The 280,183-nt window shown below is 41.8% G+C and overlaps 7 protein-coding genes and 2 long non-coding RNA genes across 16 annotated transcripts; 4 read left to right on the forward strand and 5 right to left on the reverse strand.

Moving 5' to 3' along the window:
- The first annotated feature begins 25,725 nt into the window (after positions 1-25,725).
- LRRK2 (leucine rich repeat kinase 2) lies at positions 25,726-87,824 on the forward strand. 4 transcript variants are annotated; one of them, XM_064702821.1, is made up of 52 exons: positions 25,726-25,878; positions 26,416-26,494; positions 26,589-26,674; positions 30,494-30,600; positions 32,886-32,974; positions 33,371-33,505; positions 35,128-35,262; positions 38,665-38,796; positions 41,230-41,349; positions 42,484-42,608; positions 43,163-43,242; positions 43,962-44,068; positions 45,712-45,841; positions 46,398-46,522; positions 48,145-48,278; positions 49,806-49,950; positions 50,233-50,372; positions 51,701-51,829; positions 51,916-52,086; positions 53,318-53,573; positions 53,805-53,993; positions 55,372-55,493; positions 56,244-56,313; positions 56,764-56,984; positions 57,495-57,745; positions 58,896-59,044; positions 59,802-59,895; positions 60,921-61,107; positions 61,491-61,672; positions 62,189-62,418; positions 63,426-63,553; positions 64,579-64,797; positions 66,955-67,156; positions 67,776-67,864; positions 68,438-68,625; positions 69,550-69,704; positions 70,551-70,697; positions 70,851-71,042; positions 71,783-71,929; positions 72,268-72,368; positions 72,540-72,730; positions 73,396-73,556; positions 74,374-74,544; positions 75,890-75,990; positions 76,463-76,657; positions 77,608-77,801; positions 78,092-78,164; positions 78,989-79,173; positions 79,951-80,103; positions 80,811-81,019; positions 84,133-84,207; positions 86,102-87,824. In XM_064702821.1, exons 4-52 carry the CDS (start codon positions 30,494-30,496, stop codon positions 86,221-86,223), a joined length of 7,353 nt encoding a protein of 2,450 aa, XP_064558891.1. In that variant the 5' UTR covers positions 25,726-25,878; positions 26,416-26,494; positions 26,589-26,674; the 3' UTR covers positions 86,224-87,824. The 4 variants fall into 4 exon arrangements, with proteins under 4 accessions (XP_064558891.1, XP_064558890.1, XP_064558889.1 ...); XM_064702820.1 differs by lacking the exon at positions 25,726-25,878 and having other exon boundaries at positions 25,911-26,494; positions 70,851-70,913; XM_064702819.1 differs by lacking the exon at positions 25,726-25,878 and having other exon boundaries at positions 26,203-26,494.
- Positions 87,825-95,790: 7,966 nt separating this feature from the next.
- ERGIC2 (ERGIC and golgi 2) lies at positions 95,791-119,120 on the reverse strand. Of its 4 annotated transcripts, none has more exons than XM_064702824.1 (14): positions 118,994-119,120; positions 113,927-114,072; positions 111,055-111,163; positions 109,560-109,606; positions 108,497-108,567; positions 107,893-107,933; positions 107,081-107,182; positions 105,542-105,637; positions 104,739-104,794; positions 103,684-103,782; positions 102,439-102,536; positions 98,933-99,095; positions 98,001-98,080; positions 95,791-97,242 (listed from the first exon to the last, which is right to left on the reverse strand). In XM_064702824.1, exons 2-14 carry the CDS (start codon positions 114,030-114,032, stop codon positions 97,177-97,179), a joined length of 1,134 nt encoding a protein of 377 aa, XP_064558894.1. In that variant the 5' UTR covers positions 114,033-114,072; positions 118,994-119,120; the 3' UTR covers positions 95,791-97,176. The 4 variants fall into 4 exon arrangements, with proteins under 4 accessions (XP_064558894.1, XP_064558895.1, XP_064558896.1 ...); XM_064702825.1 differs by having other exon boundaries at positions 118,787-118,994; XM_064702826.1 differs by lacking the exon at positions 118,994-119,120 and adding an exon at positions 118,712-118,811.
- Positions 119,121-124,007: 4,887 nt separating this feature from the next.
- LOC135458542 (splicing factor 3B subunit 2-like) lies at positions 124,008-125,745 on the reverse strand. Its single transcript, XM_064733752.1, is given in 4 exon segments — positions 124,008-124,240; positions 124,243-124,778; positions 124,780-124,856; positions 125,689-125,745. Coding segments are annotated over 4 exon segments (903 nt in total).
- Positions 125,746-130,117: 4,372 nt separating this feature from the next.
- On the forward strand, positions 130,118-171,227 carry LAMB4 (laminin subunit beta 4). Its single transcript, XM_064702828.1, has 34 exons — positions 130,118-130,183; positions 131,408-131,565; positions 134,581-134,716; positions 136,296-136,369; positions 136,994-137,182; positions 137,331-137,394; positions 137,947-138,161; positions 139,080-139,200; positions 139,850-140,038; positions 141,120-141,299; positions 142,139-142,248; positions 142,700-142,779; positions 143,735-143,885; positions 144,813-144,944; positions 145,653-145,838; positions 147,016-147,137; positions 147,816-147,936; positions 148,861-149,038; positions 150,412-150,555; positions 151,257-151,488; positions 153,467-153,624; positions 155,136-155,360; positions 156,448-156,668; positions 157,823-157,919; positions 158,256-158,631; positions 158,977-159,137; positions 162,255-162,460; positions 163,347-163,550; positions 165,157-165,301; positions 167,112-167,316; positions 167,907-168,045; positions 168,281-168,457; positions 169,476-169,629; positions 171,016-171,227. The coding sequence occupies exons 1-34, from the start codon at positions 130,150-130,152 to the stop codon at positions 171,153-171,155; spliced, it is 5,424 nt and encodes a 1,807-aa protein (XP_064558898.1). The 5' UTR covers positions 130,118-130,149; the 3' UTR covers positions 171,156-171,227.
- A 1,730-nt stretch (positions 171,228-172,957) lies between these two features.
- LOC135442715 (uncharacterized) lies at positions 172,958-176,244 on the reverse strand. Its single transcript, XR_010438709.1, has 3 exons — positions 176,140-176,244; positions 174,829-174,920; positions 172,958-173,165 (listed from the first exon to the last, which is right to left on the reverse strand). It is a non-coding gene; the product is annotated as an uncharacterized LOC135442715 (long non-coding RNA).
- LAMB1 (laminin subunit beta 1) lies at positions 175,988-218,289 on the forward strand. The gene is made up of 33 exons (XM_064702827.1): positions 175,988-176,155; positions 176,397-176,566; positions 178,834-178,969; positions 180,881-180,954; positions 182,757-182,945; positions 183,053-183,116; positions 184,585-184,787; positions 186,030-186,150; positions 186,293-186,481; positions 186,791-186,970; positions 187,401-187,513; positions 188,324-188,403; positions 190,918-191,053; positions 193,122-193,280; positions 194,006-194,133; positions 194,581-194,704; positions 195,239-195,443; positions 195,603-195,746; positions 195,843-196,074; positions 196,575-196,738; positions 197,184-197,408; positions 198,171-198,388; positions 198,810-198,906; positions 207,609-207,978; positions 209,627-209,811; positions 210,998-211,239; positions 212,722-212,925; positions 213,308-213,452; positions 214,197-214,404; positions 214,571-214,712; positions 215,521-215,697; positions 216,936-217,095; positions 217,976-218,289. The coding sequence occupies exons 1-33, from the start codon at positions 176,119-176,121 to the stop codon at positions 218,110-218,112; spliced, it is 5,358 nt and encodes a 1,785-aa protein (XP_064558897.1). The 5' UTR covers positions 175,988-176,118; the 3' UTR covers positions 218,113-218,289.
- Positions 218,290-221,096: 2,807 nt separating this feature from the next.
- On the reverse strand, positions 221,097-236,118 carry DLD (dihydrolipoamide dehydrogenase). Its single transcript, XM_064702830.1, has 14 exons — positions 235,976-236,118; positions 234,980-235,055; positions 234,226-234,305; positions 230,622-230,690; positions 228,757-228,826; positions 228,268-228,368; positions 227,764-227,907; positions 227,473-227,574; positions 226,191-226,381; positions 224,652-224,822; positions 224,077-224,266; positions 223,568-223,705; positions 222,210-222,299; positions 221,097-222,107 (listed from the first exon to the last, which is right to left on the reverse strand). The coding sequence occupies exons 1-14, from the start codon at positions 236,012-236,014 to the stop codon at positions 222,042-222,044; spliced, it is 1,527 nt and encodes a 508-aa protein (XP_064558900.1). The 5' UTR covers positions 236,015-236,118; the 3' UTR covers positions 221,097-222,041.
- An 11,990-nt stretch (positions 236,119-248,108) lies between these two features.
- On the reverse strand, positions 248,109-249,093 carry LOC135458010 (uncharacterized). Of its 2 annotated transcripts, none has more exons than XR_010442818.1 (3): positions 248,935-249,093; positions 248,665-248,735; positions 248,109-248,220 (listed from the first exon to the last, which is right to left on the reverse strand). It is a non-coding gene; the product is annotated as an uncharacterized LOC135458010 (long non-coding RNA). The 2 variants fall into 2 exon arrangements; XR_010442817.1 differs by having other exon boundaries at positions 248,829-249,093.
- Positions 249,094-260,051: 10,958 nt separating this feature from the next.
- Positions 260,052-273,955, forward strand: SLC26A3 (solute carrier family 26 member 3). The gene is made up of 20 exons (XM_064732905.1): positions 260,052-260,182; positions 260,984-261,123; positions 261,223-261,333; positions 261,425-261,582; positions 262,329-262,493; positions 263,192-263,344; positions 264,098-264,180; positions 264,990-265,137; positions 265,268-265,381; positions 265,491-265,568; positions 265,987-266,082; positions 266,808-266,914; positions 267,143-267,212; positions 267,301-267,393; positions 268,780-268,875; positions 269,482-269,715; positions 271,413-271,467; positions 272,352-272,497; positions 273,277-273,342; positions 273,932-273,955. Exons 1-20 carry the CDS (start codon positions 260,052-260,054, stop codon positions 273,953-273,955), a joined length of 2,268 nt encoding a protein of 755 aa, XP_064588975.1.
- Positions 273,956-280,183: the final 6,228 nt, after the last annotated feature.

The following is a 280,183-nucleotide window of genomic DNA, read 5'->3' on the forward strand; positions in this document are numbered from 1 at the left end:
CCCCAAGTATACTATCTGGCATTGTCCTCTCCTCATCTCAGTTTCCATCAGTTTCTCTTTCATCTCTTTTGTCTAAAAAGTAGCTGTCATGATCTTTTAACCAAGTCTACTACTTCTGTAGAGCTGTAAGTAAAGACTTAGACACAATGTGAACCTTATGTTCTCAGTCCTATGCCCTGCAATTGCTCTTCTGTGAGTTCTTTCATCATTGGGTAGGGTTTAGTTTGGATTTATTTTTTGTTATTTTAAAATTCTTTCTCTTACTCTGCTTTTTAGTAGTTGTTTTTCCTTTTCCAGCCTTGATAGACACAGGCTTGTCAATCCAAAATAACTGGACTGTCTGTACCACTACAGAAATGCCTTCACTTTTTCCATCTGGTCATGCCCTGATGCTTTTTCCTAGCCCTCTCCCAGCTACATGTCTCCCTGGATGAACCACAGGCTGCAGCCAGAAGCTTCCATTAGTATTCCAGGTCTGGTGCTCATTTGCCTCAGCAGTGATTAGCTTAGCCTAATTCAACCAGATTTGCAAATTTATAAGGACAGCTCACATTCTGATGCCTCTCCTTTGTGCCCAGAGACCTGCCTGTCTTTTTGACTGAATGTAGAGTCAGTGAAATATGTTTATAAACAATGTAGCATATGATAAATGTATTTTATATTGAACTGAATTTATATTTTGCTCACTTTCTGTGATGTTTATCTAACACTATCTTTTAAAAATATCCTAAAATACACATGACATAAAAGATAATACAAAGAGGGACAAGGGAAAATTAATGTCTGAAATAAAATTTAAAGACACAGAATGCAGATTTTTAATTCTATTTTATTATTTATTTCAAACTGCCCACGAGGTCCACCCAGCTTGCCTATATTATTATTCATCACTGAAAAATTTGTTTTCTATAGGTACTATGGTGTCCCCTTCTGCAAACCCAGCTTTGGAGTGAACAGTAATAATCATTATGAAAGCAAGTGATCTTAGTCATTCTCAGAGTTACTTGGAACTGTGGAGATTAAACATGGTATTTACTAAAGAAGCATGTCTTTCCTTTAAGCTGGATGTCAGAAGGAAAGTTTAATTCTCCACTTGACTTGCCTAATTAGAACATTATTAAAATATCATAGTACATGAACCAAGAGATGGACCCAGCTCCTGACAGAGCAATGCTTGGTGTTATGAGCAGTCTGGTTCTCAGTATTTGGAGCCCCATGTGCTTTCCATTCTATGAAACCAATCCACCAAGTGATACAACTTCTGCAAGGTTTTTTTGGTAATAATATTCTCTTAATTCAATCATTTTATATTTACACAGTTCAATACTATTTGTCAGATATTAGGAACTGGCTATGAGAAAGCCTTTATTTTAGGTTTTATTTTAATCACATGACATTTAAGAATAAAATACATGAATAACAAGTAACTCGAAGCAGGAGAAATTGCCATGCAGAAGAGCAAACCCCTTTTAAAAACCTAGTTGCCTGGTGGGATGGTGATCAGCTTTTCAGAAGTTTAAGTTAAAATTACAAACTTAAGAAACCCAAAAACCAGAATCACTCATTGCCTACTTTTATGCACAGTCATAGCCTGAGCTAGTTTAAGTGCTCAGGAATTCTGCCTCCATCTCATCCCAGATCAATAAATGGAGGAAAAAAAAATCCTAATCAAGACTGCAAGATGATTCAAAATCAGGTTTCTGGTATACCAGCTGATGTGGGTAACATTTAGCCTAAGATAGCTCTTAGATTTTCACTTGCTACTGTTTAATGGTTTTCTTCTGCCACTGACAGATATTTTAGATTACTTTAATTTTAAGCCTTTGAAGTATGCTATTAAGAAATAAGTCTGACAGCAGCAGTAGCAAAGAAAAGATATGACAAAGTTATGCTACACGTTAATGGAAATAGGTCTAAGGTCACACCTTATCTTTGTGCTCTGGTGTTTCTTAATCCAATGGTTTAGGAAGATGGAAAGTAGCAAAACTACTTAAGATTCTTGAAAGGAAAGAAAAGAATAGGGAATATAAAATGCACATCATGGCAGGATAATTCATCTGGGTTTTTTTCTCACCTTCATAACTACTCCAGCCAGTTTTCTGCCAGTTCTTCATCTATTACAGAACAGATACAATTCACCAAGAGGAAAAGGGCTGTATGCTGCCTGTTAGGATAGAAGAAAAGCATACAGAAGCCATCCTTGCATGGCTGTAAATCACAGGGCTTTGATAGGAACTGTACAAGTCCTATCAAAACCTATGCTAGAAACCGTCTGCATAGGAAAGGATACAGGAGGAAGTGAAGGAAAAAACTAGAACCTAAATTTCAGGGGCCTCAATTGTATTTTTGTTTAAATATTTTCTCTTTATGTTCAGTCAAACATATTTTGTAATACAGGAACAGAATTGTAAAAATGGGTGGTTTTCTGTCTACAACAAGTGGGTGACAATATAAATACTGAATATCCAATTGGATTGTTCCAGGTAACTTGTACAGCAGCAAAAGTAATTTTGTGTGATTAATCTGAGGAATAACAACAGCTGCACTCCATGTTCTAGCAATACAATTTATTTAGCAGATTTACAACCAAAAATCAATGTGACTATCAATGATTTGAATTTGACCTAGCAAGGGTAGTATTTACATAGCATGCAGGAGACTATTAGTTAAATCAAGCAATCAAAATATTACCTGACAGAAATGGTGTATTTTAGAATACACCATTTATTGTTATTGTGCTAACGCATGGTAAACATCTTGCTTTGTCCAACAAGAGTACAGGCTTCAATATCTGAGGTCCTTTATCATATGCAACTAAAACTCCTTTAGTTTTTTGTACTTTGAATACCTCTGAACTAGGGCCTTAAATTGAGCAAAACACCTCAAATTAAAAATATAGCTTTTCTTTTAGTACTTAATCCATCATTCTCTGCATGACAAACATAACATGTTCACAAGTACCAGAGCCTTTCACAGTAAAAGGTTGATCCTTCACTTTATTTCCATTCACTTAGTCAAAAGTCACACATGAGAACAGATTCACCAGAAACATTTCGAGTGGTAACAGAAAAAAGTCCTGAAGAAATGCAAATAGAGGTAAGCATAGTGAAGCAGATGCCCAAATTTAGGAAATTTGTCATTACATCTGCTTGGAAATGGTTGCTTTTATAATGTCTGCAGCTAACCACAATTCAAACAGAAAGACTAAAAAGATACTTAGAGTGGTGACAGCTTCAGATTCAACAGATACAGGAATTCAATGTCTGCTTGAGATAATATGGTTCCATTTTCAGCTGTGATTGTTGATGCAGATAAGACTATTGCAAGCCAAATGACATCTTTAAAAATTTATGTCCAAGCAGGTTCAGAAATATCTCAGTTCACTCACCCAAACTGAACAATATACTCTATGCAAACAGTGCAATTAATAATGATGATGCTTTCATCAGCTTATTGCTAAGGCAGTATACTTCTGTGCTCTACACCACATTACAGTCTGCCTCTTAACCCAGCATTAGGAAGAATCTTAAGTTTTTTTTGCTGTCCTGGTGAAGTCATATTTACAAACAAAACCACTTGCCTTTTAGACAGTCAACTCTTCTATCCATGATAAAATAATCTGTAATGAAACAACATATTTGGCAAGTGAAGGAATCCTCCTTTGACATACATGGCCCTAAACATTAATGTGCCATCCCTGATAAGTAGATGCTTGCTTTTATCACTGAGTTTCCAGGATTGGGTAATTCTGCTTGACTTTGGGCTCCTTTCAAAGACTAGGAGGGACTCAGTGCCTCAAAAGGTAGAAAAAGATATATCATTCAAAGGATAAGGCTTAAATTCTCATTCTTTATCTCCCTACATAGGCAATGTTTTATCATAGCAACCTAGCAATGCTATGATACCTTCTAGGTAGGCACAATGCTTCTTCAGCAGCAAGGAGAATCACAGCCTCTGAAAACAGGTTGCTCCTTTAGTGCCACAAGCACGGTCCTTGCACTGCACAAACTGTCCAAGTGGTCTGTGAGCAGTTTAATTCTCAGCTGAAATATGATCAAAGTCAATCTTCATTCTGTGCATACTTGCAGCACCACATGCTGCATCACTTCAGAGCTGGTACCCCACTCATTAGTGTGATCTGCTATTGTCCTAATGAGTCCACTGGCTTGTCAAGAGCCTTGGATCCTCTGTTATCTCAAACAAAATAATTGTGTGCTTTTTAAAACTGCTCTCTCAAGAGTACAGAAAAATAGGAAAGCATGGTTCAAGATGATTAATTCACAGTGAAAATCTTTGAGCAGTACATTTAATTACCTAGACATTCTCAATTTATACCTACAAGGAGATAAAACTGTAGTCAACACTTCCAGGAAGCAAAAAAAATTTCCAGGTCTTTGGGGTTTTAAAATCTTTTTTTTAGTAGATTTCAGTTGCCAAAATATCCCAGTTCCCCAAAGCTGGATATTTCTCTTGCACTGGCTGCCAAAGTTCCCAATGCAATGCCAGTTTTTTTGATTAAGCTCACAAATAGTTCAGCTGACACATATCAATACTTTCACCAGCTTTAAGCCCACAGTGTTACTTCACTAAAACAGGATTCTCCATCAGTCTTAAAGCAATTGCTGCTGCCTTTTGGCAACAATGTGATTTTAACATGAGCAAAGTCAGTAACTACCTGTTCCCTGGCTTGACACAGAACATGTGGAACTTCCCAAACTAAATTTGCCATAGTACTTCAACTATGTAATAGAAACTATAGTATATTTCATAGAATCAAAGAATGGCTTGGATTGGAAATTACCTAAAAGACCATCTAGTTCCAACTCCTCTGCTGTGGGCAGGGACACTTTTCCATTAGACTGGGTTGCTCAGAGCTCCATTGAGCCTTGGATAGTTCCAGGGACAAGACAGCCACAACTTCTCTGGGCAACATGCTCCAGTGCCTCACCACCCTCACCACAAAAAATTTTGTTTTAATATCTAAGCTAAACCTACTCTGAGTTTAAACCATTCCCCCTTGTCCTGTGACCACAAGCTCTTGTAAAAAGTCCCTCTCCATCTTTCTTGTAGGCTCCCTTCAGGTACTGGAAGGCCACAATAAAGTCATCCCTAAACCTTCTCTTCCCTTTTCCAGGCTGAACAAACCCTTATATTTATAAAGATTATGTTAAATATTAATGCTATTCTATTACAAAAGTACTACTTAGCATTGATATGTCTTTGCTATAATGAAATTTTTCTTTACAAAGGAATTCAGAGTTCAGGAAGAATAATATTAAAAAAATAGGTAAGAAAAATTCCCTGCCAGTTTGATTTGTTGGCATACAAAACTCAGGCTCTACCCACAATTAGATAGCTAATATCCTTTAGAGTTACATTTATTTTGAAAATATAAGATAAACAGAAAATAATTACACATGCTGCTGGGTAATTTCAAACAGTCTCATCATGAAAATGTACAGGTTTATCTAGTTCTCTTAGTTGTCTTGTCTGGGTCTAATAAACCAAAGATGTAACTATTTTCCCCAGCAGCAGTACCAAAAACAGCTACTCTAAAATCTGTTTATATAAGACAGAGAGATAAAAAGAAAAAGGGAATAGTTCTTAAGGGAAAGCTTTCCAATAATTTTCCAAATAAAATCCTAGCCTCGAAACAGTTCAGAACTTAGGTAATGAGAACACTAATGCAAGCTGTTAATTACTTTTTATTTCTGTGAAAACTGCAAGATATTTTGAGTGTAATTGGTACAGCTTCTCTACAATATTACTCCAAAGGCACTAGGAGGAGCTCTAATTGCTCCCCAAAAGACACTAATTTCCACCTAATAGCTATTAAAGCAGGCCCAGTTTATTGGGTTTGCTGCTGCAGATTTTGTGTAACAAGTTCAAAATACACCCATAGCACAAAAATGCAACTTTATTACTAGAGCTAAAAAAGATCTGCTTAAGAACAAATGTTCCTTGTTACTGTGGTCTTTCTCTGTGCATATTTATCTCTATGTCTGCTAACACAGTTCATCCTGTACACATACTCTCTATGTCTTCCCTTCAGAAGTTGAATGGTGATGGCTACAGGTGCCTTGGCCTACCAGGCTAGTAACACTGCCTAAGTGGATACATAATAATGTACATATATTATATAAAAACTTTTTCTCATTTGGAAGAACACTATGATGACCAGAGGTAAAAGGCAACTCTCTGTAGAAACCTAGTTTTAAATAGACATTTAAATAATGTCTTTAGCTCATTAGACACACATATTTAAGCTGGATGTAGTTAGGTACCAAGAACTGCATTACAGTTACCTTAGACTGCATCTACATGACCACAAACATCTCCCCAGGCAGCAATTTCCTCTTTGCAGCCCAAAGAGCCCCATACAGACCAAATCTGCTCTGTCATGTTCGCTTTGCACTTGCAGTGTTCAGTGTCTATTCAATGCTCATAGGTGTCTTCTGACCTGCACCCTTCTTCAACACAGCACGTGCACTGTGTGCATTTGCCTGCCCAGGGCACAGAAACAGACACCTAAAGGATGGCTCCTACCTTTGTGCAGCACTCTGTACAGTGATGTCTGCTCTCACTGATCTTACTGCTACATCCGCTGCAGTTGCTCCTTGTACTTCTTCCAGAGGGTCTCTGATGTCTTCTCTTTCCAGTTTGTGGATCTGGCTTTTCCCAGCATATGGGATCATAAGAATTGCTCCATACATCATAGGTTTTACTCCAGGTCAAGGGTCTGAGCTGGCCTTTCAGATATGTGGTACTGCTATGGTAGGCCAGCTCACCTGAGCCACCACCATTCTGTTTCTGATAGGAATGATATACACACAGGATAAACAACAGTGGCACCACAATTTTCTGAATGTCAAGGAGCCTAACATTTGCTATTTAGCACTAACATCTCGTTTCCCAAGACACTATACTGCCCTCCAGAGCTATGCCATCATAATAAAAGAAAGAGAAACCCATGTATATCTAAAATGAACAGGTTTGGTGGGGAAGACTGAATAAATTGAATGTTGGTTTCCCAAATATATATAACATAAAGTTGGTCAGGCCCTACCACCCATGGGCCCCTCAGCTGCATTGGAGCCATGAACAAAAACCAAATAACAAATCCTATTTGTTATCTTCTACCTGGAAGTTCCTACCAAGAAATAAATGGCAAAGGCTCCATCACCCTTGGAAGACTGCTGACAAAGATGAATATAGCAGCTGCATTTGAGACACCAAGGCCAGAAAGGTAAAGCCAAGGTCCTTTTCCTAGGCATATACACACCAGCCTGCCCAAGGTTCAAATACCACCCTAAGGCTTGGCAGACACTGTGTGTCTCCTTCCAATAAAACACTGAAATGTACACAAGCACTCACTGATGCACTCCCGCTAGCCTTGACCACCTCAGTACCTTGACCAGTGCATTTGTCAACTGACTACATGATGGCAAACCTTAAGGGGCTGGATGAATACCAACAGGCCCAATCCCAGGAGTGGGATCTGCTTCCCCAAACATGCAAAAGCTCTGCAGCAGTCCCTGGGATAGTTTCCCAAAGGAAATTACTATGATTTCAAATTGAAAGGTCAGTGCCATGGAGAGAAGAGCCACTTGCACACAGCTCTAATGCTGAAAGAAGCAGTCGTCACAAGGAGAGAAAAACAGTTTCAGATGCTCAGGTCCAGATATAATTTGTACTTTTAAGATTAAAAACTGCAGCTGGCACTAGTAACAGTCTGGCAGCCATGGAAGCTGTAGAGAATCCTGGCAGTCCTAAGGAGATGATATTTCTGCCTACATTCAGAGGCAGAAGATGTTGCTATACAGACCTGTGGTTAAGAAAACTGAATTTTAAAAAACTGCCTAGGCAGGCTGAGAGATCAGTGAGGCCAGTATCTGCCCATGCAGTTTGAACAGGTCTTCCTAAATAACAGCTCTAATTCTGAAAAATAATCTCCTCTCCAGTTGTTGTAGCATCCATTATGGGAATTTACAGCACAGATTCCAATCACCTCTACCCTTGAAAGATGGACTCTAAGCACAAGTCCAGTCACTTCTACCTCTAAAGATGAACTCTAAGACATTCCATCCTGCATTGAAGAGAAGCTTACAGGCCCAATGAAATGCCAGCATCAGTGCCCACCATGGCACTGTTATCCTCAGTGTATTCATTTAAAAACCCAAGACATAAACATTTTCTTTCTTGTGTCCAGCTGCTGATCACTAAATGCTACTCACATAAAAGTGGAGCTTTACTGCTTTCTACCTTCATCTTGGTGTCAGGTAACTCATCTCTGCATCTACCTTCAGTATCCAGAAGGAATCTTCTCATGCATGAGTGACTCGGATATTTTGTCCAATTCTATGTTATCTCTGTGTTTTTCTAATCTGCTTCTACTGCTGGATAAGGCTGCAGGGAGACCACGGCTTCTGCTTCCACTAGCTTGAGCATCTTAGTCAAGCTCAACATTCCAAAAAAAAGCTGCTGACATGCCACCTGGTCATGCATCAAGGCAGCATTCTCTTCCTCCTTTGCTACAAGTCCTTAAAGTAGTCAATCTGGTCAATATCTACTCAAGCTTAATTATAGTCAGTAGACACTCTCCCAAGCTACACTCTTCCAACAATCCTGAAAATATATGCACAGGAGAAGTTAGTCCTTTAAGGCAAGTAAGCCTTTACTTACATACCTTGGAGGAAGTCAGTGGACACATTCCAGTTCTTGCAGCCTACTGCTTTCACACTTGTAGATCTGTTTCTGCAGCATCTGGAAGAACATGGCATTACCAGAAGCCAGGAGTTAGCAGAGTGAGTGGGTGATGCAAATTTTTATTTTGTCAGCTGAACTGTCATCTGTGGTAGCACAAGGTAAAGCTGAGAAAGCAGAGAAGCAGTACCTCTCTTAAAAAATATTGCAGATGTATTGGATTCTTGTGACACTGAACAAGAGGTGGAGGAAGGGAATTAGAATAACTTTGTGGTGTCAGAGCTGTCACACAAAACTGAATTTCAAGTAGGGGAATTTAGGAATGGGAAAGATAAAGTGAGCTGTTTGTGGGCAGGTCAAACTGAATAACACTCAGAATATCAACAGTATGAAACTGTATAAAATGACAGCCTTTGCCTCCATCTGTCCAAACAGATTACTATGTTGAGTTTGGTTTTGGCAGGGAGTAAAGATTAAAGAGCTTAGACAGGGACTGTAGTATGAAAACCTTTTCTCTTAAGACCAGAGCCACACTGGAAGTTTGTTGATGAGCAGAAGAGGGTAGCTGTTCCCTCCAGAGTGTCATTGTGCTGTTCTTCAAAGCCCAAACTTGCTGCAGCTGGCAGTAACACAATTCATGCATACAAATCAAGTTAAATAGGCCAGTTTAATGAGTTTTCTATATTGACTACCCATATCTTCAGGAACATCCAGGGACTTTACCTGCTGAACTACTGATAGTTTGATGCTATTTATTAACCTCAGAAGTGGATTTAGCATAAGCATTGCACTTACCAATTCCAGCCTGAGCTCATTTGTTATGTGTCAGTAGTTTCCAACCACTAGCAATAATCTCCCACTTAGACTTGCTTCAGTGTTGCTTTTTTCCTGCTTCAACTTATAAGACAGAGCTGCTTCTAGACTTCCCTTTCAGATATTGGATGGCCCAAACATCATGGAGTTCTTCCTGGGAATGAATGATGAACAGGAGGGAACTGGCTGATGCCATTGTAATGCTACTGTTTATTCCTTGACTCACCACAAAAACTGGGAGGAATGCCTGAAGACAAGAAAGCTAATGTCATCATATCTTCAAGGAGGGGGAGGGACCCAGGGGGCTACAGGCCAGTCAGACTCAGCTTGATCCCTTGGAAGGTGATGGAGTAGCTAATCCTGGAGACCATTTCTAAGCACATGAAAGACAAGAATCATAAGGAAGAGTCAGCATGGATTCACCAAATGCAGGTCATGCTTGACAAACTTGACAACCTTCTATGATGAAATTACTATCCTGATAGAAAAGGGTAGAGCAGTGAATATTTAGTAAGGCTTTCCAACACTCTACCACAAGATTCTCACAGGGAAGCTGCTGAAGCATAGCCTGGATGAGCAGACAGGGAGGTGGAAAAAAAACTGACTGATTGGCCAGGCCCAGGGGATGGTGATGAGTGGCATGATGCCTAACTGGAAGCCAGTAACTGGCAATGTACCCCAGGGGTCAGTACTAGGTTTGATCCTGTTTGCCACCTTCATGAGGTGGTGGTGCAAAGTGTACACTCAGCCAGTTTGCAAATGACACAAAACTGAGAGCAGGGGCCAAAGAGCCACGCTGCCATGCCAAGGGAGCTTAACAGACTGGAGAAACAGGCCAACAGGAACCCCAGGAAGCTGAATAAGAAGTACTAAGTCCTGCAGCTGGAGAAGAACAACCCCATGCACCAGGACATCAGAGGAGACATGATTAAGAAAGCAGCTTTCAGAAAATTACCTGAAAGGAGTGTGAAAAGGGGACAGAGTCAAACTCTTTCAAAATGTGCCCATTGACACAACCAGAGGCAAGGGTCACAAACTGAAACACAGGTGACATTGCTTGAAACATTTTTGCACTATGAAGATGACTGAACACTGGTCCAGGTTGCCTGGAGAGGTGCTAGAATGTCCCTCCTTGGATACAGGGTCATAGTGTTGGGCAACCGGCTCTAAGTGGCCCTGCTTGAATAGGGTGGATGGATCAGAAGACATCCAGATGTTCCTCCCAACCTCAACCATTTTGTGATATTTATTGCTTCCCCCTCAACTGAGCCATTGGGACTTTTTCTCATTGTGATGATACCTTTCATTTCTTAGCTACACTGACATTTTGGGACAAATTTCTCCCCAGCATTCAGAGTAGAGCCCTGGGTGTCAGATTACAGCTCCACACAAATGACTAAGAACAGACCTGCCAGATGGTGAGGTTTGATCTGAACAGTGCAAGTTTCAGCACTGCTTCCAGGAATCAGCATCTCAGGGACTTCCGAGTCAAAAGTGAATTTTTGTACTTAATAGTAATTGAGATATTTTTCTTCTATGAATTAATCCAATCAGTTTTGGAACACATCTTTAGCTTCCACAATGTCCTGTGATGACCACAGTTCCACACCGGAATAGGATGTTATGATGAATTATATTTTGCACCCTACCATGGGCTAGGTGGCTTTGACACCCACTGACTCTTGCACAGAATGACAGTGGAAGAAGTTCCCTATGTAGTTTGTGCCATTCACAGCCTTTCACATAACCCAGTTCTCCCTTTGAGACCAAAGAGCCTGGATGAGGATTCAGCAAACTGTCCCCCATACAGGAATCATCTGATTCCTTGATCACAAAATCAGACACATATTCAATATAATGTTTCCAGTTTTACTATATTCTTCTTGAGATAACAAGAAAAATTATAAAGTGTTCAAGATGTCAGTACACCATAGATTTATACAGCAATATATCCATTTAGTGATGAACAGTTCAAGGCAGAAAAAAAAACATGAGCAGAGGATGTTGCTGAGAGAGGATGATGTTAATTGCATCTAAGCTTCCCAATGGAGCATGATGGCTTTAGAGCTGTGAATAAGCCTGGGAAATGCAGCATTTCTACACAAGGCAGTGAAAAGGACTCTAAGGACAGAAACAGCAGCTGCAAAGAGAGGAACAAGTAGCAAATACAGAATTTAACTATTCATGAGACAAGTCATAGCCACAGTATTGATGTTCAAGACCATAGAAACAAAAGTTGCCGCTGAAATATGCAATGACTTTTTTGACTGTGTGTATCATAAAATAAGAAGATACAAAGACCAAGTGAATTTTTGGTCCTCTATGTAGAAAAAAACCCTATTACAGATCTTTTTCATCAGCAAATGTATCAAACAAGAGACCAGTTACTTACTTTTATAAACAAGAAGGCAGAAAGGCTCCAGATTTTTGTGAAAACATTAATAAAACCTCCCTGACTCTACCACAGCACACAGGCATGTCCCATTCACAAAAATGCTGGCTACTTTGGTCTGTAGCACTATTAGGTTTGTTTAAAATTTGGCAACCACTCCAATTTTGCTTATTCTGTCTCCAGGAGAACAGCTCTTCTCAGAAAATTTACACATTTATTTTCAGACTGCTACCTTCATCAGTTTTATGCTTCCACTGTTTGCCAGAGCAACTGAAGCCTGTAAAATATCATGTTAGCATGGAAAGGGAGCAGTCACTAGATTTTCTTGATAACTATCTCCAAAACATGTTCATGCTTTTCAAAGATGTATTCATCAGCAGGAAATGCAGACCTGTCAGCAAATGCAAGGTGCTTGGAAGCTCTTGCAAATAAACAATGATTTTAATTTGCTAAAGATAGTTCAACCTATTTATGTAGTAATCTCATAAAGCAATACTCTGATTATTTTCAGCAACTTCTGCAAGCAATGTGCACAGTGAGCATTTTTGCCCTAATAAACACTTCTAAGACAAGAAGTAGAATAGAAAATTAAGATCTCAAAACAGAACCATGCTTAAAATAAAACTTCAGGTTTACCTCTGATGTTTAAAGAGGAGCGAAAAAACAATGCAAGATTGAGCAATAAATATAAGGCTAAATACAGGGATTATTGCAGTGAGTGTAGTAAGGCTGATGAATGAGGATGAATTGCATGAACTTTTTATTAACCCTCTCTGCACAAAGAGGATAATATGGATATGATAATATGGCACATTTAAATCCTATCTGTGAATTTTTCAATTAGCAAATAAAAAGGAAGGAACAGTAACAATTTTGGCATCAAAAGCAGATTTAAAATATTTTTTAAATTTCTAAAGAAAAGCAATCTGACAGAGACAATGCTAGTGTCAAATCACTGTCATCATAGATATTGTATTAAACACTCCCTGCAACTCTAACTTTGGAAAACCTTATAATTGAAATATTGGCTGTATTACTTTTTTTTTGTGTGTGTGTGTGTGATAATGGCCAGATTTAGTATAACAATCATATGATTGTTATAGAGATTTGGACAATATAGACTGTTAGACTGTAGCCCACCAGTCATACATACAACTGGTGCCCTGCTAAGTTTCATTTGCAGCAAAGAGATCTGTTGTACATTGATTTAATCCTAGCAAGTTAGAGCATATTTGTTTACTATGATTTCTGACTTCATAAAGGGCAAAAAGTGCCTGACTAACCTAGTCGCCTTCTACAATGGAAGGGAAAAGCATCTTATGTGTCTTCCTTGACTTCTGAAAGGCCTTTGACACAGGAAATTGATCAATGTGCCACATGTGCCACAATCCAGATTTGGATATTTCTGTAATCCATGTTCCACTACAAATCTTTTGTCCTATATACTTAATTTTCAAAAAATTCTATTTATGGTGGAATGATGAAAAATATAGTTAATTACAGTTTCTTAAATTAAACTAGCTCTGTAACAGATATTTCGGAGGAGTTGACTGCAATACAAAGTGCTTCACAGTCTCTCTCTATGACTCTGTCCCAAGTCAAAATCTGATTAATTGTACAGTAAAAACCTTGAATGATTTCCAGACAGGCAGAAAATAGGATATGCCAAAAATAGTTAAATCCAAAATCTTCCATTGCACATACTTCAAAAGAGCTCAAAGCCCAATTTTTTACCAATACAAAGAATAAATCAAAGCATAACTGATCAAATAGGAATAAGACACTTACAGCCATTTGTAACTAATGTGATCAAAGGCAGAAAAGTAAAGCTATAGTAGCAATACAAGGTATTTTAACATTATTTCAGTGCAGCAAGCAATACAGCCACATGAAGAAATATATTTGTAATAAGAGAACTCTCAGCCTCAAAGACTTCTTAATGATTGCAGGTCCATTTACATAGTACATTCTCTCCACTGTTTTGTGGGAAAAGGTTAGCAAAATACAACTGCAAGGAGATGCACAAAAAGGATTGAAATAAATACATGACAAAAAATGAGGAAAACAGTCTTCCAACTAAAAATGAGTAACTTAAAGACAGTGCAATATATTTGGAAACCTCTGACAGACTGAAAAGCAATGCCAGTCAGCAAGACTGGACCAGGATTTTGGATGTTGTTGCCTGGCTGCTGACCCTGCAATTCAGGTGACTGGTGCAAAACCATACAGAATTAAGAAGCAATACTTAATCTTTGAATGCAACATATGTGGAGATTAGGACTTACTGAAATTTGTCAGCCACTAATACACACAAAGTCAGCATAAAAGAAGAATTTTTTTCAATCCAGTGATTTTCATAAATATTTTAATAGCTTATAAAACTTGAACTGGTTTTTGCTTAACTGATACTTTAAAAATAGTCCTAACAATAAAAATTTGTACTAATAATCTAGGCTCAAAATTTTGCTCATGTCCATTTTGTTCCAGTTTTTCCTGAAACAAGACTATTTTGCACATAGACTGGACATGAGCCCTACTGTGCATGAATCCCGAGAGATCAGAATTGAAATGCAAATAACTGATGAAAGACCAAGAATTGCTAATCTACAACTAAGGGATGAGATTATCCAGCTGGAGGTTGGGACTGACCTCTTTTAATAGAATGGATATATTTGAGATTTGGGCTTTGCAAATGAGCAATAACTGAGGAAAGAGAATTTTTGCAGTCAGAGAAGAGGATTATGGTGAGGTGGCTGCTGTCAATGGGACTCTCCAGAACTGGACAATTTTTTTTTGGGAACAAATTATTCTGTGCAGAAAAAATTAATTATTATCTGAGAGTATTTATGAAGACTTATCTTATGGAAAGTACAACTACTGGCCAACATATTGACAATCCAGGTATTCACTTTTGTCACTATACTCCAAAGTCATGCACCTAAATATGGCCTAGTTTTAGCTTTGCAGTAGACATGTTAGCACAGTATTCATCAAAAGCTTGAGACCGTACACCAACAGGAAGTCCCACTTCACTGATTACAAAAAGTTATAAAGAAATTGAAGGTCTTATTGCATAGTATATTTGCAGAACCAAATCTCACTTTTTAACATAGAAGGAGGAGGATGCCAGACCTCCTGAAACTGTTAAACACCAAGATCAAATACCCATCCAGAAACTCTTCAAGGAAATCACCACACTTTGATTAGTAACAGAAGTCTGTGAGTCTTTAGTATTAGACTCTTGCACACAGCAGACAAAATCAGCTCAAATAATACTGTTAAACAGTACTTGTGACTGAGAAATTCACTGCTGGTTTGTGTTGTGTGGTACTACTGGCTGACTATCCAAGAGAAAGCAATGCTGCATTTGTCTATACCAACACACACCTTCTAAAACCAGCAGTGTTTAAAGACACTGACTACATCAAAACTGTGCCTGGTTCTTCAAACAAGTTAAAATTAATTTGCCAAGCAGTCTGCAGATGGATTTCATGACCTAGTTTTGTGCATTAGAGAAAGAAAGAAATTTTTTTAAAAAGGAAATAGATCAAATACAAATTTGCTCTTTTGGGGGATAAGGGAAGCAGAAAGGAATAGCTCTGCTTTCCTCCTAGTCCTTAGAGGAAGAGAAGAAAAATAACTGCAAGGTACTTTGTCACTCACAACCTCATTCACCTTGAATGAGACACGTGAGATTCTCACATGAACAGCTGCAAACTTTCTGAACCAGCAGCAGTTGAGTGTCACTTTGCATACAATTGCAAGACTCATATGAACTCCCATCTGATTAAACCATTCTCCCACAGGTAACAGTAAAAAGTCCTTACAAGCTGTGTTCATGTTACAAAATAATCCTAAGAAGCAAGCCTGGGAGTGGCCAGACACCTCATCTACATATTAGATACCACAGAAATTTTTCTGTGTGGCTCAGTCTAGAATGAAAGCCCAGAGTGATTGGGGTAAGATACTGGCAGGGATTGCTTTTCAGAGGTTGCATGGACAAGATCTTGCTAATATGACATCACCATGCCTGTGCCAATAGATTTGTGGCTTCTGAAACTCTTGACAAACATCTCAACACGATATTCTAGGGCATTCTATATCCATCCTTTCCTTCTTGCCACCAACTTAGCAAACTGCAAAGGGCCTTACCCATTACTTTGGGGCAGAACCTGTCTGCAACTGTAGCAGGGGAGCACCAGAGCCCAGTGCTGCAGCCTAAACCAGCATCACACAGAAAAAAAAAGAATAATGAGCTACTAACACACCAGGAAGGATGCTCAGCTGCCCTTCCCTGCTATGATGAGCTGTCTAACTGCAAGCAGATGCAGCAGCATTTGATTGTGCATGGCCACTGCTCTAAGGCCTTCTGCTACTGCTGAGGCTCAGGACCGAAAGGGTGATGTGGCCTCTATGTCAGGCCCTCAACTTGACCATGCTCTGAAGGAATCACATTCTCCCAGTCAGGCCTGCCTCCTTCTCCTCAATGCAAAGCCTCTGAGTTTCCACGGTGCCAAACTCCTTTGGTCCCCACACCTCTTTTTCAGCCACCCACACACATCATGTGGGCCAGGACTTGAGCAGTGGCCTGGGAACAATTGTTCTGGGGCATCACTGCTTAGGTGGACAGGGCAATGACCAACATATGTGAAGGCCTCATTTTCCCTTCTATGTAAGAACTCATCTGGAAAAAAGCTTATTAAAATTAATATTTTTCCATAGTGAACATCTGGCTATTTTTTTTTTCTCCTTTAACAACATGATTGAAAAAGGGCCCTTCATTTATTGCAAATAAATATTTTGGTCCCTGTGATCATGCAGAGCCTATTGCACAGTTCCCTTTCTAGCAGGTCCTACTAGAAGCTGGTAGACAGACCCACTACTGCTGTAGGTAACCAGTCCCTGATATGATTTAGAGGACTGTTCAGTGGCTGAAGTGAATACCAAATCAGTTCTGAGAGAGGCTTATTTACACTGCAATACTGACTAAAATAAAAGGACTCTTGTTAACAGACTGCAAGGAAAAGAAATGAAATTGTGCCCTTTCATTTCCAGAGTTGGAACATCACCCATGGATGTGGTAGGAAGCCTTCCAGGAAGCCAACCACAGCCCATACTGATAACAACAAGATAAGTGCAATTACAGCAAGCAGCCCTGGTGCCACAGGCTCAGTTGCCTTTCTCATGGGCACTTTGATACACATACCTTCTTTGGAAAGAGGCAAAAGCATGGAGGACTTGGCACACTTGCAATGAGCATTAACTGAGATATTTGACTGACTTTGATGTGGCTTATGGTTTTTATCTTACTGCTGAGACAAGAACAGCCAGTGTAAGCAGACTTTGCAGTCTATCACCCCAAGTACAGGAACTACCTAAGTGTGCTCTGTTTACATGCTCAGTGTCAGTGACAGCATGCTGAGTATCCCAATATACTGTTCACATAGCAATGCATTTACTGAAATGATTGAAGTAGTTTTCTAGCAATTGCAATGCAATTTCAATACTGCAATCATTTACACACAGTAGATGGAATTGTACCATGAGGAAGTTTATACACCTTAATGCTTTTCAAATCAATTCAATAATGCTATATCAGAGTATTTGACAGTGCCACAATATTTTTTGTATCAGCATTGTGTAAGATCCAAGATAATCACTATCAGGAGTATAAGGCATGGCAAGCACTGGGCCAAGCAGGAAAAGGAGGGGATTGATGCTGCAGCCAGATGTGGCAGCAGGGCTTGACCTCCTTGCCACGTGGATGCCTGGCAAGAGTCCTGGAAATGGAGCAGGCACCACTTGTGCCTGCAGCAGTCTGGTGAAGGATCACAGGAAACAAACATGCCAAAGTCAAGAAATGTCTTAGGGAATAAGAAAAGTCCTCTGAGGGACTAGAATAGGAGTAGAGAACAAACATGGGAGAATCTGCGGGAAGTTGGACTGAGAATATGCAGAGTACTTCTTTGAAGAAAAGAGGGATGCTAACGTACCCTTGGAAAAATGTGAACCAGGGTTAAACCAGAGGACTATTCCCTTCCAGTCCTGTTATTTGCTTCACCCTTGATTTGCTACTGGTGATAGACATTAAGAATTACTGTCAAATTAGAATAATGATATTGCTTAATCTGAGCAGCATGCTGGTACACAAAACCTTGCAATAATAATTATTGTATTTGATACAGTAGGTAATTTGTCAAAAGATTCATGCAGTTAAAGTTATTTGTACTAAAGCTGTTCCAATTATGAAGAGAGAAAATATTGATTAGAAGCCTCTTGCAGTGACAAGCAACAAGTTTGAAGCACTTAAATTATCAGTTTCTCAAGAAAATTAATAAAGTCAACATTAGTCCTGCTAATTTAACTGAGGAAATAATGAGGACAGGCCTTGCCACTGTCATTGTTTACAAAGGCTAAACCAATTTTATTATTTTCATAAAAGTACATGGCTAATTGAGAGCATTATCAGCAAGTACTCCTTTATGTTACTTTGAGAACGTTAGTAGATTGGAATTTTTTTCTAGTTTGAAAAAGGCAATAAATAGATAAACAACTAATTCAGAAAAATGTCTGAATTTGTCTGCTTGGTAACGGGAATGGGGAGTTCTATGTTCTTTCAGTGGTAAGCTAGGACTTGCTGTAGGATAGCTGAGCTATCATCTATCAGTTACTTGATACAGCACCAGAAGCTTGGACAGACACAGGAAAACTGATTGTCTAATTGTCAATCAATTTAGCTACTTGCAAATCCAGTGAGTGCTACTTAGAATAAATTTTACATTTAAACTAATGAAATCATAGAATCAGAGAATGTCTTGGGTTGGAAAGGCACCTTAAAGGCCACCTAATTTCAACCTCTCTGCTGTGGGACACCTTTCACTAGATCAGGTTGCTCAGAGCCCCATCCAACCCAGCCTTGAACATTTCCAGGGATGGGGCAGCCAAAGCTTCTCTGGGTAACCTGTTTCTGTGCCTCACCACACTCACAGTGAAAAATTTCCTCTTAATAGCTAACTTAAATGTTTTCAGCCATTCTCCCTTGCCCTGTCAACACATGCTCTTTTAAAAATCCTTCTCCCACTTTTATGTAGGCTCCTCTCAGGTACTGGAAGGCTACAATTAGGTCACCCTAAAGCCTTCTCTTCATTCTTATAAAGAAAATTATTTTGATTTATAACCAGAACAAAAATATGTACTGGACAACAATGCATTCTCTGGTAGAACTAAAAACATCTAACAATCTAAAAAGCTTTGTAGGAATCAGAAAGTTTATATTTTATCACTGCAAACCCAGTAAGAATTTGTTTCTATAAATTGCCAAAGTAAATAATTAACCATATGAATAACTGTCCATATAAGAGCCAGGAACCTTCTTCCTTACTAAAACCAGTGTGATCAATCCACTAATAACTGAACAGACAGAGAGGACAAAAAAATATATTGCTGGATTATGATTTACCTCAGTGCCACATTCTTTAATTCTGCTTCAGGGATTTACACTCATTTGCATCCCCATCTTTATTTGTACTCTTTATAAAAGCTGATGACAGATAGACACTATGGTACAATCAAAGAGACCCATAAAATTAAATTAGAAAAGATATACAAAACCCTAGACATAAGCAAAATGCTTTATACATGGCCCTGTAAACCCACTGGTGCTGTATAGTAATAGCTGCAGTTATTAAGAAAATACTTTAAAATGAAATAAGAAGTAAAATAATTCCAAGATGAGCAGTGCTGCCCAGGTCAGACACAGTGCTGGCCTCTATCTAGTGAGCAAATTCACTTCTGTAGGCATTGTAGTGTCTATGCTATAAGGAAGTAGCATGAGTAGGAGCAGAACTTTCTAGAAGACCTAGCCTTATGAAGTTCACCATATTGCATAAACCACTGGCTTCATATGTCCTATTATATGCAAGGTCGAGATATTTCAGCCACTCTGAAAGGGATGGTTGTTTCATACTCTTTTTTCCAAGCAGTCAGTGCTGTTTTATGCTCAGCTGTGGGAGCCTCCTTTTTAAACCTACATCACTTTGCTAGTGTCATGGCCAAGTGCTACATACTCTGGACCAGGTGGCTCCTAACCCTCCTCCTCACAGCTCTCTTTAACATAACCTTGAAGCCAATGATCCAGAAATTTAGGCTTTCTATTACACCCCTTAGAGACCAGCCACAAGTCCACTTTATAATTTTTCAGCTGAGGAGTTTTTTTCCCCTTAAAGGCCTGATCAGGAAAGTAAACACCAGCTCTTCAAGAAACTCATCAGTACAATCCCCTGGGAATCTTTCTTCAGGGTCAAGGGAACAGAACAGAGCTGGCAAATTTTTAAAGACATCTTCATGGAGCACACAAATTAGTGATCCCCAGGCACAAGAAATTTGGCAAGGAAGGCAGAAGATGGGAATCACTGAGTCTGCACCTGCTGGTGAAGCTAAAGGGCAAAAAGTATGTGCACAGGCAAAGGAGGCAAGAGCAGGTAACCTGGGAAGAGTATAGGGATACAGTCCAGTTGTACAGGGATGGGAGGGAGGCCAAGGTGAAACTGGAGCTGGACTTGGCAAGGGATGCAGAGAATAAACTGGAAGGGGTTCTACAGGTGTGTAGGGACTTTTTTTACAGGAGCATGTAGTGACAGAACAAGGGGGAATAGCTTCAAACTGAAAGCAGGCAGGTTTAGATTAGATATTAGGAAGAAATTCTTTCCTATGAGGGTGGTGAGGCACTGGAGCAGGGTGCCCAGAGAAGCTGTGGATGCCACATCCCTGGAAGTGTGCAAGCTGGATGGGGCCCTGAGCAACCTGGTCTAGTGGAAGGTGTCCCTGCCCATGGCTGGGGGGTCAGAACTTGATGGTGTTTAAGGTTCCTTCCAACCCAAACCATTCCATGATTCTATGAAGTGAAAGCTTCATAGAAGCTGTCCCTTTAACAGAAGCTGTTTAATCAGCTGGATACTGGCAGAAAACATCCTGAACATCTCCTTCAGTTTCTAATTTAGAATCACAAAGTGCATCATCAGCTATTCAGCAGGAAACAGCAGGAAAGCTTACTTGGGCTTTGAAGTACTCATCTGCTCTGTTAACATACAGACCATATTGTGTATACAGCAATGCAGTGTACCCCAAATGATGATGAGGGGGGAAAAGCAGGCAGAGGGAAGATGATTTTCAGAAAGACCAAGGGCAGGAAATCCAGGGACAGCCATTCTTTTGAGGAAATCCAGGTTTTCTCTGGCCTCCTTTAAGAACAGCATAGTTTCAAGCTGCCTTTGTTTAACTTAAAATACCCACAGAACCAAAGGAACCGTAAGCCATGTACTACTGTATTAGAAGTGCTCCTACCACTAGGTGTCAGCCCAATTTAACATATGCATAAATATCTTTAACTTTTATTTTTGTTATACTTAAATACTTTAAAATGAAAATATTTTTGAAAGGCAAGTAGATTACCTGCTTTCAGAAAGGTACATTTCATAGAATCATTTAGAATGAAAAAGTCTTTTAAAACTATTGAGATCAGTCATTAACCCAGCCCTGCCAAGTCCACCATTAACCATGACCCTAAGGGCCACATCAACATGTCTTTTAAATATCCCCAAGGATGGCGAATTAAACATTTCCCTTGGGCTTGGACAACCCTTTCAGGGAAGAAATTTTTCTCAATTTCCCATCTAAACCTCCCCTCACACAACTTGAGGACATTTCCTCTTGTTCTATCACTTGCTACTTGGGAGGAGACATTGACCCCCACCTGTCCACAGCCTCCTTTCAGGCAGTTGTAGAGATCAATAAGGTCTCCCCTGAGCTCCCTTTTCCCCAGGCTGAACAGCCCCAGTTCCCACAGCTGCTCCTCATAAGACTTGTGCTCCAGACCCTCCACCAGCTTCACTGCCATTCTCTGGACTTGCTCCAGCACCTCAGTGTCTTTCTGGCAGTGAGGGGCCCAAAACTGAACACAGGATTTGAGGTGCAGCCTCAGCAGTGCCGAGTACAGGGTGACAATCACTGCCCTGATCCTGCTGGTATATTTCTGATCAAGGCCAGGAAGCCATTTGCCCTCTTGGCCATACACAGGCTCATGTTCAGCTGCTGTTGACCAGTACCTCCAGATTTTCCACTGGGTAGATCTCCAAACACTCAGTTCCAGCCTTCAGCACTTCACTGTTGAGACCAAGGTGCAGCACTCAGCACTTGACCTTGTGGAACCTTACACAATTACTCTTGGCCCATCAATCCTGTCCAGCCTGTGCAGTGTCCTCTGCAGAGCCTTCCCACCCTCCAGCAGATCAACACTTCCACTTTGGTGCCAACTTGTCACAAACTGACAGGAAGCACTTGATCCCCTTGTGCAGATCATTGATAAAGGTATTAGACAGGGCTGATCCAAATAAGGACCCCTGGGGAGCATCCCCTGTGAGCAGTCACCACCTGGATGTATCACCATGCACCACCACTCTCTGGGCCCAGCCATCAGGCAGGTCCCTACAAAGAGAGTGCCTGCTCAAGCCCTTCCATTTGGAAGCTGGGAAGATGATGGACCTTCACTTACAGAGAGCAGTGAACAAGTATGGGCCTATTCACAGTACTTAATCTTTTTGAAATTTAAATCCCTGATAGCTAAAATGAGAGCTGAAAAGGTTGAGGTAGAATACCTGCTCTGCCACTGTTTTCTGAAGCAATGAATTCATTAACACCATTAACCACAGAGCCCCTGCTGGTTACAACATAAAAGCAGAAGGACCATTTATCAGCATTTTGTCCAGAGGTGAATCAAATAACTGTCATATCACTTCTGAACAGGCTCTGTCTGAGCACTTTCTGTCATTCAAATTAACACCACCCCCTCTCCAGCTGCAGGGTTAAAACACACAGAGTGGGGATGCAACAATGGAAAGAATATTTATTCAGAGTATTATGCCTTCAGTGATAAATATGCATGGGCTCTTCAAAGCAGATTTCAAAACCAAAAAAAGGTGGTTGTAAAGTCTTGTGTAATTAAATTTTCATTCTCCTCTCTGGGGGAAGTATGATGAGACAAAACTGAATGTGAAAAAATGGACCTGACTGACATTGCTGTCTGTCAGAAATAGCTTGCAAAGGAGAGTCCCCAGGCAATACCTAATACAGCTCCTGCAGGCTCACCAGTGTAAAGCACTGCAAATAAAATAATGGGAGAGCAGGAAGAAGGAGGGAAAAACCAACAAAGACAAACGACAACAAAAAACCTCAGGAAAAAACAACCAAACAAAAAAACATTCAGAACCTCCCCCACAAAATCCCAAACTCACTCTCACATACGTTCCTTCCCACAAAACCAAACAGAAAGAAAATCCAAAGAGAGTTCAGCCCCGAAAAAGCCCAACTGAACTAGCAAAGATCCAGGGAAAAGAACTGCTCCAGAAAAACATCTTCCTTCCCAGCAACGCAGAAACAACAGCCTACAGTCTTTCCTTGCACACAGCCTCCCTCTCCTGTCAAAAATATGAAGTTTCACTTCTGAAAAATACTTGTATCACACTGCAACATACAGTCCTTTCACAGCTGACCCAGAATCCCTCTCTGCATCCTGATATCTGACCCTATAAACACCACAGAACATTTAAATCAGTGTCAACACCAAAGCTAGGAAGGGTGAAGAAATGAGGGACCTGCTACACAGCTGATAGCAAAAGCCAATCAGAGATGGATAATATCAAGGACAGAGTGAATTAAAACATGTAGCAGAAAATTTTACTTCAAACATGAAAATGTGTATAGCCAAGAGAGTGAAATGGGCCCAAGACAAGAGAATTATTTTCAGAAGAGATTAGAGATGACTGAGAACAGAAGGCAAAAACGGCCCCTTGACAACTCAAACCAACCTGGAGCTCCAACCTGGATTTCATTTCTAAAACAAATCCTAGGAATGGGATGAGACTTAGGCCCAGACATGGGCCATAACTCAGACAAAAAGTTCCTGAGGGTCCTCTGTTGCATTCTCTAGCAGCTTGCCCCTTCCTTTGGAGTCTCCTTTGCAGCCTTATGCCAACAGAAGCTCCTATCCCAATCAACTTCTACATGGACCTAAAACAAAATATAGTTTTGTTACAGCCAAATCTAACATTGTGGTCACTTAGAAAGTTTCTCTAACTGTCAATGCATCCTCTACTCACATATGACACTGATTTCAAGAAAATATAACAATATGCATTATACATTGGATGATGAGGCCATGGAAATTGCTAAATCAAACCAGAAGACTGTATGATGTGGAATTTCAGCCTGTTGCCAAAAAGAAATGGAGTCCCTGTCCTTGGAGGTGTTTAAAATAAAAAGATGTGACACTTAGTGCCATGGTCTAGTTGAAAAGGTGGTGTTAGTCATAGGTTGGACTCAATGATCTCAAAGATCTTCTCCAACCCAGTTAATTCTGTGACTCTGTACAGTCTTTTCAAACTATGTGCATAAAACAACACAACATGCTACAGCTGATAGAGAACAGAAGATTGGAATGAACACACCGAGACCCAACAAAAAAAGAAGAAATTGTTTAAATTAGTTAAAGAACTGGTCATCATGTAAGCCATCCATACTCAACAATGGAACATTTAGAAAGAGGTAAGAAATATATGAAACTTCCAGAGCAGAAACATATTTAAGAGGTGCTCCAGAGAAAAAAGTGTTTTGCCCTTTCCTCATGCTAAGAATGACATTCAGACAACTACATCCCTTTACTATCAGACCTCAATTTTCCTGCCAGACAACAACACAAGATAGCTCAGACACAATCTCTAATCACTTCTACAGATCATACAATGGTTTGGTTGGAAGGGGACTTTGAAAACCCTCTCATTCCAACCTTCCTTCTGTGGGCTGGGATACTCTCCGCTAGACCAGGTTGCTCAGAGCCCCATCCAGCCTGGCTTTGAGCATCCCCAGGGATAGGACATCCATTACTTCCCCAGGCTGCCTGTTAAGAGTGCCTCACCACCCCCACAATAAAGAATTTTTTCCCTAGTATTCAACCTAAACCTTCTGGTTTTGAATTTGAACTCATTCTCCCCATTCATTCTGGTGAAGATACATTAATATCTTCACTGGATTTTCCCAGAAAAATCCTGGAAAACTACAATAGAGATGCTTACCAAGATTACCTCATTCTTTCCATTCTCCTCTTATCTAAGTAATTAATATGCTTCAGAAGACTTTTGCCAAACTCTACCAGACTTCCAGAGACTTAGCAGAAGCTGGCATTGCCTCCAACCAGCACTCCAGTGAACTGCTCCCTGCAGAGCAATGAGCCTTGGGAGACATGTTGGAAGATCAGGGTTTGAGACACCTGATCCCTAGAAGTTAGTTCCTGTATTTCTTCAGGAACCTCAGAAACACTAGCACAGCTTTTTATTCTTTGCCAACATAAGTGGAAAGAAGAGGAAACATTAACTCAGGCTCAAGCTGTCTTAGCTCAGGAATCTATAATTGCAACAAGTTATTTACTGAAGGAACTAAGAGTGATCCAGGACTTTGAGCCAGCTGTGAGCCAGAACAAGCAGAGAGACTTCAACTACACAATAGTTACTATCAAGGTTCACAGAAGATACACACTGAAAATTTCAGGCATCTGTGGTGTCAGGCAAGAGTAAAGTGGTGGGGGCCAAAAAGGACTGTGGTGGGTTAACCTCACTGGGCACCAGCTTCTCAGCAAAGCCACTCGCTAACTCACGTTCTTATCTAGAGGAGGGAGAGAAAACATTGTAAAAGGCTCACGGGTCAAGATAAGAACAGGAAGAGATCACTCACCAATCACCATTACAGGCAAAACAGACTCAGCTGGGGGAAATTAGTTTATTGCCAAACAAATTAGAGTAGGGCAATTAGAGATGGAAATGAAGTCTTAAAACACCTTCACCTCACCCCTCCCTTCTTCCCAGGCTCCGCTCCACACCCTTCCACAGGGTAGAGACTTTCAGGAACAGACTACCCCAGTGCAGGTATCCCACAGGACCACAAATCCTTTCCCTCACCAAAACCCATCCAACCCACCCGTTCCACATCCCCCCTTGCCCGGTGTTTACAGAGCGGCGCTGCTGGGCGGACCCGGTCCGGCTCGGCAGCTCCATTGGGCGGCTCTCTCGTCAATCACTGTGAGGGGGAGCTGCCCGCGGGTCCGTTCTGCTTGCCGGGCGCTTGCGCGGGGCCCTCGGGCGTTTCCCAGAGGTTACCGGGGGCCGCCCGCGGGGCCGGTCCTTGGCCGTGTCCATGGAGCGGCGCCGTGGGAGGGGCCGGAGGCCGCGGCAGGGGCGGCTCGGCAGGGCCGGGTGACGGCGGCCGGGCGGCGGCACTGCGGGGCTGCAGCAGCGGGACGGGCCCGCACCGCCCAGCCCAGCCCAGCCCTGCGCTCGTCCCGCCGACCGGCGGATGGGCACAGCGAGGGCAGCGGCTCGGTCATGGCCAGCGGCGGCCCCGAGGAGGGAGAGGCGGTGGCGGGGGAGGAACAAGCCCTGAGGAAGCTGGTCGTCCGGCTGCAGAACGTCCAGGAGAGGAAGCGGCTGGAGACGCTGGTGCAGACCCTGAGCGACCTGCTGGAGCTGGCGGCCCGGCAGAGCGGTGAGCGCCCTGCCCAGCCCTGCCCTGCCTTGCCCTGTCCCGCCCGCCGCCGGTCGCTAACGCGGTCTCTCTGTCGCTCTCTGTCCCCTCACAGCTCCCCGGCTCTTCAGCGGCAAAAACGTCCACGTGCCCCTGCTGCTGGTGGTGGATCTGTACCCGGGAGCGGCGGGCGTGCAGCAGGTCAGGGGCCGGGGCCGGGGCCGCTGCCCCGCTCCGGCTGCGCTCCGCGGGATGAGCGAGCGCCGGGCCCTTCCCGGGATAAAAGTTCTTGTTCCGCTTGTTGATTTCTCCTTAACATGCAGTGTGTCTCCTGGGCCGCTTCGTGAAGTGCTCTGTGCTGTAAAAGGGCGCTGTCACCGCTGGCATTTAAAGGGACCAAGCGTTCCAACTTATTGCAGACGCCACTGGCTGCGTCGCTGTTTTTACCGGCAGAAGGAGGCGAAATAGGAAATAAGAATTAAGCCATGTGAATGCTGTGTAATGTAGGGTTCTAAATTACCAGTGTTATCTAATATAATTTTGACATGTCCATATTGAATTTTGCCATGGTTAGACAAACTTCTGAAAAGCACGATTTTATACTCTGAATTCGTATATGTGTAGCCATATCCTTGAGACTTGTGCTAGCAAACGTTTTTAAAGATGGGGGAAATATTTTAGCTAGGGGTAAGTTCTGCAATTTAAGGTTCTGCCTACCTGCTCCTGTAATTTAACGTTGGCCCATTTGGACTAGGTGTGGCACTTGGACAATTTGATGTTATACTTATGGTACAGCTGCCAGACTTGTCATACAAACCAGCTTCTTCCTGGCAGGCATATATTAATATCTGACTATGCTATGCATAGAGGATGTTTATAAGCTCCAGATTTCTGTGCAACTCAATTGATGCCTTTTTTTTTAATTATTAGCAGTATGAATATGAAGCAGCAGTTTTTTTCAAGATAAAGCTCATTAGTTTATAAAACCTCTGCCCAGAAGCCTAAACTTGGAAGTAAAACATCAATCATAACAAGAAGTAGATGTGAAATGATAGCACATGACTCTCAGAATTACATAAAGAAGACAGTGATTAACTTTCATTTTAGCTCTCTTAAAATACTTTATTCTAATGAAGAATTTTAAAATTAATTTTAATCTTCTACCTGCCTACATTTGCAGTCATACAGTGTTTCAGTTCAGAAGTTCTGGACCTCCTTTGCATTACTATGTTGTGTTGCAGGGGGAATTTCATAGCTAGTGCAAAGCTCAAATCCCATTCCTCATAAAATGTCTTGGGCAGCTCTTCTTTCACATTCAGTTCTGATGTTTACAAACATTCACACTATGTAAGTAGGTCTCTGTCTTCTTGCTTCATTCACTGCTATTTCTTTGTAATCTTTGTGAATAAATTCTCACTTTACAGCGGTGGTGAAGTAATGAGGTCCTGATTTCAGTGCAGTCTCTTAGCACTTCTAATGATTTTTTTGTTGAATGAATAATTAATCATCCTTCTTTTACTTTTGGTATTTAAAAAAAAAATAGACTCACACAAGAGAATAAACACAGTCAGAGACATACCTGAAGTGAGAATTTTCTTCACTCCCCACCTTAACTGGTTACAAAGCATTGTGGGTTGATGTTGGAACCCTGGATGCTGTTCCACTAACTTGTACAGGGTTAATTTAGTACATCAATATTGCAAGTCTGGCCCAGGTCAGACTGCAGGCATAAACCCTGCAAGCTCCTTCAGCAACAGGAAGGTACTGGTGTGGAAAGCCAGTAGTTCCTGTAAGTAAAATATATATCTTTAAGTAAATAGGATAGTTTTCTGCAGTTTCTCTGGCAATGATTGGAACAGCTTAGAAACTCTAGAGCAGAATATGAGTGCACTTGAGTAAAGAGCAGTCAGCAGAGCTTTGTCTTACATGGGTGGGACCCAATGTAATATAAATTAATTGCATGCTAGCAACAAAAAGGGTCAGATTTAAAAATGAGTTTCATTGCTCCTACCAACTGCTTCTGTATATAGGGACCTGTCTAAGTCTTTATAAGGACATCTTCTTTTGCTTTATTTCCCTTCCTTGTAACCTTTAGGATTTCTGTTTTTTAAAAGACCCTTGCTTTCTTACTTAATCTTCAAACACCTAAAAAGCTCTTTGTTACCTCAGGCTGTGGTTTTAATGTAGAATAGACCACATATCAGTAGGTCAGATGTTTCCATTGGTCTTCTCTGGATCCACAGTTCTGAAAAATGTTTGTCAATACTTGGAGTCCTAACAATCCAATTTTATAAGAGCAGTTAGGATGGTCTTATAAAGTGGGGCTTCGAAAATAAAATGTTTTCTAAGGAATAAGCAGTTTATCAATTGATAGTCACCTCTACAAAGTTTTTTAAATTTGACACCAATAAACTCTATTTTGCTTGGAATATGGAAAATTAAAGAATTTTCTATCTTCATCTTGGACCGATGGTTACTAAGACCTACATTTTGTACCTGCATTTAGTTAGGACTCAGTTCCACAGACCACCCTGAATGTCCACAGTAAGTGATTTGTAGTCTCATGCAGGGCAGCTTGCTGTCCAAGGAAAAGTGTATGGAAACTGGCTCATAGTCAAGCTCAGTCTGCAGACATTGGCTTAAAATGTTTGTTTCTTCAAATCTAAACTGAAACAGAAACAAAATTACTGCAGATATGGGCTGTGCTCACACTGCAACCCAGTATGTGAAAGACAGAAGTGGAATTCTGGTCCCCAGGGAGCTGCATCACCTTTGCACACTCTACAAAGCTGTCAGGAAAGCTCTCTAAATTCAAGCTTATGCTGTTCCTGTGGGTGACTCTACACTACCAGGCTTGTAATTCCATGTCTCTAGTATTACTGATTGCAGGGTTAGGGATCATGCACTTTATATGAACTTTGCAGTTAAGCTCTCTGGAGGTAGCCATTTACATTCCTTTTGTTGGCTGTCCCATCTTGACCTCTTTGCTTTACATAACTCTTCTGTGAAAAAATGATCCAGTTATCTATGGAGTCTTTGTGACACTTTTTCTTCTGCCTTGACTCTATTCTTAAAGCACAGAGACCTGCTTCCACCTTTTTATTTACTTATAGGCTCAAGGAAACTCACATGCCTTATTCAAATTCCTTTCTGTAAAATCTGCCTCATCTTGACTTTTGACATTTCACAGTTCACTACTTTTCTTTCAATACAGAGGGATTTTCTTTCATCAGTTGTTTCTTTGTACAGATTTTGCTTACTGCTTCCTCACTGCCGCCTATTCAGTCATATCAGCCTGTAAAAATTCATAGGAGAGCAGATTTCTCCAATACAGAAGATCAAAGAGGAGCATTTTTAGCTTTTGGCATTATTTACAGATGGTTGAAAGTCAAAAAATTTGCATTGGATGAAACAGGTAGTTATTAAGAACAAATGCATTGGGTTTAGTTGTCTTTCACTCCTTATGATCTCAAAACTTCTACTGCCTTCATTACATTCTGAAAGCACACACTACTGAGGGTTGATGGCAAGAATGTGAAAGGTGTAGTAATTGTTTATGTATCTAATCCCCATTTAAAGCATTGAAGGCCTTTAAAAACCTATACTTTATCCTTACAATTTGCAATTAAATTGCAAGTTCTTACGAAAACACACATTTTTCATTAAAATACACCTGCAGTAGTGCAGGGGTTTTCCCTGACCAATGATAAAATGCTATGGATCACATTATATCTTTGTCTGTCAGCAACTCATTTAATTGTGTGCCCTTTATCCTCAAGCAGTGCTGAAGCAGATTGAGAGTGATGTGTTCCTGAAAGCAATGCAATCAGAATCATTAGCATATGTTTTACTTCCCTCTTTTAACTTTCCATGCCATTTGTCTTGTGTTAATTAATTTTCCCTTACTGATTTAGCTAGGTAACAGAACAGCTGTCTTGCAAAAGCCAAGGATATTAGAATACAATATAGAAGTTCCAAGCAGAATATCTATTCTAAAATAGCTGCATTTTTGTTTTACAGATGGGCTGGTCACTTCTTTGTAAATTAATAGAAATTTGTCCAAGTACTCTACAAAACATAGCTCCTAAGGATGTTGGGAAGGACTGGGAAGTACTGGGTGTTCACCAGTAAGTATTTTGTATACAGAGTCTGCCAGAATGCTTGGTCATTTTGGCAACATATATGTGCAATGAAATATATAAAGTTATTACATCAGGTCTTTTGGTGCATTTGCAAAAGTGATTTGGGTTGTTTTCATGAGCAAGAAGTAACTGAGCTGAAGTTGCACATGCTGGCTACAATTTCTTTGGCTTGTTAATTGACTGCAAGTTATCCTGAGAGCTGGAGATACTGCTGCTCATTCTCAGGTCCCAGAAAAATTACTTTCTGGGACTGATCTTTCCTACAGCCTCCTCAGCACCCACACAGTGTATGCAGTTAACAAAGCATCCTTTTCAAACTCAAACTTCACTGAAGATCTGATGATAGCACTGCTGTACATGATTCCTTCTCAGTGCCATCATTTTAGCCAGCTGTGTATCCCTGTCTGACATGGTGACAGTTTTCCTTGCTGTGGAGAGGCTGAGTGGAGGAGTGGGCTCAGGCCATTTCTGTCAGTGCCAAAGGCAGAACAAGCCAGCTAAATTATGTCTCATGTTCCTTGAGCACGGGTTGTATTGTGTGAATCAACACCATAACCAATACATGCTGTTTACAGCAAGGCAGGAAACAGTTACAATAGAGAAGAAAAGGTCATTTTTTAATCAGGAGATTTTCCCTTCTGTGTGTGTAACTATTTTGAGAGAATAGGAGTATTAAACTAGAAAAAGCATTTCTTTCTTTTGTCTTTTGGCTATGATCCAACTTGACTTCACTACAGTTATGTTTACAAATGGTAGTTTGCTGTTGATTTAGGTGTTTTTGACAGACAGTGTAATGAATAATTAAATAGTTGCTGTCACTGTTTCTCACAAGAGAAAGAGAATTTCCTTCAGTGTATTTGCATTCTTTCCACAAGCTTAAATAGACTTCATGAGATGCTTTGTAATCTCTTAGGTTAAACTTTCCTACAGCATAAGAAGTTAGAAAGGTTTACATCCTTCTAGGTTATACTTGAAATGGGAGGATACATGGGAGGGAATTTTCTGAAAGTAAATTTGGAAAGTGGGTGTTATGCCTGTAACTGATGTTATACCTCTCATCATATTTTGCCTCCCATGTCTACTTTGGTCATCATAGCTACAACACTAGTGCTACAACAGAGGAAACTGGCAGCATCATAGTAGGAAGGGAAAACAGTGATTCATCCCCCCTTATAAATTTAGGCTTCAGCAAGGAAAACAACATCACTGCCAGAGCTGGAGTATGAAATTTGGATGAAACTTCAACTGCTGCTTATGTTTTTCAACACAGGTCAAGAATATCAACTGAAGTATTACAAACTACTGCACAGTCTATTTTTATTAGATATTATATATGCAAAGATTCACATTTGAATATTATTAAAATTGCTGAATCAAGCTCTCTAAAGTAAGGAAAAGTAAAAAAAATAAAGTTTCTTTAGTTTTTTGTGTGTTAAGTCTATACATTTTAATTTAGTTTTTAATTACACTTCACCCCCACCCCCGATTTTGATATAGGCTTCATTTAGTGTGATATCAATGCTTTTAATTTATTTTTTTAAGAGGTGTTACAGATTTTTAGTCATTATTTTACAGATTGTAATTTGAGTAAAGTATGTTGAAAATATCTACTGATTTTTCTGTGCCCAGTTTGATACATGACCTGAATTTTGCAGTACTTGGCATTGTTTGGCTCTCTGTTTAACAAGTCAGAGCAGATTACAGAAGGTGCACAGAGTGCAACTGGCAGTCTAGGAAATGTTTCTTTTTAGTGGTTTGTCCAGCATCATGTAAGTGCTGTAGGGCTGAAACATAGGATAGAATTCATCAAGATGCTGTTCAAGTTCTTCAGCTGGGAAACTGCTGCCTTGGTTGTGCAGTGCAACTGAGCTCTTGCTGCAGGCAGAGCAGTGCTGTGCTGTCATCAGTCTGTAGTGAATATTAGAGAGCACTCTAATAATCAGACTGGTACTCTGCAGGGTAACCACCTCCTGAATGTCCCTGCAGAAATAATTCATATAACTGACTAAAAAGTAAATTGGATGAGTTGTACATCAGTATTTTAATGAACTATGATCATAGTTGAAGTTCTAATATTACTTCATTGGTAACTTGAAAAAATAGAAACTGAAATAAAAGGTTTTTTAAAAATTATTTGAGAGCTTTTTAATGTTTTCCTAGTTTTTATAACTACTTCTGTTTTCAAAGTAAATGTTTGATAAAAATTTGTGTGTATCAATATTCCTTTAGCTATAACTCTTTTTTCCCTTTTCTTTGTCTTGAATTTTTAGGCAGATTCTTAAAATGCTTACAGTCCACAAAGGAAATGTAAATCTTTCAGTAATAGGACTAAAAGCATTAAATCTACTCCTCATGTCAGGTATTGTGTACTTTACTTTCCTATTTCATCTAAGTCTTTAAAACACAGAGCTGATACCAAGTGTGTGATTGTACATGGCAGACTGGATTTTTCTTTCTGTTTTACTCCATGAAGTCACTTGTCATTTGTACTTGTATACAAAATAATAAGAGTGCTATTTTGAACCTTTTTTTAACCAGGTAGGTATGAACTGTCTTTTGGTGGTAAAGTTTTAGAACATCAGTACTATTGTAAAATGCTGCCTTAAGAGAAAACTTTGTCATGGTTACACAAAACTGGATTTGAACTGTCAGAGTAAACTTTGAGGACAATATTAAAGAATTTTGGATTTTATGGTGTTTCAATGAAAATATTGAGAAATAATCAGTGCAACATGTAATCTCTTCTGCTGTTCAGACATAATTGCTTTCCTGCTCTTGGAAGAAGAGGTGGATGTGTTTTCCTTGGTGTTTAATGCCATGCACACCTTCCCTAAAAATGAAGAGATCCAGCAGCATGGATGTAAAGCATTACACAAACTTTTTGAGAAAGGTATTTTATCTTGTATTTTATGATGTTAGAAAAATGTATAGATTGGGAGGGATGACTGATTTTAATTTAAAGGCAATAAATGAATTTATGCATTCCAGATTGGTTTGTGAATTATGGCTGTTCTTAAATGAGCTAGCACAAAGCAGACTTTCCAAGAAATTTCACAAATTCTATAAATTAGAACAATGAATATGACATCTTTTAAAAAATAAAAATGTCCCTTCATTTCTAAGTCCAAAATTAACTGAAAATATGGGATTTAATGTTAGTCAGTAACTGGAATAAAGAATAGTGACATTTGATTTTAATTCTCAAAAACAGGATTATGTATTTAAGACTGGTAAATTTTAGTAACGTGAACAGTTCTAAAATCAAACAAAATGCTTGTACTTTAGAAAAATACTTTGTTCTTCTTTTTGCTCTAATGCTAGAAGGTGATCATGTGTCCATACAATATTCCCATTTATTCTGAAAAATGAAGTCACCATGTATTGAATTTTTGCAGAAACGTCAGGATTTGTGCATGTTACAGCCAGAAGTCCCCTTGTTGTAGTCCCCTTGCTTTGAATTGAGTTTCTTGATTCAAAATAAATATTGAGAAATGCTATCACTCTGCTGTACTCCTTTGCTTCAAAGATAATCTTCAGTTCTTCAGATTGGCTCTTTTTGGCACCATTCTCTCTTGCTTCTTTAAGTCTTTCTTCCACATGTGTGCTTGGAATTATCTTCTCTGTTCCTTTTCCTCTTCCTGTCCCTAAATACTTTTGCCCTGCTATATTTTCTCTTCAGTCTCTATAACAGTCTGAACTACTTATGTTTTCTGTGCATGTTTTTTGTAAGTGCCAGATTTTTGCAGATCTGGCTGCATCTTGATGGCAGCACCAATGTGACTGGTTCCTAGGATGCTCCTGCCTTGTTTTCTCTACCTCTGAGCCACCTTGTCAGTTTTTGTTATGTGGATCTTTGCATAACCTTGTCTTTAACAAGATTCAGAAAACAATTCTGCTTGTGAAATTTAAGAGGTGCCCTTTCTCATCCTGGGTCAGTTCCCTTTCCTGTGTCATTGCACAGCCACATAGTTATGTCAGTATGAATAACAGAGGCCAGGAAGGGAAAAACCTTAAGCCATTGGGTAGGATTTTATTAAATGTGGTTTTATGGAAAAAAAGTCCATTATAAAAAAAATTTAAAAGAAAAATTAAATCAAATCAGAGTATGCAAAATGGCATTCCCTAATTTTTTTTCCCCACTGTATGCTTAGCTTTTCCCTCACTTATAAACTGTCTTGGTTTGGACTATCTGTGGAAACTTGGTTTGGACTAGCATTCTGTGAAAAAGGCTAAAAGACTTCTAAAATACAGATTCACAAGGTAGCATTTAAAAGTCAGAACTCAATTACATAAAGTGTAAGCTAGAAGAAGGTGTTTATAAAGTAGCTCAGTTTTTAGTTTAAAAAGCCATAATCATGGAAGATTATGTGTATGGACAGTATACTTTACTTTCTGTGAAACACAGAGAATAAATACAAGGAAACTTGATAAAAACAGTTGTCTTTTCTCATGATGCACCAGGATAAGAATTATTTCCTCAAAACATACTGTATCTCTTGCCTTTCATTTTAGTTCCAGAAGAGCAGCTGACTGAATTTGTTGAAAGCAAAGATCATATGATCATACTGAAAGTTTTCAAAGAGTTTCCAGAGAAAGAAGAGGTGATCCTTCCTGCACTTTATTCATTACATTCCTTGGCTGGTCCACGTAAGTATTAGAAGTTATTTTCAATTCTATTTCTCCCACAGTGTGCATCAGCTCTTGCTTTCTGTAATTGTAAAAAGTAATCTTTGTGTGATTGCAGAAAATCAGTGAGAACTGGTTGGGAGTTGCCAGACAAATCATCTTCCTGTTTTCTTTGGGAAGTACCCTTTTTTTTAAAATGGGCTATTTATTATATTTAACCACTGAAGCATAAATCTTTCCTAACAGAAAGATACTTCCACTTGGACTAAGTGGTAGCAAAGATGTTTATCATGGTTGTAGAGACTTAAGTTTCAAGACCCTGTCCTGTCATCTTTTATTACTTGAAAAATAAGATATATTTATTGACTAAATAAATCTGCAGTGAGTTTGGGTCACAGGTAAAGAATATTCTTGGCAAAATCTAATTGTACAAATTCAATGGCCAGGCCTGGGAAAAAACATCTGAGTTCAGGCTCCTGCTGTGGTCATTCAGTGGTGGCTGCAGTGGTGAGCAGTGGTAGCACTGTGCATGTGGTGTCTTACAGTGTCCTCAGGTGTTGGTGCAGTAAGACTGGAGGAAAATGTCTTTGTTAGCTCTTGTCTTCCAGCAGCAGCAGTCCCTGTTCTGTGCAAAATCAGGTCCTGACAAATGTGTGTGATGATTGGGGTCAATTTGTTGACAGCAATCTGATCTTGTTGACACAGAGGCAGGTTTTGTCAGCTTCCTGCTGACAAATTTGGGGAAGCACAGAGCAGGGTTCTGCTCTCTGTGTCTTTCATGAGGTGCATAATGTTGTACCTCCTGCAAGTGTGTTTACTTACAAAGCCTTGCTTGTACATCCTGTCTGGCTCTATAGGAACTGTGCTGGCCCCATCAATGCCCACTGAACAAGAACTAGACTGAAGTGTCCTGCATTTTATCAAACTCCAAGCTATCTAGTTCCTGTTTCTTAAAATTCTTGCTCTTCTAGTTAGTATTTAAAAAGCTTAGTATTCCTTGAGTCAGAAATAATTTTACCCTAGCCCAAAAGTTACTGCTGTTTTCTAAGGAGGAGGATGCCAGATTTTAAGTCCTTTTCAAAACAGTAAATAGTTATACAAAGAGAAGGCATGAAAAAGACCTGCTCTAAAGCAGGCATTTAATAGTCTCATTTCTAATATAAAAGATTGAAAACAGCCAGAGGAACAGAGACTACTTGCATATGAGTGTGCAAAGCTGGTATTCATACTCTTGGTTGGTGACATCTCTCAAGAACTCAACAAGATATATTCCTTTGAGACCACTATGGAGAAGATAACTCAGTGTTAGGTACACACTGTAACTTATCCCGTAGCAAATGTCTCCCCTTAACCTGAAGTTCAAGTCTCTATTCTGAATGAGTACCTCACTATGCCTTCCTTCATGAATACATACTTGCACTTGGGTTATAAGAAATTGTAGGATAAGGATGTACAAGAACTCTTTAATCTCAGTAGTATTTGTGGCATGAGAAAAATGCTTTGCTGCTGACTGTCCTCCAAAGTGGAGTGGTGGATCACAGAATGTTACCCATCTGAATGGCAGGCACAGGGAGCCAGCCAGGCTTGGAGGAACAGTCACCTCCAGAGGAAATTTACCTAACCCTAAACCAGCTGGGATGAGTCTCCATACAGAGTGCTCAGATCTCATCATCAGTTGTTGAGAGAACCTGGATGACCAAGTTTTGGTGGTTAAGATTAAACGAGATCTGTTCCACCTCTTTTTCTCTACCTTGTTCTGGGACATGGTGACTTGCTGCAGCTGTGCCATTGCTTGGATCTTGCAGATTTCAACATGCACTTCATTATGCCATCTCTGTAGTGATCAATTTTGGAATCATCTGACTATTTTACTATATTCATAAGTATCACCTTTGAAATCATAACTTGCTGTGGAATTATGCAATACTGTTTTGTGGAATGTGTGTTTTCAGTTGAGAATGACATGATAAATGGCTGTCCTATTAAAGCATTGTGAAAGGTTCCTTCCTTCACTATCAAAGAGAGTGCTTCAGAAATACTTCCCACTCAGAGCTTGCTTTTTCATCCAGTAGGTTGTCATGATTTATTATTTAGAGATGTATTATTTTAAAGATTTGCTGCTCTTTTAAAAAGGGTGATTATCTTTAATACTATAGTTGTGAATATTTCTCTTATGTTGTAATCAGGGAAGCCAAGCTGTTGAAAGAGCAATTAAGAAAATTTATAGACCTCAGCAGAGTAATGCAAACTCCCTTGGAGCTGGTGACAGGACTCCCTTTCATTCCTTTGGGCCAGGATTTTGGCCAAGATTTCTTGGGTTCATATTCTGTCTCATACCCTTCATAGAAATACTACAAGGATGCTTTCATACACTGTGTTTTAACTACCATGATGCTGTTTTGCCTGAAATCACTGTATGTAGGATCACTCTGTCCTCAGCTGGAATGGATACATTCTGTCTTTGTATAGGGTCACATGATTGTCCTATTGGTTTCTGTATCTGGCCTGAGTAATAAAACACAAACAGGGTGAGAGTGGCCAAGCTCTGGCACGGTTTTCTTGGAGGGGCTGTGAAGTTTCTATCCTTGGAAATACTCAGAAGCCATCTGGACAAGTTGCTGCTTGAACATGTGGGTTGGACACAGTGACCTTTTAGCTGTTCCTTCCTATGTCAATCTTCTGCAATTCTGTGAAATACAGGGTGTGCAATGGCTTTCAAAATATTGCAGGAACATTAGATGAAAATTTCAGTACCCTCAGGTACTGAACAACAGGTCTACGGTAGAACTAATTCATATGAGAATAATAACTTCCTAACTTGCCCCCTAAAAAAGAAGGAAAACTCAAAAATACATGATTAAATCAAATAAATTACTACAGAATAAATTTTAGAGGAAAAAAATTCTAAATTTTTTTCTTAATTTTATGCCCCTGGGAATATTCCTGAAATACTGTAAAATGTGTGCTTGTTCACATTTAAGTTAGAAACACCATTTATAACATTGCTATAGTATTTATAAAACAGCTTGTTCACATTTAAGAAAAAAGCTACCTAAGATTAGTTTGGGAGGAGGTTTCTGTTATGTGGCCTGATACAGAATGGGAAAAAACCAGAAATGTTAATCTGAATTTTGACTGCACATTGAAAACCATTGGCTAGATAGGAAGAAAAATCCTAGCAGTCAATTACCATTCTCTAGGTGAGAAAGCATTGTTTTAATGAATAGTTTCCAAATGTGCATCATCATTTTATAACCATATCAAGAAATAAAGCCATCTTTCTTTCAAGATGCAAGGTAAAAATTGCAGTATAGTCACAGTTCCCTAAATACATCTATTTAGCTAAAGTCTGATTTAGAATCCAGTCAGCTTTTTTTCCCCTCTGTTTTAAGAAGCAGTTTTTGTTTCTGTTTCTTTCTTCAGCCAGCAATGTTGAAGTGCTCATGTCGGGAAATGTTCGCTGCTACAATGTTATAGTGGAAATGATGAAAAGTTTCCCCAGCAGTGAACCACTTCAGGAAGTGAGTTGCTGTTTGTTGCACAAGCTTACATTGGGTAAGTTCACAAAGTTGTTTATGTAAAGTCAGCTTACTCTGACTGTGTAAGAGTTGGAGTTAACTGGGAGTGTTTACAGACAGCAACTGCTATTCCAGTAATCGTCAGGGTGGTGCATGGATCCTTGTGTCTAATGGTGACCCTGACCACAGTCCCTGTGGTGTCCTTATGGGCTAAATGTAACAATGAGCAGCTGCCATAAAAGACTCAAGTTAGCGGGAAGTATGAGACAAAAAAGGGTGAGAAGCACAACAGAAAAATGGAAAATCAATGGGTCTGATTCTTTATAAAGTTACTGTAGAAAAGAAGAAAATTACTTAGAGATTTCATGTTTTGTAGTGCCAGGGTGAATGTGTAAGAAACAACTGGTGCTACAGAATTAGTTGAAAAGTATTCTGTAAAACTCTAGCTTTCCTCCTTGCAGTGCATTTATCTTCAGAGACCTGTGCTGCATTCCTGACAGTGATGATGCCTGTCTTGGGGCCCCCCTGTGCTGCAGCAGTGAATGAATCACTGGGTTCTGGATTTGCCTTGACTTGAGCAAAAGTACTTCAGCAGTCTGTGTTAAAATGGGCTGGTGTCACATCATGAGAAATTATGTCAGTGGCAAAAAGTTGTGCCTCTTAGCAGCTCTGTTCTCACACTTGTGACTAATAAATCTATTTGAGCACTTGCCAAGAACCACATAATAGGAAGTTCAAATGAAAATAAACATGTTTGTCCCCCTGCTGCATGCAAGCCCACTGTGAGCAGCTGCCTGAGCAGCTCTCACTCCATGGCTGGTTCTTCTTCATCAAGAGTTAGACTTCCCAATTTTTGCAGGTGGTGGTGTGAAGCTGCTGCAGATGCTGGTACCAGTGCATGACTCCCCATAATAAAGTTGATCCCATCCTTTCACCATCTGTTTTCACTTCTTCATGCAGATATGGCAGAAAATACAGATCAGACCTAAGTGCAACCTGGAGCAATTTCCCATTCCCCTTCAGAAAGCCAGATGAGATTTTTAAGGAAATGTGGCTGCTGAGGTGGTAATTGCAGTGTTTTTTTGGCAAGAGGTGATGCTGACCTTGAACAGTTTGCTGTGCAAGGCTAACTGAAGATAGGCAGGGAAACCAAGCACTTGTGGGGACACAGAAGCTTGGTTGAGAGGCCTCGATCTTGCTGTGAGTGCAACCAGCCTGGCTTCAATCAGATGTTTGCCATGAGTTTGTGCTGACCAACAATGAAGAGTGGCAGAAAAGCAGCCACAAGATCCATTTCTTCTTTGAGTCCTTCATCCTTAAATAAAGAGCTGCTTTAGTAGAGTTATGGAACAGGTGTTCACAGCACCATGCAATTAGGGGAACAAATGTAAAATTGTTAGGTGCTCCTGGAAATAGTCTGGAAGTGTTGTTTCCCAGATTATTCTGATGGACACTGTCTTCCTAAATCCATGATAACTGGCAGTGAAATGGTAAAGTTAGCATGTACTAGCTTCAAAAATCACCATCATGCTTTCTTGCTAATCTGGTAATGGCTGTCCTAGATTTGACTGTCTTTGGAATTTTAACTCCCTGATACCTCTTTGGCCAGCCCAAGTCCAACAGAACCACTCATCACTTAGCCTAGGTTTATTAATTTCTTTAGGTAAGTAATGCATTTACACAAACATACCTTTTCCATTAAAATATGTTAAGAAACAGTGATGCTGATATAACATAACCACACAACTGATATTTCACATTACCACTCTGATTCTCATTTTGCTTATCAAGATTTAAATGAAATTGAATATCAAAGTAGAAGTCATAGCTATCAAACCATATTTGACAGACTGATGGTCTGTTATTTTCTGCATATTACTTCCACACAAGGAAGTTATCTGAGTTTGCTTGTTTTTTAGAGAGTGGCTCATATTCAGCCTGTAGTACAAAATGCTGTACAACTTAGAATAATTGTTATGCTTTAAATATATTTATTATCATCTTCTGTTCCAGAAGGACTCTATTCTATATTTGTAATGCTGGCCTTGATTTATTTAATGAGGAGGGCAAAACCAGAGAGTAAACTAGGGTTAAATTACTTGTGTCAGAGAATAAATCAAATCATTGCAGGAATTCAGGACCAGGACTGAATTTGCTTCTGGGCAAGAAGTCTGCAAGTGATACACCAATTGTATTTTTCTTATGTTGATGACAGTGTGTGTTTCATTTTGCATTAAACTTCTGCCTCTTGTAAAAAAAATTCAAAAAGGCCCACAAAGAATGCAGATCCCGACTATTTTTTATCCTTAACCTCTTCTTTCCACAAATAAAATTTTGATGTCAAGCCCCGTAGTAAGAAAAACAGCATTTGTTACAAAGTTTGTGCATTGTGTGCTGGGAAATTTATGTTAAATGCATGTAAAGCTCTAGATATGTGTTTGTATTAATTTGATATCTTATCTGGTTTCAGGAAATTTTTTCAATATCCTTGTATTACATAAGGTTCCAGAAGTCATTGTGAAGGCTGTTACAACATATCCTGAAAATGCAAAGTTACAAGCTGCAGCTCTCAGTTGTTTAGCTCTTCTAAGTGAGTAAATCTTTGTCTACTTGTTAATTTTTTCACTCTAGTAATTTCCTGTAATAATTTCAAACTCCATTTCTTTAACACAAAAGCCTCAGGCAGGACAGCTTCAACAAAGCTGGATTTCCTACATGATTGCAGTTTGCTGTTTCACTATGATAAATCTGTGTTCATATCATATGCCCAACATCAGCGCCGTGTTCAGAGCTGGTAAGTTATGTTGACAGATCTGAACAGAGCAAACAGAGCAAACTGTTTATTCATAGACAAATTTTGGATAATCCCTTCTTAACATAAAGTCTCCAGTGATAACAACACTGATTTGACATTGTGTTTGCCAGGTATGGCAGTACTTGTACTGTGGCAGTTGATAGCAGCAAATCAGTGCTTGTGCTTGAGTTCTGAAATCAATTAAAAGATGTAAACTTTTCCTTGAGTACAGTTCAGACAGAAATTCGTTAGCTAGTAGGAAAAAGTTAAGAATCTGATCCTCTTTGTCCTTTAGTAATTGTTCCATATAAAAGTCAGTAGAAATGCTGTTTAAGAGGCCCCAAAATAGCAAAGATTAGATACCAGTAGACATTCCATTATGCCTCAGATATTATGCCTCAGTGTTGATATCTCTTTCTCTCCCTTAATTGCTGAAAATCACAGGTAGAATAGTTCATTTTTCAAATTCTGTTGCACTTTCTGAGCTATTTCTCTCTTAGCAACTGCTATTTGCATTTGTTTTAAACAGCATTGCTTCAGAGTGTAGATGGCTCTGTAATAAGTGTTTCCATGCAAATGATTCACAGTTACATTTTATGTCTGTGGTGTTCTGTACATAAATATGCAACAAAAACAGGTACATGCAGAGGTCTTTTCAGAGCCAAAGCCTAGACTGATCTGTAACTCTGTGACATTTACTACACTACACTTTAGTTTTTCACTCCCTTTATAACCTTGAAGACATTTTTCAAGTCCACAAGTCTGTCTCAAAGTTTATAGCAAAAGATTTCTCCCTTCCCAGAAAAGGCTTATCTTCCCACTGATTTTCACACATTGCCAGTGTGAGTGCATGCATGACTACAGAAAGGTTAAGACAGAGGTGTTTTGTTTTCACAGTAAGAATTTATTGTAAATATTTTATATTTCCAGCTGAAACAATATTCTTAAACCGGGACTTAGAGGAAAGAAAAGAAGAGGAGGAGGAAGAAAAGTTCTGCTGGTTGGAAGCATGTTACAGAGCATTAGAACTGCACCGAAAAAATACAGATGTGCTGGTGAGAAATTATGGGTGATGGGAATATGGAAATACTGTATTATGTATTAAATAAAATGTTTAGAAACATGCTTTTCTAATCTCTATCCACAGACAAAAAAAAAGGCTGTAATGTCTGGGTTAGATTTAGAATAAATCTTACCTTTCTTGCCTTTCTTTGTTCGTGTTAAGAGGTTTTACTTCTTCAGGTCAAATGTAGGTAGTTAAGATGAGGCTGATATAAACCTGAAACTTTGGCCATGCAAAGATTGTTGTTTACATACCTCTTTTGTATCAAACAGCCAAACACAGGCCCATCAGCAGGAGAATTAATCTTGTAATAAAATAGATGTCAGAGTGCAAATCGAATAATGACGCTGTCACACATGTTTGTATCTTGGGCCTATCTGAGCTATGTACACTCAGTTACAGTGTACATTTTGTTCTATTTCTACATAAAGTGCCTTGTACCTCTTTTGTGAACTGAAAAGCAGTCAAACTATTTAAGTTTTTTCATATGTTGTTAATCTTCTAGAGGTATATTTTCTTAATCTGTTTGTTTTGGTTTATATTTAGGAGGCTGCGTGCTGGGCTTTGAAAAATCTGTTTCTGTATCAACGCAACCTTCATGAGAAGATTGGAGATGGAGATAATCAGTCAGTGTTGTCTTAAACTGGATTTTTGGAAATGAAAAAAAAAAATGAGTGCCTGTTGTTAAGCCATTTGGTGTTTCACTTTTCAATTATGTTTAATTTTATAGTAGATTAAATGCATGATGATCAACCACACCTGGGAAAGTTTCTTCCAAAGCGTGCTAACCTTGACTCAGGAAAATCTACTAGTGTTTTCCTAAAGTGTCAGAACACAGCCTATTAAAGCTAATTTTTACAGTTCATGAGGAATTTTGTCTTCAGTTGCAATAGGGATAAAGAATGTAAGAATTGGGAAAACAGACAAGATTAAGATAGCATAGAAAAGCAGTGCTCATTTTCCCACAAAACAGATGAAAAAGCGTTATAGAGGGAATGCTGCCTCATTAGGGAAAATCTACTGGGCATGGATAACACACAAATTTGCATTTTACTTAAACTGTTTCTCAGAGTTCCTTAAAGTTTTGGTCACTCAATTTTTGTAAGCCTGGAAAGCATGGTTCCAAGGAATTCAGTGACACTCAGACTAGACAAAATTGCATAGGTTAGAAAGGGTTTTCTGTCAGCTGTTGCTCTGGAAACATATTAGAGACCAAGAGCAATCACCTGAAAATCACGTGAAATTTTCATTATGTTATGTAATGCCTCTTTAAGAAACTGAACTGCAGTTCTGAAGTAACTGCTGTAATACAGTCAATGTGCAGTGATTTGTTTCTCTCTGAAAGGTTCCCAATAGACAGAGCAGTGATGCTCTCCATGCTGATGCACTCCTCTTCAAAAGAAGTGTTTCAGGCAGCTGCTAGCACCTTGGCAATTTTGTCACAACAAAATGGTAAGGGACTTTAATCATCTTTTCTTTCTTGTTCAGCAGAAAGTTTTTGCAAAAATATTAAAGAGAATTTAGTGTACTGTTGAGTGAATTCAGTACTCCCTGTGATTAGAATATTATGTTGTTGTGATAAGTAGGAAGTTTGTTCCTTGCTTTGAAAAAGTTACTGTTGGCTAGTATCAAAAAATATGAGGAAATGAAAAGCTCTCTGCACATTATGTGTTGCAATTGCTACTTTTTGGAGCAGGAGACATGAAAAAAACTGTGCTCTCTTTGTATGCTTGTTTAAATACTTATCACATGTTTGAATTTCGTCAAGAGCAACATTTGTTGAAAAATCACATTAATAAGGACCACAGCCCAACAAGTATCACCTTCTTGCTTAACACAGTCCTTTTGACTTCAGTGGATCAAATTGTGTAGAAAGTTAAGCATGTGCATGACAGTTTACAAGATTGCTTTACTCCTGATTGTGTCCCTAACATGGTTTCCTAACTTTTTTCAATTTGCAGACCCCCTCAAAATTTTTTCAGTGGAGATGTGGACCCCTGAGTAGAGTATTTAAGCCTACTGACAGTTGGCCTGCTTTTATTAGATAACTTTCACAGAATCCTTTGAAATGGTTATGGACCTCAAGTGGTTTGCAGACTGCACATTGAAAACCACTGGCTAGATAGGAAGAAAAATCCTAGCAGTTAATTACCATTCTCTAGGTGAGAAAGCATTGTTTTATCACCAGTTTACTGAGCCATCCAAGTACATAAAACCTAACACAGAAAAGGTTTTATAATTATTTATGAGATCAATATCTTACCTATACTGAGAAATGGATCTCATAAATGTATGCATACTATTGTCATATACCAGGAACTTTCATAACATGTTACTGACAAGTGGGCCTCTGGTTCCTTCTGGAAGTCTAAAGCAAGTTTTTCTTCTTCTTTTTTTTTAAATTATTATTATTTTTGTTTTCCCCCTGAATGGATGTGCTTACAGCATAAATGATAGACAAAAAGAAGCTTAGTAAAACCTTCTGATATAATGCAGTATTGTTTGAACTAACCATCTGAAATGGATGTACTGAACTGGTAATAACAAGATTTGATGGTAGTTACTATGATAATTTTAATAATGTTGTAATTTTTATTAATTGCAGTTATAGCTACAATGTGTGCTTGGATATTTGAATTTGCAAGAAGTGAATTAACAAAATAAAGAGAATTAATAAATATAGGTTCATTTTTTAAGTTTCATTTTGGAAGTTAGAAGGTTTTTTTTAAGTTTTAAGCTCTAGCTTTCCTACATGATCACAGAATTCAAATACAAGGAAAAAGTTTAAGAATAAACTTTTCTGGAAATATGAGTGAGGTTATACATTCTTCTTCCCATATGTTAACTTTACCTAAGTAAAAATAGCAGATGTATAGAAACTTATGAGACAGTCAGAAATGATAAGGTGTTTTATTAAGCTATGCAAACATAAGTCAGCTTCAGCTCAAATTGTTTCCCATTTTAATTTATGCTATAATGTCTGTTTGAAGAGGCGAAAACATTGGGAAAAAAAAAAAGGAGGAAAACCACTTGTGCTTGAGAATTACACAGAAAGAAAGATTTACTTATAGGATGCTTGCTATTTTGTATTTTAGTAAATATTAGGAAGACACTACTGGCAAAAGGCATACATATGAATGTTTTGGATATAATGAGGAAACATCCACATTCTCCTGAAATGGTTGAAAGTGCCTGCAGGATTCTGAATCATGTTTTCGAAGGAAGGTAATAAAATTAGAAATGCATGTCCATTTTCATGGTGAAGAGTTTTGAGGTTCTGTGCCAAGAGTGATTACATTTTGGTTGTTGGCTGGTAGTGCAATTGACCACAGACTGACCAAATTCCCTGTTTAAGACATGGAATTTGGTAAGCCCTGTAGTCAAATGCCCAAGTGGGGTGTGTGTAGGGAGCTGCATGTTCTTCCCTTCATGGTTCTTGAGCAGTGGGATTCAAATAGACAATCACTGAGTGGTCTCCCCTTCTGTTAGCCACGTTTAATTGCAGTGAGATAAGAAATTTGCCACAAAATTACCTCTGATTATTAAAATAGCATTTTGTTAATATTAATTTCTTGTTGGCTAGGATGCAATTATTTACATAGACTGAATTAATGGAATGGCATGAAAATAGTTTGCTATGATGAAGAAAAGTACCACAGTTTAATTAATGTTTCAGATTTATAGTGTTCCAAAGGGTTATCACACAGTGTTAATTAAGGACAAATACATGTAAAATTTGGAAATGCATTGTTTTTATTTATTTTATGAACAATACTTTCAGTTTCCCTCATCTGGATGTAATGACAGTAGCAGTATCAGAAGTTGTAAAAGCCATGAGGAAACATGAAAAATCACTCTCTGTACAACTGGAAGCACTTCGAGTCCTTTTACACTTCATGATGCCCAGTAAGTCATCCAAAGGCATACACCAAATCAGAAAATAGAATCAGATAGCTGGGTTTTAGTCTTTTTTATCTAATGAGACAGCCTTTAATGGGACTTCAAAAAATTATTGCTGTTCTGTACATAGCAGAGAACAGGTGTAAGTCTTTAGGAACATACGAGATGGAGGAAGTATTTGAGGTATTGAAGGTAACAGACCAAACTGATCACTACTGATTTCCCCTTGATTTCATCAGTGAAGAGTTAGCTCCATTCCTTCTAAGGAACTCAGGGAATGAGTGTGGAGCTGTCAGTGTCATTGTGGTTTGCATCATCAATGCCCTTTAGGTGAGAGCAAATCATGATAGTGACATGAACATTGTTGTACCACAAAATGCAATTGTTTTGTTAGTGTCTCTTGGAAGGAACATAAAAACTGGATAGTGATCTATATATTTAAAGATGTAAAATATACAGTTATATACTACTTTCTATCAAAAAGGAGAAACCAAACTGGCTAGTTTAGTTATAAATTCCTTTCTGAAAAAAACCTCTTTATCAGCAATCCAGAGAGTAGAAAAATTATCTTTATTAATTTTATGGCTTTAGTAGAATTTTGGAAAAGTTTTAACTCTTTTTGTCAATGTACTGCTATAAATCTTGCTTTTTTCCTCTGATATTGAGTGTAGGAGTACAGACATGGGTACTGATTTTTTTTTCAGAGCAACTTTTTGCAAGTATCTCTCAGCAGTTTGAGCTGAACATTTACCAAACTAATAACTCTGAAAGTAGTGACCTGATCAATATGCAGACTGATTGCAGTTTTTCAGTTTACTTCTATTATTTGAGTTCTAATCCTAATACTTTCCTCTTTTTTCAATGAAGAGCAAGATTTAGATTTGATATATGTGTTCTAACATGGAGGCAAGGCACGTTTGTTTGCCAGTATCCTGGAAGTGAGGCCCTTCTAAAGTGTAATCAATAACAGAGAGCACCAACTGGATGTTGGAACTTGAAGGTTAATTAGGGAATAAAAAAGTAATTCATGGGAAAAATAATAATCACAATAAATATGTATGCTGAAGTGACTTTGAAAGGATCTCTGGGTACTTTCTGTAGTGTCACTTGACTGCAAGTGCCAAATGCTACAGTGGTTAATTTGAAAGACTGGTTTTCTCTGGGTTTTTTTTTTGTATATGCTCACATTCCACTTAATGTCATCTGTGTGTAAAATTTGCCCTATGGTGTGCTGCCAAGTGAGCAAGAGCAGATACTTTATAGCTTCTTTATGGTGTCTCCTTACCAGAAGGAAGAGGCATTCTGAAGTAGGTATCAGGGAACTCCATAGCTCAAAAAAAAAAATAATAGATTGCAGTGTACCTTAGAAAGATTCTTTGGCATGGTTTTGTATTTTCCTAGTAAGCAGTGAGCAAATATGTGGTGAAATTTTCCTTTCAAGCACAGTGTACTCATATTAAAATGTGAATCTGGAGAGATTCCAGTCTCTGCAATACAGTGTTCTGGAAGTACCATGAGATCTGGAATATGTTCTCTGAGTTCATTTGATTGTTAGATTCTATTATTGGGTTGATGGGGGAGAATATGAATTCTGCTGTTCTGAGGAAGGCTGTTTTCCATTGTTGCAGGTACAAAGAATGAACACCAGAATGGTTCTTCCAGAGATGTGGGAGATGCTGCTTTTGCACTTACAGGAAAAGTCATTAAAAGCCAGTGTCTGTTGGAGGGGACTCATTCATTGGTGCTTAATGCTTTGAACAGGGTATAGTTAAAGCTTTATTCTAATGGATTTTGTCATTATTTTACACTTGAAGCAGTGAATCATTTGTACATTTTAGTTCTGCATTGATTTTCCTACTGATTTAATATAGTTAATCTTAACTCCCAAGTTTCATGAATATTTTAGAGTTTCTTCTTACTTTCTTTTCTGGAGTGTATTAGATGATTCTTTATACAGTAATTCCAAAGGATATTTATTAAAAAAAAAATAAATAAAAGGTAGGGTTTTTTTCAAGGGTGCAGTTTATTTGGTATTTCTATTTTCTTAAAACAGACTAGTGTATATATGAAAAGTGTCCTCATACCTACACCTCAGCTGAGTGGACATAAAACTGAGTTGTCTTTTTCTTTTCACTGTTCAACTTTTCCCTGCCCCTGTAAAATAGAATGATCACAGTACCTTGAAGGAGAAGCTGAAAAATGAAAGGCTGAAGCAGACTCAGTCTATGCAAAGGAAACACTGGGAACTTTGGGAACTGGGAACTTTGCACAGCAAATTAACCTCAAATCCTAGTGATTGGAATTCTTCATGGCCTTCAGAAGAATCCAATCTCTACAAGGTTTTGAAGGTTCACATGAACACAATCAAAATGTAGTAATTCCTATATTTTTAGAAGTCCCTCTCAGGAATTTTAAGCTTGCCAAACAGATTCAGTGATGGAAATTTATGTCTCTTACTATAGAAGTCAGAGCAAGTAATGTATCAGTGAAATAGTTCTAGAGTGTCTAAAGGACATCTTGACCTGAAGGTATCAGATAGAGAAGTTAACAAAGGAGGTAAAATAATTTTTGCTCCAGAAGGTCTTCAATATTTTGTGATCATCCTGATTGCATTTTCCAATGCAGCTGGTTTGTGGTTTGGGGTATTACAATATCAGGCAGAAGGGCTAGAAATTCACACATTTAATTAAAAACTAGAGACAGAATAAGGAGGAAGAGATGGACATGACTCCATTGAAGTAATTTTGCAGATTTGTGATGGCTGTGACACAGATCTAGGCCCTCATCTAGGTTTCCTCCATCACAAGGAGGGGGATGATAATAGGTATGTTGCTTCATATCTTTTTCTTTTAATATTTTTCAGTTGCCAGCATCACTTTTTCCAGTTATCAAAAAAAAAACAAAACCAAAAAGCAAACCCTGTATTATTTCCTTTTCAACCACAAAGGAAGTAGATTTTCTCCCTCTGCTTGACCTACAAAAATGGTGTAAATTTATCAATGAGAATTTGAGGGGGAAAAATCCAATTTTTCATCAGAAGAGTAGCTAGGGAATATTTTCAGAATCAAAGATTAAAATCTGGGCAAGTTAGGAGCAGCTGAAACTGATGTTTGATAAGAAAATCTTTTTGGAATTGTGATAACTGTTATTTATTATCACATGAGCTGTAACTTCACTTAAGAACAGCATTCACTTGTTATTACAGAGCAGCTTTAAGAACAAGCAACTCCTCTGTTGCCATTGTAAGCAAAACAATCTTGATCTGATTTTATCTTCTTTTCTCCATTAGTTTATTGGAAATCCTAGCATTCAGAAGTGTGGATTAAAACTGCTTGGTTCTGTAGCTGAGTGCACAGGTGCACTGGAAATTTTAACCCAGCAAGGAGCTACTGACACTGTGCTTCACACCCTACAGATGTATCCAGATGAGCAAGGTAGGGAAGGTGTTTTGTCAGCAGAATGAGATGGCATGGTAGGAGGGTTTGTACCAGACCTGCTGCTCTCTTTAGTGCTGGATGTGATTTTGGTTGCATGGCAAGAGGAGGCTGCAGTGTTGCATAGCCCTCAGATTCACTCACACTGCAGTTGTGCCAGGTCCTGTAATAACTTGTGCAAGTACTTTCTGGAATTTTACTGAAAGACTTCTTCAATCATGGGCTTATTCCATCAGAATGTCTGAATTATCAGTGTCTGAAAAATATTTCTTTTTCTTCTAGACATACAGTGTTTGGGTTTGAGTCTTCTGCGCTCTTTGATCACACGGAGGAGTTTGTGCATTGCAACCATGCACGTCCTGTCAGCAGTTCTGGTTTCTACCCTGCGACGATTTAAAGAAGTCACTGAAATCCAGATGCATGTATGTGTCATTTCTGTCTATGAAGATGAAATCAAAACTCAAAACCATAAAGAATTATTTTAATATGTTATATTTAAGTATAATTCCTTATTTTACTTGCTTGATTTTGATTTTATTGAAGTTACTAGTTTAGTATAAACCTTTGTAATTAAACTGGGACATTTGTTGTAGAGATGGTTTTCTTGCAAGCATATATTCAATCCAGAATGTGTAAGCATAGGTTAAATGTTTATCTAAAACTTATGAGATCTGCAAACTAGAACAAATTTCTCAGTCATGATCCATCATTCTGTCAATCTGTAACCATTTCATGAAGTAACCATCATTAGAGTGCTGATTGCCCTTCTTTGAGAAGTCATAGAAGATAACAGTTCCCAGCCTTGTCACCAGGAATAAACTTAGTGTAGGAATACTGTATTTAAGAAAATATATTACTGGAATACTATCAGACTTTGGAGCCACATCTGTATATGGAAGGAGAGTTCTTTGTCTGTAAACACACATTTAATCCTTGTGTAAAGTTCTGTTTCCTCTGCTTCAGAAGTTTTCCCTGTTTGTTACCAGTTTCATTTTTCTAGTGGGATAGAATGTGCATGTGACATCAGCTTTCTGTGAGAGTTTCTATACTTCTCTTTCACATGAATATGAAAATATTGCAAATACAGTCTCCCTTCTCTGCTGCTGTTTTTTGCCTGGCCTTTCCACATTTAGCTTAGCAACCAAAATAGAGAGAAATAAAAACAGTATGCTGGAATAAGGAAGTTACTTTAAGTGATTTAGTTTCAATTGGGTTTGGACGGAGTCCATAATTTACCCAGTTCATCCTTCTGGGTGAACTTTACTTGCAGAATCATGGGATAATTTTGTATTTCTTCTTAGTTATTAGATGCACCTGTTATTTTTTTCATTTAGTCTAATAGTTCTTTTAAAATTCAGCGATTACAGAGCAGCACACTGGAACAGGGGATGTATCTTCATTCCATGTCGTTAGAAGGAGATTGTTTCCTCTTTACATTTTCAGGAAATCACAAGTACATTTGTCACTGCCAGGCAGGATGTTGCCAGATATAATGTTGCATATTTGACTTTTCAAAGTGTCAGTTAATATCTGTTTAAGTGGATCAGCTAAATAAGCATGAAACTACAGCTATATAAACAGAGACACCTGCTATTGTTGCCTTCTCTCCCAGACTTTTCCTATTTGTTAACTATTCCATGTTTAGAGATAAGACAAAATTTGTGCTTTAATTTTTTTTTGTTGCATGACCTGTTTTAAAGTAACACTTTTTAACACTGTACTTCTTTCAATGTTCTCATTGTGTTCTTAGGGATTTCATGCAATCTTGGCAATTCTTGGTTTGTCACCTTGTTTTGCAAAGCTGCTGGTAAATGAATCATTTGACACAGTCATTTTCTACCAGATGTCTATGTGTTTCACTGACCAGCGAGATCAACAGGTATCTTTTTTCTCTGACAGTTCCACAGCTGAAAAATGTTGGTGCTTTTTTGTCCTAACTTTTATTTTTTTTGTTTTTCCATTCAGTTTCAAAGCCTGTGTTGTAGATGTTTTGCTAAAATGGCTGAAAATGATGAGTTAAAAAATACAATGCTGGAAAAAGCATGTATGGAGTACAATAGTATTATGGCTGAATGTTTACTTTTACTGGGAGCTGATGTTAATAAGAAGACAAAGACAAACTCTTTGATCTATCAGGTAATACATGGAAATATATATACAATTTTATTGCTTACAAGTTCGTGCTTTTGGGTTCCTTTCTGTTGTTGTGTAAATATTTATTTGGCTGAGCACAGAGAACAGAGATGCTGCTCCCACATGCTCACCAGTGCTTCTTGCTAACTGTGGCCACCTTTAAATTTAATTTTTTAAGTGATTTGCATAAGCACTTCTTTATTTTGGTTCAGTGTCGAAGTTTTAAATAGTCTGAGAGAACCCCACCTATTCTGCCTGGAGGGAATTAGGAAGTAGAACTTTGTGGGTGATGAAGCACAGCTGGGTTTGGACCTGCCATCCCTTCATAGAGTGTGAGGTAGGCAAATCAGTGTAGGAAACCACAGGGCACTTATTGATGTAACTGAAAATATTTCTAGAAAATGTTTTTAATATTCACCATTAACACTGGTCTGTGTAGCAATGCAGACTTGGAGTTTGGGAGGAGCTGACTGAACCATAGAAACATAAAGGTTGGAAAAGACCTCCATGATAGTGAAGTCCAAATTTTGGCTGAAACCACCTTGTCCACTAAGCCAGAGCACTAAATGCTACATCCAGTTGTTTCTTGGACACTTCCAGGGATGGGGACTCCACCAGTTAGGGTGTCAATGCTTAACCACCCTGTCAGTGAAATTCTTCCTGATGTCCAGCCTGAGCAGCCCTGGAGCAGCTTGAGGCCATGTCCTCTTGTCCTGTCACTGGCTGCCCGGGGGAAGTGGCTGATCTGTACCTGGCTGCACCCTCCTTTCAGGTAGTTAAAGCCAGCAGAGCTGAGCTCAGAGTCATTAGACAAGGCTTGATGAGACTCACTATTGTTGCCTGTTCATTAAATATCCTGATGATAACCCCTAAGTGTCTATTTTCCACTAAACACATAAATAAATGAAGTTGCAATAAGCCACATGCAATAACCAAACTAGATAAATTACCATTCATTTCTGCCTGAAAATTGTGTGCACTCATGACAAGAATTACAATTGCAGATCTAAAGCATCTGATACATTTGGGCAAAACCTTCATGAAAGTTATAATTGGTACTCAGGCACCTTAGGCAGGCATATGCTCAAAGGAGTAAGGAATTGCATAATTGAGAAAGAGACACAATCTTTAAAATAAAGTCACTCTGAATTTGAGACAAGCATCTTAATGCAGTCTGAGCTGTTACTTGAATGCTTCATATGCTTGGTTTGTTTTATTTGCTTTTCTCTATTAGGTTTGTGAGAAAGGAAGTAATCCTAAATTGGTGGAATTGTTACTGGCCAGTGGTGCTCGAGAGCAGGACATTCGGAGTGCTTTGACCATCAGTATAAAGAGAGGAGACAGCCAAATCATCAGCTTGCTCTTAAAGAAACTTAGCCTTGATGTCACCAACAGCAGTATTTGTCTTGGAGGATTTGGTTTTGGCAGATTAGAGCCTTCCTGGCTCATTCCTTTGTTCCCAGATAAACTTACTCAAACAAGAAAACAGAGTGAGTATATGTAGAAATTGCTGTAAATATAGAAAATATGTCAATATCTTCTGATGATACTATGAATGTGTTTTGGCTGAAAATTTTCAGTTGAGAATCTCTTCATAGCATTCAGCTTGCTATGAAAAGTTTGGCAAAACTTGAAAGCAAATCAAGTTATTTTTGTTCTTTTTTGAAGCTACTTGGATTTCTTGGAGATTATTTTATCTTTTCCATTTCTTGTACATATAGATGCAGGTTCTGCCCTGGCAAGGATGGTGCTCAAATTCCAGATGAAGAATATTTCAGAGGATAGATCAAGAGCCTCCTCTGATCCAAACTTGTCTGAAGATGGAGTGGACAGAAACTATGACTGGAATTTCATACCTGACCCGTTAGTAGACAGTATTTTTCCTTTGAGTGATGATATTGATAGTGAAGGTAATTGTTTTTATTTTCTTTTTTGCTTTTTATAATCCAAATCTAATGTACTAGGGCTAGACTATAGCCATAAATCAGTTATTTAGTTGTATTTGAGATTTAACATCTCCCATGAAGAAAAAAACTTCTATCTAAAGTTTTGTTTGAGGTAACATTGGAAAATAGTTTGTGGTGAGTATGTGCTTCATGCACAAAACTAAGACCTTGAAGAATTTTACAGTTATACATTTAGAATTAGTTTGTCATGCATTCAGTTTCTTATAGAAAGAGAGAGTGTAAGATTCTTGCAACTGAAATTTGATTGTGACTTTTTCTGTCTTTTTCTGAGCTGCCTTTATAGTCTATGACAAAAAGCAAGAACTTCAAGAGCCCAGTTTGTCTCATCATGAAGTCAGTCACGAATTGTGATCTAGAAATCGGTTCATACAACCGATCTGCTATAGAGGTGTATGTTATTAACAAATAAAGTAGCTGAAACAAGCCCTATCCCAAAGATAACTAATTGATCTGAAAGTGTAAATGACAGGTTTATGTTCAGCCCAACACCATTCTTTGTAACCAGGACATTTGAATGCCTTTAACTTACAGAAAGACAGCATTTGTATCTATACCAGCAACCAAAGAAAGTAGCCTTAAATTTTAATGTATCTTTTTGTTGTTCAAATGTTACACTTGTTTTAGAACAGCTGGTTACTTAAAATCAACACAGATGAAGAATTTGAGTTTTGGAATCAGAGAATCCTAAGGAAGTTTTTTATTCAGCTTTGTTCTTGTCCTTATATCATTCAGCACCACTTTTAATTTCTGTAGGTTTATTTGTTGTCCCATGTAGAAAAGTTGTTGTCATAAAAAAATGCAGGAGTTTTAAAAGTAGCTTTGGGAGTTTTAAAAGTAGCTTTGAGAAGAGGAACAATGAAATATCTCCAGATAATGACACCAAATGTCTCCTGAATCACCAAATCCTGAGTGGCATTTGATGTTTCATTCTCAATAAAAGTGGGAGTGCAAATTTATCTATTGAAATACAACTCTTTTCAATTTAAAAAGTTATTTACACTGAAGTAGCAGAAACATGTGCTATGAAACATGCATAATAAACCCAACCCAATGGAAATTTTGTATCATAAATTATCAGTGCAGGTCCTGCAATCACCTGCCGGTCTTACTTGAAGAATGTCAAGTGAGTCTGGCCCCTCTGCTCTAAAACACACAGACAACTTTCTTGGCCTGTTGCACACAGAATTGGCCAGTGAGATCCTGCCAGTATTGATGATTTTGAAATGCATCTCTTCTTTGTATGTCAGAACTATAGTACAGTTGAATTCTGAGCCTCATCTTTAAATACATTTTCTTACCTATTTCTGTTCTTGTGTTCAAGGAAGTGAAGGCTTACTTTTTACAAAAAAGAAGTCCAATTCCATTGCAGTTGCTGATTTATATTGTAGGGAAATGGCATGTCAGAGAGGTTCTCCTACTTTGATGCGACATTCCTACTCTGTGGTAAGTCAGATCCCTGCTCATTCCAGGTTTTTAAGTCCATCTACATAGCCTGCCCCAAAATTGTTAATAATCAAGTGGTAGGAAAGGTCATGTAACCATATGGGCTTTGTCTCACTGTTGCCATTCAGTGTTTCCTTCTGCTGTGGTGCACTGTGTGGATGAGTTTGTCAGCAAAAATTTATGATCATTAATGAGTAGACACCCTTTTGAAGTGTTCAGATTTCCAGTGTGGTGTTCAAATGGAAATACAAAGATCATGGGCCCAGTCACAAAAAGTTAACTTCCCCTTAGTGAAGCTGATCTTCAGTAATGATCAATAGAGAGACACTGATTCTCTAAGGAGACATAAGAGGACAAATTGGTGGAATAGAGGTCAGGTTCATTTGGAAGGACCTTGTCTCTTTCCATTGTCTGTAAAGGGAAACTGGAGGGACTGGCTTTCCTAGAGAAAGTTATGTTCTGTCATACTCTGCTCCATTCTATTACTGCACCCTAGTGAAAGTCATTCTGGGTTGCCAGAAATGCACGACTTCCATTGCACTTTAAATCTACCATCCTTTCATATTTCATGGATAAATATATTTTTTAAAGATGTGACCTGTTGTTATTTTGAGTTCAAGTGTATGGTTTTTTTGTGTTCTCCCTATAAGCTCTGATAAAAAGAAATCACAATAAAAAGAGTTTTATTGAATTTGGATGGTTTCAGAACATTTATATGTTCCTAAATGCTTTTTCTCTTGGATTTTGCAGGGACCTGGCTCAGATTATGAACCATTAATGAAACAAAGACGAAAATTCTTGCTCTCAGATGAATCCCCCAGTAAGTAAACTGTACAATTATATAACAGATTTTGCAGTCTTAATGCTTTCACAAGCATAGCATGCAAAGATTGAGACACATTATGTATTTGTTTAGGAGGAGGATACATTTTGGAAATACTACAGTAAAGTACAAATGATGCATATATAGAGATTTTTATTTCTTGGACTCCACAAATAATTTATGTAGGCAATAAAATTTAATGAGTGCCCTTATTAACTTTCAAAAGCTCCTTCTGTTGTGCAGTGCATTAACATCCACTTCTTCCCCTTCCCTACTGTCTTATAAATTTCTGTGTCTTAATAGAATTCTTCATGGATCTGAATGTTAACCAATATCCAAACATTCACTCTCTTCTGCATCTTTAGATCCCAAGCTAAATGATTGTAATTTTACCTAAGTGATAGTGATAAATTAAATAATGGTATTTTCACATTTTTGTTTTAATAGAAGGCATCTCAAAATTGTCATCACATATGAGATCATCAGACAGTCTTTCTTCATTGATCTCAGAGAAAGAGTATATTAAATCACTAGATCTTTCATCAAATGAGCTGGAGAACATTGATGCCATCAGCCAGAACAGCTGCTTAATAAGTCATCTGGAACACCTTGAGAAACTGGAGCTCCACCAAAATGCTCTTATAAACATTCCAGAACAACTGTGTGAAGTAATTCTGCATAATTTTATGTAACACTAGTTGAAATTAGTTAAAATAAAGTGTTGATATCTAATAATGTAATCCATATATATTGTAATAATGTATCCATAGCAATATTACTCAAGAACATGACTCCTACATTTACTCAACTTTCATTCAGTGGATTCATCTTCATTAGGAAAAAAAGTGTTTTCATGGGATTGTTTAAAGTAATTTACTGCAGAGAACTGCTTTAAGATGTGTGATACTGAGTAGCATAATAATGGCAATGGAACTGCAGGCAATTAATATCTTAAATTTAATAAATGGAGCTAATTGTTTTTGAATAATGCTCTATACTTTATTTTTTTGTAGAAATATTATAGGTTACTTTGGTATGATCGCTATTTTCTCCTACTTTTACATAGTGAGATAAATATAAATAAATGAATCATTTGTATAAAAATATAACTCAATTGCAAACATATAAATTCATCTTTTCTTTTAACTTTTTTCAAACAAATGATCCTTTTCTTTCAGAACTTGAAATGCCTGACTTACCTGGACTTGCACAGTAACCGATTCACGGCTTTCCCGCCGTACTTACTGAGGATGAATTGTATCTCAAACCTCGACATCTCACGAAATGACATCGGCCCTTCCTTTGCTCTGGATCCCAACCTCAGATGTCCAACTCTAAAGCAACTCAACCTTTCATACAATCAGCTGGTGTGCACTCCTGAATTTCTTACAAGTGTTGCTGAAAATCTGGAACAGCTCTCGCTGGAAGGGTGAGTAGCATGAGTAAATGGACTGCAGCATAATAAACATAATAGGAAATAATAGGTTTGTCATGCATAATGATGACTCTTTATACCATGTAAAGAAAGGATTGTTTAGTCACCGGTGGAGCACTGCCATTGTCTTCCAAATGTGTAAATTGCTACAGTTTCTGTAGTTGGATTGCAAAGTACAAGGTATGGGAATGACTTTGGACCTTGTTGGAATCTAGATTCTGTTGGAATCTGATGAAACAGCATTGCTGTTCCATTACCATACTAAATAAGTTGTAGTTCAGTTTCTTTCTGCTCCACCCCATTAATCCACAGGGCTGTGTAGTCTGACATATTCAATTAGGTTTTCTGTATACACAGTACAGTTTCCACGGTATTTCATATGCATAAAAGCTTTTCTGGAAGTCGTAGTAGTAATGTAATTTTAGGTATTGGTATGGATATGTTTTAAGCCACAGAAACAGGTTAAAACATGTAGCTTTTTGTTTGCCAGCACTTATTATCATATTTCTTAGTGAGGTAATTCATACCCATGTGGAATTCTTAAGAATGCGATTGGTGATAGCTCTGTAAACTGCAGAGGCTGTCTCATTCATTTCCTACAGTTCATGCTAAATCAGATGGTGAACTTTGTTAGTAATACTACCCTGGCATAACAGTGGATGGATCTTTTATCTCTGTATTTTCGGGATCTTTCGCTTCCTCTTTCTAGTGTTTTTCTCCCTAGACTACATTGTGTAAAATTATGTACTCATCCTGAATTGCATTCCATACAGGAAGTTTTTTTTAATTTTGTAGGTTGTTAGTATTCTGTAATATTGCAAGCAGATACTTTTAGTACACAGAACCTCTCACAAATGCAGCAGTCCTCTTTGCATGGGATTGAGCTCCAGTATGTAATCAGAAAATTAAACCTTGCAATACATTTTGACACTTGATCTCCAAATTAATTAAACTGATTTTAATACCAGTCATGTTATTCCATGCTGACACATGTTCTAGTGGTTTTGCTGACTGGTTAGTCTTTATCTATATAAAGTCTTCTTTTTGCTTTACTGGTGTAAGGATGATTTTGTCAGATCAACACTACTTTCACCTTTTACCTAATAGTTTCTAAATGGATTGTTTTTTCTTGTTGTTCCCACAGAAACAAGATTTCATGCTTATGTTCACCCCTATGCTTGAAAGACCTGAAAATTTTAAACATTAGTAAGAACAGTATTTCATCCCTTGCTGAGAATGTCTTCATGGGCTGTACAAAACTGGAGCAGTTCAATGCCAGGATGAATGTTCTTGGTAAGTATCTGTTAAAATAGGGTTCACCTTCTAGAAATTATTCCAAGTCACAAAATTCCTCTGCCCATCAACATTTGGAGTCTTGGAAGGACAGAAAAGAGTAAAACAAATACTAGTCCTTGTTTATAGAGTTTCCTAAGCATCAGCTTGTGATCACTGAAGCCTAGAGCATGCTTCCAGTCATTTGATCTGACTCACCCAACTCCTCTTGTTCCTGCGTTTGGAGTGGATGCTGTAAAAATTGCTGAATGCACTTGAGATTGTACACACTGCTGAGGAAGGTTCAAGGAAGAGAAAATCATTGAGATTTAGCTTGCAAATCTAGTACTAATGCAAGTTTAATACTGTACTGTAATATATAGATGCATCCTGGTTTGTGTAAACAGCAGTGTGACCCTCAGAACCAGGGCAGGGATTGTCCCTCTGTGCTCAGCGCTGGTGAGGCCACACCTCAAATCCTGTGTTCAGTTTTGTACTTGCAGTACAGTAAAGTACTGCAAGTAAGATTATTTTGGTGTTTAATGCCACCAGGAGATGAAGGATAACAATGTATAATTTGTTAAAAGATGATATGTTAATTAATTTTGGGACTTTAGTTTTTAATAAGCTTTAAGAAAAAGGATTTGAACTCTGCCTTTGGTAGGTGATACCTTTGTATGAAAATGATAGACTGACCTTTTAGTCTGTGTAAACTCCAGTCTTTAAAATAATTTAAACCATTCTCAGAATCATAGGATTAACCCCTTTTTCTCTCTAGAAAAGATACCTGACTTGTCATCCAGCATAACAAGTTTAAAATTATCCCAGAATTGTTTTATTAATGTTCCAGAAGCTATTCTTCTTCTACCACAGTAAGTTACTCTTTTATTCATTGATGTTAATGTCAAGTTCTTGATAAAGAAAATCTGATGACAAAATTGTTTTGCATGGTTTACTGATTTTCAGGGAATCCTCATTCGGTAAATCCAGAACTTGGTAGCTTTTAAACTGAAGACAAATTAGTCACATTTTCTTCATGATTCTGAAAAATTCTGTTCCTCAGATTCAAATTGCTGTTGTTGAAAATATATTCCTTGACAGCTGAAGCTGACAATTCTTTAATTGAGAGTAATAGAATTCTCATATTTCCTTGGAACCAACAATAAAAATATATCAGCAATTTTTTTAGTTCTGCAGACTTTTGCACAAGACTACTGAGATTAGTTTTTCACTTCCTAAATAACATGAGATACTTATTCTCAAAGAAAAACACTTCCTCCAGGAGGAGTTGTGGTAAAGAAACATGTGACATTTATTTTGCCATACGTTCAAAGCATTGCTTATGTGAAAATTGGACTTTTGCTTTTTTTATAAAAGTTGCTGACCTTAACAGATCACTAGAATGAGATTGTGGAGGGAGTGCTTGGAAGGGGTGATCCAATAGGTGTGGGGAGATGAGAGTGCTGATGGCACCATAGAGAGAGCAGATCCACAGAATGGGAATTTATATTAATGAAATTACCATGATATTGCACAATTTCAGCATGCTGACATTCATTGCTGCAGATTTAATGGATGTGTTGAAAAAATGCAGTTTTCAGGTTCTACATCTCACAGCTCAAACAAATCAGGAAGGTGTTGCATGCAATTTTGTGTGCTTCATGTTTCATAGCAACATAAACTTGTCCAATAGGTCTAGGTGAACTATGTCATTTCTGCACATACATGTATTTGCATACAATTATATCTACTTTATTTGGATTTCAGTCAGAAAACCATCTCTTCTGATAGCTAATCCACTTGTTTATTAAAAATTAATATAGCTTTGGTTTCAACTAATCTGGGTTTTATTTTTTTCATTTGCTAACTTCTCTCTTTTTTATTTTCATGCTTTTAGTTTGAGATCAGTAGATTTAAGCCAAAACAAGATCACAAGCCTGCCTGGACCGATGCACTGGAAATCACTAAATTTAAGGGAGCTGTTATTTAATCATAATCAAATAGATGTCTTGGACTTGAGTGAAAAGGCATGTGCATGGTCTAGGCTAGAAAAGCTACACCTCTCCCACAACAAGTTAAAGGAGGTAAAGTGTAAGATTCTGCTTCAAGAAAATTTAATTGCTTTTCAGTTAAATGCAGTTTTTCAATGTTAATTTGATTTTCGTGTCACCTCTCATACAATTGCATTGTGTTAGTGAAGTGTTATGTAAGTGCAAATATTTCCTTCCTCTGTGAAGGAAAATTGCTATATGCTATTCAGCTTTTCTGCCTGGAATGTGTCATATACTCAGTTTGTATACTGAATTACTTATAAGGTCTTTTCTCTCTTACTGTGAGATATTAGGCCTGTTTATTACAAGAAATGAACTACAGCAGTAAAAATAATACCTAGCTCTGTTAAATAATTAATGTATTCATGTTCCTAAATTTTTTTATTTAATTGCCCATTAAATGTTCTTTTATTTAGATTCCTCCTCAGATTGGCTTCCTAGAGAACTTGACTTCTCTGGATGTAAGTCATAATCCTGATTTGAGATTCTTTCCTGATGAAATGGGAAGACTGTCCAAAGTCTGGGATCTTCCTTTGGAAGGACTCCATCTTAATTTAGACTTCAAGCATGTGGGATGCAAAGCCAGAGACATTATCAGGTTTGTTGCCCTGTTGTTCTTGAATATTCCTGGTTTGCTTTCTTGGGATTTGCAGTAAGCACTGAGGAAATTCCATGCTGGTTTGTAAAGACATGCTGGTTTTTCATATGAAATCCAGCCTGCTGTTGTGTGGGAGGTTATGATAACAACACACACAGATAACAGAGTGGTTTAGACTATACTATTATTACCTCTTGAATTTGATGCTTCCACAAACTGTGCAATACGTGATGCTTACCAATTATTTGTAATATGTTTATTGTGTTCTCCAGTTCCTCTGTGCACTGCACAGAGCACAATTTTGGGATAATTACAAAGCAAAAAAAGACATATTCTGAATTAAACTTTAGCTTTCAAATCAGAAATTAGAGTAGACAGTTAAAAGAACAGTAATATCAAACAGATACTAAAAATGTGAAGAAAATTGTATGGTTCTAGATTTTTCTTTGTTCTTGAGTTCTGTTCATCTTTTTCTTTGTTATACACTTCTGTGAGTTTGCAAACTTTTTCTACCAGATTTCTTCAGCAGCGACTGAAGAAGGCAGTGCCTTACAACAGAATGAAGCTCATGATTGTTGGGAACACTGGCAGTGGGAAAACCACCCTGCTGCAACAGCTCATGAGAAGCAAACGAACAGAACTGGGCTCTCCAAAAGCTACAGTAGGCATTGATGTGAAAGACTGGATCATTCAAGGGAAAGGCAAAATGAAGAAGGAGCTTATATTAAATGTGTGGGACTTTGGAGGTATTTCCTGAGTTTATTTTCCTTTCCTATTGTCTTTTCTAACATTTTAATGCATTAATTATTCTTAGAGTCAGCCTGTGGTGATTCAGACTGGGGACATTAGAATCACAAACGTACACCCAAAGTCCAATGACCACTTATAAATTAGAGGATTCTGTAAATTAGCAGCTAATCCCTCAAATTTAATATAAAGCCTCAGGAATTTCTTATCGCCAAATGTTGTTTGACCACTCATTTCAACTATAATACTTAGAATAATCATTTCAGAATAGTAAGAAACTGCTTGGAATCACCAGAGGAATCTTTCATTAAACTGTTTCTCCATTTTGTAGTCCAGGTCTCTGTAGGCTCTGCAATATCACAAGTTTGCAAGGTCACAGACAACAAAGCACTTAGGATGAGTTTTTGAGCCTTGTGTTTCTGGAAACCTTTCTAAGTTTGGGGGAGTAAAGAAGTACTTCTACAATCCAGGGATGTTTGAGGCTATAGAAAAGTTATTTTTAAACAGATGTCTGTCATCATTTAAATACTATCTATCTATAAAGGTCTATCACAATGCATAAGCACAGATCAGTGCCATTCAAGCTGGATGTCCAGCTTTAGTTGTAATTTTCAGTGCTTTATTATGTGAAGTTGCTGAAAGTATAGGAGAAAGGAAAGGAAGAAAGTAAAGGGAAAGGAAAGAGTGAGGGAGAAATTCAGTGTTGAGGTTTTAAAAGAATCACAACCTTTTAAGTTGTCCACGCAGCAACCATGTTTATCCAGTTAAATCTTACATTGATATAAAACCAGTGTGTTTAAACATTACACTTCAATCTGTGAGCTACCACAGAGTGCCTTCCTAAAATTTGTAGTTTTTATGGTTTCCTGTCAATTTATATAAAGTTCTGCAAACATTAATTTCACTTCTGAACTCGTGGTCTGGGGACATGTGTTCCTCTGCCTTTTTGTGACCTGCAGATGTTCAGTCAAGGAAGTACTAAACAATGGAAATTTTTGATCATTAGGACAAGAGGAGTTCTACAGTACCCATCCTCATTTCATGACCCAGAGGGCTTTGTATCTTGCTGTTTATGATCTCAGCAAAGGACAAGCAGAGGTGGATGCTATGAAGCCATGGCTTTTTAACATCAAGGTAAGACTTAAAGAATGGAATTCTCCTTTCCAGGGAGCTGTAGGTGAACGGCACATTAACCATAAATATTTATATAGGGGAAGAAGAAAAAAAATAGTTCAAAAAGTAAGAACAGTAATATTAAACAAGAGCTGAAATACATCGTGTATTGGATATGACAGTAATTTTAGACATAAAAAGACATGATCAGCACCATTTTGGACTTAAAATGTACGAAGTGATTAGCAAAAGAATAGTTTGCATATTCTGGAAATATTTTAAATTTACTGATAAAAATAAGAAAGGAATAGTATTAAAGAAATAATGAGTTAAACTTCATTTTTCTTTTACACCATTATAAACTTTGGGGAAATCAGAATTAGACTAATTTAAAACTCATAGATACAGGTCTGAAACCATGCTATTAAGTGTATGCTTAGTATCCTATTATTAATAGGAATTAATCCAGAACTATGGTAGCAGATTGACCTGAGAACCTGCCATGTATTTGTCATTTTTTTATAAGTGTTTGTCTCCATTTTTGGAGCCATTCCATGGTGAGTGAGCATTACTTGTCTTTTCTTTTATAGGATGCTTAGCCATGACTGGGCAATACACTCACATAAAGAGTTTCTTTACTGTTCCTGTTAATGAACTTGTCTTTTCCACTCTTTTCACCTTGGGCAGTGATACAGGACACAGCAGTCAGTTTAGTGTTGATGAAAATCACTTCTGATGTGCTCTCCTTTGCTGTGCAGTACCTGCTGATGTTTCCCTGCTGCCCTGTTCCAAAGACAGCTAGCAAAATACCATTTCTTTCTATTCCATTTTGAGTCCCTCTATTTTACTGCCAACAGTGTTAATCTGCAAAGAATGAAATACAGATGTACACTCCTTCCTTTTGGAACAAGCTAATTTTTTAATATTTCTCTTTTGAAATAGCTCTCTGAATGTTTGACTAAATTGCTCACATTTTATGTGAATATAAAACTCTAAAAATCAACCTTTGCTGTTGAGTTAATAAATAGCATGGATCTCACTATCAGGCTCGAGCATCAACATCCCCTGTGATTCTTGTTGGCACTCATCTGGATGTTTCTGATGAAATGCAACGTAAGGTCTGCATGAGTAAAATCACCAGAGAGCTGCTGAACAAGCGGGGCTTCCCAGCAATCCAGGATTACCACTTTGTCAATGCCACAGAAGAATCTGATTCCATCATCAGACTTAGGAAAATCATCATAAAGGAGAGTCTTCACTTCAAGGTGAGATACATACTGTTGTTGAAAACATCCTTGTTTTACTTAAGTGAATGCATTTTTGAATATTAATGCATAATTAAATAAATGACTGTGTGATACCAAAGTCATCTTGCCTTCTATAAAATAATAGCACAGCAAAATAATGAAGGAAATTCACCAGGTTTGTTTTAATTAGATTTTCTTCCCAAAAATTCAACTTAGTAAAATACCAGCCAAGTTCTGTTTTCAAGCACTACGGCCATAAATCAAGTATTCAATGAAAAACAAGCCATCTTTGTCTTACAAAGAATTTTAATTAAAACCTTGATTTCTTGGGCAGCATCATGTAATTACAGTAAGTATTGCAAGATTTCAGGGGACAGGAAATAGGATGTTGGGGTTTGTGAAAACCAACTGATTTCTCATTTACTGATTTTAGTTTACATAGCGTGAAACTGTTTTTATAAAGAGGAAAGTGAATTAAAGCAGGAAAGGAAGATCCTGTGGACTGAGTGATCCTCCTAGACTGGAATATCTGCACTTGTAATTCTGTCTCCAGAGTCATCCCAATTCATTCCCTGCTCTATCCTTAGCCACAACATGAAGCCCTGAGTGGGAATGAAGAGACCTGGCCAGGCATGGAACTTGTAGAAAGACAGGATCTTGTCTGTAACAAAAGAATGTACTTGTTTTTTTTAATTTATGCAACAACACATTTTTCATTTTTTGTTTATGTCATAGCACATTAAAGAGAAAAGGTGATGTCCTGTGCTACTTAAATCAATGGTCAAGAGCTTCATAAATTGTACCAGAACCCAAATTTCTTTCAAATGACTGCTTGGAAGATTTTGTAGAGCAAATGATGTATTTATAACTGGCCTCACACCAGTGGTGCTACAAATGAGTTATAGTGTACACACCTCTCTTGTTTCTCTCAGGAATTAGCAGCTTAGCCATATCCAAATTCTCTCTAACTTCATTCCACAGTGCAAGGAACAGCTAACCAGTCCTAAATGGCAAGGAGGTGCCCTCTCAAGTGAAATGGGTTAATTCCTCCTCTCATACATCCAGTAGGCATGAATTGAGCTGGTGTTTTTATGTGGCTCTGTGTCTCACCATACTTAGTGAACACCCCAGGGAAGTTCTGTTTTTGGAAAAATGTTGTTCCTTTAATGTCTGCATCTCTTGAGACTATGACTTAAACTGATGTTTAAACTTCTACACAGATGTAAGATGGCCTGAAAGGAGGTAATTACCATAAATTATGTAGGTAATTTGTGAAAGGAATGTTACAAGGCTTCAATCTCTAATCTGCTTAGAGATTAGACCACATTAGTTTAATATTCAGCATTGTCATCAAGTACTCCGGAGTCTTTGAAATTACACAAGGTGCTAATTTCATCTGCACAAGGTACCAATTATATTTTTGACACATCAAAAACATCACAGTACATTGGTGAGAGAAAAATTACAGTTATGAGGCCAGTTTGTAAATATTGGGAAAGTTGTTTCCCATTTCCTCAGAAAAGTTGGTAGATCAGCACGCATGGAGAAAGGAAAACCTGACTGGGTACTAGTGATTGCCAAATACCAAAGGGTGTCTGCAGGAAGGAACAGAAGCTCAGGAAACAGGCACAGGGCACCCACCCATTTGTGTCACTCATGTGGCTAAATTTATTTCATTCTAATTCTCTTGTCCACTGACTGCCAGCAATGGAGACTTTTAATCAAGCTACTACCCTCTTCCCACCCATTTATCTAAATACATGGCTAGAGATTTGCATACTACAAGAAGTATAGGTTTTTATTATTATTTTGTCTATTGCTCTGTATTAACTGAAGACGTATGATATAATCTGCTCATACAGTGAATATTTCCCTTTTACTTTGAACAAAAGTTTCTCTCTGAAATAACATCTTCTGAGAGACCTCATTTATTATTTTTTTGTGTACAAGTAATATGGAAATATTTTCTTCTCTGAGTAGTTATTTATAGGAAGACATTATAATTCTGAAAGAATAATTACATCTACCTTTCAGAAGCCATGTTAGTCAATAAATGAGTGTTCTTGTTCCTTTCTGCTTCTATTGAGTGGACATACACTTTATATCTTAGTTTTATTTTCTTCATTTCACATGAATAAATGAATACATTTAAGATTATTATTCATAATTTTACAGATAAGAGATCAGCCAGTGGTTGGTCAGCTAATTCCTGACAGCTACCTGGAGCTGGAAAAGAGAATTTTGCTGGAACGTAAAAATGTCCCAGTGGAATTTCCTGTAATTGATCAGAAGCGCTTGCTGGAACTGGTACAAGAAGGCCAGCTACAGCTGGATGAAAATGAACTCCCTCATGCAATTCACTTTCTGAATGAATCAGGTAAAATATTCTCTTCTATGTGTGTTTGTTAACATTTTGCTGTAAGTCTGCAGCTGACAGATCTGTACATGATTTTACGTCTTTTCACAAGGTAGCCACACGATGGTAAGCTGAGGTGTCTAAGCTTGGGTAACATCAGTTTGTTAAACCACATTATTGGGAAAGGAATTCCATGATGTGAAGGATCAGCACTGTAACAGTTTATATCTCTTTCTCTCTTTTACCCCTCCTTGAAAACATTCTACTGCTGGTTAGGCAGCATAGTTGCAGAAGAAAGATGCAATTGCTCCAATCACTCAGAATTGTGGTTAGAGAAACATATGTAACAGTTTATCTCAATGCAGTACTGACTTCATAAGATTAAATAATAAACCACACAGATCATAGCAAAAAAGCAAGTCAGATTAAAAATCTAACAAAAATTCTGAAAATAAAGGTAAAGCTGAACTTGATGTGCTTGCACTCTACTGTTCTGAGATACTGACATCAATAAAACTGTATTTATTATTCAAATTCTTTATGTCAAGTCATATAATAAAAACAGCCCAGAGTGGAGTGCTTACTTTGCTTGATATTGATCTTGTGCAATGCATTGCTAATTACAGTATTCTTTGTGCAGGTGTTCTCCTTCATTTCCAAGACCCAGCACTTCAGCTGAGAGATCTGTATTTCGTAGATCCAAAGTGGCTGTGTAAAATCATGGCACAGGTCAGACTGAACACTCTTTGTGTATGCATTTATGGTACATTTTCCCCTGTCTAAAATCACTGTAACTCATCAATGTTCCTTCTTCACCATTTCTTTATTGTTTCATAATCTAGAATTTTCTCAAGGACCACGTTTTTTTACGTTGTTCTTTTCTATTTCTGTTGCTTTCTGGACAACTGTATTGTTGCTTCTCTGTTCTTACATTGTAATGTCCTATATCATTTAAACTGCAACAGACACAAGAATACATGTAGAATAGAAAAACCCCATGGATGCAAGGTAATCCTGCAATATGTTGCCACAGGTTGGGATGAAAGCTGGAACTTTGGGCTAAAGGCTGTAAGAATGGGGAAGAATTTTAATTGTATGCCAGGTACAGATGGCAGAGACAAGTGAGTGGATATGAAGTTGGAATGGGAGAGCAGCAGTCTGACTGCTTAAGTGAGACCATCATTGAAATGTTGATCTAGAAACACTCTCAAAATTTATTATATATATTCATATTTTCTAACCTCTGAAACTTTCATCTAGTTATGAATGTACACCTGAAATTGTTTCACTTTTTTTTAAAAGATTCTGATGGTGAAAGTGGAAGGCTGTTCTAAATACCCTAAGGGAATTGTGAAGCGTTCAGATGTGGAAAAATTCCTTTTGAAGAAGAGCAAATTCCCTAAAATCTATATGTCACAATACTTTAAGCTTCTGGAAAAGTTCCAGATTGCTTTGCCATTAGGAGAGGACCAACTGCTAATCCCAAGCAGGTAAGCAAGGAGCAAAACCCACAAATGACAGCTGTAGAGATAGATCAAAATTGAAACTTCCCATCAGGCTAACTAGTTTCACTGATCATCAGAGCATTTGGTACATGAAAGCATGACAGACTCTTTGTATATTAGTAAATGCTTTCAGAAGAGATATGTTAAACTGATCTTGTAGCAAATAAAGCTTATGTATCAACATGGTGGGTAAATGGAAACTATAAATGACAGAACACTTTATGAGGATAGCACTTCTTTTACAGTTACCATGTTTCAAGACTACAACAAGGAGGTTATAATTTAGCTTCAGAGCACTGTGCCAGCATTACAGATATTTATTGAAGTTTAAAAGATAACAAAACATTTCCATAACTTATTTGCATGAAGTGAGAACCACTCACAAGTTACTCAGAGGCACTACCTCCTTCAAAAATTGTACATACTAAATGTGGTGACAAAAAAGTGTCATGATTTTTAATGTGGTATTTTTGTTTTATGTGAAGCAAATAACTCAGTTTCTGTGCCTCAGTTACAGATTTCCCTAATGTGTTTGGTAATGTTTGTGGTGCCTAGTGGAGAGAGTGTAGCATGGCTGCACTGATTAGGATTTTTATGTCCTTCAAAGCCCTGGCATAGGAAGATTTTATCTGAATATCTTACCTGCCTTATGTATGTCTCAGCTTTTTCTCATATTTGCGTTAAATATCTAACGATCCATTAGCGAGCCACTGTTGGGTTTAAATTGCAGTCAGAACTTCACTTTGACACAAGCAAGCATAATAAACAAACACACTATCTGGTAGCTCCCTGACCATCTGAATCATGCACTCATTAATAAATCATGCATTTTACATTATACATAATATATGTCATAAGCTCAGATATATTACATCATCAAATACTGTCTTAATATTTTTCTTCTTTCAGCTTGTCTGATCACAGACCTGTTATAGAGCTTCCCCACTGTGAAAATTCTGAAATTATCATCAGGCTTTATGAGATGCCATACTTTCCTATGGGATTTTGGTCCAGGCTCATCAACAGGTTGCTTGAGATATCTCCTTACATGCTCTCAGGAAGAGGTACAAATCTTTATCTTCAAAAGCAATAGTGTGCAAGTTTGCCTTCAATGCCAACACCTGCATGTTAAAGCTTTAGTCCCCAACACTGTTTTGCTTTAGCTAAATTCTGAACACTTCACAACTGTAAGAAAAAGACAGTGGTCATTTTTGTAACTTAGAAGTATCCAGGATCAGATAGTGCCTGATCTTGCAGTTATGTGTAAAAGAAAATAAAGGTTTTAAGTGGTCCATTTCTCTCTTTCACATGCTAGGGATAGGGGAAATCCTTATGTTTGCTGCTATTTGATTCCACAAAGAATACAATAAGGGATATGTCTTCCACACAGAAAAACAAACTGTTTTTCTTCAGCTTCATTAATTCTCTCTTTATTTAAGTCTCAAAGCTTTGCTTTTATCAGAAAGAGGGGATATGTCTTCTCTTTTTTCCCAAGAATTCCATGCTTTCATATGGTAATACTCTACAAATATCACTTGTAAATGCCTGATTTCCTAGCATTTTGAGTTTTTTTCTGAGCATCAAATTCCAGTTGCATCCTGCTATTTCATGAGTGTGTGACAGGAAAAATTTAAATCACAGCTTCTTTTCCTATTTTGCCTGAGATACTCTGTATTTGAACCTCAACCTACCTAAGCATTTCTGTAATGCCTCCTAGAACCAAACACAAGTTGACATATATTTAGTTTTTCTGCTGCCTGCAAAGTTGTAGCCTTTATTTTGTTTGTTATTGGGTAAGTATAACCCTACAATCATAGTTATATATTCAAAGTATCATGAATATTCTGAATATTTTTATATTGACATTAATATTAGAGATCAGACTTTTAATCTAATTTTGTGTTTTCTAGAGCGAGCTCTTCGTCCTAACAGAATGTACTGGAGACAAGGCATCTACTTGAACTGGTCTCCTGAGGCTTATTGTCTAGTGGAGTCAGCAGTATTTGACAACAACCCAGACAGTTTTTTGAAAATCACAGCACCTTCTTGCAGAAAAGGTTAATTATTCCTGAACCTGAATTTTGCTCCAGTTTGATTGCAGCTTGACATTTTGGTTTGTTGTGCTTCTGCCTTTGGAATGTAGAGTTTATCTTTGCAATTAGAAGTATGGCAGACTGGGTCTGTAATTCCCCTCTTTTTGTTTCTTAAAGGGTGCATCCTTTTGGGGCAAGTTGTGGATCACATAGATTCTCTTATGGAAGAATGGTTTCCAGGTTTGTTGGAAATTGATGTTTGTGGTGAAGGGGAAACACTGTTGAAGAAATGGGCTCTGTACAGCTTTCAAGATGGTGAAGAACACCAAAAAATACTACTTGATGACTTGCTTAGGAAGGCTGAAGAAGGTATATATTTATGCCAATTGAGGTATATAGAGGTACACTTGTATCTACACAAATACTGTGCAACATCCCCTTTATAACATTTGGTATTTCATGTTATTTTAAAATGTTTCATTTCTGTAAGAAAAAAATACAGTGTAAGTCAAAAGCAGCTTGGGGTTTTTTTATGTCAGAGCTGTCTAGTATATATAAGAATGTTATATGAGACAGATTGAATCTACTCTGTGTAGTTACATAAAAATAGCAATAATGGAAAGAATAATTTTGTCATAATACTGATAATGCAGCTTCAATCTTGGAACTGAATCCAGTAGATAGTAAAACCAATATTTTATCTCTTGGTTGGATCACATAGCACAGTAATTTAAAAGACAATATTCAGTATGGCATTCTGCATACTGACAGCATTCTTTCTTTTTACAGACAGAAAATTATTAGTCTTGGTTAGTGTTAGGTTGTAGCCATTTTTTTCACATTTGATAGGTACATATATAGAACCTTGAAAATACTTAAACGTGGAAGAGCCAAGATTTTGAATGGCAAACTTAATTAGTATGTATGTCTGTGTGCAGGCATATGCATATATATATATATACATATAAGTATATATATAAGCACATATATTAATCTTATTTTAGGTACATTGATCTTATGCATTCTAAAAGGTCCTCATGCCTTTCAGTGCTTTTTCACTGATACCTTTCTTTTTCTTTCTTTTTAATTTTCTCTTTTGTTTTTCTTAGGTGACCTTTTGGTAAATCCAGATCAACCAAGACAGACCATTCCAATTGCTCAGATTGCTCCTGACCTGATACTGGCTGATTTGCCTAGAAATATTATGTTGAACAATGATGACCTGGAATTTGATGAAGCTCCTGAATTTCTCTTGGGTAAGCATTATTTTGTAGGGTGTGGGTTTTTTATGGAGATTATGTAAACAAATCTATTTAAATCAGTTCTGCAACATATGAAAAGCATTTTAGATATTTATTTTCTGAAGAAATGTATTATTTTAAAGTATTCTGAATTTCAGGTTATTGAGTATTGAATTTTCCATTAATTTGTGCACTAGGACACTGGGTTTTATGTGTTTAGTTTACTGATCATGAATCTTAACACAGTAAAATATGTGGATCATATTTTAAAACTGAACCCTTTCAGCTATTATTTTTGAGAAATGGTTGTTATCCCTTTCCTAATAGTACTCTTCCATGTTATTGTTCAAAAGGTGATGGTGGCTTTGGATCTGTGTACCGTGCATCCTATGGTGGTGAAGATGTTGCTGTAAAGATTTTCAATAAACATACTTCTCTCAGGCTCCTAAGACAAGTAAGGAATCCTGCCTTTTTTCTGTACTGCTGCTCTTGGAATACCAGCCCTAGCAAAGAGTTTTAAAAGTTTAAGTAAATTGCAAGTCCTCCCTCCAAAATATTCCTCAGTTTACTTCAGATGTAGAGATTATGCTTTTTGCGCTATTTCATCTGGTTTTACAATTTGCAGGAGCTTGCAGTGCTTTGTCACCTCCACCACCCCAGTCTGGTGTCTTTGCTGGCTGCTGCAATCCGTCCCCGGATGCTGGTGATGGAATTGGCTCTCAAAGGATCTCTTGATCGTTTGCTTCAACAGGAAAATGCAAGTTTGACTAGAACACTTCAGCACAGGATAGCTCTACATGTAGCAGATGGCTTAAGGTAAATGGGACTTCTGCATTGCTGTAAAAACAGGATATAGCTTCAAAGATGATATACTGCAAATGAAAAGCTTCTGTTCTCTCACATCTCAAGCAGAATATTTCCTGGCTCTGACAAATTCTTGTATTTTTATGGTTGATTGGCTGATATGTAATGTGTACTTTCATTACCTGTTTTTTTCCTGCTTACAAGTGATGTTCATATAAGTAGAGAAATTGCAAGACTCTGGGTACAGTTTCCATGTGGGTGTTGATTTCTTACTGAAATGTCAAAGAAATTAATTTAGTGCCTATTTCAAGTTCTGAAAATCCATTAATCACTTTACCTCATTGCAGCGTGACTTTAAAAGGACAAAACCTGCAAGAGGAATAAGCTTAAGGTTCTAAGATGCATTTTTCAAACTATCAGTGACTCTTCAGATAAAACTTGGTACTAAAATACTGCAATGTAAATAGTAAAGTAGTAAATAGTAAATTGTATTTTAGAACAATTATAAAATCATTATCCAGAAAGGCTGTGTCTTGTTGGTGATGTTTGACATTTTTAACACAGTATTTCATGTTTGAAAGCACAATTTACTGTTACAAGAATAATGCACTCAGTGTGTGTGTACAGATGCATCCCTAACTTGTGAATGCTTTCAGTAAATATTTTTTGATTACTAGGTACCTGCATTCAGCAATGATCATCTACCGTGATTTAAAGCCTCACAATGTGTTGCTCTTTACCTTATATCCCAATTCAGCTGTTATTGCAAAAATAGCTGACTATGGCATTGCCCAGTATTGTTGCCGAATGGGAATAAAAACCTCGGAAGGCACACCAGGTATGGAAATAGGATTTGATTTAAAGTCCATTATGTCCAAAAATAGCTAATATATTTTTCATGTAGTCTGTAAGAAGTAACTCAAATCTATATTCTAGTCAAAAATCATAAGAAGTAGTCCTAATCATATTACAAGTTGTGATGCCAGATTTATACCTCTTCGCCATTCCTCCTGTTCATGTCTTAACACCTTTTGGCAGAATCAAGGAGTATATTAAAGGTTTAAAAAGAAGAAATTAAATTACATGCATTCATATTTTTTGTTGTCTGATTTTAATATGGTTATTGTGATATTGAAATTATACTAAATTATAACTATGCTAATTTTTTTTGCTTTAATTTCCAGTAAAGTGTACGTAAGTCTTAATTTTTTTTAAGACAATAAATATCTTCACTCTTCCCCAACTTTAGAGAGAACCTATTAGCATCCATTCTAAAGCCCTGAAAAACTCAATCACTTTGAAAAGTTCCTTTAGGTCTTTTAAATTGTGCTTGGGAGAGTCACTTTGAGTGTTAAATGTTAGTCCATCAATAAAGACTGCAGACTTGCCCTTGATTTTCAGCATTCATTGATAAAGTAATTATTTTACATTAAAAGGGGCAGGAGCTCTGTAACCGATGTACTGTCCCCTTCTTTTATACTTACTGCTGATATTTTTGGACATCTGCCAAATACAAGCTGTTGCCAGCCCAGAAATAGTTTGTTTTTCCTTGCACTTCCTGTGCCATTTTTATCAATAATTGTTTACTTTTTAAAGTACAAAGATGGCTTCATCTTGACATGAAGCATACTTGTTAATGAATGATTTATTTGCAGGATTTCGAGCGCCAGAGGTTGCCAGAGGAAATGTTATTTACAATCAGCAAGCTGATGTTTATTCATTTGGCTTGCTGCTTTATGACATTTTAACAGGAGGAGGTAGAATAATGGAAGGCTTGAAGTTTCCAAATGAATTTGATGAATTAGCAATACAAGGAAAATTACCAGGTATGCCTCGTTTCTAAAAGTTTTAGCTTTTGTCCTGCCTCCTCCAGAAATAGCATATATTATGAGTTATGTTGTATCTAACAGATCATAGAAGGAGACTTAGAAAAATACATTCTTCATATCCCTTCTGCATTACAATATGGAATTATTGGCTGCTGGAAGGAAGATTAAGCAGGCTGTCAGGCTGGACATGATGTAATCATCTGGACAACATAACTTGGGCAACTTCTACCAGTGTTGAGAGCTGTTTAATTTTTATAGCACTACAAGCTGAATGTCTGGTGTTCTTATTTACTGCCCAACAATAGTGGGTGTACTCATGAAACATTCTTTAAGGAATGTTTTGCTCCATTTAGGAAAGAACTGCATCTCTCAGTCTGGCATAGCTTCTCCATTATGAGAGGCAGAGTGTTCATGCATTTTCTGCTCCTTAAGGAAAACAGTTCAGTTGTAAGCTCAGACAGTTTCTGCCCCCTTCCTGAAGAGGATATCCCAGGAACTGATGACTAAGTATCCCCTAAATGCAGCTGTATTGACTGTACTATAAGCCCTGTGGAATAATTGAAGTATTAGTTTCTGGAGATAGTACGGTTCCTTCCACCTATGCTCACAATTTCTGTATTTCCACCAAAAGAGGGGCTGGCTGATCTCACAAGCAAACAGTGACTGTCTTTTGCTGCACTGAATATGTTCATTTGCAGGTATTCGTCACTAATGTTACCTCTGTCTGAGGTAGGACTGGAATATTTGCTGTGGATTATGATAAACTAAAAGGAAAAGTAATACATGCACCATCATGAATGATTTATTCTCAGAGAGCTCAGCAGCTATAGTCATAAGATACATATTCCAAGCACTAAGTGTGAATTTAAATTTCCATATCTTGTAAATGCTATATGGAGTTGTTTATCTATTTGCTGTATCTTGTATTGGAAGTTCATCTGTATTCCATATACTCAGAAGAATAAATGTGGAAAACAGTGTTTGCAGGAATTGGAAAGACTGTTGACTGAAGTCCCATAGCCTTGAATGGTCAGCATTAATGGAAGCACAGCCCATGTATATCTGGGATTCAGTCCCAGCCACAGGGACATCAAAGAAAAAGATAAAGCAAAATCCATTTCCTTTAACTGCTATTAATTAAAAGGAGTCTAGTTCTAGCAATTTATGCTCTAGCCTATAATGGCAGATGAGCAATTCCAAGCTGTTCATGCTGACATTTTACCTAAGAATGCGATATTTCTTAGAGCAGCTCAGTAAGAAGTTAGATGAATTCTAAAAATAAGAAGGTTACTTAGGACTATGGTAAATGCTGGTTAATAAGTTATGTAATTTTCCATTCTAGATCCTGTCAAAGAATATGGGTGTTCCCCGTGGCCTGAAGTTGAAAACTTAATTAAAAAGTGTTTGAAGGAAAATCCTCAGGAACGACCAACATCTTGCCAGGTATTACTTAGTTTATTTGCTTTTTTATGATAGATGGCAAGTATAAAGTTGTGGTTTCTGAAAAGGAATCAGACATTCAGTTAATGAGAAGCACAGGTTTCTTTGTGTTGTTCTTTTCTGGAATGGAAACTGCCATGAAATATTGCCTTCCAGAATAAACTGTTCCATTGAAATCTACTAACCACATGTTCCAGCTTGCTATTTTCCTGTGTTGCTGTGTAGCAATTGGAGTGAAATACAATTCAGATTACTTCTGATTTTTTTTACAATTCTGATTACTTTACTGGAGCTATGCAAAAAGCCTTTGTTAAGTAATATCAGTGCAGTTACACAGTGTTCTGTGCCAGTACAAATGACCAGGCCTGCTGAGATACTGTGTCCATATCTAAAAAATACTGTTATCTGTTGCTTGTTATTTATTGCTGTACAAGCCATTGTTGTCACCATGGGTGTTCTGTGCCTTTCTTTATAGGTTTATGAGATCCTGAATTCTGCAGAGCTGATCTGTTTGATGAGATATGTCTCCATACCTAGCACATCTACAGCAGAGTGCATGGTGGCAGCCAATCAAAGCTGCAAGAAGGCAGGAGTCTGGATAGGAAATGGGAACACAGAAAAGGCACAGCTTTCATTTGTGAACCTAAACACAGATGGACATACTTGTGAGGTATGTGGGAAAGTTGACATTTATTCTGTTTTTTCTGGCAGACAGATATATTTCAGAAAAATTAATTGCTTTTTTACAGCAGGATATTACTTCTGGAAAGCTAAGCTTTGAGAGGACAAAGATTGCTCATAAGTGAGTCATCTTTGTATCCATGAAATGAGGTAGAAGAGCAGTTGCTTTTTACTCTCTTCCTGTTATCCAGCCTGAACTTTCTCAGAATACTGTCTTTCTACTGCTGGATTACTTTCTTCTACTGAGATGGAAACTATTTCTAGCATGGAGACTACAGAAAGGAGTTAATAGTTAGGCAGACCTTCATATCTCTACCTCCTTTTTCCCATCCAGGTTGTCTCTTAACAACCTCTCACTTCCCACAAATGCCATGTCCTTGTGCCACTTTGGTGATGCCCTCCAGTTCTTTTCATTTGATTTTGTACATCTCAAGGACTGATGTGCTGTGATGAACATGTGTGCCAGAACTGAGCATGATTCATCATCAAAGTTGTTTCAGTTCTATTTCCATCTGCCATCTGTTGACCATGATACATCTGAATTGCTAGCTTTGGTATAAATTATATGGGTTGTTTTTCTAAAAATAAAATGAGAAAAAGAAATATTAGGCCACTATTTTCATTGTTAGCAATTAGTACTGCAAAAGTTCCATTTTTCCAATTCTAAATAAATAAAAGAGTATCTTTTTTTGTCAGCATTCAGCTGAGAGATTTTCCTGGGTACTGTTTGAGAGGTCCTTCCCAGCACTTGGAAGATAGGTGCCCCAGCTGATGATGTATTCTGCTAATAGGGAATTAGATTTCTTACAGGGGAAATTAGGCCATGGGTCTGTCCAGAGTCCAAGAAGATTGTGCTATATTTTTATCACCAGAAATTTCTAGCATTTACCATTACTGAAATAATGACCAAGTTGTTTTTCTTCTTCTTTTCTGACTCAGGATATTGCAGACAGTAAAATTATAAGTTTGGCCTTAGTGACTCTTCCTACTGAGAAAGAAAACTGGATTGTAGCAGGAACCCAGTCTGGTTCTCTGTGGGCTGTTAACACAGAAGATGAAACAAGAAGGCATCGTCTGCAGAAAATGTCAGATTCTGTCACTTGTTTGTACTGTAATTCTCTTTCAAAGCAAAGGTATAAATGAATTTTAAATGTTTTGGCTTACATTTTGAAAACACTGCTAAACTGAGTTGTTCAGAAAATGACATCTGCACACACTGCACTTTTGTTCTGACAACTGCTTATTTTGCCTGTGTTTCCACTTTATTTTGCACCCAGTGCAACTCAGGACTACATTCATGATCACAGAGGTTGTGTTTGCTTTTAGTGTTTAATTGAATACTTGAAATGCTAGAGACTTCTCATTTTAATTTTTCTTACCTGATTAAGGCACTTCTAGAATTAATTGTTTTATTTTATTTCAGCAAACAGAAAAATTTCTTCTTGGTAGGCACAGCTGATGGCAAACTGGCAGTTTTTGAAGACAGAGCAGTAAAGGTAGACAACTTCACTGTCTTTTCTGCAGAGTGTTGTCATTGATGTCTAAAGCAGCTACCAAGAGCTTTGTTTCATGCCACTTATTTTTAACTGCTTCTCTAAAACTAAAATTAATTGCTTCTCTAAAACTAAAATTAATTTTCTATTGCTGAGAGAAACTTCACTCTTTACAATAACTGCTATAAACAAAGGAGTTAAGAGGTGGAAAATTCCTTTGAAAGGCCTGGCAAGCTATCTAGAGACTGACATTACTGGTTGTTGTTAAGAATATTCTAACAGTTTTGACCTCCTTTATTTATTGCTGTAATAGCTCCTTTTTCCTCTCATTTAGTAAATTTTTGTATAACAGCTATGTTCAAAAATAAAATATTGCTTAGATTTTCTGTAGATCAGAGTTCTGCTCACAGAACAGATGAAGAAATGCTGGGAGCTGTTTAGATCATCTGGCACCTGAAGGTTTAGTTCCTGACCAAGCATTTAGAGCAGTTATGGAGTTGCAGTGCATTTCAGAATTAGAATATGGTCTAGTGTAAGATGTCTTGGAAGACACAGATGTATCTTTCCAGCCAGTCCTTGAATTGTGCCAGGGGCTGCAGAAAGTGTCAGTCCCTGCTCTGGCCTGTTTCTGCTCTCAGGCTGTCTCCTATGGGACATCCATAATGGGAATATGGTGCTTTTCAGTCAGTAATGTTCTGGAAATGTTCTGGGCCATCAGAAAATCTGGATGAGTAAATTTAATTCAGCAGGCTGTGTGGCCTTGTTTTAACAGCATTCTGAGTGTCTGCATCCTCTTTGCTTCTAATACAGAATATAATTTTTTGCAGTGTAAGGGAGCTACACCTTTGAAGATACTGACTATAGGAAATGTTAGCACACCCCTGATGTGCTTAAATGAATCCTCATGCTTCTCTGAAAAAAATGTAATCTGGGGAGGCTGTGGAACAAAAATCATTGCCTTAACCAGTGACTTCTCTGTTCAAAAGCTCATTGAAACAAAGACAAGTCAACTGTAAGTTCTTGAGTTTTATAAGTGATGTTATTTGTCTCATTTGTTTTCATCGGAGGTTTCTGACAGTACTTTGATGTAATGTCTTGTTCTAGAGCTCGTTCTTTGAGTTTGCTTGTTTCTCTTCTTTTCTTTCCATAATGCAGATGGAGTATCAGTGAGTAATGTTGAAAGTATTTGTTGCTGCTTTTAAGCAAGGAAATACATTTTTAGTCCATAGAGGATTGATGAAGTCAATATCTATGCAACTGAACAGTTTTCATCTCCAGTTGGCCTAGTCCAGGCCCTGTTTACTTTATTTAGAATTACACATACATATTTATCATAGTACTTGTCCTTCCATGTTTGTCAGTATATGTGTGCATATCCTTGCCCTATGTATATTTAATCATGTCTGATTGCTGAATTCTCACTATTTAGAAATTATTGACTGAGAGTTTGGGAGTGTTTGATGTAATTCTCACGTGGACAAATCCTACTCTGAAGTTAAGGGGAATTTTTCCTGAGCAGGGAAAACTGTTTGATGAGAAAGATTTATTAATAGACTTTGAGCATTAATGTGCCTCCAAGGATGTCAGCAGCCTAACTCTGTTGCTATGAGAATTTATGTTGAACTGTAGGAAGATTAAAGCAAAGCCTTTCAGTTGTATCTTAGCCTAATTTGATTTTAAGGCTGAATGATTCTGCAAGAGTCAGAGGGAAACTAATCCCACTCAAAGTAGTGAAGTTTTTCTCCTAGGTATGTTCTGTGTATCTGACTGGAGTTCTTCTCTCTTCTAGGTTCTGCCATAATGCTTACAGTGATGCAAACATTATTTCAATAGCAATAGACAAATCCATCTACTTGGCAAAGAAAAACAGCCATTTTGTGGAAATCTGGGACAAGAAAACAGAAAAACTTTCTGAATTAATTGACTGTGCACATTTTCTGAAGTAAGTGGTTTATTTCAGATTTTTGGCCTGGTCGATAGGAAGGGGTATATCAGATTGCCTTCTCTAGCATGGTACCCTAACCTGCCAGAAGTCAGGCATTTATCCAGTTTGTTGGATTTCCTATCCTGTCTTTTGGCCCAGAACTTCAGAATATTCCATGCAGAATCCCACTTTTTAAAGACCCTTACTGTATTTCCCCAATTTCTCTATGATGTCAAGAAGGCTCATTTAGCTCAAGAAAGAAGAAAGTCTTTTGCTGCCCTTCAGTACTAAGGCTAATCCAGCTACTTCCTGCATCCCCTGAACAAGAATGTTTTTACAGTGCACAAATTCAGTAGGAAAATAGATTTTTATTAATTGTGACAACTTTTTCATTTGCATTTAAATTGTTGCTCTGCCTTAACATGCCACATCCATTTATTTTTATGGTGAGGTTAGGAGCAGGTGTAGGTGGGCTTTGCTGTGCCATTAACCTCCTGCAGACTGGGGGAGAACTGAGAAGTGTTCCTGCCTTCTATTTAAAGGTTTTCTGAAGCAGACCAGATGGCTCTTTGGAGTCCAGTAGTTTTCATCCCAGTGTGTTTGCATGAGAATTTTGTGTTTGGCTTGGTGAATGATTGCTTAAAATCTCGTATTCAGAGTGTCATTTTAGTAGGTGCAGAATAGGTGCCACCAAATTCCAATGCAAATTCTTTCCATACTTATAGGAACAAAGTGGAAAAATTAAATAAGGAATCAAAACACAAACTGGCTTATTCAGGAAGAGTGAAGACCATTTGTCTGCAGAAGAATACTGCACTGTGGATAGGGACAGGAGGAGGACACATCTTGCTGCTTGACTTGTCAACGCGTCGTCCTGTACGAGTTATAGACAAGTTCTGTGATTCTGTTCGAGTCATGGTAACAGCTCAGCTGGGTAAGTAAAACCTTCCAGTGATGAGTACTTTGGAATCACTGCTAAGTTTAGGTTTGCTCTGTGCTGCTTGTTGTGGTGTTCCAGGACCAGATTAGCATTATCCAGGATTTGTTCATTCATGCTACTCCACGGCTGTCCTCTCCCATCAGTGTCAGACTCTAGGGTGCAGACTGAGCAGGCTGAATCCCTGAGCCCACATAAATCAGCAGCTCTTCCCTGGTCACTGGTCTGCACATGAGCTCCCCACCTTACCTGCATCCCTGGGCTCTGCTTCAGCACAGCTCTCACCATCCTGTCACGGGTCACTCTGTCTTCTCTTACATGTGTCTGCCTTTGTTCTTTCTCCATCTCAAGTGTTACACTTATGGCTTCTCTCTCTGTGGACTACACTGGATTTTAATAATTTTTCTTTCATTGCTTATTGGCTAGTTTTCTTCTCCCATCCTCATTCAGGAATGGTTCTTTTAGATCTGGGTCACAGGCAGATCACAGCAGAGCTGGTAAAGTGCTACACACCTGGACTTGGGATGTGCACTTGTACAGATGTGCTGCTGCTGTCATCAGGGACAGTTGTTTTGAGCTGCTGTAGGCAGACAGGAGTTTTCTCAGTGAGGTTTCAGTGGTGACCACCAACAGCCACAGGAGTGCAGCTGAGGAAGGGACACTCCTTGGCTGTTGAAGCTTCTTTCACCTGTGCACTGTCCTGCACCTTTCTCAAAAGTAATAAAAGCCATATAAACTCAAGTTTGTGGTACTGCTGTGGTGAATACAGTCAAAATACAAATAGTTCAAAAAGTACTTTGTGGCACAATATGTGGATTCCTATCCCTTTCCACTGTGTTTTGGAAAAGCTCTGGAGTTTCCCTGTCAGTGTTATTTAAAGTGTGTTTGCTGTCCAAAAAAACCAAACAAGCAAACACTGAAGCTGTTGTGAATTCAGCAGCACACTGTAATGCTGCTAGTAAATATCACAGTTGCAGGCTGTGGATGTTTTCTCCTTACCATCAGGAACTTATTCTGCAAGCTGTTTCTTCCTTTCTGGCACCAGAAGAATCCATAGACTGCAGTCAGGTCATAGTTCTGGCAATGCTGTATGAGTCAAACATGCCTCACCTTCCTCTGCTTTCCTTTGACTGAAACAGCAAATGTTACAGTCTGGTCAGAGCCCAGCTGGTAAGGGTGCCAGCTACAGCACAGCATTATCATTCCATCTAGGCCTGATGGCCACAGTGTTAGTATCTTAAAGGGACATTTTATTTTCAGCACTTTGTAAAGAATAGTTGCTATGAAAACATAGTCATTTTTGCCTTGCTGCTGCCATTGATTGGGAAAATATATAGAATAGTGTGATTTTAAAAGCCTTGAGGCTCAGTCATGTCTAAATTTTAATCAACATTTTATTTATAGAAAAATTAATATTGAGGAGTTTAGCTTCATTTGCACAAATCTCAAGAACAGAAAATAAGATTGATATATGCAATTTGATGTGCATTTTTTTCTTTTGATCATCTTTTTGCAGCAATTATTTATAAGGGCTAGGGTTTTTTTTCCTAAATTCAAGGACTTGGTTTCTGCTGGAATCCCTGAAAATGGCACTGAGGCTGCTGAGCAGTTTTTCAACAGTACCACATTGCTTATATGAAATAGAGAAGATAGAGAGAAATATTTTTTATAATATTTGTGTGAAATAGTTTCATTTAAGGTAAAAACATGTAATGTCAAGCAGAGGTAACTATTTCAGGAAAAAGATTGCCAGACTTTGAGACATTAATTTTATCTGTACTTCATGTATGAATATGGAAATACAATGTTGTTTTCCAACTCTTGTCACCTAACACATTGATGTTCAATAGGTATGAGACTTATCATAGAGAATAATTTACATGTAAATCTGTAGTTTATTTTGCAAGTGCAAATTTAGATTTCCATATGGTAAGACAGGACCTAGGTCTAAATAAGAAACATTATACTTTAGTTCCAATCACTTTCATAAGGAGTATGGATAGGACTGGCTATAGAAAAAAATTGAATTTATGGAAAATCTGAGCATGGAGTATAAGTATGGTTCCTACCATCCCTCATCAACTATAACCAGATTTACATCACTCTCAGAGGAGAATATAGTGCTGAACTCCTTGGGGCAGGAAACACCTCTCTCTACCTTGCAGAGGTCCCAGGTGTGTTAGAAAACTTCCCAACTGCAGCTTTCACAGCTAAGCCAAACTCCAGTCTATGCCCCAGGAACTGCTCCCCTGCTCCTGTTTGCCCTGGGAGTGTCAGGCTCCATGCTTGAAGCTGCACTGGGGTGTCTGCACAGGGGGGCTGCTCCTTCCCTGGCCTGCTCCTCTCCAGGGACCCAGGCTGGGCCCTGGATTCCTCTACCAGCTGAAAGCCAAGGGCTCTGCACCCTCATGTGCTGCCAGTAGGAACAGGGAGCTGCTGTGGCAGGAGAACATGTGACAGCTTCTGTCTATCTTTGCAAGACATTTATAGACATGACTTGTTGGAAATAAGCAGGAAGTTGATATTGAAACACTGGCACATTCTGTTTATCCTTTTGTGATCCAACCACTCCTGTCTTCCAGGTCTTTTTTTTTGTGTTATTCGTTAGGCACCTTCTTATGATCTATCCCCTATTTCCACTTCCCACCCATATGCCATCATAAGTTTTAGTTCGTAGTTTTTACTCAGTTTTTTGTCATATTTGGTTGGTTTGGTTTTTTTCATAACTGAACTGGTACGTTTGCTGTGCACTGGGACTTCACTTGCAGCCTGTCCTTTTGCTGTGACATGTTTGCTGTGACTCTGCCACCTCTGCCTGTGCTGTATAATAGGGTGCTTTGTTCTTGGGCTTGTTCAGCAGGCTGGTGGGCTGATCCTGTGCTTATGCCTTGGAACCCTGATAAACCCTGACATTAAATGGAGATGGGAACTATATTGTCTTTGTGTCTGGGTTTTTCATGGTTAATGGTTTTGAATAAAGGGTCTGATTGATTGAACTCTGCTTTCTGTCCTCTTAAGCTCTTATGCCTAGATGCCATTTGCTCTTTCTGTCCTTGAATTACAAAATTCACATTGAAATTAAGATTTGACATTTTATTTCTTTGAAAAAGGGAGTCTCAAGAATGTGGTCCTTGTTTTGGGATATTGCTATAAAAGTGACACCGAAGACAACAAATATCACAAAGGTATCTGCATTGTGTTTTACTAACTTGTATTATTAGTGGAGGAGACACTATTGTGCTTGACTACTCACTGAGAGTTAAGAGTTGATCATCATTTGACAAAATTTTATGAAACACTACTATTAAGTAGTTTTTGTTTTATTTTGCATATCTGGGGTCGTACAAACTGAAAGTAACTTCCAAAAAAGGATCTGAGGAAGCCACTGTTTGAAGGATTTAATACAATTTTTTTTCAAAGCTGTATTTGGAGAGTAAATGTCATTGTCTAATTGGAGCATGTATCAAATGGATTTCCAGAGGTGTCTGTGCTAGGTCAGGAATCCCCAGTGCTTTCATGAGTGATGTGAATGAAAGAATAGTGAATGTACTTTTTAGTTTTGCAGACAGCTCACAGCTAAGACAAGCTCCCCAGAGGGCAGGATTAGAACTCAAAGTGACCCTGACAAATAGAACTAATGGTCTGGAAGGAAATAGGATACAATTCTGTAAGGACAAATGCAAGACCTTTTATTTAATTAGGAATAATCTGCTGCACCAGCATGAGGAAATGATCAGCTTAAACAGCAGTGCTGCAGAAAATGGGTCAGAATTGATCAGAGGCTGGTCATGAATCAGCCCTGTCACGTGGGTGCAGATGAGGCAAACACCATTCTCACACCATGAAAGTGGTGTCTATAAGGCATGAGCTAAATCTTACACTCTGCTGGGTGCTAATATGGCCTCTGCTGGAGGAGCCTAACCATTTGTTGCTGAATGATCTGGACTATGAGGAATAATCCAGAGGAGACAAATGCAACCTGTGAGGAAAAGTTGAAGGGAATTAAATTGGTTAATATAAATAAAGCTTAGAGAGGACATGATAATTGCCTTCAAATATGTAAATGAAGAGCAAGAGAATAAAGACTTCTCCATATTCCCTGTGGGTAGGATAAGCACTAACAGGTTTCTGTTACAGCAAGGGAGTTTTTGGTCAGACATCGGTAAAAGTTTCCTGACAATTAGGACAGCAAAGTGCTGGAAGATAGAAGAGCTGCATCTTTAGATTTTTCTAAGAACAGTTAAAGTTGATGCTCTGATCAATGCCCTTCTTCATCTTTATCTCATCCCAGTTTCAGTGACCCCTAAAAATGTGGCAATGACAGTATAAAGTTAAGGAGGCAAGTGCAGATGAGCTGACTGAAATGACTGAAACTTTAGAGCATTGGGTTTACATTGTGGTATTCCCTAATTTCTGAACCATAAGAACATTTATTGGCTTGTTAGCATTTTTATTTTATTTAAGAATGACATTAAATTACAGAGAAGAATCAGGGGCCCCAGAATCCTTGGGGCCTTAGTTTGTAAGCCTCAGTTCATGTAAGTGTTCTCAGTTGTCCCTATTCCACTAAAACCAGTGTGAATTTTTCATGAACAAAGAGTTGTTTGCATGAATGGAGACTGAGGAAGTGACCTTTTCTCAGTATATTCACTAGCTTATTAAATCAGTTTTTATTTTACAGTGAATGTGGTTTGAGTCTCATAGGCATTGGGGTATATCTGCTTAGAAAGAGAGATGAAATTTTAGCAGCACCTCAGTATTGGCATTAGCTGTAGCTCAGGTCAGTTCCTTAATGCCCATGGGCACCAGAAATGGTTTTTTTTCAAGTACTTTTAAATGGTATAGTCTAAATTTAGGAACTGGAATGCAAATCATCGTGCAAATACAAACAGCTTGTAACCCATAACTGCATCACCTCACACACAAAGTGTCATGGAATTTGTCTTCTGGGTCTTAATGATCATGCTTCATTGGGTAAATTTATGAGTAATTGAGAACAAGCAGATAAGCACAATAATTTCTAATTATGCAGTAACTCATCTCTGTTGCAGTTTTCAAATTCTCTTTTCTTTTCTCCAGAGTTACAATCCTGTGTGTCAGTGTGGGACATTAACCTGCCCCATGAAGTGCAAAACCTGAAAAAACACATAGAAATGAGACAGGAATTAGCAGAAAAAATGAAGAGCTTTTCTTTGGACTGAAAAGTCACCCTGCAAGTGCCATTTTTTTCTAGTCTTCCATCCTAACATACTGTGCAATATTTACAACTTCTTCTTCCTGTTATTTTTAACCTAAAGCAGGAAGAAAATTACCATGAGAGTATTCATAGGATGCCAAGAAGAAAGAAGTTATTTTTAATATTTGAAAGGACAGAAAACTGTTGGGAATTTCTGATTCTAAAATGCTGTCATGGATCTGTTGTTTACCTGTGAAGTTCTGCTCTCTGCAACTATGGCTCAACTTAGGTATAACATTGTTCATTCAGTTTTTGATCCCAGTTAATCTGGGGATAAGCCAGGAGACTATAAGTGGCTCTAATTTACTTAAGTATCTCTATGAGTTGACACTCTAATAAGAAGCAAAATTTAAGCCTCTGTGTGCTTACTGCACTTTGCATGTGTGAGTTTGCTCCTGTGATTCATGGTTTAGTAATGTCAGAGCTCGTGACTCTGTGAAAAAACATCATCTAACAGCAGTGTTTAAAGGAATATGTAATTACTACATTACTCTTTAAAAACAACAGGCAGAATTGTCTGTGTTTCTTTCATGAATAAATGACTTTTTTTTTTCCATTATGACCAGAAAAAACCCAGTTGTGCTACTCTAATAAAATAGCTCCAGATTAAACACACGGTGAGGCTTCCTCACGTCAGTGCCCTCGTGCAGCGCTGCAGTCGCAGCTCTGGGCTGGGAACCCTGCCAGGCACAAAACTCCCTTGGGCAGCTCTCTGGGAAGAGAGAAGAGAAAGCACGGGGTCACTGCTCTGGTCTAAATGCTGCTATGACTTGCTCTCAGTCCAACTTGCTTGTTTGCTTACCTCAGTCTAAAAAAAGGGGAACTTTTGCTTTGATTTTTCTAACATGCAAAGTTTCCACTTATTCATTCTTGTTGGAATTTGTGTTGTTTGGGGGGATAATCAGGGGAACCTTGAGGAGTGTAAGAACTGGCTGCCTCTTCCAAATTTGTTTCTACACATCATCATTCAAGAGTCACTGTTTGCTGCTTTCTGGCTGTAAGTGCAAGCTGCTGCTTACAGCCCACACTGACCTGCTCTAAGGACGTGCCTTATTTCTGTCCTCCTGAAGACAGACACTTTCTTTTTTTGATACCAGAAGAATCCACAGGGTGCTCCCAAAAACCTCAGGGAGTGGAGCATCCAGAGCCATTCCTGAGTCTAGGGAGCTGAACAAGGTTGAGCAACCAAAAAGTTCTCAGTTTTTTGTTTGTTGTTTTTTTTTTGTGGGTTTTTTGTTTGTTTGTTTCTTTTTGGAAAATTACATACTGGGACAACAGCATTTCTTATGTCCAACTCTAACATTGTTCTGTTCTCTGCCAGTTGTGGAATGCATACTCAGGATTCTTTTCAGATATGCATCCCAGTTTCTATGAATTCTTGTAATCTGTGTACTGCGAAGAATTTGCTATTTATATGGGATTTTATAACTCAGAAAATATATATTATGTTAGAATGAATATGGTTGAGTTTTTTTAAAAGAAAAGAGTATATACATTGTGATTAAGTTTATTTGTAAGTAATTTTGAAATGTAAGCCTAAACATTTCTATTAAAACTGTGCTTTGTTAATAATGTAAGCCTCCTTTCTCATCATTGAATTTTTAAGGAGGGGCTTTTCTGTGCAGCTTTTGTAGCATTTATTTCCTTCAGGATGATGCAAAATCCTGGCTCTGTAGGTATTATTGACACAGCTGCATTCCTGCTGCACACTGCTCTGTTGCAGTGCATGTCTTGAGCCCTTTTCCCTTTCCCTGTTTGCCCTCTGCGTGGTGTTCCTGCAGCCTTCCCCAGAGATGGGAGGTGACCTGTAAGAAGAATTGTCCCCACAGTCATTCCTCACCTCTCCAAGGCTCCATTGATCCATAGATAAATTGGGTTGTGCATTCAGTGTTACAGGGAGGGCAAAGAACAGAAGAAACAGCAGCCAAAAGAGAGGCAAGAGCTCAGTGCAAACCCAACTCAACTGGCCACTGCTGATTTATCTGTGGCTGGAGAGAAAAATTCTGTCATGGTGGTAATTCACTGGCACTGTGAGCACAGTGATCCCACTGCATCCTCACCAAATACTAAAAATAGTACTGTGAGAAAATATTTAGAGAACATCTTGTGTTGGTGCTTCTTGTTCAAAGTGCTCAGGGCCTGGCATCCCCTCCCCAGCTGGCACCTGCCACCAAGGACAGGAACGGAACCATTGCAACCTGCACTACAAGGAAACCTGTTCCCAGAACATGTCTACTGCCAAACTGTTAGGAAAGAGGGAAAAATAAATATCCCTAACTTCGTGTTCACTCTGGTTTCAGTGGAGCTGTTTGAAAACAGTGCAAGCTGATCACATAAGAGGACAAGTTCTGTCAGATATTGTTTCTTGCATGCTTAGGATGACATCCAACATGTGAAAACAGATAACCCTTACTTCAGAGGAGAGCCTATTTGCTCATGGGAAACACGCATGTGGTGTGGTGTGACTGAACACCTGAGCTGGGACAGCACCTAAAGGGTACTGGGGCTTAAACCTAAAGGCAAGGAGACTAAACATACACAGTGAGCTGAATGCTTGATTGGAGACTTTGGGGTTTTTTTAAAAGTATCCTTCCCCTCCTGTGCTACTGGCTTTTATTAGAGTAATTCTTTTTTATTGGTTGCTTGCTCTGATAAATTACATATGCAGATTCACCTGGCCATTAATTTTAACCTCATTTCTTTTACAAGCAGTTCCTGTCAATGTCACTACAAACAAGCTGCACAGCCTGATTTAATGCACTTTTGGAATTATGTCCTGGCATTCCTCTGAACACTCACACTCCCTCCAGTGTCCCATATTATTATCCTATTACTACTTCATGCACCACGTTGGGGCAAAACTGGGACACATAAGGGAGGAGAGAGCATGAGGCCTCTCAGGTGTGGTTTAACCCCCAAACAAAGACAAATCCATTTTACAGCGAACACTTTAGATAGCAGAGACATGAGAAAGTAGTCAGGGAAAACTATGAGTCTCAGTGAATGAGGAAAAGACAGTGACAGTCATATTTTTCTATTAGTCCTTCAAGTAGAAAAGCGTATGAACAATTTTTCTCACTTACTTTCTGGCTTTTGTCATTAATTTAAAAAATATCTGGAAAGAGCTCCCCTTACCTGTCTTAGAGAACCAAATTTCCTGATCAAAACTAGCAATATTCTGTTATTTCTGTCTCAATTATGGATGCTCTTCATCCATATTATGAACTCATCTCAGGTCTGTACTGACCTGCACATTCTCTTATATAAAGCCTTCTTCATGGCCTTTGAACAGATGTAACTCACTGGCTGCCAGTATACTATTTGGTAACTTCTCCTTTTTTGTTTTGTTTTGTTAGGTAGGCATGTGTCTTTGCAACAATTAATTTATAAATACAGAATAGCATAATCACATGAAAATGGAGAATCGTACTTATTGCATATCCATATTTTAAAATTCATTGTTTTAAGAGGAAGAAACTACAAGATGTATTAGTTATTGTTGTATTAACAAAGGGAAACATCATTTACCAAAAATTTAGAAGTGAACCCAGGTGAAATTTCTAACAGACAGTTTCAGGAATGTTCTTTGCTGCTCCTGTGAGATGTGTAAGCACTGTGAGGACAATGCCTTGACCTTTAGGCACCTCAGCAAGACTCCTCAATACTTACGCTGGTCCTTGTTCGGTTAAGCAGCAGAATTACAATAATTATTAAATGGTGATGTAACTTTTTTCCCTGCAGTCACCTTGATGCTGACTGCTACCCACCTTTTTACATGGGTTGTTTGGACTGAGCAGTAAACTGGAATAATTTTTTTAAGGTAATTCAAATTTATGATACACCAATAGATCTATTCAAAAAACAGTAGCTTTTTTAAACTATGCCAGTATGGTTCTAGTAAAAACATGATGAAAGTCAGAAAACAAGCAAAGGTCTTTTCTTTTTTCCCTTTTCAGTGTGTTGCTTCGCCTTCCTGCTGCCAGAGGTTTAAGTGCTGCTGTCAGTCCCTACAAAGGCCGTCACTAATTAGTGAGGAGAGACTTAACAATCAATGCGCTGTCTTTGGCGTAGGTGATTATTTACTTCGCTTCACCACAGCTCATTAATGTTACTGATCTGAAAAGTTAAAGCAGACAGAAGAAGGGAAATAAATTAAAATCTCCTGGGGCCATTTTAGTGTTTTGCCTTTTCTGAACTATTTTTTCCCGTACCGTGTGGTGGCCCTGGCTCCTGACGGCACAGCTGTGTTTGGGAGAGGGGCAGGCTCGGCTGGGGGGGCTGTGACACCGCTGCCACCCAGCCGAGAAGCGCTGAAACCAGTCTGCAGGAAAGAGGGGGGCGGGAGAGAAAGGAGGAAAGAGAGATAAATGGAGAAATAAATAACAAGCAGAAGCTGGCAGCGTCAGCGCTCAGCAGCCGAGCCGGCAGCGCTGCGGGGGCCGGGGCCCGGCTTTGGTGCTGCCAGTGCCGCCTCACGGATCCCCTCAGGGCCCTCCCCAGCGGGGTCAGGCAGAAAACGCGGCCAAACGCTGCCCCGTGCTCAAGGATGCCTGGGCAGGAGAGAGCAGGCTGGAATCCGCTCCAGGGACATGGGGCTGCATCCCACCGGGAGCTTCCAGCCCCTCCTGTGCCAGCCCGGCTGCCCCGGCCGCGGCTCCCTCTCTGGGGCACGCCCGGCCTCGCTGGCCCTGCGCCACCGGCAGAGCTGTTTAACCGGGCTGCAAAGGGGACACAGCCCATCACGGCAAGCGCCCTTTTTAAGGGAAGAATGAGCCACAAGCAGTCCCAGCAGGGAGGGACAGGCCCCGGGGAGCGGTGCCGCAGCTCACGGGGTCCCACGGCTGCAGCATCGCCGCCTCCTCCCCTGCTCGGGGTCCGGGCAGGGCCCAGCCCGCACAGCGCCATCGGCCCTGAGGGACAGCGGGCCGCGACAGGCCACGGACAGTGACCAGTGTAGTGCCGACAGAAACAGCTGGCACTTTTCACTATAAATACATCAGCATAAGGTCGGAGAGTCTCACTTCTGCTTTTTCTTGCCACAACACCTCTGCAGTTGCCTTGAACACATCTGTTTTCTGTGGAGGTTCAAGAAACATCCATACCCGCCACCACCTGCCAGGCTCCTGGGCTCTGCAATTTGGACTTTAAATCAACTGAGCTGAGGCTGAGGCCCAGAAATGACAACTTATACCAGTATCCTCAGAGATCACAAGAAATAAATATTTTATAAAAGCTGCAGGACGCTCTCAAAGCTGTGAGCCCTTGGATGAATAGCAGCAGAAGCTGCAGTTTGCCACACAGGGGTGGGTTCAGGTGCTGCTGGTGGAGGAATGAAAGCCTGTCCATTCCCCCTCAGGTGATGTTGGCCATGTAAAAAGTATTTCCTCTCTCCACAAGCCTCCAGAGACTGCTACAGTGGCCACTCCTTTGCATTAGTCAAGCACCATCAGGTTCGAGTGAAACTCAAAGGATGCTGTTAAACCGCATATGGTAAGTATGAGCTTCCTATTGTTCCAATGAAGTTCATAATTTGCAAAGTGAATTTCTAAACTTCAAGGAAGGTGCCCACTAAAGCCCACACTACCGGCTGAAGCACGGCCACAGCAGCACCTGATGCATGCAGAGCCAAAGGTGGGGGCACCCTGCCCTGCTCAGTTTAAATGCCACTGTTGTTCACAGTCACGTTTAGTAACCAACCACCAGCCAAGGAATTAAGCTTTGGTAAACAGTAATTTTCAAATGTTATTCATGAGTCAAAACCCAGCTCACCCTGGTTTTTTTTTCTTTTCCAAAAAATAGTCCTACGTGCTGAGCACTCTACAACTGGACAATCTCGTGGCAAAATACACTCTCACCTTGTAATTACAGGAATATTTTTAAGGGTAAAACCTAACCCCAAACCCTTTCAGTTCCATTTTTATGGCTATTACAGCTAAACCTAGCAATAGACACCAACACCTGGGCTCTGCAGGGACTCAGAAGCAGCTGCTGCAGAGCAATTGGTTCTGCTGAAAGAGTCTGAAATCTGCTTTGCTGGCCAGCAGCTGTTTGCCTCTTGTCCCCACACCATACCAGGGTCCCCCTGACCCCAAACCAGTCTGGCTTTGTGTTTCATTCTTTCACAAATAAAATTACTGGTTCTGCAACTCTGAATATTTCTATGTATATATGCAAAGCAAAACAAAACCAAAAACCCAAACCACAAACAAACAAACAAAAAACCCCAAACCAAGCCACAATGAGATTTTGCTTGAATTTTGGTAAGTGGAAGCCCCACTTGTTTTCAGAGCATGCCTTCAGCTCTCACCTAGGGGAGGCTGCACTATGCAGCCTTAAAGGTTCATGTTTTGATTAATTCATGTACCAGCTCTCACAAACTCCTCTGGAAGGCAGGGAAAGGTGACACTGTCTTTCTCCTGGGCCAGCAGCAACCAGAAATGCTTTGGAAATGATGCTAAGCTATGGCAGAAAATATGAATTATTTCACATGCTTTTAACTAAGTCAGCTCAAATGCATGCCAGTGCTCTAGCAAGCACTGTGTGGAAGGGCAGATGGTGGACAGACCTGCACCATCAAACCCCTGCCAGAGCACAAAAGGCAGTAGGCAAAGTCCCTTAAGGCTCCTTGAAGCATTAATTGCTAAACATTAACTTTATATTGCAAGCATGGACATTTTCTCTCACCAGCAGGTCCACTGCCAAGGCCAAATATCAGACACAATTTGCATTCACTCAGCATTGGCAGAAAAAAAAGTCTTTACAAGAAGTATCTTTGCACAATCTGAGTAAGGAAGGTGCAAATAAACCCCAGCTTTGGGGATGCCTTTTAAAAACAGAGGTCTTAGCAAATACCCCCAAACAAGCTGTTCTTTCCCATCTTCCCAGAAGAAAGCTGCAGCACTTGGCTGCCTCTGAAGAAAGAGGGAGCAGAGAGTTTTAGTATCACCAGAGCCACTGGAGATGTGACAAGGTGATCACAGCCTCCTGCTTCAGGGTCACTGCATCATTACACAAGGCATCCTTAGCAACAGATGCTCTCACAGAGAGCTCAGCAGCAAAAGGACAAGGCAACAGCTGCCTCCCTGACCTTGGTTTTGTCTGTTCAGTTAATCACAGCTGCATTTATACACCAAGTATTATCTGCCTCTGACCCTTGCTAAGCAACTACAACCCTCTACTTAGGGCTTGGTTTGTCAAATCAGTCCCTGAAAAGCTTTAAAATGCCCTGCAAGGGCAGGAAGGAAGGTCGTTGCTCAGTTCCATGCAGGACTGATTCCAGCAGCCCATGTCCCTGCACTGCCATGGACACCCCAAACAGCCACCCCAGGCACAGCCAGTGGCTGCAGAGAAAGGCTGAGCCCCCTACCTGCAGTACAGGTCCCCACCACAGAGCTTTTGAGAGGGAAAGAGGTGAATTTTCTTTCAAATTACTTACCTGTTTCTAGGATGAGAACTTCAGGGGAAAGCAGCTTGGGTTTGCTTTTTTAAAAAATGCCTGCTACATCTCTTAATCTAATCCCTTTCCAGCTATAGACAGACATTCATTTCTTCCCCATCTCTCCACTAGCAAGAGTTCCAGAACATCTGCTAGAAAAGTCAGGGAAAAGAATGAAAAGAGCCTGATGTAGAGACATTTCCATTCCTATACCCACTTCACTGTGTTCTTGTGGTGTGTCTGCAGTAGGCACCAATGCACAAATCAGAGGTGGTAAGAAAGATGGCAGCCATAAAATAGAGAGGCATCCATGCCAGCCTGAGTGCCACAGCCCAACCACACCCACCACAGCCCCTCATGCACAACGCCACAGCACACTCCCCTAAAGCACTATTACTATTATAAGTTACATTAATTTACCCCTTCTCTCAGCTCACAATCAATTTTCCCCGATGTTCTCTCTCACAGCTGCAGGTTTTGCTCACAGCCTGTCTCTGCCCTGCCAGTTTGCTTTTGCTGCCCTGTCCCCAGAGCAGGTACCTGCCCCGACAGCCTCCCTGCACACCGAAATCTCATCCCACCTTCTGCTGTGCCATAAAGCAGCAATTCCTTACTGAGGGACCCCTGCAATGCCAGGGATGGCTACAGCCTTGCCTTTTCCTTTCTATTTTGTGAAACACACCCAGGAAGTACCATCATAACTCAGAGATTTTATAGTAACTTGTCAATGCTGCATGGTGCTGGCTGGCAGGTGACATGGCCAAAGATGGTCTGTTCTGTTAAAAACCCAGATTGGAGCTTGCCCTTGAGCCATAAAACCATCACTGGAGCAGTATCTGTTCCTATCCCTCCCAAGCCCTTGGCCTTGCACTGGGGTGCACTCAGGAGACACCTCCACACAGGCCCAGCACCCAGGTGTGAGGCAGGCACAGTGCCAGGGCTCTGCTAACACAGCCTCTCCCTGGGGAGCAGGGCGGCAGCAGGACAGCCCAAACCACCCTGCCTGGGAGTGGGGAATGGTTGTTGGCCAAACAGGCCACTGTTTGGTGGGGTGCAAATGGTGTGCTGGGAACCACCTGATAAAGGTTAAAGCTGTCTTCCCCTGGGCTCTCTCTCCTCACTATCCTGTAAGAGCAAAGGATAAAAATATATAATTTTGACCATCTTTCCTAACCCCAAAAAAAGTATTTTCATCTATTATCCCCCTTTCAGAAAATACACATCACTTTAACTTCTGGGCTTCTGTTTCCCTTGGGACACCCATTCCTCCCATTTTTTCATCCTACACTCACTTTTGCATAATGCAAATAAATGCTACCCAAAAGAAGCCCCTGCAATAAACTATTATTTTCTCCAGGACTTCCCTGCACATGCTGGTTAAGGTGCTGACAACACACGGTACCAGGGTCAGCAGTACTGCTCCAACTGCCAAACTCACTGTGGAGAGAAAGCAAAGAGCACAAGGTGAAACTGATCCTGCACTCACTGTGCAATGCAGCACCTCACATCTGATCATAAATTTTCTTCCATTAGCAACCAACCCTCACACAAGCTTTTTTTAGATAAAACAACATGAATATGCCACACAAGGATTAAGGACACATCAAACTGCTTGGCTCTTTTATGTGAGAATAGAAAACATTTAAAGTTCTGCTACAGAAATTAAACTGAGATCAGTCTCTCCCACCAGTACAGTCTGTTCCAGGCAGATAAGAAACAAGTGTTAGGAAAAGCCTAAATCAGAACCAGTCTCTGCAGAAGTAGGAAAGGAACCTCAGAAGGAAATCCCAAAGAGAAATGGGAACCAAAGAGTTTCTCAAGCTGCTGGAGTTTGATTAATCAATGTTAAAAAAACAAAGCACACAAGAGAAAACCTCAAACCTGGCTGTCATCCCCAAGGACCCAGCTTCCTTGAACTTTTTTCTCAATAGCCAAATTCAACAAGTCTTTCCTTATTTCCCCACATTTTATTTACTATTTAATTTCTTTTTAGGAAGCCCTTCACTTTGCATAGCAAATCAGCTGTGTTATTAACACTATGCTCATCAACAAAGTCCAAGTGTCCTAGAAAGTACATTAATGAAAGTCAGCCAAATCTGACAATTCCACTGAGATTTTTATTTTTCTGTAATTAGTCCTCTTAATTAAAATATTAATTCCATGGTGAGTAAGGCCAGGATCAGCATCATCTTCTAACATATTATTAAATCAGTTTTACTGAGAAGGGATCATATTAATAATTTTTACACTGGTGGAGTAACTGTTCAACCACAGGTGTACACCAGTAGTTCAGCAGTAACATGATGTTCCATTTCTCAAAGCACCATTTGCATTAATAACATTCTTTCTCAGTAGCCTATTTACAATACAATATTGCTCTCTTCATTAAATTTACAAAAACCTTAATGAACAGCAAGGATTAGTTCTGCAGATCCTGTCTCCTCACCTGTCTGCAGCAATACAATTCAGGTTCCCTGAAGTGCCCTACTGCCAGCTCCACACTGTGCCTGGCCCAGCAGACCTCCCAGGCAGCCTGAACTGGCACCTTCCTGCCCCCTTCTCCCCTCTCCATTCCCAGCATGTGGATGCTCCCATGGCTCAGGCATGAGCAGCACAGCTACAAGGATTCCATCAGAGCAGTTTCTTTACCAAAAAAGAGGCATACAAAGATTTCCTGACTTTTTACTAGGGAGTATTGCCTTCTAGCAAGACCACAGTCAAATGCCTTACTTAAAGGGCTTCTTATTCCAAGTCCAAAAGCTGTCCAGGCTGGAGCACATTCTCAGAGTCCTTGGGTGCTTCTGCACCAATGGCAGCTGTGACACTCTCACTGCTGGCACAGTGGCTGTGTGGAAGCACAGAGGAACTCCTCTGCTCCTTGTCTCTTCCACTAAGGAATGGTGGGGCTGCACACAGGCAGTGGTTGTGCCCAACATCACAGCCTGGGCTCCACCTTACTTACTCTCTTGTTCCCATCTTCACAAGGATTTTCTAGGATCACTCCCCAGCTGTATGAAAGACATCTCAGCCCTCAGCCCCAGCATTATTAAAAACCAAGAAAAGCCAATCCCCCATTTGCACACTTAAGAGAAGCTCCAGCTCTGTTACAGTCCCTCTGTGGCTGCTGCCAGCCCTTCCACACATCCCACTTGCACTCTTTTCTCCTTGGGGCCTGCAGCCTTCCCAGGCATCACTAGGATGCTTCAGTGGTCACGAGCAGCCACCACAAAGATGTTCAGCTTGACCATGAATACTGTATTGGCAGCAACACTCCTTTGCTCTCCAGAAGGTCTCACAGTTTCCTATGTCTCCATGTGCACTCAAAGACAAAAAATTATACAAATTGTTTTGTTGGAGGTTTTTTTTTTTTGTAAAGGCTCCAATTTTTGCTGCCCATCAGCACTGTCTTAGGATATTGCACAATGTTTTCTTTATTATAAAAAAGTCTGTATCAGGCAGGAAGAAAAAAATTTTCTCAGGAGGCTAATGTGTATTATTGTCTGTAATTAGAGGTAAGTGGTTGCTTGTGTGGCCATCAGGAAGGGGAACCTGGTGAAAGAAAAACAAGGTGTTATTAATGGCTTGACCAGAAACAGAATCTCCACCCTCCCTCCTCAAAAGCATGCATTTCTTTATCCTTGCACATTTCCTGGATGCCTTTTTACCCAGCCTCTCACAGAAATATTATACAAATTTGGTTGCCTTCTTTCCTCCCCGCTCACATAACCCTGCCAGCTGGCAAACTTCAACCAAATTTGAGAGAAAGGCAGAGGTCTCAAAGGTATCTACAGGCTTAAATGGGAAAAATAAAAGTAATGTAAAATCAAGTAGTTGCTAGAGAAGCAATTCTCTTGTTGCCTAAAGAAGGGAAAGGTGAAGGCTCAGCTCTTTCATAGTGCTTGGCAGTAGCCTGCAGAGCAGCACTGAACCCCTCCAGCACACAGTGCCCCTTCTTCCATGTGCAGGCTGAGCAAAAGGAGATGTGAAACCAAAACCTGGACAAGGAAACTGATCTGACCTGGGAAACATGTAATTTTTGGAGCAATATGAAAATAAAAAGAATATAGTAAGGACAGTGAAGGGAATGTCTCAGCTGTGTTAATTCAGTTTGTTAGAGAAATCTACTTCCTTTCATTTTAAGTTTTCCAGCTATTTTTAACAGCTGTTGAATCTCTGCTAATATGCATGTCAAGGGGAGGGTCTATTGCAAATATCTTAAATTCTAGCAGGACCAAGTCCCAGAGCTGTCCTTATCATCCATCCTCAGCTGTATCACTTAGAGAAACACTTAGAGAAGTTCTCCTTACCGATGTGGATTTGTAAGAGCCCAGTCTGAAACGGCAAAAAATAATTTCTGCTACAAATCTTCCGAAGCCATGTAAAATTCCTGCAACATCAAACAAGATTTAAACAAACAAGTAGTAAAAATCTATTATTTATGGAAGCATTGCAACAAAGCTATGTACCATACTTAGGACACAGTGCAGTAAATCCATACATGAAACACTGAGAAATGAACATGAAGAATGGATATATCAGGGGCAGGGGAGAATTCTAACATTCTGAAATGCATCAAGAAAGCAAAGCTATCAAGTAAATGTAATTCCCTCTGCCAGCTTTTATGGGTGAAAATACATTGTGTGGGACAGAAAATCTACTTTGAAAAGCAGCTCTTAGTTTGAAGCCTCTTTACTGAGCTCTCTTCCAAGGAGAGCCAAGGAAAGAAATAACTCGTAATCCAGAGTCCCTATTATGTCTTGAACAGTAAGTGAATTGTGCCTTTTCAACTTAGCTTGCTTTCTTTGATGAAGCAAATCCAGCACTACACTGACAAGGAAAATCTTCCAAATTACTTCAGATGGAAATTTCATCTCAACTTTTGTCACTGATTTAATTACTGGATCCCAACAGGGACAGGAAATACACAGAGCATCAGTATGTGCGTGTGTGTATACACATATACATAGATATCTATATATCTACAGACAGATAGAGCCTTGCTTTTCCAGAAGTAAATTAACTTTGCTGTAGTTACCAAAAAGGAAACAACAGGCCCTCAGAACACCAGAAATGCCATACTGGGACATCAAAACTGAGTAGCATTCATGGCACATTTCAGTGCACACAAATGAGCACTTTGTCTAAAACCTATTAATAGGACTCCCTGTAACTCATCCATAGCAATCATCATGATTAAAAAAAAAAGATAGAACTTAAGAAGGCAGGCACTGATAATCACCTGTAGTTGAAAAAATTCCACCAATAATACCACAGAGCCTCACTAAGAACTGCCAAAAAGGCATGTGTTCTTCTGTCACCGTCACCATAAGTGAACTGATGTCATATTTCATGAATATTCCTGACACCCCATGGCTGCCAGCTGCATGGTTAATTACTCTTTCCTGAAAGAAAAGACAGAAACACTTGTTAGTTACACTTGTTATTAGTCACAAAAAAATCAGTGTTACAAGATGGGATGACAGTGAGTTATTTAATCAGAGTTAGGAATGAACAGAAGACTGGGGAGTATCAAGGCCACTTTTATCAGTACCTTCTAAAAGTCCAAAACCATGAACTGAAAATTTACTTTCTTGGTCCCTGGTCTGCTGTGCTGCATATCAATATTCACTATTGTGCTCTGGTACTATTCTCTCAAGACTTGCTCATGTGGTCCTTTAAACAGGATTTTTATAACTGGATTGGTGTTGGTACCTATGAGGATAATGGCACAGTCTTGGCCTAGCCTGTGAACCCAGGGGAGCACACTGGTGAATATTTGCCACAGCTCTTCCTACTTTGTCAGCCACTGAGAATCACTTAGCTCAGTGTGGGACCTTAATGAGATTGACTTTGTTCAAGAGCCTTAGCAATGGCAGAGTCCCCAGAGGATTTATATAAATCATAGAATATCAGGTTGGAAGGCACCTTGAGCAACACTTGGTCCAACCTTTCTGGGCAAAAGCCTCTTTTCAAACTTTCTGTCAGTTACATCACATCAAACAACACTCACACAGCAAGAAACACACCTCAATAAACAAATAAACACCCCAAACTCACTATGACTACCCAGCACCTCAGTCCTAATCTGAGAAATTCCTAGTTTCTTTTCATTTGCCAAATTCTCAAACCAAAAGACACCAAGGAGGAGAGTGTGGCTGCTTTTTTAAAAGGTTTCAGGACAGAATACAAAAACACAAGCTTCTTGTCATTTTTGTTGTTAGTGAAAGGTGCTGATAAATACACTGCCAGGTAAGTCTGGCTGAAAATACATAAGGACAGCAGGAAAGAACATAATGGACTGAAGACAAACTCAGCCACACCTAATCAAGTAAGAACCAAAAAGACAAGATAAACAGGACTCAACAGAAAAGCAATATATCACAGCTCCATTTCTCTGTATATGTAACAGTTTGTGTTCAACAGAATATGGTACAAAATAAAAAGTAGAATACCACTTTGGAAAATGCAGGTTAAGCAACTTCATCAGTTAGCTAACACTGTCAAAAACCACACTGCTTTTTATGCTACCACACCAAAATTAAAAGGATGCCAAAATAGTGTATCAGTAATGATAACAGGTCCCAAAAACCTTGCAATGGTTAAATAAAACAAACCAGTAGGAAATGCTTTCCTTATTTCAAACCATGACAATTGTCAGCTTTTGGAGATGGATGATCAGTCACACTAAAAAGGAAGAGAAGACTAAAGGTAGTTAAACAGAACTTTGCCACTGGCAAAGTACAAAACTGTATTTTGTTTGTTTTTCCTCTGTTATTTCCCTAAGCCTTACTGGTCTTTTGAGGTCAAATGGTGGAAAAAGAACATGAAGTTAAATAGAACACACAAAACTCCACCCTTAAAAGAAACAGAACTCTTTTTCTGCAAACCAGTTTGATCTGCTTCCAGCTTCTGCTTCTGCAGAAGATTTAACTTCGAAAAGTCTTGCTAAAATCTGCTAAAAATTACTAACCTTGCATCAGATAGCTCAGTGAAGCCTTGCTAGAATTAAATCTTTTTAACATAAATAACTACAGTATCTTAACCATCAAGAACAGTGGAGAAGATTTGGCCCACACCTCTCAAACTCTGCTTCCCCATGTGCCCATGTGACAATTAAACCTCACTGCATTTCAGTTTGAGCCATGACTGTCTGACAACCTTTTCCATGTCTGCACATGTGCTTCTCTTTCAAAACAAGTGCACAAAGGTGTTCAGTGAATTGTTGTTCTTAGGAACCTTTCTCAGCTCATCTAATAGAAGTATTTGGTTCCCCAAGAGTAAACACAAATAAGCTTTGGAATCCAAGGGTGGCCTACTGAGGCAGCAAGAGCAAACAAGTACATAATGGACACTTCATCTCCATTGTTTACAGGATCTTCTCCAAAGTAATGTGTAGTTTTAGCAATTTTTGTAAAAACACATCTCCACTAAAAACTGAAGAGCTAACTTAGACTGGACAGTTAATTGAAAGAACCACTGTTATACAGGAAGAGAAAAAAATGAATACAAGATGAAAAAGAAGGAACAATAAGACAAACTGTTGACTGGCTTACAGAAGTCTAAGGGATGCCTTAGTTGTTGAAGATTGTGCAGAGAAAACAAAGCAGATTGCTAAACCAGCAGGAGGTGGGAGTACACAGCATGATGAAATTCCTCTCCATTCTCTCCTTAGCCCAGCTTTCATGAGTTCTGGAGCAAACCTTTCCCTTCAGTGGCCTGCATGTCTGAAGCTGAACATCAAGACATTGCCTCTATCCTATTTCCCCTACCTCAGTATTTCTCAGAAGCACAGCATGGAATTTCAAGGAAATAAAAAATTATTCTCTCTTGGAGAACATCACAGGCTGGAATACAGTGAATTTCCATCCGACAAATACCCACATTTTCTTACAATCCAAGGCTCTCTTCTCACCTCTCACTTTATCTGTCATTTTTAATTAAACTTTTCACAAAGATTTTTTTTCTTTGGCATTTGAATAAAAGATGAAAACAGAGTTCAGTATCTGAAAAGAAGACATCTAGCCAGTACACACAAGGATTTTTTTTTCCTATTCACAGCAGTCTTTAAATTAATACTTTATGATATATATTATACTGCATTAACTACCCTTGTTATGGATTCAGAATTGAAAGCCTCTCAAAACCCACAAGTGGAAGCTCTCTAGTCTAGAGGGTAATTAAATTTGGTGGTTCAACAAAGGTTAAACAGGACAGCTGAGACACTTACTGTGTGATCAGTTCTTCATACAAACTACCTGTTTCTGTTTCTTACACTCCACAACCAAGTTCAGGATATTCAAGTGAGCTGCAGGTTTGTTGGCTTCCCACACAGATAAAAAAACTAAAGGTGAATTAAATATTTGTGAAGCTACACACTAGGTTACAGATCTAAAATTTGGAGGATTTCACCACCACCACCATTCCAGTGAAGTGGAAATTACTGTCTATCATTCATTCTAACATCAGACTCCAGATCTATAAATGCAAAACATTAATAGAAGAAGTTTGCATGTGTCACCAAGCATATATATATATATATTTTTTACCATCACTGTTGTATGATAAATTTAGTGTACTAGAATATTCTACAAAGATAAATTTAGTGTACTAGAATAGTCTACAAAGAGTCTCTTCATGCTAGAGTACTTTTCAAAACCATGGTACTATTTCCACATTTGAACTTTTGTTATGAACAATCACTTTTAGATTTTTTATCTCTATGGTTTTTTTCTTTTTTCTACTTACCCTTTCTGTCACTGAAAATTGATGAGTTTCTGCTGAAATTTTGTATGTGTGGAGTTTGGTTGGCACAACTGTGATAAAATATTGGAACATCTGATTGTCTAGAAGAAAAAAAAATCTTAGATTGTTGAATCATGAACAGAGTCAAAGGCCATCTGAGATATTCACAAATAAATCAAAGAAATAACAAATCAGCAAAGTGATTTGCACTAGGGACATTCTTCAAAGAATGGCAGCACTGCCAAAACTGCTTCAGCACCATCTGCACAAAGTTAGTTTCCATGGCAAAGACATATATCCCATTTATACTCAGAAATTTACATTTTTTCCATGGAATGAAAAGACTCACTAAGGTCAGGCCACTCAAAGCTTCAAATGAAATACACAGGTAGTGTTTTCCAGGGCTCTAGAACAAGTTTCACAGTATCACGTTTCGTGATGTATACAAATCTCAAAGTGGTCTGATAGATTTTGGCCATTGAACTGCATCTACAGCGCTGGAAGCCCTTCTAAACTGGTCACAGATTTTCTCCCCATTACACTTACAGAGAATTCTTCCAGAGCCATCAGCATGCTCATGCATTTGCTCTTTGTGCAATTCCCTTAGGGAACAAACACCAATAGACTGAAGCAATTTATTTCAACCCCACTAAACCACTGTGGCTGTAAGAGCCAAGGAACTGACTGGCTTTGAGACAACAGCGGCTGTAGAAGGTTCTGGGCTTCACCCTCACAGGGAATGCCAGTGCTGGGATGAGGCAGGTTACTTCTCTTCCTCATTTACACATGAGGAAACAAAGGGTTTGCTACACAAACCCATCCTGTTTCATCACAAAATATGCTTTGGAAGGGACAAACCAAATACAGGAATGGAATCCAAGACTCTGGTGCTATTTTTTAAACCAAATCAGGCTTATTTTTCCCCATCATGCCAACAATCAGATCTATGATTCTCCACTGTAACATGCTGCTGCAATATGGTCAGACATAGTGTAACTTCAACATAACAAACCTGGAAAAACCCATAAATCACCTCCAAGGAAACAGCACAGAACAGCAGTTCAGGTATTAGAAAGAAATTACATTTAAGATGTCATGTAGGTAACTGAACAGGGCATTGCTCACTACCAAATTTAGCCTGACACACTGCTGGGCAATCACAACATTTATCAGAAATGATAATACTTTAAATGCAACTATTGGGAAACTCAACAAAACAAAATGTTTTTTTAAACACACAACACTTACGATCTGATGCAATTTTTTCTGTTCCATCCAAGGGATTAATAATTCCTGGAATAAGCTCTCCAAATGATAAATGATCTATTCTATGGGAGAAGTTATAGGCTGAAAGACAATATAGAGAAATGAAGCATTTTTAAACTATGAGATTCTGTACTCAGAGAAAAAGATGCACCCATTTCCAACACTGAAATATTCTAATTAATGCATTTACAAAAAAACATTGTACCCATCATTGGATCTACCCACACTTCAAAGAAAACTCAAATCCAAAATATTTAACAAAAAAGTTAAATTTTTCTAGAAAAGAGCTTCTAAACCAAATTTTAATTATATTTGAATCAACAGTGGAGCTGAACAGGGTTATAACTTTATAACTGACAATTTCTAATTGCCCAAATATTTCTATTATTCTACAGTTCACGTTCTTGTAAGCAATTGCATTAAAAAGATGAAAGTTTAGCAAATCAAATGTACAGAGGAAGTATAAGGCAGCTGCCAAGTCACTACACTGCCTATTTGGCAGGTACTTAAGATGTATAAAATTATTAAAGTTGTGTTAACATAAATTCATGGGCAGACATTTGGAGGCTTAACCAACTGTAACTGGTTTAATCAAGTTAATTTTTCACAATAAGTCACCTTTGCTTCACATTAAGTAAGGCAGCAACACACATTTAATATCTAGACTCATAATCCAAAAATTAAGTTTTTAAGGAAGAAGGTTAGAAATTTTTAACCTTTTAAAAAGGTCTTTGAGGAAAGAGGTGGTTTGGACTGAAATACAGGAATTTCATATGGTATCTATGTTACACCAAAGTACATCTGAGATTCCAGTGTTATCATTACTATAGAAGCAACCTAAAGATAATCTTAATAATGTCAAATGTATGAAAGGGAATTGTTATGGAGTCAGATCATTGCAAAGAATATTCTTCACTTTGTTTTTGCAATGCAATTGCACTGCCAGAACACCTTTAAAACAGCAAGCTAACAGGAACTAGGAGACAGCACTGACTGAAATGAATCATGCTGGTGTGGAGATGACAGAGGGAACTTACACTCATGGCTTACAAGGGCTGCCAAGTGTGCATGGCCTCGGGGGTGTGGTATTGCCCTGAAGAAAGCAAAAAATGGTTTATCAATCCACAGAGGACTATGTAGAAAAATTACCTTTCCTCCTCTATTTCAGTAAATACTTTATAAAATATGTACATATCCTCATGTGTATAACATATATATGCCTAAATATATTTAACATACACACACACGTATATATATGTTTTAAAGACTGATATCTACTGTGTATATCTATATAAAACCTAAATATTATATTTTTATTACTATCCATTACAGACAGACTGAAGAGTAAGGTCAGGAATCTTGGACTCACAAAAACCCTCTTACACAAAACTAGTGTCTTGCATTTTTAGAAATATCAAGAACTCATCAAGTCACTACACTTCTGTGAAGAGTCACCAAGTCCTATGACATGAAAAGCTGCAGAACTGCTCAAGTGACTAGCAAAATTTGACCATATTTGTTCTATGAGTAAGCAAGTTAACTGCACTCTGTATTTGCTCTCTGAGAAAGCATTTCAAGAGTTTCCATCTTCTAAACCACTGAAATTCATAATGACTACATTACATGTAACAATGCACTGCATGATTTTAGCAATTTATGAAGAAAATTAACAGTGCAAGAATAGGTATTACATAGGAAAAAATACAAGGCATGAGTACAGGAAGGTCAATAAAACCCAATTAACTGAAGCATAAAAGCACACACACATATACAGACATGCACTATATAGAATGTAGAAGTTACAGGATTTTTTTAATTTCAGGAATTGCACAGAACATACTTGCCCACAGTTATGTGAAAGTTCCCTGCCACTTTATTGACATAGAGATGACCATGAATTCTGCATGCATCTGGAGACTGTAATGAATTATCTTCCCTGTTTAAATAAAAACATAGAAAGTACTTGAGAATATCCACTGTCTTGCAGAAATAACAGCAGTACAGTTAGATCTCTTTTTCCTAGCATAAAGACACAGCATTATCATCTACCTGCCCTTATTGCATTCTCCTGGAATTACAGCAGAGATGCTGGAAGGGAGGGAAACTAGTAAAGGTCAGTTTGATGAAACCAATGAGCTTTCATTCATACTTGTATTCAGAGATCTGGCCTACAAGGCTGCCTTATGATAACTGAACATGCAAACAGAGAACATTAGACCTTCCCAGGGATTTATATTTTCCCACTTCCTTCCACCAAAAATGGCTCCTTGGGAAAATTTTAATGGTACAATGAATAGAACTAAGAACATTTTGGTCACATGAACAGCACTGTAGCAAGAAGAGCTTTCAACTTTATTCTTTACAAAAGCTTCCACTCCTTACTCATGTTGTGATATTCACAACACCAAATCTATTTCCAAATCTGCTCTTTAGAGGGAGATGAAAACCAACTGTTTTTACACACATCTCAAGCATAAATACCATTTCAAATACTGCACTAACAAGCAACACAGAGGCAGAGAATGATTTAATTAATCTGAAGACATCAAGCAAATGAGAAAAAAAGATTTTTTGAGCCATCCTCAGGCTTGCCTTCGGAAGGAGGAACACATTTGATCCTTAGAAGGGAGATTACAACACAGGAAATGTGTGTGGCAGCTTTGGTGTTTGCTTTGTTTTATTCAGTATCTTTTTGTTTAGTGCTGTTTCTAAGCGAAGAGAATTTCAGCTTTCATGTAGAAAGCGTTCTTCCCTTGGGGGGAAAAGAAAATCACATAGCATCTAGATTCAGCAGACTAAACACTGTGCACTAATCTCTTAACATTTCTGAGTGGCTAGAATTAAGTGTAAACAGCAAGCTTTCTCCACACAATCTTTAAAGTGTCATCTTAGACACAGGAATTAATTAACAAAACACATGTGCATTCAAAGGCTGATTCTTTTAAAATTATGAAGCATTATGACACAGGTAATAGCAGCACTACTTTTAAAAGCTGTGGACAGAAAGGTAGTTTTAAAAAAAGACTCTTGTTTAGTATTGCTGTGGCATTACTAATTCCCATTAAGAAGGAGGCATCAAACCACATGAAATAAAATGGTGTGTGCATATATTTAGTCATGTCTCTGTATGTATGTGTAAGCACACACACAAAACCTGGAAACATTCTCCAGGAAGCCCCAGAGGTTTTCATAAAACAACAGCTCTCCAAAGCAAGTATCAATTACACTATTTTAAAATCCATTAAAAAGCAGCGAGATCTTTTCTTACAACTTTGTCTTCTGGGGGTAGGGTGGAATCATAACCACAATAAAGTGTTATGTCTAATTCACAGGGTTGGAGGAAAGAGCAATAATTTCACAAAATCCCAGTTTTTCTTACCGTGGTGGCAGTGCTGTAGAAGCACTTTTAAATGCACTTTTGAATATCACATCTTGAAGAGAGTGTTCTTCCTGCAGCCTACTCTGAATTAGTTGCAGCATCCTAAAGATTAGAGACAAGTGTAAAAGCGTGCAACAGTAAAACAAAATCTAGCTTCACAATTCATCATTGGCTTCAACTGCAGGATGGAAGTCAGGAACTTAGCAAAGTTGACTACAGTAATAAAGCATTACATTAAACTTTGGGAATAATACTTTATACAGAATTTAAAGCTCAGGTGTTCACAGCAGTGTGTTACCAAAATAGTAAAACTAGCCAGACCCCCCAACAAGCTTCAGTACTATCACAAGATTATCACTATAGTGGGCACACACAACACCAAGATATTAAAGTGGTAAATACTGTGTCAATTAATTATAGGAAATAATTGATTTGTTTTTGCAAGAATGTGCCAATTTGTTACAATGGCTCAGCTCTGACATTTAGAAACATTTTACACATTTGACTCTGTGATTTGTGCTATCAAGCATTCATTTGGAAACAGAAGCTGAGCAAGTCCATTCATCTTGGCTTGCAACTACAGCACCCCATTGAACAGTTAAGTCCTAAGGCAATTTTCTTTTTCCATAACAGAGATCTTAAATGATGAGGAAAGCAAAGTAACTTAGTATCTTTCTGCAGGTTTGCATTCTTAAATTACAAGCAGGAGGTATCAGACTCAAGACACAGTTGTGTCATGTACCTCTGGTGTACTTCAAAGTCACTTCCAGTACAAATAATACAAACCATAAATATGCCTCTCAGTGCTTTACCTTTGCAATTCTTTTTGTTGTGGGGTGAGCTCAAATGGTACCTGAAACAAATATAACACATCTAGTAAAACACACAGAATGCATCCCTTCCATGAAACCCAGAAGAGAATTAGGGTGTAGGTATAGAGCTATAATCAACTTCACACAGGTACCACAGAAGAGTTTATGAAAGGACTCTGCAATGTAAATAATACATTTTGTACTCAAGTATAAAAGGTTCTGTCCCTTCCTACCCAGAACTGCAAAGGAGCAATCTCTGGAAGACAAGGCTCCAGGTGCAGATTGCATATTTCTAGGCTCAAGCCACATGAAGCACTAGAGACAAGCCACCAGACCTGCTATGCTTCCTCAGCCTTACAGGATCACTAATAACAACAGCTCACCAAGTTCAAACCCAAATATTGGTTAACACAAATGTACTCAGTAAATTCAACTGCAATTAATGCTCAAATGTACCCTGAAGCTATGGCAAACAGAGATCAACTACAGAATGCTCCTCTAAGAGGTTGGTGGAGAAAAAAAACACAAGCAAGCAAACCAGCCCAGTAGTGCTTTGCACAAAGAGGAATTCAATTTTTAAATAAAAAGGTCAGAATCAACTTACTGGTTCATAGATTAACCCATCTGCAGAGGCAACCATTGTTTCTGCTAAATCCAGAACATCAGCCCCCACATCTATTTTAAACAGGGAGAAATATTAAGTCACACAGACGATCAAGGACAAGCAAAAAAAATTCAAGTAGAAATGAAGCTTCACAGTGATAAACTTCAGAATATGTTATTGTTCCTTCAACCTATTTAACCTTCAGCATCAGATGATGGACATTGACCAAAAACTCTTCAGGTGTGCAGTATTTTCTACTGATTTAACACCTACAGAGAAGTTGTATGAACCACACATACAAGCTTTCTAGGATCTGCTATGCATAAATATTCTCTCCTGTTTTACAAGCACTAAACAGAGTGCTTGTAAGCATTTGACTAGAATTTGACTAGTCAAATCAGAGGATAAAAGTTTATTCGCAAAAAACAACCAAAAAACCACTGACATACAATTAATGCTAATTACACTAATTACAATTATTGCAAGGTTTAAGCTAGGCAACAAAAGTGTGTCCTGAAAATTTGCTTGCATTCCTGGTAGAAGTAGTATTCTCTCTTCTCTCAGTCCAGGACAAGCAAGACTGAACACAATTAAAGTTCATTACCTAAATGATGTCAAAATAATACTGACTGCTGCCTTTGATAAGGAAGGCATCCCTCTTATGCTCACTAGCAGGATTAAATTACATGATGGTTTCTGCACTGTTAAACAGCAGACCAGATTAATATATCCCAAGTTCATAAACAAATAGAAATTATTATAAATTCCTGCTGCTGATTTGTGTCTCACAATGAGCTTTCAGAATATTTCAGCTAGTGAGAGACTGAACAACAGATCCTGTTCCTGCTAACAGACAAAGCAAGGGTTCTGCAAGATAAGAATGAGATGGCACAGATATTCTTCTTTACACTTCTCACATTTCTTCAATGAGTCATATGTCATCAAGATCAGAAGAAATGACACCAGTAAAATATTCTGAACAATATCCAACTATATTGTGATCAAGTGTGCTCTCTGAAGAGGCTTTAAAGTGTTTAAAAACTTTCTTTGATGGAATACTTACATTGACACCTCATGGCAACTGTAATATCAATATTGATCCTTAATTTACTGGAAAGAAAAAAAAGGTAAAAATCCATTAAGTAACACTGAGTACAAGTATCAAGAAAAAATCTCAGACCACTTGCAGAAATACAGTAAAGTACCAAAATCTATACTAATAAATATAAAGCTGTTTAAAATTTGGGTGAAGCAACATGGATTTTTAGAGCACCTTAAAGCACTTGTGACTTGAGAGATAACCTCCATCACACCACAAATCTGATTGTGTGGCATTCTGCAATATTCTGGGCATTTCCTATTGGTTTTCATGTTAGTTTCACAAAAGTCATTTAAACTATAAGGAATAAACTCCCTCACTATAGTCACAGGGTTCTGCTCTCAGGGAGCTTCCCCTGGGACTTAGCTGACCTCAAGCAAATCACATAAGCAAGGGATTCAACACTGGCTCAACTTGGGTCAGACAGGGTCAGTAGAGAGGAGAAAAGCAGTTAAAATTGTCTCCATTGGTTCAAACTGAAGAACCACAGCTGAGTGATTAGCCCACAATCAAACTGGGGAATCTGTAGTAGGACGTACCCCAAATCCCATAACAGTCTCTTAACTGACAGACTACCCCTCCTGTGTGATAGCTTCACTTGGGATACAGCCTACTTTAGCAAAGGCCTAAATGTGAAATCCCAGCTGTCTGAATGGATTTACTATCATTTGAGGTTTTGATGCAGCTCCTTCAAATTTTTCCTTTTTTGTTTTTCATAACTTATTTCTGATGTGCAAGACATGCAATTAATAGATGCATCTTTAGCCTGTTACCACAGCAACTACCCAAATGGCTCTTGAAGTTATTTCAGTTCAGTTTCAGTCAGTTCAGTTTGTGGGTGCCATTGTCAAGCCATGACACTGACACATAGCATTTAAAGGTGTTTAGGGCACAAAATCTGCATTAACTTCACAGGGACTCCTGGGTGCCTGACCAGCTCTGGAAGAAAGGCAAACAAGTCCTGACAGGCACATGAAACCAAGAGCAAACACATCTTTCAGGGGAGCTGTGTCAGGAGACAAAATTAGTAGCAGCCTCTAGATAATGCTGTCAAAGTTCTGAGTGCTTCAGGCTCACCTCCAGCAGCACAAAGTTCCAAGGACATGTACCAACCACATGAGCTGGAGAAAGCCTCCAGCCACAGGGTGGGTTTACCTACCTGATGAGGAGTTACATGTTCTTTGAATTGTTACCAAGTCATTCCTAAGGGAGCTCCTTCAATAGCAAACCTATACTATTTTGACTTCTTCATTGCAGTAATCTCAATTTATCTTATTCATAGATTACATAGAAGAAAAAGCTCCAAAACAATCAACACATGAAAAATCAAATCCCTGCATTATTTAATTTGCAATTTCAATTATGAATTGTTTTCAAGTCACATGAACATTTTAGATCTATTCTTTCCTGAAATGCAGGCAACTAACATTTTAAAAAGAATTATAACAAATAATGTTACCTAGTAAAATCCTTGTCTACTTCATATTCATATTTCATCCATGTGTCCCGGTACACCATGAACTCCATTATAGTCAGGAAAGCTATTGTTGTAAATGCTATCAGAGACACTGGTCAGAGGAAAAGAAGTAGAAATTCAGACTGTGAGAAATATTATTCAGAAACATAAGCAGAACAAAATTTTAACAATTCCAGAATTTGAGCATTACCAGTACAACACTGGTACCTTTGATTTAAAAACCCAAAACCTGCTCTTAGAAAGTTGTTTTCATAATGATAGTATTTGTTTTCAGACAGGAGTGGAAAAGAGTAAGTCCTACCTTTTCATCAAGAAAGAACTTTTAAGTACAGTCAAATACTGGAATGATTAGGAGGCTATGACATCCCTGTATGGAAAATCTAAGAACAGCCTAGATCATCCTCCACATATAAAGCACACACAAATCACTGTCAGGGATGGTCTAGGAAAACTCAATCCCAACTTCCAACATGAAAGAAGAAGGTAGTGCATCGTGAAATTCCTTCAAGCCTCCACTTGTCTACAAGTTAAGTTTTTATAACAATTTTTTATATCAAGTTTTAGACTCAATAAGCTAGCAGACAACAGAAATAAGACACATTATATTACTTGTGTACAGCTGCATAGTCATGACTCCCACCCCAACATTTCAAACAAGTCTCTCTCTGGCAACAAGCAACAGGCAGCTATCCATTCCACCAGTAAGCGAAGAACTTGGAATTATTTTTAGGATAAAACTAATTGGTGTATTTTAATAGTACATGTGCTTCACTTATCTCCAAGGCAGCCTACTCATCACATTTGCAAAGCTGTACAGTGCAAGGGCAAGATCACCCTGCTGCACAGTTGGAAACACAGTAATAGATGCACAGAAGCACCTGCTATGCCCCTTTTATTAAATTGTGGCTTTTATAAGCTTGAAAACACTTCAGTTATGGAGCATAGTAGCAATCTGTGCAGCTTATTGGCACTGTAGGTTTTTTCATTTACGTTCTGTGGAATATCTCTGTGGAATCCATGAAGGGCAACCTGAGAAAACACAAGCTCACTGCTGACAGCTTCAACTCCCTACACAGTGGTCCCCAAGGCAGGGGTGGGAGCAGAGAATAAAGGCACTGTCCTTGGGGACCAGGACAGAAGCTATTGGCTGTTGTATGGATCAGCAATGTTTCCAGCTCCAGCTTTCAGCTGGCACTATGTGACAGTCACACACATGAAACCCTTCAGGTCCACTGCACTAATCAGATAATTACTCTGGCTCTCCATTTCTTCCTGGATCCAGTAGGTCAGGCTCACCCTGGCTGTGCAACACTAGGACAGCTGGAGCCATACCAGCTACCCAGAGCCACACAAACACAGTGAGAGCCACAGCTGCTTTCTGGATCATTCTGAGCAAATGTATGTGTGCATCTGAACAGGAAAAGAAAGGCTTGTAGAATTTTCTTTGCTGAAGGATCTCCCAGCCCCAGAGCTGGAGTCTCAGCCTGTTTGAGAGATCACTACTTCTTCTGCAATGGGTTTGAAGGGCACGAAAGTCTGAGGGGAGAGTCTTGGTATGTTTTAGATCCCTATCACATCAGAAAGTTAGCCTGACACTTTAATCCTGAATCAAACAGGAATACTATATTCAGATTTCATAATGGTACAGAAAAAGACAATCCATGTTGTCATTTATAAGGTTACTAGGATAAAACCAAAGAATGTTAAAGTAACTTCTGGTGTTGAGAAATCCTTAAGGCACCACTCACCAAAGTAAAGGTCTCATGAAGGATGGTGCTGTACTACAAAAAAAGGATTCCTTAAGCATTTGGTGGTTTTATGCAAATTACAACATAGAAACAATACACTTGTTTCCTCAGGAAGTGGGACAAACATAACAAAGAATTATTTAAATACTTCTTAGAGATTATTTAATATACAATAATCCTTTAATTATTAACAGTGCACTTGAGGAAACAGCAAAGTAACATAGAACCTTGTGATATTTCCTTCTACACTATAAGAGGCATAACAACTTTAAAGGCTTATCTGTAGGTTGCAATTGCTTCCTCAACTTTTTATTCAACTGAGTTTCAGGCATAATCACACTCTAGAGAGATTTCTGTCCTCCACTACTAAGTGCTGGCAGTTTCCTATCTGCAAATAATTCCAACAGTCCAAGAGATGAAGTCACTATTTTCAAATCAGGCTACCTCTAACTCAGCTCAATTTAAAGGCAAAATTTTATCATCAGATACATAAAGAAAGGTCCTTTTTACAGCTCCAGCTTTTTCAGAGAAGCTCAAGTAACTAATAGGGAAAGTACAAGCACATGTCCTGGATTAAAGTGTTTCGTTCTTCAAAGGGCTTTCCTTACTCTCAAAATCTAGTACACCTTCAAGAGAAAAGCCTTAGAAAACTACTTTTCATCCTGATGCTCAACTTATCTGTCTCTGGAGAATATTTTTCTACTTCTGCAAAAGCATAGTGTTGAATCCCATCATCGTTTCAGGTCATGCTCACTCAGTCTCACCCAGAAACCTGACACCAAGAAGGTGAGACAACAAATGAGAAAGTTTTATTACAGCCTCGGCACAGTGCACATCCAGTTGCAACTGGTTAGAAGTTTTTATTTCTAACTTTTACATTGGGTTCAGTCTCACCAGCTTTACACAAAAATCTCCTTTCAGAGAGACTGGATGAACAGATGGATGCATCAGCTTGCATAAGATATATGTCTTTACTTGAAGGGATGAGCTCAGTCAGTCCACCAAAGCATTCAAGGAACCAATTTTGGCTAGTTTCAAGGGAACACAGATGCCTGCCTTCCTCATGCTGAAGTTTCTATCAGTATCAGCATCTCAACAAGGCCTACCTGTGCCTCCACTGGCTGAAGTCTCCACATAGCTTTCAGGAACCTTTGGGAAGGCATCCAATTCTTTCATCAAACTCAGGGTCTTCTTCCGATTCAGTCGCCTCATCTTCAGCACACTCCTCCACCTCCTCCTTCATATATTCCCTCTAATGTGAGAATAAATTGAGATTAAAAGACTCAAGCAAGATTGCCCAAACTGACTGGCTTTAACATAAAGCAATAATAAGGCCATTCAAACCCCAGAAATATGTTTTCAAGAAAGACATGCTAGACAACTGGATGGTCACTCTTACTTCAAGAAAATTGTTAAGATTGTCCTGGACACTGCTGCTTACAGTCCAGCCACATCCAGCACATTCACCATTTAATTATTACTAATTTCTTTCTCAATTAAGTTCTTATTGGTAGTGAATATATCACATTTTAAATTTAAAACAAAAAAATTCAAACTCAGTCCTGAAGTAAATTTGCTAAACAGACCTGACAGTGCACACAAGTCACTGACTTAGGAGGGAACATCTAACAAGCTGCATAAGCTTCAGAGGATGTCAGACTGCTCTGGGCTCCTACATTCAGCCAATGTGGGCACAAATTAGATCTTAAAGGGAAAAAAAAGGGGCATTTCACATTTTTACAGGTGTAAAATATTATGATCATAAAATGACCATTTTTCTCATCTATAAAAATACTTCTCAAAGCAAGTCATGGATCAAATCCTAACTCCATCCTTCAGAATAATGTCTGTACATGATATGATCTCTGCTTGGAGTCACGTTAAGCAGCAAGATGCTGAGAAAAGCAGCTTGCTCTGGAAATGCTGTCTAAAACCATTTCCAAATCATGCAGATATGCTCACAGCCTGGCCCTTGCCAATACACTGCAAGTTTTAACAAGTTGACACTGTTGTTTTTCTTCTGGGGAACTGCTGAACTTCACCCTGAATTTCTGAAGCTATGAAAGTCATCATGCCACCGTTTACTGTATTCTGAGAACATGTCATCTTATTGTTCCTTACTTAAACACCATAAGGTGGGCAAGCTAACCTACACTGCCAATACATGAGACAGCTCTCATCATCATTTTGTAGAAAAATCTCTGAACTCATCTACCCTGTTTCAAGAGAACATCAAGTCTCTGGCATGTCCTAGTGAAATTACTCAAGATCTATTCTCTGCTCTGCCCCTTCCTGGTGCTGAGCAAGCTTTGTACCATGTCATAACAAAGCAATAGGCTCTACTAGAAATGAAAGTTCACACAAGAAGTCATCTATGCCTCCAACTTTCTAATTACACAAATTGACTTCAGACAGTCTCTGCAATTGGTCGGGCTGCAGAGATCAACAAAATGGTACCGTGTGCATTGCACAGGATCCAAAGAAACCCCAGTTGGAGTGGGCAGAGAAGATAAGTGCTGGAACAGGCTTTTAGCCATACAGCATTAAAAATATAATCAGGAAGCACAGATAAGGCAAAGCAGCTGCTTGGACACAACTGAAGTCATAACATTAGCACAAAGGAAACACCAGTGGGGCTTGCCTGTTATCCTACACATAAAGCAAGGAAGCCAACACAGCACCCTTTCATCTTCTGCATATCTTCCCTGCTATCGCATGTGTATGAGCACACGCAAAGAGGCACAAGATAAACACAGGGAATTTGAGAGCACTTTACTAAAAAACTTTCTAAATCACCCTGCATCAGTAAGGATGTGGATTTTTGTAATCCAGCTAGAAATATAAAATCTGTTCACTGGTTTCAATCCCACACAGACTCACTTTCAGCTACAAACCCAGATGGGGACCTGATGCCTTCCCCCAGCCCATCTCCACACATGTACTACAGACACACCAAAATATGGAGTCCATCGCTATGAAAGTAAGGTATTATGAACCCAAGAGCCAATTGCCTTAAGAAATATCATTAGTATTATTATTCACGATAAATAAGGGACGAAGCACAGCACAAATGCCACTCAAGACCAGAGGCCCGCTCGAAGGCACGGCAACTCCGTCCCGGCCGAGGGGCTTGGGCAGTTTTCCCTTCCCCAGACAAGTTGGCAGCGAAGCCGCTCCGGCACGTCCCGACACCTACGGAGCGGACCCACGCCTGAACCGCTGCCGGGGGCTCGGGCCCGGCTCCCCACGCCGAGGGAGGCCCCGGCCGCCAGCTCGGAGCCCGCACACCTGTGCGGGCCGCGGGCGCTCCCCGCCGCCGCCACGCACCGGGCACCGCGGGACGGGACAGGCCGCGCCCCCGCCCTCCCCTACCTCTCGCTTCTGCCGCCGCTGCCCAGCGCCGCGGGCGAGGCCACACGGGGGAGAAGAGCCGCAACGCGCTGCCCGGCGCCCGCCCCGCTGAGCATGGCACCGCCGGCCGGGGCGGGCTCGCTCCGCCGCCGACGCCCGGCGGGAGCCGCGGGCCGACGGGAGCGGCGGAGCGCCCCGCCCGCCCCTGCGCGCATGCTCGCAGCCCCCCGGGCATGCGCCGGCCGCCGCGGCCCGGGGCGGGCTGGGACGAGCGGGAGCGGCCGCGCACGGACACGGCGGGGGCCGAGCCCTGCCGGGGAGCAGAGCCCGCAGCAGCCGCAGGGAGTGCGGGCCCGCGCCGCTCGCAGGGCTCCCGCAGGCGCGTGGGCTCCCGGGCATGGCAGCGCCACCCCAAAGCTGTTCCGGGGAATCTGTGACCGTGCGAGGTACTCAGTGATCTTCTAAAGCGATGGATGACAAGTGTCTTCCAAAGCAAACTGATTAAGGGCTGTCACGCGGCTTGCAGTGTTAATACTGGTATCCAGTGTTATTACTGGTTTGGCCACTATGGATATAGAAGCAGGCAGTGTTTGAAAAGAGGCAGCATCTTGGATTAAGAAGAAAAAGGCTTTAAGACAGTGGCCTATAACAGTGAGGAAGGAAAGAATTTAAGCTCACAAGTCAGTCTTCAGACTTGAAGTGAAAAAATTAAGAGGGCTCACATATATCCAAAATCTCAGTCCTTTTCCCTGGGCTAGTGGAATTGACTAACAGGCACTGCCTTTCCACAAGCTTTATTGTGTACTGCAGCATTAGTTTATCTCCAGATTTTTCCTTACAATCCTAGCAAGTCACATCATGCTACTGCCACCCTGCCCAGAAGTAGCTGACCCAACCTAGACACAGTCAGAAAGGGAGCTCTCCCAATATCTTCCAGGGAGCAATAAGGTCTTAGATGATATCAAAATTTTTTTTTAAATTCCTCAATATAAGGTTTTAAAGAAAAATAAATCATACCAGATCTTCATAGATCTGAAAAAAAAAGACTGAAGACTCCAGTGTTTTTGATAATGAGGCAAGCAAATAAAACCCATACCCTAGAAACACAAATAGTGGTGAATTCTGCAGCAGTAATTCAGAATTTCTCTTTTTAATGATTTAGAGGAAAAAGTAGATCAATGACAAAGGAGTTTCAATAGCATGCCAAAGTATACACAATTTAAATTAAACAACTCTTTGGGTATCTACAGAATTTGAGAATAAAAAGAGCCTGAAATAAGAAAGGAGTATGAACAGATTTAGAGTATTCTTTGCTTTTTAGGGATAGGCAGGAAGGAAGGAAATAAATGCAGCAACATGCCAGTGTTCTCACTGAATTGTGATCAGTCTATTTCCATCATTTTAGGAACCATAATAACAACTGGATCAGACAGTCAAAAAGAAAAAAAAAAAAGAGGGGGGAAGTAGGATATTACAAGAGACAAATAACTAGGCTAAAAATATGCTTATTGTACATTTGTTCCCTCATCTCAGAAAGAGCAAGCAGCTTTAGGCACATAAAGCTCTTACTCTGACATGCCTAGGTCCTAGGGTATAATTCAGCAGCCAGGGATTTTTCTGGCTAAGCCCTGTTTTCTCTTGAAATGCTCTTGGCACCGAGGCTTGGAAGGAGAAACTGATAGATCTGGTTATTAGCTGTGCAGCAGAGATGCTCAACAGATGTTCTCACAGGCAATCTCATCTGCTTACAGAGAAACATGGGCTCAGCCTTAGTGCTCAACATCCCTCTGAGATACCTCTTACAGAGAAGTGGCATGGGACAAAACTGCTTGCAGCTTTGCACCACTATAGTCTTATTCATAACTACATATGTCTCCATGAGATTTTATGGAGGAAAACACTGGGAAAAAATGCAGCATTTAGGAAAATCAGAGAAAATTTATATAGTGCCATTACACTAACACTATGTATTTGCACTGTGCTAAAGAGACACAACAGTAATTGCACTGCACCCATCAAGTACCAGACTACTCCAGTTCAAACTGTGCTCCTTTCCTCATACCCGTGTGTTTTCTGCTCTCCTGATCACACCTAAGTCGTGGCAGCCCATCAGTATTGCCAAATAACCTCAGGGAGCCTGACAAGGAGGAAGAAATTCACCTGCCAAGAGCAAACCACGCAGGTAAGCCAACAGGTTGCCCCTCAGCTCCTGCTTTACACGTCCGATACAGTTCAGTATTTAACAAGATCCCAAAGCACCCGCAGATTAAATGCAGCCACCTATGCAAAAATACGACTGTCTTCCCAAAAACCCCAGCACTTCTTAACGCTGGTGATTTATGAAGTCCTTGATGTGTGCAGAGAGAGGAAACCACATCTCATGCCCGCATGGTTTAGCAAACCACAAATTACCTAGGACAGAAAAAAAACTTCGCAGGAGTATGGGCTACAAAGAACATTGATATCAAAAACAATAACAAAGAGGATGGTAGTAGACCAAACAAGAGAAACAAATGTAAACATTCACAGATATGGCCCACCTGCGCTTCAACACACTTCACCATTAGTTAAAAAGCTGAAAACCATGTGCAGGATATACAAACTAAAATCAAAACCTGAATAAAGCATGTCGAGACTACACACAAGCCCCCATCGTTTACTGCGGCTACAGTTGCCTGCTCAGGTGGTTCACGATAGCTGAAAAAGCGTTTTGTAAGCGCGAAAGGGCGAGGGAAAGGCTGGATAGCACGAGTGGGATCGGCCAGGAGAGCGTGCAGGCCGTGAGGCGAGGCAGGGATGCAGAGAGAGAGCAGCCGCTTTACCGCAACGTGGAGGCATCGAGGTGGCATTTGGGAAGGAGAAGGAGGGGCAGAAGAAACAGGTGCAAAAGAGCGAATATGGAGATGAACGGTGGGAGTGGCTGGAAAGGGGGTGGAGGAGAAGAAAGTCCGGGAGGTTGAGAGGTGAGGGCTGGGAAGATTAGAAGGGATATGGCATGAGGGAGGGGCAGCGAAGGGACGATGAGGGCGGAGAGCGGCGGCCCAGTGTCAGTCACGGCAGCCATAGTGTCTGTGAGGGGCAGCCGTGAGGGGCGCGGGCCGCCGCGCCTTGGAGCGGGGTGGGGCGGGAGTGCCCTCGGCCAATGAGGAGGATCCACGCTCCAGGAACCGGGAGGAGGCGAAGGGAGCCCGGGCCGCCCTCGGCCCCGCCCGGCACGGCCCGGGGCACGCCCGCTGCCCGCTCTCCGCGGCTGAGGCGCCGTGTGCCGGCCCGGAGCCGGAGGGAGCGGGGGTGCAGTGCGGTACCGCGGGTGGTCACTGCCGCGGGGTTTACTCACGGGCTGCCATGTTCTTCCTCTGTCTAGCTGCTGTCAATAAAAATAAGCTGTTGATGGAAGTCTTGGTCTCTCTAATCTATAATATCAGTTTTCCTACTCAACCCGACTTCTGGTCTTCTGAGAGATCCTTTTTTAAATTATCCTAGTAAAGATTTCTTGTCATAGGGTCTCAGAAGAACAGTCCTGCTCACTGAAAGGAGGACGATGTTAAAACTCCTGAGGCAACCTGAAGTAATCTCATTCCCCATTTTGTAAACAGAATGGCTTTGTTCTTCATAGTGGCCACTGTTTTCATACATAATTACTTACCGCTATAATTTTTCTAAGATAAATAATCCTAATTCTTATATTGAATATTATATTCAATATAAGGATATAATATATAATATTCACAGATATATTCTTATATTGAATATATCTGTGACTTAGCTAACGTTCAAGATGCAATTATGCATTGCATATATACAGCATATAAATATATATTGCGTATATATATTGCAGCAAATACAGCTGTTTCACGAAGCTCATGGGGAGCTCACAAGTCAGCTGAGGTAAGAACTGTGTTGTGTTACAGTGAAGTACTGTGAAAGCTGTGGTTGAAAAATGTTACAGTGTAATCTTCCTGGGTTTTTTGTCCTTTTTCTAAGAGTTTAAATTGTTAGGTGCAGACAGATAACCCACTCGAAGTTGTGTCTTTCATTCAGCAGAGATTTGCTGTATGCTGTTGATAGATTGTATGGTATCTGGGGGAGGAAAAGAGCATTGCAGACTGAATTGAATTCCTGTCCAGATTAAAAATGTCAGGTTGTAATAAAACCTGATCTTTCATTACTTGGCTATTTTTAGTAATTAGATCATGATTACAAAACAGAAATGTTTTGATAATTCATTAAGTTACATAAAAACACTAATCCTTCCACGTAATGTTCTTGAATTGTCTAAATATAGCACAAGGCCATGAGGAGACAAAGACACACTAGCATATGTTGTGACCTTCAATATTTCTTTTATTTTAATGTTCTATTTTCTGTTCTTTGGAACACAGTTTTCCTGGAAAAAAACACATGACCATTAATAAATAGGTTTCTGAAAATTTCTTGGAAGCTGTATTCACAAATATACTATATTTTACTGCTTTGCTACAAGCTTGTTCAGTCCCAGCATAAACTTATTATTGAAAAATATCACTAGTCTTAAAAACATGTATGGTAAGAGGTATTTGGCCTTCTCCAGGGTTAGCTGGTTGAGAATGGTGTTAGCTGGCATAGTGGAAGGACAAGAACCATTTGCCTTGATAGAGGGAAGACACTGCTATTTGTTAACTGCATTAAAGACATTAAAGTCTTTCTTGGGGCTTGGGAGAGGTCTGGATAAGCCGTATGTGAGGTGATAGTGGTACTGGGATATTCATAAATAGTATGATATGGTCTTACTAGTATTTTATCAAAAAAATCACGTTGTTGTGACACTTGTGGTGTTAGAATTATATGCCTATAACGTGATGCTTAATCAGCAGAAATCAGCATATTTCCCCCAAGTTATTGGAAACTCTGTGTAGTATGCACATTTATCTGTTTGGGCTCTGTAAGTGTCGTAGACAGGTAAGATTTTTTGAAAGGCCTTATGAAATCAGGCCTCACTCTGCTAAAATTGCCAAAGCTGGCCTGTCATTTCTTCTAAGTGCAGCTAACAAGCCATTTGCAAGTTCCCATGTGAAGCTATGTTGAGAATGAGAAGTTTGTTTAACACAGCAATCTATTCTGAGGATGAAAAACAAATACACCTGTGTGAATAAGATTTGTCTCATGGGAACCCACAAAGGAAAAATGTGAACATATCTCGAGAGAGAAAATTTCATAGCATATATAATAGTCCTTAGTAACCAATGAACTGAGTTTCACTGTATTGCTGACCAATTAGGTTGAACACAGTGCCTTCTGATATTTCCTATAAACATGAGCTTTGTGAATAAAGAATTGGCTTACTGCATGAAGAAAATGGAGTCTTGGTTGATTTCTTCCCACATATGGTGACCCTGAAGATGTGATCAAAGCAAGACAAACAGCCTGTCGTGAAAGAAGAAGATGAAATGAGCCAAGCTGACCACAGGACTGGGCAGCACAACAAGACTTAGAGACAGAATATAGTTAGAGACAGAATATATATAGAATACAGATATAAAGTTATCAAAGGAAGATTGCAAAGGCAGTCGCAAACAGCCTGCAGTGAGATGAGACACAGCAGACAAACACAACCATCGGCAGCATCACTGGCGGCAGGATCAGCGGGAAAAGAAATTCAAGCAGCGAATGTACAAAGTAGCAAAAGGCTAAGGCTACAGTCAACTTCAGGATCAGCACAGAACAAGCAAAGACAAGAGACAGCTGGTGAAGAGGAACCTGGGCAGTGAGTGCTCAGACCGCAGATGGTGCGGAACGCATAGAAGCAAACACAACTTCCAGGAGAAAGTGTGCACCCTGTGAGAGCAAAATTGCAGTCAGAGAAGGCAAATGTCATCCCCCTCACATTTGTGGGGAGAATATGCAGCTGAAAAAGTCAGGGAAAGTGAGGCAGCCTAAGAGTGAATAGTTGTCCTGGTTTGAAAGACAGGGGTCTGCTAGGGAGGGCAGGAGTCTCCCTCGGAATGGAGAATGTAAACCACCTCCCTCCAAATTATTAAATTTTGAAATTAAGGGGCTCTCAGGCAAAGATATGGGAATAGCAATAACAGTTCTTTATTAGTATGTATAACAAAGCAAACAAAGAACAGCAGCTACAGCATTAATCATGAACAGAACCCAGAACCCCCTCCTGGCCTTTCTGGCCGTGGCACTTTCCTTGTCGGTGCAGTTGCGGGCACGGCCAGCAGGGGCGCCGCTGGCTCCCGGTGGGCAGGGCAGGTGCGGTGCTTCCCCCGTGCCTGCAGGGGGCGCTGTGGCGCGGGCTCGGGCAGCGCATGGTAATGGCGGCTGGGCCCAGAGGAGAAGGGATGGAGGAGAGGCTTCTCTAAACAAACCGTGGGGCAGCCGGTCCCAGTGCCCCAGCAGGACTCTCGGAAGCAGCAAGATGGACTGGCAACAATGAGCAGGAATCCTGGGGTTACAGCGGTGGCAGCGAATTCCTTTCTCCAAGCCGCAGGTCCAATTGTCCTCTTCCAAAGCCCAGAGAGAGAGACTCCCCAACTCCTCAGCCCCTGTCTTTTGTGTGCCCCTATTCTTGTGGTATCCTTGTCCCACCGTTAGAGAAACTCCCAAAAATCAGGGGAACTCCCCCTCCTGCCATCTCAACCACCCAGCCATCAGTGCTTCTTAATGGGAAAAATGGGAAAAAATTCCCCAAGTAACAAGGAAAGAAAAATCCAAACCCAACAATGGTCGAGAACTAGAAAATACATTGTGTCTGTTAAGGTGTGGGGAAACAAGCTGCAGAATAGAACTGTGATGTGGAAATGGCACGCAGGAACGTCAACTGCATGGAAACTTACATGACACAGAAAGAAAGCCAAACTGTGCACAAACTGGCCAAACTGTGAGTTAAAAGAGGCAAAATATGTTGGGAACAGGAAAGTATGATAAGTATATGCTGATACTTTTGTTACTGTGTTTTGTGGTCCTGGGGCTGGTCCCCATTCAGCAAATGGAGTTAGTGGAGCCCAAGGTCACACTCAGTTGCAGGGCCTTTCTAGTGTTTTCTGCATTTGTCTTTTTGTGTTTTTCCCCTTACGGTGTGCAGTTTATAGGGTTTGTTTGTTATTGCCTTTTCCCCTCCTCTTTTTCAACCACAAATGTTTTAACGGGGATAACAGACGTGCATCAGCACAGGACAGTGCCGTGATGGGTCCACATGGCTTCCATCGCCACCACTGCCCAGTTGTTCCAGAGTTAAGAATCTAATCCCTACTGATGGGATATGGTACAGCGGGCTCAGTTCATGGCCACAGGACGGTGCCGTGGAGTTTTCCCTTCCCTACTTGGTGGCAGTGGTGGCAATGGGGCAGCTCACTCCCCCCCTTTTTGGTGCAGTTCCTGCCCGTCACTTGGGACCAGCTGATCTATGTTTAATTGCTGTTCATCTAATTGACCTGTTGTAGATATGGGGTGACACAGCAGGGCTCCCTTCACCCTGCCCAGGCTTGGCTGCTCCAGCTCTGCTTTTTTTGGGGTGGTGTTTTTGGGCTTTTTTTGTTTGGTTTTTGGTTTTGATTTTTGGTTTTGTTTTGTTTTTTTTTTTTTTTTTTGTCGTTGTTGTTTTTGGTTTTTTTTGTGGTGGGGATGCCACCTTTTATTTTCAAAACAATGGGGACAGGCTGGGGACAAGGACAGGGGACAGGGATGGGGGACAGTGCAACCAAATTGTCTCCAAAACCTGGACCATGGCCCCAGGTGACAGAAGGGGTGATGTCCCCTGATCCCAGTGTGGCACCAGCCCCCCCTGCGGGGTGACAGAGGGCAGTGCAGGGGGGTGACAGAGAAGTGACACCAAGGGGACAGCGGTGGCATCTAAAACTTGAACTCCTTGTACTTCTTGCCCCCGCCACGGGCATCCTGGGACTGCGCCTTCCTTTTCTTCAGCTTCTTGGCGGTGTGCTCAGCCACCATGTCACTGAAGTCCTCCTTCTCCACCCGCGCCTGCTGCTCCCGCATGTGCTCCTCATACTTCTGAGTCATGGCTGTGGAGTCCGGCTTCAGCTCCTCAGGGGCCAGCGCCACCTCCACGCCCTGTGCCACACCACTGCAGACATGTCATAGATGTGGGTGGAGCCCATCATGGCCGTGCCCATGGTCTCTGTGCGTTTTTCAGGGACCACTGTGAACAGCTGGAGGGTCTCACTCCCATCCATAGCCTCCTCGATTTTCTTTTTGTGGAGCTTGATCACCTCCGGTGTCTCCATCCCGGCTGGCACTGAGGAGAAGCCCCCTGGGGTAATCAACCCACTGTCAGCGGGGGTGATGAACCCTGTCTGGTTGGGTTTCTCTTCATTGCTCTCCTCCTCCTCCTCTTCCTCCTCCTCCTCAGATTCCTCATCCGATGGCTCCAGCGCTCCCCAGGGTGTGCGGTCGATCTCCTCCTCCTCCTTCATCTGGAACTTGGTGGTCTTGGTGCCGAACACGTCCCCATAGAGCAGCTTCCCCGTCTCGTCCACGAGGGGCTTCCCCCATCCCCCAGCATGGTACCCAAAAGAGCAGCCCTGGGGGATGGGGGCGTTGAGCCCCAGGATTTTGAGGCTGGGGTATGAGGGGGATGGTCCGTAGCGCTACATGGCGATCAGCCGGGGGGGGCACCTTGTGGGCATTCGGCCCCATGGGCATGCCCAGCGCGATCCACAGCTCGTCCGAGAGGACACCCGGCTGCTACAGCTTCTGGGTTTTGCAGTCTCGGGGTCCTGGCCCCAGCTGAGGTCTCTGCTTAGGGCGAGGGGCAGCAAAGGGTCTCAGCGTCTCTGCAGGCTCTGTACTTTGTTCCTCACCTCCAGACATCACTTTGATCGCTTAATTCTGTGTTGGCTCGTTGTTTTGGGGGTCTTTTTGTAAGTGTGGTGGGGGTCCTCTCTCGTTGCATTCTGGATCTGATGTTATCTGCATGTACTCCCTTGTCTCTTCCTGAGAAGGGCCATCAACCTGGCTGTAGGCAGGGCGGTACTGATACAAAAAGGGGAATTCTCAACAATAGAGGGTTAACGACCGACACTTAACCGGTGGTTACAACATGCAGCTAACAAAGAACTCTCCTGGGCCAGCAATCAGCTCCCAACTCAACTTGTAACTCTGCAACCCTTTTTTTTTAAAAAAAAAAAAATAGTAGCTCTTTTTCTACTCATATAGCTTGACTAGCACTTTTAAAATCACAATGGTATTTTAGAATAAATACACTGTCTTCTTCTTTGTTGTGCTTCAGGAATGTTATTCACCAGTTTAGTACTCCTGCTAAAGCCACACTGCTGCTTCTCTCTCACTCCCCTCTAATTGGAGGCACAAAAGGCAAGGCTCACTGGTTGAGATAAGAGCAATTTACTAGAAACAGCAATGAGATAAGAAAGCCAACAGGAACAGCAACAGAGGTATACAAAGGAGGGAGTGATTCACCTGCAGAAATGCTCAGCATGTACTCCTTGACAAATGAACAATGCTGGACGGATTCCCCCAGCCATATTTATTCCACTGAAGGAAGGACAGTCCTCACCTCCTGCCCCTGGCAACCACCTGAGCTGGTGTTGAATAGTATCAGGATCCTGGCCATGTTCCCTCCCAGATACTGCAAAAGATTAACCTGTCCTGGCTGAAACCAGCACAGTCTTTAGTGCTGATTACTACTATCAATGCTGTGCCTGCCAGGGAGATAATATTTGAGTTGAAGCTAAGTTTCTTGTTTGTGGTGGAAAAATCAAAGCCTTCTAACTTGCACAATAAAGGTGAAGGGCACTGTGGGGTGCTGTGACTGTAAGAAAAAGAGGAAACTTCTCATAAATTACAGATAGACTTTACATCCTTTTGAATTGTGAAAAAGCTCTTTAAAAATATTTATTAAATACAAGTTTTAAAGTAGCTGTTTCCTTCAGGGTGCACAATATGGAGGAGCAGTCAGCCAGTGGGATGTGGAGTTGAGGAGGCTGAGGGGTAGGGTAGCCCTTCTCTCCTGTCACATCTGAGTTCTGTAGCCAATCTCCCTGCTGTCCTTAGCTCTCTCCTGATCAGATTTATCAGAAAAAACCCTTATCTTACCTGGTTGTAAACTTACAATTCATTCTGGTTTTATTATGTAGTGCTACATTCTGCCAGTATGCAAACCCACAAAAAGTTCAGTCTTTGCCTTTGAGAAATTCTATTTTAGGCATATGATATAGTCTTGAAGAAATGAGGACAGAAACAAAAGAGGCGAGAGAGAATGTAGGAAGATAATTTTGATTTTCAGATCATTTGATTTTGTTCAAGGTTTTGGCCATGGATGGGATTCATCTCAGTACATTTTACATTTAATCTCAGTACAGTTGCTTAAAATACAAGCATCTGTCCTAAACTAAGGAGCTGGGCTGCTCATGACCAAAGGAAAGCAGCAGATACCTCCAAAAGGAGATTTATCCCTCCCTAAAGAAGGTGATGGGATGGACTCTCCCTGTCTTTCTCCATTGACATGAAGGAAGCCCAAGTGATTTGTTTAGATTGAATACTTACTTTTCACACAGCAAGAATAGTCCTAGGCTCAAATAATTTCATTTCTTGAAAAATGTATTGAAATTTTGAAGTGGTGGCTCTACTCCTGCCCCTTCCCTCGCTGGTGGTTGGTGTCTGTGAAGGGAATACATGCTGCAGTGCTGACAATTCCCATCCTTTGTGAGTACTGAGGATATGCCTTGGGCCTAAGCAATGACAGCCCTCAGACCTGTGATGACTTGAAAAATCACACACCAGTGCTATCTAGCCTCCAGCCAGCATGGGACGAGTGATGCATTATAAATCCAGATCCTTTACCAGTGCAGAGATTAAAGAAGCAAGAAAGAAGTTTCTTAATCCCTGCCTCAAGCAGTTTAAAACCTCCTTCTTGCTTGGGGTTCTACATAAATCAGAGCAGAGGACTGGCTATATTCTGCAAATAAATCTTCCTTGATATTTACTTCTCACATAACTTCTCTGTAACAAATTCTGAATTCCCCGTGAAATATGTTAATAAAATGTCAACCAGTTTATAATTTAGTAGCATCATAGTAATAATACTTTCTTCAGTTATATGTGTCTCTTCCAGGCAACATTTGATATATTGCTTGCAGATAAAAAGTGAAATTAATATCTTAATATATCATTTAGTCTTTTTCCTAATACCAAAACCCACTAAGTGTAAACCATCTGTACAATAATTAATCATGCATAAGTGCAGACCAAATGCAGATTAAATCAGCCTGAAAAAAGTCTCTCACAAGTAATTTCCACATGCATTTGAGGAAAATAATTTCAAAAAAATTAAGTATAAGAATTATTTCCACTACAGTTAATAATTATAATAATGGCAGAAGACACTTAGTACAGAGCATTGCAATAGTATTAAAGAACACACCTTTCATTTTTTCCAAAAGAATAGGAAGAACCAAAGGACCAAGGCAGTGATTAATTTATAAAACATATTTTGCTCCTGTAGAAAACCTTCTGTTTAAGGATGTGTGATGATGACTATCATCACTATCATGAATTGAGCCTTACAAACAGTCAGAGAACTGATAACAAATATGTCACCTCTAAAATTGTGTATCAAGGCAACCTGCCATTCTGAAAACTGGAATCACAGTGCCACATGTTTCAACAGACACCAGAGAACAGTGGCCAGTTCTGACGTGAGCTGTTGGACACTATTTCAGAGCTGCTCCATCACCGTATTGCCTGTGACTGTGCTGTACCCCACACGTCAGTGCTGTCCTGTGCTTGCTGCTGGGGACAGTTACAGGCAAAACTCGTGCTGAAATGCAAAGCCATGACTCAAGTTGTCCTGTTGTCTTCAGCTTTAAATTGAGAAAAGCATGGTGCTCACACTGAAGATCCAGAGTTTGAATTATTTCAGATTTGGCTCAGTATGTCCACACAAGTGCAATCACAGCTGTCTGGCAGGCATGTTTACAGTCACCTCAGAACCCCAAACAGCCCTTCAGACCATTCACACTCCTGCTGTGTGAATCCGTTTTAGCCATGATCAGATAATCCAGGGCCACTAGACTTCTGATGCTAACTAGTTATAAAGACTTTGATATTTGATTTCAAACCAGACCAACTGAACAGATGTTTAATTAAACAACAGACAAGGTGTTGTTTGTCAGCACTTTAAGAATCCCAGCCTTCTGTTTTCACTTGCATGAACTTTTTCTGCCATGAACTTAACCTGTCACAATTGTCTTTCAGTGAATATATTTGCTGATGCCAGAAGCAGAAGGAGTTCACAAATCAAGCTTTTGACAGGTTGCAGGCTGGGTCTCATTCTCACCTACACCTTGGTGCCTCAGGGGACGTGCTGTCTTCTCCAGCTGAAGTGCACAGGTATGCCTTTGCTTGCTTCCCTCACTCAGCTCTGCTCATTCCCAGCTGAGACACAGGGCTGCCTGGAACCCAGGTAAGACCTCTTCAGTATTTAATTTTCCTGTTAAGCATGAACCAAAATTTGTTGGGGTTTTTCTAGCCCTTGTTTGTCCATTAAAGGGAGTGAGGTTTAGAGAGTATCACTTGTGTTACACATCACAGTGTTAGGGTAGGGATTGGATGTGTAACTGCCAAGATTGCTCACCATGGGCACCTGTTTTTCACTGCAGTGCTCTGGCAGTGGTTGCAGCTTAAATCATCTCTGAGTCTGTTCATTATTCTGACAGAGTATAAAATTTGAAGTCCAGCACAGAGGGAAAATATTTGCTCAGTTTTGCTTCGGACAGTTGATCTTTGGCCAGATCTCTGTAGCCAGGCACAGCTGCATGGATGCTCAGCAGCATCATCTCCCTGTCACATGCCAGGCTCTCTGTGGTTGTGGCAGGTGAGAGCAGCTGCAGCAGCATGAAAGCCTGGTGACCCTTGCTAGCTTTTCTGCCTGAAGTACTCATCTAGGTACAGCCTGAAGTGGTTGCTGAAGTGCTTATCTGGGTACAGCTGTTGTGTTGTGTGCTGCATAAAGCTGGGTGCACCAAGCCCACATGGAGTCTGTAACACCTGAAGTGCTTTTGTTTATGTTCCCACTTCTCTGGGGGTGTGTTTCATTTAAGCTCACCTAGTACAGTGATGGCTGTGTGAGGAACAAGAACATAGCTGGGAACTGGTTCTTGGCCATGCTCATACAGGGATGTCCCAGCAGCTGGAACTGTTTCAGGGTGCACCAGCCTCACTGGTTCCTACAGGTGGAGAAAGGTGGAAGTTGCAAAGATGGGGGCAGGTTTGGTTTGGGAGTTCTACTTGGTAGCAGGGTGTTGGATTGCCTTTTATACCCATGGCTGCCTTTTGTTTTTCCAACAGTTTTGTGTTGGCAAGTCTCACTTTCTTCCAGTACATAGGAAGAGGAAGGATGTCATAATGTCACAATCAATCTCTCTTGGACTTGTGCTGAGTTTCACCTGTACAATTTTTTTGCACTGATGCTGACATTGCCTGGTTTTCTTCACTAAACATTAAGATGCACTTATTCTGACAAATAGGTTTCTGACAAAATTCATAGCACCTGACATCCGGCACTTCTCAGTGGCATCTCTGACTATCTTTTAAATTAATGAAAACAAACTAGAATCTCCAGAGAAAGAGCTAGATCTCTGCAAACAGCCTTGCAGAATCCACTTGGAATTGTGGTGGTTTTTAAAAATTTGATTCCTGCAGTATTTCAGCTGATAGCATTCTGGTTATATTTTATACTAAGTGTAAATATGTTTTCAAGGTCTTCTCTGGAAGCCTTTGTGAAGTGCTTCTCTGCTTTCATTCCAGTTTCAGTGCTGAAGCTTGCATCATGAGATTTTTTTTTCTCCAACTAAATCAAAGCCAGGGTTTCCTTTTAGTCTTTATATTCTTATTGCATCTCTGTCACTTCACTAAAGGCTGGTTCTGGGTACACCTGTGTGCCCTGGTGAGCGAGGGCACCAAGTGATGGACCAGTTTTTCTCTTGCAGCAGTACCAGTCAGAGTTTGATGGGGAGGCATGAGGCTGGGGCTGGCCATCCTGTTACACCTCAGTAAGTACAGATGCTACAGTGACTCAGGCCAATTTTGATATATTATCATATGATTTACACACCTTTCCAAGATTTTGTTGAAGCACTTCTTTTAAGGAAATGCTATTGAGAAACACTTGACAGTGAATCCTTATTCCCCACTCTCCTGCCAGTGAGGGACCTATGACTTATGATATCTTCAAGTACAAAGAAGACACACATGTTGTAAATGAGTCTGATTCAGGTCCTGAAAGGGGCAATCAACATCTGCTAATAAATAATCAGCATGGATTTGTATAACTAAAAAGAGCAGGCTAATTAAACATAGGCACTGCTTTACATCTGAAGAGTCATGTCACTCATTATTCGAATTATAGCCTGAGCCCTAGACTGAAATTTGGTGTAAAATGCTGTATTTTTACTGTGGTAGTTGTATTTCTGGTGTTTTGTGGGATCTTCAAGTATTAGTTGTAGGGTTTTTTTAACTGCACCTTTTCTAACAAGTTGAGCCAAGTAAAGCTGAATGGATATAGCCTCCAAGGTACCCATTCCTTTGCAGAGTTTCAGGACAGAACTTGTTTAAAAGGAAAAGCCCTGTAAGGGAAGTCTTAATATAATAGGGAAGATACTGAAAGTTGTTTCAGGCTAAGCAAAGAAGTTCTGCAATTATTCAGATAATTCAGAATTACTCTTTTAATTTATTAATGACCACTTCATGGGGTCTGACAGGGTTCTGACACTGGGCTAGGGATTCATTGCAAATTAAAAGAAAATCGAGGGGGCCCCGATATCAATCCTGATCTCAATCCTGGTCTCATTTCCACCATTATAACTTGGAACACTTATTTCAACAGAAATAAGTGGAAATAATTCAAATCTGTCTCTATTCACAGAGTCAATTGAAATGCTTTTTTGTAGGATTGCTGGCAATGGGTATGTAAGGGTGGGAAGCATAATAAATTATTGCTCATGGCACATTTCTTTTCAGTAAAAATGCCAATGTGCTGAAAATTTAAGTTTTAGTATAGATTTGCAATATGCTGGCTCTATTTTTTTTTTTATTATTTTGCAGCTGGTGTGTTCATTACTGAAGTTCTTTAAAAACGTATAAGTAAGGACAAAAGGGGTACAGGCAAAGGATAATTGAGTTTTCTGCTTGTGTTGGGATTTAACTGTTTTTGTCTGGAGAATACTGCTGGCTACACAAACCAATTTAATCTTTCTTTGGTCTTCTGTTATGCTTAGTGCTGATAAGGCCCCAGCATGCACAGCATGACTGTGGGGCTGGGTCCTGCCACCCAGCCCTTGGGGACCTCCTCCAGGGCCGCAGCAAGCGACTGACAGCCTCGTCAACCTGTGGCATGAGCAGCCCTCAGAAGTACTGCATTATAGGCTACCTGGAGGTTGGTCTGCTCTTTCTTCTTTAATAAACTGAGCTCTTCTTGCTAACCATATCCTCACTCCTCCTACTAACCTTGTTCTCGTCTGTATAGGGTATTTGCCCAGACTGGGAAGTTCCTGAATAATTATCAGACAGTGTGACACTAAGTCTGGTGAGAGGCTGTGCCTCTCTGCAGCACATATGGAGGGTTTGGCAGCAAACAGCCTCCACAGGGATGTGTATCTTCTCAAGGGGGAGAAGCATCCCTGAGATACACAGGGATGGAGCATAGGGATTTCTGAAGGAGCTTTGCTCTGCAAGTCCTCTTCCCCCTCAGGTCCCAGAGGTGAAGCCCATGGTCTGTGTGTGAGAGGGGTCCCACAGGCTGCAGGGCCTTCTCCAGAGGAATGTCCATATGGTGTTGAGACCTGAGGCAGCCTGTTAAGAGAGTCACACCATACATTCTCCTCTCTTTTGATCTGAAATGAGGCCAGTGTTGCTGAGGGCAGAAAGCAGCCTCTGAAAAAGGAAGACCTAATGCTGGGGTCCAGGCTTTGGCCATGTGTGTGGGTCAGCAGATCCAAAATGTGGCTGACCAGAGGGATGCCTCTCACTCCCTGGCTGCAGTGAGGAGGGGGAACCACTGGGTATATGGAAGGTGTGCAGAAATGAGGATTCCCCTGTTGTACATCCTGGAGGACTTGGCCCAAATGAGCTAATGAATTGTCACAAATAGAAATATTGTCACTAAATAACTGCCTAGGCTGAAGAGGAAGTTAAAATACAGCTTAATTTATAAGCAATTGAAAATAATTACAGTTTATGACCTTCTAGCTTAATGTTGTGACACATTTGCAGAGTAAAGTATGGACATGGAACCAAGCACTGCTCCAAGTTGCGCATTGTATCCACAGTTTCCTGCAAAATGTAAATATCTCTTTCCTTTGCTAAAATAGCCTGAATCATCTTTCTGGTCCTAAAGCTTGATGATTGCCTTTTATTCTTGCTTTTTAGGAGGAGATCAAAAAGCAATAAAAAAATTAATATGTTCACTTGCCTGTACTTATCCTTTGAATTATGTAAATACAGACTCATGAAGAGGAGCAGCTGTTCTGCAATAATCCCTGTGATTTAATGCTGCTTCAACATATCTTGACCCCTGGTGGCTGTCTCCTGAAGAGGGTGAAAACCACAAACTGCTGCTTTGCAGAGCTTGAGAGAGAGAGACCCTTTGTCAATGTGCTCTGTTCCATCAGCTTGCCTTAAATGTGTTGTTGCACCTACAGTGCATCAGAATGCCACTTCACTTTCAATTTGCTTTCTCACCAGCACATTTTGAATTCTTTGCTGGAGGCAGACCAGGAAGTTTTGCATCTTACATCTTGTAAACCAAAGCTCTTCCTCTTCTCTCCTGATGACCTGCGGCAGATTTCTTAAGAGCAAACCTTACTCATGAAAGTGGGTATTAGTCAATGTGGCAAGCTACCAAAAGCCAGGATTTAGCTGGGATTCAGATGGGGAAAAAATAAAATTCAACTGCTTTGTGTTTGGAAAGCAGCACTACAAGTAATTTTTAGTCTTTAATATGTCTTACTGTTTTTAAAATGTAGGTTAAGTGGGTTTTAGCTCAATGATTGGATTTACTACTTACATACGTTTTGAAAGGAAAAGACAGGGCACTCAGTGTTGAGGAGTGTATAAAGCTCCACAATTCAGAGGCAAGTGGGATCTGCCAGACATGGACATGCACATGCTTGTCCTTTGGAGCAGATTTTTATGGAGCAACCTTCAACATAAGTTGCCCCAGTGTCATATTGTATGTCTACAAAAACCAGAGTATGAGTGTGCATGGTCCTTCCAACTGCTTCAACAACCCAGACTCTCCTTACTCTCCTCTCTTTGTGAAATGAGATGACAGAGTGGTCTTTTTTAAATTTCTCACTCATCTTCTAAAATGTGCTTTCATACATTTGTCAAGTGTAGTATAGAATGACTGAATGTAATACATAATTACCATGGTTAAAATACATTAATTATACCTGTGAATCTATATATCTTCATTTATTTAAATGCAAATAATTCCTGGGTGATTTCATAATGCAAAGATGTTAAAACCATTCCCAGTTCTTTGTGGATCCTGAGTGTGCCACCCATTTCCTTCTGGGTCATTTCCAGCCTCCCAGCCATGGGTACTGAACTCATTCCTCCTCCTTCAGTTCCCTCTGGGATGCTGTGTCATCCCCTGTTCCTCCTGCCCCTGTCCCCACCAGCCAGGCACACAGCTTGGGCATCACCTTCTGCTGTGGCTTATTCCTGCATCCTCACACTATGCTCTGCCCAAATCTCCTGGAGTGTCTGTGCAGTGCATCCACCCCTGCCCACCCTGCTGAACACTTCCCTGGGACCCTGCTGGCTGTCATGGCTGCTCTGGCTCTCCACATGGCCCAGCACAGGCCATCTGCCACCCCAGCATGTTAACCTTGTCACTTCTTCTTGCTCTGCCACTCAATCCCCATCTTATCACCTTAAACAGGAACATTTGGCCTCATTTGAAAGCCTCTCATTCAGAACTGAGATATCAGTTAATCATAACTACCTTCATCTTCTGCTTGTAGCATTTTCAAATAAGACCCTTGTATCCTATTGATATCCTGATTTTCCCTCTTTGCATTGGTTTAAACTTTCCCAGTTCCCCTACACTTCAAAAGACACTGACAGCAGTCAGGGTGGTGGTGTCATCCCAAACCAACTACTTACCTGGTACCTGGTCGTACTGAGATCCCTTCTCCACAACTGAAAAGTGCAATTTTTATAAAGTACCTGGGGAAGACCATGACCAGCCCTTACTATGTGCATGCTTCGTGCATATGATGGTTCTCTTGGGCTTGTGTATGAAAAGCCTGAGTGATTAAAAGCCCAGGCATCCAAAGCAGCAAGACAGGTTCTAGCCTTGCAATGGCATAAATATATGTACATCCAGCTAATTTTTAGTGAAGAATCCAAATTAAGCTTTTATTCTGCTCATTTTGTTTTCCAGGCTGAAGAGAAGTGCTTTCTCTGTGATTCCAGATACCCATATAATCCCTATACCCAGCATAACAGTCACATGGTAGAAAATGTTATCACAGCGTTTGAGCCTGACAGGAAAAAGAAGTGGTGGCAGTCAGAAAATGGTAAGTTCCTTAGATAAAATATTACTGCAAATGTTGCTGTGGGATTTCTTTACATAATTGGCTTTCACAAAATTGCCTTCATGAAGAGTTGAATCCTGAGTGATTTAAACCCATTTGTGTGTCGCAAGATAAGATTTCAGGAAGTCTGTGTTTCTATGGACAAGTTTTAAACTCAGCACCCCCAAGAGCTGGCCAGAGGACGTGTGGCAATGCTGGTTATACATGAAAGCCATGTATTTTCCACTGGCTGTCTTCCCTGACAGAGAGTTTTCATTTGGGGCAAAATATACATTTGCCTACAGATGTAACGTAAAGACAGTCTGTAAAACACAAATACTCATTTAAAAAATTATTTTTAAAGAACTAATGATTTAGGAAAAAAATTAAATAAAGCCTGGCTATGAGCTCCCTTATTCTGATATTCCCAAGTTCCTTTTCTGCAGGGCTGTTCTGGATCCATTCATCCCCCAGCTTGTATTGGTTCTGGGGATTGTCCTAACCCAGCTGTAGCACCTTGCACTTGTCTTTGACAAATCTCATCAGATTCCCATGGCCCCACATCTTGAGCTTTTCCAGGTCCTTCTGGATGGTCACTGATCCTTCACATGTGTCAACAGCGCCACTAGGCTTGGTGTCCTCTACAACTTGCAATCCCAGAATTGATGAAAATAGTGTCCTTACAGCTTCTCTGGGAAGACATGCTAGGAGGAATAACATTTACTCTGTCTTATTTGACATACAGTGATTATGTGAAAAACATTTCACTGGTTGGAAATTAAGGCATAGAAAAATAAGATAATATGTTACCTCTATTTTGAGTATCCAAGTGAAAATCCATAAGCCTTGTTTTTCATGGAGTTTAGCAAGGATCTGTCACTGGCTTTGGACACCACTGCCAATAAATATGTGGGCCAGCTGTGAGAGGAGCTTTCCTTGTTCTATCTTTCTTCTGGGATGGGGTCTCATGCACAGCCTGGTCAGGAGTCCTGAGATGGTGCATGCAGATGTGAACAATGGGGAGGGATATCAGCTGAGCTCCTGGAACTCTCTACAGAGTGTGGTGACTTCTAGAGTCTTTTTCTATATTCATTGCAGTTTTGGAAGATGCCTGGTGCAGTAGTTCTGCCCATGACAAATTTCAGATCTGGAAGTATAGAAGGGTTTATATAAACAGTTCTGTTTAGCATGAAGAAAACACCTCATTTTATTAGTTCTCTTTTTCTTTCTTAGCAATAAGTGAATTATTTGAATGGATTTTAAGAAATAAACCCAACTGGATATAGAAACACACAAACCCAGCACCCTGCCATGACCATCATTTACAGTCTGAATTATGTGAGCAGGACATTCAGCCACCTCCTGCAGTGACATGCAGCATTGCTGGTGACAGTGCCAGGAAGGCAACACATTGTATTGCCCCAGAGAGAGAGGTCCAGCTGCATGGGGTTGTGCACAGAGGGTGCCCTAAAGGGTCTAGTTGCTCTGCTGGAAAAGGCATCTTTAAATCCTCCATGGGAAAACTGTCTCAGCAACCCCTTCAATGTACACATTGTGCACTTCATTTTCATTCTCTTTTCAGGCATTGACCATGTGAGCATTAGATTGGACCTAGAAACTTTATTCCAATTCAGCCATCTTATCCTGACCTTTAAGGTACATCTTTTACCAGAGCTTTTATGTAAGATTATACACTAATTAACCACAGGAATAAATTGCTTAGAGAGGCAATGAAAGCTCCATCTTTAGAGGTTTGTAAGGACAGGTTAGATAAACACCTGTCAAGTATTGTTAAATTATAGTTGATCCTGCCTTAGGGGAGGAGGATAGACTGAACAGCTTCCTATTTGTGTGCCTTCTGAACCTATTTTCTATAAAGCCAAGAATTAAAACTGAAAAAATACTTTGCAAAATTACACTCGAAAAATGTGGGATATATCTGAACTGCAGTTGCTCTTTCAATTTAGTTCTGTTCATGCATATCAATTCTGATCCAGATTATTACAATTTTTTTGTACTAAATTCCTAATTGTTGTGGTAAACTTCCTTACTTAGAAAGTAATCACATATCTATATGAAATGTTACCTTTCCCTTTTGCTGGAGAGAGGTTCTAATGAGCTTTTTCAGAGACCCCTGTAACCATCACAGTACCTGTAACAAATACAAAATACCTCTCAAACAGAAAATTTTAGCATCCTCCAAAGAGGAATATCAATGTAACAACCCCTGAGGTGTCTTATTAATGCTGGCTTAGGGAATTCTTGAAATGTTTCTTGCAGACATTTCGGCCTGCAGCAATGCTGGTTGAGCGCTCTACTGATTTTGGTCAGACCTGGAAAGTGTTTAGATATTTTGCACATGATTGTGCAGCTTCTTTCCCCAACATCTCTACTGGTCCAGCAAAAAGTGTTGGAGATGTTGTTTGTGATTCAAGATATTCAGACATCGAGCCCTCCACTGAAGGCGAGGTACAGTCAAGTGTCTGTTTGTATGAGTTCACATCATTTGTGGAACTGAAGGTCTCTTGCCTGTGTCTGTTAAAAGCAGAGGCCTGTCCTTTGATCCCTTTGGTGGCTGCTCATCTCATCTCTAGAGCTTTATTGATTTGTTTTGCAGGTTGTTTTAAAAGCCTTGGATCCCAGCTTTGAAATAGAAAATCCATATGTGCCATATATCCAAGGTATGGACACTACATGTTTTGTCCAGAGACACTTTGCTGGTATTTTTTGTTTTGTACACTGAAAAGGGTCAACAGCTCAGCTGGTGTAACTCAATGATGTTGAAAATTAGGTACTTAAAGACCTTAGGGACACATTGTGTTAATAAATGAAATGGGCCAGTCTTGCTCTCTAGCCCTGGGGGCAAACAGCAAAGCTCTGCAGAGCTCTCCATGAAGCTAAACTGTCTTTCCCTCTGGATTCAGGCCCAATCCACACTGCTTTCTGAGAGCAGTCCCAGAGGTACACATGAACCCATGAAGACAGTGGCTGGGAGAGTGCAGAGCCATACCAAGTAGGATGCTAACACTGTAGGATGCCTATAGTGACAGCTGTGTGCCAGGAGTGGGTACCTGCACTGCCACTGTAGGCATTACTGATTTTGGCCAATATTGGATCATTTTCATAATTTCTTCACTATGGGAATATTCTTGGATGACTGATTCAAGCTGAAGATTTCATACTGTTCATTTTAGCCTGAACTTGGGCTCCTGCTCTCTCTTCTTTCCTTCCAGATCTCATTACACTGACAAACCTAAGGATCAATTTTACTAAACTCCACACCCTTGGAGATGCTCTGCTTGGGAGGAGGCACAGTGATCCCCTTGAGAAGTACTACTATGCCATCTATGAGATGGTTGTGAGGGGCAGCTGCTTTTGCAATGGCCATGCCAGCCAGTGTGATTCCATGCAGAACCTCCGGGGAGACGTTTTCCATCAGTCCGGGATGGTGCGTCCTTATCGCTGTCCCCAAAAAGGGGGGTCTCAGTTGGTGTTTAGTGAGAAGGAAGAGATGGAGGGAGGGAGCTGAAGGAAGATCTCTGATAATCTTTGGATTGGCCACTTGCAATTGCTGGTTGTTAAATGTTTCAATGCAGACTCTTCCTTTAAAACCCGGGGTTGGAATGCACAGAAGCTGTCTTTGTTGGCACTACTGTGGTGTTTCAAAAGCAACTGGGACAAGACATGTTGATAATAGCAGCAGAATTCCAGAGCTGTAATGGTGCAAATGTAATGCAGTAAGTAGCCTATGGCATGTGCAGACTTGAATGGCCACTTGTTGGGTGCATTCCACACTCCAGCTGGGCTCGGAGGCTCTGCAGCGGGAGAGGAGGCATTGGCACAAAGAATAGTTGATAATGCAAAGCTAACCCATGAAAAATGGATTATTAAAAGTTCCAGTAATGTGATTGCAAGTTTTTTCCCTCTGGAAACTAGAGGGTTTTTTCTCCTGGAAAATATGTATCACAATATGAAGACATATAGGGAGAGAGAGAAATAATCTAAAATGTTGATGTCTGCTTTGATATCTCTATAAGTAATTTTTTTCTAAATATTGCTCAGTGACTTTAATGTTTGGAGGTATTCTCCAGATCTTTGACTCAAATAATTGAAAATTATGTCAGCTGAGGGAGCCAAAGAGCTTCAAATTTTCCTGATCTTGCTGTTTCCCTCTCCTCTCCTCTCCTCTCCTCTCCTCTCCTCTCCTCTCCTCTCCTCTCCTCTCCTCTCCTCTCCTCTCCTCTCCTCTCCTCTCCTCTCCTCTCCTCTCCTCTCCTCTCCTCTCCTCTCCTCTCCTCTCCTCTCCTCTCCTCTCCTCTCCTCTCATTTGTCACCTTATCTGCTCTCTGTTCTCACCACATTACAGGTCCATGGGAGATGTATCTGCCACCATAACACTGAAGGTTTCTCTTGTGAAAGATGTAAAGATTTCTACCATGATGCTCCCTGGAGGCCAGCTGAAGGGACACAAGATAATGCTTGCAAACGTAACTCAAACATGTTATTTTCCTTTTTAATAGCCAGGAGTGGGTGTGGCACAATCCTAGTACAATCCATAATGGGATGGCCAAGTTTCTGGGAGGGAGACTTTTCCATGCCTCATCCAGAAAATCAGATTCCTGCATCCACAGGTGCTGTGTTATCCTACAAGAGGAAGAACTGTTTCATGTTCTTATTCTTCATACAGAAAAAAAAAACCAAAACAAAACAACAAAGAGGAGAAAAAGCAGCTAATGCAAAAAAGATAATTAATTGGTTTGCACAGTGTTTTTCATGTGAGTGAAAGAATTTAGAAAAGGCTAAATTATTCATTTCCACAATAATGAGTAATGCAGTATACACAAGAATAATGTATTAGGATCTGTAACAAATATTCAGCTAGAGATTTCTTCAGCAGAGCAGTGTTCCCCACTGCATATCAGGCACACTCACCTGCATTTCCAAGGTTAGGATACAGTTCTGTCTGAAAACTCCAATTTTTTTCCCCCAGCTGTAACACACAAGGCCTGGGAATAATCTTGCTGGGCACTGGAATCATACAAGTAACCAGTAACCCTGTGTAAAGTGTAGACAGCAATGTGGCCAGAGCACAGCATTTGCATGGTGTGAAACACCCCCTGTTTGCTTTGGTTTCAGGTTGTAACTGCAACAGCCACTCCAGCAGGTGCCACTTTGACATGGCTGTGTACCAGGCCAGCGGTGGGGTCAGCGGTGGCGTTTGTGAGGACTGCCAGGACAACACCACCGGCCAGCACTGCGACACCTGCAAACCTTCCTTCTACCAGGACCCGCTCAAAGCCATCTCAGACCCTCAGCCGTGCCTCCGTAAGCCTCCCTTTTAACTGCTGTATGGGTGACTCAAACCAGGGCTGCTCTGTTAGTGCTCAGGAACTCATAATCACAGAATGATTGTATGCAGCTGCTTTTATTGAAGAGCTCTGGGTGTCAGGGGTACAGACGCAAATCTGACCTGACATGGGTTTGGGATGAACACGTTTTTATTCCCCTATCATTATATAACTACATATTAATTATTAAATTTATAATGTTCTATTGTATACATTGATTTCATCCAAGCATGGATTCTTGTAATTTCCATCAAATGCTCCAAACATAATTTCTCATGATTCTTGTTACAATTAGACAATAATTATATCCAATTACCAAACAATCATTGCATTTAACAATCATATAATTTATCATAGTCATTTAATGATTATACAGGTGCAGTTTCGCATGATCCAGTAAAGCCTAACATTTTCCCAGAGTCTACCAGGCCCAACCTTTCTTTCCAACTCCTCTGAATATCCCATGATTTTAGAAACATTTTATCCCTGTACTATCAGTTCTGGTTCCCTTTACTCTGAGCCCTATGGCCATACCCATGCTTAAATGTCCACATGGATGTAAAAATGTTACCAAACCTACAGCATCCAAACTGCCCTACTAAGCAGCTGCATGACAGTATCCTCCAACCAGCATTGTGAAAAGAGCTGCATATTGCAACTCCTTGCTAAACAGAGCTTAGAAATCCAGCGAAGCTATCATTTTTCTTGAACAAGGTCAATATAAATATGAATAGCAGTAGTGATGTTGTGGCTGGGACCTTCAGCAATTACAGAAGAGGCTCCAAAATGATGGGAGGAGTAAACAACTTTTGCTAGATACCTGCTATATGCAAGAAAAATAATCTTTCAGACATGAAAGCTCTTCTTCTGAAAGATGACCTAAATTCATTATTAACGTAGAATGGAGAAAACACTCCGAGTATTATTTAATTGCAGCAATTGACTGGCATGAAAAGTCCTTAAGGAGGCAAGGGCAGATCACCAGCAGCTCTGTAATTGCATTTTCACGCTTACATCTACCGGTGCTGTTTTTGTGTGTGTCCTGGCCCTGCGAGCAGCATGCAGCTGTGACCCCGCGGGGACCCTGCCCGGGGCCGTGTGCGAGAGCCGCACGGAGCCCGCGCTGGGCACGGTGGCGGGGCGCTGCCCCTGCAAGGACAACGTGGAGGGCGCTCGCTGCGACAAGTGCAAGGCAAACTACTACGGGCTGAGCAGCAGCGACCCCCTGGGCTGCCAGCGTAAGTAGAACATCCCTGCTAGTCTCCTTTCCAAAGCCTTTTTGGGGCAGGGAGGTAGTTGAATGCACAGATCCACACACTAATGCTCTACTTGAGTCACAAATACCCAATTGCCTACTGTAATTTAATGTCAACAAAATTCAAGGTTTCTGGTGCAGCGTCCAAGACTGAAAAAATGCAAAATCACTTTCAGAATGCATAGTAATCTGTTATATTAATAGTACATGCGTAGTATCTGTTATTTTAATAGTATATGCATAGTATCTGTTATATTAATAGTATATGCATAGTAATCTGTTATATTAATAGTACATGCATAGTATCTGTTATTTTAATAGTATATGCATAGTATCTGTTATATTAATAACAGATTAGGCTATTGTTAATAGAAGGGTTATTAAATATGCAACTTAATTGAAAAGGGATATTGAGATGACAGGAGGTGCTGCCTTGCCAAAAGAACTTCCAGCCAACCATTCCCCTGAGAAAGGCTTGATGAAAGCACATCCCACCCCTGCCCAGGTGCACTGTGGGTTTGTGAGCACGTTATGCCAGCACCAGGTGCTCAGCCACACACAAGGACTGCAGTGCAGATCAGCACACAGCACTTGGCAAAAACACTGCTGAGGCCTTCTGCCAATGCTCTGCTCCCCCCAGAGAGGCACCCACCGAGGAAATTGTCCATTTCCAAGGGTAGTCTGGAGGGTGCAGGGGCACATTCAGAGTGTCTGTGTGGGGAATGGAGACTGCCTGTCTTGCTGATGTCACATCTAATGAAAATGCCAGTCCTGGCTGTCACTGGGCCCTGCAGAGGTAACTGCACTTTTCTGTCCCTGCAGCCTGCAACTGTGATCCCTTGGGCACTTTGCCCTTCTCCGTCTGTGATCCTGCCACGGGAGAGTGCCTCTGCCAGAGGTTCACCACAGGGCAGCGCTGTGAAAGATGCCTTGTATGTACTCAGTTTTTGGTTTTGCTGCTGCATGTGGTTGTAGAAGTCTCCTCACCCATCTCACACCTTTTTATTGCCAGAAAAGTAAACAATCAGTTAAAATTCAAAATCATTTTATAGCTGTATGCTCCCAATTTGCATTGACACATCTGTTTTTCTTTCACTGCTCCCAAATATTTGTGCAATTAAATTGCAGAGGGAGGAGCACTCCCAGAAAGGAAATGCAAAATTATGTCCTTGATCCATCTTAGCTGTTTACAGAGCAATTTGCTAGTAGAAGTGGGTAAATATCTGGCTCTTGCAGTGGCTGAGCACCCCTGCTATCCAGTAAGAGGAACAATCTCCCATGGCCAAGCACAGTAATGCTCCATTGTTCATCCAGCAGAACGAGTTTTGTTTTGCTTTGCATACTTAAACATTTGCCATAAAAGAACCTTTCTTTTTATACCAGGCAGGATACTGGGGTCTTGGCAACAGCTTGTATGGCTGTTCTCCATGTGACTGTGATATTGGTGGATCACAGAATAACTTGTAAGTTAAAGTTCTTCAAGTTCTTTCTTGGGTTTAATTTTTATAAACTCTTAGGCTAGACTTTCTGGTTAGGTTAATACAATCACAGTACAGATAGGAATATAGAATGTAGATGGAATTTCATAATATACAAACAGTGTAAATTTGGGTGGGGATCTTGGAAATTTATTTGTGGTAAGGGGATTTACCTATTTCATTTGAAGCCAACCTTAAATCTGGTTGAGCTTAGATGTGTTTAACATGAAATATAAAACATATGCCTTGAGAGAACCAGAAGCCCTAATATTATTAGAAATTAGAAGTCAGAGGTGAGATTTTTAACTTAGCTTCTTACCTTAATTGCTATGTATTTTTTTTTCTGGGTCCTGTTTAAAATGTATAATTTTAGAAGAAAGGTTGGTTTAATTTGGGCTCCTCCAAAAATCTGTTGGGCAGGGGTCTTCACTACTGCTGTTAGGCTTCAGACAGAGGAGCACACAGTCCTTTGCTGTAGAGCATCTCCTTGTGAGCAGGTAAATCACTTGGTGTGTTAAATATATGTGTAAGCATATGAAAACATTCAATATCACATCAAAGTTCCTTTTGATCTCATGTCCTGCCTCCAGAATTGTGGGCGACAGATTATTAAGAATCATGATATAGTGATTCTTATAGAAAAATATACAAGAAATGATACAGGAATAGACAGTAACAGATGCTCAGGAAACAAAAGGATCAGTGCTTCAGGTATGGAACAGACAAAGACTAAGGAGGTTGTGAACTCTGAAGTCATGGAAAAGCAGCATTGCATCAGAAACAGAGGAGGTGGGTGGTAGGAAGAAGTTTAGTAATGGAAGTAATCCATCAATGGGAGAAATTAAGCAAAGGTGGAACGAGGGTGGGTGTGAGCTGCCCTCATGCTGTGAGGACCCAGCTGTGCCACCCTGATGTCCTCCCTTTTCCAACTGCTCCCTAGGTGCTCGCTGCAGGACGGTCAGTGCGAGTGTCTGCCCAACATCGTGAGCCGCCAGTGCAACGAGCCAGCTCCAGGATTCTTCTTTCTGCCCCTGGACTATTATATTTATGAAGCTGAGCATGCAAGGCCCCTTTCTGGCTCTGCACCCCTGGTAGGTGTTTGGCTTTTTGGGTGTTGTACTGAGAGGGGACCATTGTGGTGATGACATGGGAGCTGAGGCTGAGGAGGACAGCCCTTGCTTGGGGAGCAGCTCTTTGGCAGGAAAATGCGAAACAAGCCCCATGGACATTGTCAGTTTGTCTTTGTGTGTCATGGACATGACTATTCCCTAACTGTGGCTGTTAAAAAGGGACAGTCACTACAGCATGGTATGCCCTGCAGAGCTGCCCTTGTTGCTTCTTAAGTGCAGGCTGGTCTATCATGAATCAGAGAAATAAAATTAATTATTTAAATTAGAGTAAAGTATTTGAGTTGCCAATAGCTCTCATGAAATGTTTTATTTCTGGAAATCTCCAACAAGGGAAGAATCAAATTACTCTCTGCTCCATTGGACTAATTCCTGCTGCCTTATATAACGGCATTGATTGTAGCCTAATTTCCTCAAGAATTTGGCATCCATCTGTAATGCCTTTAGAAAAATTAATTTCTTTTTCCCCCTTCAACATGGGGGTAGTTGTTCCCCATGCTGACTGCAAGCCTGGAATGCACCCCTTCCTCTGTCTATGCTTTTGCTCACATTTTTTCTCTGACATGCATAGAAACTATAGATAAAGAATAATAAAAAAATGTTTATTTGCATGTTGCATCCACAAATATTTAGCAATAATCACAATCAGCAATTATCCTACAGTCCAATAATTAAATGGAAAACAGATGTCTGGGACATAGCTTATGAGGGAAAAGTGCAAGTTAATTTTAAAGGAGTGAGGGAAAAAGATTTCCAGCAGCTGTTGAGCCACAGTTTAGAGTTTCTCCCAGAGAGAATAGATCTTGTTTTAAGAATGTGGGTTTTCATTTACTTGCTTACCACCCTTCAACATTGTTGAGACAGTGCTGCTCCTCTTTTGATACTTCATAGGTTCAGCCAAGCACTCTTCCAAGGTGTGACATTTACTTCCAGAAGAAAGGCTATGAGTTCATGATTGAAAATGGAAAGATTGTGTTAAACAGGAACAAAAAACGAACAGTAAGGAAATCTGGACTGGAACAGGTAAATTAGTACTTGAGTAGTTACTCAAGTTTACACCAAATAATAAAATTTTATTTTGTAACAAAGGGCAAGGAAATGTCTGAGCACATGGGATTTGCAGTCTTAGACATTTCAATCCAGACACAAATAAATTTTTTGGTACACAGTTGGGTTGGACATTTTATTATTCACAGTGACAGGCTTGCTCTGCTATGTCCGGTGCCTTTGTAGACTCATTTCCATTAATTTTTGGAAGAGAGAAGACCTTATGAAAGGTAAATTTTTTTTGGTTGCAAGACATTTTCAACAAGTTTGCCAAGACATTAGCATGGTACCTCCTGCACTTAAGTGCAGCCATTGTAAGTACTGATATTTATGCATCTAGCTTACAATGGAATGGTTCAGCTATGTATGAAATCAGGCTTACTCTGTTTAAGGTTTGCAATGTGAATGTTTGGAGATGCCAAATATTCAGAGGTGAGTGGATTATTCTAGTCTCTCTTATTGCTGTTCCTGCAAAGTTATAGGAATCTTTCCTTTACATGTGTCCCTAAATATCCTACCTTTGGGAGAGTTCTTTGACTGTCAATCTCAAACTTGTTTGGAAAATGAGACTGATTACTAAAATAAGTAAAAATGCGGCAAAAATATTTCCTTTCTTTTTTCTGACTTTGTTTCAGTTGTAATTTGACTCTGTGTGTTGTTGAAGATGCCAGTGTGTCTCTGCAGGGTGCGATGCAGTTTGGACAGGACCCGGATCTGGCTGTGGTGTTCCGGCCGCCCAGCGCTGGCCGGGCTGTCACCTGGACAGGGCACGGCTTCGCCCGCGTCCCCAGCGGGGCTGGGCTCAGATTTGCCATCAGCAACGTTCCCTTTGCCATGGACTTTGATATCACCGTTCGCTATGAGCCCGAGGTACTTGTCATGTCTTGTGTGTGTTGTGGTGTTGTGATAGGTGCAGGGTCTATTTTGTGAATAATAGGATGAGCAACTTGTCCTATTCTTTATATCAAAAATTAAAATTGCTTGGTTTTTCACCCAGTAACAAATTGCCTTACCAACCAACTAACATGTTCTCCAGTGATACCCTTAACCCTTTCCGCTCAAATATGAAAAATCAGCACTAAAAGTGTTTTCTAAGCATGGGCCAAAATTTCATCTTCTGAGTATTTCTCTTTTGGCAGCTTTACTTGGACTAGGCTATTACTCAAAAATCAAACACATGGAAAATGCAGATCCTTTTAGACAAGCATCCTGTATTCCTAGCTGGGTTTTTTGGGCAGTAAAGTGTGTACAGGCAGGAGTCATCTGCACAGATATTTATCCAGGCCTTTTGCAGGCATCCTGCTTCCCAGTTGTTCCATCTGGACTCTGAGATGTGTGAAAATTGTAGGAAAATAGCAAAAATTACTATTTTTTGCCTGGAGAAGATTTCTTAATGATGATGGCATGTCTAGGGAAATCTGTTAATCTGAATCTGGTTAAACTCAGGTCCTTACCCATGTCTTCAAAAACACACGCAAGTGTTTTATTGGTACCAGCTTTTGTATACTCCTTACTCTTTTGCAATTCTCTGGGACAGTCCCACACCTCAAGATTTTCCTGTTGTCTATTGTGTTCTGTTCTCTGACTAGCACTCTGAGGCAAAACAATCTCCCAGTGTTTTAAAACATTGGAACAATTTTTTCAGTGGGCTAGCTTTTTCTGTCTAAGGATTGAAGAGTCGGGTTTTAAATACATTTGATACAAAGTCTTTTATGTTTACTATTTCTTATTAGATGTGTGAGAAGGCAGCTAATGAAGGATATCTCCAGAAAAACACTGTGCTAAGAAAAGAAACAGCTCCAATGACTCTAACAGAGCTGTTTCCATTTGAACCAGCTGAGGTCCCATTTCCGTCTCTGCTTTTCATTATCTATTGCAAATACAATGAATTTTTCACAATAACATTGTTTTTCAGTGCTGTAAAGAATAAAGTCTGTCTTTTCACTGCAGTGTGCAGTGATTCAGATGGCTTTCATTAACACTTGCAAAGAGAAAGCAGGTTTTTCAGATACAAAATATAGCCAGAATTTTTGTCTTTTGTTTATAGATCTTGGAAGACTGGCTTGCAAGAGTTGCCATCCAGCCTGCTGGTATCTTGTCAGATCAACACTGCAAAAACAAGGTCTTTTCACAGGAGCCACAAGAGCTGCCTCTCCCAGCTTCAAAGAGGTCTGACTGTTGCTGTCTTTTTGCCTGTAGATCTTCTGTGTACAAATCATTTACTGAAGCACTGCAGAGCAACACGTGTGGGATAGTGGGAATATCAGAAACACATGTGGGGCCTTTTCTGTTGCTGGCACACCACAATGCTACAGAGGGTCTAAGGAAGAGTGTGATGCCCCTATCTGGCAAACATTTGCCAAACCCAGGAGAGCAGCCTGAGATTCAGCTAAGGTTGGTTGCTCTGGTGAAGATCAGAATGGAAAGGAAATATTGACTTAAACTCACTGTCCTAGTCTACTTTCAAAACCAGCTTTTCAGCTTGGATCTGTGTAAAGAATAGAGAGAAACTAAGAGGATGTAACCAATGTCTTGATCAAAGAGGGACAGGAAAGGATGAATATGAACAGTGAGTTGCAAACCCCCTTGCTAGAAGCAGTAAAACCTGCCATTTTCAGTTTAATCTCCTCAGTTTAAATTGCACTTAGAGAATCATCTGGCAGAAGTCCTGCAGCTTTCCCAAAGCCTGCAAGCATGGGGCTGGGTGTGCTCCTCACAGCAGCAGGGCTTGCTCCAGGCTGCAGGCATCAGTTTGCAGGCACAGAGGGAAGGGAGAGCTCACAACATTCAGTAAACTTGCCTTGTCCTGACTCCTGGCTATAACTGTGCTTCATTTCTGCTAAACAGGATTGCAATTCTGCAAACCCCAGTCTGCCTGGAGCCCGGAACAGAATATTTTGTGGATGTGTATTTTTCCCAGCCCTCTGCCTCTGACAAAAAGGCAAAATCATTCATCTTGATTGACTCAGTGAGTAGTTCTGTCACAAGTCCCTTGAGGTTGTATTTCTACACAGTGCTATTTTTTTTACAGACATATTAGAAGTATTTTTAAATAAGGTATAGTGTGTTTTAATAGAAATTCAGCTTCTGTTTTTCTCCATTATGCAAACAGTGCATATTTTTGCATGGAAAGGCAGAATTGTATCTGGTTAAATTTTCATGGAGCAATACAAGTCATACTTGTTGCATACATTGCATGTTTCTCTATCTGTTGCTCATTGATTATGAATACAGTCCATATGTATGTGCTGATAAGATGCTGTGGGCTATGGACATAAATTTGTACAGCTCCTCATCACTTAGATTTTTTTAAATATCTCTAATTTGTTTGAGTCATGGATATTTTTAAGGATTATATTGGAAAAGTAAAATTAGTCTTGTACTTCCTGGGAATCAGTTCCAGATATTTTGCAAGTTTCCATCAAGTCAGGAACTGGGTGTTAGTTTTGGGTCCTTCTCTTGAAAAATATTTTTAGGTCTATTTCTCTTATTATTCCTGTAGAACTGGACCTGGCAAGGGCTGGCTATACTTGGACATAGAACCTTCAGCTGATTTTTCCCTATCACAGTAATGCAAGTAAAAATTTTGGCCAGACACTGCTTTTGGAGTCACTAACACAGCATAGCAAGACCAGCTCTGAGCATATATCAGAGGTCTTATTATAATTTTATTTTTTTAAACACAGTCTCTCTTATTTGAAGAACTCAGGGAATGTTTAGACCTTGAGAATAAATGTGAATTTAGATGACAGAATGGCACAACTGCAGATTTGGAAACCCAATGCTCCAGGCCTCTGTCGTTCCAATGAAAAGCACATTAGGAGAATGTGGGAAATTCTGGTTTTCAATATATCTAAGCAAAAATATTTTCTTTTCTCTCTTAATGACAAAGCTTGGACTTATTCCCAGAATTGGATCTGTGGAGAACTTCTGCAGTGAAAAGGATTTAGATGAGTACCAGAAGTATCACTGCATTGAGATTGCATCTGAAGTTGGGCCCCACGTCCTGCCCGAGGCGTGCGCGCGGCTCATAGCGAGCCTGTCAGCCCGAATCCACAACGGCGCCGTCGGTGAGGACCAGCCTGCACAGGCAGCTCTTTTGGGCAGTTGCTGGCTTTCCCTTGGGTTTGTAGGGTATGTAGACTGTAGAGCTCTGAGCCTGCAGTGGTGTAGAAGTGAAGCTGGCCAGCATGTGATATCTATGGATGTGCAGGGTATATCCCGCTGAATCCTGTGAGGGCTGCAAACACCTCTTGGTGGCATGAATCTCAGAATTCATCACTCCTGATGGGCTTCATGAGCAGCATGAGAGGGACCATGGCAGTGTTTTTGTGTCTTCTGAAAAACATTTGAATCAGATGCCTTTACCATAGGGCCAAGGCAGTAATGTTCCTTCTTTTCTGGCTGCTGTTAAATGACAGAGAAATTTCAAAGCCCTCTCTCTAGATGCTGTAGGCCAGCTGAATGCCTTGGTAAGATTACATACATGATGGTACATAAGTTGGTGTACTGGAAAAGATTCACCAGGTATACCTTGAAGATATTCCAGCAAGAAGGCAGCAGCAGGTGGGGTTTGAAATTCCTAGGCAGCTTCCTGGATCCGCCATTAGCTGGGCTCAGTAGCTCAGGGAATTTCCCAAGTATTTGGCCCAGAGAAATGGAACTTCTCTGCACTTCCAGTAACAGGAGGGGCCTTTCTGGGCAACTTTCGTGGCCAGCTTCTTTCTGGGCAGCAATCTCTGCAGCTTCTTTAGCAGCATTCCCTCCAAAGTGATAGCATCTGCTTGGATTGGACAATTTTTAGCACTGATGCCTCACTCTAATATCAGGCAATGAGGTTACAGCTGTGCAACCTGTGAACCCCTCATTTAGGCTTAGGCTGTGATAACTTCCTATTGGCCTGATTCCTAAAGTGACAAGATTCTCCCAATGAAATGTGGCACTTTGGTTTTCTAGTGCTTTCCAGAGCATCCTGGGCAAACATCCTCTGGGGGTTAGTGGAGCATCTTCACCCAACAAGTTAATCCAAGGTGTCCTGAAGGAAACAAACAGTACACAGATGCAGACTAAATACAGCTTGCAGGTTATGTCCAATGCTTCAGCTAGATGCAGATTTATAGCAAATTTTTCTAGACTTCAGGATGGCTCTGTCTGGATCTATGCTTTGCTACTCCCTTTCTGTCATACCCCAAATGTGTGCTGAAGGCATTGCCTTGAATGTGGCAACTGCAGCATCAAGACTTGTGCTGGTGCCTGATATACCATCACTGTTGGTGCTACACCATCAAATGATCTAAACTATGGCATCATCAGTTTAGTGAACTCCTGAGAAGCATAATCAAACTCTTTCCTACCTATTTTAAAGGGTGAAACCTGCAAGCTGATGAGAGCAGTAAAACTCCTTGACAACCAAACCTGTTTTGATTTTCTTTCCCCTTGCCAGCATGCAAGTGCAATCCCCAAGGGTCGCTGAATGCCAGCTGTAGTAAGCTGGGGGGGCAGTGTCAGTGCAAAGCCAACGTCGTGGGACGCTGCTGTGACACCTGCTCTGCAGGCAGCTACGGCTTCGGCTTCCATGGCTGCTACGGTGAGTGCCCTGCAGCCAGCACCGCTGCCAGGACCACCCCAATGTCTCAGGGCTTTGAATCCTGAATTATATGTGAAGCAATATTAAAAATGTTCCCTCTAATAACAAATTTTCCATCCCTGCTGCCTTTGAGCAGCAATGAGATGGGTTGGCAGTGAGAGGAATAGCAGATTTGTCTTTACAAACAAGCTGTGGGTCTGCTGGTAGATAAAACTAGCACTAGGAGATAAAAGAAACAATGGGAAGGATTCTACTGATTGATCAATGGAAACAGATATTTGCTTTTACAAATAAACTTTAGGTTTGCTGATAAACGAAATTAGACATTGAGAGATGAAAGAAACAATGGGGAAGAAAAACTCCTAAATTCTGTAAGAATTAAAAATTAAGAGGGAGGGTTATACATTAGAGGGAAATCTTTGGCATCAGGCGTGTCGGAGAGTCTGTACCTCTCAAGTACTTTAGCTAATGGGGAAAGAGAGAGGGAAATGCAGCCGGGAAATTAGGATAAAAGGGAGGCTGTGTATACTAAAAATTTGAGAGATCTCAGGGGAATGTCCCATGGCCTCTCCCTTTATTCGAATAAAGCCAGAAAGGACTCCTCTGTCTCCTTTTTGGACATAAACTCCTACTGTTTGTAAATTAATTTTCTTCACAGCAGGAACGCTTTAAGGGCGCAGCTTTGCTTTGGTGTTTTCCAGCGTGCGAGTGCCACCCGCAAGGCTCGCTGAGCGCGCTGTGTGACCAGGTGACGGGGCAGTGTTCCTGCCGCCGGGCCGTGGATGGCCAGCGCTGCAGCCGCTGCCTGCCCGGCTACTTCGGCTTTCCCCACTGCCGCCCCTGCCCCTGCAATGGCCACGCGGAGCTGTGCGACCCTCGGACCGGAGAGTGCCTCGGCTGCCGCGGCTTCACCGCCGGGAGCCGCTGCGAGAGGTCAGTCCGTGGGCGCTGCTGCAAGGCTCCCACACACACCGCTGGTCTGCACAGTGCCGGTCTAGCTGGGGGCCTGCAAATGCATCAATGACCTTAACAGGTCACTGAGCCATTACCCCAGGTTTGCAGAACACTTAACAGGTCATTGGCCTGTAAACATGAAATTGCTGAATGTCAGGTACCTATTTCATTACTATTACCTAGTGCATGTGGGAATGTGCATGCAATGCCTGTGGGTGGACTGCAGGCAGGGCATGCACCCAGCATTGCAGCAGGCATTTGAGACATGGACACCACGGCACCATGTACTTGGAGACAAGCACAAAGCACCGTGTGTGGGATAAACTGACTCCTGCCAGGTTCCAAATTGCCAGCTTTCAAATTTAAAATTCAGCACGAGGCTAGCCAAGAGGCTGAATATTCTGCTGAATACTCATTTTAATTCCTGCAATTACCTTCAAGGAATTTAAGTAAATGTGCCCTCTTTGCTGGTCATGTTTAGTTCCATGTCACCAGAAAATTACTTTTCTCACATGTTCCAGCTGCATTCAGAGCACTGCTCCTCTTTTTTTGTTTTGTACACTGGCAGCAGTATCACAGTTCCACATGGACATCGAAATTAGGTTTGTTTCGTTTGGTTTGGCTGGACTATGCCTTGTCATTAATTTTTAAGAGGTTTTCCTCATGAAACCTGTTGAGCTTTTCCTGCAGTGGTTTTAGACAATACAGTGTTTGGATGTTCTATGTGTAGATGGCAAACAGATTAAAAATGGGAGACTGAAATACTTTTTGCCCTGTGGCTTTGCAGGATCTCCAGATTCCAGGGAGAGTCTCAGGAAGGATAATCAGGTAGCCAAGTATTTTAGCCTTGCCTGTATACATATGGAGAGCTGTGTTCCCATTTGGCATAGTAGAACAGATCAAAGACTGAGGTTGCTCCAGAAGCCTCTGTGTTGTTTTTGCTGCAGCTGCAGGACTGAGGGGAGTTGGGATGCAGAGACAGAGGTGGTGTGCAGGGTGGTTGAACCCTCAGGGAGCCCCAAAAGCTCCCACCAGTTTGGGTAACAGCACAGCCACCAGCACCTTGAAGGAGCCATTAGGTTTGCAGAACGTGTCAGACACAGCATGGCTCAATACATATGTTGCATCTTAAATATGCAGTATTATCTGAGTACTCTTGAGGAATCATTGCTTTTTTGCCTGTGCCAGCACATTTTACTGTCATGCCAACCACTCTGTGTGTGTGTCTGGATGGAAATAGATGAATATATGGCTGATAGGTAAATATACAGAATTTTTATATGGCAGCTTTTAGCTGCCTATGCAGAGCATGTGTGATATGCCATATCATAATCTGCAGAGGATCAGGAATGGGACATCATGCCATAATCAATGTGATCAAATGAAGCCAATTGATTGCAAAAAGCAAGCTATATTTATACTGTGTTCTACTGTTCACTCCTCAAGCTAATACATGATTGGTTAAATTCTTCTGTGCACACTTTAAGCTTTCAGTTAATTTTTGTTAGTTTTTCTTCTTCACGCGTCTCTCTGTGGTTTTCTTGTCTGCCTTTACATCCTGAACTGTCTGCTTCTGAGACCTTCTTCTTTTGTGTTCTTCAAGGGCATTGTGACCTTACTCAGTTTCTGTGAAGACTGGATTGTGCATATCGATTGTCTTGCAAAAACAGATAATAACAATAATCATTCAGTTTAAAATTGTTCCAGAGTAGGTGAAAGTCCTCACAAACATTTCTTGAAAGGAAAACATATGTCTTTTTCTTTTTGCTTCAGATTTTGAGAATGTGGTTCTGATTTTCCATTTTAGAACACATTTGAATCTTGATATGTCCCTACCAATTGATGGAGATAGCATTACAATGATCTGGAATATTAAATTCCATATATACATGTAAATTGATTCACCTGCATGGAGCACTTGACAATTTGTCCTGCTTTGTGTTGACTGCTTTGGCAGGTGCATGGATGGCTATTATGGAAACCCTCTGGATGGAGAGCCCTGCCACCCATGCATGTGCCCAGGGCCACCTACAAGCAATAGGTATTTTGCACATTCCTGTTACCAGGACTCCCAGTCTGCACAGCTTGTCTGTAATTGTCTCGAGGGATATTCAGGTATGAAGCAAAATAAAGACTGGTTTTGATACTAGTTAAATTAATGTAAGAGAAAAAAAATTATCATCCTCCACCTCTCAAGTGTTCAGAAATGACAATGAGGTAATGCTAATAAAACATCTAAGAAGAGTTAGCAGTCGAGTTTACTGAAATTATGTGGCTAAGTTATGACTAGGAAGAATGGGAATTGTGCAGTTAGTGTTTTCAAAAGAGGTTCACCTATGTGGATACAGTGAATTCATTTATTGTTCTGATATCACTCTCTGGAAATCTCCTCCTTTCTAGGGGTATTACACTAATCAGGTGGGGAGAGGGGGGGAGAACTGCAGTTGCTTGTTACCTCTGAAAAAGAAGCATTGCAAGCCCAAATGGGAATGATTAGAGTATCAAAAAGAGCTGATAAGATTTCCTAATCAGAGAAAGTCTTTCTCCATATAGAGGAAACTCTTTGACATTATCCCTTAAAGTGACTGCTTCATGGTTCAAATAGTCATTTTAGAAATGGGGTTTCTGCTCTCAGCTGTATGAAATGCAGATATTTTTGCAGCAAACTGATTCCTCATTTCCTAAGATCATATTGACTTAGGCTGAATTCCTGAAGGGAAAGCTGAAGATATTTCCCTTCCCTTGGGCATTAGAAAGATCTCCTCTGGTGGAAGCAAAGCTTAATGGGAATCACTGCTGAAAATTAAACCAATGCTATCATCTTTACTTAGGCAAGGTTTCTTTATAAGTCAAGATTGGTTTTGCTTGAGTAATTGCTGTAGGGTCAAAATTATTCATGTTGGTGTTCACCCAGGGGACTTCTGTCCTCAAAAATCACTGCACTCTTCAGTTTTGGACTTTATTGCTCCTGCTCCTTTCCAGCAAGACTCTTGGTCATCTTTGTAGCAGTGGTCTCACTTTCTCAGAGATTGAGAAAGACTCTGGGTCCTGAGGAGCACAGTGAAGGAGGAGAGTCCTTGGCTGAGGGTGATCCAGTGGATGTGGTTTCAGAAACACCAGTCTGCCCAGAATGGTTTCTGAGATGCAGAGGCTGCACCCAGATCAGGGCAGGCATTGAGACAGAATGCAGTACTAGTTACAATGCCAGCAAGGACAGAGCATCAGAGCTCATCTGAACTCCTGGGTACCCCCCACTCTCCAATGCTGCTTGAAGGGCCAAAGAAAATCCTGCAAATGTGGCTAACCCTGACTACTGCCATTGAATGGACTTTGATGGAAAAAGGTGTTTGGAGGTGTTATGTGATGGGGCACCGAATTGCTCCTGCTGAAAGGACTTTCTTGGTATAAACAATTTGGGACAAGAAGGGCGTCTTAGCATCAGATTTCAGTGGGGAAGAAATAATTTAAACTGTTCAGAGAATTAAAGGGCAATGATCTCAGGTGGATATTTTCCACTGGAAATGTGCATTTGAACAGACAGTCTGAATTTTTTAATAATATTACTGGAAATCATATGTTTCACTTGAATTCCATCAGCCAGCAATATTTTTACCTTCCTCTGACAGGCAATCAGTGTGACAATTGTCCTAGTGGGTTCTACAATAACCCCAGCAGCCCTGGGCTTGACTGTGCACCATGTCCCTGCAATAACAACATTGATTTGACAGACCCAGAGTCCTGTAACAGGGTCACTGGGGAATGCACCAAGTGTTTACACAACACCCATGGAGAAAACTGCCAGTTCTGCAAACCAGGTTATTTTGGCTCAGCCCTCAATCAAAGCTGTCAAAGTAAGTAACAGCACTGCAACTGTGTTTTACTACCAAGAAAATGATTTTAATAAATAGGCTATAGGGAAAGGCTAGACCTTGGAGGGAGGACAAAACTAAAGATAAATAGAGCAAAATATAAGAATCACAAATATATTTCTCTATCTACTAAATATAAATATATCAATGATGCAAATAACTGAATATAGCATCTATTAAATTCTTTGTCATCCAAGTCTCACTAACTCTCATACTGAATATCACTCCTAGGAAATGCTATTTGTGAAATGAAAGCAGTACTCTCTGTTAGAAAAATAAATGTGCATTCAACTTATTCAGGAAGGAATCAAAAGTAAAGGAATCAGTGATAATTGTTTATCCATGTTGCTGGCTGATGCCAGCTAAGCTCAGTTAGAGCTCAGTTAACCAGATGATCCCTTGCTGAACTTCCTGCCTTACCAGTTGTTTTCATTAAGTGGCTAGAGTGAGAGCATTCAGGCTATTGAATAGATTCCATGAGGACACATCAGTAACTCAGCACTTTGAACAGAAGAGTAGGAGTGTAAGGAAAAGCAAGGCACAAACTTCTTCCCAGTTTTTCTCTAAACTCATTTTCACAGATGTGCCTGAGGATGTAATTTTTATGGCCAAGATAACTATAAGTATAGTCAAAAACAATTTTTCTGGGAATCTCTAAAATACAGTCCAAGCCTATCCCTTGTTCATTCTTGGAAGATGTCTGTTAGAAATTGTTAAGTAAGACTTTTGGCTTCTCACTGGAAGGGCTTCTTATCTTACTTGGCTGACTGAAGATTCCCACGCTGGATAATGCCTACTGTAAATCAACTTATCCTTACCCAACATATTTAACATTGCATTCTAATAAGATTCAGAATTCACTGAGCCTTCATTTTCTGTGCCTGTATTAAAAGGGTTGAACATTCACAGAAAGTTTTCTCAAAGCCATATATAGGTTATTACAGAAAGACAGGTAATGTGTATGAGATGAAACATGTTCAAACATAAAGTAAAGCTTTATATCCATCTCTGACTGTCCATCAGCTGTCTGCGTTTCTGTCTGCTGTAGTAATTGTCCCTCTTTTTCCAGGCTGCAGGTGCAATCTGGCAGGTGTTCAGCCTGCCATGTGCCCGGGGGGGGACGCAGCCTGCCTGTGTGACCCAGCCACAGGAGCTTGTCCCTGCCTGCCCAATGTGCTGGGCGCCACGTGTGACCAGTGTGCCTCTGGCTACTGGGGCCTGGCCAGTGGGAAAGGATGTCAGACCTGTGACTGTGACCCAAAAAACTCCCAAAGCAACCAGTGCAACCAGGCAAGAAAATTACTGTTTTCCAGAAACCAAGGTGCTGGTGTTTTGACAGGGCAAAGTGGGGACCCTCTTATAAATGAAGATCGCTTTTTTGTCATATTCCCTAAAACCAAAAAATTCTTTGGAAGTTTGTAGTTGGTGCAATCACACTGTGAGTCATTAAATCAAAAGTGTTGTTCTGATAATGAGGCTTAGCAATTTCTCTTTGCATGTTTTTTTGTCAAGTGGATCTTAGAAATACATTGTAAAAAGATGTCACAGGAAAAAGCTGCCTCATAACTATGCATATAGGGAAGAAGGAAATCCAAGCTTGGACCCAAGAGTCTGATGAGTATTTTTTAAGTGTTTATTTTCATAAAGTAGCAGCTGTGGCCATTACATTAATCAAGCCTCATATATTGTACTACTAGAGTACCTTTTCTCATCTTTAATTCCTGTGCACATTTCAGGGCTAGAATGTAGAAAAAATTAAACAGCATTTCAGAACAGAGAGGTGAAATTGTGGTCCCATGGAGTCAACAGCAATTCTGCCATTGACTTCAGAGCACCAGGAGCTTATCCTCAAATCTTGCTGATGTACTTGCACATTTTTTTTCAATATGCTCTCTGTTTGTTCCAGTTTATTCAGTAGATTTATTATTTTTTATAGCGAATTTAGTTCTTGACTTCAAAGAACTACTAGCGGTTATCAGAGTTGTAATTCCCTGGAGTCTAATTTAATAGCTGAATTTCAAAATATTTTTTCTAGGGCAACGTGCATAACATATTCTCAAGGTTTTCAGTTACAATTGATGTATTGTGAAGTTTAAGTTGAAATGTTAAGATAAGTTCTTAGATCTAGCAAAAATAAAAAATAATTATTTTGCAAAGGAAAAGAATCCTCTCAGATCATTGTCACAGGATGAGTTCTCAAACAGCATCAGTAGATTGGATCATACAAAATCTCCAACATTAGTAAAGCAAAGCCATTTCTCAGAGTGCATTTTGTTTTCAGGATCTTCAGGAGAAAGCTAGAAAAGCTGGGCCATTACTGTGTAAACCATGGTGTTCAAAGACTGTGAGCAAACAGTGTTGCTGCAGCTCTTGTACAGCTGCAATAATGTATATCCAGCCCTATGGCTCTGCTGGAAGTTATTCAACCCTATCCGTCTTTACAGCTTACAGGCCAGTGCCCATGTAAGCCAGGTTACAGTGGAAGATACTGTAATGAATGTGAGGAAAACTACTTTGGCAATCCCCAGATGCATTGTGTTTGTAAGTATATTATTGTGTGGGACAACTGGATTAGAAATTGCCTTGACATAAATGCTTACCTTTTATATTCACAGAGGAAACAGGGCATTTGTGTAGAGAAACAGCCTTTCATATGTTTGTGTGTATGAGATGGACAAGTGTTTATATTATTTATCTATATTTTTATTTAAATGTTCAAGATGGAAGTTAGAGATGAAGAAGAGCCGTTACTGTGCAGTCCACCTTGCTCTAACTCAAACACTGCTTTGCTTTTATTATCTTGAAAGGTGTCTTTTTCATGCATTAATCCCACAGAAAAGGAGCAACTGGATGTAACCTGCTGTTCCTTTCTTGCAGCATGTGAGTGTAACCTGGAGGGGACCCGCCAGCCCACGTGTGACAAAGCCACGGGCGCGTGTAACTGCCGGGCTGGTGTCACCGGCCGGCTCTGCGACCAGTGCGCCCGCAGCTTTGGGAAGGATTTTCCCTCCTGCCCTCAGTGCCATCTTTGTTTTGATCAGTGGGATGCTGAAATTGCTGCTCTTGCTCAGACTGTGCAGGGCTTAATGAGGTTTGCAGCAAAGCTGGAAGATAAAGGAGGACGAATGCCCAGCTGTGACATGCGCTTCAAAGCCTTTGAAGATGCCATTTCTGAAACTGAACGCATTCTGAGACATCCTGTCCTTTCACTGGAGGCCCTTTCAGGCATCAGGGATTTTCAGGGCTACCTTCAGTAAGGGCTAGGTTGCTCCTGGAAAAATCCCTTAGCTGAGAAACTGTCTTCACCCAGACTCCACCAGCCATCCCACTTCTGATTAGCACACAGATGCTGGTCTACTGAGTCACTGTTTTCAATAGATCTATGAACAAAATAATCCTTAATATATACCTAACCATAGAGACATAATTAAATGCTGGAATTTTCTAGTTAATACTAAAGGTTTTCTAAATGAGCCATATAATTAAATGTTTTTGCTTATTTATAAATGTATCTCTTGCCCTCTAAAATATTGTGTAACTCGGTTCTAGTTTAAGAACAATCTGGTCTGACTTCTGCATAACTGTCTTATCCCCTCAGACAAAAAGTTGCACAGATGGATCCCCTTCACAGTTCACCCTTTGACTTTCCTGACCTTAACAAGAGCATAGAAGATATAGTAGAAGAAGCCAACCTAGTGTTTGAACTTCTACAACAAAAAATACATCTGCATCAAAGTTTTCAGTACTTGAACTTCAAAGGTAAGTCAGCAATGAATTAAAATGGGTGGACATTTTCCCTAAAATTTTGGAATGCTTTCTCATCATTAAACCATACAACATTTCAAAAGATCCTTTCGCTTCCTATGGTAGCACAAAAATGTTGACAATAATAACATTTTATACTGACTTTCCAAATTCTCTTTTGTCTTAAAATGCTGTGATTTCTGGCATCCCAAATTTCAGATGCATGTGCCAGGGTCACATCAGTCAAGAGTCTCATAAATCCAAATGCTTACATCAGGATATAAAAGAAACCCAGTTTCAGAGTACAGACTCACATGCAATGGAACAGCAAAGGAGTCCCCCACCACATCTGACTCCTTTTGCTCATAGGAATACTAAAAGAATCTTGTACAGGAACAGTTTATTTAATTAAAGCATTGTGTCATAGTGCAGCCTCCTAGTGTTCTCATGGGAAAATACTTGACTTTATGTGGGACAGAAGTAGCTCTCCATCATCAAAAAATGTGAAAGCAGAACTGAGCTCCTTGGCATTTTTGAAAGAATTACATCCTCTGTGTTTGAGCTAAGTATAGTCTCCATCAGCTGCTAATAGCTGTAATGATGATGTCCCACACTGGTTTCTGGAGAAAAATGGGGCTATATCAGGCAGGGATCTTGGACAGATGCTACACCACCCACAGTGGCAGGAGATGGTCAGCAGAATCCTCTTCAAAGAGATGGATGCCGGGATATGAACCCCCAGAAGACAGGGTGCTCACCACAGAAGACACAAGCAATGCACTCCCACTTACAGTTCCTCTGTTTCATTCAGGCAAGAAAAACTTGGCCCAGGCAAGTTGGGGTTTTGTTTTGGTTTTTAAAATTTTTTTTGTTTGTTTTTTGTTTGTTTGTTTTTTAAATAAAAACAAAGGAAAAAGGAAGGAAAAGTCAACAAAATGCGAAGCGGAGGGAATGGGAGAGAGGAAAAGAGGGATTAACAAAGGTTTAGGGCTCCCGTGCCCTGTTGCATTTGGCAGCCCCCTGGGCAGCTCCTCTGCAAGCAGCCAGCAGAGCTCTCCCAGGCTCCACTTCTCAATTCAACTGAGCCTTGCACAGACAGAAAGGCAGAAAGGCAAAGAAACAATAAATCCCAGGGAGGCCAGTGGACACAGAGCTGAAGCATCCATGGTGCTCTCTGGTCACATTCCAAACCCACTTAATCTTTTGGCCTCTGGAGACAGATAAACAGCCCTATAAAAAGCTCATGGGAGTGTGGGGAGGGGAAGACCTTGAATTTAAGATGAATTTCCTATCAAGGCCACAAATATTCATTGGTTCTGCTACCAAGCGTATAATAGCACAAAAATAACATTTCCCTCAAGATAAACAGCTTTTCTGATACCCAGGAGAGAGACTGGCTCCTCAGCCCATCTTCCTTTCAGACCAGCAGCATACCCTATATATGGCTGTGCTTTTTCCTCTCCTTTTTGCTGGGGCAGATTCACCATCTGGGGCACATCTGGCACTCGTGCCCTAGACACACACAGAGAATGAGCTCCTGCCTGTGTCTCTGTGCAGAGGATCAGGAGCTGGAGTCCTCCTCACAGGCACACGTTCAGCTAGATGACCTGGAAATATCAATATCTAATGATAAATTAAAACCACTGGAAAAACCAAGATGCAAGTGCCCTTAAAAGAATGTTTGCAGTCTATGAGATCTCATTAAATTATGGGTTTCCAGCATTGGCCCCTGCCTTTGCAGCAGCTGAAGTGCAGTAACCCAGTGAGAGAAGCTTCCTAGGTTGTAAATCAAGCCTGTGCTAAGACACTGTGTTTAATGTAAAGGAACTTGGAATCTCTACAGCTCCATCAAAAACCAAATGTGGAAAATGCATTTAGGCCATTTAATGGAGAGCTGAACCACTGTGAAATATTCCTGCAATGGAATTGTTGCGCAGAAAAAAATCTCTGGCTTAGATGAGGAGTTACAGCAATCCCTTGCCAGGTATTTTGTATTAAGAGCTAGCTTTAAACTGTATATTGTTTCCAAGAATGACAAGATAAATAAACAGCCCTGGTTCCACATGATAGCTAAACATTGTTCAGCTTCAATCAAAGCACAGCCAAGGGCTTTAGAGCCTGAATCAAAGCATGCAGGACTTTGAGTGTCTTGTCTTTGACTTCAACTCTTAATTCAGTCAGTTACCAGCACAAAGAGAGATGTTAATCAGAGACCTCTAATGCTTTTTCACTGCTGACACATCAATTCTGGCTCTGGACACATTTCTGCCTAGGAATGTGGGCACAAATCTGGGCTCTCTGGAGATCTGGGAAACCTCAACAGCAGCAGTAACAGCTTTAAATTATGTGTGTTGCAAAGGGCCTGAATCCTTTTCTCAGGCTATTAATCTGCAAAAAATGGAATATTCTCCAACCCTTTTGAGCCTACTTAAGGAAAAGCTTTCACTAACCAAACAAGACTCTTGCTGGAAAGCATTTTTAGCCTGGCCTATTAGCTTATCACGGAAGTGCTTTTTTTTAATTCATCAATCCTGAAACTGGATTTTCCAGAGACAAAAAAGCCCTCATATATTCCCATTTGTAACATAAATTTTGGTCTCACTCTAGCAGACCACTTAACTCTTGGGTGCTATGCTGAGCAGAAAGGATGGTTATTTTCCTGACTCAATCAGGCAGCTGATCATTTCATGACAATTGGCAGAAAGAGTTTTCCTGCCTAAAACATAATAAATGTCAGGAGCTTTTATCAATTAACAATGGCAGCAATGCATGAGCTACTGATGAATGCAGATCTGTAGCAGTTAGTGTCAATAATGGGATCTCCTTCATACTTCTAACTATTCAGTTGCCTTGTCAAACTCCTTGGCATCCTGTGAATGACACAGGATCCAGCATTTTTTCATCTAGTTTAGCAGGTTTTATGAGCATTGATAACTATTTCTATTTGGCAACTGGATAAGTAAAGGATTAAAAGGCTTGGCTGAGGAAAAGACAGTTCCTGCCCTTCCCTGCTTCCCAAATTAAACACCAGTGAATCACCTGTCACTCAGCAATTATCCAGGATTCAAGCAAATGCACAAACTGAATGCAACCAAATGCCATTGGTACTAAACTCAATTTCTGTTGGTACAGAGGCCATCAGCAACATTAGGAAACACTCTGAAGTATCATTGCTGGCAGAGCAGAGGACCAGGGGGACAACCCCTGCTGTAAGACACTCAGAGTACACCAGGAAGGACGCCCTCGCTATGTTGCACCATCAGGTCTTTAATGCAGGCAGTGTGCTGCAACAGCTCAGAATGATCAAAAGCCCTGACATCCAAAACCTGAATGAAAAGGTAGGTGTTGTGGATTTTGAATGCAAGTTAAAAAACCCCTAAAAACCAAAAAACTTTTTTTTTAATGTTGTAGTAGGTTTTCTTTTAAAAGGGTGCTTACATGCATTTTTAATTCTGGCAAATGGCACTTCCTTGCCACAGCCAATCACAGAACAACTGCACTTCTCAGCTGTAGTTATTTCCATCCTTCTGGAAGCCATTGTTCCCAGGACAAGGAACTGTTCAAGCACTCTCTAGTCTCAAGGGGTCATAGAGTAATTTCAGAAAGATTAAGGCAAACCTCCTCCATGAGTAAGTTAAACTAACCAGAGTGACTTTGTCCTGGAGTAGATGGAGAGTGCTCAATATCCTTTGTGTCACCTCTGGGAAAGAAGGGGATTTCTGCTCTTCTGTAGGGCAGCAGTAAATACCTGATAGTACCAATTCATGACAAATCTGGAAGAGATCATCCACCTAAGCCTATAGGTTCCATATCTGTGTCAAAATACATGGAGGACTAGACACAGCACCTTGTTCTGTCAGAGGTTACCTGGATCCTTTAGAAGAAGCCATTGACCCATGGGCTGGATATAGTTAGGGAAAGGTTTCAGCCCTTTTGCTAAAGAAGAGCAAAGCAAGGGTCTCAGTACATCACTCAGTACATCAGCCTAACAAATGGCTCCTGCAAGGATGCTCAGAGCCATGGGCTGCCATTGCATCCTTCAAATCAGGGCAGAGGGACCTGTGCCTGGCAGTGATATCCATCTTTATAAAGACCAGATGCTGTGTCTTGGGGAATATCCTATCCTATAGTCAATGTTCACATGATGTCAAACATCTTCCTTCCCTCAGGAGTGTATCTCAGGCCCCCAGAGGAGTCCTGACATAAGCATGTTCCCTCTTGCAGATCTGTGGTGTTCCAGGAGACCAGCCATGTGCCACAGCAGCCTGTGGAGGAGCTTTGTGCCAGGATAGTCGTGGACTGAGGCAGTGTGGTGGCCCAGACTGCAGTGGAGCTCTTCCTCTCTCCTCTGAGGCCTTCAGGAAAGCTGAGGAGACTGCTGTGATGCTGAATAACTTGACTGCTCAGCTACAGGAACCTGCGAATCAGGTGCTGTATATCAAACCTACATTTGTTCAGTGAAATGGATGGAGGATGAGATTTGGGAGGTCACAAATCTACAAAAACTCACCTGCTCTTTGGACAAAGAGTGGTGACATAGTGATGGACTCTATCCCAGCATCACAGACCTATCATGATTCAGTACCAGGTGTCAGCCCCACCAGGAGATTGGCTTTATCTAGATCTTCTTCCTCATAGCTGCTGATTTCAAAAGTCATGGTGCCATGGTTTCTATGGGAGTAGGTGGTTTCAGGCTAGAATTGTCTAAATTTTTACTGGGAAAGATTCAAATGGCACCATTTGTCAGTAGCCTGACATGCTTATTGCAATGGGATTACTGCTGTGCATGGTGTTAAGCTCTATTTATACAACTTCCTACTACTCTTATGCTTGCCAATAAATTCCTTTGGAAAATAATTTCAAGATGAAGCTTTTCTGCCCCCAGTAATGTTTAGGAGGGCATCAATTAGTTGACTATACTGCACAGTAGCAGTGAAAAATAATTCAAGCAAAGTGTGGCCAATGCAACGTATGCCAAGGAAACAAAACAGACAAATCCCAAAGCAGCAGTAAGGAGTTTGTTCTTATTAACAGTCAGAGATGATGCCTGTTCCAGTTATAGGCAAAGCACATTTCCAGCAGAAATTACATTCTGCTGTGGCTTTGTCCTGTCCCTGCAGGATGCCTGGGCATCCATTTCCTCTCTTTAAAATGCCCTCGACTGCATCCCAGCCAGCCGGGCTGGAAATGAGCAGTGGGGCAGCGCCGAGCCCTGAGCGCTGCCGGGCTGCCGGGACATCGCCCGGGGGGCGCAAGCCTCAGGCACCCCCGTGGTAACCTGAGTGAGCTATTCTGAGCCGTTTCAGAAATAAAAACATCAGCATTTTTCTCCTTGCATGGGGAAAGACCAAATCTCTTCTCTCTGCTGACCACAGAGTTACTTGGGCCATTCTGGAAGGCAAAGCCCCTACCAAAGTAAAATATTGTTGGAATTTGATAATTAGTCTGAAGTTCTCATTTAAATTATCAAGAATACTAATTTAGTGGCGAAACGTAACTTTTAAAGACAAGCCTTGAACTCTACCTTCCTTGTGTCCTCTTGTTAAAATTTATAGCAATTCAGAGGGTGGGGAGGGTTTACATTCTCCATTTCAGGGAGGCTCCTGCCTTCCTTAGCAGACTCCTGTCTTTCCAAACCGAGACACCTCTTTAGCTGTTTTTTAACAGCAAGTCCAACGTGAAATGACAAATGAAATCACATTTTCTGTAATCAGATCTGAATCTGATCACTGACAAGCTACAGTACTGCAATAACTGTCAGTATTTGTTTTTAGAAACAGGAGGGAGCTGTGGTTTAGCAGTGGTTGCAGAGAGGAAAAAATGCTTGATTTAGGCTTTTTCTGAGGCCAGATGAAGCCCAGGATGTAGCAGCTTCTGGAGTTCCCCAAAGAGGTCTCCTACTACTTTTCAAAGCCACATCAAGTGATTCCAGCTGAAGCTGGATCAAAATTACCTTTGTGTCAGAGCCCAACTTTCAAAGCAGTGGCAGATAACCTCCAGAAAATGGCACTGCTGTTTCTAATAATATTTCCAGGTTAAAAGCTTTAGAAAAATGGCAGAAGACAGCAAACTGAAAGGCTCACGATTTAATGGGCAACTGGAGACAGCTATCAATCAAATTGAAGCTGATGGAGAGATCACTAAGGAGTTCATCCAAAAAGTGAAAGTCTTCTTGTTAGGTAAATATGCAATGTTCTTTTTGACTCATTTCTCATAAATATATTCCAGTATAACACAGCATAATGGACAGCCAGAAGATGATCTAGCTGTGTATGCATGAAATTTCTCATCTGCATCCTGAACTGTACAAACTATTTCAATCCCTTTTTCCTAGTGCTTCTTTCTCCTAGATGACAGTACTTTGTATCGATTTCACAATATATCTGTTACATTCTGATTATCATCTTTTATTACTGAGTTTAATTCCAACTAACTCTCTCTGTTCCTGGTTTATCTGGTTAAAGGACTAAAATAATTTCATACAAAATATAATGGCCAGGCATGTCCAGTGTACCCTCAAATTGTTATTCCACCCCCTTCTTCCAGGCCCATAAATAGAGGCTCTCGGTAGGGAGCGTGGGAATTAGGACACATCCCACTCCATCCTCTCCATAAAGCTGTAACTCGAGGAATCAAAGGATTCTGGTAGAACTTCACAGCTCTCATAAAAAAAATTAACAAAACAACCGTATCTACCCTAAAAAATTTCCACTCTCAGGATTGCAGAAAAATGCTGTAGGAAACAGATCCTAATTTTTTTTACCAGATGCACATCAAAGGGTTCAAATGTGGCAGGATTTTCTTTAATCTCTTCAATGTAGCTGATCTTGTAAATTTCTATGGATTGCAGTCTTGGCATTCATACCTCTACGTCCAAATGGGAGCAAGGGCAGAGGACAGAGGACTTCTTTTGTTCAGAAAAATTTACATTATTTTATTGATTTAGAAGATTTACGTCAATTTGATTGCTTAAGAGTCTCAGATTTTTATTGATAGCCACTGAAAATTCCATTTTTCACTCTTCTTTTATGTTTCTTAATAGACAGACAGCATTTATTAACAATTTTAAAATATTTTTTTCAAATCTTTTTTTTGTTAATTTTAAGAACAAGAACAGCTGAGAAGCATACAGTTAAACATTAAAAATACATTAAATCTGCTGAACTTGACATTGATGTGAATGGTGATTCTGGATGAATAAATTTCTACAGAAAATAGCTCTCAGGAATTCACTACTGTTTGCACACTAAATGTCTTCTATTTAATCCTTGCTGACTTACTCTGCAGATTACCACAACCATTTAACATATCTCAACTGCTTTATCATACAAGGTCTTGTCTATAAATGAATGTGAACAGAAAACAAAACTGATGACGTGACTTCTCAAGACATTGACTACTCTGTGTGTGCCTCTGCCTCTTAGCAAAGAGCTAGGACAAGCTCATTTGTAATGGGAATTTTCAAAATACAGTTTTTTCTATGGTAAATTCCCATCCTATGCAAGTCTGACCCAAGTTCCCTCTGCAGCTTAGCCTTTCTCATTAACCAGCAAAGGAACCACTTTCTCAATATTGTGGCAACTCCAGGGAAGGGATTACACCCACTGGCCAGCTTGGAAGCCTCCATTCACACCCCAGCCTCACCAGCACCTCTTTGATCTGTGGGCCAGGGGAGAAATGGGCTCTGACACATCTAGCTGTGCTGGGCACTGATTTAAAGCCCTCCACGGGCTCTGTCCTACATCAGAATTTTAATAACTCAGTTCAAAGTGGGTTCAAATCCTCATTTCAGCCAGTTCTGACAACACTAACAGCAGTATCTGGAAGCATAATATTAAATTACAAAATGTTGGAGATAATTCTCTTACCCCCTTGCTGTGCCTGTCAGCTTTACTCTCCCCCATAACTCAGAGGGTAGGCAGCCATAATGACCGTTTGCTGGGAGGAAGGAGCTGCTTCAGGATACTCTCAGCTCCATTTCTGTTGCAGATGAGAGTGCCCCTCCAGAAGACATCGAGAAGGTGGCAAATTATGTTCTGCAAATAAACCTACCCCTGACTCCACAAGAGCTCACAGGCATGCTTGGCAAACTCCAAAGCATGATGAACCACTGTGAGAAGTACAAACTGAATAACAAGAGAAACATAAAAAGGGAGGATGCTCAGACACTGCTGGTGGAGGCACAAGAAGCTGAGTAAGTAGAGTATTCTCATTCTGCCAGCTGGGGTGGCACTGTGCACAGCAGGACTGCTCCATTCCCCTGGCAGTATCCCAGTAACACTGGAAGGAGAATTCAGATGGAGATTCCACCTTGCCTTTTCCACAGGGCCTCTGTCACTGCCACTCGGGCTGCAGCAGCCACCATGCTGAAAGGAGCAGCTCCTGACAGCTTCTGGCTCCTCTGCCTGCTGTCAGAGAGGCCAAAGCAGCTCCTTAACTCCACCTTGGACCTGGTGGAGCATTACATCTGGCTCACTGGGTTGTTTGAATAAGGGTGAGAAAAACCAAACAAGAGAAAAAACATGTTCACCCATGAGTGTTCCCTCCCAGCTGTGCACCACCCTGCAGCCAGCAGCATCCAACCTCACCCTGAGTACAGCAGCTCAGGTGCTCCCCCACAAAGCCCTTTTCTGAGGTTTTGCTTTACCAATTTACCACAATTTTAGTGGTTGTTGTTGGACTTGAGGAAACATTCCTGTATGTCAGCATGGGTGCATTTGAAACATGTTCTTGCTTTGCTCACCACACCATGATATTACATACACTTCCTTTTTTCCATTTTAGCAAAGCAGCTAAAGCTCTTCTGCCAGTGGATGAAATTAATAATAAACTAAAAAATGTTGTGAAGTCCCAAGGGCACTCCAAAAGCGCCATCATAAAGTCAAATGAAGAGATACAAAGCATCAGAACACAAATCTCTCAGGTATCTTGCTGCAAATATTTTAATTTATTTGCTAGATTTATTAGAAAGAGATATTTCATTCTGAAGTTTCATTAACATAAACTTAAATAAACAAAACCAGAATGTGGCATAGATATGACACCAATTCCATACTGCTTAAGTGTCTCTTAATCCGCTGACAGTCCCTCATTACTACACTCCACGAGCTGGATGGATGTTGCATGAGAAATCACAGCCTTCAATTGCTCTGTTTTAGGCTGAGAACCAAGTGAACAAGACAAACAATAAACTAAATGACTTGTCAGCCAAACAGGCTGAGATGGAAGATGAAAGTGCCACATGGCAGGCAAAAATGCTGATGAACAAGAACCAAGCTACAAAGGCAAGAGCAGAGGCAGAAGCAGCTCACAAGCAAGCCCAGAAAATGGATAATGTAAGCTCTTCTGTCACATGTTTAGGGGAAAAAACCTCCCCCATGTTTAATAGTATTTTTGCTTCAGAAGCATTGCCATGCTGTCATAAAAAATTTTAACATTTTCCTTATGCCATGCAGTGTAAAATGCCATGGTTAAGAAGAATTTGTGTTTTATTTTAAGGTTTCTGGCATACACGTCTGTTTGCTTGAATGACAGAAAACATACACATTTCTCTGGCTACTTCAAGACATTTTTCTTGCACTGTGTATAAGACTTGTAGTCACCATGGGCACCAATAAACACAACAGAACAAATTACAAAACCAGATATTAAAATACATGAGTGGTGGAAGCACCCTGACAATTCATCCTGTGTCGTTCTCCTTCAGAGAAAATTGCTGTGGGAGTAACTTGGAGTTTTTGATTGGCTTGGTGCTTTCCAGTAGTTCAGTTTTCTTAAAATGCAGCTAAAAATTTGCTAAAATGGCAAGAACCAAGTACTCACACCACAAGCTTGGAACATGGCCATTCTTCCAAGTTACAAGAACTGTAGACAAAATCTAAGCTGCAGCCTCAACAGCAACCTAGACCAGCAGGGAACAGATTAGCCAGTAAATATTACTGCAATCGAAAATGTAAAAACCCCAATGCTGCTACAGATAATTCATTAAATTTGAATTAAGCCTTATGGCAAAATGAAATTTACAGAAAAGCCCTATCAACAGAAGCAAAACCGGCATAAACTTAAATAGAAATTAATAAATTAAATAATATATTAAATAATATTTTCTTTATATCCTCGCCCCTCCCTCTCCTTTAGATTAATCCACAGGCACTTTGTTTTAATTGATTTCTATTACATTTTGCAAAGCATTTTTCAATGTCTACAAATTAAAGATCTATTTTTTAATATTTAAGAGAATGGGGAATCTAAACTTTGGTTCCAAGAGGATGTTAAAAAAGTATTAAAATTTCCTTCTGTACACCAGATTAATTATGAGATGCTCTTAAACTAAGTAATGGCATTTTGTTACAGGAATTTACTGATGTTAAAAGAAAGTACGCCATTCTTCAAGAAAAGCTAAAAACCCAAGGACCTCCAAAGGTAACACTAGAAAAAGTGAAGCAGTTGAAAGAAGAAGCAGAAAAACTGGCTGAAGAGACTGAAAAGAAGATAAAAAGAATAACAGGTGATGTTCTCATTTCCACAGTGAGTGGTAAATACTGTATAGTCATGAATTCAAGGCTAAAGTCCTTGGCCACAGACACTAACACACTAAGTTCACCCAAAATTAAGTTTAAAACATTTTACCTGGTGAAAACCCCTGCCTGAAGCTACTCATTTTAAAAGCAGTTGAATTGATTTGGCCTATGTACTTTTTCTGACTTAAATATATTGCTATAAGCAAAGGTTATGAACTGTCCACACAGGGACTTGCAGAGATTTTCTTCAGTTAAAAAACAGGGCAAGTGCAAAACCTGCATAAAACCTGGCTGCAGATTTATCTGGAGGCCCTGATTGATGCATTTGCTTTGGGCACTTGGACCTTCTATCCTTCCTCTATGCTCTGTCTTTCCTACATCACCCAGGCAAGGGCTGGTGTGACAGAGCTGCAGGGCAGCTGTTTTCCATCAGCCCATACTTGCTCCCCTTCAGACCTTATCTCTGAGCAATGGCAGAGCAAACCAGCTACAACCACAGCTTGTGGAGACTGCAGCTGAGGTGCCCTGAATCTGGGGTGCCATGACTGTCAGGCAGAGGGGCCACAGGCACTGCAGACAGAGCTGCTGTGGCTGTCCTGGCACACAGTGCTGCTCTCACAGCTCAGGGGGTCACCAAAAAGGAGGAGCACATCTCATGTCCCTGCACACAGGGAACCTAATCCTCCTTGTAGTAGAGACCTGGGCATTCCCACTGGGAACCCTTAGGCCTAGGATCCTGCCAGGCTCAAATAAGAAAATACCATGTAACATCAGCAAAACTGAAGCAGAAACTCTATCCCAGGAGAAAACTCTTCAGGACAGGATCCAAATAAATATTTTGAGCACAGACTTTGAGGAAAAGAATTAAGATTATCCAAGTCACTCCAAATGCCTGAACAGGACATTAGAAACAGGCCTGAATCCCGTGGGTTTAACTCATGACCAATATGTTTACATTGCTGTAGCTTCACAGGAACCAGCAGAAAAGAGTTACAGAAGTGAGGGAGATCTAAGCCCATCACACCCAAATTGTCTAGGCTTTACACACATCAGTTCCTTTACACACATCACTGTTCCTCTAGGTGTTTCCATTTAAACCAAGTCCTTTAAGAGTTCCACATTCTGTCCATCCCATCCTAGCTGATGGACAAAAGCACATGCTGAGAAATTAATTTCTTCAAGGCTATCATGTTTCTCTTGCTATCCAGAAGCCAGACTTTTCCGTCCAGCTGCACATATAACATTTCCCATTCAAAATGGGCTTATTGCCTCTAAAACTTATGGAAAAAGAAATGCTACTAATCACTGGATTTTACTTACGCAACAAATGTCAGCATCATTGCTCACATCATTGCATGTCTCTGCTTTTCTAGATTTGGAGAAGAAGCTTCAGGAACTGAATCAAACCAAACAAGACAAAGCAGAGCAACTGAGACAACTAGAGGAACAAGTGATAGCCATTAAAAATGAAATCACGGAGCAGGAAAGCAAGTATGCAACATGCAAGAGTTAGGGTCTGAACAGACCATCAGGTAAAATGAAGCTGAAATCACCATGATTACCACGTCCTGAGCATCCTGGCACAGGCCACTGTCCTCTGGAAATACATCTGAAATGGCCTAGTGAATAATGTAATTTTACCTCTTTTTCTTTCTCTTCTTTTGTCCAGTTGAGTTTATATGGAAATAGGAAATACCTTGTAATAAACCATCTGATTTAGTAATCAGGTGTAGTCTTTGAAGGAGCTCTACAATATACTCCTGTGCACAGTCTAGGGCTTCCTGTGGTGGAGGAGGGGGGCTGGAAATGCAAAAAGAAGACTGCTCAGAGAGCTGCTGGTAGCTGTCCCAAAGACAGACTGAAGCAGCACCCTGTGTCTTCTGCCAACCCCTACAAACCGTGGTTGTGCCACGACCCTGCACGGGGCTGCCGAGGCTCGGATGGGGCGATGCAGGCGAAACCCTGCGGGCTCCTGCAGCGGGATGGAGGTGAATGAAACCCCGCGGGCTCCTGCAGCGGGATGCGGGTGAGTGAAACCCTGCGGCTCCTGCAGCGGGATGGAGGTGAATGAAACCCCGCGGGCTCCTGCAGCGGGATGGAGATGAGTGAAACCCTGCGGCTCCTGCAGCGGGATGCAGGTGAGTGAAACCCCGCGGCTCCTGCAGCCGCTCCTGCTGACATCCAGCAGCATCCCTGGCACTGTCAGCGCTCCAGCCCCATCTCCTCACCGGGGCAGAGCAGGGTTCTCCCACAGAGCCTGGCGCTCTGAGGGTCCCGCTGTGCTCCTGGAAAGCGGCGGGCAGCAGCTCCGGGCAGCGCCGGGACACGGGGACACGGGCGCTGGGGGACAGAGCCGATTCCCCGCTGCCCACTGGATGGCAGTGCTCAGATGCTTAACGCAGAAATCAACTTTAAAGTATTTTCTCTGACATTGGCGCTCCTGCAGTGCACGTTTTTCTTATGCTTATAGGGGGTTTCACGCGTTTTTCACTAATGTAACCAGCAACTGGAGAATAACTCCAGCTCTTAGGTTTAAGTTGTGAGTCTAAAGGACCAGAAATGTTGAAAACCGGTTTCTCCAGCTCTTGTCCCACAATTTAGCACTTCACAGAAGTCAGGGTTCACTCAGCAGTTTCTTTTAGCCATCAAGAACACATGAATTGGCCTAAATTTTAGGCTGTAATTATTTTTTTATATACTGATAAGGAAGGACTCTGTGGTTAAGCAAGTGTTATAGACGTGCCAGAGTTTAAAAAAGACTGAAGTGAGCTACGCCTCAGTTTCAAACTCCCACCCTCGGTATACATACTCCTGCAGGTCGCAGAGCAGACCAATGATGGGTTTTCCTCAGTCAAAAGCATTCGTGTCATTGCTGGCTGGACTGTCCCACTGCGAGGGACTGCATTCAGCTCGGTGCTGCTCCAGAGCTGGACGCAGCCCAGACCACATCTGTAAAACTCGGGAATGCTCTGCGGGAACACAGGGCTCTTGACATTTACCCATGCCAGCAGCACCCGTGAAACAATCCTTATCGATCCCACGGAGATAAACACTGCATAGTTATCACCCCGTGTTTACAAGAGCTAAAGTAGCATTGGTATGCGCTGGGGGCTTGGGTGGGAATTGCTGGCAGATGAGATTTCAGAGATACTCCTCTAACTCAAACCAGCTGTGCTCCAGGGCAATGTGCAACATGCATTACACTGACACATTCTGTTGTGAAAATAATGGAATCAAATTATAATTTTGATATAATCTAACAAAGCCACCTGAACACAGGAATGCATGGAATTTGTGGGCTAGCATTTTCTGAATTTTAGCACTTTGGAAAAATCATCTGTGAGGTGTGAGGCTTCTTTCTAAGTTACTAGGCTGTAATCAGATGAGTGTATTTAGTCTGACTTTGACATAATGAAATCAAACATCTGTGTTTTACTCGGAGCACACACCAAGCTGCTCACATGCAGGTCTCCAGGTAGTGAGGATTTTCTTCAGGTTTCAGTGCATCTCTGCTGGACTGCACCTGGGAGAGACAAACTGAAGCTCTGACAGAAATTTCCAATTGCATATAAACCAAAATTATTTCATTCATGGCTTTAAAAATCTGAATTCACAAGCAAAAAGTTGAAAGAGAACTTCCCCCTAAAATCCACTGTTGACTATGAGAATTGCTGAATGGCTTTCCACAAGCTGCACAGATGAGAAATCTGTAAACACAAGGCAGTTAAACAGGCCTGGAGAGGAGATGTATCCATGGGGGAAACAGAAATCGCTGGGAGCAAAGCGGAAGCAGGAACAAGAAATTCAGCACAGTGCCTAACCTCCCCTCCCTGCCCCCAAGCATGCTCCGACACAAAGGAAGCAGATCTGATGGGACCAGTGGCCACAGAACTCCAAATCCATCCTGTGACAGCTTCAGAAGTTTACAACTGTGTAGCATTTCCCATTGGAAGTGATGCAAAAACTTACAAAGTGTTTTTTTAAAGTTAATTTGTGGGGAAAATGCCTATTTTCCCCACAAAAAAAAAGTACCCATTTGTAGTTTCCCCTGGACCTCCTCCTTGTGGGCAGAAATGGCTTCAGAAATTTGTTTCTTGAAAAAGAATTGAAATAAGTTTCCTGCTGTAGAGCATTTTTACTTCAATAGCATTAATCAAAATGCAAACAACACAACCAAACTGACATATAATCCAAAATATATTTAATCAAAATCATATCATCAGCTCTGTCTGCCAGGCATTTGACCGCTGCAGTGCTTTAAGAACATGGGTGACCAACTGGGTCCCACTGGGGTCAAATTCTGAAATTTTGTTTTTTGAGACTTCCAACCATGCACAAACACAAACACTCCAGGGAGGCAAAGGTGGTTCACCAACCACAAGGATAGGGCACTAAACTGAAATTTTATCATTTGAAGAATCAAATTAAAATACTCCCACTCACTCTTTGTCACGCGCACTGCAGAGAGGGAGGGACACGAGTCCCTGTTCCTAATTACTCACACACTGAGTGTGGTGGTTTCTGTTATGTCTGAAAGAATGCCACAGTTGTGGGTGATGGTGGCCACCCCAGGCTGTGGCCGAAGCTCCAGCTCAGCCCTGGTGTCGCACGCCAGGGTCACCCCCAGGCTGGAACAAAGCACGTTTTCATGCTCTCTGTGCCAAGGCACAAAGGAGCCTGTAGGGGAGGATAGGACTTCTACAAGGCTACGAAACAGGAAAAAAAACCAAAAGGAGAAAACTTCAATCAAAGTTGGAAAAGTACGGGACAGAAAAAGTCCAGTGGCAATGAAAGAGTTGCACATGGGGTGCTGCTGCTGCTGCCCATCTGCCATGGGCCACAGGAGGCTCTACCAGCAGCAAAGCAGAACATTTCTGTTAGTGGGGGGACAAAAATGTTTGCTGTACTGAAGGTTAAAAAATACAACAGGGTTATGAAACTGAATTTGTTTTCTGAGTTTAGAAGACCACATTGCAGAAGAAGTTTAGGATATTACAATTCCTGCCCCGTCAGTATAGAATGATTTAATTTTATGGATTTCTTTAATGAAACAGCTCCACAAGTTCTTTAATCCAGAGTCTTGGGTTATGTTTCAAACGTGGTGTTTAACCTTTAGGGCAAGTCACTTGGTATCTCTCTGTTTCTGCTTATCCATCTGTAAAATGAGAATGAACATATTTACCTACCTCGGCAGGGTTTGCTGGGCCAGACAGACCATGGTGTGTTTTCATTCTGGCACAAATAGTGAGGGCAAAGTGTTCTTGGGGGGCACTGGTACCTGGTAAAGATTTACACAAGTACACGTGTTACACACGTGCAAGCACAACCTGGGTATATAAACCCAGGCATTTCTGCCAGCCACATCCATCCTTCATACACACTCCTAGGTGTTTGTTGAACCCTAAACATTTTCCCTGGGTGCTGAGGGGACTCTGCCCCCAGCCAGTGAAGCCCCATGATCCCCAGCAGAGGCCAGGGCATTGATGTGGGAGGCTGGGGCGCAGGGGCAGCTCCAGCACAGCCGCTCATTCCTTGCAGCTGCCCCAGGGCCCCTGAGAAGGCGACAGTGCCGTGTGCTCCCAGGGAATGTGACACAGCCTGGCAGCGGCTGCTCCAGGCTTGCTGGGCCTCCCTGCCTGTGCCAGAGCCAGGCCTGGCCATGTATGGCAGCCACCGTCCCCAGGAATGGCACTCCTGAGCCACGTGTGCTGGCACCACAGCACCAGGCAGAGCGGGGCTGCTGAGCCTTGCGTGGGACAGTTGTCAAACCCCTGGTGCTTTGCTGGGCTTTGGGCCCTTCCACACAAGTATGCACCACCGTCCATCCATCCATCCATCCATCCATCCATCCATCCATCCATCCATCCATCCATCCATCCATCCATCCATCCATCCATCCATCCATCCCAGGGGCCCGGCTCCATCGACACTAGCGGCAGAAGGCAGGATTAAGTCAATAATCCCATTCCTTCATTGTTTCTCCACCGACAGGAGCAGGGAAGGGGGAGACTCGATTGGTGACTCCCCCCACCTATCCACCACCCCCTTCCGATTGTCGCACCCTGCCCAGAGCCCGCTCCCGACGCTGGAAGGGCACAGCCTGCGGGCGGGGGGCCGGAGTTCCCTGTGTCCCGTTCGGGGCTTCCCGGCTACAGCGGGACAGGACTTGTACCTACAGCTCGCCTCCCACCCCGCCTGAGCCGCCCTTCCTCGACGGCGGCGCTCCGTGCCCCGGCTGAGGGCCGGGCTGCCCCAGGGCGGGGGCCGGCCGGGAGGGGCTCGGCCCGGCCCCGCGGATGCGGAGGGGCGGAGGAGGAGGAGGGCCGGGGGGCACCCGGCGGCGCGGGGCCGCGGTCGGGAACGGCGGCGCCTGCGTGGAGCGGCCGGAGCAGCAGGAGCCGCGGCGTGGAGGGGCAGCCGCGTCCCGTCCCGTCGCGTCCTGTCCCGTTCTGTCCCGTCCCGTCCTGCCGCCCGCCATGGGCCGCCTCCCGCTGTACCTCTGCTGCTGCCTCGGTAACTCCCGCTCCGCTCCGCTCCGGCCGCCGTCGGGGCACGGCGGGCTGGGCGCGCCTCTGCACTGCCCGCCGGGGCGGCTCGGGGCGCGCAGCCCGGCCGCGCTCCCGCTCCCCTCTCTCACCGTGTGTCCCCCTCTCTCACCATGTGTCCCTCTCTTTCACCATGTGTCCCCCTCTCTCACCCTGTGTCCCTCTCTCACCCTGTGTCTCCCTCTCTCCCTCCCTCCGCGGCCGCGCAGCGCTGTGGCCCGCGGCGGCACAGGAGCCCGAGTACAGCTATGGCTGCGCCGAGGGCAGCTGTTACCCCGCCACCGGCGACCTGCTCATCGGCCGCGCCGCCCGCCTCTCCGCCTCCTCCACCTGCGGCCTCCGGCAGCCCGAGCCCTACTGCATCGTCAGCCACCTCCAGGTGAGCGGCGGCCGCGGCGGGCAGCGCTCCCGGGCACCGCGCTCGGGGCCGGCGCTGGGGCGGGCATCGCCTCCTGCGGGAGCTGAGCCGGGGCTGCGCGGGGTGCGGGGGCAGCGCCCGCCCGGCGGGACAGACGAGCACCGCCCGCGGGTGGGGGCGCGGGCAGCACTGTGCCCCGTGCGGGACCCCGCACCCCGGGTGCAGGGAATGCCCGCGGCTTTCGGCCCCCTTTCCCGATCGAGGCCAATAAGGAAGAATGTGCCGCAGTAAGTTCAGTTAATGCTTTATTTCCCGGCTCGCTCGGAGCCGTCTAGACAGCTTCCTAAAGGAGAGTGGGCTGTAGGGCTCGGCAGTGTTTTGTCCACAGTCCCAGTAATGTAATTACATGTGTATGGTCTCGGAGTGGAAGGATGCAAATGATGTTGTCTCTGCATATCTGGTGAGCTGCTGCTCTTTAAAGCCAGAAGCAGCTCATCAAACTTAAAATCTCTGAGAGAGAAGGGATGGTGGAGAAGAATAAACTATCAGTTATATACGTGGAACTCTGTTGAACTGAAAGTAAAGGGATAATCTCCGGACGAATTACTGTGTAGACAATAGGGCCGGATTCTGGCACTTGGAAGGAAAACCACAGGAAGCAGGAGAGGCTGTAGCCCTTGACTCATTTGTGCCCTGAAGTTACCAAGTCTCCCTTCATCCTTTCCCCACCTTCAGTTTTACCATATAAGTTCTGTCTAATGGCTCTACTTTATTTGACGAGGGATTTAGCTTCTCTGAACATTTTCAGTGTATGTTGGGATTGACTTTAGCAACATAAGCATCTCTGGTAGAATGAAATAACAAAGGTGCTTTGTTACATTTTCTTGTCTCAAAAAATGTTGAAGTGCCGTTGTAAAAAGCATCACTTCAGAAAGTTCTCATGTGCCCATATTCCTGATCTCCCTGCCCCGGTTCAGTGTTTGGGATGTCCCTGGTTATTCTGAACCATACATAGTGTGTGGTATTGAAGAAATCATGGAAGTTGCCAGTATCCTCTTAGTAACATGGGGTGTGGCCACACTGAGTGCTTGGCAGAATTAGGATCTGCTAGGTCTTCTAGGATTCAGTTTTGGTCAGAGGAGAAGCAAGTTGTGGCATGAAGCGTGGGGGGAGAGAAGCCTGGAGCAGGCAGTAGGGAACATCCTCCTGGGACCCTGCTCTTGCCGTTCTTTGTGCCGGACGAGTGCTGGAGGGCTCGTGGGAGGTGAAGCCCTGAGCTTGGGAGGAGCCACTGAAGCCAGGACTGGTGAAATGGAAAGCCTGTGTGGTGCAGACCTGCCAGCTGTCACATTCTTGGCTGATAAAGAACAGCATCTGTCTCCATAAACGTGCTGCAGGAATGATGCCTGTGTAGCTTTGGGCAGGGATGAGTTCTTGCTGTGTTGGGGCTCCTTCACTGCCATCCGATGAGCTCTCCTCATCTGCCCCCTCCCGTTGGTCTGGGCAGGATCCCTCCCTTTGGTTCAGTTTGCACCCTGCCTTGCAGTCAGAAAGTGGTGGTTTTAGGCAGAAGGACAATGCAAAAATAGCGCTGTTTATAGTAGTAGCCAGAATGGGGTTTTGTCCCCTGGTGAAGAAGCTTCCGGCTTTCCCAAGCAGCACATCCCAGACTTGTTCTGAGCTGGTTTTGCTTGGGCAGACCTTGTAATGTGTGCAAATGGACCTTATGTACATAGTTTGGGGTTGCAATACCAGCTGAGGATGCAAGGTTTGGGTAGGAGTTGGACCAGCTGAATTCAGAGAAAAGGGTTAAATCACTGAGGGCTCCTTGATGTGCACTGGGCCTCAAGGGAGGTATCCCTAATGCAGGCAACTTGCATCTCCAAGGCAGCTTCCAAAAGGCAAAGTTATTTCTCACGAGTTGTTAAGATGCAGTTTTGCACGTGTGCATTTTTACAGAAGCAATTCAGCAATTTTCTGTAGATGTTGCCATTGGTTTTGAATTCCACTGGAGAATACGTGCACTGGAAGAGATTTCCTGAAACTGCAATTTTCATTGAAAGCATGCTTCCCATAAAAATGAAGTTTATGGAATTCCTGGCATACTTTCCATTACATTAATTCATAGAGGTAAAAACACTGAACGTTTCAACAAAAAAAAAAATCTTTGATGACTCCTGCAGGCAAAATGAGTGGAATGTGATGTGGATGGAAAATACCCTTATCTGCAGGAAGCAACTATTGCCCCATGGATAAAATCAGTAATGCTGATTATCATGTTGTTTCAGGAGGACAAAAAATGTTTCATATGTGATTCGGAGGATCCCTTCCACGATACTCTCAATCCCGACAGCCATCGCATTGAAAATGTTGTCACCACGTTCGACCCAAACCGCCTGAAGCTCTGGTGGCAGTCGGAAAATGGTATGTGGTTTGTCCGGAGCAATTTCCGGGGCTGGGAGCTGTTTTCCCTCCTTTTGTTGAAGGGTACCTGTGGGTTTGCTCTTATCTCTGGCCTGCTGATTACTGTCCTGTGAAGGATCATGCTGTGTGAGGAGCCATGAGTAAAACTGGCTGCCTTTGTGTGCCCTGGAGCGGTCCTTAATGTGTAACAAAACCCCTCGGGTCCTCCAGGAGTGCTGGAAGCAGCCGTCCAGGCACTCTGCAAGAATCCTTTCCTAAAGAGAAGAGTTTCCCACACTGGCCTCAGATCTCCCTCATATTTGGGCAGCAAGAGCGGAGCAGCCTTCCAGGAGCAAATATCCCAGGGCTTCCCCACGCCCGGGCTGGAGGCTGTGGAAGGAGGGGGTGTGGGCGCAGAGCTGCTCCTGCCCTGCCTGCAGTCCTCCAGTTTCCTTCTCCTACCCCTGGACAGTAAAGCCAGGGATATTTCGTACCCTACAAGCTGCCTTCTCTCTCCTGAGCTCCCTGAATTTCTGTACCATTGGCCAAGCAATGAAGCCAGCTCATTAAAAACAAAAATTGCATATTAGTTTGGTGGTTTTTTGCTGGTTTTTCACATTGGTTTTTGGTTTTTTCTTTTAATCCTTCCTCTGCCTGTTTTACTTTTCTGGTTATGCTTTTGGCATGCTTTCATACACAGAACAAGGCGGCAAGGGTTTCTCAAGCAGCAGTCCTACCCTGAAACCTTAAAGCCAGCTGGACAGGGTGGGATTTCTGCAAATTCATTGGCAGCAGCTGCCTTATTGTATATGAGAAAAAAAAAAGGTAATATTTGTAACAGTTTTGCTGCCTGTTAAAGAAAGATTTTCACTAAATCCTTTTTAACCATTTAGATCAACTACTTGCCGCCAGCAGTCCTCTTCCAGCATTCCAGATAATTCATGTTTTTTGCAACAGGCTTGGCAGCATTCACACAAAAAAGTTTCTTAGCTCATAAGGTCATGAAAATGTCCTTCAACAATAAAAAACAAATGATTCTTTCTGTCCAATTAATGTTTTCAGGCATACAGCATAAGGGACCATTGCTGCATGCTTCACAGAAGGTTACAGCTGGTCAAAAATTTAAGTGCCTTATTGTTTTATTATTTTCATTTCTTACCCTTTCTCCTCTCTGTAAATCTTGGTTTTATTTTTTATTTCCAACTACAGTATAATTAGTATCCAGCTGTTTCGAGAGCTCTTTTCACAAGGCAAAATAATATTTCTGGCTGTTTTTCTTCCTTTCTGTGTAGAGTCCTTGACCACAGGTAGTCTTACAGCAGTTTGGGAAACCGTTTTTCCTCTCACCATTTTCTTAACCCTTGGGACTGCAAAGCAGGGCTGTGATAGTTGCTTTAGGAGTGTGTCAAAACCAGGTTATAAAGGAGCTGTTTTTGTGGACAGGAGAGTCCAGAGTGAGTGAAAAATGGTGGGGAATGGCCCCCACCAGGCATCAGTGACACTGGGGGTGTTAGGGCTGCACAATCTTGTGCTGCTGCTGCTGCCAGAGAGGCTGGGCTGTGGGAGAACAGCCTGTGATCACCACACACATCTGGGCTCAGCATCCCCAGCTGGACTGGGGGCTTTGGTGCCAGGGCCCAGCCTGTGCTGGTCCCAGCCATGCCTCTGTCTCAAGCAGCACTGTGGGCTCACGCTCTGGGTGTAGTGTTTGGTGCTGATCACGCGCAGGAATCGCACACTCCAGCAGGTTCTTGGTGTCTCCCCTTCTGCCTCAGACACACACTAAACCATCAAATTCCTTTTCCACTACAGAACCAAGTGGTAAAGAAAATAGTCTCATGCCAACAGAGTGAGGAGCTTTGGCAAAATGTAGATGTAGAGACTGGCAGGTGTCCTTGTTTGCTGAACACTTTCTTTTCTCTGCCCCTGCAGGTTTGGAAAATGTGACTATCCAGCTGGACCTGGAGGCTGAGTTTCATTTCACTCATCTCATTATGACCTTCAAGGTAAGGAAACCACAGCCTTACCCTGAACCCTAAAACATGAGGAAATGAGAGATCTCATAGTCCTTCACATCTATTTGATATTTGGGATTAGGACTTTGTCTGAACTGTTTGGCCTGAAGTTTTCAGAGCTGCCAACGCAGTTCTGATTTGTCTTTGAACTCCAGTGAGGCTGTAGAAGGAGTCGTGCTGAAGCTGGGTTTTGTACTGGTGTGTTTCTAGTGGTTGTATTCTAGAAGATCGTTAGCTAAGTCATATAGTAGCAAGGGTTTTTTTCCTGAAAAAAGTTGGCCATGGTATCAGTTTTCATTTGGCAAATGGAAAGGTCTTCAGGAAGAAGGAACATCTGTACACAAAGTGTCTTTGTTTTTTTACAAACAGATGTCTTGGAATGGTAGCTTATGTCCCGTACATCCTAAATGTTCTTCCCATGTGGACAAATTAATCTCTTCATTTTTGCGCATCAGCTTTCTAGGACAGCTGGTTCCTCTTTCCTGGGGCATCAATAAGGGTTTCTCCCTGTGACTTAAGGTGGTGGCTGAGGTGGAAGGTGGTCATTTCTACTGAAGCCAGCAGTGAGGGACCCCCAAAAAACCCTGGCACTGCAGCCATTGTACCCCAGTACAAATTGGGGCTTGGTCTGCTGTCAGGAGGAAGACTGCAAGGGAATGATGCCTTGTGGACTTGGTGTGGTAGGCAGTTGAGCTGTCTTACTTCTGGGTTGCTAAATTTTTTTGTTGGGTGAGATACTAGTTTCTAAGTTGGGTGATATTTTCAGGCAGGAAGCAGAGAGAAAATTTCTTTCTAGCTGTGACTGAAATGCTTTTGTGCTTGGCTCTGGGAGGTCCTTCACTGAATACATAAAACTAAGGAAGAGATTGTTGGCATTTCTTGGTAGGTACAAGCTAGGGTTAAGTAAATATCTGGTTTTTGAAAGGCAGCACAAAAATGAAAACATGATTTTATTTAGGTCAGTGGGATTAAAAATCTTTTCAAAACTTCATTAGTTTGTTGTTCTAGAGTTGAATACGTGTAGGTAAGAAGGACACTGGTTTGGTGAGGTGAATGCAGCCTGCCAGAGTCTGGGCAAGGCCAGCTGGAGAAGGGTCACTGGGGATGGGGGCAGTCAAATGCAGTGTGAGAGGATGAAGCTGAACCTCTCCATCTCCATAAAGAAGGTTTTCTTAAGGCAGCACAGAGGACAGCTGAACATCAGAGATGCTGCAAAGGTCATGTGGTCAGGCAAGGAGGAAATGGTGGGGCTTCTCTGAGCTTCAGAGCTACCTGCTCAGCAGTAACTTCTGGGTGTCAGAGCTGGATGGGAAGTACTGCAGTGACCTCCTGCTCCCTACAGTATGAGAGGAAGCCAATTAGGTCCTTTGTAAAAGATAAGGACAAGAGGTACAGCAAGGAAGAGGGCTCTGCTGCTTTCCACAAGCTGTGGGAAAAAATTATTTTTGTCTCTGCAAAGCCCTACTTTAACCCCCACTTTTCAGAAAGAGTTTGGAATCAAAAAATTTACAAGTTTTCTTGTTTAAATGTGTTTAAGCACTTGGCCACTGGGTGCCATCTTTTGAAGATGGGTAGTAGTCTATGGCTTGATGAGTGTTATTTCATGTGTCTGCCTCTGAGAAGAAAGTGGAATATCATCAGAAAAGTGTTTCCGATATTTCCACATATGGGAAATAGTCGGTGCAGGGAGAGAGATTAAAATCCAGACATGTGGATTGTTCGCACTACTAAGATTTAATGTAAATGCAGATAATAATTAACAGAATGAAATCTATTGTTTTTCTTACCGTTAGACATTCCGTCCTGCTGCAATGTTGATTGAAAGATCATCTGACTTTGGACAGACCTGGCACGTTTACAGGTATTTTGCATACGACTGTGAGAGCTCCTTTCCTGGGATTTCAACTGGACCCATGAAGAAAGTGGATGATATAATCTGTGATTCCCGATACTCTGACATTGAACCTTCAACAGAGGGAGAGGTCAGAGACAACTTTTCTAATATGTTTGTTGCTTAGACTTTTTCCTTACAAATTCAGATTCTCTTATTTTTGAAGCTGAATCTTTCGTTGTTTGATTTTTCCTCCAGGTAATATATCGTGTTCTAGATCCTGCTTTTCGGATTGAAGATCCATACAGTCCAAGGATTCAGAGTATGTATGCAGTTGCCTTTCAGGCTGATTTGAGAGCATTTCAGCACTTATTTGCTTAGGAAAACCAGTAATCCACTAACGAAGTCATGCATTAGCCCCAGTAGCAGTTTTGAAGTCATATGAATATCTCTGTGTATGGCTCCTTTTCCTGACTCAGACAGTGATGTGCAGGGAAATAAAGATCAATTATGTGAACTCAAGGGATTGCTCTTACACACTTCTTTGGATCTGGTCCTTTTCTTAGTTGATGTCAGGGATTTGTTTTCATTAAAGACTCCCTTTCCCCAAAATACATGCAGTTGCCAAGAGAAACCTTGGAATATGATCCTATCATTGTACAGTATTCAGAAAGCAAATGAAGAGAGCTACAAAGGTACTTATTTCATTGTGCATTTCTAGCTAAAATCAATGGGGTCATGTTTTATTTTTCAGAACAAAGTAGTGACTTTGGAACAGTTGGCCATGGTAGTTGGCATGGCTGGATCACTCAGATGTGCTCATAAACCACAACTTGCTGTAGTGTTTGTGCATGGTCATGGCAATGCATGAGAGATCTGTTGCTCAATGTGGCTTTAAGAGAAACCTTGTGGGGTGTTTGGCCTGGGGGAACTGCAGTGCTCAGCCTTAACCTGACCTGATTTAATATGCATTCTCAGGCTGGGTTCATGTCCTTCAGTGTAAAGCTACCTGGAGCAAAAGGAAATATGTGAAGTAGAGGAGTGTCTGCTCATTGCTATGAGTTTAATGCTATTTTTTTTCTTTACTCAGCATTTTAAAGGAGAAACTGCTTTCATGGTCTTGAAGTGCTTTGTCAAGCCTAGTTCAAGGCCATAAGAAATTACACAGGATTCACAATATCAAAGTAGACATGTGGATGGTATTAATTACTGCAATATTGTATTCCCATGGATTATCCCTCTGGAAATTCTTTGTGTTTGGTCAGTGATGGGGTGTTACTTCTTTCCACAAAATGTAACTAATTACATTTCCTAGCAAAGTTGGGTGTGTACAAAAGAAGAATTGTCTTTATTTCCAGCTAAGACTTTTTCCAAAAGTCTCATAAGTCTATTGGCTCCTGGTCCACTTGGCAGCAGTTTCTTGATATCAAGTCCTTACCCATCTTATATTTTAAAACCCCAAAGAACCAGTGTCTTTTAGGTAGTGGTTTTCTCCTTGCCTTCAACATTTGTGTATGTGCCTGTGCATGTCTATAATAAAATAGACCAATATTTAAAATTATGCATAAATTTACTTATGCAGTTATCAACTTGTAGTAAAATAATGTAATTTTTTTTTAATTTGGGGAGTATGAAGTGATGTGTAGGTGCTGAAATCAAATCTGATCTAATCTGCCCATAGGAAGCAGGCTTAGGAAGTCACTCCTGGCTTCCTCCCATTCAAAATATTATCTGGCAAATAATTCCAAAACGGGCTTGCTGGTTAGCTATTTTGTGTGTGTCCCCTGCAGACCTATTGAAGATCACAAACCTGAGAGTCAAATTTGTCAAGCTGCACACTCTGGGAGACAACCTGTTGGACTCCAGGATGGAGATCCGAGAGAAGTACTACTATGCCATCTACGACATGGTGGTTCGCGGGAACTGCTTCTGCTACGGGCACGCCAGCGAGTGCGCGCCCGTGGAGGGCTTGGATGAGGAGGTGGAAGGAATGGTAAATATTCACACTCTTCTTGACTCTGCCTCTTTTAAGTGATTTGAACACAAATGTAAAGATGACACTGTCCCTCACCTCCGCTTGATTTTCAAACAACAGAACTGTTATAATTATTCCTCTGTGGCAGACACATCTGTCATTATTGGTATTAACCAAACACATATCTCAGATTAGGTGATAATTGTTTTAACATTCCTTTTCTGATTGTGTTGCAGAGCTGATGAAATTGAAAGGTAGGAATGAAGAAAGGGAGTGTAACCTTATTAGGTCAGAGACCGATAGATGAGTTCACTTGGTTACCTTAAAATTGAAGTGGAATAGAGGCATCAAAGGCTGAAACACTTGTGAATCAAACATAACTTGTGTTTGTATTAGTTGTTACCAGCTGAGAAGTCGAGATTGTAGCCCTAATAAACAAAGGCCCTGAAGGAAAACCCTGCTTGCCTCCATGGTATGCTGCTGCACAAGTGCCACATCCTTTGTGGGGTCTGCTTTTCCCCATGCTTTTTGCATGACAAGCCACAATAGCACCCTGTTAATGGGTGAGTTATTAACTGGTTGGAGATGTGGGATGGGGTTGTGGATTGTCCAGGGCTGCAGGATGCCATCGAGCTGGGCATGCTCCACTGCCCTGAGTTTGGATGAGTGTCTCCACTCAAGCTTTGCCTTTAGCATCGTGGCTACAGTGCTGCTAATGCCAGTGGTCTGTGGCAGCAGCTGTCACACAACCACTCTTGGTCTGTTTGGTGCTTGTTCTGTACACAAGGCAAAGGCAAAGCCTGGGGCTGATGGATAAATGCCATCCAAACTCTGTTATCTTTGCTCTGAGGATCAAGGCAGGCTGGAAAGAGGGCTCTGGGCTAGTGACCTGCTGATGTAAATAGAAGCATGTTGATAGCTAATTAACAGCTAATAAACAGCTAACTTTTAGTTCCAAGAGGCTTCTGGGTGGAACTGTGCTCTCCTTGTTTATTTCTGAAAGCATTTATTCTGGCACTAGTTCCAGTAAGGAAAGAAGGACAAATTTGTATGAGGACACTTGGGCAGGTGAAGGATATTCCTATGGCCCTTTATGCCTTTTCTAAATGCAGCTACATGGATTAAAGCCTCTAAAAGTATATGTCCATTATGTGCTAGCTTTATTTTGCATTCATTGTAGAATGATTTTTTTCATTTTTCGTTTATAACCAACTTTTTTTTAATTCTTTTTTTTTTTTCCTCCTTTTTTTTCAATTACAGGTTCATGGTCACTGCATGTGCAGACATAATACCAAAGGATTAAACTGTGAGCAGTGTATGGATTTCTACCATGATCTACCCTGGCGCCCTGCTGAAGGTCGCAATAGTAACGCATGCAAAAGTGAGTTGGAGTAAAAGGCAGAGCTGGGTGCTGTGAGTGTTACAGGCTGTTATTTGTGTGTAAAATCCTTCATGTGGTGTGTCTTTTCTGCAGAGTTGCACTTCCCCCAGGACTCTCACTCTGCTTTCTGTCTTTGTCACAGAGTGCAACTGCAATGGCCACTCCAGCCAGTGCCACTTTGACATGGCAGTGTACATGACAACGGGGAACACCAGCGGGGGGGTGTGTGACGACTGCCAGCACAACACTGTGGGCCGCAACTGCGAGCAGTGCAAGCCCTTCTACTTCCAGCACCCCGAGAGAGACCTGCGGGACCCCGACGTCTGCGAGCGTAAGTGCAGCCCCACTCTGCAGGGTGGGAATGGCCTTGGGATCCCTGAGGAAATCCCAAGTGAGCCTTGGGATCCCTGAGGAAGCCTCCAAGTAGCCATCTTGGAGGTCTTGAGGGAGCCTGGCTGGGTTTTTTCTCTTTGAGAATCTGGGAATTTACCTGGTCCTTGTGTGTCCAGCCCATATCATGTCTAATACTTGCAGGAGTGACAGTCTTTCTACACAGCAGCTGAGTTTCAGTAATTCAGTGTGGGACTTGGCCTTTCATTTTGTAGCAGTTAATAACACATGTGTGGTGCTTCCTTCTTAGCTTGCAACTGTGACCCAGCTGGCTCCCAGAATGGTGGGATCTGTGACCGCTACACCGATTTCTCCACCGGCCTCATTGCCGGACAGTGCCGTTGTAAATTATTTGTCGAGGGGGAGCGTTGTGACCTCTGCAAAGAAGGTTTCTATGGCCTGAGTGCCGATGACCCAGCGGGCTGTCAGTGTGAGTAAAAACATATGTTCCTTTATGTGTGATCAAAAGCTCTTTGAGGGGCTGTTAGTGCCAGGAGAAGTTGGTTTGTGGGATGGATTTTTTTTTTCCTTTTTTTCATGTTTTGCCTAAAGGAAAAACATTATTGTAGATTTGATGTAGCTTGGAGTCCACCAGCCCTTAAAATCCAGTTCACCATTTGATCCTTCTGGTGTAGCAGTTAATACTATTCAGTGGAAATAGTATAATCCTCCTTATTTCTTTTCAGTTATGAGTCTTTAGGCCAGGGAGGTTTTACTGGGATGGATGGTGGGCAAAGAATGAAATTAATTTCTGTAATGGGGAATTCAGGGGAAAATTTAATGTATATGTTTAAGTCGAACACTGTCTAAAATGCGACTCCAGTCCTGCTTTTGACCTGCCTGTTTGTATTTCCATGTAGCTTGTGCCTGTAATCCTCTGGGTACCCACCCCGGGGGCAATCCTTGTGATCCGGAGACAGGAAACTGCTATTGTAAGCGTCTGGTGACAGGAAAGCAGTGCAATCAATGTCTGGCAAGTAGTTCACTGTAAAATCAATTGGGAGACACTGGTGCGAGGGGGGCTGGAGTGTGGGAAGCATGGAGCAAGGTGCTGGCCACTGTCTCTGATCTGCCCACTGGCATTCAGGATGTAGAGGGCACCGTGAGATGTCAGGAGCCATGAAGTGTGCTGTGTTCTGGGGAGCTGGGATTCATGTCAAGGCAGACAGGCGCATCCAGTCTAATTCTTGGGACCATGAGGGGTGAAACATTAGGATACCTGTGGTTGCTCTGAAAATGAAGGATCTGGGGCAGTTCTGCTGAAGTCCTTGCTGGGGTGAAAGACAAAGCAGTCAGGGAAACAGTGTTACCAAAAAAATTGCTTTCTAAACAGGCCATTATTTTAGGCAGGGATTATTTCACACACATACATTTCCATGTAGTGTTTATGCATGCTGGAGTGTTATAGAAACATGCTGTCAGATAACTGGATGTGTTTGTACAAACACTGAGAAACTCTTATCTAGCAGTGAACTGCATGGAAAAACCAAACAAGTCACTCTGTCTATCCAGCAAGCAAGTTGCAGAGTAGCAGCAACCCTACACAAATACCCACTGCCCCATGTGTGGCTCTCTTGCCCTTGAAATGGTCAGCAGGGTGGGAGGAGAGCACGTAGGGAAGTGCTGTTGCTGCTTGTGGGGGTAGACCCACGGCCAGGGGAGCAGCATGCATGGGTGGTGGGGCAGTCTGGGACAGCTTGGGCTGTGTTTAAAAGTGTTCCTTTGGGTTAGATGGAAATAATTCAGCCCCAGGTGACAGTGCTGGTGATGTTTGCTCCTGCAGCCCGAGCACTGGGGCCTGAGCAATGACATGGACGGGTGCCGGCCGTGCGACTGCGACCAGGGCGGAGCGCTGAACAACAAGTGAGTCCCTGCACAGTTCCTCTCCTGTGATCACCCAGTTCACCCAGGCTCGTGTTTTTGTAACCACAGCATCCAGGGCTCAATGTGCTCTGGGGGAGGATGTTTGATACCCATCTTTCTGCTTCAGGAGGTGGTAGATCTTGATTGTGGCAGAGGTGGCAGGGGCATCCATGTCTTTTCTGTGGGGAGCAACATTTGTTGGTGCTACTGGTGCAAGTGAACATGTAAAACTGTTCTTGGTGTAGCTCTGCCTTTGTCAGCCAGGGTAGGAATCAGGTGTGGGTTAAGCTCTGCCTTGGCTGTAACCTAGGGTATGGTCCATGTCAAAGCTTTGCTCTTACAGGATGAAAGCAGGACTTGGGCATGACATGGACATGGACAGTGACATGGACATGCTGGTCTTGCTTTGCTCCCTTGCTCCCACATCACCCTTTGGCCAATCTGTCTGCCTACCAGTGCTAAGGGAAGCACACTAGCTGCACAGTACTGCTCTGTCGCCCCAGTAATGCTGCATGGAGTAGGATGTGGACCTGAAAGTGCCCACTGGGGAGATGGACATTTTTTAGAGAAAATCATAAGTTTTGAATGTGCATCTATCAGTATCAACATGGAAAGTCATGGCTTAGTTGCCTGTCAGTGGGGTGCTGGGTAGCCAGCCTGCTTCTCTGACCAGAGCAGTTCTCTGTGTGCTAGGTGTGTGTCCAACCCCTGGCTTGTCAACAGCAGCATGTTCTTTTGCTTTTTTTTTTTTTCCCCTCTCCCCTTCCTTCCATAAACCTTTTGAAATGTCAGGCTTTTGTCTAAAGTCACAGAAGTTTCCCAAATGGGTCAGAGAGCTGTTTCCTACTGAAGCCCATGGGACCACACTGGGGGAGTGTGGGATCATCTTGGTGTGTCTCCCATAGGTCATCACAGCCTACAGACACCCCTCTGCATCAGGGATTGCCGTGGGAATGTCCCAGGGGCCGTCTCTCCTGTCTGCTCCCCAGTGAATCATTAGCCCTTGGCAGACAGCAGTGTGGATCTTAGGGATTATTTACTCCCCCGTGCTCGCTGCCTGCGCACAGATGGGTTACACCACACAGCCCAGAGCAGCTCCCCCAGCACAGCTGCTCCCAGGGCTTTGGGGTAGCAGCCCAGCCGTGGCCCAGCCTGTTTCCCATGCACTGAGCCTGGAGATTGCAAAACCGTGTGGGGAGGGGAGGTGCAGCATCCTGGCAGAGGCAGGCAGCAGCTGTGCTCCCCTCCAGCTGCAGGAGCACCGCGGAGCCCAGCTCTGGCTCCTGCCTTCGCTCTCTCACGTCATTGGGAAGGGGGAGCTGTGCTCTCCTTAGGGCTTCTCTCCTCAGCTGCTGAATTGCTGCTTCCTGGCTCCCTCTCAGGGTGTGGGATGGTGTGCCTCGCCCAAAATTCATCCCTGTGGTGTAACCCAGGTGGTGGAGTTACTGCCTCCCCAGAGGGGAAGCTTCCCAGCTGCTCTTCTGGGACAGCTAAGGCACTTCTGGCATCTCAAAGTGAACATTTTAGAGAATCTCTGCAACTTTGAAAAAAGTTTCAGTTAAAAATTACTCTTTGTCTGGTGGCTTGAGGAGTCTGGAGATTGTTCATGGAAACCAGAGGCATTTACCTTTAGAAAATGTTTCTAAATCCCACTCACATTTAAAGAAAGAGGTATATTTTGGTGGACCAAAAAACCTTCCTTTTAAGAAGTGTGATTGAGTGTGTGCAAAATTGCAATGTGATCAAGTCTTCTTTATGATGCAGGACAGACTCTCTAGGGACAGTAAAACAGCCAAAGGCAGTTTGGGGATAGAGCTGTATTGAGTAAAGAAAATGTCTCATTGTGAAAGAAGGGGAAATCTGTGTGTCACTCTGGACAGACCTTCAGTCAGGATGATGGCCCTGACTGCCCCATGTCACTGGTTGTGTCTGTCCTGCTCTAGAGCAGCCAGGGATGGGTTTCCTCCCTGTGTAGCTGCTGCTGCTGACCTGTCTGGATGCTTTGCAGCAAGTGAGAGCAGCTCAGCATCCTGGGGCATGTAGGGTCATGCCTGAGACCCTACTAACAGATGCACTGCCTGTGTGGCTTGCAAGCTCGGAGACAAAGCCTGCCCTCGGCTTCAGGGCAAATGTACCTGTTGGCTGGGTCTGGTGGCAAGTAAAGCTCCCAGAACTCCTGTGTCCCAGGGAATCACTGCATCCATAGCATGAAATCCTCTTGCCATCTAAACAGAAGAAGCTACTTGCAAACTGCCTACTGGAAATGTTCCTGGTCCATGCTTGCTTCCATCCTGAGCCTGGATGTTGTTTTGGAGAGTGATAGTTGGATAGAGCCAGGTCTGTACCTGTGACTGTGCTGCCGTGTTTGTAGCGCAGAGCTGCAGAGCCCAAGAGCCTCTCCTGTGTGCTGCGTCCAGAAGTGCTTCTCCTCCTGTGTCATTTAAAATGTCATAGCTCCATTGCTGTCTCAGCAGAGCCCAGATCTGTTGTAAATTCACTGCTCTTCCATTCTAGCTGCTCAAGTGAATCTGGCCAATGCGAATGCCGGCCCCACATGTTTGGACGTCAGTGCAACCAGGTGGAGCCTGGCTATTACTTCATTTCACTGGATCATTACATCTACGAGGCAGAGGAAGCCAACTTGGGCCCTGTGAGTAGCAGTTTCAGTGGGCTGGAGTGTCTGGAGAGCTGTGGGAAAGTTGTTTCACCAGCTGGCTCTTGGAAGTGTCTTTTACGCTCTGCTTGTTTTGCAGTTAAAATGTGGAAAACACAAAACTGAAATGTGTCAGAAAACCACTAACCTGTAGCTTTTCAATCTTAGTATCAATTAATAGGGGAGTAATTGAGGGGGGAGGAATTGTGATTTTTCTTAAACCTGGTTTTTTTTGATCATGACTGTACAGTTAGTTTTCTGTCACCATCCCTCTCTGTACCCCCCCACATCTACTTCTCTTATCTCAGAAAAGGTGGGACACAGACACTGGCTCTTCTCCTTGATGCCACTTCACTGGGAGTGAACAAAGCACACATTTAAGCATATTGCCACAGTTTTTATAGTTTCTGTACTTCAGTAACATATATTTTATTAATGACTAAAACCATATTGGTTGTCCAAAAAACTATTTACGAAAGTGAGGTTGCCTCTAGCTTGTTCTGCCTGCTGGCATGGTACAATAGGGTCTCTGGCTCTTTCTGTTGCCCATCACACAGCCTTGCTTTCAATTCATTAACAGCAGCTAGGTGATTATATCAATCACTTTTGCCTCCAGCAAGGAGACAGGAAGATGGAAATAATGGTTTCTCTAAAGCAACAGATCCTTGCCTGCCTGCAATAAGGGCATTTGGTGCCCTAATTTATTTATTTTGAGCAAAATGCAGCCACTTTGCAGTTTCAGCCAAGGCAGAGGAGTTTTTGCTCCCATATAACTGCAGAAAGCACAGAGCAGAAATTGTACCACAGCAGAGGGCACATAAGCTGGCATAGGGTTTTTGGTGCATTTGTGTCTGCCCAACTGGAGAGGTGGTACCTGAGGCCCTTCCAAGGCTCAGGGATGGAGAAGCCCAGCACAAAAATCTGCCCTGCCAAACAGAGCAAGGGGATGTGCTGCTGGTTTGCCTTTTGAAACCTTGAGAACAAACAATTTTTAAAAACATCAATATTGAAAAGCTTTCTCACAAATCTGATGATAGAATAAAACTCTGAATTCCCAGACAATGGCCCAACAAAGACAAAATGCAGTGGCACAGAGTTGCAGGGATTGACAGGTAGTGCCAAGCCCCTGTGCTCCTACAGCTGCATGCCCTTGCTCACATCCTGCCTGCCCTCCTTTCTGGGGAGCTCTGATCTTTGTGCAAAGCCAAAGGCTAACAACTTACAGCCAGGCTCTGTTCAAAGAGTGTGAGAATACATGAGGGGACATCCTGAAGTGACACGTATATATGTAGACATTTCCTTGCATTTTATCCCTTTCTACTGAAGCAGCTTCCTTAGGAATGCACAGGATGTTGTTGTTCTATGGAGAGAACTATTTGTGGATACAGATACATTTGAAACAGGAAATTTGAGCATCATGTTTCTATTTTCTGTTACCTTTTTCCTCTTCTTTGCTTTATATAAAAAACAGATAAAACACCTGACACCTCCGACTGAAAAGGGTGACCATATGTTGATTTGGCTAGGAAATATCTATCAATGATTAGGATCTCTGTTCTTTAGTGACACCCTGCTCATTAAAGCCACAATCTGCTTTTCCAATGCTATTTTGAGCAGTGGTTTGGTTTGAATCAGCCTGGTGTAGTCAGGGAGCAATTAGCACTCAGGCTTGGATGGTTAATGGAACAGTGATGTGCCAGTGCAGTAAATCCTACTGCTACAAGTGCAGTGTGGAAATCTGTATGGTGAATGAGATGTCATAGCTGGTGAATTAGTTACTCATAGCAAGTTTTTAAATTTAATTCTGCACCATAGCAGAGAAATAAATGAAGAGTTGTGCAGTCTTGTTTTGCTTTATCTCTCTTGCATTTGTAATGTTGTTAAGTGAAAGGGCAGTGGTGTGCACGTGTATGGATTTAAAAGAGAATTTGTGTTTTCTGAGATGCCAGCAGTGGATGCTGCAATGCAGAAGTCATCCATCAGCAGAACCCCACACTTTAAGGACTACCATGGGACTTGCAGATTTAATAGATCAGTACTGAAATATCTGTTCCCTGTTTTGTAGGGAGTGAACATAATAGAGCGCCAATACACTCCAGACCGCACGCCGTCATGGACAGGCATAGGATTTGTGAGAGTCCCTGAGGGGGGACACCTGGAATTCTACATTGACAACATCCCCTACTCCATGGAGTATGATGTTGTGATCCGCTACGAGCCGCAGGTGGGTCTGTAAGTATGGGCACTGCTGCCTCCCAGCAGGTGCTGGCTGTCCTGGTGCACAACTGACCTGAGCTGGCTCTTTAAGGAGTCGTCAGGGCTCAAGAAAGGACAGGTGCTCAGTTAAATGTCTGAGATGTGTGAAAATCCAAAATGATGTTGGCTATTTCTAGTACTATTTGCTTTAGAGTTTGTTTCATATTGCATTGTTTCAGCACCTGTTTAATGAGCAAATTAAAAAGTGACAAGTTCCATCAGGGCAGATTAAACTATAAATTTGTTATTGGCCAGATCAGATGGGCATTGTGCACCTTAAGAAGCAAATTGCCCATCTTGGATGTGGAATGCCTGCAGCCAAGAGTTTGCAAGCAGTTGGCTTTGATAATTTGCAGAGTGAAGGGAAAGAGAAAAATCTCTCCATCTCCTTGCCTGTTGGCAGCAACTAACTGCAGTGAATACTCAGATACAGGACCCAGAGGTGAGGGGAGAGGAGTCACCAAAGCCCCTGGTGATGCCATGATGCAGATGGGGCTGCTGGCCACCTGCTCCTTGCTCTCAGCCCACACCTGCAGCTGGTAGATGCCCCATTGATGCTGCAGCTGCAGCCCCATCCTCCCTGAAGCACTGTGACCACCCTGTCTGTGCTCACGCTTTTCCTGGTTTGAGCTCTGGATGCTTCCAGGAGTTTATGATTATTACTTGATACTGATGAGCCTTTTTTTTCCCTAGTTGCCTGATCAGTGGGAAAAAGCTGTGATCAGTGTCACACGCCCAGGCAAGATTCCCACAGGCAGTCGGTGTGGCAACACAGTTCCTGATGACGATAATCAAGTGGTCTCACTGTCACCTGGATCCAGGTTGGTATAACTGGATGGGCAAAAGGAGAGAAAAAATAAAGCATTTAAAAATTGAAGTACAATAATGTCACGTTTTCAGTTTGCTGTAACCTCTGTGAAAATAGGTGAAAATTAATTTCCAGTAGGTTATAAAAACCACATTTAGTAGTGTGTCTATAGACTTAAGGCTTTTAAGTTTATTCTCATATTCTGATAGGGTTTGTTCACTGAGTGGAGGGAGGGGGAGGTGTTTGCACAGCCTGTGAGTGAACACTGGTTTGACTCTTTACCTTGCTGATAACCTTTTCCGGTTCTGACTTCCACAAGCCTGCAAACCGCCTCTCTCACGTCGCAGCTTTTGTTCTGCTGGGTCTTGGCTGCTTTCTGTTATCTTGATTGCTCCATACAGGCACCTGAAATGCTTTATGGTGCCTTTGAAGTAAGGACTGTTTCCTGTTCCTCCTTCAGATACGTTGTTCTCCCGCGGCCCGTGTGCTTCGAGAAGGGGCTGAACTACACCATCCGCCTGGAGCTGTCCCAGTACTCCTCGGTGGACACGGAGACTGAGAACCCCTACACACTCATTGACTCTGTGAGCAGAATTCATTTCAGGGATGCTCTTAAAAGCCTGGAAGTTTGCATCTCCCCTGGCGTGTGTCTGTAAATTCCAAGTAGTATTTTGCAGTGTTGTTCCTTACAGCTGAAGTCAGATCTCAGCTGAACAATGTAATGCGGTATAGGTTTCTTCAAAAGTTCCTCCAAGTATGTGAGCTGTTTTTCTGCTAAGAGGCTTTTGAGGTATTTTGCAGGACTGCAGCAAGTCCACAGGCCTATAGTTTCTTTGGGGAAGTTAATGCGTGTCATGTAGGTAATGAAAATCAATGTCAGTGTCAATCTTCTTCTCTGGAATGGATAGAATTTGGTAGATTTGGTAAGAATTTGTCAGATACCACAAGTATTCCACCAAAACTTGAGAAATACTGTCATTTACGTTCCAAATTCCATCTGGCTGTTTGCTTTTCAGCAAAAAACAAGGCTAGAAACTGGGATAATACTGAATTTTCACAATTTTGGTGGAGGCTATTTATAAATAGTGACACTTGGTCATTCTAAAATTGTTTTGTAGCTTGTTCTCATGCCATACTGCAAATCGCTGGACATATTCACAGTGGGAGGCTCGGGCGAAGACGTGGTCACGAACAGCGCTTGGGAAACTTTCCAAAGATACCGGTGTTTGGAAAACAGCAGGAGTGTTGTGAAAACTCCCATGACAGATGTCTGCAAGAACATAATATTCAGCATTTCTGCACTACTGCATGAGACTGCCTTATGTACGTAACCATCTACTTGTAGGGCAAACCATGCCTGGGGGCTGCGTGGCGCTTGCGGGCAGAGCAGTTTACATGGGGAAGGCGTGTACGTGGCATGAGGCAGGGGATTCATGTCTTGTGCCACAGTGCTCATTTTCTGAAATGTTTTTCTCTGCTCAGCATGCCAGTGTGACCCACAGGGCTCCCTGAGTTCGGTGTGTGACCCCAATGGAGGACAGTGCCAGTGTCGTCCCAATGTTGTTGGAAGGCAGTGTGACAGATGTGCCCCTGGCACCTTCGGGTTCGGGCCGAGTGGATGCCGACGTATGTTAAACCCTTGGCTCTGGGCTGTGCTGTGGTTGTGGCCCTGGGGTTATGCCTTGTGATGGAAACTCAGCCCCTCTCCCTCTCTCCTTGCAGCGTGTGAGTGCCATGCCCGAGGCTCTTACAACGCCTTCTGCGATGTGGAGACGGGCCAGTGCCACTGCTTCCCCGGGGTGTATGGGCGGCAGTGCGACCGCTGCCTGCCCAGCTTCTGGGGCTTCCCCAGCTGCCAGCCCTGCCACTGCAATGGCCACGCTGACGACTGCAACCCCTACACCGGGGAGTGCCTCAGCTGCCGGGACCACACAGCCGGACACAACTGTGAGAGGTGCGGCACCTGTGCCCTTGCCCTGGCCCCTCTCCGCTCCCACAGCAGTGTGGGCACAGCAGCTCTGCTGTTCCTCTCTGGTGCTGGTGCTCACACTGGTGTTAAGCCACAGCAAAAGTCCCTGTGCCGAGGGAGTCAAGAGAAGCACTTGTGGTCCTGGAGATTGATGAGAGTGAGGATCCCCTCTTCCCTGCCCACAGCCTTGTGTCTGCATTAGTGACCGAGAGCACTCTGCAGGAACCCAGGCCTTTAGCGAGTCATTGCAAGCCTTCTGAGAGGCGTTGCGATGGCAGGGCTGATGTCCAGCCTTCGGTGTGCAGCTCCTATGCTGGTGTAAACCAGGCAAATTTGTGTCTGTGGACACAGCTGTTAGGAGTGTGAGCCATAAGGGTGTTTCTTCTCCTTGCTTCTTCACAGTGGTATAAAATCTGAGCTTATTTACAGCTTAATTACAGCGTGTTTGCCTGCAGTCCCTGCATGCTGTGTACTCTGTTGTGCAGGTGCCAGGCTGGCTACTATGGAGACCCCATCCTGGGATCAGGTGACCACTGCCGGCCCTGCCCTTGCCCTGATGGCCCCGAGAGCGGACGCCAGTTTGCCAGTGGCTGTTACCAGGATCCAGTCACACTGCAAGTCGTGTGTGTCTGTAGTGTGGGATACATAGGTACTTGGGGGGATTGTGGAGGGGTGGCTGGTTGGGTTGAACCTCTCAGGGAGAGGATGTGTTCATGTGGGTTAGATGTGACCACAGCACCAGTGGGTTGTTGCAGGGGGTTACCTCACCTGGAAGGTGCCAGGGCAGTGTTCTGTGTGGGTGGTGCCAGCATGGCCATGAACCTCATCTGCCGCAGTGAGGGATGACTGGTGCTGAACAAAGGTCGACAGGACAGCACTGGAACCGAGGGGATGAGCAGCATGCCTTGGTGCCCTGGGTGCTACCATCCATGCTCTGCACCAAATTACCCTGGTCTCACCAAGTGCTGTCTCTGTTTCTTTAAACATGATCCAGTTAATGCCCCCCCAGTAATGGTCTTTATTGCCTTGCTGGTGACGGGGCTGCATCAGGGAGCCGTGATGGCCGTTCCCAGTGTGCCTGTTTGTTCAAATAGGCAGTCGCTGTGATGAATGCGCGTCTGGCTTCTTTGGGAGCCCCGATGAGGTCGGTGGCGCCTGCCAGCCGTGCCAGTGCAACAACAACATCGACACCACTGACCCCGAGGCCTGCGACAAGCGGAGCGGGGCGTGCATGAAGTGCCTCTATCACACCGAGGGGGAGAACTGCCACCTCTGCAGAGAGGGCTACTACGGGAGCGCCCTGCAGCAGGACTGCAGAAGTGAGTGCGAGACACGGCTGCACCAGCCTTCTCAGGGGAACCAGTGGGCAGCTAAATGCTTTTTACCTGGCAGCATTTGGTGTGGAGGGAAAACTTTATTACTTCCACCTGGAGTGGCCTGCAGCTGGGTGGGGCTACTGGCTCTCTATGTTTGAGAGGGAATTCTGAGACAGCATTTACATTTGCTCAAAGGAGGGAGGATTTTGCAGGAGGGAGACTTCTTACCCTCTTGATACTGGTCTCTGTTTATAACTTCTCCAGAGATAAGGTGGTGGGGGGAGGGTTTGTGGTTTGACAGTGGGAATGAAGGCTGTGACAGGAAGCTGAAATGGGTGGTGGGGAGACAGACCCACCTCTCCTGTGGCATCAGGCACAGACCAGCAGGACAGGCAGGTCACTGAGCAGGTGAGCTCACTGTTGGCTAGTTGACCACTTCAAGCAGATCTGCCACCATAACTGACTGAGGAGAGCTGGGCAGACCTGGGCTTTGGTTTTACAGACGGAGGAATGGAGGAGAGCAGGGAGGGTTGGGCTGGTTGAATGAGGAGGGCTGGGGCATGAGGAGGGGGACATGAGGAGGGCTCTTGAGCAGTGCTGGGTGTCATTCAGTGTTGGGTCAGCCAGGTCGGGCCACTGGCATTGGGACATGCCAGCATCTGCCCACACTTCCGTGGACTCAGAGAATAAACTAGTTGTGGAGTCAGGGCAGTCTGGTAGTGGGGGGCAGGTTGACATGGAGGTGCCATACTCTTCCCCTCACAGAGTGCGTCTGCAACTACCTGGGCACGGTGCGGGAGGACTGCGAGGACTCGGAGAGCTGTCGCTGCGCGGCGGCCACGGGGCAGTGCCGGTGCCTCCCCAACGTGGTGGGGCAGACGTGTGACCGCTGTGCCCCCCACACGTGGCGCCTGGCCAGCGGCACCGGCTGCGAGCACTGCGACTGCGACCCCGCACGCTCCCTCGGGCCTGCCTGCAATGAGGTGAGGCAGCCCGGCCCTGTGCCCGAGGCTGGGCCCTGTGCCCGAGGCTGGGCCCTGTGCCCGAGGCTGGGCCCTGTGCCTGAGGCGCTGCCGTGTGCCCGAGGCACTGCCGTGTGCCCGAGGCGCTGCTGTGTGCCCGAGGCTGGGCCCTGTGCCCAAGGCGCTGCTGTGTGCCCGAGGCTGGGCCCTGTGCCCGAGGCGCTGCCATGTGCCCGAGGCTGGGCCCCGTGCCCGAGGCTGGGCCCTGTGCCCAAGGCGCTGCCATGTGCCCGAGGCTGGGCCCTGTGCCCGAGGCGCGGCCCTGTGCCCGAGGCCGGGCCCTGTGCCTGAGGCGCGGCCCTGTGCCCAAGGCTCAGCCCCTGCTCGAGGCAGGGTGAGCTGCTGAGGGCTCACTGATGGGTTTGCTTTTTGCCTTTGACAGTTCACAGGGCAGTGCCACTGCATGCCGGGTTTTGGAGGCCGGACCTGCCGGGAGTGCCAGGAGCTCTTCTGGGGTGACCCAAGCGTGGAGTGCTTAGGTGAGTCCAACCCTGGTGCCTGCTCCTTTTGAAAAATGTCTGTGTGGCTGAGCACACCATCACAGCCCGGTTCACTGGGGCACCCCTGCTGGGACCAGCCCACTTGAGCCTTGGAAAAGAGGGACAAAGGCATGGTGGAGTCTGCCCTGGGGTTTTGGTGCCTTGCAGGATGGGACATGTGACAGGAGGCCAGGCCTGTGCTTGTCTGTGTTTTTCTTGTCTGACCTTTATTTAGAAACAAACCTCTCTGTTTAGAAGCGACTCTTCCTTAAGGGTAAGATTGCAATTCTGTCAGGTAGGCCAGCATGATAAGAAAACATATCACAAGCATTTGAGTTTGAGAATTGTTCTGGAAACCAGTTTCCTTTGCCTTTCAATTGTACGTAGCTGAAGACCCTTGTCTCTTGTGCCTTCATACAGAGAGTAGAGATATTTTTATTTAGTAGGAGACTTTCCTTATATTTCAGATAAAAATAAAGGAGAAAGCAGAGACCATGCAGTGGGTTAGCCATAGCTACATGCTGCAAAACAGAGCACCATGAAGTAGGTTGTTTAGAAAACTGGATGGCCTCTGTCCTTTCATTATAAACAAGTCTGTTCATTAGCTGGAAAAGAAACTTCAGACATTGTCCAGACCAGAACAAACTTGTATCTCTGATCTGTTCAAATAGGAGCCCTTGCCAGGAGGATTTGCAATAGATTTAAGGTATTTTTTCCTGCAGGGAGGAATGTGCTTGCTGTGGTCTTTAATAAATCCCTTACAATAGAGATACCTTAGAGCCCATTATCTTGATAGATAGGCAGGTCACAGCTACTTGGTTTGCAGCAGATGAAAGGACTGGGGAGTTGCCCCAGTTCCTGAGTACATATTGGGTTTCTTGTGGAAAGGCTGCCTTTCAGAGGCTGTGTGTGTTCTGACATGGGAAGGGGTGTGCTGACCCTGCTGGCTCCAGGGCAGGGATTGTCTTTTGCTATCAGTTGTCTCCATCAGGGTTTATTGATGGAGTCCATCTGCATACCTTATCGGCAGGGTTTTGCAGCATAGCATCATTTCTGATCTCTCATGGAGTTTCTGCTGTCTTTTGAACATGTGAAAACCTGCTTTAATTTTTCTGAAGTAAAGAGACAATATATTCTTCAGAGCCTGTTTTTACCATGTGAGATCTACACTCCCTTTCCACCATCCCTTCTGTGCCCTAGTGACAGAGGAGACTCCCTCAGGTGGAAAGGCAGATTTTCCTTCATGATTACATCCAGCAGGAGGTCCCTGTGGCAGGTAGGCAGAGCTGCTGCTCAGGGCTGAGCAGTGGCAGCCTGCAGTGTGATGCTCTGGACAGGCTCCAGGCGTGTGCTGGCTCGTGGAACACATCCAGCCGGGTGGTGCTGCAGGCTCTCCTGGTGTGCTGGGGTCAGTGCCTCCTGCCTGTCTCCTGTCTCTCCTTGGCAAGAAGACAATTGGCTCCTCAGCCCTCATTTAGCCCCGGGGAATGAGAGGTGATGCTCAGGCTGGCAGAGCTGCAGCTGCTGCGTGGGCAGGTAGCAGCTCTCTGGGATAAGAGGGTTGCGAGCAGAAAACTGTGCCATTTAAGGAGCTGCTGAGCAGTGTCCCTGGAAAACAGCAGAGATCTGGCCTGCAGCCAGTGAAGCTGGAACTGAGACAAGGCTTTGTCACAAAGATGTCTGCTCCAGTTGCAGGGAACATGTGGACTCCTGCCATGGCGTTTGCCACCTGGCGTGTTCTTGCTGGCCCAAGCAGCCAGTATGGCCACACTTTGTGATGCATTCAGGAGCAAAATAGGAACAAATCTGGATGGAGAAGAGCTAAAACTCTGAACCTTGTGAGTGTGGACGCAGTTTTCACCAAGCTGGTGCAGAGGTGTGGATATTGCTCCCAAGGACTCCAGCGTGGGATCCTCCACTCTGTAGGGCAAGTGGGTTCTGCTCAAGGTTGGAGACCACAGAATGAATCAATTATTCCAAGGACAGTGATATGTGATCTCTTCATGAAAGGTCTTCAGGTTGCTGGCATCAAGAAACACAAGCTTCTGATGAGAAATGGGGACCATACTGCTCATGTTGCTTTGACAAGCTTTACAATACTGAAAAATCCCAAGTGCCTGCAAATAAGCTCTGGACATAGCTGTGTGGAGATGTACAAAATGGCCCATTTAGGACAGGCTGGGGCTGCAGCTCTCCATGGGTTCTTGGGCACTTGCAGCAGCAGTGAGTTGTGGATGGGGCCCAGGGTCCCAGTACACTCCAGAGGATACCAGGCTCTAGGGCACTCTTCCTTGCCATCCCCATTGCCAGCTGCTGCCTGTGATGTCTCTTCTAGAAACCTTGTTTAGATCAGCCATGGTGAAGCAGAAGCCAGGGAAGGCAGGTTTTTGTACCTGGTGTGGGTGCTGCAGTCTGTGCCCCCTGCTGTGGAGAGAAGATGTCCTCTGCTGTCTCCTCTCTGCATGTCCAGAGATCACACTGGCACTGCTGGGGCCAGCTAAGGTGGGTGCCTCTGCTGGACAGCATCGTGCACCCACAGCACTGGCTGCACTTCAGCACCCACAGATGTCCACTGGGGATTACACAGCACAGGGAGCCTGTGGCTGGGTCTGCAGAGCCTGCTTACTCGCTGTGCTTCGGAAAAGCACAACATTCTCTCACTGAATTCAACATAATGCCTGAAACAAGCACAGCAGAGGCACAGAGGATGGGAATGAGCCCAGCATTTCTCTCTTGGCCTCCTGCAGGTCCCTGGGAGGATTACAGTGGGCAGGAGCTGTGCTGTGAGCATCACCTGCTCTGGAGGCAGTGCCAGTCCCTTGGCAGAACTCTTCTGCCATTGCTGCAGCCTCGAGCTGGCTGCAGCTCTGCACGAGCCTGCCTGTGAACGTGTGTGTGTGCATAAAAATCCTGCCTAAGGGAGCAAATAATAGCAGTACAGAGTTCATCACATTCAGGTCTCCCAGGCATTCTGCTGGAGCTTTTCCAAAGCCTGGCAACTAAAGTGCGGGACTCAGCATGCCGAATTCTGCACCAGCTTCAACCCACAAAGCAGATCTCCAGGAGAAAGCTGCAGGCTCCTGGGAAGCCTGAGATGTGGAGTGGCTGCAGATGCAGCTCAAACAATGCCTTTGCACAATAAATACTTACAATTTATATTTCATTGTCATCTCCTAAAATGAAGGAGATGACAATTTTACTATCATTACTGTTGTAATAAGTTGAACAAGCAGACTGAAGTGCAGTTAGTAGGAGGCACTGTGTGAGATTGGAAGTAGGTGGTGTTGCTATAGCCCCTTCACAAGGAGCATGTCCTGTGTTGGACATGAGTATCAAGACTTACTGCAGAATCACAGAATTTAATTAAACTACAATGAAAAAAATCATGTTTTTTGTCAAATACACACTGCATGCATTGACAAGAATGTTGTTTTTTTCAGTTTTTAGTCTTTGTTGTATGGTTGGTGCAGGAACAGCAGTTCACTAAAAATTGCCCTATTGCCATGTAAGAATAAGTTTTGTAGTCTTAAAATTTTAACACTTGGATCTTAAACTAGTCACGTAGGCTGCTTTTATAGGAGATGTTTTTGGTGTTTAGAGATGTCTTGTTTCCTTCTGTGAGAAGTGCCTAAAGGAAGTCAGACAAATTCTATGCTAAAAAAAATATAATTTTCACTTGGAGTTTCATAATTTTAAATTACCTAGGGTCATAAAGTACTGCAATGTGTATTGATTATTTCCAGAAAATTGTCCTTTTGGCATGGTGTGCTAGCATGTTAAGATGTAGCACAACTCCGGTAATTTTAGACTGGGATCTTACATTAATATTCCTACTGAAAATCATAATGCTGAGGAGTTAGCACTATGCTTGCAGGGTAACTTGAATCAATAGCTGATTATTCAGAAGAAATTTGCTAGCTCTGCAAAACTTTCGATCTTAAAAGCTGTTGAATGGTTTTCTTATCACAGGGCCTCACTACCACTGGGAAATTGTGCCAGGAAATCATGTTTGAACAAAACCTTTGTGTTTTTCTCTGGAGGAGTTAAACATTTGATGCTTGCCGCCCTCAGTCTCAAGCAGTAAAAAAAATATTTCTGGAAAAATGATTTCTATTCAGCATAGGATGATGTACAACACTTGTTTGTTCCTGAGTTGGACACTGATACTGGTCTTCATAGAGCCCATTCAGTATCCATTCTGTCACCTCTGCTCTAGTGTCAAGTGCTTTGACACACCCGAGTTTAAATTAAGTGATGTGCAAATATACTGCATATTGAATTAGAGTAGTTTAAATGCAAGTGAGTTCTAAATATTTGAAATCAGAGGAAAAGATAGCAGACCTGTCAGAGTAGGTAAAAGATAAAGCAATTCTCAGATCCTTTTGAGCTTAAAGCAAACCTCTGAAGCTAGTTACTTGCTTCTTTTGGATTTCTCTTCTTAGGTTTTTACATGAAAGCATTTGATATACATGTTTGAGTGTTACTTCTCTGTTGAGGATCAGGAAAAAGGAGGAGAATAAATGCTCTGATGAAGGTGATACAAAATTTACCCATGGATATTCAGTGTGTGCATGCACATACATGCACTTGCATTTGTAAACAGATGCAGTTACAATCCTCATAAATCTGCTAATCAGCAGATCCTGGCTGAAGAATTTGGCCTAAACTTTTCCAAAAATATGGTTTCCCTGAAGCTGAAGTATGCCACAAAAGAATCACTGATTGAGTTACACACTCAGTTAAAGAAAACAATACGCCTAGTTCCAAAATGACATTTCAAAACAGAAACCTATTGTTTAATTTAGTAAATGCTCCTTTGAAAGCCCTTAAATCTTGGGCCAACGATTTCAAAAGACTTCTTTTCCTCCACTGTGTTTTCCATGGGAGGTACTGCTATGTCCTGCTCTGCTTACAGATTTGAAGCCTGTCTAACACTGATCTTCAGTGCAAGCAGCCGTGTCTGCATTAACTTTCAGCCCTTCACCTTGGCTTTGGGCCATCTGTCTGCTTGAAGGGAGACTAATCAACCATTTGTCTTGAAAGGCATTTCCAACTCAAAGTGGTCAAGGCATCCGAGTATCTTGAAGTAAACTCAACATCTGTTTGATTTTGCAGTGCAAAATGAACTACTTTTCCAGTTTCTTGTCATATAAGCATAGGGAAGCCATATAAAAGGAGTTTACAGGACTTTGTCTTTCCCTATATCACATATAAGTAGAACATAAGCTGTTTTGTAGCTACTAAGCCACATCTGAAACATCTGCAGGCACATCTGCATCCCTAGATGTGCTTATGTGTTTCTTGTTCTTGAAAAAGTTCAGATTAACCAGATATATGCTAATACTGGATATGTTGTATTAATCAAGTGTTACATCAGATTTAGGAGTGTGCTGGTTGGAGCCAAAATCTCCTGAGCAAAGCAATATTTTGAAGGTCGTGTTTGAGTGAGCCTGTTCAGTACAGGACTGCTTCTGAATCCCACCATGGCCATAGGAATAGTTGGACATAAAAAGGAGGTGTTTGAGGAATGAGAACTCTGCTGTGGCTAGCAGTGATGGTGGGTACTTTGGTCAAACATGATACTGAGCATGGTGTGCTGGATTACTCTGACTGGTGTTTGCTCTGTTTCTAGCAGGTATCTCTGGTATTCACATCCCAGTTCATTGGCAGTGTTACTATAATGTCACAGTGCATGGTGCATGTGCCATCTTGAATGATAGATATGTAACTCAGTTGTTCTTCCATGAGCTCTTTGCCAATCCCGTGCCAGTGTTCTCCAGTCTGTGCCAGCTCAGAGGGCCTCCTTTCCTCTCACATACATCCTGCCACTGTCACTGTGCTTTTGTTCCTTTAGGATGAAGTCATGCCCTTCAGTCAAAGAGACTGAAGCCAGCAGGTTCTTGGCAGGCAGGCACTGCCTGAGGCAGAGGTGAAAGCTGGCACTAAGCTATTTGCCTGGTGGACTGCAGTGTTCAAGATGCTACTCACTAGGGAGAAGGCTTTTACATGACCTTGGCTTGGGCTTGCTTTCCTTCTCTTGAGAACTGGCCACAGCTGGAGTGAGTAGAGGGTTTGATCCCTACAATGACATAAATGGGAGGTGTTCCTCTTCAGTGGCTTGAATGTGCTCCTTGCTGGGCTGTGAAATGCCTGGTGGAGGTGTCCAGGGCACAAGGAACAGGACTCATCACTAGAGGTGTTAGAGATGGCTAGGGGTGAAATCTGGTGAGGTCCTGTATATGGTTAATGTCTTGGGAAGATGGTGAAGAGGAGGAAGAGCAATAGGAAACCAGCACTTTTGAAAGCCATTCTGTATACATTTCATTGAGGGGCTAAGGTAATTCAGAGCCAGGATTGCCTGCTTGTGGGCTTGATAAAAAAATCTTAAAATGGAAAAATAAGACACAGTAATGTTTCTAGCTGCCGTGTGCAATTTCTCATGGTCCTGCAAAGCTCGGTTTGGGAGTTTTGTAGGGCTGTATTCTTCCAACTGGTGCTCTGCATTTAGAATAAATTACTTCTTTGCTCTTATCATCCCCTAACAGGCAGCTGTGGAGTTTGGGTTTTCACTTTCCAAACAGTATGTTAGTACCTAAATTATTTTCTCTCCTTCCCTAGTATTTTCTGGTTGCAGAGAGTTTGGAATCCACTTTACCATGTAAATGCTACTAAAACCATGTCATCTGGCTTTCCTGAACATGCAGGTATTCAGGAGTAGAATTACCAATATGGGGTTACGGAGGTTTTTTCACATTAAGCCTTTTAAATCTGCAAGTAAATATAGTGATCTGATTTGCCAGCAGCAAGTATTCATGTAACTTGATCAGTCCTCAGGATCTTTGAGAAAAACCACATGCCATTTAGCCTCTTTCTATACAGAGGAATTTGGACAATTCATCATTATACCAAGGGCCTTATTAGTTGACAGAAGGGTTAACTGACCTTCAAACAGGAACTCAACGGTTTGCCTGCAGGGAACATATTCCATGGTGAGTTGACTACTTAAGCACTTTCAATGTAAAGCAAAAACAATCTCTTGTGTCAGGGTATAGTTCAAAGAACAAAAGATCGTTTTGCTCAATTGTGCAGGCAGCAGAAGTTATTTTTGTCTCTTGCCTATCATACTCACGTTGTACAAGAAAGTCGTTTTGTTGAGGAGCGATTTGTTCTGCTGGGGCTCTTTGTGTAATTTTTGAACTGAAGACCACCACTGTGCTCTGGCATTGAAGCAAACAATGTACAGTCTTGAAAACAGCTTTGTGTTTTGCCCTATTTTCAAGGGGGCGTTTGCTTTGGGTGTGTGAATTGATTTATGGGTTTTGAGCCATTTAACTTCCTTAGAGAATGCCTGGTAAATGGATGTGTAAGTGAGGGGTTTTATCATGTATGCCAGTCCTTTTCCTGTTTAGGGAACATGTGCTTGACCTGTTTTGGGTGCACTCTGCCATGATGATAAGTAGATGATGTGCATATTTTCAAAGCCTCTCTTTTTGTTGCTTGCTGCCATCTCTTTACAAAAAGCTTTGCATGTTGGTGATGTCCTCTGCTGCTGCTGCCTCCTGTGTAATTAAGAAGGTCAAGTGGCAGCCTTGCTGCATGGAAATGCTTCTCGTGATAGCATTATTGTGTACAGAGTGTGTCTGTGCTTTCAGCAGTGACAGTGCATCACTCAGTTAAGTGAGTAACTTCTCTCTGTGATGGGTTAGTGCCAAAGAAATGCATTTCATGAAGGTGTGAATACTAACTCTGAAGTTGGTGCTCAGTGTGAAATAACTTTGAAAAATTTATAAATCTGTTAGGTGTCCTCATGTCCACTGAGGGTGACATTGAGGGTGACAAACAACATGCAGGCTCTTGGTCCTTAACACCTCAAACACTACAGGGCTACCCATGACCACATTCTTTATTCTATTCTACTTTTCACTGCTAGATTTTTTTTTCTGATTTTCTATATACCCAAAATGTCAGCCCAGTGTGTGTTGTGAATGTTTTCCCACTATCCATGGCAGGAGCATGTTCTGAGCCAGTCCCTGTACCTCTGCCTGCAAGATCTCGCAAGGGCTTTTGCTCCATGGATTTGTCCTGTTCTTGGAAACCCATTCCACTTTTAACACCCACAGCACCTTATGGAACAGAGCTCCTCCGCTTAACCAAGTGCTGTGTACTCAGTTATCTCCTTTTAGTGTGCTGTTTGTGGGAGGGGCAGGGGAAGGTAGTTGGTTTATGATTTGCAGGATTCCTCACTTGACTGTTACTCCTCTGCTGGAGGAGACAGTAAATGGCTGTTCCAGTTAAATTTTCCTTTTTCTCTCATGGTTTGCTCTTAAACCCTCTGCTATGGGCCACTTTTCCTGTCCCAAGAGCCTTGCTCTACTCACTCTTCATTGCAGGAGAGAAACTGGGATCTTTGTTTTCAGTTGCTATTCAGCTGACATCTGAACATTGCAATTGGTGTCCATCCTTGCTCCATTATTGTTCCTATTTCCAAGATGTGCAAATCCTGATCTCCTCTAGAGTTATTTCCCCATCTCTCTCCCTTTTCTCACTCACACTTGCTTCCTCCATATACATGTGTGATACATCCATAATTAGCTTTTTATAATTGAGACACTGACTACATCTGTATTCATTTTATAATAACTGATTTTTTCCCCACCCTGCCAACATCCATGGCCCTCACATGTGCCTTTTTCTCCTCCCAGCATGTGACTGCAACCCTCGTGGCATCCAGACCCCGCAGTGTGACCGTGCCACAGGGCAGTGCATCTGCAATGAGGGGGTGGAAGGGCTGCACTGTGACAAGTGCTCCAGGGGCTACTCTGGTGTCTTCCCTGACTGCGTGCCCTGCCACCAGTGCTTTGCCCTCTGGGATGTGATCATCAGCGAGCTGGCTAATAGGACCCAGCAGTTCTTGGACAGGGCTAATACCCTCAAAATCACTGGAGTCACTGGCCCATACCAGCAGACACTCAACACACTGGAGGAGAAGCTCACTGAAATTAAAACCATCATCGCTCAAAATCCAGCAGCCGAGCCCTTGAAGAACATTGGGAATCTCTTCGAGGAAGCAGAGTGAGTAGTTGTAGTTACATGGATCAGTGTGTCTTGGGAAGAAGTGGGAGTTCCAGTGAGCTGGGATTTACTTGAGTGACTGATGTCTCCATGCTGGGCTGAGGGCACTCTGACTGGGTGAGGGTGCTGTGGCTGCTGGAGCCCTTTGCCATGCTCAGCCCTGGCAGTGAGTGCCCTTCCCACTGGGCAGAAAGCTGGTGGGACAGGCAGGAGCAGTGCAGCTGCCACGTGCTGGGCTGGGTTGTCCTGCTCCCACTGCTCTCCAGGCAGATAATTACTGGGGAGCCACTCATGCTTGCCTTGTGCTGCCCCAGGGCAAAGGACAAACACTGCTATTATGTGAGAGAATGAAGAGGGGGAGAGATTAAATTCCTGGATTTCCGCATGTAGCTGATGAGTTGGAAACTTGGGCTTCTTTCTGCACGCTGAGCATGTGTTGGAGGAAGCACCAGGTTTGTAACACGGATTGTTTCCTTTTTTCTGAGAGTAGAAGCCTTGTATTTTCTTTTAGGGCTAAGCACACAAAAGATGGTAGTCTGGAGATGGGGCAGTGTAACATTAAGTAGGATTAGAGAGGCTTTCTAGCTCTGTCTGCCACTGCTCCAACTTGCTTGTGCATTGTGAAGGGAACTGCACAAAGCAAAGGGGCGAGGATTAAAGCACAAATGTCTCAATTAGGAATAGTTTGTGTCCTACAGCTCCCTTCCCTCCTGCTGGAGAGCTGAGGGTTGCTGCTACTTCTGGACTCTGTGTATTGAGGGAGATCAGAACAGCTGAGGGGCTGCTTTTGCCTAACTTGCCTTAGGTGTATCTGTTCTTGCTCCTCTCTGGCTGTATAGAAAGTACTGGGCTTTGGAGGAGTCCTGGAAAACAGCAGGCTGTTAGACTATTGAGAGAGCTGTAAATTGATCTTAGATTTTAAGTACTGCCTTGATTCTTTCAGAGTGAGGAAATGCTTGGCTTGAGGGGATCACCATGGATGGGAATAGCTTCCTATGCCCACTTCTGTTCCATAGCAGCCTTGACACTTAACTCACTTGCTTTTCCTTTTAGGGTTATCCCATTAGCTAAAGCCTGCTCCATGGCTCACTGAGTGAATGCCTAGAGCAGGAGGTTTTCCTTCAAAACTCTGGTGAGGAGGGATCTGTACAGAAGAGTTTAAAGAATCCATTGTGCTAAAACTAAGGCTCCCCCCTCCCTGTTTCCTGAAGTTCAATTCTGTCCGATGAGCTCGTAGTAATCAAAACTACATTTGAGCTGTGTGGGATGGGGAGCAAATTATGTATGGATCATAGTAGTCAACTCTGACCTATGCAGTTGCCATGATACAAGAGCATTACTCCAGTCCTCTGGAATCTCCCTCCAGTTAATCTTACACAATGCAGCTGTTTTCTGAGTGATTTGGCACTTTGGGTTTATAAATGTGCTGTAGATTAAAAGGTAGGTTTGTATATTAAAGGAAACATAACAGTATTTTAGGTAGGCATGTTGTTACAAATCACTTGGAGCTCCACTGAGGGAGGATAGGTCCTGCCATGGGAGAAGCTCTGGCCATCTCTGGGGTACATCTCTGGCCACCATGCTCCAGTGAAGTATGAGGCTATGACCCATCTTCCTCCCCATGCTGAGTCCTGTGCCTCTTTTACAGAAAGCTGACAGCAGATGTTACAGTTAAGATAGCTGATATAGAAGAAAACCTATCAGCCTTATCAGCAAAGAGCAATAGCACAGACACAGACCTGAGTGCACTGGAGACAGATGCCAAAAGTCTGGACCACGTCGTGAAAGAGCTTGCAGAGCAGCTAGAGTTCATCAAGATCTCTGATGTTCGGGGTAAGTGTCACAGGGAGGGGGAGAAAGCAGCAGGGTGGCCAAAGATTTAATTGATGCATGGGTTTAAGTACCAGATTAATCTTCTAACTTGTAATAAAACACAGTTCCTCAGGGACAGGTTCTTTCTGTGCATTAGCAGAGTTGCTGATACAGCAGGAATTTTTGGCCCCTCATCTGGTCTCTCTTCCTCTGCACATTGCAAAGCTGGCTCAAATTCTTGGGGCATAGAATTTTCTTAAGGTATCATGCTGAACACATTGCAGATGAGACACAACAGAAGAAAGTGTACCACAGATTTCAAGATATGTCTGGACATCTCCCTTGCTCCCTTCAGTCTGTTAAATTGCTATTTCTGGGTGAAAAAAAAGAGCTTGTGGTAAAGGGTCCAGTTCTCCTGACCCATCCAAGTCTAGCATGTCCATTGGCACACTGAAATGGGCCAAAAATCAAAATTTGCTGGAGGAAGAGGAATGTCACCAAATTATTTGGAAATCTGGAAAGCTGACTTCGAGTAAAGTATTTATAATTTTTCTTGTATGTTTCCTGGTTTTCAGGAAGTCTGAGGTTGTTTCCAGTGAGCATGGGGATAGACTGAGGCAAGTGGCATGTGGGAATATGGGAGTCCCTGACTTTTGGCATTTGGCAAAGGAAAGCTGCCCCAAGGTGCAGAGTATAGCCACCCCCACAGGATCCTTCACACCCACACAAGGCCTCTCCAGGAGTTGTCCAAAATCAGCAGTTCCATAAATCAGCATCTTTCATCAAGCAGTTGTTTCTTAGGAAAGCTCTGACCAATTTCCAAGCAGTGACTCTATAATCCAGACATCCCAGGGCAAGCAGTAAGAACTGATGGGATAAGGGAATCCTTAGTAAACAAACTGTTCCCCTGAAAACCTTCAAAGGCTGTATTTCCTCTTGCCCTTAGGGCAGGCAGAATTCAGTCACTAGGGTCAGAGAAAGGCTTAACTTCAAAGACCAGTTTGACACTCTCCACCAAGCAAAGAAGCAAACTTTTTTCCTACAAGAGGCCAAATTCTGTCATCCTTGCAATGGCACAGCTGCCAAGGCCAGCGTTTCCTTTAATGTGAATATCACTAGCTCTGATGTATCATCTGCTAACATCTGTGAGATACATTACTCTGGGTTACTCAACAGAGTTCTCATCAGCTCCCTCTGATTTCTGCAGGAGCCTTGGACAGTATCACCAAGTATTTCCAGATGTCCCAGGAGGCAGAGGAGAGGGTCAATGCCTCCACCGTTGATCCCGACAGCGCCGTGGAGCTGTCAGCGCGGACGCGGCAGGAAGTGCAGGCCTTGATCAACGAGAAGGAGGCCCAGTTCAAGGCTAACCAAGAGGAGCAGTCGCGCCTTCTGGATGAACTCGCTGGGAAGCTGCAGAGCCTGGATCTCTCTGAGGTGGCTGAGAAGGTACACAGCTGAGAATGGCTGGGATAAACCCATGGCAGAAAGAGACTTGGGCTTGTGATGAAGCAAGGGGCAGGGAGGAGCTGTAGGGGATGTGGCAGTGTGAGATGTGCAGTTGGTTCATGAGAAATGCACCTTGCTTGGTTAAGCAACCCCTCGGTTTTGTGGGCTGGAACTGGGTTGTTTAACTGGTGGACTCTGCCACTACTGGCTTTCAAAGACCAGCCTTTCATGTTGGTCTTCCTCCCACTCTTCCCAGCCCCAACAGAGCACCTGTTTTTGCATCACCCCTGTTCTAATCCAATGTTCTTTGCCAGGGACAGAGTTCCCACATGCAGGAAAGTGTGGCAAATCTGCTGGGCTGAGAGCCATCCTCTTCAACCTATCCTGAGTTCAGTGCTTGCTTTCCTTAGGCTCCCCTCTTCCCTTCTGCAGCTCCATCAGATGCACTCTGTGCCTGTACAGTGCCCGGCCAGGCTGTGCTTCTGCACACACCCCCGGGCCTCAGCATCCCCCCAGGCTCATCCTCCTGCTCGAGACAAAGCAGAATTTACAAGGAGATGGAGTCAAAAGGGCATTTTCTCTGTTGAAGGTGCCTGCTCATCTGTAAATATGTTTAAGGATGGCTTTTTCTTGGGAGAGGCTGGGTGTTCCTCAGTTTCTCTTTGAAGTTGGCCAGCTGCATTCAGAGAACAATTCCTGAACAACCCCGGGGTGAAGGCAGGCTGCAGGGCACCCCTCATTAACTCCCCCAGGGAGGCCAGGCCTGTGGTAGAGAGTGAGTTCTTCACACTCTGATTGTCCCTTGTCCTTTACAACCAGTCATCCCTCCCACTCCCTCAGCCCTCCTTTTTTTCTCTGAAGGGAAGAAAGAGACATCTTTCTGTTTAGTTTCCCTTCCCCTACATTCCTGCCCTGACTGTTCTTAAGAACTGAAGTCTTGGGTAGATGTTTATCAAGGCAGTAAATACTGAGTTGCTTGGAGGTGTAATCATAAGACACACACATACAGAGACACACAGACACAGACACATACACACACACATCTTTCTGCTTTCTAGCTACTGCTGGGTTACGTGCCAAACAGGTAAGAGGGACTCATTTGCACTTCACAGGAGACAGCTGCAGCTAACTTGGCTCAGCCCCTAGGTTTTTCCAGAGAGGTTTTTTGGCTGCAAAACCTGAGTTAGTGACTATCATTTGGCAAAAAAAGAGGGTTTGGGGGGGCATGAAAAGGTAAAAGAGCCTCACAAGAACAGGGAATTTTCTAATTTTCCCTCTGCTTAAACCAACTCCTGTGTTATTTCATTACCAAACAATTGACCAAGCAGCGGATAACTCTCAGCACAGTTTGCTGATAGAAATAGTTTTGCTTCTTGGAAAAGAAGTTGGCTCTGAAATGTTGTGGTGGAACAGTGTCGTACTCCAGCCCCCAGGCAATGGAATGGACATGAGGCTGTGACTGGCTCCCCTGTGTCCCTGCAGACGTGTGGCAGTGCCCCGGGAGCCTCGTGTGCCGAGTCCGAGTGCGGGGGGCTGAGCTGTCGGACAGACGAGGGCAAGAAGAAGTGTGGAGGCCCCGGCTGTGACGGGCTGGTGACCGTGGCTCACAATGCCTGGCAGAAGGCTATGGATTTTGACAGAGACATCCTCAGTGCATTAGCAGAAGTTGAGCAACTCTCCAGAATGGTAATAAGTCAAATCAATTGTTAAGATATTAAAAAAGAAAAGGGAAAATCTGTCTGTTGTAGCACAGACTCTAATTGATAAAGTGTGTGCTGGTTTTCTGCAGAAAATACTTCTTTTGGGTTGTGTAACTTCATCATGCTTGTAAATATCTTCAGAAAGGGAGCTTGCTAGAGTGAAGCTTCATGCATAACTAAACATCAGCCTGAGTTGTTTAAACTAGCACTGGTGGTATGGATCAGGGCCAGCTTCCAAGTGTTCTGTGAGTTTTATGAGAAAAAGCATTCCTTGTTACTATTACTTCTGACTCCAGATGAATTGTTTTAAAACAAGCCCTAAAGCATAAGAAGATAAGCAAGCAAGCCTTCCATTTTCCTTTCTTTAGGTTTCTGAGGCAAAACAGAGAGCAGATGAAGCAAAACAAAATGCACAAGCAGTTTTGCTTAAAACCAATGCTACAAAAGAACAAGTGGACAGAAGCAATGAAGATCTGAGAAATCTTATTAAACAGATTAGAGACTTCCTAATGCGTAAGAACGTTACATTTTAATAATATTTTAATTCTGGGTTTGTGAAAACCAGCTTTACATCTGTATTATCTTCCAAGAGTTAGCTCAACAGTTGTCATCATTCCCCGCACCTCCCTTAGACAGACAGTGTGTATGATGAAATCTGGAAACATGAGAAAAAACAAGAGAAAACCAAGATAATAAGAAAGTGAGAGCAAACTGTGACATGTTCTTGTGTGCCTTTCAGCTGAGGCTTTTGTACTGCTGTACTTTGCCAAGTATGTCTGTAAGTTCTGGCTAGAAAGACAAAGTAGTATTAAAGGGGAAGGAAGTCAGAAACTGCATTTCTCTCTGTGTAAGAAAGCAAGAAAAGGTTAAATGAGAGCCTTGTTTGCCAGCAGCCCATTCCTTGCCTGTTTGCTCAGGGCTGACTGTGCTGGGAGCACAAATACATCTACATGCAGCTGTTGGTTTTGTTTCCTGTGGGCTCGGGTCCTCCCAGAGTGGTGCAGCTGAGCACCAAGATCTTCAAATGGCTTCCAAGAGAGCTGTGCCAGCAGGGCCTATACACCTGCTGGGCCTTTCCTGAGAGGGAAGTTTCACCTTGGGAAGTAACTTTTAACACCTTGATTTTCCATACATCGGGGGGAGGAAGTTTTCTCATTATTTTCCTTCTTAAGGAAGCAGCTGAACAGAATTTGAGTGCTGAGATTTGACAGAGAGAAGCTTTTACTCACATCTCTGTCATTTGTGTCCATCTGCTAGAAGACAGTGCTGACCTGGATAGCATTGAGGCAGTGGCTAATGAAGTGCTGAGCATGGAGATGCCAAGCACTCCCCAGCAGCTGCAGGCCCTGACAGAAGATATTCGTGAGCGTGTAGAAAGCCTTTCTGATGTTGAGGTCATTCTGCAGCAGAGTGCTGGAGACATTGCCAGAGCAGAAATGCTATTGGAGGAAGCTAAAAGAGCAAGGTATGCAGCCCTGTTTCATCTCTTTGCATCAGAAAGTGCAGTTTAACTTTCCCTGATGTAAATTCTCACTCCTTCAGTAAGGGGCAAAACCAGCCCGTTGCAGCATATGTTCTTTTTTCAGTTCCAAAGTAAGAGCATTTTTAGCATTAACAATCTTGCTCCACAGCAAAGGGGCAACAGATGTTAAAGTCACTGCAGACATGGTGAAAGCAGCACTGGAAGAAGCTGAAAAAGCTCAAAATGCAGCTGAAAAAGCCATCAAACAAGCTGATGAAGATATTAAAGGAACTCAAGACTTGCTGACTTCGGTGAGTTCTTTATGAGTATTTCTTAGCATAATAGAAACAACACCAAGTCTGATGCTCAGAAACTGATGTAGCCTGTCTAGGGAAAGCTCTTGGGTACTGCAAAGCAAAGGCTGCAGATAAAATGCATCTAAACCATTCCTGCCTTCACATCAACTTTTAAGTGGGGACTTTTTGCTCATAAAAAAACCAAACCAGACAACAACAACAACAAACACCATAAGGCTTTTCTCACCCCGTACCCTGCACCAGCCAAGTTAAATGAGCAGGATTGTAGCCCTCTAAACCAGCAGGTCTGACAAGACCCCTGGCAAGCCACACCTGTCAGCCACACTGGTTGTGCATTGGTGTGCTCAGTGTCATCCACACTACAGCACCAGACTAAAATAAAGAAAGGCTGGATTGAAGTGCCAAGTGCTACAATCTTGTCAGATAAAGTATTTGCAGACTTCATCTCAAAGGTCTCATGAGACCACAGTGCTATCTCTACTTATGAAGCTTGGCCAGTTTAGAAGCTTCACAAGTCCATTATCACATGATTTGTCAGTGGATTAGTCAACTCTTGTGTGTATAATGCAATCAAATACTTTTTGACCATGTTCCTTAATGCTTGTGCTGCCCCATATGTACCATTCTCAAGCACTGAGCTTTTTCACCCTGGCTGCGATGGGCCATTTTTAGCAAAACTAAAACACTGCTTTTAACTCAGATATATGGACACAAACTAGTTAGTTGAGCAGGGTTTATGGAGAAAGTCTAGTATTATATCCATTGTCTTTTGAAGTCTAACTCTCATTCTTCTTTCTCTTAGATTGAATCTGAAAATGTAGCATCTGCAGAAACACTGAACAATGCTACCTTACGTCTGTTTGAGCTAGAGAAGAGTGTTGAAGACCTCAGGCAAAAGGCTGCTACAAATTCAGGGACTGTGGGAAATATAGAAGACAAAATTATTAGTGCAAAACAAAATGCTGAAGAAGTTCAAAAGGTGAGAAGCTCAGGAACAATCCTAAAGAGAAGCCAGCAAAACTCCCCATGTTTGGCTAAAGGGAGATCAGTGAATCCATGTGATCTGTCACATTTATTGTTCATATTCTGGGGGTAGAAAATCCAACATTTATGCTCTTAACAAAGATAGCAACGTTTCACTTCGGTATCAGATCCTGAGAGAGATTTATTGGGAAGTTTTCAGGTTCTGAAATAGCTGCAGGGAACCTGTCAGCCTTTCACAGATAGGTTTCTGTTCCTCAGCTTTACTATATGTCACAGGAGAACTGGAATTTTTTTTTTCCACTTGTATAGAGTATTTATGGTTCTATGACAATGATAGGTTCAGGACAAACAAACCAGAATTTGGCATATACAGAATCAAGCAACAGGAAAAATAATTATCCTAACAAAAAACTGAAGTAATTGCTAAATATCAGAGATGCAAGATTTTTCTCTGTGACCATATGGCATTACTCCCAATGTTTGCTACACACTTTTGTAATAGCAAAAGAATGTTCATTAACAAAACAATTGACCAATCTGCCAAAGGAAGTTTCATTGCTCCCATCTCTTGTCTGTAGTTAGCCTACCAATCTCCAGAGAGCCATTTTCTGACAGGAGACCTGCATTATCCATCAACTCAACAATATCCAAACACTAAGTAGAATTTCAGGTGCTGTCAAGTAAACACAAGAGAATTCCAGTGCTGCTATGGTTTGTTATCTTGTTCAATGGTTGAATTTAGTTGGGCCATAGGACTTCTTAATCTTAACCCCACAACAAAAGGGCAGCTGAGAAACCAACCTCACGACTTTCACTAACACCAGCTGGGCAGCCAGTTTAGTTCCTGAGCTGAAAGGGTAGCAAGGGTATCTATTCCTCCCCAGATGCTTCCACTCAGCCAGGAGCAGTGCCAGGTGTAGCTTTCCAGTTCTAGGGGCCATGGTTTGCATTAGTTACAGAACCCTGTAACTGAATCCCATAAATCTCTGCCAAGTGCCAGTATTGAAGCTGTAAAACAGCCACAGATGTGCAGAAGACCAACTGATGAGTCTTCACCACAGCTCCTAGTCTTGGACAGAAAGTAGGAAATACCCTGGCACCGTTTCTGCTTTTGTTAAGTGAGCTGCCAGCAGAGTCTCCTGGCAGCAGGATTAGTGAAGGACAGAGAGGAAATGCCGACTCCTGCTGTATTGGCTTTGTGTGAGCTCCACCTTGTGCTTGCATTGGGAACAGGTGCTCAGCAGCGAGCTCAGCGGCAAGTACAGGACCGTGGAGGAGCTCATTGCCAGGAAGACAGAGGAGTCGGCCGAGGCCAGGAGGAAAGCAGGCGTGCTGCAAGATGAAGCCAAAGCCTTGTTGGCTCAAGCAAACAGCAAACTCCAGCTGCTGAAAGGTAAGGCTCTGCTGAGGAGGTCATTTGGCACCTTAGAACATGAAGCAATTTCATGCTGTTAGACCAGCTATTCATTAGCAGAAAGGGAAAAGGTACTACTTTGTTACTGAGGCTTGATCTGCTTTCCTTATTATTATGGATGTAATACAGTCTTTTGAAGCAAAGATTTCTATAGAATAAGCTGAAACTTACAGGTGAGAAACTTCTGGTGTGGCACCTCTCACTGTCCCCAGAACCACCACAGGGAAGGAACAAAACTACTCTGCTCAGGCCAAGGACTCAGCTGTTCCAGCAAGACCCCCATCTCCAAACAGTACTCCCCTCACCCCCCCTGGAAAGCTCTTAAAACAAAAGCTAATCAGGACACAGGAGTTCCAGGTCACAGTTTAATTTAACATTTACTGTTGACAAAGTTGTTTGAACCAGAACAAGGCAATCTGCCTCTTGCTAGCAGAGACAGAATTAAATTTTCCTTCTGGTTTTGCCAGGCCAGGAATTCATTCTTCCCCTCTTTGCTACTCTTGCACAGTTACTGTGACTTGCTGAGTAGTCTTAATCATCACAAGCCAAAACGTTTCACTGTTCTGTAAAAGCCACCGTAGAGCATAGAAGTACAATTATTGTAACCCTCAAAATACACTTTTGGATTTTCACCTTTAGAAAATAACTTCTTTGTTCCTTTACATTCCTATGTTAAGGAAACAAAAGGTGCCATTTGTTGATTTTGGGGAGTTTTGTTTGTTTTTTGGTTTTTTCCCCAATGAGAATATCTTCCACAACAGAAATAAATTTTAATAGTACTTTATCCATAACTATAATGATTTACATGCATCAAAACACCACCAATTAAGCTGTTTTGTTCACCTTCCTTTGCCTACAGATTTGGAAAATACATATGAAAACAATCAGAAAGTTCTGGAAGACAAAGCCAAGCAGTTGGTGGAGCTGGAGGAGACAGTTCGCTCCCTCTTACAGACAATCAGCCAGAAGGTTGCTGTTTACAGCACTTGCCTGTAAACAGGAGGGGGAAGTGCTTGTGTTCAGGATGGGTTTTACAAGTATTATACTAGTTCTTTTTGACATTACATTAAGACCTGAAAAGGTGAACAGGTTTTATATTGACTTTAAAGCGACAGAACCAAAGAAAAGTAACTTTTTGATGTTGAAAATAAACAGTACTTTTGTATCACTGTATGTACCTAGTATGACTCATTAAGTTCCAGCCTATTTTCAGTAGCTGCAATGGTACACCAATTAATCCTTTAGCAAGTCTTGTTCTTACATTGGTTAGAGATCTAATAAAATCTTGACTTGAGCTGTGTAATTCTAAAGAAGGGTTACTATTACTATAAAACATTATCTGGTGACTCAGACCAAATTACCAGTGAGTGAAGAAATACCATCCATGTGTAGTTAGTTATGCCACAGCACTCCAAAAGGATTGTGTAGCCCCTGCGTGATACCCAGTTAGGCCTAAGCCTACTTTCATGTTATTGATTATGAAATGATATGTACCCTTAATAAGTAGAGTGAAAACAGAGAGGTCAGCACTGAAAGTATGAATGTACCAAGTTTATATGGTAATTCAAGCTTGGACTCACAAAATAAACAGAGTTGGAAGGGCCCCACAAAGGCCATCAAGTCTAACTCCTGGCCTTGGCACGGGACACCCCAAGAGCCACACCATGTTCCTGAGAGCATTGTCCAGACTCCCTGGACTCTGTTGGGTTTGGTGCTGGGGAGCCTGTTCCAGTGCCCAGCCACCCCCTGAGTGAAAAACCTTTTTCTGATATCCAACATCAACCTCCCCTGACACAACTTCAGGCCATTCCCTCAGCACTGGTCACCGGAGAGATCAGGGTCTGCTCCCCCTCTTCCCCTCATGAGGGAGTTGTAACTGCAGTGAGGTCTCCCCTCAGTCTCCTCCAGGCTGAACAGACCCAGTGACCTCAGCCACTCTTCATATGGCTTCTTCTCAAGGTCCTTCACCATCTTTGTTGCCCTCCTTTAGATGCTCTCTAATAGTTTAATGTCTTTTCTATATTGTAGTGCCCAAAACTGCCCCCAGCACTCGAGGCTGCCCCAGTGCAGAGCAGAGCAGGACAATCCTCTCCCTTGCCCAGCTGGTGATGCTGGGATGTCCCCAGCACAGATGTGGCCCTCCTGGCTGCCAGGGCACTGCTGACTCATAACTCAACTTTCCACTGACCAGGACACCCAGGTCCCTTTCCACAGCGTTGCTTTCCAGCCTCTCATTCCCCAGTCTGTCCATATGCAGGTGCAGAATCTGGCACTTTCCCCTTGCTGAACTTTCAGTGGTTGGTGACTGCCCAGTTCTGTAATTTGTCAAGGTCTCAGTGCAGGGCCTCTCTGCCTTACAGGAACTCAACAGCTCCTCCCTGTTTTGTATCACCTGCAAACTTTCTTAGTAGCCCTTCCTGTCCTGCCTCCAAGTCATTAATGAAGTGCACGGACTGAAGATGGAACCCTGTGGATCCCCACTAGAGACAGGTCACCACTCTGATGCCACCCATTCACTGTAACCCTTTGTGCCCAACCTGTGAGCCAGTGATCCAGCCGTGTGCTGGACATTCTGTGCAGAAGGATCCTGAGAGACAGTTTCAAAAGCTTTGCTGAAATCCAAAAAGGGTACATCAACTGGCTTCCCTGACCAGCTAGGTGGGTTATCTTGTGATAAAAGGAAATCAGGTTTGATAAGCAGGTATGATCATCAAAATCAGGACAACTACAGCAGGATACGGCACCACCTGAGCAAACTGAAGGGCATTCTGGTTAAATCAATAGTTACCCCTAAGCTCCAGAAATCACAAACAGCACAACAAAATAAAAATCTTTGAAGAAACTGATCATGACAGCAGTATCATGCACTGTTCACTGCCAGTACACTCAGCAGCTGCTACAAAGTGCCAGTTTGGCACCACTCAGCCCTAACTGCCATGAGACCATTGACAGGTGGCTCAGGAGCTCATTTTACTTTTACACTTTTTTGTACACTTAACTAGAATGGGAATGACAGCTAGAGAAGTAACAAAAAATAATTTTAAGGCCTTGACTTTTATTTTTAAGTGTCTGGAAAACTCAGTCTCCAGTACAAACTTAGAAGTATTATTGGTTATAGTTTCCCTGGCTTTTAAAACTTCATTTAACATAAAATGAGATACAAACTTTTCTAACTTATGAACTTCAAGAATGAATTGCAGTAAGACTGCTACAAGTATTCAGGGGTGGAGGGAGTAGACACCAAACTGTTTCTGAAAGAAAAGGCTTCTGAAAGAGAAGGCTTCTGGGAAGAAATTGCAAATCACATGATTAACACTTAACATTTACTTTTGTTAAGTTAGAAGTGATTCTGAAATGCCAAGATCTACTAGAAGAATCAAGCTTTTCTGCTCTGTTGTTTCGCCTTCACTTTCCATTCAGCAGCTTCCTACTAACACCTGAAAGCAGATCCACATTAATTCACTACCTCTGATGGTGATAAGCTTAATGAGATGGTATGGTTTAAACCCCATCTACATTTAAAGTAGGAGTTAATAAATCACAATGAAGAAGAGGATCGCTGGTGTTCTGCTGATTTAACTGATATGGCAATGCTGGCATCCATCTCTATCACTCACTATGGATAATGGCTCAATACCTGAATAAGAAGCTATAAAGCAAGCTAGAAAGATATATCCATCTTGTCTATACAAAAAACCAAAACAAAGCACCACCTTCTGAATGTGCACTTCTCAGTCCAGTGGCAGAATGAAAAAGGACATGCACAACACCAGCAGGTATTAAGGTTTTCTTCAAGGCAGAAGAGCCTGGCAAAAGAGAAGAAATGGCGCCTTGGAAAAGAAGTTAATTTTAACTACTGGATTTGGGCATGCTCCATACACAGGTTAAAGATCTTCCACCTGTTTGTGAGTTTGCTCACATAATCAACGACCTAGACACTACAAGGATCCAATCAACAAACAAAATCCAAGACCCTCCAGCCATGTCAAGTATTTATTAAGCTCTCTTGCTACAGAAGAGATAGAAAGAGAGAACAAAATAGAAAACAGAAGAGAAGAAAGTATGTCTTAATTGTGTGGAGAGCTGACACTGCAGCCCTTACATGTGGAAGGTGCAGAATAACCCTCATGCCATAGCATTTAACAGCAAACACTGCTTCACTACCCAAGTTTTAGCATTTCAAGTTTAAGAGAGCTGGACAATGGAAGCTTTAAAACCAAAAGGGATTAGGTAGCAGTACAATGAATTTATCTTCAATTTTTCATTTCTCAATCAGCACTCAGTTTTTCCCCTTAAGAGTTTTCAATATGAAAACCTGATGTGGAGAATCACACAGACAGTAATTTTCTCTTTAAAAAGTGAGTATAATTTTAATTGATCTACACGAGCCCCTCTTCTCCCAGCTTCCCAACACTACTAGGTGAAAACAAGTTTTGGTACTCATATGTAAGAAGGAGGTTAAATACCAAAGTTAATCCCTTCAGAAGAAACACATTTTTGTGCGGAAGTGACAGTGGCATTTTAAGTGCCAGTGGCATTTTTAGTGCCAGTATGCAACTGGTTTATTGTAACACTACTTCAAATAAGAAAATACAAGGTATGCTGGACAATCATCCAGAGTTCTGACCAGCAAACCTGATAATCCCATGCAGCAGCAAAATGTTTGGTTTCCAAAAAGAAAAGAGTTCTGTCAGGCTGCTTTTCTGCAACATTCATTGTGTAAATAAACATGTAATTTTATGTTTTAATTTACAGAGACTGGATAATTCCACTTGTTCCAAACTCTACTTGTTTAAATATCTGATGTTTAAAATTAAGATATTCACTTAAGTCAGTCCTAAAATCCTCAGATTCAGCCTTCCATAAGGGCCCACAGTCCATTTTCAGAGATGTACCATGTATGTACAAAGATTTGCTCTTGCATTTTAGAAGTTGATAGCTTTGCCAAAGGATGCTGCTAGGTTTGCTTCCCTGAAGGCTTCTGACACTGTCTGTAGGGAGCAAGCACAGAAAGTTACAAGTCATTAACAGCTACATGGAGTAACAGCCTGTCTGTGTAATGCTGTTTAACAGCCCCTTCACAAAACACTTACTGGATGGGCATGGCAAACTCTGGCTACATCTTCACACGATGCTCCATATTCCATTGCAAGGGCAGCTTCATTCACCATTTCACCAGCACCCTGGAATTTAATGGTACTTGCAATTAGCACAAATTCTTAAGCAGTTGTCCACATTCTGCTGCATTAGTAGCAGCTTATAAATAAGCATTTTCTGCTAAAAAAGAGAAGTTATGGTTTAACCAGCACTTCATCTGTGCTATAATGTAAGTAATGTACTCTATTTAGTGACTGTGATCAAACCTAGCATAAATCTAAACATTGAGAGTTGTGCAAAAGCTAGGCATTTTTCCATGAAAGGAAACCTACCCAAAACTTCAATGCTTCCCTGAAAAGTTAAAGAGGTAACTAGATCAAAAAAAAAGGCATGTTACTACACCTACACCTTCATTTTTATTTGCTGTATTTATGCATACTTACTAAGAGAATATATATTTGAGGAGTCAAAAATAGTTAAATCTCCTCTTAGATTTTTAGCACTCAGATCCACAACCATAAGATTTTTCCCCCAGTCCTTTCCCAATGAAGAAAATTAAAAATTAGATCTGCTGGTATGAGACAAAGTTGTGTTTCCTTTAAGGCATGTTGGTTTCTAAATTACTACAATTGCAAGAGAAATTAAGTTGCATAGAATCTTATTGAGAAGAATTTGGTTAACTTGGCTTAACTTTTGTGTACAGAAAGCTGTACACAAAAATGTATGGAAGCGTTTCTGCAAACATATTTAAAAAAAATACAGCTAAGAAACAAAACAGAGAAAGATTAGGGTCTAACTTTAGTTTAAAAAAAAACAAAAAACAAACAAACAAAACTAAACAGGGAAAATCCCAAAGGTTTTTTACTCTAAATTCCATAAATTACTGATCCCAGATTTGGTGACTGCAGCATAAGATGACCACCCTTGCTGAGGTCTTTAGTTGGAGAGAAGGGAAAAAAGAAAACACCAATGAAAACGACAAAGTCTTTTCAGCTCCTTCAACTTCCAAAAGATGAATCAACAATTTCTGCTGTTCTCTTCAAGTATTTAGCAGTATTCATAAAAACAAAATGAAAAAAAAGACCACAACAAACACCAACACCAAAAACCTCACCACACAAAACTTGTCAAAGAAACAAACAAAAAAAAAAAAAAGCTGGGCTTTTATTTTAGTTATACCTAAGGAACTAAAAAGTAGGAAGGAGGTTAGGGTGCAGAACAGAACTGTAAAAAAATATAAGTATGGCGAACTCAAACCTTCTTGTTTAAAGACACCACTTCTAACTCAACAACTATGCAACACTAAATAAAAATAATGTTACAAGGCTAAGAAAGCACAATTGAAGATACTTACTGAGCCTAAAATATGAGCACCCAACATCCTGTCTGTTGACTTATGACTAAGTATCTTCACCATGCCATCTGTGTCAGCATTTGTCTTTGCTCTACTGTTCGCAGCAAATGGAAATTTCCCAACTTTGTATTCTACACCCTGCAAAAGAGATGTGTCACTGACTTAATGACCAACAAGAACAATGTAACCAACTGTTACATACATGAGGAGAAGCAAGGCACAACTCAAACAGGAGACCCAGGAATGCACATGACCTATCATTGTAAATGGTGTAAGAACGTACAAAAAATATTAATTTGCAAACAAACAATATTCATGTCACAGAATGCATGAATGAGAACTGTGGTTCTTGGGAGAGAGGCATGCACAAGAGCATCATTCACTCACATCCCCTAACCCATAAATTCAAATGCAGAAATTTAGATAAAGTAGCTAGATAAACAACTAGGGAATGAAACCAAGCTCAAAGTCGAAAAACAGTTTTTGCTGGCAAAGAAAACAAACAGTACCTCTTCTTTGAGCTGTTCTTCTGACTTGCCCACCCAGGCCACTTCAGGGTGAGTGTAGATCACAGAGGGAACGCAGTTATAGTCAATGTGAACTGCTCCCCCAGCCATGCCTTCTACACAAAGAATGCCTTCATCCTCAGCCTTGTGGGCCAGCATAGGTCCAGCAACTACATCACCAATAGCATAGATGCTATCAGACCAATGAAACAGAATAAGACACTGTTTAAAAACATCCTAGCACATTTTGGCTACTGTACATAACAGTCTGTTTGAAACATGTTACTGAAAACTCTAATCAAAACAGATTAAAATACTTAATTTTAGCAGTTTCCACAGAATGACCACACTTCAAGAGGTACTTAGTAACATGAAATTCACAGTGACTTTTAAATTACAAAACTCCAAAGGCTGACTAAAATTTTTTAGCTACTGAAATGATAGGATATATTGAGTTTTCTTTACAGAAAAGGAAAATATGTTCTGTTATTAAAAAACAGAAGTGCTTTAGTAAGTTAAACTTTAAAAATAAGTGCTCTGCATTAAAAAAAAAGAGGAAAAAAATTAGTCTTACTTACTTTGGAATCTTGGTTTGGAATCTGTTGTTGACTGGAATTCTTCCCTTCTTATCAAGTTCTATTCCCATTTCCTCAAGACCTAGATCTTTTGTAAAAGGGCGCCTACCGATGCAAACTAGGAGCACATCACAAGTTAATACTTCTGCCTTGCCACCAGCAGCAGCTTCAACACTACAGCAAAACAAAAAGCAAAAATGCTAAGCTGTAAACTTGTAGCCTTATCTCTCTGGCTAGTAACTAATAAGACCCAAGATGGTGAAATCCTGGCTGGGTCCAAAGCATTTCACTCAGCCTGGCCCAGGCTTCCTCCTTGCAAGAGTTCAGCAGTGGAAGAGGGAGGAAGGGGCAACACCTCTTACTACATTTCCTAACAACTGTCAGGGAGAAAATCAGGGTGTAATTTCAACAGCAAGTAGCATGATCTGATAGGATCAAATCTGTACAGGAAAGTCATTGCTCCTGAGCACTTGCCACCCAAAGTATATATATTTTGTACATGCTATATATACTTTGGGGTGGGGTAGGGCCATGTATTCTGAGCAAGCTTTCTCCTGGCCCAGGAACCAAACACCTGTTGGCAGCTGCCATGCATCCCAGGCATCCCCCAAGTGCATCTGGTCTTTAACTGCACCAGAACAAGTTCAGTTCACGTACTCTGAGAGCACAAGAACCAAAGCATGGGAAGTGAGGATAACTGGAAGTGTGGGTCAAAAGCACACTCTGAACGAAAATGATACCCTAAAAGTAGAAACAGACTACATGAGAGATCCAACCAGCATCAGCATGGCATGCAAAGAAGCCCAAATCCTGGACCTTTAGAGTGATGGATGACAGACTGTCCCAAGCTACAGTGATCCAGCAAGTAAAAGTCTCCATAGTAAGTCTCCAGTGAAAAACCATTTAAGCTTGTTTTCGTGAAGTAACATCAAGCAATTTTTAAATGACAGTCTCTGCATAGAGAATCCATAACCACAAACAGTACTAGTGCATACTTATGGACTTTTACAAAGCAAGTTTGCTTTATGTGTTTCTATATTAACTGTTCATGTATAAAACTTCAAAGGTCTTGAGTAAGACCATTAAAATAAATTCTTTGTGTAGTTTCATTTATTTCTGTTCAAGAACAGTAATATCTCTTCCAGGCTTACCCTAAGACAAGTATGTAGTCAAGAATTAATGGCTTCAAATGACTGTAAGAACAATCATGGTATTTATGCTAGTTATACCAGAAGCAAATATCTTCCATGAAAATAACAATTTAGAGCTCTGTTTTTATTACTGATCTCACTGTAACAGTGGTTTTATGCCAGAATGCCCTCAAGTCAATGGAACCTCTCCTGTATAAGCAACTCAGGACTAAATAAACCCAAAATTATAAGCTCTGTAAGTTGTTAAAGAAGGATAAACATTTCATTGCACTAAAGAATTAATTTTCGTTCCTGTTTAAAAAATAGTATCAGACTGTATTTTTAAATAGGTTTGATGGATTGGGAGGAAGAATAAATTTTGCATTCCTTTAGTTTTATGTTAAACACTTACGCTACATCTATTTTTCCATCTGGTCTCTTGGTAGCACCAGTGACTTTGGTGTTCAGTTTAAACTTGAATCCCTGCTTCTGAAGAATGCGCTGGAAGTTTTTAGAGATCTCCATGTCAATTCCCATTCCCCCAACATGGCCCATGAACTCAACAGCTGTCACATCTGCACCCAGGCGCTGCCAAACTGAGCCCTGCAGGTAAACAATGCAGGTAAAAAGAGATTTTGAAAAGCAAATTTCAGATACTTTTACTCTAATATTTACAACAGGCTGTAAACTCTTCTAAAGCAGGATAACATGTAACAGCAAACTGATCAGTTTCTACAAACATGATGTAAAATAAAACAAGTTCAACTTCCCCCAGCCTTTCCATGAAAAGATTTCATTGTTTATTTACAGACACAAAACTTCCATGATCGAATTCAGGGAATTAGGCTTTTAAGGAAATAGCTAACAAGATCACTAAATATAACTCATGTATGTTTTATACTATAGGTATAGAAGAAATTCAAAATCAAAGAATCTGAAAGGAAAACCCAAAGGGAATTGCTTGTGGTGCCCTAATACCACTACTAATTAATCAAAACAATATCACATTAAGGAAATTTTACAAAATGGAGCTTCTGCTGGCCCTGTCTGTATTTATAACCTTAACCATGATCATCATTCTCACCAACAAAACCCACATACACCCTGGAGGTATCTGCCTACAGTTACCCACATCCACCCAATACAGAATTTCACTTTGCTTACTCTTTCCCAGCTTATTAGTCAGCAGGTTAAGCAACCACCTGGCAGATGGGCACAGATTCAAGCAGCTGCAAGACCAGCAAATATAAATTCTTTTTGAAATGTGTAGGTGTGAGGTAAAAGGATTCAGACCACAGTGAACTACAAAGTGACTACTTCTGGCTGATAGAATATGAACTACCAGATCACATTAATCATCTCTTGAGATTAACTACTAAACACAAGAATTCATCCTGATTACCCTGGCATTCCCTCACATCCCTACCCCTCCAAAAGAGAAAAATAATTATGCAAGACCCTGGATGTTCCTCTCTAATTTCTTTGCTTATCTAACCAGCTGCAGAAGTACTGACCCAACAAACACTTATCCCAGCTTTTCTGGTAAAAAATGGAGCTAGCAGGCTATGAAGTCTGAACAGACTGACTACAACTCACTGAACTGTTAAAGCACAGCAAAACCATCAAATACAGCCACAAAATAACACATTTTTCTTTTTCAAATTAAAAGTCAAGTGGTTTAAACATCCTCTCACCAGTTCCACACCAATGACTCCTGCACCAATGACAACCATCTTTTCAGGAACTTGTTTCAGTGACAGCGCACCAGTGGATGACACAATGGTATCTTCATCAATCTAATGACAAAGAAATGCACAAAGGGAGGTTTGCAACCTCTTTCACATATTCTATACAAAACACCTTTAACATATTATATACAAAACACACACAGCATGAAGTGCAGTCAGGTGCAAACCATTATTGCACATTAAACTGTGTGGCTATGAGACACTGAAAAGGAAGTACAATGAAGTTCAGATACGTACAGTAATTCCAGGGAAGGGAGCCACTTCTGAGCCTGTGGCTATGAGTATGTTCTTTGTGTTGATAACTTGTGTGCTGCCATCCTCTTTAGTTGCAGTGACTTGGTTTTTGCCAGTTATTTTTCCAAACCCAGATACATGTACAACCTTTAATAATCAGAACACAGTGAAGTCAATCAGAACACATAATAACACAAAATAAGTTAGGCTACATTTCACCTGATTCTCACTAATGCTTAGAGATGCTGCTAAAACATCTCTCTGCATCTCTATCTGGTACAAATCACAAAGTAACTGCATACTAGTAGGAATAGTAATGGTATAGTATTCCTTTAAGCAGATTAAGAATGAAGGCACCAGGCATTTAAAAGTTTTCTGGAAGAGAAGCATCCAAATTCTGCCCTTGTCATATCAGTCACTCTAATTTATGTGGCAATGAGAAAATGTAAAAAGTAAGAAATTCAGATTTTAAAAATGGATATATCTCAGTATATAATCCAAACTAACCTTGTTTTGTTTAAATAAATGAGCAATTCCACCTGTTAAGGCCTTCACTGCACTACTCTTCTGTTCCATCATCTTCTCTAGATTCAAACGGAGTCCTGTAACTAAAGTTAAAGCAAAACAACTTATATCAAGCATTAAAACAACTTACATCAAGCACTGCAGTGTGTAATGTTAAAAGAGCTAACCTCAACACAGTTAACAGCTGGCACAGAAAGATGTGCTGAATGGCCCCACTACATGCTAAAGGTTACATTCAACAACTGCTATGCTGAAAATCAATATTGCACTTTTCAGCTATAACTTATCTGTCCAATATTCAGAGTGCAAAGAGCAGACACGTTCCTAAGCCTCCAAATGACAGATAAAGGATATTATTTATAACTCTAAAAACGTTCTGACCAGAAAACCATACTAATCAGATTTGAAAGACTAAATTTACTTCTTGGTGGAAACCACTTATGCAACAGGCAATGAGAGCTCTTCACTCACTTTCAATTCCTCTGTTAGCGAAATCTTTTCCATGGGCCAAGTGATACAGATGTGAGTTGTTCAGCAAGGCCTAAAACAGACACACAAAAATGTGGATTTGGACATACATTCCATATACGACATAAAAGAGTATTTATTATAAGGAAAAATAATGATGCTATTTGCAAAATGTTCTCACTATTGCTCGATATTTACATATTTGAAAAGGTGTATTTCAATCACAGAACTTGTACACATTAGCTCCTACTGAAACATTCAATGAAGTTACACACTTTACCTAGAAATAGAAAACAGTTAAATCAACACCTATCCTTTTTGCTCACTTCACCATAGAAACTGATAATTACTCCACAGAGATTAAAAATAAAAAGGAACAAACCAAATAGAGGAAGAGAAAAATAACTGTGACTGATGGCCAAAGAGAAGATGCAGAATAACTGGATGAGGGATATCTACACTAAAATGCCTGTTAAGATTTTAACCTGTGTAGACATATATAAGTTAAATTTTGAGGTTTTGTGCTGAAGTTTCTGTAACTGCATAGCCAGCCAAGCTGAAGCTGCATGGCTTGGAGCTAGCTCAGGTACATGGATCTTGCAAATTCTTAGGTAAAATTAGAATGGTTTTTATATGGAGGGCTAAAAATTAGTAGCTTCAAATTCAGAAGCTTGATAATTGTATTTTGATAAGAAATAGCAATATAGTTAAGGTAGGATCTTACTAAGAATATTGATTTGTTATAGCCACCCCAAATATGAAATTATCTATATCTTTGCAAGGACAGCAGTGTGAGTTTGCACAGACTTAAATCTAAAGTAGGCACAGTAGAAGATTCAAAGGGCATTTTGAAATACTTGCCTTATCTACATATGTGTAAAACTAATACTATCAAAATAAGATAATTCTATTTTTATAATTTTTATCAACTGTCGTTAAAAGTAATTTCTCTACTTTACATAAGTGTCCTGGCCCCAAATCTGTAACATTCACATTACTTAAAAGATGCAGCCACTGCTTAAGACTTTAGCAACTAGAAAGTAAAAAAAAAAATCCATGCCCAAGGTACTATTTTGGGTGGTTTTCTGGAAAAGAATATTTGAATCATTTGTTACTGCCTTGGTGTACACAGCCTACGTATCCTCTTTTTAAGTTTACTGCAATTCAAATGAATTCTAGATAGCATTCAAGTTTAGCCATGGGTTCAAAAATATTTTCATAAGAAATCTAAAGGATAAAAAAATAATAGGGTACTTGAGAAGTAGATCCCAGCAGTAGTTTTCAAACTTTCAAGGTAGCACTGTGTGGATTAACATGTTTCATTGGTGCTTCAATATATTAGATACTCTGAACCTCATTAAAATGATTACTAAAATGTTTAGAAAAATTAATATAAATTTTAAAAAACCCTTAGTATTTATACTGTATTTCCTCCTCCCATGCTAATGGAGCCTTTTGAGCAAAAGGATTAGAAACAGCAACACAGTTAGGAGGGATCTTGCTAAGAATATTATGTCTGTTACTACAGCCATCACAAACATGGCCTTAGCAGTGTCTTCCTCCACCTGCTGGGTGCTATTGAGGCAGATTCCCCAGCAACAGCACTGTCCTTACAAAGGCCAAGTCTGAAATTACTTTCAACTAGACTGACAATGTCAAATAGGAAGTTCTTATTAATTTCTTCTTGCTTCTCCTTTCTTTCAGAGTGCATGTGCTGGACTCAGCTCTTACTCCACACTCCACAGCCTCACCCTCCAGGCCACTCTTACATGGACATCCATCTTGAGAAACTCCTTCCTGATCTCCTTCCAAGTGAAGCACATCATGTCAGCTGCTTTTAATGAAGCTATGACAAACATGCAACTTACCTTGGATGGAATACATCCAACATTCAAACAGGTTCCCCCTAATGTTGCATTTTTTTCTACACAGACAGTCTGAGGAAAAACAACAGAGGGGAAAAAAAGAAGAATTTTTTAGTAATACTCTGCCACCATTTCCTTATGGGCTCTCACAATTTAGAACTGATGACAAAGACATTTGGCTACTTGTCTAGTAATTCTACCTCTACAGGTGTCCCATTAATTTAATTCCTAGATTTATTTTACAGCTCATGTTTTCCGTCCCTCATTTTTTGTTAACTTAAAACCCACAAAATAGCTCCTTGCAACCAAATTCTCTACCAAACTGCACCAGTTTACTGTCTGCAAACAACAGCCACTGCACAATTCATACAAGTGCTACTTTTATGCATTTCTGTAGTCCTACCACAAAAATCTACAAAGTAAATAATAAATACAAGACTCAGTCCAATGAAAGATGTTCCCCTAACAATTACAGAAAAAACTGCTAGAAGCAAAACATGTAAATCATGTGAAGATTCATAAAAACAAGAAAACAAGTGGTAAGTGAACTGACATAGATTAAAATCCCATGGAGCTATCTTTTCTTCCAAGAAAACAAAACAGAACAAAACCCCCAAGCCACAAACAACATTTCCTCCCGCTGCTATAAAGTTGTACCAACACCTATAAAGAAAGAAAAAACAAAAACGAAGTACAGCAAAACCAAACAAAAATAAGGTCAATAACAACAGGGATGGAAAATATTTCATCTCCTTCTCATTAAGCTGACAACATCAAAGTGTGCAAAGGACAAAAACAACTGCCAAAACTTCATTTAAAAACAGATCACTGGGAGAAAATGAAGGAGAGCAAAGGAAGATCTCCTTCAGAGAAGGAATTGTACAAGCAAAGGAATTGGCATCTCCTCCTTTGGAAGGTCCACACATATTCAAAATAATTGTAACCTTGGTTCACACTCTTGAGAGCTCCAGTCCACTGAGACGCAACTACCTAGGTGAAAACCTTTCACAATTTCTTTAAATTGTTGCTTTTGTGCTAAGGTAGGTGATGGTAACATGAAGAGCAGAAATCACCAAATCAAATCACAGGAACATTCTGAGACATGCTCATCCCCTACCTCCCCTTCCTCTTGTTTTAAGCACATGAGTACATGAAACACAACACAAGGGCTTTAAAAGCTGCACCATGGATCAAACAGCACCAGACTGCTCCTACCTTTACCCAACAAGGATGTTCTGCCTCATCCATTTCACATAAACTTCACTGACAAGGCCAAGCAAAGCTTTGGGGAAGCCAAAACCCAGAGAACACTATAGGCAACAACATGGGATGCTGCAGTGCTGATACAAGGGCCCAATGCTTGTGCCAGTAGAAACAGCACTAAAACTGAAATCTAAGTAACTCAGTAGAGCAGAATTAGGTTCTTCCATGGATGGTGTAACTATACAATCTTTTTGCCAGTCTACTAAAAACATTCTACATGTTTATTCAATGATAATGGTGACATGCACAAGTATGTCCAAGCATTTTCTCCTCTCTTACTAGCTGTGAAACAGTGTAACAATTATTTTTTACTATGATGAAAAAGAGAATCCAGGGCACTTTTTAACCCCCTTGTGCACGGTATCCTGCTGTTAATCACAGATATGAAGGACTCAAGGACAGTACTGTTCCAACAAAAGCTGCTTTATAGCCAGCCACAAAAATAGCTTTGGAATACTCAAACATGAACTCACGTGGCAGAAGGCCACAATCTTTATTAAAACCTGCATCACTGAGCACCTTTTATTCTCAGGTTACTAGCTAAGTAACCACATACCTTCAGAAGCAAGAGTAATTACTATGACAAAATAGTAATTCACAAAGATGTGCAAAGACAATTCAGTTATTTTGCTCTAGGTCACAGGCAGATGTACAACTTAATGGAATCTCAAACACTTATATTTTGGTACAGTCACATATTAGAAGGCTAAAAGATGCCAAAAAGATGTTACTGACACCCAGTTGTGGGGGTACTGACCAATGAGGGACAACACTCAGAATTACAGACAAATTCAGTTTGAAGGGACCTCCTTAGGAGGCCATCTACTCAAACCTCCTTGTCCAAACACAGTCAACATCAAAGACATTGAGGGAGGTGACTCCCCCTCTACTCTGCCCTCATGAGACCCCACCTGGAGTACTGTGTCCAGCCCTGTGGCCTCCAACACAACACAACACAGATCTGGACCTGCTGGAGCAAGCCTGGAGGAGGCCACCAAGCTGCTCACAGTGCTGGAGCAGCTGTCCCATGAAGACAGGTTGAGAAGGCTCTGGGGAGACCTCACAGCAGCCCTGGAGTATCTAAAGGGGGCTTGCAAGAAGGCTGGAGAGGGACTTTTCACAAGGACAGGGACAGAAACAGCCTTAAGCTGAAGGGCACAGATTTAGATCAGCTCTTAGGAAGGAATTCTTTACTGTGGGGGTGGTGAGGCACAGGAATGGGCTGTCCAGGTGCCCCAGCCATGAATGTTCAAGGCCAGGCTGGATGTCTCTCAGTAACAGGGTCTAGTGGAAGGTGTCCCTGTCCATGGCAGGGGAGCTGGAACAAGGCCAGCTTTAACATCCCTCCCAACCCAAACCATTCTGTGATTCCATGATGTAGCACACGGCTCAGGGCCCTGTACAGCCAAGTTCTGAAAATACTGAAAGATGAAGACTACACACTGCATGGGCCCCCCATTCCTGTGCCTCACTGGAACTCATCACCAGGAGCTCATTTTGGTCATGAAGTCTATTTTAGGTAATTCAGAAACATTGTGACATACAAAGCAGCAGAAACGTGCTCAAGACTGCTAGCAACACCTTCTCAGAGTTCCAGATAATTACAAGAACAATAATGCAGTGCCAAGAGTGTTAGTTGGCCTCATATTAAGAAGTGAAGGCAAAAAAATACCCTGAAGTCACATTCTGTATTTTTGTAAGTTTAGAAACATCTGAAATATATTATACACATACAACTCTCACAATACTTAATTGACACACCACTAGTACACATCAGACATAAAGTGCCTCTTCTGAAAGGCACTCAAAGACAACAAGCAGAACAGAGATTAACATAAATAAATGTAAATAAGATACTACAGTATTTCTACACACATTTTTGCCTCTAAAATTCTCATTTGCCAGTAGAATTTCACTAATCACATTCAAAAAGCATATCAGTTGAATATGGCTTTTTCTCCTTCTGAGCTCCCTCAGTCTGTTCTTCAGAACAGTTTTCCACCAGTCTTTTTGTCAGTCATGATCACTTTATTTTTCCCTTTGTTGAGAGAAAAATTCCTTTCTAGCACTTTCGCAAGAGTGTAAGCCCACCTTATTTTATTACCAGTTCCAACCAAAAGTAAGCTGTCCTAAGCAGCTCTGTCAGTAGCAGGGCTACAGATAGTAATACAGTCAGATCTCCATTTCAAATTCTGCATATTGTAGGTAAGCAAGGTAAAGAAAGATTAGCAAAAGATGTCTACAGCATCTGGTGGCCCAAGCTGTGCCAGAAGGATTACAGTGTCACACAGATACCTTTGAACTTAGCACAGTACTCATCCAGGTTATCTGAGTGAGGTCTCACCTTAAACCCAAGCTGAGCTGCTTTGATAGCAGCAACATATCCTCCAGGCCCAGAGCCAATGACGGTGACATCGGCATCAACTGAAACAGAGAACAGCTGGGTTACTGCTCTTCAGCAGAATAATTGTGCATTAAGAATTATGCAAGGTAATGAAATAGGATTAGCAAGGAAGCTACATCTCATATTTGAAAATAACTTTATGGACACAGTGAAAGGTTGTCTAAAGGTACTCATTCCACAAGAAAAATAACCAGACTTAAATTTCACAAGGAAAATAATGTAAAATGACATCAAGAAACTGAATTTCCCATCCTTCTTGCTCTAAAGTCTTTAAGAACTTAACCCAAGATGTCTCAATAGTTTACTGTAACATCTTTTCCAACATAGGTTCTATTGATGTTTAGCACCAATCATAAATGCTTACTGAATGCCACAAATTTATAAAGGGGAAAACATGGCTGCAATAGTTATCTGTGCAAACTCTATTGATTATAAAGCAGTGGAAGCTATGAACTTTGTACCTAGCCCATATCTTGTAACCACAATCTCTTTTAGAATATTAATTAACATATGAACAGTGATGGTGAAGTTCAACTTCTATTTACAGCTTTAGCTTGAAATCAAATTATGAAAATAAACCACAGTTTTCATCTGGAAGGCTGATTTCTGAGTTTGAAGTACTGTTTTACTTTTTGTGGAGGTTTGGGTTGGTGGGGGTTTTTTCGTCCAAAACAGGTTTCTCACAAGAAATTACCTTGATCAGCATAGGACCTTTGTGGCACTGCACAAACTCCCTGAAGACCATGATGAATTCGATCAAAATGGCTTCTCTAGAAAGGATAAAAAAATAATAAAAAGAACCCCTTGGTTTTACAAGTTTCTGTCTATCCCTGAGGGAAAATAAGCATTCAGCCACACACAGATGAATACACAGTTACTGTCACCAGTAACCAAAACAGGAACAGCAGGACTGAAGCACAGCGGGCACTGACCGGAACAAGAGGCAGAAGTTGCTCTGCCACTCACCTGCTCTGTCACCTCAGTCTGTCATCACACCTGTTCTCAGGTCACTCTCACCTCAGGCTCACCTCTAACTACAAAACTCTTTCAACTCTCAAACCACATAATGACATAAATTAGATATCCAAAGAGTTTATGAAGAGTCTTGTTCTGTAACCAACCCCTTCAGCCATTTCCTATGAACAGGCAGCTGGATCTCATAGGAGGTTCGGGAGAGCAAGTTTTTTTAACCTTCACGAAAAAGTAATGGGACAGCACAGAGCAGCTGCTACAAACACATCGAGGGCCGATCACGCTGTAACTGGAGTAGACGATGTCCCTGGAAACACTTGCGAAGTCCCCAGCACCGCAGCCCAAAAGCCGGGGCCGGCTGACGGCGGCGCCTTTTGCAGCCACCACGGCCGCGGCCTCCCGCGGGCTGGGACACCGGGACACCGGCACCGACAACGCGCACGACAGCTGGTCCCCGCCGCTCACGGACCCTGAGGGCCGCCACCGCTGCCATCACTCGCCTCACCCGAGCGGCGAGGGACGGGGACAGCGGAGCAGGGAGGGCAGCGCGGCCAAGGCCCGCGCCAGCCTCAAGGCGCCACTCTGGCCCCGCCCGCCCTCACGCACGCCCCCGGCGGGCTAAGGGGTCTGAAGAAAGCCCAGGCCCAGGCTGCCCGGCGCGGCTTCCGTCCCTTGTCCCCTCCCTTGCCCTCGCCTCGCCGCCCCGCCGGTGCCGTACCCGAGCGAGCGCGCAGGAGACACGGCCCCAGCGCTGCATGTCGGCGGTGCCGCCGCGCCCCGGCCGCTCAAGGACTCCGCGGTCGCGCGCAGGCGCAGGCGCAGTGCCGGGCGGGGCGGGGCCAGGCGGGCGCCGGGGGGAGCCCCGAGCTCTGGGCGCGGTCCCGGCCAGCCCCGCTGCCTGGGCACGGTCACTGCGCCGGTGACACCGGAGCACATCCCGGCGGGTCCGGAATGTCTCCGGAGAGGGAGACTCCGCCACCGCCCTGGGCAGCCTGTTCCAGTGCTCTGCCGCCCTCAACGTAAGGAAGTTCTTCCTCATGCTGAGGTGGAACTTCTTGTGTTTCACTTTATGGCCGCTGCTCCACTTCCTGTCGCCGGCACCACTAAAAAGAATCTAGCACATCCTCTTGGCACCAGTTTTTGAGATGTCTCTAGAATCAGAGACTTAGAGAATGTGCTGAGTTGAAAGGGCCCATCAGGATCCAGCTCCTGGCCCTGCACAGGACACCCCAAGAGTCTCACCCTGTCCCCTGAGAGCATTGTGCAAATTCTTCTACAACTTTGTCACACTGGTGCTGTGACCACTTCCCTGGGGACCCTGTTCAGTGCCCAACGGCCCTCTGGGTGCAGAAACTTTTTCTAATACCCAATCTAAACCTCCCCTGACTCAGTTTCATGATGTTTCCTTGAGTCCTGTCACTGATCATGAGAATGAAGAGATTGGTACCTGCCTGTCTACTTCCCCTCATAAGAATGTTCAAGACCACAATATGGTCTCCTCTCAGTCTCCTCCAGGCTGAACAGACCAAGTGGCATCATAAATGCTCATAAATCTCCTCATAAGGCTTCTCCTTCAGACCCTTCATCATCCTCATGGCTTCCTTTGGATGCTCTCTAATAACTCAATGTCTTTTTTATATTGTGGTGCCCAAAACCGCTCCTGGGATTTGAAGTGACACTGGCCCAGTGCAGAGCAGGGTGGGACAATCCCCTCCCTGGCCCAGCTGGTGATGCCCTCCAGGACATGGTTGGCCCTCCTGGGTGCCGGGCACTGCTAATTAATACATCATTTGTATGCATTGATGAGATCCCTTCTCAGTCTTCTCTTGACTAAGCAGGCCCAGCTTCCTCAGCCTCTCCTCTTAAGACAGGTGTTGCAGTCCCATTGTCATCGTTGTGGCTTCCGCGGGACCCTCTCCAACAGCTCCTTGGTTTTGTTGTGCTGAGGAGCCCAGAACTGCCCAGAGCACTGCAGATGTGGCCTCACTAGTGCCCAGTAGAGGAGCAAGGCCACCTCCCTGGGCCTGCTGGCTCCACTGCTCCTGATGCACCCCAGGACACCATTGGTCAGCCATCCTGGCCACAAGGGCACACTGCCAGTTCAGAATCACCTTGTCACCCACCAAAACTTCCAGGTCCTTCTCAGCAGAGCTGCTCCCCAGTAGGTCAGACCCCAGTCTGTGCTGGTACTTGGGAGCTCACAGACCCACCTGGCACCAAAATGAACCCTGGGATAAGCAAAGCAGCACCCTGTCCCAGATTGACTGTCCTGAACAACACCTGGGCACAAGCAGAGAAAGGGAAATTACGTTTCAGACAGAAACCTCTTCCAGCTAATTCACAGTGGAATGTCCATACATATTTTTATATTAAAAATGTAAAATCTAAGATAATTTTGGAAGAACTTTGAATAATTGTTTTCAATTTATTAAATAATGAAAAAAATGAATTAGAATATTCTTGGAAATATTCTTGAGCTAGAACATTCTCTAGAAGAAAATTCTCCTCAAGAAAAGGTGACTAAGAGAGGACCTCATCAATGTATACAAATATCTGAAGGGGGGTGCCATGAAATTGGAGCCAGGCAATAGGACAAGAGGCAATGGGCAGAAAGTGATGCCCAGATAATTCCACTTGAATCTGAGGAAGAATGTCTTTACTGTGCAGGTAACTGTGCACTGTAACAGAGTGCCCAGAGAGGTTTTGGCGTCTCCCTCACTGGAAATATTCAAGAGCCTTCTGGATGCAATTCTGTGCAATTTGCTCTGAGATGACCTTGCTTGAGCAGGGAGGTTGGACTAGATGACTCACTGTGGGCCCTTCCAATCTGACTGGTTCTGTGACTCTGTGGCTGTGAAATGCACATAAATTCAATTTTTTAAACATTCAAAAATATAAAATCTAAAATATTTAGTTTTGAAAATATTTTCAAGTGTCTTGGAATAACTGTTTCCAATTTATTTAATCAAGAAAAGAATCTAAATAGAATATTGACACATTTTTATAATTAGCGTGGTTTAATTTAATGATCTGTATATTTTTCCAGAACTTATACTTTCTTCTGGAAAATACATTGTATTTTCTTCTAGAATAATAGATTGCACACCCTAAATTCCTCTGTTATTTGCACTTCAGCACATCAGTATTTTAAAACTTAAATCCTTCATTTCCTGTGGGAGAACAGCAATGGGCCAGGGTAATTTTCTTCTATAGTGAATTCTACCTAATTTAGGATATACATTTTGTTCAATTTATGCTAAAAACACCTAAATGTAGCTTTATGTCAGTGATGTATAATATAGATCATACTATTGATTTCCCACCTTGCCTGAAATTGAAAATATTTTCTGTGAAAGAGTCCTCACGTTTTCTAGAGGTACTAATTTCTTGCACACGTCAGTATTTCCATCAGGGGGCAGCGTTCTGCTACTTCCCGCACAGCCAGGGAAAAACGCCCTATTCAGCCGGCAGAATTCCTCTTCTATCTTTTTCCATAAGGATTTCTCTGATCAGCCCTTTAGCAATGCTGGCTGTGCCCAATATTTTTATATTTAAACCCCTGTTGGTTAGAGCATGGTGCTAACAATGCCAAGGTTGTGGGTTTGATCATTCACTCCAGGTGGACTTTATGATCCTTGTAGATACCTTCTAACTTAGAATATTCTGTGATTCTAATGAAGAAGCATCCCAGAGTTATCCTGGATAGTACAGTGTCCCCATCATTTCCTCCTGCCCTCACTAATGAGCAGCCAAAGAGAATAAAACCCAAAACTGCTCCAGCTGCAGCTAACTGAAAGTACTCAGCCAACATGTTTTAATTCTCCATGGCCTCCCAGTCTTGGTGCATGTTGGGGTACTGGAGCTCTCCCCACTGCACAGGCAGTACATGAGTATTTCTAGGGAAATTACAGGTTTTTGGACACAAATCTGAATGCCATGAGAATGTGTATACTGCAAGCAATGAACAGGACCATCTCCTGCAACAAGAAATGACTGGAGGCTCTGAATGATGCCCCCAGTTACTGTGGTCAGTGCAGATGGTTACTGTGGCCACCAAAGGGAAGGCAGCTTGTGTGGTTATTGCTTCAGCACCCAAGCAAGAGGATGTAGAGGGCCTGGGGGAATGCAGGAAGCATTAAAGTGTGTATTAGTGGATGGGGACAGTGGGAAGGCAAAGGGCCACACAGGGAATGCAGGGTTACATCCCTCCATCCCATTCACCTCAGTCCTGGTAGTCACATCTGAACAGCCTTGCCCTTAACTGCATGTCCCTTGGGGTCATAGTGTCTGGGACAAATGTTCTGAACCTTCCTGGGTACTCTGCCGAAGTTTGGAGATTGCTAAAATTCTTTTTTGAGGTTTTACATCTCTGAGTAATAAAGATCATAAAGACAGTGTATTTTCTGTAGAACTGTGGTACTTGTAAACCATGGACACCTGAGTACTTTTTGTTCCCTTCCTCCTGGCATGACTCTACCTCACCTTGCTTTGGTTGTGGCACTCCTTTCATGAACACTAAGGTTACAGTACCTGTTTACACTTCTACTTTTTATTGCATCTATGAATACTCATGAAATGTTTCCTTGCAGCAAAGCAGGCTCCCAGGATTCCAGCTGCATGAGGAGGAATCTTGCCAGTAAGAGGAGGCAGGTGATCCTTCCCTTCTGCTCAGCACTGGGGACACATAGCTGGGGTTCTAGGTCCAGCTCTGGGCTGTCCATTACAGGGGAGACACAGATGTACTGGGAACAGTCTAGCAAAGAGCCAGGGAGATGGCAGAGGGGCTGGAGCACCTCTGCTGTAAGGAAAGGCTGAGTGAGCTGGGACTGTTCAGCCTGGAGAAGGCTCAGGGGGATCTCATCAGGTTATACAGACCCCTGAAGTGAGGGTGCAGAGAGGATGGAGCTGGGCTGTTCTCAGCAGTGCCCACTGACAGAACCAGAGATTGTGAGCACAAAGGGAAACACAGTAAGTTCCTTCCAAACACTTATTTTCCTGAGAGGGTGACTGAGCACTGGTACAGGCTCTCCAGAGAGGTTGTAGAGTCTCTCCTTGCAGCTTCTCAAAAGTCATCCTAACATGATGCTATAACACCAGCTCTAGACAGCTCTGCTTGAGAAGAGGGTTGGATCAGATACATCCAGAGGTCCCTTCCAACCTCAACCATTCTACAAGTCTGTATCAGGAAAAAACCTGCTTCATGGTTATTTGCTCTGAGAGTTAGAGTCACCTCTTGGTGACTTGGAGCCAGAGAAAAGCTGCCAGGACAGGCTGAAGTCAGCAGAGGGCAATATGGCTGCATAAACTGACAGAGCTGCAAGGATGTGTTAGAGAGAAGTAGAACATTCTATTTCTTTGAAATGCTGAATATTTTCTTGCATTAAACATTGAAATTTTGTGTGCATACATACCTATGCACATGTTTATTTGTACACATTGAGATTATCAATCTAGACAGACTATAACACTGGATCTGACTTGAGAAAACAGAACTAAAATACCTACCACATTCCATTCAAGGATTGGATGGTGGCCATCAGTGTCTTGTACCTTGCAAAGCTGTTATTAGGAAAGCACATTTTCAGATTATTCCTCCTCTCTTTGGTAAATCCTTTTGGTAAACTCCTCTCTTTGTGAGAGGCAGGGCAAAGTGTATCCAGAAAGAAACAGGGGTGGCATTTTGTTTTGCATCCTTGTTCAAAGCAGGGCACTGCTTTCCAGACTGCTCAGCTTACTGCTCTGCATAGAAAAGCTTCCTATCACTCAACCAGTAAAGCAAGATTAGAAGTGCAGAGAAAACTTCAGCAAGTCACTGATCTCTGCTTGAGGTTCTGCATAAATATGTAGGATAATAGGAAAGAAGGTGAGTGAAACGGGGCCAGATGCAAAATAGCAGCATACCTCGGATTCATTGAAAAGGTAGGACAGAGCATATCAGGAGACCTGGTATTTGCTCTGTTGTGCAGGTATTTTACAAAGATCTGTGGCTCCCAGGTGCTAGCAGGAGAGTTAAGCAGTCAGGACATTCCTCTGTCAGTTAGAGTTCTAAAGGAGCACACGTAGGCAAAAAGGGGTTGGGAAGCTTGAAGCATTTTCCAGCCAAAGAGAAGATCAGAGTTGCAGACCCTACAAAGGCACCACAGCTGGTGCTAGTGACAGGACGCATTTGGGTTCTCTCACACCACCTGGTGAGCCCAGAAAAGGGCACTGGTCCAAGCTGAACCATTATATACTGAAGACTTTGCCACATACTGTGGTTAAACACCCAGCACCCTGCTCCTGGCAGTGGTTTGTGTGTGGGGTGGAATCCAGCTGCCTCACCTGAGGGAGTAATACTGCTTTGCATTTAAATGTTAGGCACCTAGAGAAGCCATTCCCCTAAAGCAAGTATCCAAATTCCCTGTGTGGTCAGCAGGTGTCTTTGAAAATAAGCACCCAGGAGATTCTATCTGCCTGTCTTACATGCATTCACCAAGGCCAAGGCAATCTTCCTTGGGGCCTTCAAGGATTCCTGCCTCTGCTTTTACTACACAGAGAAAGTGAGCAATCATTTCAGGACTTACTGCAGCTCTCAGGGTTGGACATCTGGTTTAGCAGGTCTAATAGAAAACTTGTCTTCTGGGCTCCTATGGGACATGCTGAAAGACTGGCAAACTGAGAGAACTACTCATCCTATCCCAAGATGGGTGTAAAGGATTGTCCTCCAATGGCCACCTCTAGTGCTGCCATATGCTGAGCAGAGAGGGGACACAGGTGACCTACATAAACATCTAATTTTTATACAGTCAAAGTTGATGAGAAAAAAGCTCACCCCATTAATGAAGGAGGGTCTCCAGAGGCCTGGAGAACTCAGGCATCTCAGCCTGTTGGATTGAGTCCTGCCCTCAGCATCCCTGGGACACAGTTGTGCTGCCGTCCCTCAAAGGAGGCAGAGATGAACCTCCCTTTAGTCATCAGTTTGCTTAACTCGATATATCGAGTTTGTATTGCAGAAAGACGGTGGGAGGTCTGTGTCTGATGTCCTTCCCTCCAATTTCCTTCCATGTGACTTTCTTCTGGGTAGCAATTATTTTGCAATAGCAGTGGGTGGCTTTGCATATCAGTAACATGTTGTACCCTGTAAAATTCTGTTCCCTGCATATTATTACACTTGTGAAAAGTGACTTAATTAGAAAGGAGATTATGGATGAAGCCATTGCAGTATATGAAAGCCTGGTTTGTTCACAGGCAAAAGTCAGGGTTCTTCCTAGAAGGCAATGCAATAAATTATTCACCGTAGGATAACATTGCCCAACACCTATGATTCAAGGTCTTTGCAATGAGAATTAGAAAGATATGTGATTGTTGGCTCCCTTTTTCTGTGCTAGATATGTCATGCCAATTTAAAGTTCTTCATAAGCATTCATACCAGAGCTGATCATGAAGTGCCAGTTAATTTTCATGTGTAAAGCAAAACCACCCCACTTTCATTTGTTTTAAGCTCCCAGTTACATTTTCAGTTTTGCAATAAAAATCAAACCAAAAACTACAAATATTTTCTGTTTCTTAGATAGCTGTAAAATCAATTTGTTCCATTGTTGGAAAACATGTAAATGTAAACTGATGTAGAAAGTTTCCACAAAAGTTTTCACGTTAACTAAAATCTCAACTTGTCTTCAAACAAGGCCATTAAAAACGCAGGAACTATGCAGTATTTAATTTTCTTCAAAATTAATTTTCTTCAATTCCAAAAGCTCTGTCAGATACACAATTCACTCACAAACACCTCAAGAGATATGTATTACATCAAAGAAATGGTACACTTCTCCTCTGGGGTTAGGTTTCCTCATGCTGTACTCTCTTAATTCACAACCTAACCTTTAGACCCTCTGAGGGAGAATTGTGGCTAGCAGGAAATTTTGCACCAGAAACCAGTGACATTTTCTTTGCACCTGCACAGAATCTCTGAAGTAATACATTCCCATTGTTATGTCACCTTGGCTTTATGAAAGTCAAAGTTCTCCCTGAAGCATAATGACATTGTGCAGTTTGGAAGTTTCTCAGCGATAACAGGGTGATAAACACAGTGTAATTTCTGCACCCTAGTTCACTGCAGTGCTGAGATTGTAGGCAGTGTACAGCACCTAGATGGGAGAATGTTCTGATCTAGCACAATAAATCAACTGACACTGTGAAAACCAAGGTGCACGCCCCATGCTGATCTACGGTTTGCTCTTTAAGAACTGTAATTGATAAAGATATGGGGAAAAGATTTTCTTCATAGTAGCTTGTATGGGGCTATGTTTTGGATTTGTCCTGATAACACAAGGACATTTTCTTCATCCAGTTCTGGTATGCCTACGTGAGTGAGACTAAAGTGCTGCCATGCTCCTAAACATAGCTTCAGGGTGATAGAAATGCCTGGAGAAGCTCAGCAAGGTTCAGCTTCTTTAGGATGAGAAAGTTTGAGGGTTTTTGAGGATCTTTGAGGCTGATTTCAAGTAGAATCCAAGAAGCAGTACCCAGGAAAGTAATGCTCCTGTGCCAGCTGCTGGGCAGGTTTGTCCTTGCTGCCCTGCTGGGATACCAGATGCTTCAATATCCCAATGTCACCAAGCAGTAGCGTAAAGTACATTGTAAGACCATGTGAGGGCTTGAGATCTACTGCTTCTGCAGGCTTAAGGAATCTATTTCCAAGATTTTTTTCTCCCTCTAATGCCCTTACAGATACTCACAAGGCACCTCCAGTAGACAGCACCATGGCAAGATGGGCTCCTCACAGCCTGGAACTTTTTCATAAAGACATCTCTTTTGTAAAGACAGCTGACTGTGACCAGTTCAGCTATGGGCATCCACATCAGCTTTCTTCCATGAGCCACCCAATTCATCTCTCTTCTTTTGATCTGGAAGAGGCAAGGCTCTCATAGGGCACAGACATGAGATCCTGCAGTTACTGCCTATGTGCAATACATTTGCACATAAAACATTCAAATTCTGTCATGTCCTAATTTGAGATGCTTTTGCAACCTTAACAGTTTGCTTTAACTAGTGTTTGTTTCTGGGTGCTTTCACAAAGTGATGATAAGAAATCACGAGATGAAATACCTGACTTATTTTTGGTTTCTCCTCAGCAGGTCTGCAACCTTGAGGCTCACATCATGGAGCAAGTGAGGAAAGTTGAATTGTGGACATTTCACACATAAAATCTGGCAAAAAACTTGTCATACTCTTAGAAATACCTGAACCACTTAGTTTGAAACCATCCCAGAGTTCATCCTGAAGCAGATTTTATGTGTTGGATTTTATTGCAAAGACCTGCAGCACAGCATGGAGCAGTATAGCTGTGGTAGTGTGGTAGTTAATTTTTGCATGCTACATTCCTGTTGGACTAGTGGTGTCGATGACACTGTAGGCAGGAACATCACCTTGTGTTGGGCACTCAGAGAAAAAGGACTCCCTTTTTGATTTTGAATTTTGTTCTCTCTAGTAGTTTAATTTACATTTTTTTGTTTCTAATATTGAAAGCCCGAGAGACTGGGAACTGCTCCTCAAAGTGTCCTTTGCACAGAGATACACGAGCCTTTTGTTTGGCTTCATTCTTAACATATTTGTGGAACAGAGTCATATTAATGTCTAACAAGCTAATAACCAATACCTTCAATACCCCTCACAGGCCTCCCAAACAATGTCAACCACAGTTCCTGAAGTTCTGGTATTCCTGCTGGTGGCCTAGTCAATAACTAAAATGGATTAAAGAGACATTGTTGGGAAACAATTAAGGAAAATATGTGACAAGACATCCTTGTGAACAGCGGCACACAAACAATAGGACCTGAACTCTCAGGTCACCCCGGTGAGGCACAACCCACACAAGGACATGGCTGCCTGCCCTGTGCCAGCTAATTGGTCATGGAGCAAATCAGTGTGGACTCCTGAGGGACACAGTGGTGATTTTGAGCTGGTTGGTGGTGAGGAAGATGGAAAATCATGTCAGTAATCCTGCCCCACTATGACTGTGACACAGAGCAAACCCCCTGAGGCCAGCAAGAGTCAGCAACATCCCCATTCTTCTTTTCACAGCTTGCTTCCCTGCCTGAAGGCAGAATCAGATTTCTAGGGAAAGGCTTTTCAGTCCATGAACTTTAAGACCTAGAATAGTCTCAAGGATCTGCCCCAGACTTGAAGCAGAAGTAAGAGAAAATACAAGGACACTATTTTTCCCCTTGAAATAATTTGAAGTTTGGTTGGGCTTTCAGACGGCTTCTCCTAGTCCAGGTCATTTTAATTCCAGAATAAATGGATATTTATTCTGAATTGTGAATAATTGAAGAATAATGAAGAATTGCCATGACCTGGTATCTGCCTTTAACAAGAGCTACATTGTGCTGTCAGAGGACAAGAAATACTTGCAAAGGAAGTTTCAAAAATATCTATCAATTCAACATCCTTTGATATGGCACTGAGTGAATTTTACATGTGTCAGTTATTTTAAGTAAAGCAAATATCAGATGTTTGTCTACTAAGGAAAGGGTCACACTAACAGCCATAAAGCAATTAAAGAATCTTGAGTGGAAGGTTCTATAAAGTGAAAAGTGTTCTTACATCATAAATACAGTAAGAGTGAGATACTTCAGGTAATTTTTAACTGTAGATTGAGGATTTAGTATTAAAAATGGCATTTAAGCAAGCATTAAACATTCTTCTAGTCAAGTTACTGTTCCTCTAGTTGAAGTATTATCTTCAAAAATTGGAGTGATTAAATAAGGGGCATATTTACAAACACTTTATCTTAAGAGAGTCTAAGGGTTATCAGCATAAATATGCATTAACAAATAATGTTTGACTAAAAAATGTATCTTGGATCAGTTTTCAGAAAACCAGGAACAAAGGAGTTCAATGGCATTTCATATCCTGTATTCCTAGACTGTCAGGGGAAAATGCTATCTATATATATATATATTTATAGCCCTATCATAAAATGTCACTTTATTAAAAAGAATGGTCACAAGTGCCCAAACTCATTTTCCTGTATGACCAGGCCAGTCTAATAATTGTGTTTGCATTGTTGTTAATTTTGTTTAATGGTTGATTTGGAATTATTTTTGGTATTAATTTGCATACACATATACATAAATACTCTGTCATAGGGAGTCAGAGGTACATGTGTGTCCTGTGTCAGAGGAACTGAGGGGAGAGTTTTATATATCCATTCCTAAGAAAAACAGGGTTTTGTAACTGCATCAATCAGAGTAGGGTGCCTGGGGTACTCATCCTCCATCTCTCCTGATGAAAATTTAGACATGAATTTGTTGGTGCCTTGAGGAGACAGCCCCTACTCTGCACATGTCATTATCCTTTCTACACATTTTGCTGGCACCTTACTCCTCTGGCACAGACATCATGCTCTTATCCTCTCCAAACTGCCTGCAGAATACTAAAACTATACAAGTCGTTTGCGTTTGGGTTTTTTGAGTACAAGGTACATGAGGGCACAGGACATCACACGGGGTCTTCCACAACCACGTGTGACCTTAGCACTCCGCCCTTAGCTGTTCACCTCTGCACGCCCAGCTGAGTCTCGGCTGCCCATGGCTCTCCCACTGCTCCCTCGCTGTGGGGACAATGACAGGCAGGCTGCAGCCACGGTACGGCCTGTGCTGGGCTCCTGTTTGCAGCCCAGCGCTCCTTCCTGGCAAGGCTCTCCTCACTCTCCTGGGGAGGCCCTGAAGGTCGGTCTCATGTGACAGCCCACAGGCTGCTGTGCTGCCTGCCGCTCCCAGGGACACGCCTCCTTCCCCTGCTGTGGCTTCACCCCGGCCCTTCCCAGCTCCTGGCTGGCAGCGAGTGCTGCCGCTCAGCAGTTCACACCCGCCAGGGCCTGCTATTGCTTACACAACCTGCCTAAACACCAAACCCTGCCACGGCTTCTGGGATAACACTCCAAAGACTGAGTTTAAATGTTAACCAAATGCCCTGTGGTGAACCAGGCAGTCAAGGCTGAGCACAATGTTCTGCAATTGGGTTACACCAGTTTGGAAAAATCTTGCCTTTCAGAGGCCTCGTGTATACACAACGAAGTTTCATTTTCCAATGTGTAAGCAGGTAGCAAGAGAAGATGTCTGCTGTCCTGAAGTGGTTTTTTTACACTCATAAGGCTAAATGGGCTGGGAACAGGGTGGTGGGGACATCTCCCTGCTCCTCTTCCTCAGCAAGGCTGATTGCTGAGCCCTCCAAAGGAGGCTTGCAGAATGGTCACCCCTCTAAGAGCACACAGGCAGCCCTCTGTACCAGGGTGAGACCTCCATAGGTTAATTTGTATTTTCTGGCATAGAGTCTCCCCAGCAAGCTGCGTCTCCTGCTTACTTCAGCCATCTAACCCATCTGCAGTTGGGCATTTCCACCTGCACCCTCCTAAATGTGCCGTCTCTTTTGCCTCACCCTGATAATTTCCATCATTGCTGGTATGTCTCACTGTAGAGAGTTGGAGTTAAAACCCGGTTGCTTAGAATTAACTAATACTTACCTTCAGGTGGAAGAAAATTGTTCCAGAAACTTTAAGAACATCTTAAATACATTAGGAAGGCAGAGTGGTTCTTGTGGAGATGGGAATCCTTTTGGCAAAGCCTCACTTCACACCCAAGAGATGAGGCAGGATGCTTTTCAGCACTAACAGGATATCTCTTCCCACCATGGGCTGCTCAGAGCCCATCAGGAGCCAGGGTAGTCTGGGTGGTGCAGCTTTGCAATCCAAACTGGAACAACACAGCACTTTAGAATGTCATGAGTGTCTGCAAAATTTTGTGTGTATCTTTTGTTTATTGTGCTTGTTAATCAGAAGCTTGTGCCAATAGGAACAGCAGTGCAGCATACCTTGCTTGCATCCACAACTCAGGCAACAGTCCCTGCCCACCTCGTCCTGATGGTGAAGCCTGCCAGTCCAAAACAAGCTGTAATCTGACTCCCCAGTGCTGATTCAGTCAGGCTCTGAGAAGATAGTTGAGTAAATAAAGGGCTGGATTGGCTAAATGATTCAACAAAAGGAGGGAATGCACACATTTGTGTGGTTGTTTTTCAAGGAGAAAGAATATTTAATTGGGGCCGTCCTGATTATGACGTAGACTGCAATCAACTCATCTTTATTAGATGTACTTAGATACATGGGTTTTATTTTGGGCCCATCCCAAGTTATAAATTGAAAAGCCTTTCCAGAAGACCTTGGAAAATATTACATTGTGCAAGTGCAGCCAATATGCAAAAGATAATTAACTTTTTATCACAAAGGCAGATAATAAAAAGAATGCTTGAGTACTATAATATTTTATAGAATACTAGGATATTCTAAAGCATTTTTCATGAAAGCATACTACAGTATTTACAGTGATAAAGCTTTAAAAGTTAGTTGTAATTATTATCATAAACTTACAATACCTTTATAAGGGATATGACAGGAATATCTTCGGACTTGGTGGTAGTTTGTAATATTGCTTCAGGACTGAGCTCTAAGCCCCAGAAACACAAAAGTGCATGGCATTATCATGAACAAGTATTAAACTTCCATTAACAACTAGACTGGATCATCCAAATACACTCACTCCAAATACATAGACTGCATGACTTTTTTTCATACAAACATCTGGGGAAGTGAGACAGGCAAGACATTTCCAAGATGTGAAGGAGAGTTTGATAAGGACTGTTTACTTGTCTGTCCTGTCTTTGCAAAAGCTCCTCCCCAGAGCTACAGGTTTCCACCCAGCAGACTCTGTTTGCCCCAGCCAGGATAACCACACAGTTGTGCTTGTGGAGACTGCCAGGTGCTGCTGGTTCCCATCTCAAGGAGCCTTTGCCTCCTCACCCTTCCAGGAAGAGCCCTGGTGAACCTCCTGCTCTTATTTTATCCTCCTCTTGTTTGCTGTAAATTACCTTCCTCAGAGACTTTGGTAACTGGCTGGTGAGAATGGGCAACTCCCCTTTGCCCTCCTCCAATCCCTCAAATGCTTGTTTTCAAGGGACTTGTGTCCAGGATTATGGCTGTTTTCCCCAATCCCAGTGCTGCCCTTCAGACTGACCAGTTTCTTATTGCCTTATTTTTAACTGTTTTTGCATGAAGCTTAGCGTGGGTGAGATTCCCTCCTTATTTTCATCTGAAAATATTATTATCATTTTTTTTCACTTCTGTAGCCTAGTGCTCAGAGCCCTGTTGGGGGTTCACTGGGAATGATGCCCACTGTTGAGAAAGAAGCTCATTTCCTTGAGCAGCTATTTTTTCTGAGATGGCCTTTATCCTAAATTGATTAGTCACAGTATTTTTGGCTTGTTTGTTCTGGCACGATTACAGCCAGAAGCAGCCTTTTGAGGAGCCAAGGGGAGCACCAGCCCTGGCAGCAGGTGCTGTGGCCAGGAGCTGTTCCCCAGAGGCTGCTGCAAAAGGAGGTGCCACCACCAAGCACTGCAGGGTTTTCCCATTGCTGTTCCTGCCCACGGTTTGCAAAATGACTCTGCACACCTGGATTTGGGATTTGCGGTTTTGCGGTTTTTTTATCCCAGCTGGAGGAAGTGCAGCTCTTTTTATTAATAATGTCGTAGGTAAAAACTACAGTCGTGGCCTCTCTGGGAACCAGAGACAACTGTGGGCCTGATTGCAGTTCTCAGTGGCCACATTTCCTTCAGATTTGGCACAGTGAGCAAATAAACCTCTTTATTTACTAAAAAAAAAAAAAAAAAAAAAAACACTAAAAAAAAAAAAAAGAAATAGGCTGAAACCACTGGCTGTATGCAAGTCACAGCTAAGCCTCGTGAGCACTGAGGTTTCCCCTCATACAAGCAGAGGCCAAAGTATGAGCTACAATCATTCTGTGGGGCAAGAAAAAAGCTGGGGGTCAAGGCTGGGCTGAAATGAGAGATGTTGTTGTGGATAGGAGCCCCAGAATGGGTGGGTTTGGGACTGAACACGGAAATTCACATTGCTTCAACAAGTGGGAAATGAAAATTTGTTCAAATGCTGCATTTGTGGTTGTTTTGTTGTGATGTTTTTTTCTCCTGCATCTCTCAGATGCCATACTTGTAAACATCCTCAAATTAGCACAGTTAATAAGGAGAGCTACAGCTGGGACTATGTTACATGATATGATATGATATCATGTAATATGGTATACTATGATATGATATGATGTATAACCACTTTGCCACTTCTGCCTGCTCCTGAGCAGACAACATGCCACGTCAAGCCACCTGCTAATCTGCATAAAGATTTCATTAGCTTCCTGGGTTAATCTGCAAACAAACAGGAGGAATATTCAGGGGTGTGAGTGCAGCAGAGGGTACTGTGGAGCTTTTCAGCAGCATGAGAGAGACTTCATTTGTAGATTAGGAATAAGAGGGGCAAACAGATATAGGTTTAACTTCTTACAACTGAACTCAGCTCCCGCATTTTACCCTTAATTTGTACTACTTGTATTTATTATAATAGCATTTAATATACATATATATTTCAGATTTTATTTACTGCTTAATGTATTTTAATATGGTTTTAAAGAATGTGGTATACCTGTATGACATGGGGAAGCAAACTTTAAAGAAGTGAAAGTTTGCTAGCGCTAATCTGGAAATTAATCTAGGCCACTGATATTCAGCATGTGGTCTTTGAACCTAGTGTTTTACTTTTAAGGATCTTTGTGACATGAGTAAGGAAAACAGACTTCTCTATGATAGACTTCAATGTACGGGTGAAAGATCTGTATGGAAATGTTTATGAGCCCACAAATGGAAGAAGTTAAGTATGTTAACAGTATGTTGAAAAATATCAAGAATTTCAAAGAATTCCAGCAGCAAATCATTGCGATGTAGGAACTCTTAACAATTACCAAACTATTCAGGAAAGTGAGGCTCCTTAAATAATCTGAAATTATCCAGATGTAAGATCAAAAGACAAAATATTCCATATCCCGTGGCAACTTTTGTACAATTCCAGGGGAAGAGCAGCCTCTTGATAAAAGTAAGTTCAGCTTAAAATTCCCAAATCCAGATGTGATTCCAAAGGCACTATGCACACCTGGATAGCTCTGGAACCAACACTTGGCAGTGAAGGGGGGGGGGGATTGTAGATCCCAGACTTGTGGAGCCTGCAGGTGGGTGAATCCCTCTGCTAGATGAACACAGCACTGTTGCTCCATGAGCAAAACCCCAGACAATTTCATTTTGCACATTCTTGCAAAACAAGCTGACGCTGATAGGAACTCAGGAACTGATAAGAGACCTGGTGAAATATTAGGAAAGACATTTTCCACGTCGCTGTTACCCGAGGGAAACTCCAGGCATAATTCACACAGTTTAAGGAATGGCACAGTCTAAAGTATCTGGAGATAGTGGAGTATTTTATTGCAGCAGTATCTGCAAAGGTACATCACACAGGGAAACCTAGAGCACAAACATAAATGATTACTAGATGTCTCTGACAGTGTTTGTATAAATTCTAATGTTCCGCCAGCTACCTAGAAATATATTATTTGTTTAGGTTATTTTTAACAGTTTATTTTAAGGTTATTTCAAACTGGATGAGCAAGTAAAAGTGTGCTCAGCTGGACTTTAGGGAAGAAACTGGGAACAGTGGTCAGGGCTCACCTGTGAAATACTGTGCTGACACCCATTAACGGAAGCTTCTTGTCATATTCTGCCAGGCAGCATTTTGGCCATTTATAATTATTTTGGTTTTGCTTTTGCTTTCATGACAGTTTGACTTTGTTCCTATGTAACATAAGTATTTTTTGGGTTAATTGAAATGTAGGTAACTGCTGTTGTGGTCTTCAAGAACCATTATCTTGACCCTGGCTTCCCAGAGATGGGATATGCCATGGGGAGGAATATGCATGGACACTGATTGCAAGCCTGAAGTGGACACCTTTGTCTCCTTTGGCCTGGTGGAACACAGGATGTTTTTACATTCTCACATGGCTGAAAACCCCTTGCAAATGGGGGTCTCACAAGCATCTCTGGGGCAGGTGTTCCTGTAGCCAGCAGACAGGACATCAGGGTGGAGTGGCAAGGCTGTGCCTCCCATTCCAGCACAGCACAAAAAGAGACAATCCACATCTCTGCTTTATTTCAGATATCTGAACACTCACTGCAGTCTGTGTTAAACACAACTCCAGGCTCGTGTAGCAGTCCCCCTGTAGCAGTATCTGTAGCAGTATCTGGCTGTGACACTGCAGATTCCCTGCCTCACCCATCACCAGCTCTGTGATTGTGCTCCCTCCCATCTCTGTGATTCCCAGCCTGATTGAGTCTCAATGGATTGCTAGATTCAGCAACTGTGAAAGTAGAGTCAAATGCTGAATTGGCAACTCTAACTGGTTAGTTATCTCTGATGTGAGAAAATGATTAATTTATTTTCTTAATCAAGCTAAAAGAGATAACTTTAAATGAAAACAAATTACTGACATCTTAAGCAAAATACATATTCCCTCATAAGAGGGAAAATAACGTTGGATTAAAATTTGATGCTTTTGTATTGAAGATTCAAGTACTGTTTTTAATGTTGGAAGAAAAGGATGTCAAAACTTCTTCTGAAAAGCAATGTGCAGGATTTTGTGTTTGTGCTCTTCATTATGGTGTAATGGAATCCTATAAACACCCAATACTGACGCCATGGCTGCTGGCTTTCAGGGCACAATAACTCTAAAGTCGTATAAAAAGGATAATAAAGTCACAGAAGTATAATAAAGGAGGTGTGAATAAAAAGTGAGAGGTATGAGAACATGGTACCAATCTTTTATTGGAAGTTTCCAGTTCCACATCACCATACACTGCAATAACTGCACTGGGTGCTCCTGCTTATAGTGTGCTCTGTACAAAGAAGTGATAACTTTCAGTGACTCACATCCTAGCAGGGTGTCAGCTCTTCTGGAGGCACTTAGCAAACTTCCAACCCTCTTTTTCTACAGGTCTCAATAAGCCTGAGCAATCAAGAAATATCATTGTTAATGGAACTCCCACCCAACCTCACTGCCCTTTCATTTCTTATGTTGTTTGCCTGATATTTGCATCTTGACTAAACTTACTCATCCTCGTCCTAGTTTTAGGTGTCACCGCTGAATTTGACACAGTAAAGTGAATGATTTGAGTTGGGCTTCAGGGTGCTAGTAAAAGAAATTTGTTGTAAAAAACTTAAGTAGTAGAGACTATATAAGAAATGGAAAGTGAGATGACACTATGCTTCCTTGTGACATCAGTGTCCTGAGTCTGTGAGTACAAGTGACACCTCTGCTTTCCATTAAGGCCTCTCAGGGCCAAGCATTTTTCTATTTCTTTCTTGGATGTCCTCAGTGGGAGCTTCAAGTCTTCCTAAGGATGCCATTCAGAGGATGGGTCCCTGTCTTTCCTAAAAAAATGAGAGAGGAACTGGCACTGACAAGAGGTGCACGCCCAAGCTGCCTGCTGCACTTACCACTGAGCAAAATACATTTACGTGTTAAACTGTCCAAGTGGAACAGTGTCATTTTTTAAATGGTTGGAAGAACTTGAGTTTGGGGTGTTTTGCATTTCTAGCACCACAGCAGATGGTATTGTGAGCAAACTTTATTAAGGCTTTGGGTAGAACCTGGCCAGAAGACAGGATGTTGCCAGAAAGCTACACCGGAGAACAGAAGTTTTATACAGCACATGGTGAAGGAAACATTGGGAAACTCTAGAATCTGTATGGGCTGATGCTGTTATTCATGTTCTCAGCCAGCTAATCTCCCAGTATAGATACTGGTGTTTGTTTAACACTGACCAAAGACATGAAGCACTTCACAAGAGAAATCTTGCATCTCCAGCAGAACTGTTTTCTTCTTCCTGTGTGAAGAATAGCTTCTTTATGCAGTAAGTCACTGAATTTGCTTTATCTCACCTCAGTCACTTGTTCTTCCCTCTCCATCCTGGCCAGGGTGAGAGGCAGCGCACTTCAAGCCCTTCAGAGCTCTGCTCACCGAGGGGCTTTCAAGAGCTGTGGGTGGCTTTCAGCTCCCCTGAAAACAAAGGGAAAGCTGAGAGTGCTTGAGGCTTGGCAAAGGATCAGGCTGTGACTGATTTGCATCTCTGAACTCTCTGTGTTTATGGGGCTACCTGAGAGACAAGCAATCAGGAATTTTCATTTCCTTCTCCTCCTCTGCTCTGCCTAGGTAGAGAAGGCCACACTTTCCCAGCTAGTTAGTTTAGCTGTTTTTCAAGTATCTAGAACAAGGACAATAAAGTGTTTGCACAGCTGAACTTCTGCAGTGTGGGACACAGGAAACCACCTTCCTGTGTGGCCTTTGTGCATGAAAGCTCTTCTGCACCATCAGGGGAAAATCATGTTTTTAACACTACTGCTGCAAACAGAAAAGTCAAAGTGTTTATTCCCTTTGTCACTTCACATTCCACCTCATTTCTTCAGTGAATTAGTGGAAATAATCCAAGAGGACTTACAGGTAAATGTGATGAAGCCAAGGACAGGACACTACTGGCTTCTTTAGAGCCAAGGGTCCCTCCTGCATGTAAACCTAGCGTTTAAAAAGCTGTTCTCTGGTTTACGTTGCACATTCTTGTGATGTATCCTGAACACAAAGAATTTAAAATTTTAAAGTACTTCTATAATCACACCATGTGAGAAGGGAAGCTAAAAGCTGTTAAACTGTTTTATGGTTTTTATGAGGCTTTTATAGTTTATGATTCTACAGCTTTTAACATGTTTGTTATTTTAATGGTATAAGTTAATAACGAAACTGTGTCAGTTTCACAAACTGCAGTTAATCCCTTAAGCCAACAGCAGGTGCCAAAACAGGGTCATGCTGATGCAGAGAAGGTACTCACAACAGTTTGGGAAGTGACCTGGGATCTCTACTGACTAAACAAGCTTGTGGTCTCGGTTAGAAGTGTAGCTCTAACTTTCAAAAGAACCTGAGGTCTGTGACAACTCTCAAGGGGATAAAGCACAAGAAAGAAATCCTGCTGAATGGTCTAATAGAGGTCACACCCTGTGAGATTGGATACTGGCGTCCTGCCTGCTTCATCATATCTTGGTCTAATAATTGACTGAAATGGGGGCAAACCACCTGAGGACAGAATTCCAGGCTCCTCCTGCCTCTTTTCCTAGATCCGTGTGTGTGACTGATCCTGCAGAGCATTAAGGGTGTACCCATCCTCATGTTGTGACCTTTCACTAGATAAAGTAAACTTTCTTCAGGGGCAGAGCCTGCAACTTCAAATCCCCAGAGGCTTAGTCAAGCTCTGACTTCCAGAGCCGAGGAGTACCCCAAGGAGCCTGGCAAAGCACAGTCTTCATCACAACATGGGTATCAGCAGCTGAAGCATTGCTGGCTGTTCCTGTCAGTGTGACTTAAGCAAAGGCTTGTAAGGATGGTTTTCATCAGGGCACATCAGTGCTGGAGTGTTCTCAGCCCCTCAGCTCTGAAGGCTCACTGCTGTCATGAATGCAGGCACCTAGAACTGAAGTTGCAACCTGAGGCCTCAAAATGCTACTTCGTGTATCTCCTTAGGAGAGCATTAGGTCACCAGGACCTAATCATCAGGAGGTTTTAGATATCTCAGGGAAATGTTTATCAAGGGTTCACTTTGGCCTGGGGAGGATGATCCCCCTGGTTGCTCTGTGGGCAGTAGGGGCAGCAGGAACCTGCAGTTCAGTCCAACCCATCCCTGACACAGCTCACGGCCAGACACAAGGTCTGTGCCTTCCACTGTCTGCCATGGGCTGCCACAGCTCTCAGCTCCACCAAGTTACAGCTGCCCTTTGGAAATCCCTGCAAAGATTATTTTTGGCAATAATCTGACAATCCAGAATTTACCTTTGGAAAGGCAATTTAGGGACTGTTAAAGGTGCTTTGGAGGAAGGTCTGGGGAGGCAAGCTTTGCTCAGAGCTGGCATGCCCAGCAGCCCATCTCCCTCATCAATGACTTAGGCCTCTTCAGAAATGAAGGATAGCATAGCTGAGCTCTGTCCACACTTCCCTCTTCAGCTCAGCAACAACACAGGATTGCAACAGACAGTCCTTCTTATTCACCCCTATTTTCCCATATGATCTCTGCAGACCAATCAGAAACAGTTCACTAAACAAAGATAAGAAATATCCCAGAGAACTTTAAGAAATTACTCCTTATCACCCTCCTGAAGATAGGCTCAATGGTCAAGGCCACAGTTAAATCTTCCTTTCTTGTAAAAGTTAACTGAAGTTAGTTATTAAAGTGCTGGCAGTATTTAGAGAGGTTCTGAAGTGAAGAAGAGCATAAGATACCTGCACTGCCTATGAAAATTTCAGGGGCATCTTTATCCAAAAAATCTTGGTGTCATTTCTTCTGAAGAGCTTCCTGGAAGATATAACAGGTACAATTTAAAATTGTCATTTTAGGTATGGGATATGTGAAGTGATGCTTATAAATGAAATGCTTCTAGTCATGTATTTTATTTTTTGTAAAATGTTAAAGTTTCCTTTGTGGAATTTTCTTGTATTTTTCCATTGTTTATATTGCAGAGAAGTTCAATTTGTGTGTGATATACATAGATTTAAAAGTGAGATGGACTATGTTAATATTTAATTATTCAATTAAAATTACATATTATTATGTTCTTCGTAGTCAATATTTAGGATAAATCAGTAAAGAAAAAATAATATCCTTTTTGTTAATCCTCTCAACAAAATGGCACATATGAAAATACACATTTCCAAGATTTCACAGAGCTGAGGGATTAGCAGTGGAGTTTGAGATTTTTACATGTGAGAAATGCCAGTGCTGTTAGTTGCTGACCATGAGAACAGGATCAGAGGCTATATGGATTAAAACTGAACCAGAATGTTGTCTCTGGAGTTCTATTTCAGATCTAGTCTAGGTCAGTAGTGACTGATAATTGTAACCACTCAATAGCTGTGCTGTGTGAGCTTGGTCCATGCTGACACATTACAGGAGTCATCAGAAAAATTGGTCTTGTCTCCCAAGGAGCCCAAGGCACTCTGGAGAGCAGTGTGGGTTACTGGAGTACAGACTTCTCTTTTAAGGAATTTGTGAAAGACATTGGCCTTCACCATGCTGGTATTTTTCACAATACCCTCCTTTCCTTTAAAACATCTAAAATAAGTAATGTCTAACTGATAAAAACCCTCCCCATACTGAGGCATCCCATCTTTTTAAAGATATATGGGAAGGAAATGAGAGTGAGCAAGAGGAAGGCAATACTGGCTGCACTTGTGGTATCTGACAGCTGCTGACAGAGCCTTGGGAGAGGGAATGAGACAGGAGAAGCTTGCCCAGCAGCAGTGGTCATCCAAGGTAGCTCCCTGTGGTCCTGCTTACCTGCCAGGGAGCAGGTTGAAGGCATCTTCCACTGTCCTGCAGGTGCTTGGGCTGGCTCGGTTAAGCCTCACTGAAGCACAGCACTGTGGTGTTTAATGCAGATTTCAGCCTGGCAAGGCTCCTGGCTTCCCCTGCAGCCCTAAGCCATCAGCCCCCAAGGCAGTCTGTAAACTGGGGGGCATTCAGGAGGTAAAAAACACATGCAAAACACTTACACCTTTAATAAAACCAGCACTAATAAACCAAAGGATGTTTAGAGAGTTGTACAGAAGATATTGTATGCTCCCTGAGACTGGGGCAGTAAATTTGGCCTGAAGAAAGAAGAAGGGCTGGGCAAGGGGCAGGAGGGACAACTGAACTACTCTCAAAAGCTTCAGCAGCTGCAGCACTGAGGAAAATCTGAAATGAAAGAGTCACCCATACACTTCTTTCATTTTTATGGCTTAGGAACTTTTCAAAGGGTACAAATAGTACATCTTGTACCCTACAATGTAATGGACAAAACTATTCCACAGGACTTTCAGCAATATCCCTCTTTGTGACATGAAGTCTAAAAGGCAGACACACAGATTAGAGCAATTTAAAAACCTTTAATAGATAAAACAACTACTTGCAAATCTCAGTAACCACGATTTATCAGGGAATAAACTGAACTAATTTTTTCATTGAAATTTTATCAGCCTCAGTTTTGGAGCTCTGATCCCAACAGAGGGAGGGACAGCAGTGTAAAATTACAGGTCAGAATATTGTTTTAACTGGCTTTGGATTGATGTTTTGAATGAGCTTAGATTTTGAGCATTTGCCTGCTAGAATAATTGCCTGCCAGTTTTTGGAAAAAAGAGTAAAAATGTTTAACCCATTGCCAAAATAATGAATCCTTTGTGCAAGAATAGTATGTCAACAAAATATCTAAGATGTTTGTCCACATTATTTGGACTTTTACACATGTCTATAAATTTCCACAGAATGAACAGCAAGGAAACTAAAAGGAAATCACTCCAAGTAGGTCAATAATATGCTCTGAGCTGTAGCAAAGTTCCAAGATGGAATTCACATTTTAATGCCAAAAATGTCATAGATTAAAAGCTTTTCATCTGCTCATAATGATGCAAACAGCTTTGTGCCACATTAAAATCTGTGCTGTGATATCTCCAAATGTTGAGTGCTCACAGGTCTGAATTAGAAATGCATGCAGGGTATTTCAGCAAGAGTCAGATGATAGATGTGGGCAAGGAACTGGTGCTGGTCAGGCATCTGTCAAGAGACCACCAGCCAGCACCAAGGCACCATAGAGCATTTTCATTAAGGGAGAGAAAATAAGTGAAAAACCTCTATTATCAGTGTCCTGAAAGACTACTGCTTCCTACAGCACATCTTAATTTCTGACACAAAGCAAAATAGAGCAGGGTCGAGCAGATTAGTTCCAGTTGAAAGGATCTTACAATGATCATCTAGTCCAACTGTTGCTGCAAAGAGCAACTTCCACAGCTTCTGTCTGGGACTAGTACTATACTAAACATTTAATGGTGGCTTCAACTGAGAGAAATATTTTTAGACAGTACAGGTTTCAGGTGAATTTAATGTGGGAAGAATGTGTGGCATAATAACAGCACAGTGAGCAGCACAGTGATGGCATCAATTAATTGCTGCAAAATACGCAGGGGTGTTGACTGAAGTGAGTGATGAGCAGACTCATTCTCATGTGTAAGTGGGCTCCAGGGGTCATTTCTGGAGTGACCCAGGACAGTTTCTCTTCAGCACAAACAGGCAGATGTGGGGTGGGACAAGGCAGAAAATACATACAGGTTGAATGCATTGAATGCATGTTGCAATTGCAACAACTGTTTGTGAGCATGAAGCAGAGGAGAAGCAGTCCAGACAATTTGTGGAAATAAATCTTACAAATAACAAGCAGCAATATGCTTTTTTACTCCTGAGCCTGATCTCCTTGTCACACAAATCCAGCCCAATACCTTCAGCCTTGTCTCTGAATTCAATCCAGGCTGAGCCCTGCCTGGGCCCTGCCTTTCCCATCATGTGTGGGTTACAGTGAGCTCCCAGCCCTCCCAGCAGTGCCACAAAGAGAAACTGCTTGGGATCTGCTTGTTTGTTCTTTAGGAAATTAATTTCCTTTGAGGGAGGAAGTTTTTGGTTGTACATGGCTGAGTGAGAGATAAATTAACTCAGAAACCATCTTGTCCGCTTTTTGGCTGCATCTTTAGAAAGAAATACTTCATGCTCCAGTGAAACACTGCTCTGCAGTGGGAGGAGGAGCAGGGCAGGAGATCACCTTGGCAAAGTGCAGCGGGTGTCTCAACCATCCCTCTTTTGATCTTCAAAGGTGGTAACGCTCAGTTTGGAGCTCACTCAGCTATGCTATGGATACCTGCCCCACAGTACATAAGAAGCTAAGCCTGTTCTTCATTTCAGGTTTTTAAGCGCCTGGAGCAGAGAGGAGCACACACAAGTAATTATCCTATCCTGACATTTCAGGGGAAATGGTTGAACCTGTGGGTAACCATTATGTTATAGCCAGACCTGTATACTCGGAGAATGCATTCAATGAAGAGCATGAGAAATTGCACAGATACCATAAAACCTTTTGGGATCACCTGAAACTCTATTTTAGGTAAGGAGATTTTTTTTTTTTCCAAATTAGATCTAAGAAACAGTCCTGACTGCTCTTGGACAGCATGAACTCCATCTTGACAGTGTCCGTCACCAACATAGCAAGTGAAAATTCATTAACTAGATTCAATGTTAGATTTTTCTATTGGATTTTGACTGCTGTTACCCTTAGAAGTCTTCCTACACCTGTATCTAAGGTAGCTTCTCTTTTTCTGGGCCCTTGGCAGCACAGACTCTAGGAAGCCCTTACTGCACCCTTTCAGTTCTTAAAGGAGTCTTGCAAGAAAAACATACTCAGGCTTTTTACCATGGCCTGTTGCAGCAGGACAAGGGATGATGATTTTAAACTAAAAGAAGGTATATTTGGACTGGATGTCAAGAATAATTTTTTTATGATGAGGGTTGTGAGGTACTGGCACAGGTTGCCCAGAAACATGGTGGATCCCCTCTCCCTGGAAATGTTCAAGGTTAGATTGGACAGGGCTCTGAGAAACCTGACCCAGTGGGTGGCATGCCTACTTATTGGAGTGGGGGGTTGGATTAGATGGCCACAAAGGTTCCTTTCCAACCCAAGGCATTCTAGGATTCTATGAGAATTTGGTTTGGAAAGGACCTCTGAAGGCCACTGGATTTACGTTGAAGCACAGAAGGCAGTGTAGGTTGATCAGGGCTGTGTCTGGGTGAGATTTTGACTTCTGGCATCCAGAACCTGAATCCTTCCCCTTTCCCCACCTCTCTGAAACAGGCTGCAATTCAGCCAAGCTGCTCACTGACAAAATTTTGTCCCCTTGTGCCTTTGCAGCTGCTCCCCACAAAGGGCCAAAAAAATTGCTTTGCGTTTGTTTCCAGTCGTTTCGTGGCTGCCAGCGTACCGCTTCAGGGAGTGGATCCTGAATGACATCATCTCTGGCATCAACACGGGGCTGGTGGCTGTGCTGCAAGGTACCTTGGGGAAATGTGTGTCCTGACACAGCCTGCTAAGCCAAGGCACTGCTGGCTTCAGCCTGCAGCACACACGTCACCTTCACTCTGTCTCTGCAGGTCTGGCCTTTGCTTTGCTGGTGAATGTCCCCCCCAGTTATGGACTCTATGCAGCATTCTTCCCTGTCCTGGTCTATTTTATCTTTGGCACATCGAGACATATCTCAGTGGGTAAGTTCAGGCACACCACCTACCCTCCTCACTGATGAAGAGCAACATGCTGCCTCTTCAGATCTTTTAACAAGTGCCTTGTGCTGCTCAGGTCCCTTCCCTGTCCTGAGCCTCATGGTGGGAGGAGTCGTCACCAGGCTGGCCCCTGATGACAGCACTGGAAATGGCACTTCCACAAATACCTCAGCAATAAATGATGAGAGGGTGATGGTGGCTGCATCTGTAACCTTCCTTTCTGGGGTTGTTCAGGTTGGTAAATGCATGTGTGTGTGCACACCTATGTGAATAGATGGAGGGTGGCCTGACCTTCCTCTCTGGTTTCTGCTGTTGTAGTCACCAAAGTAATCCTCTTCCACTTTCCATGCAGTGACCCTGGCTCACTGATTAGGAGACATCTCTTCCCTCCAGTGACCAGGCACTCACATGTGCTGTGAAACCCTTGGTTTTGCACAGGCCTGAGCCCACAGCCCACAGAGCTGCAGCCTACACCTACAGCAAAAAACAATCTGCTGGATAGGAAAAAATAGCTGTGAAAGTAATGTGAATGATGCAGATGCACCAAGGGTAGTACAAACTCTGCCTTGCAATAGTAAAATATTTTGATTTGTTTTTTAAAAAACCCACTTATCCTTACTTCCTAATAAAGGATTCCTACAGTTCCTCCCTAACATACTAATATATTTGCTGCTTCATGAAACACTTGTACCATGTGAAAATATAGGAACTGAAAACCCTAGAAATAAGGATGTGTATTTTAGCTGTAAAATAAAAAGAATGGGTTTTAACTGCTGCAGCAGTTACTCATACTAGTATTTTGCTCTCTGTTGCTATATGTCAGCTTTTGTTGTAAGTCTGGTGATGGTACATTCCTTAATCTCTGGATGGATGGGATGAGGTGAAAATCTTTGCTTTCATTAAATATGGCTGTCTTTCTTTCAAAGATTGCTTAAAACCACAAAGGAATCCCACTGACATATGCTCATTTTGTATTTCAGTTGCTTCTGGGAATTTTCCAGTTTGGATTCATCGTTATTTATCTATCACAATCATTAATCAGTGGTTTCACAACTGCTGCAGCTATCCATGTTTTGGTATCTCAGCTGAAATTCATGTTTCAGCTATCTGTCCCTGGATTTAATGTACCATTTGGCATCATCTATGTAAGTGCTAGGTGTTCAGTATTTGCTAATGCTATTAATGTACCTGGGATGTATTTCTGACTGTGTATCACAAGGCAGTAATAATAACTCAGCAAAAAAATGCAAAGCAAGAGGAAAAACAAGAGAAAAATGAGAATATGTTATTAGTATTTAGCCAACCTTTAAATTTATTACCAAGCACCAAGTTACACCACATTGGCATAATTAGATAATATTTACTATTTTGTGTTGGTGTATTTCAATTAAGCATTCAACTCTGCCTTAAGGATTTAATTATTCATTTTTACTGGACTGATATTATACATATTTAATTTGCATATGACTCTGTGAGGGCTGTTGGATGAGAAAGGAGGGACAAGAAGAACAGGAGGGAAGGAGTGGAGAAAGGCGCCTACCCAGCAATGCCATTGCTCACATTTCCTATCACAGACTTGCCTGTGGTTCCAACCCTCCCTCAGGGCCAAATCTGGAGGAGAGGATCACAAGTTTGTGGAAAAGGTCTTTTGCAGATGCTTCTATCATTTGGCAGATGCACATACATTCAGGGGGCTTGCAGTCCACATCATCCCACAGGGAATAAAGCCCAAACTGCACAGTCCTTAGAGCTGCTCAGATACAGGTTCTTCCGGAAAGGATAGTGATATTGTGCCAGGGCACAACTGTTTCTGAAGCACACATGTCTCTTCCTCATTCTGCAGACTCTGGAGAGCGTTTTCAGCCAGATCACAAAAGCAAACGTTGCTGACCTGGTCACATCACTGATTGTCTTGCTTATCGTGTTCGTGGTGAAAGAAATGAACGATCGATACAAGGAAAAGTTACCGGCTCCCATCCCCATTGAACTCCTTGTGGTGAGTCACTTCCTTTGATTTTGCAATTGCTCCATGTTATGACTCAGGAAGCAGAGTTTTAACTATTTCTTCTCCTTTTATCCACTAAGTTATGCATTATCATTTTACCGATAAAGAAAACTTTACAGCATTCAGGAGTTATTGTGAGATGCTTTACTTCCACATAGCTGTTCTTAACTGAACATATCTGTGGTGTTATCAACTATGAATTTTTTCTTTGGACAGTATAGGCTCTGACAGCAGCCAGCTGCAGTCTCACAGCTGTGGCCCCTCTGCACCACACCTGCAAGAAGCTACTGAAATCCTGGATATCTGTGGCCACACACAAAATTATTTTGCCCTCCAGCAGCAGAAGTTTTGCCCACTCTGAGCAGCAGAGGGGTGGAGGAAGCTTCACAGGGGCAGCAAGCCCCTGAAATCCTGCAGGATGTAAAGACTCAAGCAGCACTTGTTTTCCCCCAGAGTCATTACAGCACCTTGTTAGAACATACCTGGTTTACTGGGTGGGATGATCTCTGTTGTTAGTAAGATATTCTGTTATAATCTGTGCGATTTGTGAATGTAAACCCATACCTGTTAGGTCATTCAGGAATGACATCTGAACAGCAAAGGGATGGGAAAACTTGGGGCATAATTCTGGCACTAGTGATGAGGCTGGACAGTGTGTAAGAAAAGGAAGGTAATGGTGCTTAATAGATTCTTCACACTCTTGCTTTAATGTGCCTAATGGAGATGTTGTTTATTATCTTTCAGACAATTTTAGCAGCACTGATTTCCTATTTTGTCAACTTGGAAGAAAAATTTGATGTAGCTGTTGTTGGAAAACTAGAGGAAGGGTAAGTGACTTACAATTCACCAGTGGAGCAAGACGTTCTCTTTAGTTCGGCAGCGTCGAACGAGTTCAGCTATGTCTCTGATTAAAATTATCTGCTTCATCTTCTTCTGTAGGTAAATAAACATTTTTCTCTCAATGATATGATACACTTTCAGTACACAAAAGTTACACTTAGAGCACATCTCCTACTTATCAAGGAGAACACTGAGACATGAAATAATTGTGTACTTCACTTTCTGAGATAGCTGGTGAGCAGGAGGTTGATGTTTGTCCTTTTAATTGAACTACTCACTCCTGAACTCCTCCGTTTCCCTCACAGCACATGCACAGTTCAGCAGCCACCACCAGCCCTGGGAAGCTGCCAGGACACTGCACAATTCTCCTCCCTGGCCCCACGACCAGCTATCAGCATCTCTTCAGCACCATTGTCCTCCAGAGGCCTCAACATCTGCCCATCCAGAGCTATATCCACATAAAGATTATTTCTCCACATATAGAATATTTAGCCTTCATCTGGCTATGCCAGCATTTTGGCCTAAAGAATCAGGTGGCACATATCAAGTTAAAAAGAGGGAAGACATTTACTGGGACAGCAGAGTGAGTCTGGGGTGGTCTCTGCAGCCCCAGGGGTGTTACTAGGTGAAGCTTGCAGAGCAACAGCTATTTCTGCTCATGAGCCTCCTTTCCTCAGATTTCAGTTCACTGGAAAAAAAAAGGAGGGAGAAAAAGAAGTTCAGAATAGAATTCTCCCTAGGATCTGCAAAAGACCCTTAGGCATCTCCTTAATGAGTTGAGGTTTTTGTTTTTCAGGTTTCATGCACCTGTTGCACCTGATGCAGACATCCTCCAGAAGTGCATTGGAGATGGCATTTCCATTGCAATCGTTGGGTTTGCAGTAGCCTTCTCCGTGGCTAAAGTGTATTCCATCAAGCATGACTACCCGATAGATGGCAACCAGGTAGGCAATAACACAGAGATCAATATACTGCATTCATCAATGAGAAATAAGTCACTTTAGGAAAGCTTTGCCTTGTGATTAACTGTCACAAACCAGCTCTTAAGAACAATCTCTTTTATTTTTATTTCAGGAGCTAATTGCTTTTGGGCTGGGTAATATAGTTGGTGGATCATTCAAGGGATTTGCCTCCAGCACTGCTCTGTCAAGATCAGGTGTGCAGGAGAGCACAGGAGGCAAAACACAGGTACAGAAGACAAGTCATGATGACATTTAGTGAAAGACAGCCCTTTTTTTCCCAGCTAACCATCATGCCTTTGGGCACTTATTCATTGTGGAATTGTTCTCTCATGCAGATTGCTGGCATTATCTCATCTGTCATTGTTTTGGTTGTGATCTTGGCCATTGGGTTTCTCCTGGCACCGTTACAGAAGGTATTCACTCGTTTCATCTAATGTTTCCTCCTGCTTCCCAAAGACAGGGCTGCTCTCTGAGCACACAGAATGTTCATAGACTTCAGTGGGAGCCAAAAAGGTTTGAAAAGCTTGGTTCTTCTTCCCACGTTATGCCAGAAAGGACCCCTACATGTGGTCCCTCAAAGGGAACACAAGTACCCAAACACCAAAAACCAACTTTCAGGTGCCAAAAATAAGTGAGATTTACAGCCTCAGTGAGACACCTGCACTGCACCATAGTGCAATGTTGGGTGTTCCAACAGCAGTGTGCACTGGGAGCAGCTCCCTGGCCTTTCAGCTGCACCTTGGCCCTATTTGTATGATCTTTTAATTCCTAATGTTTTACATTTCCTTTGCTTACTTAAACAAGGAACATATCTTTTGGTCTTTTTAACAGTCAGTCCTTGCATCTTTGGCTCTTGGCAATTTGAAAGGAATGCTCATGCAGTTCAAGGAAATAGGCGTCCTCTGGAGAAAGGACAAGTATGACTGTGTGAGTTTCGCAAGCATCAGAAGTTAAATGCTCTGAAAAAGTAATCTATCACACAAATGTTCTTTTTTTTATCCCAGTTTTACTTCACTAAACAGTAAGTACGATATTTGCATGCCTTTTTTACTGGTATATCTCTTGTTAATGTTTTCCATTTTGTCCCATTTATTTGGAGTCAATTCTCACTCTTAACTTCATTTTCATCCATTTCATAAAAATCTATTAAAATAGTGCATTTTATTAAGTCAAATAGAGAAGACATTTACAGAAAATGTCTAAATGACAGAAAATATCCAAGTATCTACTGCATTGACTAAGCATTGGGGACATTTCTCACAATCACACAATGTGTCATATGGAAGATACACAGCAACAAATAAATGAAAACTGGGACTTGAAGGGTCTACTCCAAATGGTAAAGCTTGTGGCTAGAGAGCAGGACTTGTTACCTCTCACAAAATTTAAGGCTCACAAATAGTTCCAGGCCTCAGTTTTTACAGCCATCAAATAGTTATTTGCCCCATGAAAATGCTTTGAGCTCTGTGGCTAAAAGTTATTCAGCATTACCTAGTAATTTATCAGTCATGTACACTCACAGCACCTGTATTTGCACACTTACAACTCTCAACTTTACAGATTTCTGATTTACTTCTAATCTTGCCTTTCTGCTTGATTTTCATCAGGTTCTTGACATGTTTATAACGTTGCCATCCATTGTCTCCTTACAGGTTATATGGGTGGTGACTTTCTTATCTGCCATCTTTCTTGGCCTGGACATTGGACTGGCAGCAGCTGTGGCATTCCAGCTGCTGACTGTGGTGATCCGCTCCCAGATGTGAGTATTTGTTCAGTGCATTGGTATCCCAGGGCCTCCCTCTGTACAGAGAAGGGCAACAGCCCTGTCTGTGCCTTGGTCTGTCCAGCAACTGTGCATGGAAAAACAATTTACAGGTGTAAACCTTTGGATGTGGAGTTTGCCTCAGTGTGCCACCCCAGCTGAGATGGTTTCATTTGATCCTGTTCCATGTGGGACACAAATAACTGTGTGTGTGTTTGTTCACAGTCCAAGCTGCACTGTTTTGGCCAATGTTGGGAGAAGCAACATCTACAGAAACAGGAAGGATTACACTGATGTAAGAAATGTCTCATTTCTTTTACCACCTGCTGCACTTGTGTTTCTATAGCAAACATTGCCACTGGCACTTTTGCTTCATTTTACAGATCTATGAGCCAGAGGGAGTGAAGATTTTCAGATGCTCCTCTCCAATTTTCTTTGCTAATATCGAATTCTTCAGAGAGAAACTCATTACTGCTGTAAGTGTCTGGGGCTGTTCTGAATTGTGTGAAACACTATGGTGGATACAGTTTCCCAATAATTACTATATATGCAGTCATTCCGCAGTTCAAGGGTGAATTTTCTTTATACTGTTCCCACTACTCTAATATAACATGTATATGTAATATAAATGCCTGACTCATGCTGTACTTACACCAAATCAATGTCTGTACCATACATATAACATAAAAATACATATTTCAAGAACAAAGGAGTGTAAACATAGATAATATAAAGGAAATTTTATTTTATTTTATTTTATTTTATTTTATTTTATTTTATTTTATTTTATTTTATTTGTTCTTGTACTATTTACACACAATAAATTCTAGTTTACTTGTCTTGGCCCAAGAACATAACCACAACAGTCAGAAGAATGCCAAATGGAATCATCCTCTCAAAGAGATCTTAACATTTTTCATAACAAACTGGTGAATGCAGCCAGTGTTTCCATAGCCAGCACAGAGATCCAGGACCCCTGAGCCCACACTGTGTGAATGAGGCTCACCATCCCCAGCCCAAACACAACTTGCACCATAACCTCCCCCTCCTGCTGCTCTTAGTGGGGAGGTGATAGGCAGTGACTCCCTGAGCACTCGTAATGAGCAGTTTGTTCTTCACATGAGGGACTGACCCTGGCAGAGGAATGGGAGAATCTGTCACATTTGGTTCTCCATGTGCTTGGCTTTCACCTCAGAAGAGCCTGAAGCTTTCTTTCTGTGAGTGCAGATGTTCACACCACTCTTTCTCTACAAATACAGATACTTCTAACACCTTTCTCCTCTACACACTACATGGACGAGGCAGAAGACTTGCAGGAATTTATTATTTTATCCTAATTTTATTATTAGCCTAATTTACCTGCCATCTAATTTTATTAATACCAGCTCAGAGTTTCAAGAAACATATGCAGGCAACTTGATAAAATCTGGCTTTCTTCTTCAGGAAAAAGAGTGGGTGACTGACCCACACTGCAGTCAGGAGGCACAAAGCAGATACAAACCATGAGCTCTCAGATCTTGGCCACCCCATAATGCAGATGAGCAGGAGATGCCAGCACTGTGCCAGCCTGCTGGAGTTGCTGGCCTGCCACTGGAGATGCACAGCACTGTCACTGCTGTAATACTGTCCATGCTGGTGTCCTAAAGCAGAACAGATAGCCCTGCCTCATTTGCAGCCATTCCCACAGACATCCTTCCAAACTGGAATGAGCCCTTGCTTGAATTTGTGAAAAGTGGCAGACAACATCAAGTTCAATCTATGGTCATCATGACTGTAACAAAAACCTTATGGGATGCTTTGTCCTTTCCCTGCTGTCACAGAGGGGTTTTTTTGTTTAATTATTCAAAGTGCTGCTTTTGCAGGTTGGCTTCAACCCTCTGAGAGTCCTGAGGAAACGCAATAAAGCTCTGAGGAAGATCAGGAAGATGCTGAAGAAAGGAGAGCTGCAAGTGACACCGGTATGTCAGGCAAGCCCCCGGGTGAGGGGGGAGTTAAGCAACCAGCTCCCTGTTTTACATGGCAGAGAAGGGCCTCATAGCCTCCCTTCTTAATCAGACATACTATTCCCCAAGTTGCCACTTTGTGACATAAACACTTTTAAAACCCAAGATTTTAAATGGCTCTCACAGTTAGACCTACAGATTTACCATGGGCAGATCTTATGCATGTCCATAGAGCTTTGTTTGGCAACAAATAACAGATCAGATGCCACAGAAGTGAATGTCTTTCTGCATTAATGGTAGGATAAAGCTGGTTTTCTCCCAGCTCAAATCCTGCATGCCTTTTGGTAACTTGTTCAAAAAGTACTGAATTAAAAATACATCTGGCAACTGGCTTCAGGAAACAATAAAAAGCCATCATTAAGTGATTATGACGATGATTAAATAATTTCCATGTTTCTCCAGACAAGGGAGAAACAGAACTTTTCAGGTGGTCCCTGCTCTGTCTCATGGGAAGATCAGTTGTGCATTGCCATCACTCTTGCCCTTGTGTGAGAAGTACCACTACCCTGGCTGGGTATTAAAGAAAAGAACTAATTAGGACATTTTTCTATGTCAACACAGAAGGGCTTGATTTGCATGGCTAACCCTACATATGAGTCAGAAGAAGAGTTGGACAACAACAAGATAGAGGAGCTGGACCAGCCCACCATCATGACAGACTTGCCCATTCGGATCAACTGGAGCACTGACCTCCCCCCTGGCATCACTGTGCCCCAGGTCAACATCCACAGCATCATTCTGGATTTCTCATCAGTGTCCTTCCTGGATTTTTCTGCCATGACAGTCCTCCGGAAGGTAATCACAATTCATGAGACAAACAGTGATCATATGAGAGAAACTCTTACAAATGCAGTTACACTTGAGGGATACACAGGAGCAAAAGGATGGTGCCCAGAGGGACAGGAGTGGGCCCACCTGAACCTCATGACGTTCAACAAGGCCAAGTTCAACAAAGTGCAAGGTGCTGCAGGTGGATCAGGGCAATGCCCAGTATCGATACAGACTGGGGAATCAATGGATTGAGAACAGTTCTTGAGAGGAGGAGATAGGGATTCTGGGGGATGAAAAGTTGGACATGACCCAGCAATGTGCACTCACAGGCCAGAAAGCCAATCATATCCTGGGCTGCTTAAAAAGAGGTGTGACCAGCAGGTGATTCTTCCCACTCTCATGAGAGATTCTACTCCACTCCCATGAGACCTCACCCGAGGTAGGTGACCAGCTGTGGGGTCACCAACACAGGAAAGACATGGACATCTTAGAACAGGTCCTGATGAGAGCCATGGGAAGGACCAGAGGGCTGGAGCACCTCTCCCATGAGGAAAGGCCGAGAGAGCTGGAGTTGTTCAGCCTAGAGAGGAGAAGGCTATGAAGGCTGTACTATTGAGTATGGCCTTTCCATACTTAAAGGGAGCCTGTGAAAAAACGTGAGAGGGACTTCTTACAGGGTATACAGTGACAGGACAAGAGGCAATGGCTTTAAAATGAAAGAGGGCAGGTCCAGATTAGAAGAAATTCTTTTACTGTGAGGGTGGTGAAATACCGGAACAGGTTGTCCAGCGAAGCTGTGGATGCTCCATCCCTCAAACTGTTCAATGGCAAGTTGGATGATGCTCTGAGCAACCTGCTCCAGTGTTAAGGGTCCTTGTCCAGGGCAGGGGTTTGGAAAAAGGTGGTCTTTAAGTCCCTTCCAACCAAAACCATTCTATGATTCTATTCTGTGTTTGTAGTCTGCTTCTTAAAGGCATTGCTACATGGACTGGAAGGCCTGTGGAAAACCTTGAGTTTATGCAAATTTGAATGTGCATTTTCTATAGAAAATGTTTAGGAAATAGTTTAAATAGTCAATATAAATTGTCTTGGAATTAAATTGTTTGCTGTGGTACCCTTTCTTCACCTGGTAAGATTTTGGGAAGCTTTGCAGAAATGTAGATGTGAAATGTAGTTTTAAACACCCAGCTGGAGTTGGAACATTGGAGTTCCATTTCAACTCCTGCTTTTGCTTGCCCAGATGACCTTGAACAAAGCAAAAGGCACAACATTTTCAACAGCAGCAGCTGCAGTTAACAGTCTGGAGACACAGAGGGTGTGTATTTCCATAGGAACTAAAGACCCACCATGACAGTGGGAATTCTAGTTCTGCTCAAGTTTCCAGTTACAAAAATCTCCCCCAGAAGATTGTGAAGTATTTTTTTTTAGTTTCATCATGTATCATGTAGATACAACAAAGCCATACAACTCATGAAAGATCACCTGCTTCTCTGTGAGCTAAACCTTTTCAATACTGCCTCTTTTCAAAAGGCTTGGCCTGTCTGCAGCCATGTGAAGAGATTGTCCTGCCTCTATGTGCAACAGAGTTTGAGTCTAGATCCACTTACCATCATAGATCTTAAATATCATAGAGTGGTTGGTATGTTTGCTGTGGCTAATCACTACAGTGGCAATCAGCAAGCCCAGCAGAATCTAAATGGTGCCTCCTTCTGGTTTAACAGACTTTGAAAGAGTTTGTCCGGCTCGACATTGACATTTACATTGCTGGGGCATACGGTGAGTACTGGCCTTTGCTTTGGCATCACCACAGATGCCTCATCCCCCTGCCTCCCCTGCTGACCTCTGAGTATGGCTGTGGAGGATCACCCAGTTTTACCTTCCAGTCTTGGATAACTGTCGCAGACATCTTTTATGAAAAATCCTTTCTTTAGGATTTTTCCTCCTGAGAAGCTCAGAGGCCTCAGGAACAAAATGTAAACATTGGTTATCTGCTGCTGTGGAATGCAACAGGTGCATCTGTGATTGGGCCATGTTGGATGTTTGTAATTAATGGCCAATCACAGCTCAGCTGGCTCGGACAGAGAGCCGAGCCACAAACCTTTGTTATCATTCTTTCCTATTCTATTCTTAGCTAGCCTTATGATGAAATCTTTTCTTCTATTCTTTTAGTATAGTTTTAATGTAATATGTATCATAAAATAATACATCAAGCCTTCTGAAACATGGAGTCAGATCTTTGTCTCTTCCCTCATGCAAAAACCCCCGTGAACACCATCACAGATAGCAAACAGGTCCCACTAAATGGGAAATTCACCCTGCCATGCTGTCCCCAAAAGGCTGGGGCCATGTGTGATGGCTCCTTTTACCTATGGCCACTGCTGTGTGGTACAGCTCTGGGCTGCAGGACCCTCCATCATGCACCCTGGGCTAGGCATTGAATAATAAAAGGGGCTCAAATTCCTTCCTGTCTGGCATAGAGCAGGGAACTACTTATGGGCATTTATGTTCCATCCTCTTGATATCCATAAAGCCATCTAGTAAATAAAACAGTGCATTGCACCAGCAGCTCCCGTGTTCACTCAGTGGGCATGCTCAGGATACACAATTTCTTCCTTTGTAAGGCCTGCAGGTCACTTGTCTTTGATTTTGTTCACTCACAGACGGCCTCCTGGACAAACTGGAGAGAAGTGCATTTTTTGATGAAGAGATTAAACCATCCATGTTTTTCCTCACCATTCATGATGCAGTTTTACACATTTTGCTGAAGAAGGACATAGCCAACTCCCCCAAATTAAAGCTTGCTGAGGTAACACCACAGTCTTCATCTTTCCTTACTTTATTGCCTTTCCAGTATTGCCAGGCTCCCTGCAATGCCCTGCACAGCTATAGCAGTGTGTGCTACCTGTCTCTATTTTCAAAAAGATAGTCATTAAATCTCAGCTGGTCTCCAGTCAAACTGAAGAACAAGAGTGGCTCCTGGTTCAGGTGTGTGGAAAACCATTTGTGAAAGGAGTGAATAATCTCCACTGGTGTCTGGCCTGGCTGTGGACTTCAAGTCATCTCTTTGGGAAGAGCACAGTGCCCATCCACCATCCACCATCCACCTCTGTGGTCACCCACCCAGCAGAGACTGCTCAATTTGCTGCAGTGGCTCTTGAAAGGCAGACTTTATGCTGCTTGCACATAGGCTTTCCAGCCCTGTCTGTCTTCAAAAGGAGTGCTAAAGTAGTGCGGACAAATTAGTACCACCAGATTTGGTAATGGCCTTTCTGGGAGTGTTCTTAAATCAAGAGCAAGAAAGGATCCTGTATACAATGAATATGTTTAAATGTACCAGACCCAGAATGCTGCTCATGTGGAAACAGTTCCCACTTAACTGAGCTGTTCCAGATCTTCCGCACTGACCCAGAGATGCGGTGGAGGTCATAAAAGCCTGACAAGTGAGAGCTTCCTTTCTTCCATGTCAACATCCCAGGCATGTTCCAGAGATTTAAAAATCAAGACCTTCTTTAATGTGAAAAAATGGTGAACAGAAAAAGAAAAGCAATCCGTTTCCTAACCCACAGCTTCTTGTGCTCATTGCAGGAGAAGGGTAGAAGCAGTGACTATGTGATCATCCCCAGGAACGGACTGCGCAACCGGGAGTGCACAGTAAGCTCTGGCTATGGCCCTGTAGACAGTGTAGCCCAAAAGAGCTGCTCATGGGAATGGCTAGGTCAGATAAAAAAAGCTTCTTCATACCTGAGCTCTTGTGTCAGCCCAGGCAGAAAGCCACCAGACAGTTACTGATGGGATTTGGCTTAGGGCAAAGCCTCACGGGGTGAGAGGGATGGGGTTGGCTCTCGAGCCTTGCAGTGTGCACGGGGCAGAGGGAAGGCAGGCAAAGGCTGCCTCGCCACCTGCCTCACCTGGCTGCCTCGCCTTCCACCACAGCTCCTCCATGATAAAGTCACTGGTAGAATGGCCCTGTGGCAGAGAAGTCAACCTTAGTCCAGTTTATCTAAATGTCTCAGGCAGAAGGGGAGTCTGGAGACGGAGATAAGGAAGGGACACATGCAGCATTTCAGCACAGTCAAGGGCAGTATCCAGCGCAGGCAACCCTGTGAGGAGGAAATGTCAGACCCCAGTCTTCCCACCCAAATGTTTTAGGGGATCAAATACTTACACATCATTTACCAGATGACACCTACCATGGCTATTCTTTACAGAATGTGGAAATTTTTTTTTTTATTCCCTACAGATTCCAACAGAAACAAAATTTTAGATGTAACTTCCTAAGTATAATATCCTCCAGCAACACAATATCAGAGAAGATGAATGTGTGATGAGCATGAAGACAGAAGGATGCTTTTAAGTACCTTAAGAAGGATTTACTACATATAGTTATGTTCCAGGCTTTGAAATGGGCTTGTTAGTCTTTATGTGTCTCTGTATGTATAAATGTATTTATATATACATATATATATATATATTTATATAGAGAGGCTAAAATCACACAGATTTTCTTATTTCATACCACAGTTTGTAGACAACCTGTACAGTTACTTGAGAATCTATAAATATTTGAAATCTTGTATTGGATACCACAGAATAACAGTTAGGACTGATATTTTATCTTCAGCATGTATATAGCTTGAATAAAGTTTTCTTGATGGTTTGTAAGATATTTAGTAGACTGAGTTAAACTTGCTCTCAGCTTACTACCACAAGCATGAGCACAGTGTACATAGTGACTAATATATCTAATTATGAAGATTGTTCAGGAAAGACACAGGATTTTCAGATCAAAACAAGATTCATTGATTTGGACTGGGCTTGTGTAAAGTGCACAAGGGAGGATACATCTGTCGTGAACCATTGTACATACACAGAGAGTGACCCACATGGTTTTAGTGACAGTGTGTTCATTTGTCCATGCACCATCAGGGTAGCTCAGTCAGTGAGACCAGCCTGTGACAGACACGGCCCCAGGAGGGGCTGGAGGAGCTGTGGGCGTGGAGCTCCAGGTGGGCAGGATGAACTGCCTGGATCTATGGACACATGGGCAAACAGCTTCAGCTCAAAGAGTCTACTCTGCACAACTCTGCACAACTGCTGCCAATTAACCCCTGCTGCAAGTCTAAAGATTGAAGATGAGCTACATCACAACTTTCAGAGGAGAACACCCAATGCCCACAGTGACAGAACTTTTAATTTCTTATAGCAAGTGCTAGAGGTAGAAAAATCTTCAGCCTAGAGGGAAATGGAACCATTCCTGGAGTCTGAAAGAAACAGCACTCTGAAATCACAAGAGTTTTTCGTTTTCAAAGCCTAGTTTTGGCTTTCAGTCAAGCTGGGTGGCCAAAAATGTGCATTTGGACTTGAACAAGGGCTGATGGGAAAGTGTTCTGCACTACAGTTTTTATCTTCAGAGTATACAGATGTTAAAACCAAAATCTGTTAAATATTTAAATCTTTTTTTTAATTGTTTTTTTAATCTGGAGTTATCTGATGAGAACCAAGCTGGGAGTCAGTATTAAAATTGAAGAGATGTTGAATATAGAAAGAATTAAGAGAGCTTGAAGACAGAAGTGGACAAGTTCAGCTTTCAGGAAACACTCATGCATTTGCAGATGGATAACAAGCTGTGCTTCTGTGGTGGGTGATCATGTGCCTGCCCTGGTGTGGGAGACATGGCCCTGGGTGGCATCAAGAGATGCTGCTTCCTGCAGACACCATGGGGAAGGTGAGCAGCTGCTCACACCAAGCACTGCTCTGCTGATTGTGCTATGGCAGATCCACTGTCAAGTACATGTTGTGTGCCAGATACTCAGCACAGCAGTGCCTGAAGACAGGTGCAATTAGCACACTGCCAAAGTGCCCTTCCAATGCAGCCTTCCAAAAAACATAGAGTGAAACACAATAGATCTTTCCAGAACAAGAAAGTTATTTGGTCACCACAATATAAAAAAGACATTAAACTATCAGAGAGTGTCCAAAGGAGGGCAGTGAAGATGGTGATGGATCTTGAGGAGAAGCCATATGAGGAGTGGCTGAGGTCACTGGGACTGTCCCGCCTGGAGGAGACTGAGGGGAGACCTCACTGCAGTTACAACTCCCTCATGAGGGGAGGAGGAGGGACAGGCCCTGATCTCTGCTCTATGGTGACAGTGACACTGAGGGAGCGGCCTGAAGTTGTGCTGGAGGAGGTTTAGATTGGACAAAGGCTCTTCCCCAGAGGTTCTTTGGGCACTGGAACAGGCTCCCCAGGGCAGTGGTCACAGCACCAGCCTGACAGAGCTCAGAAGTGTTTGGACAGTGCTCTTGGGCACATGGGATGACATGCAGGGATGGTGCTGTGCAGGGCCAGGAGCTGGACTTGATGATCCTGGTGAGACATTCTGTGATTCTGTGATACTGTTCAACGCACAGAGGAAATTTCACTCTAAATAGTCTGAACTTCAGGACTGAGATCTCCCCTTCAAGAAAGATGAAATCAAATGTAAATGAAGAAAATTGTTATGAGGATCTTTGTAAAATGAAGAGCCTGTATCTAAGGACTGGCAAAAAGCAAAATAGATACAGGGATTTAACCTAGGACAGAAGAAAAGTTATGCAAGATCATTGTCCTGTACGGGGAAAAAAAACCAACTGGCCAAACTTCAACATGAACAAGATATTAGAAGATGGTTCCTCATTTTTACAATGGTGAAATCCTTTCCAGCTGGAACAAGAGGAGCAAAAAACGAAACTGCTTTTAGGATGAGATGTAAACATGTTCATGAAAATCATGATACATCCTACCAGTGTAATCTGAACTGTCAGACTCCAGCTGCTCTTTTCAGTCCTGTGTCCACATGCACCTACACAGACCCAGGCAAACATCCCTATCAAAAGCAATATATGAAGTGCAGTATCTGGTGGAATACCACATACTGCACTTCAAAACCATTTGGGATTTTTTTACAGGCTTCAGGTTAATAAAAAAGATTATTTTCTACGTTGCACATCTCAGAACAATTAATTTCTATACTAATGACTTTTCTGACACAGCACAGTGCCACAGAAGATAAATCCCCCTTCCAAAATTATTCACCTTCTCTTAAATGGACATGGTGCATAGACAGCCTTGGCCAGAGAGCTTTGCACTCCCATGCCACCCATCCCTATCAGCTACTTGCCATGTTCTTCAATCACCCTACTCCTTCTTTTTCAATGTTGATACCAGCAGCAATTGTACTTCTGATGCTTTATGCGAGATTCCCTCCAGGTACTGGTTATTTCTGTAGCTTTCTGTTATTCCAATACCAGTGTTTTTCTGGGCAGTTCACTCTCATGCAGATGATAACACCTTGTGGGATACTGTGCTGATGGAGATTTACTGCTTCATTTTTGAGACAGGGACTTTCAGAAACCTGACTATTGAGGTTTCTAAACATCCTGCACCGGGTGCTGTTGCTGCTCAGTTAGAATACTACCATATACTGCACTTTAGTAATTGACTCAGGAATTAAGCAAAAAGGCAAATTCCATACCTGCTTTTTGGAGAGCTGACAGGTTTATAATTTCTCATCACATATTCTAAGCCTATCTCTTTTCAGCACAGTACAGAGACTTCATAACTAAATAACAATTTTATAGCCAGCAAGAGGGATGGAAAATGGAGAAGCCAGAGAGCCAGTGATGCTCAAGAGTACTCTCAAGCCTGATTATCACTTTGTGGTGCAATGTGAAATATGGAAACAAAAAATTACAAGTGTTTATTCAAGGTCTTAGGCCAACAGAGAGTGGATTATAACAAGCAAACCTTTCAAACTAAATTCCTATTATGAAAGAAGTATCCTTAAGCACCTCTTTACTGAAATGCTACTCACATTTCCCTGCTCCTCATCCCTGTGCTGAATGTGGAGAATTTGTTTTTTCAGTCTGTATGCATTGCTCCCTTCTGCTTCCTAAGAAGATGCCTGGAAGTTTACCTGGCCCAGAAATGGCAATGGACAAGTTGAGCAACAATCATCAGCACTTAGGTGATTTTATTTAGTGGAGGAAATAATTCACCATAAATTATCTTGGAGGTGTGTTCAAGCATTGACTTTCACAAACAAAACTGAAGAAAACCCTTGATGACTGACACATACTTACTTCTATTTAGTTACTCATTTGGGGTTTTTTCCCTAAGCAGTTATGCTGAAGTTCTTTTGTGAAACATTCCTGCCTGCCCACAGACATCAGCACTCTTCCCATTACCAGAAGTGTGTTACAATGAGCCTTACTGGCACTTAGGAATCACTGCAATTGTATTATCAAAATCGCTTGCTAAAGTTTCATCATGACTGAGCTAATTTACCAGCTTCCTGCTGCTATCCCACCCACACATTTCTGGATGTATGCTGCATTTTTAATACTTTAATCTCTTGCACTCATGAACTGAGTCTACACTGAAAATAAATTTTAAAAAAGAAGAAAAAACACCAACAAATTAGTGCCTCATACTCAAGAGAATAAAGAGATCCCATTTAGAGTAGGGAAAGTTTCTAAAGTTGCTGTCTCATGGCTAAGTCAAGACTAAAAGGGGATTTAAACATAATTATTTTCATTCACATTGCCCAAACAAATTCAGCCAGTTCAGCCTGCAAACTGGTCAGTGTGATTCACTAGCGTGAGTATAACACATCTGAACACAGAGCAAAAGCTCAAAACTGTGAAGGGACAATTACTGTATCAAGATGATTTATGAATTGCTAAGAATTGTTTTAACACCATAAATACAAAGGGAAATACAACTTGTATAATACTGATATTTACTTTAGAAATGTAATCAGGATGAAAATTAATCCAAACCTTGCACATTTCTCTGCTGTACTGGACTCTGTGTCATACACACAAAAAGTTCACTTATTTCCCATACATTGAATATTCCATTGCAGCTCCAATGCACAGTGCTCCTCCAGCTCCCCAGGTTTGACAGGACCTTCTGCTGTGAACCTGGGCCCGCTTTTGTCAGCAGCCCAGCCATGCACACAGAGAGAAACAACTCAAATTCAGACACAAGTTTTATGGAGCAGAAAACAGTTTAAGAAGAGAGGGGCATGTTGAGACTTGATCCACATAATTCTCTTGGATCAGATTTAAAAAAATAATTCACAGTTTTAATTCTTCTTTTTGGAAGAAAAATATGACTTATCACATGTAGGTAACCAATCTTTAAGTTAACAGTATTAAAAAAACCCACCACAAACAGAAAGTACAGTTCACACAATGTCCCCTGGTTATAAAGTATGCATGGCTGCAGGCAGCTCTTCAAGCAAAGTTAGAGATAGGATCAAGGAGAAAGTGTAAGGAGACAAGAATCTAAAGCACAGGTGTTTTCAGGCCATCTGCTGGTGTCCTTTCATTCTTTCCATGGTGAACACAAACCACCTCAAACTCTTTTTCATTGCTTATGTTACATTGTTAGAGGAACATGCAGTGGCTGACAAATTTAAATGCAAAGAGTTCTCTTTAAAACCTGAGATCTGCTTGGCAATGCTTCGGGAAGGAGATCACTGCCACAGACAAGGAGATTTATTCAAAATAAACATAATTAATTAAAGTCAAATATTTGCCTTTACAGTAAGAAGGAATCCAAAGAAAGAACATCTCACCATTTCTAACTCTGTCAATTACACAATTAAATACAACACATGAATTCTGTAACCTCTCAGTAAAATGACCAGGTATTTATAAAAAAAACCAACCCAACCAACAAATCAAGGGAAAAAACCACCTTAAATCATATATACACAAAACCCATAAACAAATTGAAAAGACAGTTAACATAGGGGTTCAAGCAGAGGAAGCATTTTTAAACTTTGTAAACATGGAAACATCAACAGTGCCCTTAGTTACCTAGGTAATAGATTTATATCCAGATTTAATAATTAAAAAAATATATTTAAGTCTTCCTCTTACGAGACGACATAGAAATTTGACTCAAGTCCAAGACCTGCCTACATTGGATGACCTTTCAGCTAAGTTCTCTAACACAGACTTTTGGTCCATGGCCATTAACCAGCTCAAGGGATCCCATTGACTTTTTGGGTAATACATCATTGTCCCTATGACATATGTCACCTGTGTTTCAAATACAGAGGAAAAAAATTCTCACCCACTGTCTAAGTGACAATGATAGAGATACATTCATCTTCTGTGCTTCTTGATAGAGCAAAAACTGCTGTTTTCCCTTAATCAATTTGCCTCAGCATTTTCAGGAAAACACTTTAACAGTCACTTAAGGAATAGCTTTGGACACAGAAATATCTTTAACTCTTCGTGTGGTTTAAGAGATGGGTGAACATGTAACAGAACTTGCAACCTGACTTACTCCAAAAGCCCAGGTGGGAAGAGCGGCCTCATCTCCTCAGCCCCTGTGGCGGTGGGCAGTGGCTCACTCCAGATGTGATTTTCCCAAACCCCAGCAGGGCTGAAGTGGAGCACAGCCCTCCCTGTGCTGTGGGAGCCAGCACAGGCAGCC

The sequence above is a fragment of the Zonotrichia leucophrys genome, chromosome 1A, assembly GCF_028769735.1.
Source record: "Zonotrichia leucophrys gambelii isolate GWCS_2022_RI chromosome 1A, RI_Zleu_2.0, whole genome shotgun sequence".
NCBI lineage: Eukaryota > Metazoa > Chordata > Aves > Passeriformes > Passerellidae > Zonotrichia > Zonotrichia leucophrys.

Bases quoted from the DNA above. Each gene is read 5' to 3' on its own strand.
- LRRK2 (XM_064702819.1), top strand. From the start codon at position 26,335: ATGGCCAGCGGCGGCCCCGAGGAGGGAGAGGCGGTGGCGGGGGAGGAA. The intron at 59,045-59,801 runs GTAAGTATCTGT...TTTTCTCTCTAG, and splicing joins TGCCAGGATGAATGTTCTTG to AAAAGATACCTGACTTGTCA. The intron at 78,165-78,988 runs GTAGACAACTTC...AATTTTTTGCAG, and splicing joins TTGAAGACAGAGCAGTAAAG to TGTAAGGGAGCTACACCTTT.
- ERGIC2 (XM_064702824.1), bottom strand. From the start codon at position 114,032: ATGAGGCGACTGAATCGGAAGAAGACCCTGAGTTTGATGAAAGAATTG. The intron at 111,164-113,926 runs GTAGGCCTTGTT...TCCTCTGACCAG, and splicing joins TTCAGCCAGTGGAGGCACAG to TGTCTCTGATAGCATTTACA. The intron at 103,783-104,738 runs GTAAGTTCCCTC...ATTGTCTTTCAG, and splicing joins AGCCCTTGTAAGCCATGAGT to CCTATAACTTCTCCCATAGA.
- LAMB4 (XM_064702828.1), top strand. From the start codon at position 130,150: ATGAGGCTGGGGCTGGCCATCCTGTTACACCTCA. The intron at 141,300-142,138 runs GTAAGTAGAACA...CTGTCCCTGCAG, and splicing joins CGACCCCCTGGGCTGCCAGC to CCTGCAACTGTGATCCCTTG. The intron at 168,458-169,475 runs GTAAGCTCTTCT...ATTTTGTTACAG, and splicing joins AAGCCCAGAAAATGGATAAT to GAATTTACTGATGTTAAAAG.
- LAMB1 (XM_064702827.1), top strand. From the start codon at position 176,119: ATGGGCCGCCTCCCGCTGTACCTCTGCTGCTGCCTCG. The intron at 176,156-176,396 runs GTAACTCCCGCT...GCGGCCGCGCAG, and splicing joins GTACCTCTGCTGCTGCCTCG to CGCTGTGGCCCGCGGCGGCA. The intron at 194,705-195,238 runs GTGAGCAGAATT...ATTGTTTTGTAG, and splicing joins CCTACACACTCATTGACTCT to CTTGTTCTCATGCCATACTG.
- DLD (XM_064702830.1), bottom strand. From the start codon at position 236,014: ATGCAGCGCTGGGGCCGTGTCTCCTGCGCGCTCGCTCGG. The intron at 223,706-224,076 runs GTACTGTTTGTT...TCTCTTTTGCAG, and splicing joins AAGAACAGCTCAAAGAAGAG to GGTGTAGAATACAAAGTTGG. The intron at 222,300-223,567 runs GTAAGTATCTTC...ATTAAATTCCAG, and splicing joins GTGCTCATATTTTAGGCTCA to GGTGCTGGTGAAATGGTGAA.
- SLC26A3 (XM_064732905.1), top strand. From the start codon at position 260,052: ATGGTTGAACCTGTGGGTAACCATTATGTTATAGCCAGACCTGTATAC. The intron at 261,334-261,424 runs GTAAGTTCAGGC...TGTGCTGCTCAG, and splicing joins ATCGAGACATATCTCAGTGG to GTCCCTTCCCTGTCCTGAGC. The intron at 269,716-271,412 runs GTAATCACAATT...CTGGTTTAACAG, and splicing joins CCATGACAGTCCTCCGGAAG to ACTTTGAAAGAGTTTGTCCG.